Raw genomic sequence first — 227,419 nt, forward strand, 5'->3', positions numbered from 1 at the left:
CGTGATCACATAACGATGCCATCATGCGGCGAAACGTCAGTTGTCAGCCATGTCATTGTAAGAGTTGGACTTTTCCCCCCAAATTAGGTCTGCTCTTTAAAAGCACTTTAATTTCCCTCAATTTCTCAATTCTTAGGAACACCACATTATATTTTGCCATGACTGAGACGTATAACCTGAGCCTTGGAAACCATTGAGGGGAAAAAAATGCTTGAATGGCTTCAGAACATGACTTCTCCTAAAGCTTTAAATTTATCGCCATAATTACGACTTTATTCTCTTGTTACCTGAGTCAGACATATGCTTGAAGCACCGCAAATGTGCTCCAAATTGAAAATGTCAGCCGGTAGATGTGCTAACTAATGGTTAGTGCCGCTCCAAAACACATTGATGAAGAGCCCCCGAATGTGCTCCGTTGCTCTTCGGCGGAGAAGACATCCGTCACGCGGCGAGGGGGTGCACGCCCTTCACCCATCTGTCAATCATCACTGAGGCCACATAGAATACCCATGTGCCCTTATTGCCCATTGTTAATAAGCTCTATCTTTTAAAACGCAGCATTCTGCTACAAGCTGCGGGTACGTCAACTACAAAACAAACATGATTGTTCTAACTCATAACTTACAGACAACACAGGCACCAAGAAGTCCACGTTTCAATAATCAGCCAGGATACGAAAAAAAACTGTGTCAATTGAAGTAGCAGAAGCTGAGGCTGCAGTGGAAAGACATGAATCTTCACTTAGCTCCGATGGGATACAAAAAGAATTGTCTTTAAAAAAATTCCTCTACTGGCAAAAGAACACCAGACCTTTGAGGCTGGTAACAACGGCGCTAACGGTCGTGGCGGACTTTTGGGTCAGTGACTGTTGTGGTGAATGCGGTGGTGGGTGACAGAATTACACAAAATCCTTCCATTCCCTCTGGATTCAGTGACAGACTGTGATTAATTTTGTCTGTACCACTTGTCCTGTTCAGGGTTGAGCGGAGGTGACATTTATCCCAGGTGACTTTGGGGCGAATGGGATGCTACTACCTAAACTTGTTGTCGATCAATCAGAGACATTCCGTTTAATGTAAAAATATAGAGGAACATTTTCCGCCTGCCACACGGTTTCACCCACGGAACAATTGTAGCCAGGAGCTACGAATCCGTGCTAGTATTATAGAATCTACTCATAGGATGTCGGGTCGGTTGCCAGTCAATCACAGACATCGTAATATTCGCTCTAAAGCTGTAGCCCATGTCGTTTTCCTATCTATTTTCCATTTAAGCCTATAAGATTGACAAGTGCGTAAATGCAAGCCTAACCAAGACCATTGATGTTTATTAATTGGTTTCCGGCACGTTTCATGGGTTTATATTTGCGTGAGGCCCACCATGTTTGGACACAACGTTGTATCTGGCATGCACACGTTTTCTCAACAAGCACTTGCAGTTTCCTCTAGAGTAAATCTCTCGCCAAACCGTCTCTGTGCTGGCATCCCTTTTTCTCCAAGTGCAATTCCAGTCATTCTTTCAAATGTCACCCGCCACCCATTTATATCCAATCAATAGCGCCTCTAAAAAAAAATCAATTTTTCTCCCTGGCGTCTAAATCTCCTATAAAACACTTGCCTAAAAACGGAATTACCAACCAGGCAAACAAATCTAGTGGGCGATTGCAATTTTTTTTCTCCTCTAAAAGAGCCTGTTGACCGTCGGGGGACTTTCAGTGTTTGCCGTCTGGCTGCTGTGCATCCCTGCCGGGTGAGGGTGGACAGGTGGGGGATTTGATGTCTAATCCGCCAAGTGCATGCCCAAGCATTGCTTTATCAACTTTATCAATACCAGTGCAGGTTTGCCGGGAACGGCATGGAGGAGGTGGAAAAGCAATTGCTTCTTCTGGAAGAGCTGCTGGTAGCATTTGCAGGTAGCGTGATATGTCTGCTTTGAACCAAACTCAAACCATTATACTTAAACTGCACAAATCCTGACTTCGTTTCAAAATTGAATTGACTCCCTTTATTGTCATTATACCAGTACAATGAAATCAAGCTTCACCATAAAGTGCACACATAAATAGCTGTCCGTAAAAAGATTTATATACAATAAAAATAAGGTGAGGTTACAAAAAAAAAGCATGTGAGGTGGCTATGGTGTTTTAGTGCAAGTATCAAAATGCAGGGTAAAAAAATTGAAGTGCTAAGACTGAAATAAAAGTCTGAAAGCATTACTTATTCAGATGCATCTAGCAGTGTTATAGCATTTTAGGTAGACTATATAAGAACTGAGGTATAAGCGTTCCATGTTATTGTTAATGTTATATCCAGAAGGTTGACGAGAAAAGCTTCCGACAGCTGCCGTGTAGAACTTTGTCAAGGTTATTGTTGTTTTTCAATGGCACTTTTGTGTGCTCCGCCTCTTATTTGCACAATATCTTGTTGGTGTCAGTGAGTGCGCTTATAATAATAATAAATAAATGAAAAGATTGTCTGGGTTTTTCTATATCAGGTTGTTAATGTCAGTTGTGCCTTTTGTAGTGCATCTACATAAGATTTCTTTGCGAACTCACTAGATTCAGTATGTATACAAATCAGCCAAATATGGACAGTAACAATCAATGTGGTTCAATATATTAATTCATTAAGCACAATTGAATCTAAAATCAAATTTCAATATGCTGCTGTATAGGCAAATTTGCTTGAAATTTAGTGGGAGAGTCGACACTTTTTTCCAATTCTAATTTACTTAAAACTTCAGATCAATGACGACAACATCATAAACACATGGTTGTCCATCTCCTCTGGCCTGAAGTCAGCTGGGATAGGCTCCAGCACCCCCCACGATCCTAGCGAGGATAAAACGGTTCCGAAAATGAGATGAGATGTTATGTTGTTTATTCGAAACGTATGGAACAGATGGGAAGAGTAGAAAAACATGCATTGGGATCAATTAACATGCCAAGACAGCAAAGTTAATTGATTTGCGCTGCGTATGACTAAGTCGGAAACACATCTTGGTTGGTGGCTCGTTAACGAGCTGGGATCCATCAAGACATGGCTTATCGATCTCCCACTCGACAACTGACAATTGGAGTTGAGGGAATAGAGGATTTTGAACTAATGTTTGTGCAGACGTGCATGTGGTCCATGAATGTGTCTTGGGTTTTAAATTTCCTGCAAGGCTAAACAATCCTTTAGGAGAGTGGTTCGAAAAAACATACCACAACAGCGTATCACACTTGGAGAATTGCGAGTTTAGCACAGAAGGATGTAGTCACGTGAAACCCTGACACGTTGCTAACAACTAGTGCGGAAGAACTTTGGCTATATATGTATCTAACAAGACGTGAAGATGAGGAAATATGTCAGATCTAGAAAAAAACTGGTTTGGTTGCCTTTACCAGAAACCTAAGTTTATGGACATGACCACCTGACACTCGTGTGTGTGGACGCAAACAAACACCTGGGCATGTAGCCTAATGAATTTCCAAAGGAACAGAAAGCATTTACTCATCTGTATACATCTGGCACACAACACGAATTCTAAATCCAGGCTTTATCCACCTTCACTGGTCAAACAAAATAGGCACCTTGCTCCAATTAGAGAAAAATCCCCTCACTGAGCCCGTTACATTGCGCTTGTCCCAGGTGTGATGACAACCAATGCCCAGGCTGTTGTTGCTTAAATCGATTCCAAATAAAAAGATTAAGTTGCCATTTGATTCCAAATTTTAAAAAAATAACGGTGATCACAAATATATCGGTTTTATCTTTTCAGAATTGGTCATTTACAATTTTTTGTGGGCGAATGGTTAGCACCTCTGCCTCGCAGTCAAGATTGAGTGTTAAATCCCTGTGTGGAGTTTGCATGTTCTCCCGGAACCTGCGTGAGTTTTCTCCGGGTACTCGGACAACTTCTCCTTTTGGCTTGGATTGGATAACTTTATTCATCCCGTATTCGGGAAATTTCATTGTGACAGAAAAGGCATAGTTATAAGTTAGACAGTACAGTCGCAAAGGCCGCAGAACAACAAAGCAAAATCACAAAGTACAAAGCAAATCAAAGTAAATGGGATCATTAACAATCACCAATCAAATCATTAAGACAGAAAAGCAGCAAAAACACAAAACGAGTAAGAGTGGACGGAGCTACCGCCACCGGCTGCCACTTGAACGGCGCCATTTTGATTGCGGTAGCAAAAACGGATACAGACTCAAAAGACGTAAAGTTGGACAAAAACTGGAACCACACACAGGAAGTCTTCCACAAGATGGGGAACTTTTGCATATGCAGAGTCACTCGAGACACTTTTGAAAATGGCTTCCATGTTGTTTGCTTAAACACGCACGGCTTAAAAGGTATACCATAAAAGAAGACTAACTCTCGATATTTTTAGCCCTTTGACTTTAACGGCACGCAATCACACAAAAGACATTCAAAACAACAAACAACTCATAAGCTTCAGAGTTTTATTCACTTCCCCGGCGAGAAGCATTTTGATGTCTGACATCCCAAGAGATCAAAGGGCTCACCTGGAGCTCCGATTGAAACGAGTGCGCCACTATCAAAAGGCTTTTCTTTTATTAACGAGCTTTTCTCACAAATCAGTACGAGCGCCTTGCCAATGCGTCGCAATGGGGAGATTACAGAAAAAAGGGAGACGACACTGAGATACTTGGCTACTCTTACACTTACGGCGTAAACAGGTTTTTGTGCGAAAGTGGAATTTGACAGGGTGATGCCGCAGCTTCTCTGGAAACATCTGCTGTTGGGCACACGAAAGGCAAAATGGATTCCTTGGGAAGCAGTTGTTCGTACTGGTTTTGGTTTGGTGTTTGTCGTGTGAGTGCGACCACTCGTCGTGTCGCTACGCCTCGGGGCTCTACATGCAGCTGGTGGTGGCGCGAAGCCAGGAGGTGGAAACTCTTGGATGGGTCACCCGAACGGCAGATGGCGACGGGTAGAATGTGGCATGCCGGCGGGGGATCCCTCGCCTGGAATTTGCAGACTAACTCGGCAAAAATGTGGCGAGGGAGCGAAATAAATTGCTACGAAACGATCAAACTTTCTGCCACTGGTAATGTGACTCAAGAAGAATAAGAACAGGAACCATTTCTGTTTACTAACTTTTGCTTAAGATTATGGATTGTGATAACTATTTCCTAAAGACTAAACCCCACGATGGAGAGGCAATTAAATTTTGTGTATTGAACACTGCCAATGCACTACATTTATGGATTTTTGTAAGTTAATAAACATGTCCTTTGGTGTAAATATTCTGTATTACAGTGGGGACATCTGTAGTTTACCTCTAAAAATACAACTTTAAAAAAAAAACTGTGATCATGTCTTTGGCCGGCTCGCCCAACACTTCTGCCATTTTTAAAAGGTAGAATACCAATAATAGACAAATATACCGACCAACATATAATGGAAATTTTGGGGGAATTCAGAATGAGAACCAGTAAAAAATGGCAAAGGTACCATTTGATAGACAGCAGCCAGGGATCAGAAGGGGGGAGCATAACGACAAGCGGTGCAGGAAATGGAAGAATCTCATTGAACTTTTGCCAAGGCTTCATCAATAATGTCTCAAGGAGCACTCGGTGTAAGAGGATATATTGTAGCAGAGCGCCATGCAAATGCCGGCTTGTTAAATTGGATCTGAGCAGCCCGGGGCTACCACGGGAGAGAGGAAGTAAGCGAGGTTGACTCGGGATAAAATTTGTTTAGCGGCGAGAAAGCGGAAGGGAATTGCAGGCCGGGAGATGAGAGGAGGTCGGACAAAAGTGCCGCTGGTCTTCCTGAAATTTGAGGAGACCTCTTGTTACAGGGCCACGGGGGGATGATTTGGGATCAAATGCCCAGGGAACACATACTGTATGAGGGAGATTGTTTGACCCCTGGGCGACTTTACTTCAGTCACGTTTAGTTTTTTCCACTTTCAATCTTGGAAAGTCCACACAAGAATGTCAGAACTCACCAGGGATTGAACGCCCAATCTCAGAACTGGGATCCGGATGTTCTAACCCAAGGGTGTCAAACTCGGGTTTGTTCGCCGGCCGCAATAACGTCAACTCGATTTCATTTCGGACCATTTTTGAAATAATATTTTGATATTTTATTCTATTTTAACCGGATTAAAAAACTGCATCAAAAGCCCTAAATATTCAGTTTTTTTTTCTTCGTAAGGGAAAATATATTTTAATCATTTGTTTTTCATTTCAAAAGGAAACTAAATATTTTTGGAAATATGTTCAATATTAAAGTGGAAATCAGAATTTTTTTATATATTTATTTTTAGATTTTACTAAATGCTTTTTGAAGTAAAAAAACAAAAAGGAACAAAAAATGGATTAAAAATTGCAATTATTGACTTAAAAAGGGGAAAATTGAGAAATATAATATACATATATAATCTTCATTTGAATTTGATCCTAACAAAGAAAGTCGGCACTCGGGATTTACTTTCTCGGACCTCACAAAATGACGTGGCGGGCCAGATTTGGCCCCCGGGGCGCCACTTTGACACCTGTGTTCTAACCTATCCGAGACAATTTTACTTCCAATGTTTCCAAAAAAAACCAAGATAATGAAAAGTTGTTTAAGACTCCCACATTTCTTTATCTTAAATGATCTACAAAATGTTATCTTATAAGGGCAAAATTTGTCTAAGCAATTAAAAAGAACAGTTAAGGTTCATTAAAGACTCTAAACTGACTCATCTGCTTCCAATAAACTAACTGTATGTTACAGCGAGGCGTGAGTTCCGCTTCACCGATTAACCCCTTGCACGTTCTCTATTTGCATACACACAAACAAGGGCGACAGCTTGTGTATTTACAGCAACTCTATGAGGTTGTTCATTAAATACAAAATGCTGACATTGGTGAGGCACAAATGGATCTTTACGAGAGCCGCTCTACCTCCACCGCGTAAGTGAGCGCCCACGCCATCTCCCAATATCGCTATTAAGTTTCATTGGGGCTCATTGCCTTTATGATTCCTTCGGCCACAACGCGTGTCGGATGGTAACACTATATGACGTTTTCCTTTGATTCTATTGTGAGTAAGAGCATTGAGAGCTGGGCTCGTCGCTTGTCTTACATGGCAATGTCCCAAAAATAGCACTCGGGGATCGTGACCCAGCAGTCGATCGGGGAAGGCTATGAAACCTGATTTACGCACAGACGGAATTCCAGCCTGCTTGCGTTCGATTTTCCTCCTCCCTGAGGTCAAGGTGCTTAACGACAGGTGCGATGCTGCATACGTGGCTTTACGCCACGCCGGGTTGATTAAAAATTCAAGGTCTGTCTGCACAGGTGTGCTGTCAACGCACACGTCGGAATACGTAACTAACGCCAGGTCTGGCAAAGGCAGCAAATTTCAAATCATTCATTTTACGTTCCGCTTACCCTCGCTAGCATCGCAAGGATTCCGAACCCTATCCCAGCCAACTTTGGGCAATAGGAGGGCTGGTTGCCAGCCAATCGCAGGGCACAATGAGACAAATAACCAATCACTCTGGCTAATGACAATTTTTTAAGAGTACTTACTTGCCAGCTGACCATTCTGTGCCTGTTACCAATAAATTCCATTGTTGGAATCAAAGGGATTTTGAAAAAAAACGTTTTATATTCTAAAGCAGTCCCCCTAAAATAGACTAGTTGTCTGCAATAACACACCAAGTGTGAGTTAAAGTCGCAAGCTGTGAGCTGCTGAATAAAGTTCTAAATTTGAGCCATTTTGGGCTCCTCTTTGGTGCATCAAAATGGAGTGTGCAGCATTTCCTCTCCATTCAATTTGCGTTTATGGTCATTTAAACACTCAGCGGCAAAGTCGGCCGCAGTGGGCGCTCGATAACGAGCTGTGATAGAGTCAAATGGAAATCAGATGTCCCTTTTGTTTTTTCTTATCTGTGCCTTCTCATTGCTACATCCAATTTTGTTTTTCGTTTAAATCTCATCAGGAGAAACAGGAAATTTGAGTGCAGAGGCTATTTTCTGGCCAAAAAAAAAAACGCTTAGGTACAAGGACTTTGAAAGCCCAATCGAGCTCAAGACTCTCATATCAAATCATTCATTTTCCAGTGCACATGGTCACAGGTGTCGGATTGACGCCGCGGGTAAGAAACACTTTTACGCGGGTGAACAAAAGGAGGCCGGCTCCTTTATTACTTGGCCAAGGTCAAGTTAGTGGTGTTGTCTTGGTGACGGAGTGAAAATGTTCAGACATTAGAAAACGAGTCATACCTGGACAATTTGGGCAACCATAGCCCTTGTTCAAAACCTTAAATGAAAACCCCTCACTTCTGTCCCAGTATCTATTAACAGAATTTGATCAGGCCAAGAATCCAACTCTAATCCTTCAACCTGCTGCCCTCTCGAAGGCACCCACAGAGCCATAACAGCCAAGACAAACAGACTCAAGGACAGTCCTGCACCTAGGACCTAATCAAGACTTATTACTCATATTTATTATGTTGACCACTTATTTATTCATGACTATTTATTGATTATTTACTTATCATTACTATATTTTGACTATAAGTTTGTTTGTTTGAGTGGTGCGCTTTCAACAACTTGGCGCTGAATGTTTCTAAAACCAAGGAACGCATCCTGGACTTTAGACGGAACAAGGCTGCTCTGCTCTGCTGATCTCACTTGGACTACTTAATTATTTCTTATTTATTGATTACTTATTTGCCTGTTTGTTGTTGTAATTGTGCACTACGTGGTGAAAGCTTTAAAACTCATTATACTTGTATAATGACAATAAAAGCATCCAATTCAATTGTAAAATCAATTAGATCCATGTATTCCCCTGTGTAAGGCAAGCACAAGGTTGAAAAAAAAATGTAATTAAAAAAAATAAATAAAAAACAGTTCTCACCACCTTGTCAAAGGTGCCAGTATTCTCCAGAAAAAGCCAAAGCAATGCAACTTCCCATTCTAACAAATGCGCCAATTAGAAAAAGGAAAACCAAGTCCCTGCGGAAATATTTCACATGCCTTTTGCTAATGAAATGTAGCAAATGCGAGTGATATGCAATGTGATTAGAAGTGACAACCAACTCCTGGATGAAGGTGTGATCGTAAAGGTGGTGCGGCACACTCAGAGGGAAGCGTGGTTACAAATAATAAACCTGAGTGTTGACGAAGGTGCAAAAGATTCAATATTTTCTCCCGTTTAAATCCACAACCCACGTACATATGTATGCATACAAATACACACTTTGAACTATATACAGTAATCCCCGAATATCGCAGTTAATGTAGACCAGACATGGCCGCGATTAACGAAAAATCGCGTTGTAGGATCACCCCCACAATACATGTTTTCGCGCCTATACAGAAATACAAGTGCACAAGTATTAAAACGTAAATATATATCTTTAACAGGTAACTATGGGCATTCGGAAATAGATTGCAATGACGATTCTATAACCTGATTCTCTAACACTGATGACGATAGACGTCTAATGCATTTTAGGTCTTCTGCAGCAGTCGATCGTAGTGTGATCAAGAACAAGCAATGGGTAATCAGAATAAATATTGGCAAACCTCTAATTTGAAAGCAGACTGACTATGTGTGCATGCATGTGTGTGTGTGTGTGTGTCGCAGTGTATTTGCATGAAGGCCTTATCCATGTAGCGGTGCATGGCAACAGCGTTACATGGGCGGGTGGTGGTCAATAGAAATAAATTATTAATGACACAGCTCACCATGATTCACGTATGAGCAAGAAAGAATCCTACTTCCATTTTTATTCTTTTTTTTCCAAGGACTTACCTCTAGGCTGTATGCCATTTGTTGCACTAATTTAAATCTAAAAAAAAAAACTCTTCGACTTGAGTATAACCACCCTCATCTTTTTAAAATGAAAAATAAAGAAAATATATTTGCATGCATAAACACTGTTTGTGTTGCTCATTACACTTGCCTAGAGGGCAGCGGAGAGAGGAAACAAAAACAAAACAGCAAACTAAAATTCTCATGTGTTTGGACCATGCAAATGATCCAAAAACGACATGATACTCTGGCGAGGTTTGTTGCTGTGAATGCAATTGAACAGTTGGTTTGTTAACAGGATTTAAACACGAAAAAAAGATAATACGACACGTCTGAACCAGGAAATAGTAAGTTGCAAGTCCGAACATTTTAAGTCCTAAGCTCCATTGCGTGGAAGAGTGGAACAATTTTTTGAAAACGCAAAACTACTCTCAAAATGGTGATGATATGCTGTCAGCCCCTCCCACTTCAAACGAAGTAGACTTCTACCGCCGTTAACGGATAAGACCAAGAACGACACGTTAAATGTTACCAGCGTCAAGTTAAATTGCATTTTTTGATTCGTGTTTTTACTTGTTTTTTCAGTTTAACTGCTAGCGTTAAAATGAGAGTCCGAGAAGAAGACAGCTGCACACGTGACCGGCCGACAAATTTGCACACCGAGTCCTGCTCTCCAAAGTAGCAATTAGAACGAATTGCTTATTGATAAATCCGCCCTTTTCCTTTTTCCACTCTCTCCTCTTCCCCCGCCGGCCTCCGTCACCGGCTCCTCATCTCTTCATTGTTATTCTTCGCTGACACCCGGCACCTCTCAGAGAATTGCCAAGTCAATTTAGAACCACTCAATAAGAACCTGATGTGCTTTAGTGCAAATACGGACTAATGCCGGAAGAACAATCAACACCTAAGCTTTTGTCTTTACCCCTTTCCGTGGCTCCTGTTGCGGGTGATCCAATGGGCCCAAGATCCCGAGGTTGAAATACTGGATCTTGTGGATTTTGTTAAGGAGCCACACGGTCCTTTTTTTTCGAACAAGATTCTCAGGGATCCACTGCACTTTTTTTTACTACTGGTACCAAGATGGCAGCTTGTCTTTTCGTGCATCCAAGACCTTGCCCCATTGGATGAAGAAAATCCAATAAGCTTCCTAGTAGTTTCACCCTGATGGTCAATAATGCCATTTTATACTAGCTGAAAGTTACGAAACTTAACAGTTGGAATCCTAGGTAGAATTTTAAGACACTATTGGTTAGCCCACCAAGTCTGGCACCATTTCGTGCCTTTTTGAAACTCAAAAGTAAGGGTGGAAGCTTTCCCACAACAATAGTAAGACTCCTTTGTGTGTAGAGGAGGTCAACTCTGAAAGTGTGACCTCTAAACTCAGCAGACTAAGAACAAAAAAAGAACAGAATAAGAAGAAGAATACATTTTTTTCCTTCCTAGGCAGCATTGCACGCTCATCACCACAGCGCAACTCGTAGGTCACCAACTCTTCGACCGTGACCACCGCTCACTGCGTGAAACAACCAGAGTGTGTCGGGAGCACAATTTTCCCCCATCTGGCTTTCCTACCTGCAGTGTTGAATTCATGTTTTCACCAGATAAAAAAATGGTCAGCACAGATGCACAAGTAAAAATGGCATTCATACCGCTGGGCATCATCTGGCAAGATGGTTCTATACGGTTTCCAGCTTAAGGGAGCATTTTAAACAAGGGTTGGGGTTTTAAGCATAGGTTATACAGTGTGCAGTCTTTCCAAAGATGTCTGGACCTGCCAAAATTTGACAAAATATCCCCATTCATTTCATTCATAGGAAAGAAATGACCCGGTATCAACAAGTGCCCACAAAGGACCCAAAATCTACAGAAAGTGACCCATGACAGGGCAAGCAGTTTCTCCAGAAATTTCATCTTCACATTGTTAGAGCAACTCTGGTTCCTCCAACGCAGCCAAAAAGTTAAAAACCAAAACCTAATCACTTGTCACATGAGGTTCGCAAGTGTAGATGAAAAATTTACAGCCCTACTCAACCGGCTTTCAAGAATAACGGTACAATCCCGAGGACATGGACACGGCTTCAGATCAACCTGCTCAAAAATGAACACCGATCCCGTCTCGCGTCTTGACATGTTCTATTCCCAAGGAGCTTACCACCTCTCCCCTTTCCTTTAGCAGTGCACCATTGCCGCAGCTGTCAAACGCTGCGCCTCATTATCGCGTACGCCCTCTTCATCCCTCCTAGGCGATGAAAAATTCCGGTTCTAAGCATCGACGGCAAATGAAGTCGGCACCAGACAAACTTCGTTCTTGTCGAACAAGACGACTTTTAAATAAAATACAATTGCTGAGGTGCGTAGATTTTTTCGTAGTATTTGCAAGGGTTGAATTATGCACATATCAGCTACAATTTCGTGTTTCTCAACCCACGAGCGGCAGCGCTAAAAAATGCATTGGGAGGAAAGGCAAAAAAAAATCTTGGCAGACTTTTCCTCCTGATCATCATGGTTGAAAATACTGCATCCGTGAGTACTGCAGTACGAGGCAAACATCATCTTAATCCCGCGAGGCACGCTGCTCAGCCACCACGTTTACTCGGGCGCTTTTGAACATTTGCCGTCGTCACTGGATGACATGCGCTATTAATACGACACCTTTAATATACAGCCGCACGTCTACGTTCTCAAAGTAATTGCACACCGCTGCGCACTTGTGCAGTAAGACAAATTGTTTAATTATTCATAAGGGCACAATGGTTTCAAACATGATATTTCAGACCCATAGAGGCGGAGGAAAAAGTTGTTTTCCTACTTTCCGCAGACAAAACAAGGACAGGCGCATGATTATTATTTATTCTTTGGTAGCGAGTGTATTTGTCCTGAAATCACTGGGGAGGAAAAATGTATAAAATTATACTTGCTCCTTGCTTTACTATAAAACCGCCTTGGATCGTGAACTACAAGCTGCTTCAGGACAAACACTAAAGTACGCAACGGATGTAAGTTCAAGCAGTTCAGACAGTCAAAACAATACGAATGTGTTTTGCAAAAACCCCAAATGTTACTACAGATACTTTGTTGACCTTACCTCACTGGGTGATGTAATGGGATTTATGGTAAGGCTGGCCAAGAATTAAAAATCCAGTGAAAAACCAGCACGTAAGCTTTTCTCAATAATTCATTCGCCTCTGCCAGTCTAAACGGATTTGACGTCTAGCCAATGATTTAACAAGGAAATGCCCCAAATTATAAGCACTTCTACAGGAAGTGAATATTAGCAGAGTAGGCAAAGCATCGTCTAGTTTACAGTTGAATTTGATTGAACATGCAGTAATATGAATGACGACCTGAAAAACTATTTTTGTAAATGGTCTGCCACACAACTAAAATTGAGGTAGTTTTGTTTTCCCGATAAATCCCAATGATCCTTTTTGTAAATAATACATTTGGTACTCACGAGAAGTCTGTAAAAAAGTATCTTGGCTGAAATTGTCCATTGGGGGGCCACCATCTTGTTGACCACCTCTGGCTAAACAGTGGTCATCAATTCTGTTGCATAAAGTAAGAAAAAATATCAGTTATACATTCCCCAAAACTTGGCAAACACAATAAATAAACCATAAACATCATGTCAAATTGTCTCATGCATCTCCCCTTTCTGATTTTTTTTAAACGCATCCACACCTAGATTAACAGACATTTTTATGGCATTTCTAATATGCTATTTCAAATCCCTCAATCGATTCAACTTGACATAAAGCTTAGAAAATGTTCATTGGAGAGTGGCTTTGAAAAAAGATATTTCCTATGAGGGGTACATCAAGCTATGTTTTTTTTCTTCTCCCCCGCCGATCGATAATCGCTTCATGATTTAGTATGTCACGTCAAAACGGCTAATGTTTCTGCATGCGAACGCGCCTTCACAAATGCATCAAGCATATGGCTCTTTATGTCACAACAGGGACTGCTTATTGCCTCGTTTGGAACGCTGATGTAGGCGCACTTAGCCCCCTTCCGAACGGCGTGATGGGAAGACTAACGGCAACCGAGTCACCGTGACATGATTAAGTTTCAAGAGCTGGTAATTACAGTCATTTTTCTTTTACCTTGATACTAGATAACTCTCAGTAGTTTCAAGGAAACATGATTTAAAAAAAATACACCTCCAAAATAGTTACCAGGGGAGTAAAACGTCTTATGAAAGTACTCCTAGCATTAAGATCCATTTATTTTATAGCACATTTCATGATATGGTTGGATTGTCTCATTATTTGCTCAATACAATCATCATGCGTTAATTTTTATCCACTTAAAGGAGACTTTTTTCAGCATGAATAATACAGCATTAGATATAAATTGATAGTCACTATCTGATGAAACACAAAGCAGCATTTCCGTTATATTCACTGAGGAGCGGCAGCCCGATACAGTTTCAGACATTATAATGATAACCTCTCGGCTTGCCCTTCAACGGAAACGCACGCTTTTGTCGCTGCTCCTTTATTATTTTTACCAAAATACATCCTTCTGTTTGACAAAATAAAGCGGGCTTGCGTATATATAACAGCTGAAAAATAGAGCTACATTTTCAGAAAAAAATTAACAAAATTTATAATTCCTCCCGCGTACTAAAACCCCAAAGGACAAAATAACCGCTGTACTTTTGATGAAATGAACATCCGATACTAATTTTCAATCAATGAAGAGTTTTAACTAAACCTAAATTGTAATTGAGTTTTTCTGAAAGTGGCCCTTGGAGGAAAAAAGTTTGAACATTGGAGCATTATTGAGATTGAGTTTGATTTATTTAATAAGGGGCAACACATTAATGAACATATCTATATTCATGTTAAGGAACATATACAGTAATCCCTCAAATATCGCAGTTAATGTAGACCAGGCATGACCGCAAACATCGAAAAGTGTCACCCCATTATAAATCTTTTTTTTCCGAATTCCTAGTAGCAAAAATGGCTTCTGCTTACTAATTTCAGTGTGGATTTTCACATTTATGAAAATGTAATAATTAATAACGGGGGGAAAAAATCGCAAAGTATTGAATTTTCGATAATCGGCCAATTACTGTATATGTAAATATGTAAGATTGTAGCCAAGAGCTAATTTCTATCTTTAGTCCCTTGTGTAGGTTGAAGATAAACAATGACAAATACTAGACACACACACACATACATACATAGCGCAGTTTTAACTAAACGTTGTGATCGCAATTTTGTTTGTCTAACAGCCAGGCTTTAAGATGATTGGCGAAAAGGTTCAGAGACGGGAGTTCACGTATGTTAATTGGTATTGACTTCCAGGCATGGAGAGAAGGCGCTTTGGCTAATTTAGCACTTTTTTAAGGGAACTACACAGTCACCTCTAGAGCCAGTTGATGTGTTGGAATTTTTTTTGTACAAAGTCTTGTATTGGAGGAGGTGCTTTGTGTTGGAAGATTTTATAAACTAAGCTGGCATCTGCATATTTAAAAATATTGTCCCAGTTCAGGCGTTGGAAAATAATGAAAGTAACAGAGGTGACGTGAAGATTTGCGGACAGCACTGCGCATTAGTTGTATTGACGTTCGTTGTTATTGCAATGCTACAACAAATGTAAAGGTCACAGAGAGAAGGAGGGGGAAAGCAGTGGGTGAAGTTTGACTGTAAGCTTAAATGAGATTTTATTAGGTGTGTAATCGCATCAGGAATGTTAATCAAGAAGCTTAATTACCGGAGGGGAGGAAAGCGGGAAGATTCAGACGTGCGACAGGTGAGTTGTGCTCATTGTCCTTGGGGAAATTTGCTCAATGCATCAGTCAAGGTTCACCCATCACCGCCAATGAGAGGAACGAGATACTAAACAGAATCACCAACGCCGCAATTTCATGTTCTAAATAGTCGGTTTTCTTACCCTCCACTAACCGTTTAAATGGATGAATTCTGATTTTCGTTGTTTTCAGTACATTCATAAATACAGGAGTCATTTGTACTACACTACTTTGGCTTAGCGATCCATTTTAGGGCAAAACATATTTGCATGTTTTCAAACTTTTACCTTGAAAACAAATGGTGATCCATTTATAAAGAAATATCGTCATTCCCTCCATTGGGTCTTGTAGTAGGAATTATTATTCTGTCAAAGAGGCCTGCAGTTGAGCTTTTATCAATCACAGCCAAATTATGACTTTTACTGTCAGTTCTATTCAATTTCCTTCCCTTCCGAGCATGCCGTGGCGGAATCGTACTCAGCAGCGCAACATTTGTCAGGCATCATGAACACAAGTTGAGATGACATCTGAGTACCATCTAGGACAAAAGGGGGGATTGCCATAGCGCAATCTTGTTTGGTGTGTTGCATTTTGCTAATCAATTTGCGGCATGACAGCTTTCCCCCTGCCGCGCTCTAGCTCATTTTGTTTGCTAATGAAAATAAAATTGGCAGCTCCAGTCAGAGGAGCATAAATTACACGCCGATATTGGCTGTCATAAACAGCCCAGTGAAGTGGACATGGCACCGGATGAAGGAGGGAAGAAACGCCATTTCAATAGACTAACAACGGGAGACCTTTTCCACGTTATTCCACGGGCATGCAAGGGAAACAAATTACAAGGTATGCAAAGTATTCATGCAAATGTGTATGTGTAATTACAAAACATCCCAAATGTCAACATTACTGTACGCTTTCCTTTTCTATTTCATTTCATAAAATAGGTTTCTTACTATCCTGCGTCACACCACACGGCGCATTGGTCGAGAATCACCAACGTTCTTAAATGTGAGCTAAAGAACCAAAGTCTTTCACCAAAATAAATCTAGTCCCGATCAACAGAGCCTCCTACGACTGTCTAGTTTACTTTGCCAATTGGATGACACATAACTTTGCCAACTATAAGAGCCTGCCGATTTATCTCAACGCAAACACCACCATCAGCTGACTCCGCCCTTTTTGACCCACTCCTAAAAACAACACAATGGCATTAAGAAAAAGATCAATTTATCGGAGTTAGCCACAAGCAGCAACGCAGCGTGAACCTGAGATCAGCGTTACTGCCGCCAAGTCTCTTTGTTCATGTGCTTCTCTGAATAACTCATCCATTAAAGACCAACTCTACAAAGCGGGTTTGGCTTTTGTCTTCATTTTTCTGTGCCTGAACCCTTCTCTAAATTATCCAATTTACATTCACCTGCCTGAACCCCAGATTAAGAGATTCCAGTCATTTTCAGAAATCGAACAGAAAATGAATACTGAAACTATGGTGGTTGGTAAAAGAAGAAAATGCATGTTATTTATACCAACAATAGAGATGAAATTATATTAGTTTGATGATTGCCAGCCCCTGCCAATCAAAACGGATTAGGAAAAAAATGAACATTTTTAAAGCAGATCTGGTTTGTCACGTAGCGAATGATTTAATATGAACATTTTAACATATAAATCTGCGCTACATTTTTACCAATAGAACTCAGTGCTGCCCGGTATGGTATACCATAAAATGGTATTTCACTAACTGCGAAGAATTACCGATTAAGAGTCTAAAATTCGCCTTTTGCCCAAATTTTAGAGGCTTGCGTTCCAGATTGTCCTCGTAAAAGACTTATCTGTGCGCTTGTAGACTGCAAAAAGTACAGCTACCTTTGTAATCGAGACTAATCTGATTTTGATAGGAAGGGCCGCTCATCCGTGTCATTAGCAATTCAACACATTTGTTGCCCACTGGTAAAAGTGCGCCGTTTACTTTTTGGTATGGCAATAGAGTATCCCAAAGGTTCGCAATCATCGCCGACAGCATTAGTAATCACGTCAGACGTGTGAGAGAAAACAGTAGTGAGGAGGCAAGAGTGTGAACTTAATCGCAACATATTCATCCATCAAAGTCGTTTAGTGAAGAAAGGAACCAAACTGCCGTTTCGTATGGATTTTGTGCCATTGTAGCAGGAAACCTGCTAATGAATCTCAATGACTCACAATTACAGATTCTGTAGTTACACACGCCGCCGCCAACAGCCGGAGGACGGTGTTGGGAAAGTAGCGAGGCGACGTACCCGGAGGGCGGCGGCTTGCATTGATCCCGCCCCAAGCGCTTCTTTATTTAAACTCATACTGAAACGTACACTTCCAAGAATGAAGGAATATCGCCCTGGTTGGGGGCTAATGTTTCTATACCTTCACACAATTTAGGTTAGGTTAAAAGTCTTCATTGATTGAAAATTAGTATCGGGAGTTCAGTTCGTCAAAAGTACAGCAGTTATGTCGTGTTTTGGGGATTTAGTACGAGGGAGGAATTATAAATTTTGTGGATTTTTTTTCCGAAAAACATAGCCCTATTTTTCAGCTGTTTACGTATATACGCAAGTCAGATTTTTGTGGAGAGAACTCACGGGCCTCATGCCTTCGTCGCACTGCGTTCAACGGCAAGTGCTTTTCGTTCGAATATCTCTAAGTGAGGGGGCGGAACCGGTCATCAGTTGACTCATCACGTTCACAGCTCTGAGAGATTAGTCGCTGGACTTACCACTTGATTGCATGCTTGTATAAAAAAATAGAGAAGAGTGAGGGCATTTGAAATGTGGCTATTTTAAACATCATACAGATGGGAAGATAGGAGTTTTTGCTCAGTTTTTGTTGCCTGCAAACACATCGCAGCCACCCGTGGGTTGCAAAATGACAAACCAGAACTTGTTTTGTAATGCCGTTTGCAATTCCCATTTAGGTCACATTGTCCCACGTATGAATCCGAAAGACAAGAGCCTATTGGTAACAGAATTCATAGCGTACAAGAGTCAGGTCAATATATTTAGAGCACCTATGCTTAACCAACACAAAACTCAATTCTGAATCAGCTCTGAACTTTTGCCCGCCCCGGTTTATCACAACAATCAATAAAGAGCAACCCTTCTTCTTGCTAGCTGAAAAAGCTGTGCACTGATCCGCACCTTTGAATTTGATTGACTCATATTCTCAGTAATTAAACATCAATCGATGTGGCTGTTTGATTATCGATCTGTTTACTCTTGTTCAACTGGCGAACGCTAGGAGAAAGAAATGGTTTATTACACCTTCACTCCTGACGGGACATGCGTTTTCTTTCTCCATCATTAAGTGTTGAGGGGAAACCGCATTCCTAAAGTTCCAAAGGGAGCGGCCTAAAACTGCCTCAGAGTCTGAGTTCGGAATTAAGACCTAAAACTATCCCCGGCCTGTAAATGCAGTAGAGCAGGTGTATTGATTTATGTAAAGAAGTGCTTCAGTTCACGACTGTTTCCCTTCACCTCCTAATGAATGTAACTCTATGCCATTTGGACAATTGCAATGCTTGCCATGATTCCCGTTCCGACCCTTCCTAAGGCTGCGATCACTGGTCCTCTGCGGGAGATAAGGACTTTTCCTTAAACCGGTACATGTCTTTGCAAGCACGACCTTATCGCCTCGACCGGTCGCTCCCCTTGTGCGAAGTAGCCGAGCGTGTCAATCGCTTTCACGGAAGATACCATTAGCTCTTGGTACAGCAACACACAGAGATGTTCGCAGTCTGGTTTTATGATGTGTAACCTTTAAATTACTGGCGTTTCAAAGCCGGGCTCTGAGCGGAAAGTCGTAGCCATCGAGTCTAGCAGCGGGTGGTCGGAAACTTTGAATCCGAGCGTGCACTCAAGCCCAACGATTCTGCGGTTGGAGTCATTAGCGATGCAGCAGTCCAACTTATTAGATAGTCTGCAAAATCCAGAAGGCAACGCTTGACTCAGCATATGTAGAAGTATGTCGTAATCTGGAAGCGTTCATTTTGGCTTCGAAATTCGGGAAAAATAGCTCATCCGTTTTCTAATTTTCTGCTACACGTTTCTCAGTCATAGGAAATTAACTTCTTCTCAGGCGAATACATGGGTACTCTCTATCGAAGAACTATGTCGGTTTTGAAATGCCAGAAGTACAGTACAGGTGCCTGAAAAACCAAGATGGCAAAGACAATTCTAGTGTACTTTTTACTGCTGAGTATTATCGTTTCAGGGAACAGAAAAAGTCTCAGAAACGTACAGTCAACTTCCACCTAGGGTTCATAATGTAGCAAATCAATCATAAAATGACCCCCTGCTTCCCTAGCTTGTATAAGAGTGGGTAATCAGGTCAAGTGATGAGACAATTTACGCCCTTGAATAGGCTGCAATGACCCGTCTGTCTTCATTCCGTGCTGGGTTAGTAGTGAGCGACATGGCACTATCGCAAGGATTGAAGCATTTGCAGTCGCAGAAAAGAAAGTCCACATTTCGGTTGGTGCGTTTGGGATTTTGGGGGAATTCAATCAGGGGGTGTGGATTTTTACATCCAATGTGGGCTCAACGTTACTCCAATAGAGGAAAAAATACAACAGACGCCAAAAGCAGGGAAAATTGCCCTGTGGGAGTGATCATCGCCTGCTGCAAAGTCTTTGGAGAGGCCAATAAGCGGAACCTCAGGGTGACAAATTGCACTATAAATGTCATTGGACCCAAATATACTTGAGTGCATAGGAAAAGGACGGAGCTAATTCCTCGCAATGATAATCCCTTACGACTCACTTTGAAAACATTATTAGGGCTCAGATTTACGGCCAAGAACATTCTGGTCATGTCAGTGCTTTTATTTACAGATTTAATCCTCTGTACTGCTGCGGTTTAGTGTCACTTGGAGGATGCTTGACTGTTAGGATGACGCCTGAATGGCACCCTCAATCCACCCATTACAATCTTCTGCTCTAATTAAAGGTTTAGTTAAAACTGTCAGATGGTCTCGCAGTCGTTAGAATGTGACTAAAATCTGGGAGGAAAAAAAGCAGCTTTCTTTAGCTGGAGTTTGATTAGCGAGAAATCAATCAGCCTCAATAATTTGCCCAGTTTAGTGTGTACATTTTACATTTTAATCAAAATGTCACATGAAGTTTTAACTTGGCACACTGGCAAAATGATTTATTTTCTGTTTTAACAATCAGTGGTCAAACATTCACACTTGGGGCAATTTGAAGTGGTCAATCAGTAGACCAGAAAACCCCCTAAAAACCCATGCAGGCATGGGGAGAATATAAAAACTACAAGGCGACATTCTAACCATTCACCATGGTGGCGATATTATGTAGTTTGTTAATGTTACTGTTATTACAGTGCAATATTGGCTTTTAACTGCATTTTAAAAACACCTAATGTCAAATTTCATGTTTTAACATCGCCAATAACCATGACATTTCACGGAGTGCAATTAGGGTATCAAAAGGCAACCTTAATGCAAATGTTCAGAATGCTGCGTGCTCATTTTACCCAACTTTCTACACTTTATGTAAGAAAAAAAAAAACTCCCATCACGCTTTTCATGCACTTTGGTTTTATAATGAGTCGAGTGTAGGTCTAAGAAAGACAGATTCAGCAATCACTCTGCATATTAATAATAGGACGCCCCCACCCCCCATTATCTTCATTTAAATGCACCACATAGCTTTCAAGCGAGCCTTGCATGTAAATTTAGTCAAACTGTAATTTTGTGCCTCCGCCTCATTTACACCCACCAGGATTTGGATTTGGAATCATTCAGATAGCGTTGGGTTCATGAAAAGATGTCTCCGTTGTTGTTTTAGTAAACATTTCCAAGAAATATTTGCCCTCCTGACACTATAATTTCAGATAAACGTGACGTAAGCATTCGTTGAAATATGGACGTCGCACTTTGAAAGGCATTTATTTAACAATTATGCAGCCAGGTTCTCGGTGCAAACAATACCTGGAGGGCTTTCCTTTCATTTCTAAAAACCAATGTGTTTGTAATCGCGTAGCTCTGTGAAACAACAACTCACAAACTACTTGAGCTGCCCAGAAGCTGTTCCAGTTATTACCCAAATAATAGGATCATATTAAATTGTCCTTACAATCCCCCGTAATGCAAAGTGCGTACTTGCAAGAAAAGCTCACTCAGTTTGAAAACTTTTAATTAGACCTACAAAACACTTTGGGTGCCTTTACATTTGTTTTTAACTTTTAACATTGTAAATATTGTTGAAATATTCAACTAGCTTTAATTTATGGGTTTGATCAATGATAACTGAGTTTTTTGAATACCATATTTGTTGCTCAAAAAATGATGACTGAATCGAGGGTACGGCTTTTATGCGCATAAATTAGACTTGACAAAACTGCAAGGTGACAAAGACAAAATGCCAGAACGCAAGAAAATGCAGCCGATAGTCATTTTTTTCAAAATAGAGGAAAGATAAAACGCTTAACAACATTTATTTTGACGTCTATGAGTGAAATTCAAGAAACAAAAATGGTATCTTGCATAAAACGTGAAAAAACGATTAACTAACTATTAAAACCATGAATATGGAGGCGAACATTGTGAATCAGGGGGCGGCTTATACGCGAGAAATTGTAAAATTCAATGATTTTAAGGTCATTTTAAGGGTGCAGCTCATTAAGCACAACTTCACTTCTTGCCTAAAGCGCCTTATCAATTTCTAGGACTAATAAAAGAATTGTAGCGAGGCTTATCCTTTGGGAAAGATGGTAGATTTGGTTTGAAAACTAAATCGGCATGAAAAACGGTTGTTTGGTTCTGCCAATATCATTTGCATATACAAGGCAGTCGGCCTACTTGGAATTCATCAAAGTGCCGATTATCTGCCACAATCAAAAATAACGTCTCGGTAGCAAGTGTAATGTGTTTTGTGGTAGATAAACGTGATCCATTCTCGCCTTCTGAAAGGACACCTTGTTACCTTGTTCCTGTTCAGATCCACCATTAATCATAGGGTGTACACTTTACTGCCTTCCTACTAGTGCTCTTTTTCATTCCATAGATTTATACAGGCTACGTTTGGGGGAAAAAAATCTAATAAATATGATCATTGTCTTTTAAAAGTATTTTTTTAGCTTGCAATATAAATGTGAAAATATAATTTTACAGATATTCTTTAACATTTTATGGTCTGGATCATTTCAATTCTACACCAGGTTCTCACTCTGTATAGATGCATTTCTCAATAAAGCTTCATAGAATTTCTATGTTAAAAAGAAAACAAGAAGAAATACAGCAAATCCTGTTTTATATATGAAACCAGAGCCCAGAGTTTTGATTATTTGGAGGAGGGTGACGGCTGTTTTTCGCTTCACACTTTTTTTGTGCTATTGCATTGGGGGCATCCATTAGTGGCGTTCTCCCAAAAAAAAAAGAAGTGAAAAGCCATTCATCCATTAGCTTTGGTTATGAATTTGATGGCGGCACTCAAAAAAAACTCCTACGTAAAAGAACGTGTAGGCTGTAGTGTTGTTGAGCGCGGCCGTGCCTGCTAATGATGCCACGCGCGGTTGAAAGAAGAGCTTGGAGAGGAACCCGAATGACGTACGCCAAGTGCTACCGCCAAACAAAGTGCATGTGGATCAACCTACACTTTGTATGCTCTCATCTCGCTTACAGTTTGCAAACCTTTTTTTAATCAACATTTTACCAGGGGAAAAAAAAATCTGAAAACAAAACTAAAAGCCTTAAAAGCAGTTAAATCAGACATCATAGAGCAATAACGTGAATTGAGCTCCTACACAATATCTCAGTGCTTCTAGTAAAACATGAAAGTGGGAATTTTGATGTATTATTTTTTGGTCCAATGTTGCCATGTCAACCTAATCTGGCCTATCCAATTTTTGGCCTCCAATTTTTCATCTCTGCGTCACTTCAACATTTCATGTGGAGTCATTTGGACAGATTAATTTTTGGCGCAGTGAAGCAGCCATCAATTAAACAAAGAAGGGGTATAAAAATATTTCCAGATGTGGGGCAGTTTAGTGAATTTGAAAAATGTTAATGTTTCATTTTACATATGTCACCTTATGCTATTGAAATGACTGAAAATGCCACAATACAGATATAATTTAATATGATCATGTTAGAAAGTGAGCCGCCTTGTGGTGTACTGTAGAGGTTCACTTACCTGACTTAGGTGCAATGATTGGGGGTGCGAATGGTCTTTTGTATCTCTGTGTGCCCTATGTGGCGACCAATCTAGGGTGTAGTCTGCCTTTCGCCCAATGACAGCCGAGTTAGGCTCCAGCAACACCTGCAAACCTTTCAAGGAAGTTAAATGAATGTTAGAAATTAATAATATTTGACAGATCATTCAATACGTTTGACCACCAGGGGGCAGTTTAATGGATATACATTAGTCATTTTTGCAGAGGACAAAGAAAATATTCCTATTAGTATTTTCCTATCTAATTGCATGAGTTTCTACTACAATAATCCCTCGATTATCACGTCTTCACTTATCACAAATTCACTACTGTACGATTTTTTCCACACTATTAATTATTAAAAATTTATTTTTTAAATATATATATATATTTTTTTTAAGTTCATAAAAATGTGAAAATCCATGCTGAAACTCGTAAGCGGAAAAGTTATATGACCATACATGGCGATTTTTTCGATAATCGCGGCCATGTGTGGTCGAAATTAACCACAATATTTGAGGGATTACTGTATTTGTCTTCATTAAGAAATGTTTAAAGTTTTGTGAGAAATGTGACGTGTGTGTGCTAATTATAAGTTATCATAAAGCTCTAAATAAAAGTTATTCTCTTTGTTGTTTAGTTTTTGAGTCAACTTCCAATTTGAGTTGCAGTAAATGGCACATTTTTTGTTTTTGTGGCTTTTTTTTTTACTTCATTACTTTTCTTTCTGGCACAGTGCAACAACAAAAATACGGCACATATTCGATATACAATGAATGTTTTTTTGTACGGTGGTGTGCCGAGCCACAGTTAAAAAGCCATGAAGCCTGGAGAGCGCTGAAGGAATTGACAGTTAACTGATGCAGCTTTTTACTCCGACTTGCAAAGCGACTGCCTGAGTGCAGGCAGCCTCAATAAATCAAGGCAATCACACATCGACATGAGCAAAAGTTTGCCGTAAATCCCCCAAAGGATCGCATGAAGACCCCCCCCCCGAAAGCATCTGCTACGTCTTTGGGGGGAGTTTGTGTTTGTTTTGTTACAGGATTCATGCACACTTCAAACATCATTGATCTTTGCAAGTGCATTTAAAGTATAGGAATGACTTATGCATCTTTAAATAGGTTAGAAAAATATACCACTTTTTTATTCAAGTAGGTAAAATGATATTTAAATAAAAAATGGCAAACTTATAGGGGGGAAAGAAAAAACACCATAAATATTTAAAACTTCTATCCTCAACGAAACACTACATTTAAAATGTAAACGTGCAAAACTAAGACAGTAAAAAAAATAAGGGGAATAACTTTATTCCCTTTCTGGGAATGTGGACAGCTATTTAAAATTTTAAACCCATTATGTGGCAGCATTTTTGTTCTTTAAGAATACTAATAATATAGTATAATGTTATTGTATTTCTATTTTTATAATTATCATACTGTTTGATTACTTTTATATTATTATGAATGATTGCAATATTAATACAAACTAATTTGGTTCATCACTCCCCAAGTAACGCATTTAATTACTATTTTTTTCCATTTATTTTTACATTTATACAGCTGATTGCATGCCAGTAACTTAATTCAAACTAAATGCCTGAGGATGCTTATGTTTGTGCCATTGACGTCACTAGACGTCCAATCCATTTTGATTGAGCGCATGAAAGTCTTAATAGCTGCATCCATATGTCAATCATAACCAGACATAACACAAACAAAAATGTTCATCCCACCTACCTTGATAGATTGGTACAAATCCTAAATAATGACTTTGCGATTTTTATTTTGTCTTCCCATTCGATTTATACGATTTACGTTTATGCAAACATTCTGGAAAAATCCCATCACGTTGTCAAGCGTCAAGTGTGCGTGCTTCTTGTAACAATTTACATCATTTGAACCATTTAAAGTTCAGTTCTTTTTGAACTGTCAGTACAAAGTGTTGGTCCAAGGGCTGTTTTATGATCCCGTTTTAAAAACTAAGAGTTAGTTTAAAAAACGATCACAAAAACACAAAAACTTACCAGCTGCTGATCATTTTGCTTGTTTCAGGTTTGATGGCCGATCCAAAAGGATCCAAATGTCACGTGATCATGGACTGTACCATTATTGACACTTGCAGTATTTCATGATTTATCCAGTTCTGGATGGAGTACATTAACAAACATGCTAAATGATATTTTGTTTATGTATAATATTGTTTATATATTATAATAGTTTATTGGTTGATTTATTAACGAGTGCAAAATTATTACACTTATTACATATGTAAATTTGGAATTATCCGATGGTGACGCTAGAATGGGCTTGTCCAATCAATAGTTTATCATTCCACATGTTATTTTTGGGGACACCTGCTTGGTAAGTATTTTGTTTTCCTTCATTAAAAAAATATTATTTAAACTTTGAAGTATATGCACTGACGATCTTAATCAGCAATGTTGCAGCAGATGAAATGTGTTTGTTTAATAATTTATGTTAAATTGTCCAGATGCTAAAATAACTTTTAGTTGATATTAATATTTTCCGTTTGTATTGCATCTTAATCACTGTGTGAGGCTTTCGATCTAAATAAAATTATCTTATTGCACTCCTAGTGCATTATTCTTCCTCACACTAAACAACAAATATTATTAATACTGCGAGTACTACAAGTATATTCAGTAAAATAAAGATGACATGTTTTTATGTGATAATGTTCTTGTTTACACAATACAGTGTTTTTCTATGTGTGTTTGTGTCATGGTAAGAAGCAGTAGCTATCATATATTATTGTTGAAAACTATTTGAATAATTTTGTCTATAGATGTTGTGTATTTGTACAAAGCATCCTGAAATATTTCACATTGCTAGCAATTTTGCTAGCCACTAAGCAACGCTAACATTCACGATTAAAAAATGAGTGTAAGAGAAGATCAGTGTTCTGGAATATTTTAAAATGGTTGCCTTTCACCAGCAGATGGAAGAATTGGGGTAACTTGCTCTCCTCACCAATGCCGCCACCCACTGACGAGCCCCCCCGTCCCCGGACCCTCCTCCCAATGTGGCTGGTTCCCGCCTGGGCCTTCAGAAAAGGGGGAACACATGTTGAAGTTGGAGAGCGCGGGCTGTGATGACTTTTTGCCCGCGGGGCTCCTCTGCGTATTTTCATCCCTCCCATCAAAGTACTGTGGTGTGAGCTTTTTTGCTTTGTGAAGTGTAGATGCGGAAAGTCAGCGATTGAAGCCAGGGTGTCAAAAATGGACACCCGTCTCGCCGTGTGGATTCATCTCCTGGCCCTCCTCCAGCCTCCTGCCCGAGCCTCCATGGACTCCTGCTACGACGAGGAGACGGCCGCCCCCAGCCGCTGCCTGCCAAAGTTTGAAAACGTGGCCTTCAATCGAAGCGTGGAGGCGTCCAACCAATGCGGATCGCCGCCCGAGGACTACTGCACGCAGATGGGCTCGGCGGCGCGCTCGTGCCATCGCTGCGATGCCGCAGACACGAACTTTAGCCACGGCGCAGACTTGCTGACCGACTTCCACAGGAGCGACGAGCCCACGCACTGGCAGAGTCAGTCCATGTACTTCGGAATCCAGCACCCGACTTCTGTCAACCTCACACTCCATTTGGGTAAGTTCAATGGTTGAATTGATCTTGCCAATCAAAACTGTGGCGGCATTTATGTGGGTGTTTTTAATGGATCATTCCAGGATCCAAACTTGGAAATAAGATTTTACTCCATGTTCATCAATAGTAGGTGATAGTTTATCAGAGAGTTGACATATGCAACATTTCTATAACTTGATTTATTTGATGTTTACAATACGTATTTTGTAAATCTCCACTAAAGTTACCTTTTTCATAGGAATAGAATGTTACTGCTGATCAAGAAGCCAAAGTTATCTCTGCAAATATGTAAGGAAACCTATTTAAAATGTGTCTTATTCTGGGTCTATGAATAACGGATTAGGTAGAGTGAGGCATTCAGTCAAGGCTAACTATTTTATAAAAATAAGAAAAACAAAAAGGAAGTTACTCAACTCATTCATTCAGAAAAGTCTCCCATTTAAATTCTAGCGTGTCATGTGATTTAGTGTTATCTTTTAAAAAGAAAATATCCAGACTCCGTTAAGCCAAACTTCTGGTAATGTGTTTTATTTCTTAGTTAAAAGTTTACTTCCTGGTTCGTGCAATTTGAAAGCTTCCATTATTTTGCTGTCCAACTTTTTACAAAGTACAATCTTCTCAAATAACTCTTTTCATAGGCTGTTCATTTTAAAAGGCTTTAAAGCATCTTATGTAGTGCGCCAATAACCATCTCCAGGAATAGAAGGTGAATGCTGGCTGGCACTTGCATTCATGATAATATTAATAACAACATTATTTTTGTCCATAGTGCCGTTGATGGGATTTGAAGGGAAAAGCATGTTAGATTCAGCGCTTTGGCTTGACTGCCATCTTTGCCCGTTGCCCATCCCGTCTGTCCGCTGGCATGAAATACTTAATGCAGAACATCTGCGCTAAACAGCGAGGGCCGTGGCTCAGCGCTGTCCGCGTAAAAAGACTTTGACACGGACACGGCTTTAAGTCGGAATTTGTGAGCGCAAAGTCCCCCCCTCGGGGGCTCGTCTGAGAGTTTTGTTGGGGAGGATTGCAAGTCAATAAGGAGGACACAGAGTTGGTTTTGACATGGTTCAATGGTTATTGGCTAACTTTTTGGGGGTGTCAGCGTAGAAAGATATCTTGTACTGCGGCATTCATGTCTGTGATCTAAAAAAGAAAATACTTGAAGTTGATGCCTAATGTTGTTGACATGCATCAGAATCAAATGGGATTTGATGGTCTTCAGTATTATTTGACATTACTAAAGCCTTTTTTTCGTGACCGGACATTTGGTCGCCGGATGTTTGGTCGCGTGGGTGAATATAATTTTGAGAGCTGGTTTCAACAGTAGTTATTTAGATATTAAACTCTCTCCCTCTCTCTCTCATGTATATAATTTTGAGAGCTGGTTTCAACAGTAAACTCTCTGGTATGTTGTCAAACGTCCGGCGACCAAACGTCCGGGCGACCAAACGTCCGGGCGACCAATTGTCCGGGCGACCAAACGTCCGGCGACCAAACGTCCGGCGACCAAACGTCCGGCGACCAAATGTCCGAGTACCCTTTTTTTTAGCTTTTAAGGGATAGACATCTTTATCATGTGCATCCCAGTAGAAGAAGTCAATTAATTAAAAACGATAAAGCAACCTCATTTTTCAGATAAGTAAAGAAAAAGAGCAGTTATTTCCAGGAAAATTCCAGTCATATTATGAACTACACTCGTGAATACTCACTATTACATGCACCTTTTTTCAAGTCTACCTTCTCCATCATAAAATGGTTCCTGTCAAAAGCAATGGCATTTTTGGTTTCAGTTAAACAATCATTTCTCCATTATCCGAGGTCGAAGAAATTCATCAGTTGCATAGTTAAACTTGGAAATGTTCATTTATTTTTAATTTCAGTCTTTACCTTCAATTAATGTTGAAATTTTCTTCAATAGAGCATTTTTTAATTGGCTTCCAATAACGGCAATAGAAAACCACATGCTACATTCGATTATGTTATCTTTATTGCAATTTTTTTTTGAAAACTTAAATAATTGGGGATTTAAAAAAAAACAATTTATTGTCATTGAGTTATAGAATTTATTCAGTATTAGTAGGCATACACATATTTTTTTATAACTACTGTTTACCCGTGAAAGACTGCTGCCAGTGAGTTATAGATTGGATCTTTCTTGTCTTCGGCAGCCCATAATGAGTTCAAGTGAGCCCAAAAATCCCCCCTCATCTGCAGTTGAGTAAATAAACTCCCCGGGGGGGCATTTTCTGGAATCCGGGCATCTTTTTTTCCCAGACAAATCTCCTTAGTCAGTCCCTGTCACCAAGATGTGCTAGAAACGATGGTTGTGAAGCTGATAGATGGTGAAAATGTCAAGGACTTATTGTATTTTGTGTTCAGAGGGTTGCAAGTGGATATTTTTTTCCAGAAGTTTCCAACAGCAGGTAGCTGTTGTCGAGGCTTTGTTGTCAATAATTTAAGAGCTCTGGCTGTACTGGAGAAAAGCGTCGTGACCGCCGACACGGCCGTTGCTGGAAGGATATTTCTGATGGATGCTTGGCCCCACAAACCTGTCTACCCTTTACAGTTTGCCCGGTAATAATATGGGACGCTACCAAGATAGTGAAAGCTAGTTTGCAGAAATGGCAAGAGTACAAAGTGTGTAAAAAGTACGATCAAAATTCCCTCTGTTAAGGGAAACGACAGTAAAGGACTATAGTATCAATCACAATTTTAAAATCATGTACTTTATTTACTTCCATATAAGCTGCCTTTGCATATAGGCGGCACCAAATTGCCTTAAAATTGTTAAACTTTACAATTTCTCACGTATAAGCCGCCCCTCGATTCACAATTTTCACCTCCATATTTATGATTTTAATAGGGAATACAAATTTGTAGGGAAAATCTTTTAAAAAATCATCACACGTGGTATTTCTGAGATGCTGTATGAATAAAAATCACATTATTATGGTCAATATCATAAGGAAGTTAATATGCCTGTCTTTGTAAATGTGGATTTTTTTTTAATTTGCGTCATGGCGTCATAGCATCATAGCGTCATGATGTTATGGTGTTATTTCATTGTCAACTTGCAGTTTCGTGCATGTGGACTTTTTATGCGCATATAAACCATACCCTCGATTCAGTCATCATTTTTTTTGTCCGGCAAAAGCGGCTTATATGCAAGTAAATACGGTAAACAGTGTTCATTATGTATATCCACATTGAACAATGGGTACTACTGACACTCCCATTTCATGCCAAAACAGTACTGACATTTCAAAATGTCTGTTTTCACTATGGCAGACCATTTCCAGGATATACTGACATTTTAATTGTTTTTCTCAACTCTTCCCTTGAATGCATTTTACCAGGATTGACATATCGAATAATGTTTCGGTTGCCGTCAATAGCAGTCGACGAATTAATGTTGCAAAACTTTTCTTTTGCTCATATGACAAAAGGCGAGCACAGCCATGATTGCTACAAGATGGTGAAAATATTTCTTCTTCTTTCTACTAAATGTGGAGTTCTTGGCCCACCAGTTCCTTTCCAACGTGGTCAATAGGCAGGCAATGAGTTGACCTAAGTTCACTCAAGCATTGTGAATATAATATTGTTCCATCGAGCGATGCAATGTTTTCTTTTGCCATCTTGTGCCTTATTGTGTACAACGTGAATAGCATTTTGCTTGTTTAGCATTGCAAACTTGAATTAAAAACAGTCTTAAGGCATTTTATGATTCTGTGGATACAAAAGGTAATCCTAAAACAACATGTCTGGCATGAGTTACCTTGAAAATCCAGAATCTGATCTCAATTAAACTCAGCAATGGGCTATCAAGAAATAATCCTTCAAAGATAATCGCTTGGGCTTCTCAGAAAATCCACTCAAGTGGCTCTGCTGAAGTCTCTCTAGACGTTTCTAGCTGCTATTAAAAGGCAGTCTGGGAACATTTTGACCTCTCAGACACTCGTCCAGACTAAACTTACCGGGAATGGGTGCGGACTAAATATTTAGTGGTGTTTTTGTTTGCTACATTGCACATTTTGGGAGGCAGAAGACATATGATTGTTGTTTTCTCTTTTAGACAGGATGTTAGTGTTCTTTGACTGCACCCAATGAGAACCAGCTGTACACTTCAAGGATGCTAGTCTTTCTTCTGGTGGGAAAAAGGTTGACCCTCAGTCCTACTAAGGGTTTTTTTTCCTTGTAAGCCCCCCAACTGCTTCATCGTGTTTTGTTTGCCGCCGGACACCCACCGCCGTGTTTGTCATCCTAGCTCTCCACTGTTCAAGCGCATGTTTAGATAAGAGACGCAAAAGACAACATGCATGTCCAGACGCTCCCCCACCAGCATCCAGATGGGTAGCATGACATTTTCACAGGGTTTTGACTTACATACACACACACATGCACCTCATCTAATCGAGAAAAACTAAACAAAACCAAAAAAACATACAGGTAAAATCGGGTCAATCGGGTTTCAGGGTCAGCAAAGCTATTAGCTGACTAATTTAATCAAGTCGAGTGGATCTTTGTCATCTAAATACGAACACATTGCAAATTTATTTCATTTGTATTCTGTACGCAGATAAGCTTTTCAATGTCATTCTGCCTAGTAATCAATTTTTAAGTGAATCTCCTGAACTAACTTGTTTTTAAAGGTTGGAGGCAGCCTGTCAAGTAGGCCAATGGCCAATCAAGTAGTAGTGTTGTTGTTCTTGTGGACGCTAATTTTGAAGTCCTCTTCCTCTGCTATTTGTGACCTTGTTTTCTCGCATACATTCTCGTATTTTTCGCAAAAAAAATGATGACTGAATCAAGGATACGGCTTATATGCGCACAAATGGACATGCACGAAACTGCAAGGTGACAGACGAAACGGCATAATGCAAGACAATATGGTCTTTTATTTCAAAATAGAAAAAAGATAAACTGATAAAACGCTAAACAAAATTCATGTTGACATCTATGAATGAAATTCAAGAATAAAAAATAAATCGTATCTTGCATAAAATGTGAAAAAACTCACTTACTTGTGCCTGTTTTTGCTCGCTCAGGATGCCGCCATCTTTCCTAGGGATGACAAACGAGACCACTACGGGGAGTGTCTTAAATGAGAGAAATTGTTAATATACGCGAGTCGGCTTATATGCGAGAAAATACGGTAAAACATAATAAACACAAGATTTTGAATGCTTTTAGTACTCCCGATGTGTCAACGTCACCCTGGTCAATAGTAATTTCTTTTCAGAACTTTCCATCATTTCCATTCCTCGTTGCTAACCATTGATTTTCTCGCCATGTTCCTTATTAGCAACTGTAGCTACATCAACGCGGTGTGAGCTGTAATGAATTCCCCCACCCCCTAGTGAAATGTGTGCCTTCACCTCCCGCTAAAAACCACGAATCATTAAACATCCGATGCACGAAATTACACAAATATCCTTTGCAGACGCAACATTGCCTTTCATCCCCGCTGGCGTTGGTGGGAGGCGACGCTTTGGGCCTAGTCTTGTACCTCAGTGATGAGTTGTGCCTCGGTGCCGGCAGTGCTGCGGTCATCTCACGCAGAGAGTAAATGAAAGTTTAACGATCTCTCAGCTCTGAGAGGATAGGAACCATTACGAGTGGCTGCGAAAACAAGAGCGTTTGCAATACCTGCAAAGGGCGGGTGGGAGATGTTGTGTCTAATGATGTAGGACAAATTTCCCTATAGAGGAGCGATGCAAGTGAGAGAACAATACCCACACCCCACTCTGCAGAATCAAGAAACCTGGTATGTCTTTCATTAGCGGACGCTTGATTCGTAACAGCTGACTGCACCGTGCTTGTTTGAAGAGGCTGTGGCGAAGGGGTAGTGGAAATGAGAAACGGCAAATGATACCCTCTCTAACAAAAGTGAAGAGTCCTCGTTTTTGTGGTGAGAGTCCACAAGTACATGGCATCTTAAATCAACGAGAGCCTCCTTCACAAGGCCTGTAAAGATCTGTTTTTGTGGGGGGGGTTAAACACTGGTGTTGTAGCTTTCCCCTGCAAACCAAGGGTGTCAAACTCAGTTTGGTCGGCAGGCCACATATTGCCAACTAGATCTCATGTGGATGTTATTTTTGGCCCATAAAAGTCCACTTAGTCGTCAGCTACAGACGAAAGGGCAGGGGAAGTATGCCATTTCTCCCACCCCAAGAAATCCAAGGTCTCACTAGGGAAGGCCGTGACCGGACGTTTCGTCTAAAGACGTTTGGTCCCCGGACGTTTGGTCGACCGGACGTTTGGTAGAACGGATGGGCCGTCGACCGGACGTTTGGTCGCCGGGTTCACTCACTGTCAAATTATGAGAGGGAGGGAGACAGAGAGTTTACTGTTGAAAGCGAGCAACCAGGTAATCTCTCGCTCTCAAAATTATAATCATGAGAGAGAGTCTGTTCTACCAAACGTTTGGTCGACCAAACGTCCGGGGACCAAACGTCTTTCGACAAAACGTCCGAGTGCCGGGAAGGCGATGGTGTCTGTTTTTTTGTTGGGATGGAAGGATCCCAACATCCTGGACAGTACTTTGTAGAAAAGTCCAGGACTGCCGACAGAAGGAATCATGTCCCACCAGGAAAATTCTACGGCACGCACCTCTCTAGAGGTCATGGCAACAATCCGTAATGTGGGTTCCAACTCTCCCCCATCAACCTAACTCACCAAATTTGAAAACATCTGTTTCCACACATGAAAAATGATCTGGTTGAACATCGAGGACAAGCTTATCGACACTGTGGACACTTCAAGACCAAGATTCAGAAGCAACTGGACTTGCAGGGGTGTTTATATTGAAAAATGAAAGATTAGAAGAATTGTAATGGCTGTCATTGCCTGGAGACTTGATACTTTTTATTCAATCTTTCACCCCAACGGATTAAAATTGTGTGTTCTGCAGGGAAGGCCTATGAGATAACCTACATCCGACTGAAGTTCTACACCAGTCGACCGGAGAGTTTCGCCATCTACAGACGTTCTCGAGTGGACGGGCCATGGCTTCCGTATCAGTTCTACAGCGGCTCCTGCAAGGAGACCTACGGCAAGGCCGTCAATGGTTTTCTGCGTGTGGGGGATGACGAGAGGACGGCCCTGTGCACGGACGAGTTCAGCGACATCGCCCCGCTTACCGGCGGAAACGTGGCCTTCTCCACCTTGGAGGGACGACCCAGCGCCTACAATTTCGACCAGAGCCTCGTCTTGCAGGTTAGTCATCAACGGGCAAAGTTTAAAAACGACAAGTGAGCTATGGTCCACATGGTTTTGAAGAATACTATGTAGTCTTCACCAAAAAGTACCTCATTTGTTAGCCCTTCAGATTAATGGAAAGTGGGTTTTCTGTTAGATTATTCGGGGTTCTAAGCAGGCATTTAAACAAAATCCTCATATAGGGTTTTACACCCCTAGTGTCAAAGCAACACCATTGGTGGAGTCAGACGTGGTGTGAAACTTTGGCTGAAAATAACGGTGTCATCCCATCCTGTTTAAAACGATATTTGCATACTCACGCTTAGCAAGATTTTCAGCATGCTTTGTATATGGCATTTCTTTTTAACCTTGTGTTAGACATCGATCGATTATTATTTTGTAACACTGATTCATTTGAATTTTGAGCACACATAGTATTTACCAGTACTTGCTTGCAGAAAGTAAGACCACAGTTTGCAGCATATTATCCTTCAAAAAATCTTCTCACGGCTCTTAGAATTTGTTCTTCCAAATATTACATTTTTTAAGAAAAAGCATGAAAATCCTTGCATACTGTATGTTATGTAAGAACTTGCAAATTCTTCACTTCCACCTCGTGGCAGCTTAGAGAATCTTTCAAGTCGCTCTCCTCCTCAAGAACATAAGCTTTTGGATGGAGTGAATATGCCCCACTCCAGCATCCGCCTTGAGTAAATCTCAACCCCGCGTCTCTTCAAACCGGTCCCACGGAGCCCCCGCGGAGCGAAAGACGGCCGCCTTTCTCCATCCTGATCCCCATTTAAGCTGAGAAAAGATGGTGCTAGGGCCAAGGCCCCATCATCTCCTCAACCTTAAGCTATGCCGAGTCGCAGAATAAAGACATTTCTTCTCCCTTCGTGGCGCAAATGAGCGGTCCCCCGGGTGCCCGCCGTATGTGAAAATAGTACGCCGTTGGATTATCCCGAGGCGACGGCGTGGGGTGGCTGCCAAATGCCAAGTGGCGTGGTGGACGCATGAAATGTGTACATAGAATCGGATTTGCAAGTCCATCGATCATTTTTTCACTCCAGGCGGGAATGAATTAATCCAATTAATTACACCTTCTGGGCTCTTTAAAACCCTTTGCTATGGAACAATCGTGACTTAGAGTAACAGTGTGGGATATTATATCAGTATAGGCCTGAGTGACGATGCGTTAGCACCACTGATGGAGATAAGCGTCCAATCAATCCTACGGAAGAGCCAGCAGACAATGATCATATGATTGGCGTCTTCATAAATCTTACCATCGTGATGTTTCCACAATGACCCAAATTGTAAGTTAACGTATTTTCTCGCAAATAGGCCGTATTTTTCACTCAAAAATGATGACTAAATCAAGGGTGCGTCTTATATGCGCATAAATTAAGACTTGACATACTCGAAACTGCAATGTGACAAGAAATGCCATTATGCAAGACAATGTGTCCGATACGGTCATTTATTTCAAAATAGAGAAAAGATAAAATGCTAAACAAAATTTATTTTGACGAGAACAAACCTGAATCAGGGGGCTTATACGAGAGAAATTGTAAAATTCATTGATTTTAAGGCAATTTTAACGGTACAATTTATACGCCGAGGTGGCTAATTTGCGAGAAATTACCGTACAATATCAATTCAGTCGATAGATCAAATACTGTTGATTTTGGGGCCTTTCAATGTCACCCACTACTATTGGTTCAATTCCTGTCGATTTTGGCCCAAGATAATCAGCTTCCAGATAACTAAAGAAGTCCTTTACTATTTTATTTAATTCGTGTTCTGCTGACTTGTTTTACTGTAGGCTCGGCACTTTAATCTGAACAAATTAAAAGCTATATTGTTTGGGTCGCCGCAAGGAAATTGCTTTCCTTTTTTTGTCGCGTATTGTAAAGCGGCATAAAGTGCTGAGAATACTGCAATCTCTCATTAACCCGCCAGCCTTTTAATGTTTTCATTTCCATTGTGAGTGCCGCGTAATTGACTGAGCCCCTTTGGGTGGGCGGGAGATCAGCGCGGCAGGCTTACTTACATTAAAAGGCGCCTACTAATGGTGCTGCTGGCTCTATATCTATCCGTAACCATCGACCCCCAGATTATAAAGCCGTGCGGGATCAATACGGGGAATGCATACGCAGATAGGGTGGCCAATCTCTCAGCAGAACCTGCTCGACGCCTCCTGTTTTTACAACTAGATGAGTAGGCCCACCATTGCATCAGATGGCATCTCCCCTTTTTTATCACGTTTCTCAACAATGGAACTTTCTGGAAGCACGACAATGACCTGAATTATAAAAACTGGCAAAAACATGCTCTATTTGGGTGGCGTAAAAACGTTTCCGACCGAGAGCGTACCGTTTGTTGTCCTTAGTCTTGTGGAATTTAAGATTTCTATTCATAATTTTTTTATCGGTAGATTCCGTTGAGCTAAATCTGGCACAGAGCATCTCTATTCTTGAGTTGAAGTCTTTGACATCTTAACTTGGAAGCCGTGACTCAGCAAATTAAACATCAAGGAAATTTTCCAGACCCCGTGGATGGAAGAACAAGAGTACAAGAACAAAACTTTATTTTAAATATGGACCAGTTTAAGAAAAGAAAAATCAAAAACAAACAAAACGTCAATATAACTTTGTGTGTTTTGTCAGTACGGCTTTTGCGTCCTGGCTGCCTTTTCATTTTGAATGGCTAAAGTGGATTATGCACATTATAGAGTGGATTAGAGTCAATAAGTAATGCTCTATGTACTGTACGTGTGTACCGACAATGGAATGTGAAGGTTTTTTTTCTGGTTGCATTATAAATTGGCTCCACTGGACATTATAGAAAAGGAATTATAATCAAATCCGTGTTTATCGCAGATGAAATGCCTGCAAAAGGTGAAAATTGACAAATTGATATTGAGGGCTACTCAGTTTTGTTTAGTTTTTTTTTCCATTGTGTTTTTAGTTGTGACTGAAGATATGGACTTTTTTTCTAATATTTCAAATATCTGCTTGTTGAAAAATCTGAAAACGCAACACAAGCAATTTGTCATTTTCCGTGACTCTACTTGGCATTTATTGTGAATGTCTAGTTATTATGATTAATGAATCGTAAAATTAGAACACCGCACAGCAGCTGAGTGGTTGGAAGTTAGATAAAAGCATTTTGTTTTTCTGTGGGGTAAATTGTTTCTGATGCCTTCTTAAAGTTCAGGCCGGATTTTTCAAGAAACACATTTTTTTTTTAAATTTGGGTTTTTATTTTAAAAGGTGATGTTAATCGAAATGTACTGGATTGTGTTTGACATCACATTCCAAGGATGAGTATAGTATATAGTTAAATATCAATCGAGACTTGACTTATGGCAAATCCTTTGACAGTGTTAAAAGATTATCCGTAGATCAACCATGCCAAGGTTTTCTCCCCTAAAGTCATCTTTGATAGAATCCATTACCCCTCAACTGTCAAGTCAACAGGCCCCAATCAAAAGCGAATGTGTGGAATTAAAGACGATACGCCAAGCCGTGACCCGATGGCATGTTACAAAGGCTCTCGGAATTGAGACCAGCTGGGTGTGCGTCTCCATGAAAGTTCCTGATGAGGTTGCGCTAGGTCGAAGGTCATGCTTGAGGAGCAACATCTGGAGTAAATGCGCCACCATCCGTGATTGTAGGCCTCGGTAGGCTATTTGGGATCAGTCACACGGCCTCACACGTCCCCCAACCTCAAATGAAGTGATCTTACCTGAAATGGCCTCCCACTCCACCTTTATATCTGGCCTCTTTATTTCTCATTCTGTCCGCCTGTCAGCCTTATCGCTGCACTCTGAGCTAGAAATGCACTTGAACACAGTCAGGCTTGGGCAGCCTATTTACGCTTGCCGAGATGGAACCCCAAAAAGGAATTGATTGCCTTTCTGTTGGGTGGCTTTCCCTCTTTTTATATGTCTATGTCCTTATTTCTCCAGCAACTAATAAGGTTTTGGTCAATGACTATAACTGCTTGTTTTATGAGACCTAGTCAATCTGGGTCTGAAATCTGAAACTTGTGGTCAATGCCAAGAAAGGAGAAGGCTAAAGGATTTCTTAAGGATTGATTGGCATACTCCACCTGAGGTCTACTGAGAGCAATTGTTGCTATTCGACTATTTATTTAGTAAATGTTTTTAAATCATATCTATTTTAATTTTCAAATGGAAATGATTTGGCTTTATCTTTTCAAATGTAAACGACCCATAGTTAAGTGCTTAACAAAAGATGACAATTAGAATGTTCAATTTCCTAAAAATAATTACAAATCAACACATACATATTTATGCTTCAACAACCATATTATAACAGCATTTTATGGGCACCATTTTAAATGTCATCAGGTTCCTTGATAAAATACCGTCTTACAATTCCCCATATGGGATCGATAACTATCGGTCGAAAAAGTGTGACTACAACTCGGCTTTGCTTTCCACTAGTTTATTAAAAACAACCGTTACTTTTTCCAACGTCTGCCATTTCGATGCTCCATCCCGCTTTCGTTACTGTTTATCGGATGCATTATTACCACGAAATGTTTGCGCCACATAAAAAGTCCAACAAAAAATACAAAGCCATTCATCATGTCGGCACAGAGCATGATCATGGGCAAGCGTTATTAGTCATGCTCGGTGAGACTTGGCTAAATACACCAAAGAAACCAAGTAGACCGACTTCTAAACAACACTTATTTCACAGTTAGACGGCCAATTCCTTTAGGTTAATTAGCATTCCAGTCAGTGCCATTACTTTTTATTTGTGCAAATCACAGCAAAAGCTTAATTAACTTTCACATTCCGGTTGGCCGTACAGTACGGCAGCCGCGACTCGGCCAGCAGTTGTATGAAGAAAACACTAATGATTCAATTAAGATTCGAAGGCTATCATACGTGTCTGCTTTAACCCCCTTTTTAACCTCCAGGACCGGATGTCGTCTCGGCTCTGGGGAAATGCCCTCCCTTCTCAAAGTTAATCACTTTTCATTTAATTGCTTAATGTCACTTTGCCCCAATGTCACACCCCGGTTTCAGTTCATTTTACTTCCTTGCCAGTTTTCGGAGAGCCAAAAGGAGACACAAAGAACCAAATAACTAAAACTTTAAGTCGGACAATAGCAAAACAATACCGACGTAATCGTTAATAATAACTGCCTGTCCACGATGACAATATAAGCCAGCCACTTTTCCCCAAAAATATTTTTTATGTCTCCTGATAATGCAATTGGATAAGAGGGAAACCTAACAAAAGATGTGGCTTCATTTAAGATATCTAAAGATGTAGCACACATGTCAAAGTGGCGGCCCGGGGGCCAAATCTGGCCCCACGCATCATTTTGTGTGGCCCGGGAAAGTAAATCATGAGTGCCGACTTTCTGTATTAGGATCAAATTAAAATGAAGAGTATAGATTTATATTAAATTTCCTGATTTTCCCCCTTTCAAATCAATAATTGTAATTTTTAATCATTTTTTCTGTTTTTAGTTCAAAAATCATTTTGTAAAATCTAAAAATATATTTTAAAAAAAAGCTAAAATAAACATTGTTTTAGATCTATACAAAACTGAATATTCAGGGCTTTTAATCCAGTTCTTTTAATCCATTTATTTAAAAAATTATAAATATTATATCTAAAATGGCCCACATAAAATCGAGTTGACGTTAATGCGGCCCGCGAACCAACCTGAGTCTGACACCCCTGATGTAGCCGATAAATGGTGAGTGAATAAGATTATGACCACATCAGAATCTAAATCTAAATAGTTTTTCCCTTGACCATAAATGGACCATATTTGCTTTAAAAAAATAATCTGGTTCTGCACCACACAAGACGAACGATTTCCTATTGTTGTAACTTCTTTATCGTTATTCCGCGAATTAACTTATCGTCCGGCAATGACGGTGCTCGACGTCGAATAATAAGTCATTGCCAGCCATCTGGCTTAAAAATGTCTATGGCTATTAAGTCTAAATATGATAAAGTCCATATGCAGATGCAATTTTCCCCCGAGATTGTAATTTGTTTTGACCTTTCCGCGGACACAATGCGGCGTGTGGGTGTGCATCTGCGAGTCTTTACAGCTGCTGAGTGAAGTGTGTGTGAAGTGTCTGCGTATTGCAAAGTCTTCTCAGCCCTAAGGCACAAGTGGCGGAGCCACGGAGGGATTAAAATGCTAATAAAACAGGCGGGATGCATTTGCAGGTTTTTAAGCCTCATGAAATATGCATGATGCCCCGTGAGGCTGGCGCAGAAGACGCCGCACGGCTAATGCCACTGACACCATCGTGGACATTTTTTTATGTTGTAGATAAATGTCGTTTTAACCTCCGGCACTATCTCTTCATCTATTTGCCTACCTACCAAATTTCTACAAGCATCTTTATACCAACCAACTCGCCAGCTACGACTGATTTCCCACTCTAGTTCCAGCCTACCGACCTACAAAACTGAATGACCCAACTGTCAAAAAGTGATTGGACAGGACAATGATATCTAAATTGCCACCTGGTTGACAATGTAAAGGAAAAACTAGAATTGCTCAATTAGTAGTAGTTGATGCTCAAGGGGCATTTTTTTTGCAGAATGTCTTTTAAAATGTGTGTCTGCCGTACAATTAGACGCTATTTTTGCGACTTTCGTTTTTGAAAACATAAGTGGAGGTGGCGGCCAGAGTGTTGCAGAACACCAAGTGTGTTGCCAAGCAGACACTCTGAATCAGAACGCCGACGCGTCTTTCATTTTTAATTCCCTTTTTCATTATGCCGTTTACTTGGAATTCATGAACAGCGGTGACCCAAATATTTGTCCACCATGATGGATCGTCTGTCCCTGGCAATTTTGGCCAAGTTGACTGTGTCCTGACCTGTAAACAAAGACTGTCTTTAAAGCTTAGGTGCTGTTTTTTTTTCACTTTATCTGGCAGTAAACCACAGGACTGTTTGTGGAAATCTGTTATTACACTGATTCTTGTCAATCATCTGGAGCAATCATTCTACTAGTCTACTTGTTTACTTGTCTGTTGGACACTTTAGTGGATGTTGAGAAGGTCCTGAAGGTGATGAAGTGGGAAAATGCTGTTTAGCATAAAGGAAGCCAAAATTTGCCTTTGGGGTAAATGCAGTAGGTGGTCATTGATTTTCCAGCCTGTCTCCATTGGTTCAGTACAACAAAGTCTTAGTGCTACTTTTGAAAGACCGCCAAAGTAACAAACTAGCCAGAAATTAAAGTTTCTCTTGGATGAGCGACTTCAATTTGTCTTCCCGTCCTTTACTCATCTAAGCAAATACCGGCCGGCTTCAAGTACTCACCTTTTTTCTCCCTCGCCTCACTTTTATCTGCAGCTTCTTCTTGTTTACCCTTCCCTTGTTTGTTTACCCGCCTGCACTTTCTTGTTGCTCCATCCTGTCTTTACATTTGCGCCAGACTCAGAGGTGCTACAAATCATATCAAAGTGGTGAGCTTATAGCATAAGCACTATCACAATTCACACTCACTTCATTTAAAGGCCCACTATCACCTCAGGAGGTACTTTACTGAATTCGATTGGTTGGACTTCACTCAGCCACAAATTGTAGTCCTTATCTTTGTAAAAATAAACCAAAAAGGGGCAAAACACAGTTTCGCTGTTGGCCAGGATGCCAAAAGAACCAAAAAAACGGGTTCTGTATTCATCGCAATCAGACAATTTGCCAATTATAATTATGAGGAGATCCTAGGAACGAGGTCCCTCTACCCAAAAAGTCCAAAATCCATATTTTGTATATATCTGTTTTGCAGGAATGGGTGACGGCAACCGACCTGCTCGTCTCGCTGGACAGGCTCAACACCTTCGGCGACGAGGTCTTCAAAGATGCCAAAGTGTTACGCTCCTACTTCTACGCCATCTCGGATTTTTCCGTGGGGGGCAGGTAATTGATTTCTGAAAATGTGCATCCTTTAAATCAAATCTCAATTCACGTTTGAGATGTTCAACTGTAGCTGCAATCAATCCATATGTGTCAGTGGGAGTCGAAACTGCAGTTGTTTACCACTCTCACTGACGAGAGAGTAGCGGGCGGCACCTCAGTCGGCGCTGGTAGTCCTGCTAAGTATTTGAAGCGAACCCTTCAGCCCAAGTCTCAAATTGATCTGACACCTGTCACGGTTGCTCAGTCTCAGCAAAGCAGCCGTGGCAGATCGCTCGGCAATGTCTCGACACCTGAGGGAGAAGACCCGCGTGACAACTTGGTCGTCAACCGACACGTGCCGGTTTCGCAGCACTGTCATCATCTGTGCACGCCCAGGTCAACACTATGACATTATGATAAAAGCACATGCGATGCACGTACATTAAAAACAATTGCATGTTCATACCTGATGTGTCGTTCTGACACTTTTAAAGGTATTCCACTACTGTTGACAGCCACGGCGGCAATAAGTGAAGCCTCAGGCGAACCGCAGTGGTGATTTGACGCGTGGCATCAGTTATTTGACAAGACGGTTTGCAGTCTCTTGACACAACCTGCTGATGCTGTCGCGACATAGTGGACACCTCCGGGGGTGCCGTTGACAGCTTTACACATGCAAAAGGGCCAACGCATTCGAATTTTGACACTTTTTGATTTGGTCGATGTTTCATGGGTCAGTTTGTTGTCGAGTGTTCAGTTCATTGCAGTCAGATACTGTTTATTTCAGAGAAACCTTGTTGGTTAAACTCTTTTTGGAATAGTTTGGTCAGGTGATTTGCTGCCTCTTTCAAATGGCGGTCAAGTCATAACCCGTTTCTTTTAACGAACTGAACTTCTGTCACCTTCAGATGCAAGTGCAATGGTCACGCCAGCGAATGCATCGGCACGGATGGCGAAGGCTTGGTCTGTGCATGCCAGCATCACACGGAGGGCGACGACTGCCAAAGATGCCGGCCCTTTTACCAGGACAGACCTTGGGCACGAGCCACCGGGGAATCAGCAAATGAGTGCTTACGTAAGTTGTCTTCGGTATCGAACGCCAAACTTTACAATGGAATTTTAGTTGTTGATTCAACATGTAGCCTGCCCTGTCTCCACCCCAATGTAATATGTGACGTTGTAACTGTCTCGGTTGGGCTATTCAGATTTTTTTTTTTAGTTGTGATTAGAAAATGTGGCTTTTACAACTGCACTCCGTGCGCCCAGCTTAAAAGATGAAATGAATTTAAAAATGAATCAAGACCGCTGTCGTACATTCTATAAATATGCAGGAATTCTGGAACACACTGTACCTTTGAAGTAGCATCTGTGGTTTTGTGTTGACGAGTAAATTTGATGTAGTTTTGCACATCTGTTTGCCAGAGGCATCAGCGATGTGTGTGTGTGTGTGTTTGTGTGTGTTTGTGTGTAAATTGGAGTGTTTATCAAGCTTGGCTCATCACACTTTGACGGAAGGCTGTCAAAGACAACTCGGAATTGGCTCGCATTGGATGAAATCAAACCATAAATCCTCTAAGACTAACCCCCCCCTGCCATCCCATTCAAGTTGCAGCGGCTTTAAACAAAATTGGGCCTTAATCAGAGATGTCTAATATTAAATAAATCATTAAAAAGACAGAATGTGTTGGGCTGTTCTGTGTATAAAAATCATGTTGCTTTACTTTTGGGCAAAGCAATATTTTGGCAACACACTACTCTGCTTTTTTGGGCTAATTATCAGATGGTGATATGAAGGAAAGCCTTTAATTACACAACGTTAGTGTTTGATAAGACAAAATTTATGACACTAGATTTTTGGCCAAAGGGGGAAATATTTTAATTAGTGAGGTTTTGAGAAGGAAAAAAACAATGTAGTCCTTTTAATCAAGTTAACTTGTGAAGTGAGTGTCATACATTGGTAGTTAGTTTCAATGGTTGGATCATTTGTTGTTTGTTTGCTAAGAGAATGTGCTTTTTAGTTCATTTGTTGTGTTTAAGTGCATTTCCAGGCCGCAAAAATGGTGCATGTCAAGGGGGTGTTAAAAACCAGACTAGGCAAACGTCCACCAAACAAACCTCCAAGGAGCCATCTGGGGGCAACGCTTACTTCCCGCTGGGTCAGGTTATGCAAATTAAAAAGTGCTTTAAAAAGGCCAATGGAACTCTGATTGGCTACGCTAAGAGCCTCTGAGGAGACGTTCATTCACCCCCTCCCTAAATGCGACGACAATGTACACGCCTCCACGCATGGCAGCCTGAAGAAGTGTAGGGCTTGTGGATATTTTCACAATGATGCTCCTTGCTATGCACTTGATGTTTGTTCATGCCGCCTCAGGGCAATTGGACCAAACGTTGCCTCTAAAATCACAGGAAAGCCCTCATTTGAAAACCATAAGGGAATCTTAAAGGATGAAGAGTTGTTGTCTATTGCGAGTCCGTCAAAGACTTCTTCCAAGTATAAGTTCAAGCAGACAACGGCTGTTGTTGTGAGGCAGCCAATGAGAGCCCAGTAGAGTGTAGTGAGGTTCTAAAGTGAGAATCAATGCATTTACCTTTTGGGGGATTTCTTAAATTGGATCTTTTTTGTATCTCGAGGCACTCATTTGCATATAAAAATCTTTCATAACTTGAAAATTTCGTACCTAGAGTCATTCGTAAGTAGAGGTCAGACTGTATTTGTTCAATAAATCAATCCATCAATTAGTATGTGGCCATAGTACGTATATAGTCGTACAACAGAGAGATACCAAGAGCTGTGATCATAATAAAATGCCCCTTAGGGTGGTTGGATAAAAATTATGGGAGGATTTGCAGCAATGGCGCTGCCTTATCGGCTGACTAATTTGGTCTTGTATCAACACAAATGACACTATCTCAGATTTCCTCCCCGACGACCAACTGGTTCCTCATTAGGCCCGTGTGAAATGAGATTAGCAACCAGTTTGGAACCGCTCATCCAATTCCACAATGCGCTTTTCACTTTTTCCAGGTTGCAACTGCAGCAGCCGCTCGGACCGCTGTGAGTTTGACGCGGATCAGTACCGCAGCACAGGCCGCGGGGGGCGCTGTCTGGATTGCCGAGACAACACGGACGGAGCCCACTGCGAACAGTGCCGGGCGAACCACTACAGAGGGTCACCTGACCAGCCCTGCCTGCCCTGCAACTGCAACACCAATGGTAAATCCTAGGGAAATAAATCTGCAATTTTCAGGCCATACACGATATTTGCCGATAATCCAAAGTTTGCCACCATTCTATTTCGAATGGGGGCACTTGTATTTCAATACAATTTGTGCTTACAATCATACCTAGATGCGTTTTGTTTGGTTTTTTGATCATTTTGGTGCTGAAAGATTTCCAAAATGTGAATGAAAAGCCTTATTTTGAACCAAACAGCATATCTAAAAGATGACCTTGCTAATCCATACTTTCTTTTTTTATTGATTTGATTGGATTGTTGCTCAACCAAGTTCGTAAATTCCAGTTATTTAACGCTAACATACATCTAACATTGAACCCTAGAAAAAATAAGCATCAATCTTATGGTATACTGTTTTACTTTGACGAAAAGTTGCCTCTAAAATAACACCACATACTCCAGTTCGAAACCCTTAGAACACGTGTGTCAAATTGGCGGCCCGGGGGCCAAATCTGGCCCACCGTATCATTTTGTGTGGCCCGGAAAAGTAAATCATGAGTGCCGACTTTCTGTTTTAGGATCAAATTAAAATGAAGAGTGTAGATGTATATTAAATTTCCTGATTTCCCCCTTTTAAATCAATAATTGTATTTTTTAATCATTTTTTCTGTTTTTAGTTCAAATATCATTTTGTAAAATCTAAAAATATATTTTTAAAAAGCTAAAATAAACATTGTTTTAGATTTATAAAAAACTGAATATTCAGGGCTTTTAATCCAGTTCTTTTAATCCATTTATTAAAAAATATATAAAAATATTATATCTAAAATGGTCCGGCCCACATGAAATCGAGTTGACGTTAACGCGGCCCGCGAACCAACCCGAGTCTGACACCCCTGCCTAGAACCTTATTTAAAACCCAAATTTGAAACCACAACTCACTTTGGCCCTGGTCCGAAATATTCCAACACTTTGATCTCATGTGTAAAGTAGTTACACATGTAAATGTCCTTAATGCTAGAACAGGATTGCTGACTTTGCCATGTTATTCCTCATGAGTGCGACTTGATTGTCCCGTCTATCGATCACCCGCGATAACAGACTCCGCCGCCGGTCGGCATGCCCCAGTCGCTCTTTTCTCTCCATTAACCCGAGTGGGTGGCGTGTCCCCATCATTTCCCGCTCGCCTGGCCGCCTCTTTCCCTAACACAAATCCAATAGCAGCTGTTCTGTTATTCTCAGAATTGATTAAGCACGCATCGATCGTTCATAGCCATAACCCTGGCCATTTTCTCCCTCCCCCTCTTTACGTCTTCTCTCGGTAACGACCCCAGGTTCGGCCGGTCTGCAGTGCGACGGCGAGGGACGCTGTACATGCGGCGGGCGAGGCGTGACGGGGGACAAGTGTGACACGTGTCGCCCGGGTTTCCATTCGCTGGGACCCGGTGGCTGCAGGTGAGCAAGAGCAAAAAAGAGCAGCGTTATCAGGAGGGCTGACCGACATTTACTATAACCTCATTTCTAATACAGTGGTGTCTTGATTCAAAGATTTGAGAGAGCAAACTGTGGTTTGAAATGATTTTATACAAAGACATTTTTGGTGGATAGGAAAGATTTTTTTTATAAAAATGAGGCGTTAAGATATTAATGCCACTTTTAGAGCAGATCATGTTTATAGTCAGACTACACACAACACAAAGAGAATTAAACATTTAAAAAGACGTCAGCTAATTAAATACAGATGCAGCACATGGTGGAAAGTTACGAATTTCATAGGGATGTATTCTTTATCCTCTGTGAAGATTGATTGTTATTGCCATATTCACATCTATTGATGCAACCCTTGCTCAAATTACCCAAAATGGCCTCTTCGGGTCAAAATAGCTGATTTGCCTTGACGTTTTGCTGCCTACCGAATATCAGGTTGATAATAGAAACGAGCTGACCTTGCGTCAAGACAACATTTTCGCAAAAGTTGACTGCAGAAATAGCGTGAGGATTACAAATGTTGTTTGTTGACAATGTTCAAACGAACTGCAACCGTCCGTGTTTTACATTAAGAGGAACCAAGCACTATGCACAACAGCATTATCACCTGCAACACGTTCGCATAAGAGCATTAGTTAGTGGATCACATTAGCATATTTTTAGCTGCACATCCCGAGTGAGGCAGCTGAATATGGACCACTTCTCAAAAAAGACAAAAAAAACCCTTCTAAAAACACCTCGCTTCGCCTTTCCCCTGCTGACTCCCCTCACACACACACAAACACACACACACACGCACACACACATACACACATACACACACCCGCTGCGCTGCGGTTGCTAACTCGTCATAGTGCACGTGCGTGTGCGTCTGAAGATGACCTCTGACCAAACCTGCTTGTTTCCATGGCGACTGCATCCATCATATAAACTTCAGAAGCGAGATTGAAACACGGGAGAAAAATGTGATCCTCCCATGTAATCTGCCCTGGCCGTAAAAACCAACAAAAACAACAACATCATTTATTTCTAATCTCATTTTTAAATGTTTAGCCAAGATCATTGCAAACTCAGTTTGCAGTGTCTCAGGTCTAAAGTAAAATGAGCAGTTCCTCGATTGAACCATAGACATTTCTTTTTTTACCATAATTTTCTGACTGATTAAAACGGTCATTAGCTTTTTAGCAAATCTATGGATTCATTTAACAGTCTTTTTATATTAATGTCTCATTGACTGCTAAGTTTTCAAGATCGCTGCCAGTTCAAATCGACAAAACTATCTTTGTGTATCATCATTTTCTTATGAGTATGCTTCATTGTGGCTTCACTGCGTGAGTGCATGTTTCTCTCGAGTTTGTATTCAAGGTTGATGTTGGCACTCCCTGACCTACAGTTGCTGGAGAGAATGTTAATAATACTTCCTCTGTTGATTAGCAGTAGCAACATTAGAAAAAAATCAACATTTCAATGATTTTTTTTGTTTTTCATTGTGTAAATCCCAGTATATTGCTATAATTTATCATAAACCACGACTCCAGTAAGGCAAAACACAAATAGATGGTCGTATAAATAACATAAATAACATTACACATGCTCGAAGAACAGCATGCCGGTGCCACAAGGTACAGATTGTGTATTGTTTCCACTTGCTTTAAATCAAATCAATGCAAAGACTGATTGCATTTGGGTATTATTCTTTACATATTGTTTATTTGTTGCTTTATTTTCACAAATCCTGAGTGGCCGCTAAAATTAGATAGAAAGACACCTTTGGCCATTTATTACATAGATTAGATTTCGAGAAACACAAGAGAATGCAACCAAACACACACAAACACACAAACACACACCGTGCTTTCCATCATAGATGCTGAAAAATCAGGCAGCTGAGCAACAGTGTGAATTATTCAGCCCACTGGAGCAGAAACAAGGGGGGACGCTTTTGCTGGGAGATAATTAAATTATTTGCAATAGCGCCTCTCATTAATATTAGATTTGCTGTTCCAAACAAAAGCAATCAATCGCAAAAGGCCGTCAAGCTCTTTTTTTTTTTCATCCTGTCTTTCTTTTGACTCACTGTAAATTTCTCATATCCGATCCTCAGACCGTGCGAGTGCGCCCCCGGTGGTAGCGTGGGTGACTGTTCGCCACTGGACGGTAGCTGTCGCTGCAAGGATAACGCCGAGGGAGGACGATGCAACAGGTGAGGCACCCGACGGATTGGCCTCTCCAGTCACAATTGCTTCGAGCTAGCTCATTCATTGGCTGATTTTTTTTTTTTCAAAACGCAGTTTCCCTTCCAATCGTTTTGAGCATTTTGACTGATCTTTCAAGGCCAACCTACTTTTGTATTCCATGAAAATAACTGAACTTGAAACTTTATTTTGCTGACGGGTCTGATTGCTTAAAGATTTTTGATATACCATATTTTCTCGCATATTAGCCTCCTTAAAATCGCCTTGAAATCATAGAATTTTACAATTTCTCGCGTATAAGCCGCCCCCTGATTCACAATGTTCACCTCCATATTCATGGTTTTAATAGTTTTACTTAGAAGGGAAAATGTTAAGGGTGTGGACAAATTCAAAAAGGAAGTCACGTGACCAGTACAACCAGGAAGTGTGTCCGTAGCGTTCTAGTTTTCACCAAGTCTCCAGGTGCAATAATAGCATGAGATACACATTACGCCGGTATCAAGGCTGATATTTTAGTGATCGACCGCAAGACCTTTGATCCGCCTTAACAACTGTTGGGATGTTCTGACATGGTAAGGTGTTGGAACTTCGATATGGTAAACACTACACTGCAATGGCAGGCACAAGTACCTGAGTTTTTATGCAAGATACATTTTTTTCTTGAATTTCATTCATAGACGTCAAAATAAATTTTATTTTCCATTTTATCTGTTTATCTTTTCTCTATTTTAAAATAAATGACCGTATTGGCCGCATTGTCTTGCGTTATGGGATTTTGTCTTGCAGTTTTGTGCATTTCAAGTCTAATTTGTGCACATATAAGCCGTACCCTTGATTCAGTCATCATTTTTTTTTGTTACAAATGCGGCTTATATGCGAGAAAATTCAGTACTTCCATGAAAATAACTGAACCTGAAACTTTCTTTGGCTAACAGATCTGCTTGCTTAAAGATTTTTGTTAATAGACTTTGATATAGTGCCTGTCCTCGCATAACTGGCTTTGTTTGGGTGGTTCTTAGTCCAAAGATAGTAACAGTTTACCTTCTGCAGATCGCAATTCAACACAGCTGTACTCGTTTTGGACCCAAAATGCTCCAAGGCGACCTTGATAATAGGATCAAACAATGTGGAAAAAAACGTGATTCTCACTAAGCGTGTGACGCAGGTGCAAGCCAGGATTCTTCAACCTGCAAGAAAACGACCCGGGCGGCTGCCAACCGTGTTTCTGCTTCGGCCACTCGCTGGCCTGCTCCTCGTCCAACCACTTTGCGGCCGTCAACATCACTTCGGATTTCATGGAAGGTAAACTATCTACCCGGCCAGATTCTGTTTGACATAAACTCGACTCAGTGTAGCATACCAATTATATTTGTTTGGATTGGAGCGAAGCCCCAAAGTGGAGGACACGGGAAGTCTGACATTTTTATGTTCCAAGCAGACGTTTCAGGGTTATTTTGGTCTTTAATTCATCTGAATTTTGAATAGTCGCCACGAAATAAATGGATGACTTGAAATTCTTTGGAAAGCTGTACTTGCCATCAAGGACAAAACTCAGATCTTGTTTGCATTTGCAGTTTTACTCAATAAATTTGGTAGGCGCGTTACACAATTGCACCAATAATAAAGTCTAAAAAGGCACAGCAAGACTTATCCTTTTTATATGAAAGCAGTCTTTATGATCTCATTTTAGCATCCTAGTTCAAAATCAAATTAGCCTAGATTTTGTTGAAATAGTATCAAATTTTAAACACAATGAATAAATTAAAAACAAAACTAACCTAATGCAGCCATATGGAACAAATGAGAAACAAAACATCTCCGATTGGAAAAACTGTTGGGATTCGCATCCCACGGTAAGCTTTGGAAATAAATGTATTTTCTTGGCTCCAGATCAGGACGGCTGGCTGGGCGAGTTCTCGGGGGGCCGGCTCGAGCCCCTGCTGTGGAAGGAGGGCGAAGTCTACTTACTGCCTCTCTCCGAGGAGGACCCCGGCTTCTACAGGGCCCCGGGTAAGCGTGATAAATATTGGACTACATCCTCTGCCGATCATCGTTCCGGCGGAAGCGTTTCAGTCCGCCGGAATGTGATTTTCTCCATTTGGTGTCTTATTTTTAGATAGTAAACCCCCTTGTCGTAAATATGTCATTTATGCGGGTTTTAGAACGGCGACTGTACTGCTCACGCCTCGTTTCCGTTGTTCCCGAGATTAATTGCGGTATTTGGCAGCAGGTCGCACAAGCCATATTTTGTCCAACCGCCCTACCCCTCCCTCCGTCCCAATCCTTTATCGGAACCATTAGGAGATAAGGGAATAAGCTGGCCCCCGCCGCAGGATTTAGGGCTCATTTCTATCAGCTTCTCCGGCAGCGAAGGCCTGATGGATTTGACCACGTTGGAGAGGCAACAAAGTGGAAATTGGCTTTGCTGCCAAAATGGCTTCTTGCTGCCAAAAGTGCCGGCCGGGACCCCCTGGCGGCGCCTCTTCGTCCGCGGCCAGGAGCAAAATACTTTGCAAGCCCATTAAACGATGGCTTCCTTCATCGGGGTTTTGCCCAAATTGTGGCGGCATGGCGGAGAACGCCGTGAGACCCCCTCATGGGTGCGTTGACGGGCGTCATTTGTTGTCTTTGGGAGGTCACGAGTTTAGCTTGGAAATAATGAGGAGGATTATTTTTCTAATACTTGCCCAAATTCCCTATCATAATATTGAACTTTACTCCCTAAACTCATTCGGTTCTTCACTATTCGAGTATTTCAGGCGATTCCGATATTACTCAAAAAGTATTTTCCGTATTTTCACGACTATAGAGCGCATCGTATTTTTAGCTGCAGTGTCAGTAACGAGTGCTATTTCTGTATTTTAAACACAAAAAGGACGCACCGTTTTTATAGACGCAGCCAGGCATGGCAAAACATACACCGGATTAAACATGCACGCCACACCCACACGCTAAAAACACGTTTTTAAAAAGGCAACGGAAGCAAAACTGAGTTTGGTTGTACTTTATTTAGCCATTTTACAATGTACTCACGTCATCATCACCCACAAATTCATCAAAGTCCTCATTTTCTGTGAACAATTGTCAAATCAAAAGTAACGGCGAGCCGTGAAAAAAGCCATCCGGTCGCTTGACATACGCCTCACGTAGCCATAATCTCATGTTGCGGTTCGATATTCATCCATATATAATATATATATATAGTTCGCAGTCTAGCTTTGAATGCTCTGTTGACGCCAACATCTAGCGGCATGATTTCTTTTGTAAATACAGCCGAAATGACGGTGAGCACCAAATTAGTGTGTTCGCCGTCATACTGGGTGTATTGACAAAAGAATTATATATCCCAGCAGTCACTGCGCAGTACTTTTTCTACAGGGAAAATAGTAGAGTCGGGGGCTGCTTGCCATAGTTTTGAGAGCTGTAGAGGATGGTGTACCCTATCGACAGATTTATTGTATTTTATCGTGATAACAATTTTTGTATTGGTCCATATATAAAGCGCACTGGATTATAAGGCGCCCTGTCTATTTTGGAGAAAATTTAAGACTTTTATGTGCGCCTTACAGTCGGGAAAATACGGTATGTTACATTTAGGGAGTATTTAGGCCATTTTAAGAGAGTACCATACAGTACAACAAGAATTTTACTGCCATTTTTTGTTACTAAAGTGTTATCGGACACAGATTGTCTCATTTCCGTGGATGGCTTTTTTCCGATGCTCACATTGGTGTCGACCCGCTCCCTCCTCGGCAGTCACATCGGGGGCAGGATTCCATCAATCCTTTTTAAGAAAGTCGAAGCGGTCCAAAGTCGGTATTAGTGTATCACGCTACTCCAGAGACATAAGCTGACACTCGACCGAACCGGGCGTCATGCTCGCGCGCTCCCAAATGGCGAATGACAAGTGGGTGTCGGGCTCGGTGGCGTGAAAGTAAAATGGCGGGTGGCGGGGGTGGTATCGGGGGTCCACGGATTTCATTAACGGAGGCATGTCGCCGAATTCTCCGTGACAATCGGCGAGCCGACAAGGCATTGGAGCTCCCTGATGCTTTGTCCCCAACATTTAATGGCCTTTTTCGCCATTTATCATTCGAACCAATGTCTTGTCATTGACAGAAAACTAGAATCAACAATAATTGCTCTTCATTGGGAAAAATTGAGATGAAAATTCATGTCAAATTGACCAATGTCAAATTCCCTTCATCTGACAATGAAGAAGGTGATCTACAAGAATACAAATGAGCATATTTTCTTTATCGCCTTGAAAAGTGTGTTTTGCCCTCAAGCCAGTGGGTCAAAGCAAAGTATGTTTAAATGAGTTTAAAGTGTGTGTTAAAACCATTTGGAAAATGCAAAACAAACGATTCTGGACCAGATCACAAAGGAGGTTTAACGTAATTTACGAATGTCCAAAATATCAATGTCTTGTTATTTAGAATTCATTATTATTACTTTGAGTATCATGACCATGACTAGTATTTTCATATCCAACAACAATGGAATCATCAAAACTTCCCCCAAAAATGTAAATGAAAAAAATGAAACATGAATTTGCCATGAGAAAAAGAGCGTTTGAAATTGGTGGTGTTTGAAATTGAAGACAGTTGGTTTGATGCGGTTGTGATCACATGCCCCTAGCCCCCCGATCTCGGACATCTGCTTGATCCCTGACACAGACGGAGTTCGGGTCCCCCGCGGCAACTACGGCAGACTGACCGGTAGAGAGCAGCTGGCGAGGTCTCGCAACAAGCGTGATCAGCTGTGAGGGTGGAGGGGTTTGGTTTGGAGGACGGCGAATAGTAGCGGTCATCTCCCATGTCTCCTTACGGCAATCTGGCAAGGCAAGAAAAGAAAAGTGTCACAGAGGGTTGGGTTTCAATAAAAAAAAATATCTGGTAGAACATGAGCCAAGGGACAAGGACACATGCCGGCAGAACATGCAGGTACAATCTAGACCGAGGTCTTTTTCATTGATTTTTTTTTTAGATTATTGATAGAAAATGTTACTCAGTAGGTGTCCAACCAAATGTTTTGTCAGAAGAACAGAGCTCCGAAAAATTGAAAGACGCAAGGGGCAACTTGAAATCCTTCTACTTTTACCGTATTTTCTTGCATATTAGCCGCCTCCTCGTATAAGCCGTACCCTAAAAATTGCCTTAAAATCGTTGAATTTTACAATTTCACTCGTATGAGATGCCCCATGATTCACAATTTTCACCTCCCCATATTCATGGCTTTAATAGGGAGTGCAAATGTGTTATTTTGAAGGGAAAATCTTAAGTAAAATCATTGTACGTGGTATTTTCGAGATACTGTATGAATCGAAAGGGCATGTTGGCTGCACGTAGGAAAATTCAAAAAGGAAGTCTTGTGAGCAGTACAACCAGGAAGTGTGCAGTTTTGTGAATGTCTAAATTGTGAGCATATAAGCCACACCCTCGATTCCGTCATGATTTTTTTTTGCGACAAATACGGCTTATATGCGAGAAAATACGGTATTTACGGGTAGAGGTTGTTAGTGGTCGCTACGGGGATGCCAGGCGTTGTGAAGGATCTTCTTGTTAAAGTCCAAACGGAAAACACGATGATATGAAATGTATTGTCAAGAAAAACAGGCCAGGTTGTTAGTTCCCACACCTGATTTGGAAACGGAGTAATCGGGAAGGAGATCAGCCTTTTTTGATGAAATAAACCGTGGAAAGTGGGAAATGTGTATAGTGGGAAGCATTTATTCATTATGATTTTAGTCAAAGCGGAGAAAGCAACCTCTTCTAATTCATTCATTTCAGTGAGCCCTTGAAAGAAGCTGCTTCCACATTCAGTGAGAAGGTCTGATTGGTGGCAGAGGTACAAGCAACAACGTTGGAACTAAAGGCTTAAGGAAATGCAATAGTAAAAGCCAGGAATGGGTAACATTAAAACGGGAGATGACGAAGGGCGCGCAGCAGACGATTATTTTTCTCCACGTTTTGAGCCAAAACCACTGCAGTGATGTGAAAGATGGGTCGCTATGACAACCCTGCAACCTGATTATGTCAAGCAGGAGCGTTCAACACCCGTCCGACGCGATAAAAGTCTTCCATTCAAAATGGACAGGCCGTCTGTCGCTGCTAATAGCAGCCAGTGACTGAAAAGAGATGAGAACTGTCACAAGCATATATTCTTGATCCTCTGCATCAAATGAAGAGTTTTTCCTTCTGCAGATAAATTGGTGGGAGATCAAGGCCTCAGCCACAACCAGGCGCTCTCCATCACCTTCACTTCCGAGACCCCGGAACTTCTTCCCGATCACGTCAGCATTCTCCTGGAAGGCGCCGGGCTCATTCTCTCCACCGAACTCACGCCCGGCCCGGTGCATCGCAACGACGACCCGGCGCCGAGGAAAACCTTTGTCCTCAGGTATGACGGCCAATATTTTTGACAGCTTCCCGTGTGGGTGAGTTAGAAATCAAGCCCAAACTTTTCACAGTATGCACACGCTGTAACCATAAATAGTATTTTGGTTTTGCGGTAGTACCTCTCAACCGTGCCAAAATTCCTGCCGATCACGTGTTCTGTCAAAGTGCACATCACCTACTTAGCTTGGCTGCATGACATTGTTTTCTTTTCTTTTCGTTTTGTTTTAAACCTTTTTTTTATTATTATTTTTTATTCCACGTTCTTGGCTGAGCCCTGGTCAGAGATGTGCTCAGAATGGGAAGAAATCAGCCACAGGCAAGAAGAAATTCACTCGCTGACCGAGGAGTGTTAAAGATTTTTTTTTTATAAATATGCTGTATATGTACAGTCTTCCCTCGGTTATCGCGAATTCACTCCTTGCGATTTTTTTCCGGCTATTAATTATTTTTACAAAATTATTTCTTTATTTAGTTCATAAAAATGCGAACATCCACGCTGAAACTCGTAGGTGGAAGCCATTCCTGCTACTAGGTCTCAGCGCTGAAGAAGAAAAAAGGTAGTTATAATAGCGGTGACGACCATACTTCGCCATTTTTAATTTATTGCGGCCGTGTCTGGTCTACATTAACCGCCATATTCGAGGGATTACTGTAAAGAGACGTTACGAGAGAGAGACAACCTGTAATCGTAGGAGTGCCATTTGATATCTAATATATTATAAACTGATTCCTATTTTAATGTCGTTGACAAAGCCCCCTGCAATGAATCAGCATCTTATTTTGGTGGTGGGTTTCGCAATAGTCCTAGCAGTGGGTAAAAATATTTTTCAGAAAAAATCGAACTTTCAACATTTTTATTTGTTTTCATATAAATTGCAGCAAAAAGGAAATACTGTCGTCGTAAACTATGGAATAGTATTAATAGTATTTGGCAGCTCTCTTATATTCATGTTTCCCACTTTGATCGATACATTGAAATAATCCTCATCCCAAGTACAACTATTCTCTTAAGTCATTTTTATCATTGTCAAATTGGGTCTTTTTTGTCATAAAAAATTCAAGTCTATTTTCAAAAGATGGCGCTTTTGTTTTATCTGAGATTTAAGCCAAAGACAAACATACGGTATGGCACGTCCCAGTTAAGAGAGCTCATTGCTGGCGCGAGGCAATGGAGCGCTTCCGATAAGAGCTTCTGTGCAGGTCTCATTAGACTCTCCTCGCACTTGGTTCAGCTTCACACTTTTTGCGCATGGATTCCCCTCCAGGCCTCATTCTCGCACACACACAAAAATGTGTCAATTGCAAAAACTCCAATCCGATTCTTATCTCTCGAATATTTAATGTCAATTTGATTTTTTTTTTAAATTAAATTCAGCAGCATGTTTTTTACTATTTCTTTTCATTTATTAGTAAGGACATTACAATTAATTCATTGAGAAGCATATTTTACCATTTTTTATCCTCGTATTTTATTTAAGAGAGGAACTGCTATTTTGTTTTATTAAGCAGTTTTTTGTATTCATTAACAATTTTTGGTATTACATTACATTTTTGAGCTCATTATTTGGTGCTAACATACATAAATATGCTCCTAATTTAAAAAATAAGAGAGAAACATGATTATTTATTTATGTTTGCTCTGTTAAATAAGTTCCATAATTATATACATAACCATAGTACGAGAATTTTCAATTATATTTAATTCGCAAAATAATTATTTGGTAGTATTATCGAGTGCACATTTTTTATTCAGTAGTTCTACTATTACATTTGTCAAAGTTTGTGAAAATTCTACTTTTCTTTGGTAATAGTGCCATATTGGCCCGAATATAAGACAGTTTTTTTGCATTGAAATAAGACTAAAAAGTGTCATCTTAAATTCTACACATTATACCCATTCGCAACGTTAGATGGCGCCAGACATCTTTAAAGCGAATGCTGAACACTTTGATGCTTAATGCAGTTATTGCAATTTTGTTGTTTTATCACAGTAGATTGGTTCATTTCCATTTCCAAATATGATAGCACTTTAGTTTACATATTTAAATGTTCAAATATTAAGACGTGATAGACAGTTTTTGCACGATTTGAATGCTTTCTCTCTCGAATGTGTATATATATATATATATATATATATATATAACAATATATATATATATATATATACATATATATATATATATATATATATATATATATATATATATTTCAGAATTACTGTCATTATTTTCTGTTAATAATTGATTTTGGTGTTCAAAAAGTCTTTTTTCAAACTTGAGTCTTGGGAAAAAATCATCTTCTAATCGGGGTCGTCTTATATTCGGGCCAATACGGGAGTGTAAGCACTCTTCTTGTAAATGAACGTGAAATCCACACGCGTCCATCTGTTGCCGCAATATCCAGAATAATCAAAGGCTCGCAAATCAGCGCCTTGATTAAATAAACATGAGCGACAGTACACATTCTTGACTCTCTTGACTGACAGCATCCAAATTCTGGATCACTAAATATCTTAGCTAGTTAAACGGCGGCAACAACAAAGATCATGGCGCCTTAGCGGCGCGGTGGATTAAATTGATGCGGTGGGATTTAAGATCAGGAGGCAAAAGATGAAAAGATGAGATGATTGGTTGCAACGGGAGACAAAAAATACCGTCATGTTTATTTTTTCCATACAGAACGCTGTTTTAATAAGAAAAAAGGGGGGAGTAGAGTGAAGACGTGTTTATTGTGAGGGATTACCTGCCTGGCACGCTTGTTATGAAGGGAAATTTACGTGATAGTATATTTCAGTTTATTACTGCCATTGACTGGGATAGATGTCTAATTTTTGGGGGGACTGGAACAGTGGAACTGCATATGTTCTTTTTCTTCTGTAGAAAATGACTATTAGTGCATTAGTGACAGCGAATGAGTTAAAAAGAAAATAACTGAAACAGTACTCCTGAGCATGTATTCTTTATCCTCTGCAAAAAAAGGCTAGCAAGTGAGTTAAAGCGACAGAGTGGCGACCAGTTCCGGGTGTAATTTGTCTTGAGACCAAAGTTGCCCAGGATTGTTTCCAGAGTGGTTTTGAAAATGGATGGAAGAAAAAAAACATCACGTTCCCCAGGTTCACATGTGACGGAGTGGAAATCAAATTCTTACTTGAATATCTACAATTTAGGGGTGAAACGTCAACGGATGAAGAAATCGCCGTCTTTGTCGATGTCACCGGGCACGTCGACACCATTGCGGATGATCTGGGTCTTTTCTTCGATGACGATCTAGCGATTCCCGGCTCGCCGAGCTCAGTTTGGATGAGAATTTGTCTCTGCCCGCCGCTGATTACAGCTTGACAAAGCCTACCCGTTGGGGCCAAGGCGGCGCCGACTTTATTCACATGGGTCGCTTATCTCTGTCTGACCAGCTTAGTGAATGCAGCTTCCCTTGAGGGCCCTGGCTTTGTAATTGCCTCTCTTTAATGAAGTACATGCTCATTAAGACACACGGCAATGCCAGAGCTCGCCACACTTTGAGAATTCACACCCTTTTCAAAGTTTGCGAGACTGTTACACTTTAAGATTTTGGATTTGTAGTCACCCAAGGATAGAGTTTTGTGAAGGACCAGACCTAAAATGTCGGTCCACTGGTGTAGAAACAAACCAGACGCGCAATCCGTTGAAATTGGGAGTGGCGCAATCGAACCCGCGATTTTTCGGAAGGCCCCGCTAAGTCCAAATTCGCTTGAAAGATGATTTACGGGAGGCGAAAACGATCAACGGCGATGTAGCGGGTGTTGACTGTACTTTGCTCTAAGATGGCGTCATCTATCTTTGGGGAAGGAGCTGACGCAGCACCTGTGGCGAAGGCAATAAAACACGGCGTGAGAATACACGTCCGACATGTCACCCAACAGCCGGCACTGTAAAACTGCAGCGTGGCGACACCCCGACTTGTCAAAGTCAGCATATTTAGATCTTCCGTCTTGGTGTCAAGTGCATACGTGGGTTTGGGCAGATTCTCGTCAGATTGTTTCATCTGTTGGGATATAACAGGATGTGTTTATTTATTAATTACCTATTTATTTATGTCTTTGTCTGTGTCTGTATTCTCACCCTCTTGCTACTGTGACAATGAAATTTCCCGAATACGGGATGAATAAAGTTATCTAATCTAATCTTGTGTTTTTGGCAGGCTTGGCGAAAACCAGATGACGCCCAAAGTGTCCGCCTGGGAGTTCGGACGCCTCCTGCGCAACACCACGGCGCTCCGCGTCAGCAACGCCGGAGGACTTAACTGTAAGTTGCCAAACGCAGGAAAACTCCCGCTTTTGTTTATGCTTTGTTTTTATTGGATTAGACGAGCAAACATTTAACAAACATTCCAGTCAAAATGTCAATGGCAGCTAATCAGAGTCGCCCTTTTCAGTGGGAATTGTCTTTTTTTCCCATTCCCACACCCGGGGAATCCATTGGCCTTTTTCTCGGGCCGATTCGTGACGCTCTCCGGTTGACAGATGAAAACGATTGGCGGCGTAATGAGGACGACGTGAGCGAGCCAGGCGGAGCGTGACCGCTTCTAACGAGTCGCCCTCGCCGACATTCCGTCCGTTTTAATGAAAGGCGGGTGCGTTTACGCTGCGACGGGATAATAAGACGGTCCCGGCCTATCCTTCTATTCGGCGGTGCGCCATAGCCCCCCCATAGCCCCCGCCCCCAGCGTTTACCTTCAGAATTTTAATCACAGCCAGAAGTGGATAGAGTGTGCAATTAGGGTCGTTTTACAACATTGTTTGGGTTAATTCAAAATGATTTAATTGAATTGAATGCTTTTAATGTCATTATACAAGTATAATGAGATTTAAAGGTTTCACCATGTAGTGCACAAAAAACAAACACATAGATAATCAATTTATAGTAATGATAAACAAATAATCAATAAATAGTAATAGATCAATAAGTAGTGTGGTATATGTCCAAATTCTATTTTTCAACTCAAATTGTTGATGTTAAACTTTTGTACAATTTGATGATGACCAAGGTCTCCAAAACATTCAGTAATGATCCAAACACGATTATTTGACTTATTATTGTGCCACTCGTTGAATTAATACATGAACATTTTAGCCAGATGAAATTCAAGCTTTCCCTCATTGACTTCCATTGACTGTGATCGACAATTTTTGCAGAGGAGAAAGAATATACGCCTATTGGAACCATTTTAATGCCAACTCCATTTTGCCTACGGATTGGACATCCGTCCCGTCACACAATGATTCAATGTCAGTTTGTCCCTCACCTGTAGATACGTCGCAGCTCTGCGAGGTGACCTTGACCTCCGCGTCTCCCACCACCGACCCGACGGCGCCCCCTGCCCCCTGGGTGGAAACCTGCCGCTGTCCCACTGGCTTTCTGGGTCAGTTCTGCGAGCGATGCGCGCCCGGGTTCACCCGAGACGTCCCGGGCGGGGGTCCCTTCTCCACGTGTGTCCCGTGCGACTGCCACGGGCACGGGATTTGCCACCCAGAATCCGGTAAGCCATTAACAAACACTCCCTAACTTTCAACACAAATCCTGATTAGCAGGACTCGACTGTTTTTTTTCCTCTTCATAATTCACGACGCCATCTTTTTGGGGGGTCTTTTCGAATTCACTTCCCACGAGCGATGTCCCGTAAAATAGTAAAGTGGCATCTCTCGGGCGGCCCAAACACGGCGAGCTTATTTATTTATATTGACGGGAGTGCACGAGGACGCTCTCGAGTGTTTTTCACACCATCTCGCAAATGGGGGAGGGGCTAAAGGAGGTAAGCTTCTTTCTGGAAGAAAGCAGATGGATAGTTCTCTCATCTTTTATCATTCCTCGATCTCAACCGTTAGCAGACGCGAACGGCTATTCACTTTCATGGTGACTTTATCGTAGGGTTTGATGTGGTGATTTTGATGAATTAATAAGGGGTGGGGTTAAACAAGTTCAAGTAAGACTGGAGCATGTTCCAACAGATTTTGATGTTTGGGAAATTTCAACGTTAGACTCTAACATACTGTGATAAATAAGTCGGAGGTGACGATTGGTTGGTTGGGTCACGATGCAACAATTGGTTTATTTTGGAATGTCTGAAATTTCAGCAAGAAAAAGTCCAAAATAGCTTTCTTTATGACTGCTTTAGCAGAAATTTACTTCATTGCGTTACGTCTACACATTGAATTGACCTTTGTCATATTGGAAAATGTCGTATTGTTATGCAAAGAAGCATTCAGGCAGCATTTAATATTGCCTTCATATTTAAATAATGCTAAGATAATTCATTGCATGTTTATATGTTGGGTGATATTTGAGATTATAAAAAAAAGTTTATAAACTCGTCTACCTCTACTGATAGGGATATACGTCCAATCATTTTTTATATGGGAGGGTTGGCAGCGATCTGTAAGTTTGTTAAATCTTGTGCCACTACTATTTTTTTCTGAGTGCATCTGTGGCACAAGTGTTTGATTAGGCCAGTTAGTATGTGGCGTGACGCCAACGATGTCTCATTTGCTTGCATTTCGTCAAGTCGGGAGAGACTCTTTTGCTGCTCTCAAACACTAGTCGGATTGTTCTCGCTCTTTTACATCTTCCTTATTCCTCGTCGCACCTGCTCTCATTTGGTCTTCGTGGCCCAGCTCTTTAGTTTCGTCAGTTTAAGTCAAATACATGGGCTTTTGCCAATGACCATTTCTGACTATATGTCAGAAATCGTCATTGGCAAAAGCCCATGTATTTGACTTAAACTGAAGTTATTTTGTCCTTCTATTTCATTGTCATTTTAGCCGGTTTGCACAATATTTTGGGTTGAAAAATGTTCAAGCTACTTTTATTCGCTCTTCTAATTTAAATCGATATTTATATACACAATAGGCATGTGACACACTTGAAACAGGACATACATCCATTTCTTATGCATGAAAACATTTAAAATATTGCAAATATACATTACGTCCTCCCGAAAGGGCCATAAAACAACAAATATTCTGATTTTACATGACCTGTAATCAATGAGTCAGAGTCCAGTGTATGCTCACAAATGATAAAACTAAATAAAGCACTTTCAAAACGAACTATGAATACAGAAATCTTTTGAAAGGATGCACCAAATTTAAATTGAAGCTTTTTTCTTATTCAACTACTTGATTAAATCGATCCATTATTGCAGCTCTCACATTTATTTGTCGAGTATAATCAATATATGTTTATTAGTAATGGTGCAAATCTTGTCCCTTTAATGGAAAGGTTTCTTTTGAAATCACTCGTTTGAAATTTGGAATGCATTAGACGTCTATTGCCGTCAACTTCGGGAGATTAATTGAGTGCGTCTCGTTTGATTGTAGTCCAATGAAAGAAAATACAATCAGAATCAGAAAGTTCCGTCATTAGCCCGTGTCGATTTGGGGCAACATTGCTCATTTCCAGTGCAAATATTAACCTTTGGAATGTGCTGCTGTTGCACGACTGCAAACAGAAAAAAAAGCCACGCCATTCGCCGCCTGTTAATAAATCACGATTAGCGAGCTGCAACCCGGCTGAATAAATTCCACTCCCTCCCTCGTGTTCTGGCTCCACCCATGATTACTCCGTGATTAGGATTCAGGGCGGAAATTAGGCGGGTCGGGGACATGTTGGCGACTAAATTTTCTGTTGATGCGCAAAAGCGAAGCCTGGCGAGCAGGCGGCGAGGCTAATTTTAGTTGGCGCTTTTCCACTTGCATGCCACTACAGGACAACCCATGGGATTGGTTAAAAGAGGGACTCGAGAGGACGTTCCGTATTTAACACTTGTTTCATCATTTGCATGCATGTTACAAGCGCCATGTTTATTATCTTCAAAGGGTGAATGCGTGGCTAAAGATAACTTGGTGGCTCTGTGGGTAAATCAACTTGCCGATGTTTGGGTTGAACTTTTGTCGCAATAAAATTGATACTTTTTTAACCTTGGGCTAACTTTGCCATTCTAAAGGAATGAATAACAAGTATAAATGTCCTAGTATGAGATGTAACCGACTTAAGTTAAGAAAAAAGCACAGTTATTTTGTAAAACGCGGAATTACTGACTGACTTGAATATAGGTTAACATGCAATTTTGGGTTTCCATAAATTAAGTCTGGCATTCTCATATTTTGGCAAAATTAGTTCAGCCATTGATTAAATGTTTAAAAAATTTATCTTTTATTGACGTTACTATTTTTGTGCTCACTTTTAAAATGCTGTATAATTCCTTTTATTGGGACTATACACTTTTATTAAATGGCTGTGATCATAGGTACAGTTATAAATATAGGTAATTTTACTGTTTAATTCATTTATTATTTAAGAAATATATATATGGGACCATTATTTTTTTCTTTATATCAATATGTTTGGTTGTTTTGCGACGCTATATAGTATGTATATTGTAATATTTACATTTTATGGCCTGAGTTGGTGGTAATGCACATTGAAATAAGTTTGGAAATACACTGAGGTATTTTATTTTATTATTGTATTGTCATTTAATGCTCTTTTGAAAGTGCCAATTGCTTAAAAAAAAATAATGTTAAGCCAAGCATAAACTCGTTTCTTTGTTTCACATCTCCTCAAATGATTCTGGAATGTATTAAATGTTTCTTTTCCAAGTAGGATATTTAGTAAAAACTCCACATTAATTAATTTTGCGATCAAACATCTGATGGCCAGAACGAAATCAAACAAATAGCGCGACTGGATAAACTCGGCACTCCACTTTTTGCATTGACGGCCTTGAAGGAATGGCATTTAAACGGCCATTCGGGAAGCATACGTGACCCTTTTATGGGTAAACAATGACTCGCCGCTTGCATGCTAATGAGCCAAGCGTTTTATTGTATGGCAATTGATGCAACGAGACAGGTATTTCCTTTTCCGAAGCCTGTTTTCCCTTTTTTTCCCCCGTTAACAAAAAAAAAGGCAACTTGCGATTCTTGGCTTCCTCTTCACGACTGCAGCACTTGTGACATTTAAGCCATGCAAAAGAGCTTTGAATTATTCCCTCCCCTGGAAAGTTGGCCCCGCACAAATGTCAACGTGACAAACCAGCATGTGCCCAACTGTGGACTGTAAGAATGTTATTTATTTGTTTGTTTTGGGCTTTTGTCTGCTTGCGGGGATCCACGTGCTTAGCAAAAGGCAGTCGTTGATGGATGAGCGCCGAGGCTGCAAACAAATCGTGCCATCCGGGGAGAGAGTTATTGCGTCTATACATTTGTTTACCGGTAGGCGGGTCGCTGGGAATCTCAAGGGCGAGATGTTTTGTCCTTCCCCGACCTTGTGGAGTTAGTCCTTTTATGGCCAGTCATCAAAGTGTGCCATGTTGTGACCACTTCTGATATATTTAAATATTTCACTATTTATCCTTGTGTAGTTTTTAATGGCCCGCATAAGATGCTTTGGTTCATTCAGGTCAGGAAAGTCAATAGTCTATGTTTGGTGCGGTTGCTTTTCCTATAAGAGTCCCAAGACTTGAGAATGGTAAAATATGGACGTCCTAACGTTAAACATATTAGATTAAATTAGATTAGATTTATTTCATCCCGTAGTCAATGTATTGGCATTTTTGTGTGTATTTTGCAGCCTTGTTTTGATGTTGGCATCTGCCCAAAATATCAAGGAGACATTTTTGTCTCCTTAGCATATTTCCCATAATGCCTCTAGATGTGAAAACCTCAAAAATGTGATTTCAGATATGGTCAATTTTACAATTGCCGAATTTTCAGTGGTGGTTTTTGAGAGTTTTTTGGTCAAAGAGTGTTAAAATAGTGGACAGAAAAAAAAATCCTAAAAACCTGGATGTACTGGACAGGATGCAAAAACTGGACAAACTCATTTACTTTAGTGTTATAAGTATTGATATTGAAAATGAAAGTGTGGGTGATGTGACAGCGTTCGTTTTTTAGAGCAACTCTGGTTTGTCTATCACCGTCAATGGCAGCGGCGTTGTCGCCAAGGCCCCTCCCCCGCCCCCTATCCCGTTCAGTCATTTTCACACTCGCTAAAGTCAGCACATTTCCACCCCGGTTAAATTTGTCACAGCTCATCGGGGAGCCGTGTCGTAGCGTCGTCTTGTTTTTTAAGATGATTCTTAGTTCCTCCCTCTGCGAAAAACATCATAAATTCACCAGGCAACCAGTTAAAGCAAAGCCGCCATTTCAGTTTGAGTTAGATTACAGCTTCAAAGTCATTGACAGAAAATGCACCAAAACATAAGTTGAAGCTTAATTGGTTTGGTGGATGGAGGTCACCTGCTTTGTCCTTTCTGGTTCTCTTGCTGGTGACCCAGGTGTTTTCAATTGCCTCGTTAATCAAATCACATCTGTGTACGTAAACCCTGTGTTTGCGTTCAAGTGTTTTCTGTCTTTTTTTTATGTTTTCCTTTTGGTCCGTGAGCATCTCCCCCCTTGTTAAGGTTATACTTTGGTTCAATCGTAACAAATTCACTCCCCGCCATTGACGACGTCAGATGTCCATTTCATTGAAACTGGGAGGAGTGGCTGTAAAAAGCTTTTTTTTAACTCCCTGCCCTCCGATTGTGAATGGGTTGGACGTTTAGCGTCATCAATAGAGGAATGTTCACATTTAATCGTTTTATTGCTTGCTGGGGGATTTGGCATAAACTTGTAATTATTATAGCACCCCCCCCTGGAAAGCTTTAATCCGACGCCCCCCCCCTGCAAGTATTACATAGCATGCTCGGTATTAAGCAGATGAATGCTTCCTGATCTCGTCGTGTGTTGAATATTGCATTGTTGCGGGCCTTGAATAAATAATGCGACGATTCCGTGTCGAGATGTACGATTAAAATGAAGCTGCTAGTGAATAAGGAAGACACTTTTTACAGTACGACGCGTCATGTTCAGTCTGGATGCAATTAGATAAGCACTCGCCTCCATGATTTATCATCTTCACCCACTCTTCCTGCATAATAACGCATGAAGAAAAAAACATAATTAGTCTGGGATTTTGCAAAAAAAATCTTTCCGGATGGACACAAACATCTCCAGGATTTAAATATGTTTTTGTTAGTTTTTTAAACCCAAGACTACTTCACAGGAATGCTAATCTTCTTGCTGCTTGCTTGAGGGAATTGCCTCCCTCCCTTGAAGGTTTTTTTTTATTTTTCTGGATTTCCCACAAGCAATTATGGCCCAGCTGAGTTCACTTGTCTCTGTCGGAGACTGTTTTCAGGTCAGGGGCGCAGCGTCCTCGGCTGGCGAGGGGCCGGAATTGCCCTGTCTGTGTCCTGGAATTACTTTTTGGGAGTCTAGACGCGTCCGACAACTCATTAGTTTCCGCGAGCGCACGTCACCTAGAAAGTGCGCGGTGAAAAATAGCGCCCGACATCAGATGCGCGGAACCCAAATTGGCGGGACGTGTCTATCATGCCGTCTCGTGCATTTGAGTGGTCTCGGTCTCTTGCTCGGAATGGGAAAAGAAGTTGGCCAATTTGGGGAAAAGTTGGGTGGGGGAGGGAATTCCTCTAAACGAGGCCAAATTGGAACCAGAAGGAGAAAAAAAAAAGAAAAAAATGACCCCCACTGCAGGTCTCACTGACCAACACAAAATGAGGAGGATTGAGGAGGACATTAAAACAAGATGGCTTCTCAGAATTGAACAGGAAGTTGGATATTATTTTGTTTTGAAGGAGCTAAACCCCCCAAAAGGACAAATATCAGCAGCAGAGGAAAAAACTTGAAAGGATCATTTGCATTTTTAGGAGCAAATTTGTTTCAAGTCATTCATTTTCTGAAACTGTTTATCCTCACAAGGTTCGCAGGGGGTGCTGGAGCCTAACCCAGCCCATTTTGGCCTGGGGAAACCCTGAATCAGTAGCCAGCCAATCGCAAGGCACGCTCACCTCATACATAGGTTTAGGCAATTTAGGGTGTTTGGAATTTTTTTAGTTTCTTTAAAACCAAAAACAAACATTAACATAATCATGTTAAAATGCGAATAACAGGATTTTTTTTATGGCATCGACTCCATCTGCACCGTAATTTTGAGACAAGCCTCCCACACAGGCAGAAAAATTAACTAAATGCTCAAATGCTAATGCTAAATCTTGCATGTGTGTGTCGATGGAATCTTACATTTTAGTTTTTTTCAGGCGAGTGCACATGCTCGGACTTCACCGTGGGACCGAGCTGCGAGCGTTGCTTGGACGGTTACTACGGCAACCCATTGACCGGCACGCCGGGCGACTGCCAACCGTGCCCCTGCCCCTACCGGAGCGGCTGCGTTCACGTGGCAGAGAGCGATCTGGTGGTTTGCGTCGACTGCCCCGCCGGACGAACGGGTGAGTGGACCGCCCCCGCCGACGGTAGCGCGGGTGGGTTTCCGACATTGTCGTTCTATCTATCGGCAGGGATTCGCTGCCAGCTGTGTGATGACGGTTACTACGGCGACCCGATGGGGAGTTCGGGCGCCGCGAGGGCGTGCGGCAGATGCGACTGCAACGGCAACGCGGACCCTAACGCGGTGGGCGTGTGCGACCGCCTGACCGGACGTTGCCTGAAGTGCACGGGGGACAGCGAAGGCGACCGCTGCCAGGAATGCCGCCGAGGTTACTATGGCGACGCTCGAAGCCAAGGGCCCGGACCAAAGTGCAAACGTGAGTCGCCGCCAGAACGACAGACTGGTTTCATTATTGTATGAAAAGTACTTATTATGAATTGGTCACCAAGTCCAAACTTTAGAATGACCGCAGTAATATAATTTAATTTGAAAAACTAAATTGGCAATCAAATTTGGTCATTTGTTTTACTAGTTTTACTAGGTGTTCTACTCAAAATAATTAATCAAGGAACACCCACTTTTTTCCAGCTAACAAAGATTTGACAATAATGTCTAATTTATTTTAGTAGGGAACAACTTTTGGATAGCATGCTAACATACTCACTATACATGTAGGATTATTTCAGGTTGGTTTTAGGCCATTTTAGCTCACTTTCTTGTTCAGTATTCATTTTTGGGTCACTACCTGTTGATATTGGGTCACTTCCTTCCTACACATTTTAGGACATAACAGGGTGTTAATTTTGGGGTCATTCATGGATTTTTCAATCCATGAATGACCCCAAAATTAACAATATGACCCAAAATATACACCCTGAAGTGTCCTAAAATATTTTTAGTGGCCGGGGTCCAAGGCAACTGTGAAAGGAATCTTAATGAGGAACTCATTTCATTTTGAAGGCTTTTGTGTCCCTTTTATGGATGCATTTGCGTCCAAAATATGTTCGTTTGTTTTTGGAGCCACTTAGTCAGTGTTACATAACTCCCTTTAAAATTCCTGGCGGTATGAAATATTTTGTCCTTGTCTTCTCCAGCGTGCAACTGCCATCCTGCGGGAACCGCCAGCCACGTCACGGAGTGTCACCCCAGGACGGGAACTTGCCAGTGTTTGGACCATGTGACCGGGCGCGACTGCAGCCGCTGCGAGGAAGGCTTTTTTAACCTCCGACACGGCGCCGGTTGCGAGAGGTGAGCAGACGCGGGAAAAGGGATTTCGGGAACACGTCTGACATCCGACTCGCTCCAGGTGCGAGTGTCACCCCGTCGGGTCCACGTCCGCCGCCTGCCACCCGATCACGGGAGAGTGCCCGTGTCGAGGGGGCGTGGAGGGGCGTTTGTGTGACGCGTGTCGAATGGGATTCTTTGGCTTCTCGTCACGAGGATGCAGAGGTACACGCTTGATTGTTAGTTTAGGCATAAAAATAAAGGCTTTTTCATCTTTTTCCCCCAACCAGCCTGCGATTGCGACCCCATGGGTGCCATTTCCATGCAGTGTCGCGCCGACGGCACGTGTCCGTGTCGGGCCGGCTTCACCGGCGCCAAGTGTGACAAATGCCAGGCCAACTATTTCCACGACAGAGGCTCACACCAGTGCCAGGAGTGTCCCGCCTGCTACGGCTTGGTGCAGCAAGAGGTGCGTTTTTTTTCCAACAGTCTAGAAATAATATTTAGAAGCTGGAATGAACGCTCAGTTGAAAAACCTCCAAAATCTCCTCTCACAATTCCCTCACATAAACAATTGAGGAAAATGGAATTCAAACCAGATCTCCAAAGAAAGTAAATAGGTACAGTTCTAGATAAAAAATAATAATAATAATAATGCGGTGAAATATACAACTTTAAAATGATAGCAGAGCATGTTTAGGACTAAAATCCATTTTGGAAAAAAAGGTGACAATAAATAGGCGTAGTCGTAATGAATGTTCTAATTAATCTTGCGTTCTCAGATGACTTGAAAAAAAATCTACACTCAGATTAACCTGCATATTTTTGCACTTTGCTAGCATGTTATCTATAGTTTTTCTATTCTCTTGTATCCATGTTAAGGTTTTGTCATTTTGTCAACATCTGAATCCCCATGATGAGTAAAAAGTGTTCAATAGAAAAGCTTGAGCAATTAACAATTCAAAAATTTGAAATACGGCTATAAAGTGCATGCAGAATATAATAATAAAAAATATATATATATTTGAATATCAGGAATAAGACTGAACTTGGGTTTGACTGTCTCGTGACCTCACATGACCCAGGAAGTTAAATCAATATTTAATTATCACTCCAAAATATCATTTTTTCTTCAATATGAACTTTGGATTGCTGCTTTGATTACAATGAAGGCCACAAAGCATTTTTATTTTTACTCTTTATCAACCATTTTGAACAATAAATAGTGTAGCATTATTAAACTAGCCATGATCGACAGTTCTGCTTGTGATAGTTCAGTTATTGTCATTTTTTTTAATTGGGTAACATTTTAGGAGACCTCCAGGTGACAAATATCGTCCACTTTTCTTCCCTTGTCCTCACCTTAGATTTGGTGAAATCCATGTCCCTCTTTGTTAGATATGTCGCACTCTTTGATTCCATGCTTATCTCGCCGTTGTTATTCATTTATTCATTGCTTCTGTCGTAATACCACATTTCTCGCCATGGGATGAAACGGAACAGATTCATGCCATGCTTTTTTTTTGTTGTCCTGATTTTTTTTTTAGCTTCCTCTTGACACTGAATGATAAATTGCGTTTTTTTTTAAAGGCAGTGCAACAGAGGGGAAACAGGGCGGGTAAATCTTCTGTTCGGGATTTGATCCTACAGTGGAAAATTCCTTCAAGCCACTTCATCCTCCTATCTAGTATCTGTCTCATTTATTCATAGTGGGAAAAAAAGCCAAAGAGGAAAAATTCTGGGTTTTACGGGCAGTGCGGCGGACATACACTACTCTTGTAGTTGTACTTCATTATTCATTGTTTGTGTCCGAAATCTACATTTCCTAACATGTTCTGCCTGCGCTTGAATGGTGGTCACTCCAGGCGGAGAAGCTGAGGACACGCCTGCGGGACGCCGAGAAGCTCCTGGCTCGCTTCGATTGCCACGGCCGATTGGGGACACGGCGTCCCCCGCCGGGAGATCCCAAAGACGGGACTCACCAGAACCAGCGGGACGGCGAAGGACTTCCCAATGCGCTGGAAGAATTTCTAGCCATCCAAGGTACCACCTCCAGTGATTTGAATATTTCACCAAAAACCAATGACACTCTCACGAGGGTGCCGTCCCACTGCCTCATGCTGGATTTGCAACTCTGCTTCCAGAGACTCGGGAGGTCTTCATACAACAATTTGGCTCACTGGAGACGTCCAGGGGCGCCCTTGAGGTCCAGCTGCACCATCTAGAAACCACCTTTAACTGTAGCATCGGCGCCGAGGAAGGAGAAAAGAAGTCGAGAAGCGTGTGTAGGAGTTTGTCTGCGATGGCGACGGTTGTCGTGGAGTCCCGAGCGAAATTGGAGCAGGCCACAAAAGACCTGGAGGCCTTGGTATGCTGTCATTTATATATATATATTTGAAAATCAATTAGCAGAATGCTAGGAAAGCTTACTTACTGGCATTGAACACGAGAGCAGACTGTTAGCACAGTAGTCAGCACGTATGACTGCTGCAGTAACACTATAGAGCAGTGGTCCCCAAACTATTCCAGAAAGGGCCGCAGTGGGTGCAGGTTTTCGTTCCAACCGGTAATAGGAAACCTTTCCACCAATCTGGTATCCTAGAAGTGCAATCAGTGGATTGCAGTAAGGTGCTTCTTTTTTTCAGCAGAAACCTCATTGGTTAAACTGTTTGTGTTGGATCGGTTGGAACAAAAACCTGCACCCACAGCGGCCCTCCAGGACCGGTTTGGAGACCTCTTGACTCTATAGTATAGAGTCAAAACCCAGATAGGTGAGAATCAAAAAGGGAGAACCGTCATGTCACCAGCATAACAATTGAAATTTAGTTCTTTTTACGACAGGTTGCCATTAATCTAACAGTAAACTTTTCACTCTTCCTTTTTTTTGTAACGATGGCAACCACAAAGGACAATATTTTACCAGAAATTTGACTTTTTTCAGTTTAGGTGAGCTCTAAAAATGACCTTCATGTCTAAATCAATACGCATTAGCAGATAGTCTGTTTTTAGCCATCGGTGTTTGAGCTCTGCTCCGAAATAAGAGTTACTCGAAAAAGCTATCTATACCGATCCTCAAAATCCCACCAATGCAAATGTTTTCAGTCCCCATCCAAGCTCTTTGATAGGCAAAGGTAGCAGGGAGAAGAAAGGAAGGAAAAAATGTGCAGGCAGGGAAAGAAGGTATGCTTTCTATTTCCACATTTCCACATTTTCTCAAATTTGCATCATCCCAAATGAAATGGAAACAGAACTGGAGGGGAAAAGGCCACCCAGCCCACTTGGAAACATTCAAGTTATTCCAAGTTCACAAAGGTGAGTCTCACCACCTGGCAGGCCAACATTTTGTGCTGCCAGATTTTATATTTACCAATTTTAATTTAGCCTCAAAGCCTTTTTTCATTTTTTGACAGGCATATCTTTCATGTCTATACCCATTTTTTTTATTATTGGCTGATGCTACGTTCCAAAGAAAGTTTTTATCATTACTTTTGATCCAAGTCAGGCGGCAAAGTGTGCTTTTTACAAGGGAGTGAATGCTAATTTCTTGAAGAAATTGAAAATTCAGGCCCTAAAATGAGTTGACCTTTGTAACGTGATATTTGGCGGCCATGTTAATCAGCCTCAAGAAGATGTGCTCAAAAGGGCAAAGGAATTGGGCATTTTGGGAGCTATATTTTGGACATTTTAGTGGGCGTTTAGAGACGCGGAGAAAATATTTTGCCTCCCAAATTTGAACGAGGTGGAGTGGACACATTTTAGTTTTATCTTTGTGTGGGGGCAGAGTTTGGAGGTAAAGACTGATGACTTGCCACAAAGTACAAATCGCTAATATCTCAGCAGTCATCCGCATGGAAAAGAAAAGTATCAAAATTCAGCTTCTGAAGAGAATTCAATTCATTCGCTGCCACTGACGGTAAACAACATCATATCTATATTTTAACTGGCATCCTTGACATTTCAGTGCCAGTGACCGCGATAGGCGTCAAATCCATTTGGGAGGGTAGTGGGAGGGTTTTTTTTAGGTTAAAAACGTATGGTTCTACCAAAATTGAAAAAAAACACCCATATATTTTTTTCTAATTGCTCCAATGTATTGTTAGCAAGGAAAAAAATGAGCCGTTTTAAGCAAGATGTGACGCAATAACAATGTGCTATATCTTAGATTGTGCAATATTTTAGAATTACCTTGTCGGACGTGACTTTTTAAATTACTTATTTATGTTTTTATTGGGAAACACGCACTTTGTGGAGTAGCACCACTAATTTTGTTATACGCAGCTGTTGTATAATGACAATAAAGGCTTTTGACTTGACTTGACTTTGACCATAATCGATAATGTATTGGAGTACTACAAAATATAGATAAAGTAGGGAGTTAAGTCCTTAAAAGAAAACAAAAGTCTGCCATTTTGGTGAAAACCCGTTTTTTCTTCTTCTAGATATTACCTTTTGGGGCTGAGTCAGGACCAAACCAGTGGAATATGATGGTTAATGAGTCTCAAATTCTTGTCAAAAGGTGAGTAAATCAGCTCCACAATGTATTATGTGCTTTTTTGGAAATTTTGTCAGGTTACAATCCTCACAAGCCACAAACAAAACTTATCGGTGCATTCATTCTCAGGAGATTGGATTATTGCAATGATAGATTCACAGCTCTCTCCCAAAAATCAGTCTGGACTTTATTACACTGGTCGTAAAATTGTCAAACAGGTTTTCTTGTGATTCAAAGGATAGTCTACAAAGTCTCAGTGTTGGTCTTCAAAACTCAATGAGCTCAATGAGAAATTCCAAGTTATGACCTTTGCCTTTTATTTATTTTCAGTTGTTTTGGTTGATTTTTATGCGATTTGAATTCCCTTGTATTCACTTGTCCTATACTGGTGTCAAAATGGCGGTTCGGGGGCCAAATCAGGCCCATCGTATCATTTTGCGCGGCCCGAAAAAGTAAATCACAAGTGCCGACTTTCTGATTTAGAATCAAATTCAAATGAACATTATAGATGTATATTATAGTTAATTATTTTCCCCTTTTTAAATCAACAAATGCAATTTTTTAATCTTTTTTTTTCTTTTTGGGTTTGATACCCGTGTACTATACAAATACACAAATAAGCATTTTGTACAAATACATCAACTTTGTAGGCACGAAGACGCCGCCGATCAAATCAAGATGGTGGCCGGACGGGCCCTCGCCGCTTCCAAGCGCAACTTCGCCTCGCTGACGGAATTCCTGCGGGACAACTCCACCGACGAGTACGTCGTGGACCTGACACGCCGGTAAGCTAATCGAGAGCATGCAATCGACGTCTACGTGATCGCTCGGAGGGGGGAAAAACTCGCCAAATGTGGACCAGGATGACCCAGATGCGGCAACAGAAGCAAAACCTGAGCGCGTGGGTGAACGAAAGCGACCCTGATTCCGAGGCCCAAAAGAAGGACCATGCCAGGTTGCGCTCCAGCCTCGTCGACATCACGTCACGGCTCAATGGCACGGACGCCGTTGACGAGCTGGCCGAGGTGAGCCCGTCAAGTTGGCCAGAATTTTTTTAGTGGAATGTTCTTAAAGTGTGTTTGTTTTTTGTTTTTTTAGCGTGGCAGATCCCTCTTGAAAAAGAGCCAGGAACTGGATGGAAGCATTAAATCTAAAGACGACCTGATCGGGAACATCACGAACCGCACTCGCTCCCTCGTAGATGTCTTCGGCAACAAGGAGGAAGTTCTCAACACTGTCGCAGAGGTGATTATGGGATGGTGTGGTTTAGGGATATGCTAATAGAAGGTCATCATTTTAAAAGGGTGACAGTGGTGGAAAAAAGGGAAACCGACAGGTTGCTCATCATGATCATACTAAGCTACCATGTGTCGGTCCGTCAGAGTAAAAAAATATTAATGTTTTCAATCTCGCCCTCCTACTTGAAATGAGAAAAGTTGTTATAATAATAATAATAAAAAATAATTGCTATTATGCTCGAACATTTTTTTTGCCGTAGTGGATGTCGTTGGTGCCCACACACAATTTTGTCTTAAGTTGTCGTCCTATAGAAAGAGCTTTACCGGTCCATGGTGAGAAAAAGGTTGGGGATCGCTGTGTTAACTCATAAACAATTCCTTTTTAGTGGGAGGAACAAATGAAGAAAAACATTCTAAAACCAAAGCAACCCCTTTTCCCGGTTTTGAGACATTTACAGATCGATTCCAGTAACCCAAAATTAACAGGAATGCTCTATTAATGCCTCAATGATCTAAAATACCCCAAATTGCCTCATTTTTTGCAACTGCCAGTCTCCCAGTTCAAATGCATTTGGACGTCTACTACTGATAAAGTCATTTCAATTCACAGCAGAAGGATAAAAAGCATACCTGTCAACCTCTGCCGATAACTGCCCTTATAAATGATTATGATTCCCCTTACAAACCCCCAAAAAACCTTACAAACACCGTACGACTCGTACGGTGTTTGTAAGGTTTTTTGGGGGTTTGTAAGGGGAATCATAATCATTTATAAGGGCAGTTATCGGCAGAGGTTGACAGGTATGAAAAAGAGCTTGTGATTCGGATTATTAGTTGTGGTGAAGAAAATCACAGAATGATATGTATTGATAATTGTTGTATCATGAGATAATCGTTATGGAGAGCCAGTGTTGATTTTGGCAGCCCTTTGAGTTTTTTTATTTAACCAGCAAGCTGTTATGACTAACTCGTACGTACGCCTTTTGTGGTCTTTTTCTCCAGCTGCAAGCCCGTGCTCGATGGACTAAACTGGTCTCCTTGGCTTCTGTCGTCGCGGGAAAAGCGGCAGAGTCTGAAGAAATCAGCCTGTACCGCGATTTACAAAGTGAGCTTGGGTTATCTCTGGCGACCCAAAAAAAAACGGTGTCAAGAAAGGAACTGAAGTCTCTTCACTCACCATAAAGCAAAACATTGCTGAAGCAGTTGTCAAATTTATTGGCACACGGGTCAACTATTCTTAAAATACTATGGAGTAAAGTCATTTCACTTGCTGGGTATACCTCTTTCATCGTTTATGTTCAGATATTTATTAGTTATTATTTTGTGCACACTATATACTGTACCTAATTCATGATCACAGATTGGGATATGGTGCAAAGTTAATATTTTGTGTACGTCTTGCAGGTTGTACTGCATTTTGTGGAGAAATAATTGTCTACAAATGATCACAAATTATTATATAATGCACCCACGCTACCTAGTTTTGTTATTTTCGTGCATAGCTTGTATTTTATAATCACAATTTAGTTGTCCATAGTACTGTGTACACTAAATTCCTATTTCACGATCACCCGTGACTCAATCGTGACTACAACTTAGTATTTATAGTGATACTTGAAGTATTTTGTGTTCCATGCCCTTGTATTTGAATGCATTGTATCTACTGAATGTGTATTTTCTCAGACATGGCGCGCGAGTGGCCCCGTCTGCAGGTCCAAACGTCGGCTTCCTTAAAGAAGACCAAGCCCCTGGAAGACAAAGTTCTGGCCGGCGTCAACAATTTGGCGTCGGAGATCCAAGAGATCTTGCAGCCCGCCATTGAAAACTCCCGTCTGGCCACCAACGCCTCGCTGGACGCGGAACAGACCGCCAACGCGGTGGCCGAGGTACATCAAATGACAGTATTTACCTCTGCAATACAGGAACTTAAGGGTGAATTTGTTATGCTAGGAATCCAAAGCGGTGCTGACACAAGCCAAGCACACCAAGACGGCCTGCGTTCAACTCAATGCGCACGTGGAATCTGCCCTGCAAGGTCTGGCCGCGCAGACGGTGCTGGTGCAGAACGCAAAGTCTCACGCCGCCGCCGTTGCCGAGGTTTAGTAGGATCGTACTTGGCTCGTCCGCCCGCGGGTTGGAGCACACGTATCGATCGGGGCTTCTCTACCCTAGCCGGCCCCGCCTCTGGCGGACGTGAGGAAGGATGTGGAAGCGGCCAAGCGGCAGTTGGAGGTCTACTCGCTCACATTGACTCAGCTCATCGACAAAATTGGTAATGTGGGCTCTTGAAATGAAAAACGATTACGTTTTAATATGTATACAATCATGCTTCAGGGCCATTTTGGCTTTGAAAAAGAATTTTTTTTAAAATGGCTATTTTCTCTCTCCCAAAATTGCATATGCAGGACTTAACGTCAACATTTGCCACATTTTAGGGTTACCAATTGTGCAATTCTCTTCTTCCAAATAGCAATAGATAGTCAGAAAAGATTCCTGAATGTGTCTATTATGATCCCAGTTCTATACCCAACTTTGAGGCTCAACACGTTTCCTCCCGCAGACGCCAACGTACCCCTGGAGCGTTTCAAGGTGGTCTTGAACGAGACGGCGCGTCGCCTGAGCATGCTGCGCGGCAGCGTGGAGAGCCCCCTGCTGGCCACCAAGATCGGAAGCCTGCGTTCGGCGGCCGAGGGCCAACGGGGCCGTCTGGCGCTCCTGGACCGTGACGTACTGGACATCGCTCGGGAGAGGGACAGTCTCAGGGACATCGCCCGACACTTGCCGTCCTCGTGCTTGGAAGCGGGCGGCAAGAAGCGCAGCTAAGTGCTGAGAGAAGCAATTCATTCATTGGCGGCGAACGGCGTCCAATTCATTTCAACTGGGAGGGCTGGTGGCAATCAAATGACGCCGATAGGCTGTGACTGCACGCTTGTCATTTTGGCCCCGCCCATTTGAGAAATTTTGGATGTCTATCGCCCTCACTAGCACTGAAACATTCACTACCGCATTTCCAGGTTCAGAGAGACTAACACACCTGAGTCCACAAGCTCCTCCCTAGGCCACACCCCTTAAAAAGCATGCATTCGGCACATGAATACTAAGGTATGTACTGTAATTCTTTTATGTTTTTGTACAATAGAGCCCAGTTTTTCTTTATTAAAAACCTAAAAAAAATGCTTTTGCTGGAGGGTGTTTGAGTTTTTTACTAGAGAAGGAAATTGGGCGGATATAGAATAAATAAATATGACTCTTATAAGGAAAATATCATAAATAAATAAACTTTGGAGCCATAAGTTGGTAGATTTTGTTTAAATGAAAATTTTAATTAAGTTGTTTTTATTTGTATCCATTACATACAATACATATACAAAAAAGCGAACTTTTTTATGGAAAAGTTTAAGCAATCCTCCTGTATATGAACTAGTAAAAGATTTTTGAATAGTGTAACAAGTGTTCTGGGCAATATACAACTATTGAAACTTAACTTCTAGAAAAGAAATGGTTATGTAAGTGGAAAAATTAACAGTCTTTTTGCTGTCGCTGTCACTTTTTTTTTCAAAACGTGTTCTTTTCAATGCACCAGGTAAAACAAGTTGGCGACATGTTCCCCGCTGGCACGTTTTTCTGGCTAAGTAGAAGCAATATATTTTCAAATAGGAGACGTTTTGACGACAACACATTTTTCAAACAGAGCAAAACGCCTGCTTTTTTCCTGCAGATTTCGGTTGCTTTGCAAACCAAAAAAATATGTCAAATGGGGGGACAAAAAGAGGTGAAGGAAAAACCCTTTGAAGTCACGCATGTGTATTATGATTTTTAAGGAAAGCTGGTGTCATCTTAGCACAACAAAGCCCCTTTTTTGTTTGTTTATAGAGCAAAACATGCCACTTTAAGATTAGCCTCCCACATGTAAGACTTTATTCCTTCATTTTTAAACGATGTGTAATACATTCTTTGATTGCAATGCTTTGTTCTTTTAATAATTCCAACTCTTCACAAAATTCCATGGCCTGATTTTTCTAATTCCGTTTTTATCACTTCTCTAACACTTAAGAAAGTTAAGAAATGACTTAAATGATGGCCTATAAATATGTTAGGATGTGATGTATGGGCAATAAAAGTAGCTGTGTGGTGACTAAGCGTCTTGGTCCCCCATCTTGCCTCCTTGACGATTTCCCCTAAACGTCCAAAATGCAATTAATAGTGAGGCGAAAAAAAAGGAAAAGAAAATTCATACATAGCAGCAGCCCATTAAACATCAGGGCCCGCTGACTCAGAGCTGTAACGGATGCGGTTGAATCATGGCGGGCGTTTGTCTGCGACGGACCCCTCAATCAATTGATGAACACTGCTAGAACGCTAATGATTGCTAGCCTAGCTCAGCCGTTTTAGGAGAACTAGAACAGGAAAAAAGTAGAAATGTTGACTGCCTCCGGAACAAATTTTACTATCAAATCACGTGTAAATCATTTCACATAAAGGGTAATATTGCAATATTGCATTGAATATTAAGTGTTTTGGAATGAAATTGCTATGTTTCTGTGAATCGTTACGCCAGTACTTGGTTCAGTGTAATTTACAATTAGTAGCACATTCTTAACAAGGAATTCCATGTAAACATGAAACAAAGAAAAAACTAATTTTTTTGTGTATTCAAAACACCTTATTTTGAATTGGGATAACACCGTTATACACCAATTAAATGGTTAGCATTGCATGACTAGCATTTTCTTTAGTAGTAGAACAAGAAGTCAGTACGGTTTGTTTTGGATTGGATAACTTTATTCATCTCGTATTCGGGAAATTTTATTTCAGCTAGCATGTTGCAAGTTAACGTCCTGTGCAATGTTTTTCATTTCAATGTTAAAGCTTATAAGTCATTTTTTGTGCAGTGCTGTTGTAAAAACACCTGAAATCAGGTTACTTGTACCTTTGTCACCCCTTTTAATAAGATTTCCTTCCATTTTTTTCCTCTGCCGTCGCCCTAAATTTCCCTTTTCGCAGCAACTTTTTCCATCAAGCGAGAAAACGCGGGATTGAATTAAGCAGATCAATATTGATAACGCCGCTTCATTATTATCCCAGTCGGAGTGCCTCCGCTGTTGTTTTGCACTTTGTCACATCATCTAATTAAAACGTATTGAGTCAATTAGTCGAGACAATTAGTCGGCTCGTCTGTTTTGTTCAACGCAAGTCAACGTACATCACAACTTTTTTTCTGCTCATTTAATTTAATTTGCTTAAATGGAAGGAAAGAGGAGGCTTCTCATTAATCAGCAGGTCCACTTATGAACTCTTCTGAGAGTTTGTTAACTATATTTTCAATGGCCAAACCTTCAGCAGGATGAAATTGATTTTTTTTTATTGAATTTGAATTTTTTTAGAGAATCCAGAAAGTGACTTTATGTGAAATTTGGTACTAATGAGTGGTATAAAAAAATGTATCATTAGTAAATGCAGAAAAACTTTTAATTTTGGGCCATTTTGGTTTCAAACAATTTAATAAAGCAGTTATGTATGCCATTTGGGGTCATTGAAAGGCAAATTTATGGAAGATATTTTGTCCAATTGCTCCTCAATGTATTTGATTTGTTTTTAGATGCTGATGCTTCAGTTTTCTGCGAAGTAATGGGGAGATGCTTGATTTTTGAATATGTGAACCCCTCATCTGGCGAAACTTCAGCATGACTCAATGCTACCTTCATGTGGGCATGAATAGAGAAGACACCACAGCTATGTACTTCATTTTAAAATAATTCAATTTTAAGTCATCCACTCTTATCAATCTATAAGTGAACAAACTATGTGCTAGACGCTGATTTATCTTTTTTTTTTTGCAGTATTGGCCAAGAAGAAAATAACATTGATTATTTTAATTTTTATTACGCAACCAACCGCATTTTACTGAGTTTCTCAAATTGAAATGTATGGTTCTCTTTTAAATCCATTTTTGGGCCTTTTTATAAATGGCTGACTTATCGTTATATTTCAGTGACCTTTCAAAATGGATTGAACACCTAATGCCTATGAGTGACCAGCCAATGAATGAACTAAAGGGGATCCAGGATCGTTCTTTGTGGAACGCCGTTTAGTTCGGCCTCTTTTTCAGGCTGTGCTACTTTGCTGGCCTCAATTGGCTCACAGTGTTTTAGTTGGAGCAATCGTATTTTCTGCTCACGACTCGGTTTCATCAGTTTCTTTCTCCAGTCTCATTGTTCCCTGCAGCTATTCATCCGTCCTCTCTTTCCACAGATTGAGGTCCACCCCGGCAGCCCCCAAGGATGCAATTACCCCTTAACCCCTGACCTAGTTCACCTACAGTCTCATTGCTTCAGAATTATCACCCAGAGTAGCATGTGAGCCAGGAACTCATTTGCACCGGCCGCATTAGACGCTCATTTGCCATCTGACATGCAAAACTCCAAAAGCCAGAAACCTCCAAACTTTCTCAAAGTAGGTGGCACAGAAAAAACTTCCAAAACGGCCCGCTTTCATGAGAGAACTCTGCAACCACAGCCAAAATGTTTGAAATTCAAAGCAAATAGAATATTATAGGTACAGACGTTTTTCTCTATCAGCTGTTAATGTGAATTGTGCAAAATTGCTATTATTTCATCACTCAAATAATTCATCAAATAATGAAATATGTGCTCTAAAGCACCTTTTTACTTTTGATAGTGCGCCACCCAGTGGTGGAGGACAATAATTGTTTATTTTTCAATATGGATTAATGATAAACACCTAAAATTAAAATATTTGGATGAGTGAATAGACACGATTAAACAGTAAAATGACTAAACACGTTGATTACAAACACAAAATATCAATAAGAAGGCGAAACTAAGAAATTGTGTTTTCTATCAATTGAAAAATAAAACTGCAGTGCGTCATTTTGACTAAGATTTTAATTGAATAAATCTATTTATTTATTCACAGTTTGTGAATGGACGTTAGACCAACTAGATATCCCTCCCTCCACCACTAGATGTCACCATTTTAAGCAAGACCGTTATTTTTAACGGAAACGCGTTGCTTTGAAGCATCAAAGGTAAAAGCAAAATTCTTCTTTGATCTGGGGGGAAATCACCATCTTATTTCACGGCAAAATCACAACGTTATCACGTAAAAGGGACGCCTTGGAGGACGCTGACATTTATTGTGAAAAACTGTTACCGGATGCGTATCCTCTCACAGGGTCGATCATTACAGCGGTCGCCAAATTTGCCACAGACCGAGTGAGGTTGGAGCATCTCCCGCACGTTTGCGGTAGCCTACACGGCTTTAGAAATATTTCATAACCTGGATTAAAACACGCACAAAAGCCGCCGAGATGCCTGCAAGTAAAAACCTACAAGGTTAGACAATGTCTTTATTTTTTATTATTATTATCCGGCTTTGTCTCTAGGTGGCTAACTTCCAATCCCGCAATTACAATGGGTCGTTTAAGCTAGGTCACGTCCATTTTTGACGTGTTTTTCCCCCCGATTTCTTCTTTTCCTTTTAGGGGGAAAGGCCTTCGGGCAGTTAAAGGAGCAACAAAAAGTAAAACTGGAAGAAATAAATCAGGTAAAGTGTTTTTTTTGTCATTTATTTATCGATCGACGGTGAATGCGTCGTGTTTGGAAGCATCGGGACGTCAACTCAAAATGTCTGGCTTCATTGTGTTGTAGTTTGAAATTCCTGGCCTTACACCTGCTCCTCCGTTGTTTTTGAATCGGGGGAACAGGTGTGTAGGTGCTCTCAATGGGGTTCTTTGTCTGCCGTTATTTCTTCCCACGGATCTTTTGCATGATTTATCTTCATTTTTTTTTCTTATTATGTTTCCCAGTCATCTGGTCCCCCATTTTCAGAGTAAATAAATGCAGTTCGTGATGCCTTCGGGACATTCCTCTGCATCAATGAATCCTTTTTTCTACATATCACGTGCTCCTTGGGGCAGGGGGGGTCCCCCAAGTGAGGGTCGTCGTCCAAAAAATCGGTTATTCATTGAGTAGGGGGCGTTTGATGTCTTTTTTTAACTCATTGAATGACATTGGCGGGGATAGAAGATGAATCCGTTTGGACAAATGAGTCACCAGTTCTCGCTGCTGGCCCTTTAAGACGCATGGATTGGCAGCAAAATAGTTTAAAATGTATTCAAAATAATACCAAATATTTTTAATTAATGTAAACACAGTAAATATAGTGATTGGGATGCATTTTAAATCTGTCAAAGGTCCTTGAATGGAATCATGGCAAATAGCGCGTCCAACCGCAGGAGGTTGAAATGTTTGAAGCAGCATTGCCTTGATGCCTGTCGGGCTTCATTGGAAACGGGAAAGACTTATGGAGGTCAGGCCCGATTGTGGTTCCACATGGCGGAATGCTTCATTATCATTTCATTAGCGCAGATCGCTCCTGGCATTTTTTTGTCTTCATGCCCCGGTGAGGTGTCCCACTTTCATAAATTCACTCAGTCGCGACAAATCAACTAGGACGCGCGCCCGTTGTGAGTCATCCTGGTTTTGAACCTTTTTTTGACAGCTGGAATTGACTTAATCCTTCTGTTTTTCTGCCCATAATCAGGAATTCCTGGAGGACCAAAAGTACAGGGACGAAGATGACCTTGCAATGAAGCTGGAGGGTTTCAAAAGTAAGTGCATTTTTGTACGTGATAATGATAAAACGGTAAATATTTTTTTAAGGACAAGGTGTTTGAGTTTGGGTGATAACGCTGGATTGTAGTGGAATGCAGTAGTATTTCTCTTTTGGCATCTGTATTTTTTTTTCACATTTCCCTATTTGGGAAATGCTGCGTTTATATCCGCAAGGCCAACGGTGGAATGCGGCAGGGTTTTTTTTTTTTTTTATTATTATTATGTTTTTATCAGTGTTATCACAGGACCTTGCTCCCTCCCGCCGGCAGGAACAAAAAGCGCCGTTAGAATGACCTCATTGTGACATGAAAACTGAATTCAAACTCACAAAACAAGGGTGAATGTATCTTGTCGTTAGCCATGGTCGGACTCATGTTGTTTTGAATTTTAGCATGACGTAAAGCTGCTTAGGGGAACCCACTCAAAAGCCACATGCGCTCCCTCCAGATGTTCTTTGAAGGCCGTGTAGTTTTGTGGCATGACAACATGATTGATGTCCAGGATTTGTCCAAAGCAGTATTTATGAGTACTTTGAAAAACACTAACAAAGGAGAGGTGGCATGTTAGGGTTGCCGACCTCTGTAAATTGCAGACTTGTGTCAATGTTAGCTAAAAATGCTAACGTTCAATATAACGTTTTAAAGTAGTGTCTCTATGTTATTAAAAAATAAAATAAAATAGGATTTAACAGCTTGCTAGCAAAACTTTCCACTAGAATAGTGTCCAATCCATTCTGACTTAGTGACGCTAGTGATAAACTTGTTTCAATTCACAGCACAAGGATGAAAATAGCTTTTTTTTGTATTGTAGAATAACGTTGAATGATTTCTGGCCCGTTTATCAATCAATAATTGTCGTATCACGAGCTTTATATCACAAAGAATGCGGACATATTTGTATTTTGTGTAAACACCGACATCTCCATAATTGCCCGGAACGATTGTTATATTTGTGGCCATGTGGACTGCTTTTGCAATTGTAACTCTGTCATAGTGTTCTGAAACCCTAAATTCCCAGTGCCCCTGAAGGTGCCATGTGAGTGTCTGTGTAAAAGGGGGAGCAGACTTGGGTCGGCTGGTTTACTGTGGCCGCAGACGATCAACAGGCTGTGTCCCACTCGGCAATATATAGAATACCCACTCCCCCCCCAAGTTTGGGAACAGGCTGATCATTGTCCCATCGGTCTCCCCGCGGGTTCGCACAGTTAACACAGTTCCGTCTCTCAGCCTCCCAACACATGGGCGCACACAGCTGCCATTGTGCCACACAGAGTGTAATCTGACGAGAGGAGAGAAAGCGGCGGCGGTGTTTAAGGGGAGAAAGGCGCAGGCTTTTCAAAACAGATGTACAAACACTCTCATTCCACATAAATGTGTTATGCAAATCTGGTGTTGATCAGAAAACATGTGTTATGGAATTATCATTCATAAGGGTTGGAGGAAATTGGGACTTGTTCATTCATGTCAGATAAATAAAAGCAAGCCACCGTTTGTGTTCAGATGCTCGTTCTGTTTTCATTTTGAGTCTTCTTTGTTCTGCTTTTTTTTTCGCCCCGCAGATAAATATGCTGAATTCGACCTGAATGACCAAGGCGAGATTGGTGAGTGAGAAAATGGAACAAAATGTCGCGATTATTCGACTTATCGGCAACAATACAATATCAAAGACACGGTTTTTGTCTTTGATGCATAGCTAAAATGTAAAGTCCTGAGTTATACTATAAGTAATGGGATTTTTACGCGAGCCGACTATACAATCGGTGATTTGTCAACTATCAAAATTAGCGTTTCAATATGTGCACAAAGTCAACAAATGGAAACGACCACATTGCCGGCAAGTTTGCCTACATAGCAGCGTTTTAGCCATTGTGCCACTAATAAATGCCACAAAGTGAAATAGTTTAATTTTTGTCTTGGTTTCAGAGCTGATGGGCCTCAAGCAGATGATGGAGAAGCTCGGCGTTCCCAAGACCCACTTGGAGCTGAAGAAAATGATCATGGAGGTGACGGGAGGGAGCAGCAGCAACACCATCGACTACAGGGACTTTGTCAAGATGATGCTGGGCAAACGCTCGGCCGTGCTCAAACTGTGAGTTTCGACCGACCGCCCGCCACGCCCCGTCGGCCAATTGCGTCATCCGTCCACGGGGATGAGCGCCGATGCCACTGGCTCACTAATCTCCATGGCAACAAAACCGGGTCGCCGTTATTCTTAGCCGTGGGATTGCGCGATTAGGTAGATGATTATGGATGAGTCACCGACGGCCGCGCTGCAAAAGTGACGCCTGAAAATGTGGTCGTTCCATGTCTAGGCGGAAAGTTTTTTAGGGGGCAACGGCATGGCGTCTTTGGCCACTTTTTTCAATCTGGTTATCGTGGATGATCCTTTTTAAAGCAGTCCGCCTCAGGGGCACGTCAGCTCTGCGGGACTAAGCCGCCGCACTGTTTAGTTGGCTAATCTCCTTATCCTTGAATGCAGGAAGTGTAAAAAAAAAATGCACGTTTACTCCTTTGCCCTTCAACAAAAAACATCACATAGTGAGTCCCGCACAACTGTCACCGGTAAATAAACCTTTGCAGGTCCTCGCATTTAAAACACAAACGCCTGAACTGGAACCATACTGTTAAATATGCAGATGCCACCTTAGTTTACAAAATCTTCCAACATAAAGCTCCTCCTCCACTGCAAAATTTTGTACAAGAAAAATCCAACACATCAACAAGAGCTGGATCTAGAGCAATGTTCCCTCTATTTTTTTGTTTGTATGGGCAGAAAGACAACCTCCCTGAGCACACTGAGTACTGGTGTGAGCAACATCATCATTGCTCGCTATGGGCACACACCAGTATCACACCTGCCATAAGCAGGTGCATGTCTACTACACATAAATGATTTAGTAACAATAAAATGTAATGATTAATATCTATGAATGGGCGACCCGGCGGATGAGTGGTTCGCGCGTCGGCCTCACAGCTAAAAAAAAATGGGGAATTTTATTTTGTGCGCTCCATATGATTTGCTGTGTGCAGAGAAGACGAGAGTAGTGCGCAATTGCGCACGCGCGCAGCTTAGAGGGAACATTGATCTAGAGGTGACTGTGTAGTTCCCTTCAAAAAGAGTGCTAAATTAGCCAAAGCACCTTCTCTCTTCATACCTGGAACTCAATACCAATTAACATACGTCTCTGAACCTCTTGGCCAATCATCTTAAAGCCTTGGCTGTTAGACGAACAAAATTGCGGTCACGACGCTGTCTAAAACTGCTACATGTGTGTGTACGTGTGTCTAGTATGTGTCATCGTTTATTTTCAACCTACACAAGGGACTAAAGATAGAAATTAGCCCTCGGCTACAATCTGACATATTTACATATGTTCATTAACATGAATATTAAAATGTGCTGTCCCCTATTTAATTAATCAAACTCAACTGGATTTTAACCAATGACACAAGTCGAAGTCCTCTGATACAAAGTTCCTGGAAAACCAACTGAACTTTTTTCCTCCTTCCATAGAGTCTTACTCTTCGAAGACAAAGCCAATGGGCCGGCGGCCTGCAAGTCGGACGGACCGCCCCCCAAGCGAGACATTTCCAGCCTGCCTTAAGCCCCTAGCCCTGCCCTCTTTCCTGCCTTCCCAGGCTGCTTTCCAATTTTGCTACCCCGGTGGACCACTGGACTGAGGAGGGTAATTTTGTGATGTACGGTACGTGAACGGTGTCCCTTTTGTTTTGCGTTAGGTGGAGCTCGTCGCTAAAAAAAAAACGTTTGACTGTGAATTTTACTCTTTAGGTAATACGTAACATTTGTAGTGTACATGTCATTTTCCTTTTTTTTTTAATTAGTTGGTTGTTGCGCATTAAGGGAAGATGCTTTTATTTTTCGACGAGCACAAGCAGCTTTCTTCATCCCATTTGTATGGAAAAATCGGTCGATGTTCTGAGAGATTACGGGCCCCGCGGGCCCCCCCATTTGGAAAACTGATCTGGAATCAGTAACTAGTGTGTCAAGTTCACAATTTTGGACTTTGGCTCGCACTCGCGGTGGGGTTTGAGGTCAAGCACACGGGTAGATAGGACCGTGATTTACGGGCACAAATGTAACGCGCAACAACAACAGCAGTACAATCATGTTTTCTTTCCAAGTGCCTCAGTCCGGGAATAAGAGGGAGTACGTGCAAATGCGCGGTCCAAGCAGTAAATAAGAATTCCACAAATCCATTTTTCTGTTGAATTTTATGTTGTAAACCATTCATTTTAGCATTGGAAATGCGATTTAGCTCTCTATCCACTCCTCCTGTTTTCGACACTTTAAATGTCATTAATAAACGTTGCAAGTTTTACACGTCGTGTAACTTCTTAAAGAGGTCTCGTCCGCCCTACTCACAATTTGTTTGGATATTGAACATAGGCATCAGGATCGAATGTGCGATAACCTTTTACAGGTCAACTTGATTTGATTTTGAGCTGTTTAATATTTCATATCGCTGCCATAACAATTTTCTGAGGACATCACGTTTGAAGCCATGTAATGGTGATGTGCTGTCAATCTAAATTTGTGCCATTTTCATCTTATCAAACTGTGACAACATGAGACATTTCAAAGTTAGCAGATATTCAAATTAAATTGTTCTGCATTTTTGGTTCATGTTGAACTTTGACCCCAGATGCCAATATCGGACGTTTTGTGAGTATTGTATTGATTACGGGCTATGTTTTAAGTTGCATTTTAATCATTCTTAACAGTTTTTCGATTAGTTAACGTCTTTTCATAGTCTGATTTTTTTCAAGTACGTAGTTGATGTCCCACATCAATTTGTCACGCATTCCTCTGGGTGGGTTTAAATTTTGATTTCCCATTTTACAAGCATAAAGATCTTGCAGGTATGACTCAGTTTCACTTGAATTGTCCTCTGTGTGCTGTGATTTGTGCCTCTTTTGCGGCAGTTTCTCCTCTCTTTTACCTCCACTAGCACTGTTTTTATCTGTGAACGTTTCCTAAGGCCCATTTCACGCGTTTTTGTTTGAGCTGGTGTTTTGTTTGTGGCGTGCTAGCTGTTTTAGCATTGTTCATTAAGAAGATGCACATTGTTCTTTGTGTTTTGCAGACACCAAAGGAATTAAAATTTTCTTCCGATACGGTGTTTACTGTGGGATGTGTTCTATTGTGTGCCTTTAAGTTGAAGACAGGGGAAAGCAGAGGACCAGACAAGTAAAACATTTGGATTTAGTTTCCATTTTCCAGCCCACTTAAACTGTCAAAACATACTGGCTGTGTAATATACATTGTATATTACACAGCCAGTATGTTTTGACAGTTGACAGTTATTGTATATTATACAATAAGACTCAACTTTTTTTTAAATGCATTTCTGTTAAGTGTTGCATAGTTATAGTATTCTGCTGCCACACACAGTTTAAATGATGTGATTATTTAGATTTAAAGGAAAATAAAGTGAAGACAAAAAAGGGACATTTTAGAAGTAAATAAAAAAAACGTATCAGTGTATTAATAAATCTTTATTATGATTAATCAGTTTTATTCTTAAAGCGCATTTGCTGAATATGAGCAAAAAAGTTTTGTCATTAATGCATTTTTTTATTTGTATTTTAATTGCGTTACATAGAGGCGAACCTGGTTTGTTTAGGTTGGGAGGAAGTAAAACGTTGAGTGTAAACAGAGATAAGGAGGTACGCGAGGGTGTTTCCCTGAACTCTGTAGTTGACTTTTGTCAGCTTGCCGAACGAATATTAATACCGTTATAGCACATGTAGACAGTTGGTTTTATGTTTTTGTGTCGAACATGTATTAAATAGTTAGGAATAACCAACGTTAGTATAAATCGAATTTAAAAAGTAATCAGCGGGGCACATCGATATGAAATTTCCCATGTGAACCTGAAGGCACCTCGCTACGTCATTTACGTTCGACCGGACGTCAAAGTAAGCGCGGCGTTGGCTCCTCCCACTACGTGCGGCGCGTAGACTCTTGTGTGGAAGCTTCGGCGTCGGAACTCGGTCCATCTGCGTCCGCCGTTTACTGCCTGGCTAAGCGAGGCCACTGCGGGAACATGGCGACGGACAAGACCAAACACGAGGGCAGAGTCAAAATAGGACATTACATCCTCGGCGACACCCTCGGGGTGGGCACGTTCGGGAAGGTTAAAGGTAAGAAGATTCGCGACGGGAACCCCCTCACCGACTTCAACTGAAAGATGGTGGCCGGCGAATCTTTTTAGCATTGCGGCTAGTTCGCCAAGCTAACTTGTCAGCCCGGGGAAGGCGTCGCACTTGTTGTCTCTCCCTCCTGCCCGTTTGCACAACTCGTTTGCGGCGAACACAACGACGTCAAACACCTCTAGTTAGCAATAGATCTTTTTTTAAGGGACAGAGTAGCTGGTGGTTAGTCGGAAAGAGCCACAAGTCACTTGTAAAGGGAGCCACCGGGAAGTGAAGCTCGAAAAAAATGAATTGACAATAAAGATAAGTAATCTTATGAAATCATGTCGACCGTTTGCCAAATCACCGTGCCTGATGTTGGGTGTCAATTTAGCAGATTGTGACACAGGCTAATGATAGGGTGGGGGTTTCACTGGTAAGTTTGGGAATGTGGGTGTGCATGTGTGTGTGTGTATGGGCGTGTGTGTGTGACGTGAACTGGGTTTCATTTCGTAATTTAACCTTAAAATGCCATTAAAACTAACCAAGCAGAAAAGCCATTCAATCGAGCTTTTAGCACCAATGACTTAGAGCTTGTATCTGTTCGGCTTACCGTCAAAGCAAAAATGAGAAATAATCCCATATTTTACAGCCAAATAAATTACACTGTCAGAGTCATTGATTTAATAAAAAACAGCTACAGTTTTGGGTGGCAATCACAAAAGCCCTGCTGACACGATACAATATCAGTTCTTTCCACACTTAAATTTGCTGATGTCATAAAGTAGTTAATTTCAAGGGCGAGTTAGCTTATGATAACTCCGTCCTTTTTCAACCCAAAGCAATAAAAAGTAGCACCGTTAGCAACAGTCGCGCTCATGCTATTCTTTTGCGTCTTTTCGCAGTGGGCCAACACGAGCTGACCAAGCACCAAGTGGCCGTGAAGATCCTGAACCGGCAGAAGATCCGCAGTTTGGATGTGGTGGGCAAGATTCGCCGGGAGATCCAGAACCTTAAGCTTTTCAGACACCCTCACATCATTAAACTGTAAGTCCCAAATTCTAACCCCGCTGCGATGTATTGCCGCCGATTGAGCTACTTCTCGCTCACAATGTCGACCTCCAAAATAACAATTTCCTCGAGATACATAAGAGGCAATGGAGTAGCTGGCGACAAACAAAAGGTGGTGCCTTCAAAACGGCCTCCGCTTTGTTGGCAACACTCTATCTAGCCTGGCGTTGGCTAGGTTGGCGTCTCGAATGCAGACAAAGGAAGTTGACATTCCTTTGCATGCATGACATGGAGCTGCTATGCGAGCAATGTGCCAACTGGGAGTTTGGGCCGGAAATCTGGCCTGAAAATAAAATCCTTTTTTTTTTTCATCAGAAATGATGTGACACTTTGGATGTTGCATTATATAAGATTCCCACTGTTACACAAATTATTTTGTAGTATTGGAATGCGTGTTTCTAACCAGCCAATCCCACGACGGTCCCCACAGGTATCAGGTGATCAGCACCCCGACCGATATCTTCATGGTGATGGAGTATGTTTCCGGAGGGGAGCTCTTTGATTACATCTGTAAAAATGGAAAGGTAATTTTTTCCCAGTTTTTCCCCCATTTTGTGTTTTGTGTTGTGGCTCGGGTATACTTTCCCGCTTTGGTTGTCAATTATTTTGGCTCAGAGGTGTTCTTTGTCTGGTAATGATGTGCGAAAACTGTGCGTTATCCACTTTGCGCTTGTCGAGGTGACATATTGGGTGTCGTTTTTCTTCTTTTCGCCTGACAATTTGCGTCTTTTCTTTCCGGCAGTTGGACGAGAAGGAAAGCCGACGACTGTTCCAGCAGATCATCTCGGCGGTGGATTATTGCCACCGCCATATGGTGGTGCACCGAGACCTCAAGCCGGAAAACGTCCTGCTCGATGCGCACATGAATGCAAAGATAGCCGACTTTGGTGAGTGGAGTTATAATTATTTTTATTTTTTTTAAAAACAACCCTCGATGCGGACACACATAAATCTGTAGTAATTCTGCTAACCTGTGTACAGGTTTATCCAACATGATGTCCGACGGAGAATTCCTGCGAACGAGTTGTGGTTCTCCCAACTACGCTGCTCCTGAGGTCATCTCGGGAAGGTAATGGATGCTTTTTATGCATTGGCTGCCAATTGGTTTGAAATGGAAGAGTTGGCAACACAGCAACAAATTCTATGTTTGTTTTCGTCAATGGCTTGGGAGTCTAAGTCAGATTTGTGCATATTCTATAAAAAAATAGAGGGAATATTGGTTAACAGTTGGACTGCCACTAAGTATTGTTTTGATACTTGACTAATGACCAATATTTTTATTTATTTTTTGACAAAGCAGTATGGGAATCAGGGACTAGTTTTTTATCTTATAGGAAATGAAAAAGATTGATAATTGTTTGATTTAGCTTAAAATATTACATTACCAAAAAGAGTACAGTGAGATTGTAATAACTGTTCTTTTCATGCTGTTTTTATTGATTGAGTGTTTTCTTTTTTTGTTCTTGTCGCTAGGTTATACGCCGGTCCCGAGGTGGACATCTGGAGCAGCGGCGTGATCCTTTACGCTCTGCTGTGCGGCACGCTGCCGTTCGACGACGACCACGTGCCGACGCTCTTTAAGAAGATCTGCGACGGCATCTTTTTCACGCCCCCGTACCTGAACCCCTCCGTCACCAGCCTCCTCAAGCACATGCTGCAAGTGGACCCCATGAAGAGGGCCACCATCAAAGAGATTAGGTGAGGATCCCGCGGTCGTACGGCGACTCCCCCCGTCATCCCACCGACAACGAGCGTCCGCTCTCGCCCGCAGAGAGGACGACTGGTTCAAGCAGGACCTCCCCAAGTACTTGTTCCCCGAGGACCCGTCCTACAGCAACAACATGATCGACGACGAGGCCCTGAAGGAGGTGTGCGACAAGTTCGAGTGCACCGAGGAGGAGGTCCTGGCCTGCATCTACAGCCGCAACCACCAGGACCCCCTGGCGGTGGCGTACCACCTCATCATCGACAACCGCCGCATCATGAACGAGGCCAAGGACTTCTACCTGGCGTCCAGCCCGCCCGACAGCTTCCTGGACGACCCGAACCTGACGGTGGCCGCCGTCAAGCCCCACCCCGAGCGCGTGCCCTTCCTGGTGGCGGAGACCCCGCCGCGGCCCCGCCACACGCTGGACGAGCTCAACCCGCAGAAATCCAAGCACCAGGGCGTGCGGCGGGCCAAGTGGCACCTGGGCATCCGTAGCCAGAGCCGGCCCAACGACATCATGACCGAAGTGTGTCGGGCCATGAAGCAGCTGGACTACGAGTGGAAGGTGAAAGCCGCCCGTCGTTTCCCGTAATCTGTCGATGTGTCAATGGCACGGACACGCGTGATTATTCCCCGGTGATCTCATTTGTATTTTTCTGGGTCTTGCAGGTCGTGAATCCTTATTATTTACGGGTGAGAAGGAAAAACCCGGTGACTGGCATGCAGACCAAGATGAGCCTTCAACTGTACCAGGTGGACAGCCGAACCTACCTCCTCGACTTCCGGAGTATAGACGGTACGTCTATGATTTACTTGTTCATATTCCCACTTTTTGCTTTTATTTTTTTTTTTTTGCTCATCGGGCACTCATTTATTAACTCATGGGCTGCTGCTGACGACAGTAGAAATCCAATGTGTTTTCATTGCAAGGCCTGGCAATGATTATTCACAGCCAAGCCTTCCATCTTAAACCAAACTTTTTTTCGTAAAAAAAAACGACATAGTATAGTAAGGCTTTTTTTTTTTTTAAAACGACAGTATAGTAAGGCTTTTTTTAAAAAACGACATAGTATAGTAAGGCTTTTTTTTCGTAAAAAAACTACATAGTATAGTAAGGCTTTTTTTCTTTAAAAAAACGACATAGCATAGTAAGGCTTTTTTCTTTAAAAAAACGACATAGCATAGTAAGGCTTTTTTCTTTAAAAAACGACATAGTATAGCAAGGCTTTTTTTTCTTAAAAAAACGACATAGTATAGTAAGGCTTTTTTTTCTCAAAAAAACAACATAGTATAGCAAGGCTTTTTTCTTCAAAAAACAACATAGTATAATAAGGCTTTTTTTCTTAAGAAAACAACATAGTATAGTAAGGCTTTTTTTCTTAAGAAAACCGACATAGTATAGTAAGGATTTTTTCTTTGAAAAATACATAGTATAGTAAGGCTTTTTTTCTTAAAAAACGACATAGTATAGTAAGGCTTTTTTTTTCCTTAAAAAACGACATAGTATAGTAAGGATTTTTTTCTTAAAAAACGACATAGTATAGTAAGGATGCTGTTTACGTCAGGCAATGAGTTAAAAAAGATGAAATACATTTTTTTAAAAATCCACTTTAGAATCCTATTTCTAAAACACACTAACAAAAAAATGGGGGGAGTAGGTTTTTTTTTTGCACTGTCACAGACAGGAAAGGATTTCAGCGCGGCCTTTCTGTAAATCAATAAAGCAACACTCGTTGCAAATGTGCGTTTGATTTAAAAGAATGCTCCTGATGACTATGCGTCCCGGGAGGGGCCAATTAAAAATGATTAGCCTTTGATTTCTCGTCATGAAATTGGTTTTGCACGCCCTCATCGGCCGGCCAATGCCTTTTTACAGACGACATGTTGGAAACCAAATCCGGCACGGCGACGCCCCTGCGCTCCGGCTCGGTGGGCAACTACCGCGCGGCCATCAAGAGCGACGGAGACTGCGCCGATTCGCCGGCCTCGTCCTCCGCCGCCCTCCCGCTGGCCAAAACGGCGGGCGCCGAGGGCTCGCTGGCCTCGTCGCTGGCCTCCTCCGTCGACTCGACGGGAGGCGCCGAGCTCCTCCCGCCGCCGGTGCCTCGGCCGGGCAGCCACACCATCGAGTTCTTCGAGATGTGCGCCAACCTCATCAAACTGCTCGCGCGATAGCTCGCTCCTCGCGCCTCCGTCCGCCCACCCGCACGTGCATCGCTACGGCCTTGTTTGCTCTCCGAGTGTCTTTATAGCAGTAAGCGTGCCGCGCGCTCGCCGCTCAGAGGGAGAGGAGTCCATTTTATAGCCCCGCCCTCCCCCGATACGGTAACTCGGCGGCTGCCATCGGCGCCAATAGACTAGCTCGCGCTACCGCGTGAAGAACCTCGAAAAGGCGGAGACTAAATATGGGCATCTTTGGCTGCCATCGACAGCCAAGGGCGTCTAATCCACTCCAAGTGGGAGGGCCGGAAATTACGCCGATTTTCCCGGTTTAAATGGATTTCCCGTCTATCGGCGTCAACGGCGACGAATGGGTTAAGAGAGGTAGACAATCTTTTAGGCATAGGACGCCGTCCCTCCCGGTTGGAATGGATTGGCCGTCGATGGCAGGGAAATGAGTTGACACGTGGCGGAGCGATGACGCTGAATTTGCCGTACCGTTGAGCCGGGCGGCTGCGTTCTATTGGTGGGTTGAGGGTGACCAGATCAACTTTGGCTTTCTTACGCGGGAGAAAGAAGAAGCACTTTAGCACAGCTTTTTTTTTTTTTTTTTGCATTCCTGCTGCTCCATGTTTTTATTTTTTTTCCCAAGTGGCAGTGGGCGAAGTCACTTGGCTGTCAGGAAGTGCAATGACCCCACACAAAAGTTGTTTATATCACCTTTTTTTTGTCATCCCTTATATTTTTTAAACCACCACTCTAATTTTTTTGTGATGTAAGAAGCTCCAAATGAGTCCAAACTAAGTGGAAAAACAGATGTGTTGATTCACAATATCGTTTGCTAGATCCTTTCCCCCCTGTTTTTTTTCCCCACCAACGTAAAGAGTGGTTTTAGAAAGATCCAATTCTTTGCCAACTCATGCTTAAAAAAAGAAGTCATCAATGGATGAGCGTTTTGCCAAGAGATTGCGTGCGTGCCTGCTTGATCATCAATTGAAAAAAAACGGCTTTCACCATTTTGACTTGACAATCTTCAAATTGAAATGAGCATTTTCAGTTTGGAAAGATGCTTCATGTACTGTTAAGGATCTGTTTATTGCTGTTTGATAGTCAAAAATACGGAAATATATCATTTTTTTGCCATATTTTTTATCACCTGTAAGTCATTTGGCATTGCTGTGATGATGATTGCCTTTTTTTTTGTCTGTTGGGTTTTGTTCAAAATACTTCACGCAACGATTGCAACTTTAAATAGAGAAGCAGTACATATTTCTATACCGGACAAGCTTATGAATGTGTCACCTTTTATCATCTTGCTGTCGGTTTGCCTTAGCTGGCATTGGCGGGGGAACTTCAAGCACTTGACACCAAAATACCCTTTAATTTAAAACAAACCTCTAATATTTTTCGGAAATTTAGGAGAGAAAAAAAGGCTCTGTGCTTTTGCCTTTTGCTCATTTTTTTTAAAATACGTACCGGCTTGATTTAATTGTGTTAATTCAGACCTAGAGGGGAAAAAATGAAAAAGGTATTGTTTTTAAGGATTTTTTTGCCAAGCTACTGTGGACCTCTGTTCCTTGATGGTGGTTGGAAAATTCATATGTTGTGTTGTCAGTGGTAGCTGATGTTCACAGCTTTAAATAACCTTTGAAAATATGTTGATTGTTACATTTCATTCCGACTGAACACCTTACGTTGATTTTTTTTTGTTAAGAGTTTATGGAATATAGTCATAATGGTGTGTGTGTTTGGAATGATTATTAAAAAAAATGAGATATGGGGAGGGTTTATGTTATTCTTAGTACTCTGGGTCCTTTTTTTGTTTGTTTTTTTTGTATGTAGAAAAGATGAATGTGTGAGGAAATGTGATTTTGGAGTGGATTTTTTTCTGGACTGCTTTGTGTAAAGTGACCCTACCAAGCGCGTATAAACGAATGGACAGTGTTTCAATCCTTTGTATACACAACTGCCTAAATAAACCGCTAAATTGCACACAGTCCGTTAACGGCTTTTTTTTTTAAATATACTTTTAGGTTAAGATGCAAAATCGCCCAAAATAAGAAATCAAAATCTCATCATTTTCTTGAATCTTTAAATCTAATTTCCCTTAAAATGTTCAAATCATGTTTAATGCTGCGGTAAGGAACTGTTCAGAGATGGTCTATACAAGTTCTGTGAATTATTCACACAAAAACCTGCAGGGGTGCCGTATTTTTGGCCTTTGTGCTCGTGCTGGAGGACAAACGGGCAGAAGCATATGGTAACGTGGCCCTCGCCTGCCTGGCCCAAATTCCCTGCAAATTAGGACAATCCTATTGTGACATTTTCTTAGTGATTCATAATCACATTATTAGTGAAGAAATGAGTCAATGAATGCTTTAGAAATCTTCAAAATGCTCTAAATTCATGTTCATGGAGTTTGTTGATGGCAACCATTCTCTTGTATCTTGGCAATCCAACAAGCGATGTCTGGATGAATCCATTTTTCAAGAGTGTCGTCTTCAAACTTCCTAACAGACCCCGTTTAAATGATTGAGAGGATGCCGCAATGGTGCCAAGTGATGGAGGCGGTGCCACACGATTGCCACACGATGCTACACGATGCCATACGGTGCCAGCCGGGATTCATCAGCGAGACGCCAGGCCACGTCCATCTCACTCGGACTGCACCGCCAAGTCGACGGCGGCCTCCTCGTGTGGAACCTAAGGATGGCGAGCAAGGTATTTTTTCTTAAACCTTTGGATATGCAATCCTTAAATGGAAAAAGGTCGTTTCTGAAGGGGGATGTTTTGTTAGATAGCTGATTTTCTGTCACTGCCACTTCATCTGGCCTCATTTTCCCCTACTTTTAAGAAATTGGGCATCTACTGTTGTGAAGGAGTTCATTTTGGGTCACTTATTAATGTCTGTCTTATGTGGACATTTATCGAATGTGGATGCATTTTAGGATCCAAGACGGACGACAATGGAATTGGGATTGGAAGAGTACAATCCCTTCACGGAGGCCACCCTAGTGAGTATTTATCAATTACAAATCTTCCACTTATATATCACATCACATAATTTAAAAAAAAACAAGAATAAAGTAACATTTCAGAAGGTATAAAATAATCAACATTAGGGTGTTATTAGAGTGTATTCGTATTTATTCATTATTTTTATAAAAAAAATATTAATTTATAAACGTATGATGAAATTTAGAATAAAAAACAGGTCAAGTTATTTTGTATTTCGCGTCAATTTCATAGCAGAGAAAAAAATACTATATCAAGAAATGTGTATTATCACTTCACACTTCTAAACAGTAGGGGGCAGTAAATGCAGGCTGAGAGAATATTTCACAACGTAAAAGAAGACTCGCGAGGCGACTGTTTATACTCCAGATCAATAGGTGGCGCTAATACAATTATTTTGGAAAACCACGATGGAAAAACTCGTGAAAAAGAAGAGGTCCCCGGATGTTTATCAAATGTAATCAAGCATGGCCAAACCGAGGTAAGAGACACAATGTATTAAATACGGACATTCCAATATAACTCCAAAAGTCGATCATCTTGTCATTGATTTAAAAAAAAAATCTTAATTTAGTTTTTACCAACTCAAATCTAAGATGTCGCCTTCGCAGGTTTTAATAAGAAATGTTTTCTTCATTTTGTTCTACGCACACCATCTTATCACCAGGTGACTAGTAATTACTGAAAAAATAGCTCAAGAAAACTTAATTTTCTCCACTTTAATTCTTTTGAATTGCACTTTTTTTCCACAAATGTGCAGTGTTAGTGATTATTCATATGGTTAAAAAAACTCAACTAATAATGGGTTTGGATTAAAATGCAGCGAATATAATTTTAAAGGGAACCGTTTCATAGCCATCTACAGGTCACGTTTTGGTTTATTATTACATTTTTGTTGTGCTTGCATATGATCACAAAGGCACAAATGTTTACATTTAATAAATGTGAGGAGTAGAAAATGGTCTTTGAGCCGTCCCTGGTCATGGAGGCGCCGTATTATTAGTGTTACCCACACTTTTTTTAACAAAAATGTCATGTAACTCATGTATCGTCTTGCACAAAAATATGTTGATTTTTTTTCAAAGGACAATTTTCATTGTGGTTTGTGTTCTGTCCAGGTGGCGATGGCGAGCAAGCCCCCGACGGCCATCCTCGGCGTCCTGACGCAGCCGGCCGTGATGAAGCCCACGGAGGAGGCTCCCGTCTACACGCTGGCTCGAGCGCAGGTCGCCTCTTTTCTGTCTTTGCATCGACGGCGTGGAGCCAAGCTCACGTCCGTTTCGCCGCCGTCAGGAGACGAGCGGGGCCGCCGGCGATCTGCTGAGGAGGCAGGAAGAGCTCGAGAGGAAGGCAGCCGAGCTGGACCGGAGAGAGCGGGAGATGCAATCCGTCAGGGCTTCGGGAGGTGGGTTTACAAATACGCTTTCAGTGACGTTGACGGCGCCAGACGGCCCATCCGTCTTGGCGTCTGGCATGATTTTATTTGTACTATGTTTTAGCAAAAAAAAACGTGAAGTGCACAACTAATTGTTTACTTTGGCGTAGATGAATTGAATGTTGTGTTTTCCTCCAAAAGGCAGGAGAAACAACTGGCCCCCCCTCCCGAGGAAGTTCCTGCTGCGCCCTTGTTTCTACCATGACATTGCGGTGGACATTCCCGTGGAGTACCAGAAGACGGTCAACAACATGTACTACCTCTGGATGTGTAGGTGTCGCCCCCGCAAATCAACTTTCATTGGCACCTCCCGGTCAAAAAGGTTTGACGTCTAGAGCTGTCCGTGGCTTTCGTGGCGCGCTGCTTTTTTCATTAAAAAAACGACATAGTATAGTAAGGCTTTTTTCATTAAAAAAACAACATAGTATAGTAAGGCTTTTTTTCTTAAGAAACGACATAGTATAGTAAGGCTTTTAAAATTAAAAAACAACATAGTATAGTAAGGCTTTTAAAATTAAAAAACAACATAGTATAGTAAGGCTTTTTTTATTATTAAAAAACAACATAGTATAGTAAGGCTTTTTTTCTTTAAAAAAAACGACATAGTATAGTAAGGCTTTTTTTCGTTAAAAAACGACATAGTATAGTAAGGCTTTTTTCTCAAAAAACGACATAGTATAGTAAGGCTTTTTTCTTTAAAAAAACGACATAGTATAGTAAGGCTTGTTTTCTTTAAAAAATGACATAGTATAGTAAGGTTTTTTTTCGTAAAAAAACAAAGTCTAGTACGGCTTTTTTTCTTTAAAAAACGACATAGTATAGTAAGGATTTTTTTTCTTAAAAACGACATAGTATAGTAAGGCTCTTTTTCTTTAAAAAACGACATAGTATAGTAAGGATTTTTTTTCTTAAAAACGACATAGTATAGTAAGGCTCTTTTTCTTTAAAAAACGACATAGTATAGGAAGGCTTTTTTTTCTTTAAAAAAACGACATAGTATAGTAAGGCTTTTTTTTCTCCAAAAACGACATAGAAGTATAGTAAGGCTTTTGTTTTCTTAAAAAAACGACATAGTATAGTAAGGCTTTTTTTCTTTAAAAACGACATAGTATAGTAAGGCTTTTTTTTCCTAAAAAAAACGACATAGTATAGTAAGGCTTTTTTTTCGTAAAAAAACAACATAGTATAGTAAGGCTTTTTTCTTAAAAAACAACATAGTATAGTAATGCTTTTTTTAATTAAAAAAACAACATAGTATAGTAAGGCTTTTTTCGTAAAAAAACGACATAGTATAGTAAGGCTTTTTTTTTTCGTTAAAAAAAAATGACATAGTATAGTAAGGCTTTTTCGTAAAAAACTACAAAGTATAGTTAGGCTTTTTTTCTTAAAAACGACATAGTATAGTGGGGCTTTTTTTTTCGTAAAAAAACGACATAATATAGTAAGGCTTTTTTTCGTAAAAAAAAAACCACATCGTATACTAAGACTATCTTAAAAAAACGACATAGTATAGTAAGGCTTTTTTTCTTAAAAAATGACATAGTATAGTAAGGCTTTTTTTAATTAAAAAACGACATAGAATAGTAAGGCTTTTTCGTAAAAAACTGCAAAGTATAGTTAGGCTTTTTTTCTTAAAAACGACATAGTATAGTGAGGCTTTTTTTCTTAAAAGACGTAGTACAGTAAGGCTTTTTTAAATTAAAAAACGACATAGTATAGTAAGGCTTTTTTAATTAAAAAACGATATAGCATAGTAAGGCTTTTTTAAATTAAAAAACGATATAGTAAGGCTTTTTTTTCTTAAAAAACAACATAGTATAGTAAGGCTTTTTTTCTTTAAAAAAAACGACATAGTATAGTAAGGCTTTTTTTCTTTAAAAAAACGACATAGTATAGTAAGGATTTTTTTTCTTTAAAAAAATGACATAGTATAGTAAGGATTTTTTTCTTAAAAAAAACGACATAGTACAGTAAGGCTCTTTTTCTTTAAAAAACGACATAGTATAGTAAGGCTTTTTTCATTAAAAAAACGACATAGTATAGTAAGGCTTTTTTTCGTAAAAAAACGACATAGTATAGTAAGGCTTTTTTTCTTAAAAAAACGACATAGTAAATATAGTAAGGCTTTTTTCTTTAAAAAAAAAAAACACATAGTATAGTTAGGCTTTTTTTTTCTTTTAAAAAAACGACATAGTATAGTAAGGCTTTTTTTCTTAGAAAACGACATAGTATAGTAAGGCTTTTTTTTCCCAGAGTCGTCCGTGGCTTTCGCGCGCTGCGACGAGAGATGGCAAATTTGAGCCGGGAGGTGCAGATTTAATTTTAAATGATCTAAAGTGGATTTTCTTCTGCGTGCACATGCTCTCCAGTCCACACAGGGGCGCTGCTGGCCAACCTGGCGGGCTCCCTGGCGTGGTTTGGCGTGGACCCGACGCGCGGCCTCAACTTGGGGCTCGCCGCCCTGTGGTTTCTGCTCTTCACGCCGTGTTCCTTCGTTTGCTGGTACCGCCCCGTCTACGGGGCCTTCAAGTCAGTGGCATCCCACCGGAGGCGCCGAGCCGGCGCCCGGCGTCGTCGCTCAGGTTTTCTTCTCGTCGTGGCAGGAACAACAGCTCGTTTGGTTTCTTCGTCTTCTTCTTCGTGTACGTGTGGCAGCTGGGCGTGTACGCCGTGCAGAGCGCCGGCGTCCCCGGATGGGGCACCTGGTAAGGAAAGTCTTCAATCTTTTAGATTAGCGAGATGCACATAAGCCGTGAAGGCTTTCTGACGTGTCCGTCTTTGATCAGCGGGTGGCTCTCGGCTCTCGAGTGCCTGAAGACCAGCGCGGCGGTGAGCGCTATCCTGATGACGGTGGCGGCGCTCTTCACCACCTTGGCCGTCGTCTCGCTGCTCATGTTCAAGAAGGTAGGAGGAGTCCACCGACGTTGATTCCGAACGCATTTCGTTACACCCCGTCTTTGTGGTCAGGTCCACGGCGAGTACCGCACCACTGGGGCCAGCTTCCAGAAGGCCCAGCAGGAGCTGGCGGCCGACATGGTGGCCGACGGGAGCACGCGTGCGGCCGCGGGGGCGCGAGGAGACTTCAGGGAGCGCATTTGAGTGAGCGCCGACCCGAACCATGTAGAATAAGGCCAAATTTGTATAGTATGGCTTTTTTTCCTTTAAAAAAATCATGTCTTCAAGCTTTTTTGTCTATAGTAAGGCTTAAAAAATAAAATAGCATGCATAGTGAAGCTTTTGTTGTTAATCTTTTTGATTGCTTCATATGAATGACCATCCTTTGCCCCCTCCCAATCTACTCGCACCCCTGGCGGTCATTCCCCAATACATGGTACCATCTCCCCCGAGGCCCACGTGGCGGAAAGAAAGTCAGTAGCCAGTAGCTGTTGGTTGCTGGTTGCAGCGTTTTTATTGGTTGGGAGTGGCGTAAGCCCCTGAAGTGAAAGACGCGGCGACGCAAAAGCTATTTACAGGTATTTACAGTACGGGGTCGGGGTTCAGAGGAGGCAGATGAGGCTCTTGCCCTCCTCGATCTCCTCCTGCACCTTGTCGCTGGACGTGGCGATCTCGGCTTGCGCCGAGAAGACGGCGCACAGGAAGGTGAGCGCCGTGCCGCCGGCCGCCGTGTAGAAGGCCCAGCCCATGGAACACAGGCCGGCCCGGTACGGCGCCGCCTCCGCGCCGCAGTATAGGCGGGCTTTGTCTGAGCCCCAGCCGGCCGGATACAGCGTCAGGCCCAAAATCAGGAATAAACCTAGGATAGAATGGGTGGGGATCAAATACTTGCTTTAATCTAAAACAGGTACATGTATATACACGCGTATACGTGTTTGACGCTGTCTCGTAGGCCAATCATTTTCGCAATTTTCGTTGGAATGACCACAAATTTTCACACCTTGTGTTGAAATGTTTCAAGTTTTCGTGAGTAACGTTTGGCATTTCAATCTTTTTAAGTTAAGAAATGCCATTGACTTCAAAACAAAAGGCATTTTGCGTGTTAGATGTTTGGACTTAGTCACCGAAGACAGTGCAGCGTGCTGTCTTCACAAATTTTGCTAAGAAGACACCAACTTCAAAATAAATTAGGACTTGGCACCAAAAATGTCAAGAAAAGGGCTGGAATGGGGGTTTTCACACATGCTCTTCTAACACTATTCCAAGGACTAGACCAGGCTTCACCGTCTCTGCTGTCTCAAAATTATTGGCCTCTGAAACAGGGTCAAACATTTTAAAATGCCCTCAATGAAAAATGTGCAAGAAACAGATCAAAGTTTGTTTTTCTTTTACTTTATAGGTGCTGCTCAAAATGTCAGATCTCATGTCCTACTTGGCCTTATGGCATACTACCCTGAAAACTTCCAAAGTTAAGCAGGCTCGTGCCTGGTTAGTACTTGGATGGGAGCCTGCTGGGAAATACCAGTTGCTGTAAGTTCTTATGTTACCAAGGGGAATTAGCCCAAGTGCTACAGTGCTCGCTTAGCGTGTGAGGAGCAGTAGCTTTGACGAGTCATTTAGTAGAGTCATCGGCGTCACATATTTGAAAATCTATACTCATTGTGCAAATATGGCTTCTCACCAAACATTTTGTACTGAAATGTGGCATAGGCTTGCGTTGCATGCACTATGGGATAGGGTCAGGGTTCAAATGCCAAACTATCGCGGGCCAGGCGGCCCAGTGGTTAGAGTGCCAGTCTTTGACAACTGGAATCCTGAGTTCAAAGTCCACTCCCTGCACCTCTTTTGTCTGTTGCATCATGTCAAATGACGATGTCATATTTTTTTTTTTTAGCTAAAACTATTGGGGGCTCCGCCGGCTCAGTGGTGAGAGCATCAGTCTGCGACACGCAAGGTCCTGGGTTCGCATCCCGGTCGTGTCTCGAGTTTTCCCGACAATCGGTATCATGATGATGACGTCCTCCACCCGCCGAAGGCGGGGGGAGGACCATCATGATGACGTCCTCCCCCCGCCGAAGGCGGGGGGAGGACCAACATGATGACGTCCTCCCCCCGCCGAAAAAAAAAAAAAAAATATGACATCGTCATTTGACGTCAAATGACGATGTCATATTTTTTTTTTTTTAGCTAAAACTATTGTGTGCTCAGTTGGCTCAGTGGTAAGAGCATCAGCCTGTGACATGCAAGGTCCTGGGTTCACATCCCGGTTGTGTCAGGAGTTTTCTCAACAATCGGTATCATGACAGTCCAAGATGATGATGACGGTCCTCCCCCCGCCTTCGGCGGGGGGAGGACGTCATCATGTTGGTCCTCCCCCCGCCTTCGGCGGGGGGAGGACGTCATCATGTTGGTCCTCCCCCCGCTTTCGGCGGGGGGAGGACGTCATCATCATGATACCGATTGTCGGGAAAACTCGAGACACAACCGGGATGCGAACCCAGGACCTTGCGTGTCGCAGACTGATGCTCTCACCACTGAGCCGGCGGAGCCCCCAATAGTTTTAGCTAAAAAAAAAAATATGACATCGTCATTTGACATGATGCAACAGACAAAAGAGGTGCAGGGAGTGGACTTTGAACTCAGGATTCCAGTTGTCAAAGACTGGCACTCTAACCACTGGGCCGCCTGGCCCGCGATAGTTTGGCATTTGAACCCTGACCCTATCCCATAGTGCATGCAACGCAAGCCTATGCCACATTTCAGTACAAAATGTTTGGTGAGAAGCCATATTTGCACAATGAGTATAGATTTTCAAATATGTGACGCCGATGACTCTACTAAATGACTCGTCAAAGCTACTGCTCCTCACACGCTAAGCGAGCACTGTAGCACTTGGGCTAATTCCCCTTGGTAACATAAGAACTTACAGCAACTGGTATTTCCCAGCAGGCTCCCATCCAAGTACTAACCAGGCACGAGCCTGCTTAACTTTGGAAGTTTTCAGGGTAGTATGCCATAAGGCCAAGTAGGACATGAGATCTGACATTTTGAGCAGCACCTATAAAGTAAAAGAAAAACAAACTTTGATCTGTTTCTTGCACATTTTTCATTGAGGGCATTTTAAAATGTTTGACCCTGTTTCAGAGGCCAATAATTTTGAGACAGTAGAGACGGTGAAGCCTGGTCTAGTCCTTGGAATAGTGTTAGAAGAGCAAGTGTGGAAACCCATATTCCAGCCCTTTTCTTGACATCTTGGTACTAAGTCTTTTTATATATGTATGTATACATGCATGTATGCATGTATGAATACGTGCGTGTATATATATATTTTCTTGTATACTTGGACGCATTTTGTTGCATTCACATACACAAACCTATGTGTATATACAAATAGACATATATATAGTCTTCAATGGGTAGCAGGCGGGGGACACACCCTGAAACAGTTGCAAGTCTTATCGTGGGAACACACGGAGACGGACAACCAATCATGGTCACAGGGGTAATTTAGAGTAGGAAATGGGAGTACCCGAAGAAAAGCCACGCAAGGGTGTGCTTACTTGCAGACGACGATAGATGGCACCGAATCGTGATCGGTCTTCCCAAAAACAACGTGGCTGTGTGTGGAAAAAATAAAAGAAGTGCCAATCTGTGTGTGTTTGTTTCACTTTGTGTGGCGTGCGAGAAAGTAGGTCACCAAGTTTTTCCACATGTTGTTGCGCCGACGCTTGCTTCCGTTGGCCAAAACGTGGCCTTTTAAAATACTCAATTCAAAGTTGTGGTCCCCCGCCCGCCCACCGTTCACTGGTTCAGCGCCCGCTCACCGGCGATGCCTTGCAGCAGGCCGCAGACGTTGAAGATGCTCTTCTTCATGACGCTCTGGAAGCAGACGGTGAAGACGGAGACGAAGGCCACGGCGCACAGCAGCAGGATTCCGGCGGCCAGGAAGATGCAGGTGGCCTGCCAGAAGCCGCTGGCGATCTCCCCAAAGTGCACGGCGTAGGGCCCGCACAGGACGCCGCGCTGGAGGTGCGGCAGCTTGACGCAGCGGCCGTAGATGCCCAGCGTGGGGCGGTAGGCCTCGCCGTGGCGGTGGTGCTCGGGGGCGCGGGGGAAGCCCACCAGCCAGTCGCTGCTCATGAAGGCCACGAGTTCGCCGAAGGCCGCCACGATGCTCAGCAGCGTCCACAGCATGGAGCGGCAAGTCACGATCACGTGGCACATGGTCCCGCGCTCCGCTAGAGTCCCTCGACGTGTGGCACCGCCGGCCCGCCCTCGCTCATTCGTTCCTTGCTCGCCGGGGCTTAGTCGCTGGCCAGGTTGTCCAAATGGCGAGTGGACTGTCTGGAACGCGCCGCTCCGTCCGATTCGCCGAGCTTGGTCCTGCCCTACTTTTTCTCTCCGGTTTGCGTCTCTACATGGTCTTGCCCAGCGCTTGCCCCGCCCACAAGGGACACACCTGCCAGGTGGAAAAAAAAACAGAGAGAGGTGAATCGCTTTTTATAGCACGCTAACTGACCTATTTTGTCATTGTTTTACAATTGCTTTCCCGCTAGCGGCTGCTGATAATAATAAAAGATCATAAAAATTTATGTCATTTTACACTCGAATCGGATTGGTTTTTACCATTCGGTGGTTTGGGCTTTTTTTCAATTCTGGTTGTGATGTCACAACCAGAATTGATCACATTTCATTACGTATTATCATTTTCTGTCCGTTTTTGGATGGACGGATTTGTGCACAAAATACAGTCAGCTGTCATTTTAAAGCCAATGAGCACCTGAAAAAGTCATTCTTAATGTCTTGAATTCCATATTTCAATAAAAGTGGTCATCAAAAACATTCCCAAGTTGTTTTTTTCATGGGCTTCTGGCGGATTGCTTTCAGTCTCATTTTGGCTGGCTTCCAGACCAATGGAAAGCGGCGCCTTGATCACAGTTCAAAGGTTAAGCACCCCGCCACAACCTATCGCCCAGGCCACACAGCTGCGCCCATTTATTGGCACGGTGGTGTGTTTGTTCTGTGACATTTTCCCTGAAATGAGCTGGCTTCCCGCGAGAGGCCTGCAATTTTACTGCCGTCGGTTTGAGGGACGAGTCTTCGGTTTTGTCGCCTCGCAACTTTGTATTTGTTTCGGGTGTCCACAATGAAGCTGTTGTGCCCTCCCCGACGGTCACGTGACACCCCGACGGCCGTTACGCTATCAGGCGCCGGCTGACCCCGGGTCAGCTGCTTAATGGAGAGCCTCAGGGTGAGTTTTTTTTCCCTCTTATCTTTTCTTTGCACGCGAAACAAGACAGCAACGCCAGTGTTTCCTTTTACAGCCCATGACGTGTTTGACCTGCTAAATCCCACACTTGGTTTTCAGTTTTAGCTTTATATACTTCTTTGAAAGTCTTTTTAGATCATTTGTTTTGTGTTTACATTAACTTTAGCTATTTGGACCAGATTTTGAAAATACTTATTTTAATATGAAGTTTATTTATGTCCCTAAATATTTGCTAAATAATCTGTTTTGTGTGGTCCTCTATTTTGACAACAAATCAAATGAAATAGTTGCAAACATCTGTTTTTGCGCAGCGAAACAATGAGAACAATACAAGTATAAATTATGTGATTTAGGAGTCTAATCGCAAAAGAATTGGGTGACGAGTTCACGGTCAAAATACGGGTCTGATTCCAATTTTGTTCATTTAAAAACAAAACAAAGGGAGCAGGGAACAAGTACGCTGGTTTTCATCATTCTATTTGATGTTCCTCATAAGATCTGGCCCCAAAAAAACAAGTCGAGGGAAGACCGCCCCAAATCCCAACAGTGGGCTTAAGCGGTCGCGTGGCGATTTGGACTCCTTCCCGGCTTTGTCGCCAGCCGAGGAATTATCGGCGGCGTAATAAGAGCGGGACAGCGGAGTCAGCTTTTCCACGGGTCGACGGGGCCAATATTTCTTGACGCTTCAGCACATCTGCGGCCATGTTTTGATTTTGATGGAGAAGCCTTATGACATCAGCTCGCCGCACCACGTGCGCTCCACATCTCCAAATTCCTAGCAAAAAAAAAAGGACAACAACGCCTCTCGGGACCCTTCCTTCCTTTTGAGTGGCCCCTCGAGCGGCGAATCTGGGTTAAAACAACACGGCGAGCCAGGAACTCGCGTCTATTGTCTGGCCGAGGGTTTCGTCACTCGTCTCCGCCGGGCCAAGAGTAACATCCCGTCATGTGACCTCATCATCCTCCGCTTCTCTTTGACAAATGGCGTAATACGTGGTCAAACGTGGATTGATGCGCTCACACCGAGCATCGATATATCGTTTAATAAAAAAAAAAAACTGGACAGACTTGTTTTGGATTGTAAAATAGGACAGAATGAGCTTTGTTTGAATAAAACGTTGTTTAGGAGCTCTGGCAGATTCCCCGTTTGGTGTCAGACTGACCTTTGTGTTCACCAATGCAGGAAGCACAAATGAGTTCCACATGTAGAAAAGGGGGGCCGGGCCGTTTGGGATAGGAGGGGGGGCGAGGGGGTCTCGTTGTGGATAGCCGGAGGCGGGAGGCCTCTGAAGAGGACATGACTAGTAAGCACCTGTTTGTCTCCGAGACCTCCATTTTTGGCTAAGTTTAGATTCAACAATGGAAAAGTCTGGCAGCAGCCAATGAAAATTTGGACTCAAATTTCTTTTTGTTGGTTTTGTTTTCTTTTAAACACTTATGACCTCGCAAGGATCCACTCAAGGGTTCTTCAAGCCAAAATCTGAAAACGCAGTAGTCAGTTATCTTAATAAAAACAGTTTCCAAACTAGCCCTTTCATTTACCATAGGGGAAAATCACTATGTTGAAGGGAATTTATAAATGAATTTACCAGAGAAGACAACTATTAAATTAAATCAAGTCTCTTTTTTCCACATCTTAATAGCTTTTAATGCTGGAATTTTTTGAATATGAACCAAATGTGAGTTATACATCACTTTTGTTTAAAACTTTACCTTCGCGTCGATTGGTTTGGCCTGGGCGCACCTTTGAGTGGCCTTGTTTGGGCGTGCGTTACGTCAGGTCGACTCGTGGAAAAAGATGGCCGCCGAGGAGCAAAGCAATGGAAAAAAAGATGGAAGATGCAGCTGGAGAATAGAACATTTGGCACGGAGAACAACCCGTCGAGAGTTTTCCAGTGGAGGGAGAAAGAAAAAAATCTAAACACAACGCCCACATAAAAGCTTACTGCGGGCCACAGGTTGCCAGGCAACAGCAAAATAAAAGCACTGAGGCAAAATATTGTATTCTTTTTTTAGAAATTAAAAATGTAGATTTCTTTTATTTTACCTGTATTTTTTTTAAATCGGTATTAAATCTAGAAAAAATGACGACTTATAAAATTATGATTTAATATTTTGGAGGGCCACACGACTATACCAATATAATATTACCATTATATAAAGTGACTTAAAAAATACATTAAATTAAATAAAATGGAAGCAAATGTAAATATCATTTTGTTCAGTCTGTTAAATAAACAAATGATAATCTCAGAATATTTTTAATACTAGTCTTTATTTCTGATTTTTTTTATTAAAAAATTAACTACCAATTCTAATTTTGCTGTCCACGATTATCTTGATAACCAATCAAAATGAGAGCTTTGCAAGAAAGAATTATTTTGGTCGATCTTGAAAACAATGAGCGTAATATTACAATCCAAATAAGGTTTGTATTTTTTGGGTAGTCCCACTGTGCAGCCACCGACCCTCTCGTGCGTGGACCCTTGGTAACATCCAGATGAATTTCACGCATACTGAAAGCGCACAATGGTGCTAAATGGGGGGCTCCATTCTTCACACCTATTTCCTCTGCCGGCATCCCGGGGGGGACCCCTCGCCGCTCTCCCTTTCCCACTGTTAGCGCCCCGAGCCCGACACTGCATCCATTATGTTTAAGCGTTTCCAGCCCCGCCTGGGCCCGGACGGAATATAATCCCGGGGCTCCGTGCGGCGGGAGGACGAGGGTGGGGCGCAGGAAACGGGTACCTCCGCGGAGTTGCTCTGGAAAGTATTTTGTCGGACATTGTTCCCAGCGTCTTTTGTGCCGGGGGATGAGCGCCGATTAATCCCCACTTCCCCCGAAGCTCCGACCTGCCGAGATTCCCACAAAAGTGGCTTTATCCAAACGGCTTCGGGGGGCCAAATATGAAGGGGGTGGGTTCGACTTGACCCCGTCGTACTCCAGGGGAGACAAAAGCAAAGGGAATGGCGAAAAGGAGAAAGCGCCAAAGTAATATAAGATTAGAGCTGGGCGATAAAACGATAACGACGATTATCGTGAAATAATTTGTCAGCGATAATATTAAAAACATTTGATAAAAATGTGATTACTTTAAACTGCAATTACACCACCCAACCACCAGAGAGAACGGGGGCATTGTTGCGAGATGAACGCTGGTTCCAGACCAACGCTCAGGAGAAGAGGAGGATGATGGGGAAACGTGTTTTTAGCATTTTAGCAATAGAGGCTAACACAGAGAGCTAACAACCAAAATAAACGATTATGAGATGCAGGACAAGACCGAGATGACCCACTAAAAGATCAAAGTCAATTCTCCCTAACACTGCCAAAATAAACGATTATGAGATGCAGGACAAGACCGAGACAACCCACTAAAAGATCCAAGTGAATTCTCCCTGGCTACTGCAAACAAATTATTGCGACTCAAAGACAATATTTACTATGAACTCATTTACCGCCAATGATAGTGAAATAAGTCCCCCGACAAATTTGTGAGCCTACGTCAAATTGAAAAACAAAGCAAGAATATTTTGGGGGGGAAAAATGCTTAGCTCTCAGTAATTCTATCCTGTGACCAAATGAAATAAAAGCGAATTATAACGTTGAAGCTGACCGTGGCAGAATGTGAAAAACAAGATGGAGATAACAGGAAACAGGCCAGTGACAACAAGCTCCACTATTCTGGGCAACGACGTGACAAATGATCACCTTGTTTATTATGGTAAGGGGGTTTTCCACTGGCAAAATGACCTTCACAGGTGGTCCCTGTTCTCCATCGTCCGTACCATTGTTTTCCCCCGTACTGGAAAAACAGAGCCCCCCACCCCCACCGGGCCTCCCTCCGACACCCCCGACTTCCTTCTCCGTCCAGATAAATACCGCCGTGGCGATTTCCAGACTCAGCGGAACATTAAGCTTGGCCTCCGTTCCCAAAATATATAACGTTACTGTATCGTGTCAAACGGCAATGGGATTTGTCGGCGTGCGGTCGGGTCGGGATGATTTCAAGATGGACGACGGTGTCTTGAATGGGGGGAGAGAAAGACGGGAACAATGGTGGGAAGCGCAAAAATATCAAAGGCAGAAAAGCAGGAAGACTCGCTTGTTTTCAGTCGGAACGCTTCCTCCGCTATACAAAATATAAAAAATGACATTTCCATGCCCTCAACGGTGGATTTGCCCACAACCGCATCTCATTATTTTAGTTTTAGTTCAGAAATTCAAGCCCACATTTTGAACCTGATAAAATGGGCTAAGTATATTAAGGAGCCCTTAAAATCTTAAATTAGCATAACTATAGGGAAATGTTCTTTTTATACTCGATATGGAAAACATTGGCAACACATTTGAGGACACCAACCTTTCACGTGGAACCTCAGGACGGATGGAACGCTCGAGGGATGATGACGATTAACCTGTTGATAAAAACGAGAAGGAAATGATTTCAAAACTGTGCACCATTAAAGCATTCTATTCAAAATGTTCATCATTTAGTGGAAAACTCCACCGAAACCAACGTCAAAACGATGTATGGCGCCTTCTTCTGGCAATGTGTGCATTTATCAAAAATATTTGTGCGGGGCAGTCGGTATTTACTAAACAATTTATGAATAAACTCCCACTCAGAAAGTTTCACTTGGGGTTTGGAGCATTGTAAACAGTCATTGTAAACAGACATTGTATTCAGACTGCATTTAAATAAATAGTTTTCCGAATGTTCTTTTTTTAAACTACTTTCAATGTTAAAAGGACTAAAGTCACTTTCCCTTTCTCGTTGGTTTTCAAATATCTTTGCTGAAGCGCAATAAAAGCACATCTGAAAATCTCATTTCTTTCCCAATGTCTGGTTTGAGTGGAACGAATCACAAATGGCCGCTTTATTTCAGGTTAGTAGTACAGGTCATGAAGTTTGATCAATTATAAGCCGCTACGTGACGTAAAGGGCTCGGATTTTTCACATATTGGAGACAGGAGGATTTTCCATGAGCTAATGGTGCCTGCGAAAGTAGGTCGTTGACTGGATGGATGGAGCATTTCTTTGTCTTCTCAAAAGTAATGACTCACATACATCAGGCTCCAGGTAATTAACTAATGGCTCGGCCCTCCATTTACACGATCCAGACGTGGGTTCACCCGCAGTTCACCGGAGAGAGGATACGCTAGAGTAGCTAGCAGGGGTCAAACAAAGTGTTTACCAACTTAGAAAATAATTTATATGCTATAATAAAAAAAACGATGCCACACTGCTACCCGGACTTTGAGTTCTTTATCATGCAAACGTTTTATATTCTGCATAAAAATGTTGCATAGCACGAGGCAAGAATGTTCCTTGTTTTTAAATTAATTAACCAACTTTAATGCCATTGCAGTTTTTTTGGATGCTAATGGAAAATAGATTTTTTTCCCTGATAAAAATCCTGCTCATTTCTAGTCCTTTTGAATGCATGCAGTAGTTCCCATTTACAAAATACATCCGATGTGAGCGTGGAATTTTACGGGAATCTTTCAGGAAATGTACACGAAATCCATCCCTTTGCTCTGTCCACAAATGATTAAAAAAAGGATTCCTTTTTGGTGGAAGTCTAGAGAAGACGGCGTCTCGCTCCAAATTAATTTTGGTGGGATTATGGACATGGGTAGTGGCAGCCTTTACAAATTCTTAGCTGGCAAATAGCTTTTGGCTAAAAGGCAATGGCTGGACGCTAAGCACTTCCACAGCTGGGGGAGTCCATTATTCGGGCCGGGGGGGGGTGCTGGGGCTCTGAAGCAAAGCTCATAGCAGCCACAAAAGACTATTCAGAATGGTTTTTTTTTCAAGTTAAGAGGGAAATGTGGAAGGTTAAACTTAACTTAACTGTCTCCAGTGATGCACTTTGAAGAAGACACTCGGTCAAGATGTTAACTTTGGGAGCTTGTGATTAAAAGTTTGCTCTTTTACCACAGTGATTCAAATCCCCGAGTGGCTCCACCAATGGCAAAAAGTCAACGCTTCCGTAATTCATCATCACCCACATGTGGAGTGGCTGTGGTAAAAAATTGGGTAAAACCTCTTGGGGCCGCTTTTGCTTTGGAGGATTGAACTCAAAATGGATTAATTTGAACCAAAAAGGGCAGATTTGTATAAGTTATAAGTAATATTTACATTGAGGGTATTGCAAAATACACTTGTTTATGGTTACACTACTTTTCTATAGTGAACTTGATCTCAACACTTGAAATCAAACGACCAGTAGGAAGAACCGGTTTAAGAACTGGTCTAGACGCCTTTTTTCTACAAACTCAGTGACATTGTCTTGTTTTTCTGAAGTGACCTCACACGGCACCACCCCATGATAATCCACATAATGAACCCTTGGAAGAAGAAAAAAAGAAAACATTTAGCGCAGCTGCAGAGGTAAAAAAGCTCATCTCGAAAAGATGACTCCGGCTCCCCGGGGGGTTCGCGCTGATTACACAGCGGGCCGCTAATGCTCGGATTGTCCGAACGCCAGCCAATTTCCTCCAGTGGGCGTGCGTGTGGAAGTCAACGCAGACCACGCGCAAACATGACATCATGATTAAGTCGGACGCACAACAGATGGCTACCGATTCGGGAAGGATGGTGGAGAATTGTTTTCCAGAAAAAAAAGGGGAACGGGGGGAATAGATCATAGTCAAAGAATGATGACTAACACGATGCACTAGTTGAACTTTGAAGGGGCTTCGTTTCATGCTTTGTTTGGAAATTTTAAAAAAGGTTGAAAAAAAGTTTAAGGTTCATTTTTGAGTCTTTTAAAAACACTTTGGAGCTACAGAATTGACCTTTTTGCCTTCAGAATTTCTTTCCAATTATAATATTGCATTAAAACAAGCAAATGGAGATTTTAGAATATCGGCAAATATCGTATCAAAAGATTGGGTATCATGTTGACCTTAAAGTCCTGATTTATACCAACATAAAGTGAGTATTAAATAGCATTCCAAATGTTCAAGACCTAAGAATGAAGTGAAAGTATTTTATGGTAGGGGTCTCCAACCAGGTTGCTTGGAATCGGTCTGCAAAGAGAAGACATTTTTCGTATTTTTTCTGTAAACCCTTTAAGAAAAATGTGATATTAAAAGTGTCGGCTATCAGAATGACTGAGTTTTGAGGAGAGTAGAAGGAAGCAGGCTGGTGGGGGGTATTTTTTTGGAAGAGTGAGCCCCAGACGGCTGCACCAGGGAGATGGATCACAGATGTCTGACCCTGGAACGCTGCAGTTAATTGTGAAACTAAAAGCCTCCCCCTGGCTTTTTGTTTTTATCTCCCGTTTTTCGCCTCTCGGATGGTGTTTTCAGATCTATATGGGTCGAGCAGACACTTTTAGAAGCTGATAAATTGAGCAGACTTTCCCTTTCTTAAAAAGTGCAAACGCCAAGAGATTGTTTTACGGAAAAGCAATGGTCATCGATCAAGAAAATGTATCATTTGCAAAAAAAACGTCAAATTTTCCGAAGATAATTTGCTCCCCCGGGTAAGTGAAATGTGGACTGCTTTGTCATGCTAATTTGAGTCAAATGTCATCATTTCAAAGTCCAAACTTTAATGTTACATGGATCAAATTGTGAAGTTATAAGAAATTAGAAATAGGATTACAATTTCATACTTAGTCTAGCCAAAACAATGCCCAATTTTTTTTTCATACATTCTGGTTGTGATGTCACAACCAGAATTGTAGTCAGGGAGCATATATATTGATAGAAGGAAGTTGACAAATGGACGTACCTGAGATTTTCGCACCTATCGCGTCTTATTTTTTTTTTTGTAAAGTAATCTGTGGGTGTAAAAATGCTCGTGACGTCAAAACCAGAATTGTTGATCATTTCTAGCTTTCTAGCAGACGCCGAACATCTGAGAAGACTTGCATTCTTAAGGCTTTTTTTCTACATTTATATCTCATCTCATTTTCTCAACTGCTTTATCCTCATAGCTGGGGGGTGCTGGAGCCAATCCCAGCTGTCTCCAGGCCAATATATTCATTGTATTTATTCTAGACTCATCAATTAATGGCGTTTCGACTTCTTTTATAGCAAATGTTCTTTGCGCTGCGAGTGTGGTGACAAAATAAATTCATTCCAGCCGTCAGAATTCCGTTTGGTTTTACGTGTTCGTGGCGCGTGCGGCTACGAGGCTTTCCCGCGACTGGGCGCCACGCAAACATCAAACGTCAGGTGCCAGCTGGCGCTTTGATAGCGACTATTTCCACTTTTTTACCCAATGACGTCGACTGCAACCGCCCGCATGGCGAACCCCCCTGCCCCCCCAATTCGGTGAATCCCAGCCCCCGCTAAAAAAGCACTTGGCCCTTCCCCCACGAGTCAGTGGCGGCTTTCTTTTCCTTTCTTTCCTTGAGGGGGGAGTGCTTTGTTTTGGCCCAGGACCCCACCCTTGAAAAGCAAGCTCCGGGGGCTGCTGGGGCTTCGTGGCCACCCCCCATCCGCCCCTCCCCGGCAAGAGGAGCCGCCTAATCGAATCAAGATTGCATGACGGCCACGGCAATCAAGTTTCACGCCAGTTTGTCGACTCGAAATCAGCTGTTTGGCAGCGCAAGTGGGACAGGAAGCCACGTGGGAACGCCGAAGGCTGCCCGATGCCTGCGTGTAATGTTAGGAAAGAAAAAAAAAAGAATGGCTTATTACGAGCTAGCTTCCATCTTTGTGTAAATATCTCTTTATATGGCTAGTATTCTTGTGAGGCGTTATTACTAGCTAGCTGCTACCTTTGTGTAAATTTCTCTTTATATGGCTTCGAATCTTCTCGAGAGGCGTATATAGGATTTTTTTTTTTTTTAATTTGGCGAAATTTGCTGCGGTTTAGTTACGACGAGGGTTATTTTCTGGGGTGAACTCAACGGGAGCAACGAGGGCTTGGTGCCAGTTTATCAACATTAGTACAGGAAGCCACGTGGAAATGTTGAATAATGCCAGCTGCACTTTGTCACAATTCACATGGACGTGACCTTATTTTTTTTGGGGGGGGGAGCATTTGGAAGTTTGTTGAACATCTCGACGTGTGGAAAAAGGCAGCCGGACGACGCAAATGGGCCAAAAGTAACAAGAATGGGAGGAAAACAGCTGTTTTCTATCATCTAGTATTTAGGTCACAGTCAAGAGAAAGTAAATTATGGGAATTGTCATCTTATAAGAACAATGGTTTAGACTTACCAGAACGTTGTTGTAATAGTACAAACAAACAAAAGTGACATTTAAAATAAAAGGCAGATTTTATCTTTCAACTCATTAAATATTATTATTATTTGTAGACTGTTCTCAAAAGACTTTCCAAGTTCTAGACCATTTTAACAACTTCTTTTTCAGTCATATAAAAATAAAAATGCTACTTTTTAACGTAATAGGCACCATTTCTTGTCATTATAAGTTTCTTTAAAAAAATACCATCTACCATCTCTATACTTTTAAGTCTATAAAATGAAGAATTCCGACAATAAAGATATCCCTCCATTTTGGGGCCAAAAAGGAACGCTATATGTATACGTGCTTATTTCTGTTGCGGAATATCCTCAAAAATTATCCGAGTGGGATTTCCAGATTTATGCGTGGAGACCAAAGCCAGAACTTCTTAGAAGTATCAAAGCCTTTGCATATGTCGCACGTGCGGGAGTTTCTCCTTTTCCAATCCGCCCTATCTAATTTCTGTCCTACTGCAGGCGTGACGGCACGACTATCGGCTTTTTTTCCAAGCTTTCAAAGTGTCGTAACGCGCCTTTCCGTAGCATCTGCAATGCGCGTCTGCCAAGAATGACGGCGCCGAGCTTTAATGTGGCCTTCCAAGAAGAAGGGCCGTGGTCCACGGGGACGGGATGAATGAAATGCGGGATGTTTTTACGCTTTTGTAAGGGGCCTTAAAACGCAACCCTGAGGGACGCCATGCACAACCACATTTTTACACCCACGGATTACTCTACAAAAAAAAAAAAAAGACACGACAGGTGCAAAAGTTTCGGTTACGTCCATTTGTCAACTTCTCCCTATCAATATATATATATGCTATTTGACTACAAGTAGCGTTACACACCCAGATTTGATTTGCACTTTTATGAGATGGGCAGACACCAGAGTATTATAGGACAAGAAAGAATATTTATTATAAGATATTGATAATGAACATCCAATCTATTTGAACTGGAAGGATGGGCAGTGATCATTCAGTCCAAATATTTTTTTTCTGTTGTGACCCTTATGACTCATCTATTATTTAAACAAGTCTTCATGTTTGTTTGTATTTCATTGAGCCGGGGCTCTTTTTGTTTACAGTAAAAGCCAGAAATTTATTATTAGTGTAAACATTTGAAAATTCCTCAAATCATACAATAGCTTGGACTGATTGAGTCATCCTTTATTGATCTTACACTCCATTTATGGGGAAAGTGCTATTTCAATTATAAAATAGAAAGTGAGATTCAGAATATCATTTAATACGATTTTTTTTTAAACAACGTATGACTTTACTAAAATAGACAAATGTTTGGGTGCTACATTTTAACTTTCCGTACTTTTGTGGAGGTAATTGTACATCTTTTAGCACGCAGTGGCAGATTCGACACATTTCACGGTAAAAATTGAGCAAAATGACTTACCTTTGGTTCACCAAAAGAAAACTTTAGTCACGTTAACATAGCGTAGATTTTTTGTTTTAGTTCAATCTCGAAAAAGTTTGTTAAAAGCAGTGACGCAATCACATGCTGGAAGGACGCCACATGAGGAACATTAAGGAGGAAAAAGTGTTAAATCGGCTTCAAGTTGGAAATCGGAAAACTAAGAGTGGTAAACTAAGAAAGTGTAAAAAAAAAGACATTTGTTTGAAGGAGATTGTACTTACGTTAGCAGGAAAGATGCTGAGGAGAGCTTTTAAACGCCTTTCCACGAGGTTGGACGAGTGTGAATTTCTTCAAAATGGCTGGAAGATGTTTCCTTCCTTTATGCGAAAGACGACATTCGGGCAAGAGTTCACTTTCCTACGAGTTAGCTGCCTTCGGGTGGTTTTGGTTCCACGTCCTCCTCCAGCGGACCGCAGAAGAATGAATGGCCACCGCTAGCCTCCTCAAAACGTTGCTGGTTGGGTGGACGGGCCTAGCTCACCCGACAGCCAATGAACGAGAGCTGGAAAGCAGTAAGGACCAATTGGAAGCGAGCTGTTGCCCAAATAGCCAATCAGGCTGTAGAAAACGTTGAGGAAAGTTATATAGCTAATAAAAATTAGCAAAACGGTGTAGGTTTTCTCTATATACAAAGTTTACACGTAAAACCTTTTAACCTTTTTTTGTAATTAAAAAGAATGACGCTTAAGACCTTAACCCTTTATAGGGAAAAAGACGATTTTGGTCATTAAATAGATAAAAAATAAAAACATAAAAAACGTAACTATTAGCTATGATCATTATTATTTCATCTATAAATTACGGCAATCTTAAAAAAACAACCACAATTAATAATAATAGAAACAGAAATACACACTTGTTAAAGCCTCCTTTTCATAGTATTAACTTTAAATTGAAAAAAAAAATGTATATAACAAAATGTCTGCAATATGTTTAAGAAAAAACACAAATATCTAGTCCAAAAGAAGCCTTCTTTAATGTCAATTTCTAAAGGGTCAAATTTCTTTTCCCTAGGGTTTCTAGAGACATTTTTGTCGGACTCCTCACGTTGACACTGCGGGTCAAAGGTCACCATGGAAAGGGGGAAGGTGATAAAGCAAAGCGGGGGTCTTCCTCGGAGAGTTCAAATGCCAGGGGAGTCAAAGTTCAAAAAACATATACCTCCAGAGAAAATTAGCTTCTCCCGCTTAGATTCCTCTTTACGAATGATTCTTCTGAGGGGAACAGCGTGGCAAATTCCTCAGCCGCCAATCACAAAAAAAGCCCTTGAGCACAAAGTTGAATCTGGGGAATGCTTGCCATTGTGCGAAAATGCTGGCATTTCAAAACTCAAAAGTCAATGGCACCCAAGGAGTTAAATGCTGCACGCGGCTCGAGAGCCACGTGTTCAACACCCAGCTGCCACTCTAAATAAGAAGAAAAACAACAACATTAATTCGGGCTATAAATCAAACATTCTCATGACGATACGATCTAACGATGTTTTGGATAATGATTACAAATGACATGATTGGATTAAATATCTTCTTTAGTGACAACTCAAAGACCAACCATTGTCAATGGCAACGAATGAGTTAAAAAAAAATGATAAGCTCTATGAATCTCCAACCTTTTTCCAAGGCATCTAGGCCCAAGGCCCCCAGGCCCCGGCGGGCCCCGGGTCACAGCGCGGATCATCGTCGGGGAAGAAAACCGGCAGGGCGCTCTGCTGGTGGTGGTGCAGCCGGGCCAGAAGACGGTCCACCACGGCGGGGTGACTGGCCGAAACCTCGTTCCTCTCCTCGGGGTCCTTTTCCACGTCGAACAGCATGATGGACTTCAGCGGCTCGTGCCAGTGGGGAGACGAGCCGTTGCGATCGGGTCGCGGGAACCAAGTGGCGCAACCTATGCCGCAATGCAGGAACAGGCCTCACTAACAAATATTCAATTTTTTTTTCTTTTGTAATAATGAACTCACGACACGCCAAGAAACAACGCTAGACTTCCAATCTCGACAAGGTTTGTACATTTTCCCCTCCCAGGATTGGACATCTGGCTCCATCAATGGCAGCCAGTGAGTTAAATGAATGTGGTGCAAGGGTTAAATTAAAAATAATAATAATAAATAATTTTAAAAAACTGTTTACAGTAATCCCTCGAATGTCACAGGTAATGTAGACTAGACCAGACCAGCAGAAAAAAAAATGCTAAGTAGGTTTACCCCAATTATAACTACCTTTTTTACTTCAGTGTTGAGTCCTAGTAGCAAGAGTGGCTTCCGCGTGGATTTTTACATTTTTATGAAATGTAAAAAACAAATGTAATAATTAATAGTAGAAAAAAAGTCGCAAAAAAGTGAATTCGCCATAATTGAGGGAAGACTGTATGCTTGAAAAGGTTCAGCTTTGGTGTTTTTGTGTGATAGTTTGATGGGTCAATTGCACGGTACACGGTCGATTGGTCGCTAGTCTTTTGGTCGCCCGGAAGGTAAGTAATATTTACTTCTTAAATCGTTGCTCAAATTCCCTAAATACAAACTGCTAATGACTATTTAGTCATACTTAATGCCCTATTAATTATTAGGCTAAAGAAAAGCTCCAAATTTCCCGGACTTTTCTTGTTTTTTGTTGGAGAACTTGTTAAGACCCTGACTGACGTCGCTTCTTAAAGGGACAACGCATGTACATACAAACTCTTCTACACTCACACGTCGACTCAGTGAAACTGCTCATGGCCATTGTTGGCTGTTATTGATGCGTAGACCATGTTGTTTTACCTTGTTTTGTCGCCGGTCTTTTGGTCGTCGGTCTTTTGGTCGCCGGTCTTTTGGGCGCCCGTTGTCGCGGTCCGGGCGACCAAAAGACCGGCGACCATTCGACCACACACGCAATTGCACACCTGGATATCCAGTGAGCAGCTTCCAGTTTGACGACCGAATGGCGGCGTGGATGGAGACGTTAAAACCGGAGCGGAAGACTGCTTTGCCGGTGCCGTTCCGATGCTTCCATTCGGAACCTGTAAGCAAAACAGTAAGCATTTTTAGACGGGAATGATCGAATTAAGCCAGGATAATCGAGCCGAGTGGTCACCAAAGTCGTTTCCTGGAAGAGCTTGAAGAATAAAGGCGCAGGCAAACGCACAACACGCACACAGAAACGCGTGGGGGATCGGATGTCAAGAAGTTGACATGTAAACGACGTTGACTGATGACGCCTTCAAGAACGTAGTTTCCGTCTTATCGGCATTCCTTGGGGGAGAGACGCCACTCGCATTTTAATGGATTGAACTTCGATTGACGTCAATGAGACAAAAAGGCTTAGAGAAGAACATTTGGTTAAGTTTTAGTCAGTTAAGCAATCACTCTAAATCACTCTGAAGCGCTTTCGGAAAAATCACGGGGTGCAATTTCAAAACCGTTCACATTCACTTGTTAAGCAATGGTTCAAATTCTGGTAAAAAAGAAGAAGAAAAGATCATTGTTTTATATTTTTCATCATTTATAATACTACACACAAGTGCCATTCTATGATGTGGAGCTGCCAAGCTGATTTTTTACAGTGGTAATAAAAAAATATAAAAAATAGAATTCTATTTTATTAATGGTGGTTGGCATAAGGTCAATTATTTGCCATCTTTTTCTAGAATATGTATATCTAAAACCTATATGCATTTTATCTAGGTATTCTTTAATAGATTAAATAGTAGTAGACTATTTAATTTAAAAAAAATCCCATTAAATTAAATGAATTGAATTTCTTTTGATTTTTTATTTCATTTGCGATATTAAAAAAAAAAAAAAAATCAAACTACCAAAATTAAAGAATATTTGCTGATTGCCTTTTTTTTGCAAATGAAAAGACTTTACTTTTAAAAAAGGCAATTTGTTTTTAGTGGTTGAAACTACTGCGGATTAAAACGATTGTCGGATTCACGGTGGCGGCTTCGTTTGAAATAGGCGTCACGTGTGATTGGACGTAAAAGGACTTACACGGGGCGACGTCGTCGTACATTGGATCAATGTTGTGCAGCAGTTCCAGCCTGGGCGAGGCAAATCCTTGACTGGAATATAACAACGTTGTCAAGAGACTTTTGTGTCAAAAAGGTTCCTGACCCGTGGGCCAACGATTCGGCATCCCCCACCTGATGGTGTTCCACACGTCGAATCCGTCCAAAGGCTTGGTGGCGTTGAGGCGGCCCCCGGCCAAGCCCACCAAGGTGGGCAGCCAATCGGAGACGTGCACCAGCTCCCGGCTGGTCCTGCGCGGCCGCTTGATGAGCGGCCCGGTCACGAATCCCACGCCACGGACTCCGCCCTCCCACAGCGACCACTTCCTGCCTCGCAAGGGCCAGTTGCTGCCACCGGAGAGCGTCTGGCCACCGTTATCTGTAAAAAACATCACATATGCTTTTTTTGTCAGACACCAATTGGCTATAATAGTACAACTATAAAAAAAAACCTGTTTACCTGAAAAGAAAAAAAATGTTGCAGTACCTGTGGAAAACACCAGGACAGCATTTTCCCAAAGTCCAGCTTCCCGCAAGGCCAGGCTGATGTTGCCCACCGCCTCGTCCATGGCCGCCACCATGCCGGCGTACGTCCGACGCTGGGGGTCTCGGATGAACGCGTAGGGCGCCACGTAGCGGTCGGGCACCTGCAGGGGCGCGTGAACGGCTTGCAGCGCCACATACAGGAAAAGAGGCTGAAACACAAGCACATATACAATCATCATGATTCTCATTATTTTATTCAATTGTATTTCTTGTAGCGGTACACTGTCATCTTATGTATTTATTTTTTATTTTTTAAATTGCCCTTCACAAAATGCGCGCAAAACTAACAATAAAATTGGATGTCAATTCAGAGCTGAATAATATTGTCGCATAGTCCTAAAAAAAATACCGTATTGTCTGTACTATAAAGACCAAAATTTTCTCAAAAGAGGACAGTGCGCCTTATATATGGATCAAAATTGGTTAATCATGGTAAGACATTCCCTTTAGCTGACTTCCATCTAGTGGATGCATAACATAACGCACTACTTTGACTACGATTACTGCGCCTTAGAATGTGGAAACCATTTTAAAACAGGTTATCTATTGAGGGTGTGCCTTATGGTGTGGAAAATGCGGTAATTAAAAAAAGATTCTGAAATGCTGGCTGGAAAAATAAACTAGAGCGGCAAGCCGAGTCACCTTTTTTGGGTCATGTTTGGCAATGATCTGGACGGCTCGCTGACCGAAAAGCTCGGTGGAGTAACGGCCTTTGTATTCCGGGGCGGGCGCTTCGTCCTCGCGGAGGTCCAACGAGCAGCGGCTCAGGTTGAGCGCGGCGATGTGGCTACAGCGCATGTGGGTGTAGTAGTCCTCACTTCCCGTCAGGTAGCCTTCGATGCATAGGAGTTGTCTGGGTTAAAGAGCGCCATGTTTTACGAATAAAGCCCTCGAGGAGCTGGATCATACAAACCAAAGTAGGAGTCAAAGCCACGGCGCGTGGGCAGGCAGTCCTTCTTGTACATGCCCAGGTGCCACTTGCCCACCATGTGCGTGGCGTAGCCCACCTGGGAAAGCAGCTGAGGCAGCAGGACCTCATCCAGAGGGACGCAGTAGGGCTGGCAAGGCCAGATGATCTGGTGCTGCATGCCCGTGTGGATCTGCCAATGTCAAAGACAAGAGAGACGCGTTGGTGAACGGAACGAGGAACTCTGAGGGGAACCGCTGACGTAATTTTCCATCCGACACCTGACAGATTTTAATATCTTTTAGCAAGCATTATTCTTATAATTGACAGGTTTAGTCCTTGACCTCTAATATTCTTAAGGCCATCTTTTATTATCGCAATTCTTGGCAAGAGCATATTGGATGGGATACGGCGTATCGCGAGATAAATTGAACTTGCGTATAAATGTGAAATGACTTAATACAAATCCAAATTATGAATGTGAAATTACTTAGTAACAATCCAAATTATATTAAGTAAAAAAAATGTTAATAAATATAACCTTCCCAGCATACAATTAAAACTATTAAACATTTGCAATCAAGTAATACTAAGAGACATATTCAATATTCTTTTTTTCTTCTGAAAATGCAGAGCACAAAACAGCATTTAGAAAAACTAGACATCAAGTTTAACACATCACCCCAAAAATATAACAAAAATCTGATTCAAATTATAGTTATACATTTCAATTGAAAATATAGCACATGTATACCTTAACCTTGTATATACAATGTTTTGAATTGCAGTTGCATATATCGAAGTGGGTCACAATCTCACCTGGTACCGTCCGGTCATGAGCTGGTTCCTCGAAGGGGTGCACAGCGGCTGGACGTAGTAGTTGTCCAGGCGGACCCCTGCTGCTGACAGCTTGTCCAAGTTGGGCGTCTCGATCTCCGCGCCGTGGTAGCCGACGTCGTACCAGCCCAAATCGTCCGCCAGAATGAACACGATATGCGGCTGTCGAGAGCCGGAGGCCGCCGGGGAGCAGAGGGTCAACAGCAAGGCGAAGAAGTGAAGCCTCTGTCCCATGGTCACCGCGAAAGTTGACTCCATTGGACCCCGGCAAGTAAAGAGCAAAGCCCACGTCGTGTCTAGAAGGGAAAAGGACACATAAATGGAGGAGCGAAAAGTCTTGCGTGACAACTTCTTAGAGCGAATGGACCCATTTTGCTTTTAAAATGCGGAAACGGTTCACTGGCATCCGTAAGATGTTGCCACCACTCGCTGCCGGCGGCTCAACCGCCAATCAGGTGACTTTAAAGGTCACGTGAAGAAGGCGGAAGTGGATCTGACTACACGTGATAAGGAAGTGGAACCAAAAATAAAATGTGGAGAAGCGTCGTCACACATCGGCCATTTTGAGTCAGAGCCATTCCAAAAGCATGACATTAGGGTTTATACTATAACATAGTTATGGAGTGCTCAATTACCATGATTTTTAAACAGTTTATTATTTTTTTATGAACAATGTTTACGAAGAGATTAAGTAAATAAACTGCTTGCTCAAAAATGTTGATGTGTTGTGTCGCTCACGCACTGCAGAGGCAGCACTTGTACCGGTTACTAATGCAAAACTTTAGACAAACTATCATCTATCGTTCACAAACACGTATAAATACCTGCACCTCCCTGTACACACATACACAAACAGTAATTCAATTATTTGACATTCCAAGTTTTTTTTATGTGTCTGATAAAAAGGTAAAAATTTACAACATCAATACTAGGAATTTCATTAAAATATATATCTAATTTATTTCTAAAAGTATTCTTGTGCATTATATTATTTAATTACAATTTTTTTTACAAATGTTTAACTGTGAAACAGTAGCAGTAATTTCATTATTTGCAAAGTTATACCAAACTAAATGTAAATCGCTATATTCTGAAATGATTGAAGACATTGTGGTTCATGTAAATATTAAGGCTGGACATATCCTCCATGTTCAAAAGGGGATTTTTTTTTGGTTTTGTTTTTTTAACTACCATTTTCCTAAGCTTTGCTTTTGGCTTTGTTCTGCAGGCGCGTCCGGGTGGGTTCTGTAAGCATCAGGGGCTCCTGGATGACTGCGGCCGGGTATTTCTTCCCCAGCAACTCCACCTCCACCGTTTGGCCCACTGAGGACAAGCCTACGGGGAGGTAGGCGAACGCCAGGCTGTGCTGGGCGCTGTAGCTATAGGCTCCTGACGTGGTATTGCCCACAACCTGCGTGGCCAAACAAAACTAGTAAGTGGTGGAAAGCGGTTTCAAAAGGATGCAAAATATATAAATTCCCCCAATACAATTTTTTAACACTTGTTCATTATGCGCACATCTAGGCAAAAAGACTAAAAATGAGTACTTTGGAAAACATTTGCAACCCATTTGCTAACCTTGCCGTCGTGCCACACCGTCTCGTTGCCCTCGGGGTCGATGTCGTCCGTCTCCACCGCCAAGTAGGACAACTTCCTCTCCAAGCCCTTGGCTTTTATCTCCTGCAGTGCCGCCTTGCCGATGAAATCGGCCGACTTGTTGAGTTTGATGAAATAGTCTAAACCTGCTTCCAGTGGGTTGGTGTCACAGTTCATCTATAAAGACAAAGTCGTGAATGCTCACTCTTTAAAGGAACAATATTCCCACTTCAATTATTCATGAAATGATGCGTCAGTGTTTGTACCTCAGCTCCCCATCCCCTGAAGCCCTTCTCCAAGCGGAGGGAGGCCATGGCATAGGTGCCAAAGTTGTCGATGCCTTCCTCTTTTCCCGCTTCCATTATGGCCTGGTACACTGTCGCCATGTCCTTCTGCTCAATGTACAACTCCCATCCCAATTCGCCTGTGCAAAAGGGACCAGGTCAGCAAAAACATGACCACCACAACACAAACAACGGTACAAAAAAACACTTAGCATGTTTGGGTCACCCCCTTGTTAACACACGGACCCCCATTGATGGCACTAAATACAACGGAAAGCTATTTGACCTGTGTAGGAGATCCTGATGGCCCGTAGCGAAACGCCGGCCAATTGGATCCGCTTGCACTGGAGAAATTTAAAGGCCGAATGGCTTATGTCTTCTTGAGTGAGCTTCTGAAGGACTTTCCGGGAATTTGGCCCGGCAATTCCCAGCACGCCCATTTCCTCCGTCACGTTGGCGATGTCAACATCGTAGCCGCCCATGGCCGCTTCTCTTTCGATCCACCTGTCGAACAAAGGAACGTTTTTGGAACCTCCGTCGTCGTCATTTTTAATAACGTTATTTATGCAACCAAAAAAAAATACTGAAATTGAAAATGGAAACATCTTGTTGCCTTTTTGTGATATTGGCAAATGAAAATAATGTTTTTCAGCCAATGAAAGCTGGGCTTGCTATATAGCTGTTTGACCCTACCGCCACGAGAGGGCAATACATAAAACTGATCTGGTTTGAAAAATTCCAATTGGACTCTTTGATTTATGACCTGCTGGTGGCAACCAAAGTTGAACAAGCAGCTGCTGGTACGCTTTTAGGTTTGCAACGTTCGTGGGAGTTTTATATCCCATCAATCCATGTAACGTCACCAAAATAGTGGACGCCCGTGTAATGCAACTTTTTTACTCGTCAACAAAAAACATGATCCACAGAAACGCGAAAAAGAAATACATAAATCGCCTTACCTGAGGTCATGAAGCTCCGATCCTGAGCCAGTAATGAGCAAAAACTCTCCTGGTGTTAACTGGGTGATTGTGACCTCGGCATAGACTCTTCCAGTGGGTGTCAACATATGGCTGATGTTGGTCTGGCCCACCTACAACCAGAAGAAAAAGATGAGAAAACTTAAAAGGCACACAAAGTTTCTCAATGTTTTTCCCCAAAACAGGTTGCACCTAAATCTGACCAAAACATCCCCATTTATAATTATTTCTAATGGGGATTTAAAAAATGCTTGTGAACAATAACATTTGAGAGAACTCGCCTTGGGCATGTTGTTAGCAAACAGGCGGTCCAGTAACTTGAGCGAGTCTTTGCCTCCCACGGTGAACTTGCCGAAAGGGGTCAGGTCTATGACCCCCACTTTTTCCATCACCAGTTTGCACTCTCGACCGGCCGGCCCGAACCAGTTGGTGCGCCTGAAACTGGGCCTGGTGAAGAAAGTGAAGAAAATTGGCGCGTTCTTGAATTGAATCCGAGATCCTCGACGCCTTACTTGTATCCGGTTTCATCTCCCGCTTTGTAGAACCAATGCGGTTGTTCCCAGCCGGAGTGGAAGCCCATGGAGGCTTTGTCCCGAAGGAGATCGTAAACGCCGCTCTTCCGGTGGGTCGGTCGTCCGGCAAAGCGCTCTTCCTTGGGGTAGCCGACTAGAGAGACGAGAATTTTGGGCCTGTTTTATTTGCTTTTCTGGTTCGAAGGCAAGTTGATGACATCATAATGATCCGTTCTTACCCCAGAAATAGCCCATAATCAACAAGAAGGGACTAAAAAAACAGAAAATGAGGTGGAAGGCCCCAAAACTAGCGATGCTCATTTCTTACCCACGTTATTAAAGCCATAGGATTCTCTGGCTTTGGCACAGAGGAAGGGCACGTCGACCCACTTGGCATAACGGTTGGGGTCGCACTCAATCAGGTCGTAAGGAGGCTCGCCGTTTCTAATCCAGTCGCTCAGGAACTTGCCGACGCCGCCAGCATGGATGACTCCGTATCTGAGCACAGGAGGGAGAAGAAGTTTTCCGAAGCCTGGCTTTCTTTTCAGGGACTCACCCGAATCCGATGGCCGTCCAGTAATTGGGAACCCCTTGATGCGGTCCAACCATGGGCAGCAGGTCGGGGGTGTACGTGATGGGGCCAGACACAATGTTGATAATGTCGGCTTTCTTTAGCACGGGGACCATCTCCATGGCCATCTCCACGTGCTCCATGATCCGATCCAGATCCGATTCAAACAGCTCCTTGCCGAAACCTGCGGCGATGGTGGATGCGGTCTTTACGGAATGGCCGCCAGACCGAGGGCGGGAGAACACGCACCTGGGGGTACGCCGTCTCGAACCCAAGAGTCTTGCAGCACCATCTTGTCCATCTTTTCGTAGGGCCCAAACAGAAGGCCGTCTCTTTCCTGGCGCAGGTAGTAAGAGGCCTCTAGGTCTCGGATGACCGCCAGCTCCTTTTTCAGGGCTTTCACCTCCGGAACGGTCGCCGTGACCACGTACTGGTGGTGGACCGGGATGGTGGGATGTTCGAAGCCAATTAATTTCCCCACCTCACGGGCCCAGAAACCTGAAAATCATGTATATGAGTGGAAGAACATAGCCGTGGCCTGCAATTGGCCAGCAAAGCAAGCTTAACTTTGACGGTGAAGTAACATTGGGAGTAAAAAAAGACTAATTAATTTTTTTGTGTCAATTGGATTCCTGTCAATAACACTTGGATGAAAAAGAATTTGAGAGTTTGAAGATTTTCAGCGAGTGGTGTGCCTTGAGATTTTTTTTCCAAAGCAAAAGGGAGAAACACACCGAATTAAGGATTCACTATAGCTCGTATTAGTGCAAGAAAAAAAATCATCTTAGTTTAGCCTCGTGTCCGATAGTTTCGTTTACCCTGTCAATTATTGGACAACGTGTTGTGTTATGTTGCAAGTAGGTTACAGAAAATGCCTGCTTAAAAACAAATATGGTGTGATAGATTCCCCACCAGGTGCTGCTTGGACCCAGTTTAATCTGGTTTTCCCTGACCTCAACATGCAGTGGCCCATGTGTGCAAAGTTCTAAATGTTAGGTAACAGTTTTTTTATTGAATAAGACCTAAAAATGTGTCATGCGTCGTCCGACTTGAAAGATCATTTAAAGATTATTTATAGCTAAGCGTGATATATATAAATGGTTTCTACATTGTTCGGGTTTTTGTGACTTGAATATTTGATTTATATAATGTAGAATATTTAGGTTTCAGGGTTTGAGATTTCCTGGCTTAAAAAATGGGTTCGAACCTGTGGCATTGACGAGACGATTAGCCCTGATGGTGCCGTGAGGCGTCCGCACATCCCATTTGCCGTCAGATGTGGGTGTGAGTTCCACGACCGGGGCCGGGTTGTAAATCTGGGCGCCGTACATGCGAGCGCCCGCTGCCAACGCCATGGTCAGAGAGTACGGGTCGATGTGGCCATCTCCCGGTGTGTACAGTCCAGCCAAGACCTGAAACAGAAGAAGAAACATCCGGTTTTGGGGATGTGGGAGGACATCAGAGTACCCGGAGAAAAGCCATGCAAAAACATGCAAACTCCAACGGGGATTGAACCCTTGATCTTAGAACTGCGAGGTAACCGATCTCAATGGACTGCATTGACTCTACCTTGTCTATGTTGAGGAGAGGAAACAACTCCAGGATCTTCTCGGGCCCGATCATGTACTGCTCCGTCACGTGCCAGTGGGTGCGAGTCATCTGGTACCTCATCTCGTCCACGCGGGCAGCGGTGGAGGCAATCCGGACGCTGCCCGGCTGGTGGAAGCCCACCGCCTGAGCGCAGGGAAAGCAAACGGGTGCAGGTTTTTAACCGTGTCTGACGGCAAGTGGCTAGAGTGGCCAAAACTCGGACTTTTGCCTTCAGACAGACATTTCAGACGAGGAGCTCACCTGTCCGGTCTCTGCTTCCAGCTGCTCGTACAGTTTAATGCTGTCATAGTGGACTTTTTTCAGGTTAATGCCAGGATGGTAATATGTCGTTAAGCCAGCCTAGGATGGAAAAGAAAATGTACAAGTGAACTTTGGGGGCTGGCTGGAGCAGCGTCTTTCCCTGGTACGAGAGACGTACCGCGTGCCAAGTGGATCCGGCGGTCAGTTCCGACTTCTCCAGCAGCACCACGTCCTTCATGCCGCTTTTGGCCAGGTGGTAGGCCACGCTGGCACCCACGCAACCCCCTCCGATGACCACCGTCTCGGCCGTGTCCTTCCATCGTTTGCCCAAAACGGAGGATGCGTCACTGGAGGCGAGATGGCGTCAATTGGAGAAAATTTTTGTCACGCAAACCCGTGGTTGGACGTCTAGTGCCGTCAATTGTTACGGCCCAAATTTCGAGGAATTTCTTGCTTCACATTAAGTGTAGAGTCCAGTCACCCCTTACCTTTGCTCCTGCCGCTTTGTCGTGGCGCAGCCGAATGTCCGTGTTGCCCGAAGGAGAGCGAGCGGGCCCAAATGCCTCCCGGACGGCAGGCGTACCTTGCCCAGCTTGAACACGCGAGCAGACATGACTCCAAAAGCCAGCAAAGTCAGCAGCTGGAGTCACGGACGGCCAAGTTATAAATGCCTCGCTAAGGCGACCAGTGGACTCTGGACCACCCCCCGCGGGTCGTCGGGCGTTTCAGGACGTAACTTAAACTCGTTTGCTCGCGCTCTAATGTAGGTCAGGCGCACGCCACCGTTTTGGAGTCTTCTTTCCTCAATGGGAATATGACTTTTATTCAGGGAAATAGTCATTCTCTCTCATTGGATTGCTACAAAGCATTATTTGGATTATTGGATTTAAATTGGATTATGTATCGCCGCTTGTTCTTGCAATTAGTCAAAGAATCGGCTACATCAAGGGGTGACTCGGTTTTTATTGGCCCGTGGAAAATGATAACTGTCATTGAATACGGGCCGCATTAGAAGATGGAGTTCAGCCTACGATTTTGCCGCCTTACTCGGCTTCAACACAAGATGGCGGTAGTCACATAAACTGTGTCAAAACCTGATGTGGTAAAGTCAATGGGGGAAAGCTTTTTTTAAATAAACAATCCAATATGATGAAGTGAGCTCGGAGTTTTTGGCTTGTTTTTTTTTTTTACTGTCGGCGGACATTTTTCTTGTTTCAGTAGCCTTGATATATAGTAGAAAAGGTACTGTACTCACTCATCCGCTGCCACTTCGATTTCTGCTAGCACCACAGTCAAATTGGATACGACGTCTGTCGCCGTCAATGGCAGCCATTGAGTTAATACTGAAAAAAAAAACATTTTATAAATTAGATTTTTTCACACCATGAAACTTATACTTGACTTCATCCTGTTGTTGACTCAAACCTGATTTAATTTCATAAAAAAATAAGATAAAAGTATCATATATTATAGATTTTTTTTTAAATTTCTCACACAACTTTGGTTTACAGCTCCTAAAACCCTCGAAAACCAATTTTCCCAAAATTGGAATAAATGTTTTAATTTAATTGAATTGTTTACTTTTATTTCTTTAATGACAGTTTTTTATTTTTAATTCATCAGGGTTTAATAATCAATTTAATTCCAAAGTGGATCCTTCAATTAATTCATTCATTGCATTTAAAATTATTTATAATTGTTTTTTTTTGCAAAAAACATGCAAGCTGCACTTATATTTCAATTGAATGCCAATTATGGGTAAAAAAAATGTCTTTGCAAGTTGTAGACCTCTGTGTCAAATGAATGTACTAAAAACATTTCAGGAAAAAAAAAGTTAATTTGTGCATGAAAAAGCCAACTATAGTTGCACGCTGTGATTTTGTGCTTGTGAAAAGCCTCATGCGACTTGGTGAAGAAAGCCGATACGCGATGAGCGAGTGAGGCCGAGCGTTCTAAAAGCGACCCTGTGCCCCACGCCCCAATGGTAGGGTATAAAAGCCCCACGCTGGCCTACAGAAGGCCCCTCCCCAGCTCCGACAAGGCAAAGAGGAACCATGGCCCCAGCAGGGAAAAAGAAGGTATGAACACATGAATCTGGCGTGAAATTTTGCCTTACTTGTGTCCTGACGCGACCTCATCAAATAAATAACGTGTAAATGCTTCATTGTATTACCGACAATTCAGAATGAATAGCTATTTATGCATGTTTCTAAAAAAGAAAAGAAAAATACATCTAGTATTTACAATTTTCACAACTTTGCCAATTTAGTACATCATGTTATGTGAATATATAAATAAATAGATAAAGGCGTTTATATTGGAGTTCTTGAAATAAACGTGGTATTTTCTTAAGAGTAGAGTACAATTTTCTCTATACAAAACAGTCAATATATGATGATGAGGAAGTTATTTGAGAAAATACCATATAAACATGATACTATATTTTAATCAGAGATGCAGCACATCTCATATAAATGTATGCTATTATCAAGATGTGAGGAAAAAAAACAACAACAAGTAGTATAGAGTACTTCTAACCTTGTGACAAACGGTCCCGCAGGGTGTCCTGGAGCGACTGGACGCCGGCGAGGTGGTCATCGGCGACGGCGGTTTTGTCTTCGCTCTGGAGAAGCGGGGCTACGTCACAGCCGGGCCGTGGACGCCTGAAGCTGCCTCCGAGCATCCTGAAGCGGGTATGTCGCCGTCTTTGTCCACTCTCCACTTACTAGCAAAAGAAAAGTCCACAAGGATTGTGTTAAAATGGATTGGACGTCTATCACGGTCAATGGCAACTAGCGAGTTAAACATGGCCGAAATCCGGGCAACTCTGAATGTGTTGTACCTTAGCTAACCAAGGCTAGGTCTCCATTGCTATCTGGTGTGCTTTCAGTGCGGCAGCTGCACAGGGAGTTCCTCAGGGCGGGATCCAACGTCATGCAGACGTTTACCTTCTACGCCAGTGACGACAAGCTGGGGAACAGAGGCCATAATCAGCGCTTCACCGTAAGTCGCCACACTTGACGCTAAGGGATGCCCCCGATCCCGGCGTGTCATTTTGGAGGATCGGATTAAAATATCGGGTTTGGAAAAGTATGAGCTCATTGGCTGCCGTTGATGACCATGGTCGCCCAACACGTTCCGGCTAGGAAGGCTGAATTTGATGGGTAGTAGTACACTGCAAAATTAAAGTTTTTATATGTGTAATAAATATAGCTCAATTTGTCACATTGGATGGCTATCTTAATTTTTTTATATAAATCTAGTTATGTAAAACTAAATATTTCAACATGTTTTTTTGCAATCTTTGTTTTGGACAACTCATTTGAACAAAAATGGGTTCTACTAGTGACCCAATTTATATGAAAATAATATACATATGAATGTGCATTTTTTTTGGTATATATTTCCGAGGTAAAATCACGCAAAAATGCGTTATCCGGGCATCCCTCGTTAATATTGATGAGTTTAAATTCCTATGCGTGCTAAAATAGTTGCCCTTACACATGATCTCCATCTTTGTGGGTGCGGTGGCTCAACTTACCGCCGTGGCTCCGTTTATGTCTCCAGCTGGCATCGGGGGTGCCAGACCGAGCCAATCCCGCTTTCTTTCCTGCCTCCAGGGGCAGCAAATTAACGAAGCGGCGTGCGACCTGGCGAGAGAAGTGGCCGACGAAGGCGACGCCCTGGTGGCGGGGGGCGTGTCCCAGACGCCCTCGTACCTCAGCTGCAAGAGCAAAGATGATGTCCAGGCCATCTTCAAGAAGCAGATGGAGGTTTTCATCAGCAAGAAAGTGGACTTCCTGATTGCAGAGGTTTGGAAGCAGACACACGGGATGTCAGTTTTTACCTTGCAAAATTATTATGAAAAAACAAAACAAAATGAATGATCATGTTTCAATCCCAATATAAATCCCATTTCATTGTATTTTTTGCAGTATTTTGAGCACGTGGAAGAGGCTGAGTGGGCAGTCCAGGTCCTGAAAACCTCGGGCAAGCCAGTGGCGGCCACCATGTGCATCGGAACCGAGGGGGACCTGAATGGCGTCACCCCCGGAGACTGCGCCGTCCGCCTGGTCAAAGCCGGTACGTGTATTTAAAAATAAAGAAATAAAACAGGCCAAAAAGTGGAGTGCGCTTTTTGAATGCCGATTTTCCAGGTGCGGACATTGTGGGGGTCAACTGCCACTTTGACCCCGCCACCTGTGTGCGCACGGTGGCCATGATGAAGGCGGGTGTGGAGAAGGCGGGGCTTAAGGCCCACTACATGAGTCAGCCGCTGGCCTTTCACACGCCCGACTGCAACAAACAGGGATTCATCGACCTACCCGAGTTCCCCTTTTGTAAGAAGCCAACCGCCAGACCTCGCAAACTTACGTTAAGTCGACATGAACAGACATATTTGGAAATAATGGTTATTAGCGTGACTCATTGTGATATTTTCGATCATAAGTTTAACGTCAGAATTTTCATGCAATCAGATTGTCCTCAAGAGTCACCACATATTTTAATGGGAGGAAAAATGAGACGTTTTGGAAAATAGAATAATATTTCAAAAATGAATTTTACATTTTGCTATGGGAAAATGTTCAACAATATAGTGCTTTTAAGTATTATTAGAAAAAATGGTTACATTTAAACTTGCAATTATTAAAAAAAACTGTAATTATAACTATTATGTTGGGGTGGTGTAGAGTTATGAGAATAACTTTTGGATGGAAAATGGCCTATTATTACAAAAATTTAAGTTTTTTTTATTAGTAATACGACAAGAATAAAGCTAAAACTTAGAGTAACATTTTCGGCAAGAACAAAATTGAAGTGCTACTTACGTTTTTGGTGCATCCTGACAATCTTTCACCCCCGACCGAGCCAGGTCTGGAGCCCAGAATCCTGACACGCTGGGACATGCACAAGTACGCCCGAGAAGCATACACGGCCGGCATCCGCTACATCGGTGGCTGCTGCGGCTTTGAGCCCTACCACGTGCGCGCCCTGGCTGAAGAGCTGGCGCCCGAGCGGGGCTTCCAGCCGGCCGGCTCCGACAAGCACGGCCTGTGGGGCGCTGGCCTGGAGATGCACACCAAGCCCTGGTGCAGGGCCAGGTAAGAAGGAAGGATCTCGGGGCCCCACAATGGACGGATCGCAGCCCCGGCGTCAATTTAACTACAACTTTGGTGTCAGGGCCCGCCGAGATTACTGGGAGAAGCTGAAGCCGGCGTCCGGTCGCCCCCTCTGTCCCTCCATGTCCACGCCGGACGGCTGGGGGGTCACCAAAGGTCACGAATACCTCATGCAGCAGGTGGAGGCCACCAGCAAGGAGCAGCTCCAAGTTCTGTTCCAGAAGGCCGACAAAGGCCAGTAAAAAAAACAGTCATGGTCTTATTTTGATAACATTGCCATTAAATGTGTGCAAAACATTCATTTTCACGTTTTGTGATTTTTTTCATGTTAATTAAGGTGAGTATTTAACGTTGATGCACACCGTTTCGAGGCACCTCGTACAAAAAGCGTTTTTAAACAAATGTTCACACTCACTTGGAGAAATTGTAACTGCAAGGCTTTGTTTACTTCGTGTTTTCAACCTCGTTATTGTCCTCTTCCGCAATCACGTCGGCGTCATGACGTCATGGATTTTCCCACGTGCAGATGTTATTGCTCCTCGTGCGCGTAGACAGCGACTACAAAAGAACAAATGCACACACGTGGGCTTAAACAAACACTCATGTACAATAACGTCGAATGATAAGATTTACTGGATTATTGTCTAACATTATACCTGCTTGGGCTCAATTAAACTATACTTGCTGAAAATGTATCAGTGTTTTGATTTGGCTTCATGAATGCAGCAGTTCTCCGGATTTAACATGCACGCGCTCAATTCTAGTTAAATGACATGGACTATTTTAAATGCCAAATTGAGCAGTTCAAAATGTAAAAACCAAAAAATGTTTCTACCCATTTATGATTATCGGTTTAAAGGTAGTCATTCTTAAGCTTCAGATTCACAAAATACAAAAGATTTCCCCCCTGAATTAGTAACGTGATTTTTTTTTCCATAGTAGTCAGATGTCCCATTTTTTAAACTAGTCCTTGAACGCAGCAAGCCCTCCCCCGGATTTGTCGGGAACGCGCTCGGCTTGTAAACACAAACTCACGTGACTGTGTTGGAGCTGAGCTGAGCTCATTCGTCGACGTCGTCCTCGTCGGCTGCGGACACAACAAAAGAAAAGCGCCGAGGTTCGGATGAACACAGCCGACTGAGCCGAGTCATGACAGCCGACTGGATCTGCCTCGCCCGGGCCCGTCTTCCTTCCTGGCCGCCGTTACTCGGCAGCACGTCCGGGGCATCGAGTCGGGAACCTTTGTTTCGGCCGCTCGATCGGTGCTAATCGGCTGCCTGGCCCGTGTCTAATTGTACTTTTGTGGCTAGTTAGCATTAGCAGAAAGCTTCGACGGCCTGGTAAGCACCCCTCCCCCCCGCGCCTGGCCTTTTGACATGTCCTTCGCCATGGAGGACAACTTGGAATCCGGATGGGTGTCCGTGCGGCCCAGGGCCTTCGATGAGAAGGAGAGGCACAAATTTGCCTTCATCGTGGCCTGGAACGACATCGAGGGAAAGTTCGCCGTAACCTGCCACAACCGGACTGTACAGAAGCGGACCTCCTTCCAGGACCCGCTTCTGGACTGGAGCCCGGCCGTAGAGGACTGGCAGCCCCAGGCGGACGGCGATCGCTCACCCAAAGTTCAGGCCAAGGGAAAAGTTGAGAGTTGGGATTTGGCATCGCCCAAGATGACCGACGCGGAGACGACGACGTCCCCCGCCGAGGAAGCGGAGATCTCCGACCGCCAGGACTTTAGCTGGGCTGGCCTCTTCTCCTCCCAGGAGCTCCGCTCGGTGCACCTCCAGCTGTGCGCCGTCAACGGCGAGTTGGAACCCTGCCTCCCGGAGTTCCCCGAGGAGCCGTCCGGCGTGTGGTCGCTTCTCTTCGGAGCCACAGCCACGTCGTCTGAGCGGGAGATGGAGGCGCTGTGCTACCAGCTGCAGGTCTACCTGCTCCACGCCTTGGATACCTGCGGCTGGAAGATCTTCTCGCAGGTGCTCTTCACCGACAGCGACGACACGGAGGAGTACTACGAGAGTCTCGGCGAGCTGAGGAGGAAAGGCTACGAGGACGGCTTGGACAGAGCCAAAAGGCGCCTGCAAGAGGTGAGTAGAGCACAACACGACACATTACGGCTTCATCTGGTCTGATACACATCATCAACAGTATTTACTTTTTTGTTCAGTGACCTCGGCTGATCAATTTATGGTTTCTAGTAACTTCATTGACCAGATCGTGTATGGAAAATCTAGTCAGCCAAGACACGAAGAATGGCAGTCAAATTCCAAATGTGACAACTAAAAACCTAGCTTGACCTTTAGTTCATGGAAAATTCCAACTTCCTATTAGTCGGATTATTTCATGATTTTGAATGGACAGAATACTTCTGCCACACAATGTCCTCGTCCTTTGTCTCCCCTCTCCATTTCCTGTTTTAAAGTGACGGGCACTCTGTTCTAGGACATTTAGTCATGTGCTTATTGTTTTTGTTGGGCGCCAGCATTTCACAGCATCAATTCCCAACAGAGCTTTTTCCAATAGTCCCTAAATCCCCTCCTCTTCCTTTATTTATCCCGCCGCCCCATCATCCCCCAAGCGCCGTGGCCTCCCATCTGTTGCCACACTTCCCTACGCTTGTAACCCGATCGGGCCGTGGCGCTACGCATCGGGCTGCCGTTGGAAGGGTGTTACCGGGGACAAAAGACAACAATTAAAGCTTCAGTTACAGCAGCTGTTAGCATCCTCCCAGGAAACCACCCAAAACGCAACAACTCCCTTTCCTGGAAAGAGTTAATATAAGTACTACCAACGAAATACTCCTCTTTCTAATCTTCACTTGGGAGTACTAACATATGTATTAACCTTTTCTAGACCGACAGATTATGTTTTTGGGGGACAATTTAAGCACTGAGTAGACTTCATTAAGGGGGAAAAATACCTAGCATTTTCTGATCTTAGCATTGGAACACATGCTTGTTTTAAAGTTTTTCTATTTATCCCCTTATAAAATAAATGCATACACAAACAGCCATTGTCTGTTCGAGTGATGTGCCGAAACTTGTCTGACTTGCAACGTGGTGCTATTTCTTTCCTCGATATCGACGTAACTAGCAAATAATCAAGCCCTAATCTTTTCTTCTGCTTAAAAGGTGTGCTGAGCTGAAATCCGAATCATATGACACGCGTCATCTACAGAGATGTGTTATTTGTCAGTTTTTCTAGGGGTATAAATAGCACTTTGGTGACAGTACAATGGTGAGTGTTTGCACAATGACAGGCTTCGATTCAAGGGACAATCAGTTCCATTTAGTGTAAAATGTTACTTACAGTTGCTAATGATACAAGGGTCCGAGTTATTTGCCTTTTCATGAGGAAATATTTTGGGTTGCCAATTCAAGTTGCTCGTCAGTTGACAATCTCGTGACGTCACCTGAAATCTCAGAGGTGCTTGCTTGCGATGATCGCCGTGTGACACTCGGCAAGGCAAACACTTGACTTCACATGTCCACCGTGACCGTGTCAAATATTAACCACGGATCAGGCGAGATATTGTTCAAGCCGAGGCCAACACTGGTTTGCGTGGTTCACGAACCAAAAACTATGACTACAATGTAACGTCATGTTTGCTTCCATTGAATAAATCAGAGAATACTTACTATTTTTTCCTATCTATTTAAAATTAACTTTTTAAAGACTGTAAAGCACTTTTTTTCATCGTTTGGCTGGGCTGGTATTTTAGTTTGTTTTTGTTTTGACTCTGACCGTCAACAGGCTATAAGCACCTGGAAAATTATTAATATTTTAACATATGCTGTTCTCTATTTTACGAGTATTTCTTTAAGTTTCAATAGTTCTTCTTGGTTTCTGATAAATAAATAAAAAAAATGTCCCCAAATATGTGACTTGAACTCCTATTGTGCATTCTTTGGCAAGTGCGAGTTGTACTCTGTAAAATACTATTATTTTTTAAGTAGGGAAAATTAAATAATAAATGGGAAACTTTACCGTTCTATGTTTTAGATGCTAAAAAATGTGATCCATTTTTTTTCTTCGGTTTAGAACGTCTGATTGGATTTCATGGTTTGGGGTGGAAGTGTTGGTGCGCCGTCTATTCTGCCTAGCAACAAGTAGAAACCCTGCCAGGTGGCACATTGTCTTGAATGTCAGCTGTTGAAACTAACCTGGCAAACGGGGTGTGTTGTTTCCAGAGGGCAAAAAAGTGCCCGGGCCAGACGGAGCAGAGGCTCCGGTTCTCAGCAAACTGGTAGAGTAGGTCCTTTTTTTTCTCTCTCGCTGCGGCCGCCGTAACGTGGTCCTGTAATTAGACGCCATCCTGTTGCTGCTATATTGAGCACACCAGAGTTCTGCAGAAAACCTGAAAGGCACAAAATGGACAAAGCTCAGACTCTGAGTCAGTCTTGGTACGATTGCCTTGATCTTAAATATTCCCGTTTGACTTTGCCTTCTGAGCTCTTATTAACCTATCCGATCCCAATTGATGTTTTTGAGTAGAAGACCAAGATTTGGAGTTCAATCTTACCCAGTCAGATCGATTGTGCAAACTGAGAACTGATCTGTGTGTGAAAAGACAAGTTTGAAAGAAAGTCATTGTTGTTTTAAACGAAACTGCACGTCTAAAAAAAAAAAAGATAATTGAGGTGTTGCGTTACGTTCAAATTACACGACCAATGGATGTATCAATGTATTTTCATAGATAGTGACAGTAGCTTTGGACACAAAGTGAGAGTCCTCCCGCCTGTCTCGGTGAGTGGTTGCCAAGGAGACGGTGCAAGGCCCTAAACAGTAGGAGCAGTGTTTAGCTCGCCTGAATGCTCGACTGTTTGAGCCCAGCCGGCCGCCCGGCAGGCCGGTCGGCTGGCCTGCTGCTCATAAAAGCGCCTCTCATCCACCTTTCTAATGCATGCAGATTTTTCATATTATTTTTCGTTATGACGATAACGCGCACAAACTGGCTGAATTTGGGGGGGGAGAAAAAAAATCTCTCCAATCCCAGTCATAAATCCCACCCTTGCTAATCTGGGATTAAAGGGAATGGTTGGCCTGGAGTTCTTAGCGTCAAATCGAGTAGTCACGTTCAGTGAAGCCCTCGCTGGTATCGTAAAATTTAGTCTGGCTCGTCATTTTACTAAAAATCGGCCTCTGTAACAATTAGGAAAACACAGCAACAACCCTTAAATGCACACTTTGACTTGACATGTTAGTTATTCAACATATTGGATTGGCTGCGAACGGCTATGTTTCAGCTACGGTCCATTTTGGGCCAATGAACGTTTTGTTTTTAATATACCTGTAATTGCTCATTAACTACCACAACAAATATTTTGTCAATAGGTGGTGGGGGGTGCTGGAGCCTATCCTAGCCAAGGAGAAGGGAAACTGCACTCAGAATTTATAGTGCATCTGAAAGTACTTTACTTTTAATATGATGTAGCATGTACAGTACTTGGATCTGCGGCTATACTAATGTTTTTTTCCTTTGGTTCTTAGGTGTTGGACAAGCACCGGGCCTCGGACTGCATGGTGGAACTGCTGCAGATCTACGAGGAGGAGGACGAGGCGTACGGCCAGATGCTGGAAGCCGCCACGCAGCTCTATCACTATCTACTGCAGCCCTTTCGGGACATGAGGGAACTGGCTATGCTTAGGCGGCAGCAGATTAAGGTGACACACACACACACACACACACGGATCCAAAGGCCATCTGTTTTGGGACTTAGTTGTAGCTGCGGTTAACTAATCTATTCTGAAGCAAAACAGAAATACCCTCAATGTAATTATTGGCATTAGTTGTAGACGTATCTCACCATTGGAATCTGTGAGATTACTTTAACACCAACTGACAGTGCAATAAACGGTCAGGGTGAAAAGGCCCGAAAAATATTTCCTAATATATATATATATATATATATGTATATATATGATCTGAATGTTAACCAGAAAATGAAGAATACAATAAAAAGCCCCCACCTCATCATGGCTACAATATACAGAGACATCTTTGTGTTCTCATGATTTAGACTTTAGAAAGTTCACACGTTTCTGGTCACTGATGTAATCTCCCCCAGTCCCTCCCCTCAACTTGTTCCAAACTTCATAGCAACTTTAGTTTCTCATGTGCACGCGCGCACGCGCGCACGCACGCACACACACACACACACACACACACACACACACACACACACACACGCACACGCACACACACACACACACACGCACACACACACACACACACACACACACACACACACACACACACACACACACACACACACACACACACACACACACACGTTGGGTAGAGCACAGACTGTACTTACACGCATCTGCTTTACATTTAGACCTTGGTAGGAGGTTCATCTGTGAACATTTTTCTCTTGAATGCACATCAGTGTGTCTTACTAGTAAAATTTATTTCCTAGGAAAATTATTGAGAATGTATTTTATATTCTGTCATTAACTGCCAATGGCTTAGTACTACTGCTATTGCTACTACTACTACTACTAAAACATATTGTAAGGCTGGGCTAAATTGTTGGACCCTGGTGAGAGAACATGACATATATTTCCAACAAACACTGCAAAAATATGTTTAGGAAGTTATAATGTTAGTTTTTCCTTTCTTGCACAAATAGATTTTTTTTAATTCTTGGAGGCCACTCACTCTTACCTCAGAATGCACTTTTTAAGTTAATTCCATACATTTAGCTTTTAATTTATACATGTTTTCTAATGTTACACAAATAAAATAAGGATAATAATGAATATATAGTTACTAATATATATATATTTTTTCTTATTGAGCAATGTATGGTGCAAAACTTTGAAGTTTAAAGTTTGTCGTCCTCTGCTGGACTTAATGTGCATTACAACCGCTTGACTCCTACCTGGCCTTTTTTTCTCTCGTGGGCAGATCTCGCTGGAGACGGAGCGGCTGGGTCCTCGCCGGCTGGACGCCCTCAGAAAGGAGGACGAGGAGTGGCAGAAAAAGGCGCACGCCGCCGTCCTCGCCATCCAGGACTTCACCGTCAAGTTCTTTGAAACCACCAATCGAGCGCAGAAAGGTAAGCCGGACCCGGAATTCGTGGGGTTTGAGACCAGGTCAAAGCTGAGGGAACCAAAAATATATATAAGTTTGACATTCTTTGATCTATAGTTTTTCTAATGTCCACCTGTTTACGGACGCTCGTCCCACTTGTGTTTCAGCGCTCTACGAGCGTATGCGCGCCGACCAAAGGAGGTTGGGGAAGTCGGCGTGGGTGGCGGCGGTGGAGCGGATGGAGTTGCTGCAATACGCTGTCTCCAAAGAAACGCTGCAGCTGATGCGAGCCAAGGAAATCTGTCTTGAGCAGAGGAAGCATGCTCTCAAGGAGGAGGTGCCAATATCCTACACTGCAAATCTCCATTTTTTTTAATTACAACAAATTAGCGTCACTTGATTATCCACATCTTCATTCAACCCATTAAAAATAGGCAAAAAAAATAATTAGACAAATACATTTAAAAAAGTCTGGTAAATGCTTTCCATGACAGATGTCAAATTTGGGGGTCAGGGGCCAGATTGAGGCCATCAGATTGTTATATGTGGCCCGAGAAAGTAAATCATGGGCATTTCACGTTAACATTTACGTCATTGACAATAACAGATCAAGAACTACAGAATTAAGAGAAATTTAAATTTAAATTTGCAGGGAATGAATTCTCGTCGTCAATGCTAGTCAATAGATGAATAGATAAAATAGGTGCTTGTAAATGACGGGAGCCTCACCTCTCTCCCCCGCAGATGCGGAGCCTTCAGGGAGGCGAGGACGCGATGCAGCACCTGGACCAGCTGGAGGCGCTGTATTACGAACTTCAGCTGCAGCTATACGACATCCAGGCCGAAGTTCTGCGCTGCGAAGAGACGCTGCTCAGCTCGCAATTGCAAAGTCTCCGTAGGCAGATCACAGGTGGGAGGACGGCCAATTGCAACTGAAAAATTAGAAGCAATTTGTCACTTTCAACCGGACGGATTCATCCAAATACGTTTTTGCCAAGTTCACCGCGACTGCATTGGTCGGAAAGTAGACGCAGATTTTTCTTTTGCTACCAGAGAGGCAGGATGAGGTGGTGTACTACGATGCCTTTGAAAGCCCCGACGCCATGAAGGGGGCGGAAGAGCAGGCCGGCGGTCCCACACCCGCGCCGCCACAGCGGGACGAGGACGAACTGGGGGTCTTGCGGCAGAGGACGCGGCAGCTGGAGGCTCGCCGGGGGCGCATCACCACCAAGAGAGTCTACCTCAAAAACAAGAAGGTGACTTTGCTGCTCAAAAAACGCGCCGATTGATAGCATTGCGCTCAAGACATCTTGCTTTTTTCCCCACCCCAATAGGAAATCTGCATCTCCAATCACAAACAGAAGCTCGAAGATCGCCAAGGTATCCCGGCTCACAACTCGCAGGTATATCCGACCACCCCGAGCTCTCGCAACACTATTTTTGCACTCGATCTGACGTGAATGTTACCGCAGCGGGAAATGGAGGAAGAGGAAACGGAACGGAACACGCGAGTCAGTCTGGAGAGGCAGCGAACGCTGGAGCGCCTTCGTAGCCTCAATCAGGTAAAGACCGCCACTAAAACATAAGACGACGATTCTTTCACCTGCGTCAAAGTCTCCGTCCGCGCCCTCCCATCCGCAGCGTTATCCCGGTCACGTGACCCTGAGGTCCAGTCGCGTGAAGCCGTTTCAGCCGAGGCGGCGAGCGGGGCAACCCCCCTGCACGCAGGCGGCGGGCGTCCAGACCGACGGCGTGATCTCGGACCTGCCGCTGCTCTCGCTGCCCCCCCTGGAAGACGGCCGCAAGTCCTTACCCGCCATCCGGCTGGACTCTCCTCATCCATTCCTCTCCCTGCCGGCGTCCATGGTCACCCTGGGCGGCGGAGGCGCACCTCCCCCTCCACCGCCGCCCCCGCTCCCTCCTCCGCCTCCCGCGAGCGTGGAGCCGCGTCCGGCGTTGGAGCGTGAGTCCGGGCCCGCCTCGCTGCCCCTGGCTGCGTTTTCGCCTCGCTTCTTCGACAGCAGCCAGCTGCTGACGGCCAGGAAGAAGCTGAAAAAGACGGCTGAGGATGCCACGCAGTGGAGGAGAGGTGAGACTGCCAATCAATTTTAACCATTGGAGAAATTGAATTCATTACATATCTGACATTTAAGACACTGGCTGTCATTGATGGTAATTTCCAGTCCAATTGCCGTTACTGGTTGCCAATTATAATTCATTGACACTCCCCAAAATCCAGCCATGGTTGAATTGAATAGAATTAGTTTTTATGACTTGCATTTAAACTTAATTGCAATCCCATTATGTCTGAATGTAATAAATATACACAATTTTTTAGTGCTTTCAATTAAAAAAATAGGTCACTTAAGTTAAGAATATTTGGGGAAAACATAAAAATGAATGGAGTCATAATTTTTAGTTTCGAGTTTAGCAATTTTCCAAATTTTTAAAGAAGAAATGTTTAATTTGCTATATTGAATTTGAATTTCTTTCTTAGTTTTATGCAGATTTAAGTCAATTCAGACATCAAGAGGGTCTACAGACATCCCATCATTTTTCATCCCTCTGCTGTGAAATTGAAATCAATTATTTGTACTACTACTCGAAACAAAAATGACCTTAACATTTCGAAAAAATTACTGTATACCCTTGCAAAATGGCTTCCTAACACGCAACACAATTTTGCGCAGCGAGTTCCCCGATGGACGAGGTCCTGGCCTCCCTGAAACGCGGCAGCTTCCACCTACGGAAAGCCGAACTGCGCGTGCTGGGCCCCGACCCGGACGACGACGCGGACAACATCCTAGCCCAGATCCGGCAGGGCGTACGTCTCCGGCAGGTGCGCGCCCCGCCCGAGCGGCCCCGCCGCACCGACCGCTTGGCGCATTCGGCCGACGCCCTGACGCGGAGCATCCACGAGGCCCTGCGCAGGATCAAAGAGGCGTCGCCCGACTCCGAGTCGGAGGACGAGGGTTTGCCCTGCGCCGACTGGGAGAACTAGATGGGATTTTTAGTGCAATCTGGACAACAGACAAAAAACATACAAAACACTTTTTCTATCCCAAGACTGTTTTGTAACCCTGGACCGCCGACACACGTTTACCACCCGTGTATTTTTTTACGTTTACCATCGAGGAAGTGCACATCACAAACTATTGCTATTTTTGCCGTGTGTGATTTTAAATATTTGATTTTCTCCAGAATCTTTATATTATTAAATTGTAACGTTTTTTGATGAACTCATCTTTCACTGCCATTGATAGCAATAGACATCAAATCCATTTTTAAATGGTATGGCTTGCATTGTTTAAGTTGATATTGTGATTCAAGGTTCACGATAAGCATTATCTTACAGTAAGGCGTTGCAAAAGATTAAGATAAGACTATGGATATTAATTTACAAAACTATTTGATAAGACTATGGATATTAATTTACAAAACTATTTGGGGTTAAAAACCTTGAAAAAAGCCAACTTTATCATGGCTCTTGCCCTTTTTCAATTCCACTGTTTATCTCCTGATTTTTTTTTTAAATGTACCCACACTTTGTTTTATGGAGATGTTGCTAGGTGTTTTTTTATGTTTGGGTCTGCAATGGTAGTCGTCTGTTTTGTGATGGTTTGTATTTTGAAGTTTGACAGTTTTTACTCGGACCTCACAGCAGATGTGCAATAACGAGAAGCCACGTGTTAATGAACGCGCACCAAAAAACTATATCTGCATGCCTCCGTGTATTCAAGTATTTATTGATGCTTCAGATTTTACAAAAAGATTTGTATGATTTTTTTTTAATGTTGTCCCTGCTTTCTTTTCATTGAAAATAAACATTTTTAAAGTTATGTCTATCGATAGTTCCCGCACATTTTCTAAAAAAAAAAAAAAGCACAACTATTCTGTTAAATATGAGCTTTTCGCTTTATTTTAAATTATGAAAAAAAAATCATACATCTTTAATTTGATGGACTATATACTCGAAACTCCAAAACAATTTTTCACCAACATTTCAAGTCAAATACTTATGACAACAAGCCCTTGAATTCACAATGTGTTTCTATTTTTAATTTTTTGGCAACAAATCAAAAACTGACTAAAAGGCAACGTCAGCAAAATACATTATTCTCTGTACATGGAAAAAAAAACATTTGGCAAAAAAAAAATTCGAACAAACTTTAGTTATTTGATAAATAGTTGGAAAAATATTGCCCGTTTTTAAATACTTAGTTTGGAGTTAAACTCACAGTTTTAGTGAAAGCAAAGTACCTGAAAACGACGATGTTTGGGGTTAACCTCGTCCGTATCTTCCTCTTTGTATTGCTGCACGGCGGCTCGCCGTCGCCCTCCCTAGTTCTGTGAGAGAACTGCATACCGTTGTCAAGTCCTCGCACCGTCTGTTCATTTGGCTGATGTTATTAGGGGAAAAAAAGAGAGAAAAAGCACCCCTGCACCAAAAAAAAAGTTCCAATTCCAACGTGACGGCGGGAAAGGCTACAAGATGATCCCGTCCGTTCACTTGGATGTTGTAAACGATCCGAGTGGGCGTGGCAATTGGTGAGCGAGTACCATAAATGCGTGTAAACATCTTGAAAACGTTCCGGTCGCGTGCCGTGGCGACGAGATGGCGGCAGTGAAAAGCGGCGGCCGGCTCCCCTCTCGGGTGCGACGGAGCTACCTCGTAGGCGCGTGGAATCCGGGACGCCGTCCGGCGCCCCCGTCCTTAGCTGCACTCGAGCAGCTTGGCCAGAGCCTCCCGCAGCTCGTTCAACTCAAAGATTTTGCCGTCGAGCAGCTGCAGCAGCGAGCGGAGACTCTGGCGGAAGAGTTCGCGTTCTCGCCGTTGGCTCTCCACCCGCTGCGCCAGCTCGCCCAGCTGCGCCTCCAGCGCCTCGTTCCGACGCTCCACCACCTGGTAGGAGACAAACAAGAGTAGTATTAGTGACTTGTGTTCATACAATTTAAGAAAAAGAAACACGGGCTGTCAATGGCAGCCAACGTGTTAAGTGGGGGCCATATAAGGGGTTAAAAAAAATCATAATTTGTGCATGAAAGCGTTGATATATTGACAAAGAAAGGTGTTGCACAGAAAGAATTGAGCACAATATACATATCTATAAAAATGTTTCTACATCTGGGTTAATTGTATTGGAAGCCTATGAAAGTCTACTAGTTAAAAGAAAAAAAAATAAAGCCATTCTTGTGTACTGATTTCCAATCCTCTGAAAATTACGCCATTGGCCACGGACATCACTAATTATATTTTGATAGTTGACTATAAAATTGTGTGTCCCCCCCGTACGTTCACCTGTAACTTCTGTGCGAGCGAGTCTCTTTGGGACTGAAACTGGTTGGCACTCTGCATCTCGGCTTTGAGACATTCCAGCTCCTGGCGGAATTAAAAGACAAGGTCAAAGGTCAGCAATGGAGACACCAGCCTTCGCGGTTCGGGCCACGTACGTCCTCCTTGGCCTTGAGAGATGCTTCCAGTTCCTCGATGGTGCGGTTCAGCTCCGTCTTCTCCGATTTGACCGCCGTGCTTTGGCCGCTCACGCACTCCAACTCGGTCACCTGCGACGTAATTTCAAAATCTAGAAGAGCCTGGTATAAAATACAAATAAATAAAGATGAGGGGAAAAGGTCATTTTGCCAACCCGTTTGTGTAGTCGCTCCGCCTCCTCTTGGTACGCGGCTAACTGTTGCTTCCACTGCTTGACGTTGGCCGTGGACTCCAGCAGCGCCGCCGTTAGCTTGGCGTTGTTGCCTTTCAGCGCCGCTAGCTCCGCCTCTAAGTGCTTCCCGATACTGGAGGAACTTATGGATTCAAGTGGGAAAAAAATTATTTGCGTTAATATCATTTTCTGCTTTTTTTCTGCATATAAGCCATAACCTCGATGCAGTCATCATTTTTTTTTGTCTGAAAAATGCGGCCTATATGCGAGTAAATATGGTAATCGCTATAGGGATTCTTGAACCACAAAGTGTAAAGTCAGAGGGCCCCGCCCCTAATTAGCAGGGTATGGATGTAAAAAAAAGAAAGAAAGAATTCAACCTGTGTGAGAAGGTAAGTGCATTATGGGGAGGCTCAGCTCTGGGCGGCTCTGGCGGCTGGGGCCTGTCCACCGTCGCTCTCTCGTCCTCGGTGCCGTTCACGCTATCCGGCGGCAGCGGTGACTGCCGAGCCCCGCTGGTAGACTCCTGAAAAACAAAAATATTTTAATTACCATAAAATAATAGAATTATATATATTTATATAAATAATTAGAAATGAGCCATTTTCCTTAGTAGTAGTTGTAGTAAGTAATTTTATACAAAAATAAAATCATTGAAAATAAATCAATAATTCTAAATTCAAAATAAAAAATACATGATGTTTTTAAGCCTTTTTTATGATTGTAATGATGATAATGAATAATGATAACCCTCATACACACATGCTCAAACAGAGCAAGGAAACATGACTATAAGGAGTAAGACGGTCGCGATAGAGGAGGGTTCGGCAAACTATTCTTTAAAGGGCCACAGTGGGGGTTGGGCTGTCATTCCAAAGAGAGATAACCTTTCCACAAATCTGGTATGTGAATGTGCAATCAGTGGATTCCAGTCAGGTGCTTCTTGTTACAGCCCAACCCCCGTTGGTTAAACTGTCTGCGCTGGATCGGTTGGAACAAAAACCTGCACCCACAGCAGCCCTTGAGGAATAGTTTGCACCACCCTTGCGATAAAAGAAATGACTGAGGGGGTCTGGGGATTTGTAAGAGCGAAGAGAAGGGTCACCACAGGGCCAGGGAGAGTTTTATGTGACGTTTACCTTCTTGAACACAGGTTTGTTGGTGGGTAATATATTCCCTCGGAGTGTGCCGCCCTATGAAGTTGTCAGGCAGGACAGAGGGGGGAGGTACACCATGTTTCAATTACAATCACATCACTAATTGGGCCATCAATTAACTCTAGGGTCATGTTGAGAGTAATAGAAGTTGTCTTTAAGCTTCTTTCCTTTAAAGCGCACCCTAGTTTGTGCTGTGAAGGAGCCGTTGAATATACGAAACTAGCTAATTTAGTGCTTTTGTTGATTTGGCATTTCTGACATGCCCGTGTCAATTTAAAAAAAGCAACCTGCCACTTGAAATTCTTCTAGTCAGTTGTGTCAAATGTTGGAAATGCTTCATTTTGCTCAAACGTTCAACTTAGTTATGCTTCTCGCAGATGCCAAGTAAATTCAGATTTCAGGGTATTATCACGAGAAATTCACGAATGACAAAATACATTTTTTAGGGTGGGCGGTGACATTTTATGGTCGATATGTGGAATTCAAATCTCTGCCCTGGCACTAAAATTGCAGTATACTTTTGTTTGTTTGGCAAATCTATATCACTAAAATGCCTTGTTTTCATCCTGTCAATGAAAAAAAAATAAAACATGTTGAGCCACCATTGGGCTTCTCTACAGCTAGCTAGCTTTGCAAATTCTATAAATAATGAATAATGGGCATAGCTGATTGACTGCTGGATACCTGCGAGGGTGTGCTGGTGAGTTCCATCTTTTCATGCGACTTCTCCTTAGCGAGTCGCGCCGCCTCCTTGAACTCGGCAAACTTTTCCGCAAACTGGAAACACGGTAAAAAAAAATAAATAAATACACATACCCTTATTAGAGACACGCTAATCGAAGCTAGTGGACTAGCGTCGAGCACCTTGCTCAGTTGGCTTTCCGACGAGAAGCCCAGCCCGTAGACGGTGTTGGCGCGGCTGTCGGCCCATTGGCCGAACTTCTGGGAGGTTTTGGTGAAGGTCATGTTGGGGGTGATGGTGCTGTTGATAATCGCCTGGCGGGAAAGTAGGATTTTAGAAAATATTTTAGTAGAACTTGGCCAAGTACGCATTCAGGATAGGAATAGACGAATAGAATTAGTAAATACAGACCTTGGATCCCTCCAGGCTGATGATGCGATAGACGTTCCTGGTGCTGTCAAAGAAGTAAGAAACCGTGACGGCCTGTTTGCTGGTGGCGAGCCAGTTCTTCTTGGTGGTGGGGTCAATCTGGAAGATGTGGGCCCGCGTGCTGAAGATGGGCTGCTCACTGCACGGGGACACACAATTTTATGGTCAATTATCAAAATAATTAGGGATGTCCCTGCTACGATCACATGATCGTGTCATTTTCAGATTGGAAATCAGTACACATTTTAAAAATGTTTTTTTTAACTCATAGGCTTTTATTGATATTGACAGACTTAGAATCCAATTAACACAGATGGATAAGCATTTTGGAAATTTGATATACATATATATACACACAAACACGTTTATATACATCCCTAAAAAGGAGGGTTTGGAGACGTTTCAGTACAAAGATGTATTTAGTGAGGAAAAACCTGACAGTTGTGTAACGACTACGTGTTCACCGGTTGTGTCCGTCCGATGATGTCGTGTTTCCAGCACAGCCTGGATCCCAAATGTGACCTTGCGTTTTGCGCGTGGCTATTGTTCCAGCGTAATCCCTTTTCCCCGCCTAATGAAAAGCACCGCATTCAGGAATTCATTGTACAGTCGCGACGAGGACCGGGGATGACCGGGCCGAGCCCAATGTTGTCGGGATTTAAAAAGGCTTCTGTTGCGACGAAGCTGCTGCTGATGGTCCCACTGCGGCCAGAGTGGTTCCAAGTGAAGATTTTGAAAAGAAAAGATCAACATGTCGGCACACGATGGGCTCCACACCAGCGTAATTCTAAATAATCTGAGTGCAAAACACGCGGCCGTTTTGGCAGCCGTAAACCGGCATTACTTACTTAGATGCTGCGTCTCCATGGCAACAGGAAACGTGCCACCTCTCTTTTTCTATAACCCTCCAACAAACACTGGCTTAGTGTAATGTTTTTGCATTTTGTTCATGTTGTGCAAGGATTTTCTAATGTTTATGTTTATCGTCATACAGTATCAACCAGTGTTTCCAATTAAAATTTTTAAGTGTTTTAAATTTTGCATAAATTCATAAGATTTAATTATTAAACTTTTCCTGGCACTTTTTAAATAGATTCGTGTCCAAAATAGGGTCTGCTATTATTTTAAAGTCAGTTGCTAATGTATGTAAGGTGGATATTTTTGAAGGGAAAAATGTATTACTACAACATTACAACCAAAAAAATTGTACATTTTTTTAAATTACATTCAATAAATTTGAAGTGGCTGCGGAAAACGGACGAGGGTGCGTGATTTAAGAATGTCTGAAGATATGCCACGAGTTAAAAGTCAATTAAAATTAATTGTGAATAATTAAAAGTCTGTTCAAAAGGAGCGTCAGATAGTATTTAGAATAGTTTCATAATTAATGGAGCAAAACCCGTTTCTGTTGGTTTGTTAAAGTTATATTGACTGTATAATACATACAATAGTTAGCTGGGACAGGTTCCAGCATCCCCCAACTATATTTTTTTCCAAAAAACTGCATTTTTTTAGTTTTACATTTCAATTTTAAAATCAACTTCAACTGTAATTAAGAAACAGCTTGAGGAAAGCCCACTTTCCCGCTTCAGACAGGACGAACAAGCCCCATATCTTTATCAAAGTTAGTTTTTTAATAAGTTTATGCATGTTCAAAGCATGCCAGGGGAGTAAATTTTACTTGAAATATTTTGTAGGTCTCTATCGTGAATTTTCGCTATTTAGAAGGCGTCGCCAGACAATCCAAGTGACTTTGACAGCCCAGAAATAACTGCCAACTCGGCGTTTCTATGCACGACCCTGTCACAAGAGAATGTGTCGGTCTGAGAGTGGATTTATTGACAGCTGCTGTCCTCACGAGCGGCTTTAATCTCCTGTAAGCATTTATTAGCGAGAAAGCCAGCTAGGCTAAGCTAGGAAAAGCTCCACGGACTTCCAAGTCTTTACAAGTTTGACAGCGGCGCGACAAAAAAATGTGCAGCGGTGACATGAAGCAAACAAACCGTACTTGTTTTATGGCGAATAAGAAGAAATAAAACTAACCCCATGGTTGCTGGTGTTGTCCGAGTGGTTCCGAAGACGCTCCCCTCCAGCCGACGCCTCTCCGCCTCTCTCCTCGTTCTCCCTCGGGCGACCGGTTCACTCCGACATGGCTAGACGTGTTGGCGGCCGTAGGTGCATGCGTGCCCGGAGGCGCATGATGATAATGACCGCGAGCCCGCCTCCTCGCTCCTCCGCCCGCTTAGCACCTGCTAACACCTGCTAGCATCGCTCGGTTTCACTTTTTAAGCCGCCACTCGAGCTGAATTGAATTAAAAATCACTTTTCCAACCTGTTGAGGTAAAATACACTTAAACGAGGTTAAGGCTGTTATTCCTTTTCATGTTTTTGGCGTGCGAAATGGGCGCCGTAGAAACTCAGTGATGGACATCCATAACTAGCTTGATGGCTAGTAGTGGGTATCATAAGTGGAGACAGATATCGCATTTATATTGCTAAACGTCTGAAGACGGAGTCGGCGGCAGAAATAACTGGCGGCCATCTTGCGTCGGGATCACGGAGTGACTTTCCCTGCTAAAATACACACATTAACGTGGCTGTGGCTCAGGATGAATCTTGAAAAAAATATCTTTACAGTAAATGTACTATATGTATGCCTTTATAAATTTTATTAAAATTGAGTAATGTTTAGCTATTTAAAAGTACACGCTGTGAGCGTAAACGAGTGACATCAACGCATAATATTTGATGCTGAATGTGATCGATGAATGTAGTCATTTTTATATTGTAAAACAAATCCATTTGTGGAGAAAAAAATCATAGTATTTGGGATTGATAAGATTAAACATGGACTTAAAAAAATAAACTTGTTTTAATGAGGTATTATTAAGCAAAATCCAATTCTAAACAAGTTGTAGTTCTTATTTAAATTTACATGTCAGTTGTGGTATTGCCTAATTCTGTCCTTACTTTTTTTAGCACACCCCCGCAGTGTTTCATTTGGCAAAGCAAGACTGTAACACAGGTTCCATAAACTGTCAACCAACTTACCATAAAATTTGCACAAAAAATTTCCTAATAAATGGCAAACATGATCAAATGTCTGGTGTTTACTCATTTATTTCTCATACTTCAGTGTTTAAACCAAAAACATTTTGTTAACAACTGAATGATGTTTCCATGTTTTAAAAAAAGCTGATGAAATGAAGCCCAACTATAGACAATGGTAAACGCCAACTCAGGCAAAAGACCATTAAGCGGCAATTTAATTTGAAATTTTACAGTTCCTACTACATGGAAAAACCTCAGATTACTGACGACTGATGCGCGATGACTAAATTATAAAGTCAACATTCATAACCAAATCTATAACGGGCTACTTATGACCTGGTTGAAGTATGTGCCCTTGACAAAATGATTGTTAAAGAGGATCGGGTCCGAGTGTCTTTTGTGGGAAAGAAGTGTATTGGAAAGCGTTATACTTCTCACTTGTGACTTTACGATCTTTTCTTCCTACTCTCGGCTTTCCCAAAGTCGACCGGTCGGAGTTTCATCTCGGCGAACTGGATGGAGGTCTCGTGGCCCTTCCAGTGGAACCAGTTGACGCCCTGCGGGACGTACAAATATATCCTTGTTAATGTATTGAACCTTATGAAGAAAATATGTTTAAAAAGCTCCCAAGTCAAAATGGCCAAAGGTCAATGAGTTCAATAAGGCCCCATTAAAGCTTACCTAGATGAAGAGCATTGACGACGATAATATTTCTGTACCTTACTGTGATTTTTGTCTCCGTATTTTCCCATCAGGTTGACTCGATGGCAGTTCTTGTACCAGAAGGCGCCCTTGTATGACAGAGCGCAGTTGGTCACGGCGATGTCATTGTCATTGTCAAACGTAGAGAAGGGACGGCCCTGGTGATACGTCATGGAGTCGCCTGACGCGAAGGCAGGAAAGCATTGACAAGTAAGTTTGTTTGCGGCGCATTTACTTTTACACTGACAATTCTACAGCGACAAAAACTGTTCAAAAAGCGTCTGTGACCGTTTGAAATGTCACTTTACGACATAGCCACCTGCAGTCCCGCTGTAAGCGCCGATGTGAATCTTAAAGCGCGTCCTGGGCTCCGCGATGAAGAACTTGTCGTACTGAGCGTAGGCTGAATCTCCGGCGTCTCTCAGGTCCACGCGGAGCACGTACTGGCCAGCAGTCGTGATCTTGTGAAGGTTTCCGAGACCTGGAACGGACAATCGGATCGTCCGTCAACGAGGGAAGTGACTGAACGCATGCGTGAGTGAGAGAAGAAACGTACCCAGCCAGAACTCGTCGTTCACATTACCGAAACCAGCGGTATAGTTCTTCCAGTTCCTGAAGAACTCTAACCCTCCGTTCTGCCGTCTCAAAAAGACCTGAGGAGTACACAGCTTCATGAGAAAATGGTCTGTAAAATGAGCCGGTGTGATTCCGGCAAATTCTCACCATCCATCCTCCACCGTCTGTTTCCATGTCGCAGTAGACCTGGAGGACCTGACTTTCCACTCCTGCCACGTAGATTGTATAGATCCCAGATATGTTCTCCCCATTCAGGAAGATCTGAGCGCAATCTTTGGGGTACTTGTGCAAGTGGCCCACTGAAAACAAAAAAAAGAGATCACCACAGACTTCAGAAACTTTCAGAAATCTGGTAAAAATCCAGTTCAAACTGGTACTTGCCTGTACTGAAGACGGTGGTTATGCGTTGACTTCTCTCAGCTCCCGCGATAGCTTGCAGTTGGACTGAGTACTCTGTGGATCTGGACAGCTGGACCATGTTGTACGAAGAGGCCGTTGGACTCAGCATGACTTCCTGCAAAATCACGCGCAATCAATTTTCCATCTTTTAAATAAGAAAAAGAAAATCTCCACTCTGGGGAGTCATACCCGGGTCGAGCCATCCGCCGCAGAGAAAGTCAAAGAATAACCGCTGACTGCAACCTGCGGGTGTCTCCACGTTAGGGTGGCGGCGTCCGGTTGAATGTTGACAGCTGCTAGATCTCGAGGGGGGTCCACTTCTGTCAACCCAAGGTCAAATTTGAGCTATGAAATCCTCAAAATGACAAAGAAAAGTGAGATTTATCTAATTTCAACTGAAACCTACTCGTGGTGAATTCTGTCAGAGCAGCCACGCTCATCTGCTCCCCTTTGGAGGCGAAAAGTTTAACGGTGTAGCGAGTCCCGGGAAGCAAAGAGGCCATCGTCAACTCGGTTCCAGAAACGCGCTTGGAGATAGGTGATGCTGTGAAACAGTTGACTTTGTACAATCTCACCAAGTGGCAATAAAGATCAAGTCAAGTATTAGAACGAACCTGACTCTGAACTATAAGATACCACGTAATCATCCACCGCGGCTAGCGGTGGTTGCCACTGCAACAGGGCGGAGCTGTCTGTGATGTTAAGGGTTGTCAAGCCCTGAGGTCCATCCAAAGCTACGAGGGAGGACAGACATGAACCCTGTCATTGAACGGCACCTGAGGGAGGTAAGGACTGCGATGTTGCCCCGGATGCGAGGACTCACCAGTTGTTACAACATCGCCACTAGGGTCGCTCTCCTCTAAACCCTTAATGGCCCTGACCGTCACCTGGTACATCTTGCCGGGACTCATGTTGGATAGCACAGCTTCCAGTACGTCACCGTCAACGGTAACGCTCATCGGACTCCCTGTGAACGAGAAAGGATTCACTCAGTCCAGAGTTTCATGTTTTAGGTTACGTCTTAAGTAAGTCCAGAGTCCTTCTATACCTATCTTCAAGTCACTCGTCAATGCAGTATCCACGCTTAAATCATTGAGTTATCCAATCCTGTGTTCTTGTTACCAAGATAAAAACATGAAGCTTACCGCCCTCAAATGGCATGTAGGTGATGTGATAGTTGTCTACCGCCGACTGAGGCGTGGACCAGCGGACCACCGCGGAGGAATCGGTGATGTCGGAGAAACGAAGGCCCTTTGGAGTTGTCAGGCCTGTAGAAAGAGATAAAATGTTTTGGGGGGGAAAATATCCAAGGACAGAATTGGTTCCAGATCAGCAAACCACCACCAGATGGACAAGTATGATTACTATCTGACTGGATCCATAGGTTACTATTAAAAAGTATTGATTGGAGGAGATCCCAGTACCGTAAAGGTTAATCTAGTCCTGAAATGTTAGTAGAGAATCAGAGGATTCATTCCAGAGACATTCCTGAAACGCCAGTGGTTGCAGTTCTAAGAGAGTCCATGGGTTAGCAGAGAATCGATGGACGCCATTCTGACTCCGTTCCAATGGGTAGTACAGAACATCTATATCCAGTTATAAGAGGTCATAGCAAAATCTGTAAGTGGTTAGTATAGAGGGAGAGGATGCAATTTGGAGAGGTTGGTGTAAAATGTTGGATCCATTTCTGAGAGGGAGCACAAGGCTCGAATGAAAGATGGGATTGAAGAGGTCATTGAAACAGAATTGATTTCTTAAAGGGTCACAGACTTAGTCAAAATCAAGGCATATAGTTGTGAGAACCTAAAATGAAAAAGGTCCAGTTCAGAGAGGTTCCAAAAGGTAATACAGAAGGAGTCAGTACTTTTTTGAAAGTTTGAAGAGGTTAGTGAACTCAAGAGTTCAAGAGGTTAAGTCCATATGCACCCATTTGCTCAGAGGTTAGTGTAGAACCAGTGGATCTAGTTCTAAAAAGTTCAAGTACTTAGTTTGAAGCAGTGGATCCAATTACAAAAGCATGGAAGCAATGTAGCTTGTATACCTGTTTGAGCAACACCAAAGATTGGTTGGGAGCGTTGGTCCAATGAAACGCCATAAAGCTCAATTTCGTACTCGGTGCCCGCCACGAGCCCGGTCATCAGCCTGGTTCGCTCGGCGCCGTGGACGCTGTGCTCCTGAGGACGGGATAATCGTTTGCTGTCCCGTAGTTTGACCACAAATCTGTCAAAGAGATCCTCGTCCGCAGTCCACGACACACGGAAACTGTCGGCCGTGATGTCGGAGACAAAGAGATGATCCACCTCGGGTTCTGCCTCTGAGCCACAAAGGAAAGGTGGTCGGTTGGTTCGTCCACTTCTGACCAAGATTTCAGAGGCAAAGATCGGAAGGAGGCGTCCGAGCAGGATGCGAGAGGAAATCAGTCCGGGCAAAAGAACTGAAGATACAATTGGCTTTCTCTCACACTTTAATCAAGGCAGATTCAAGCAGGAGCCAATTTGGTGGGAGGAACCGGGTCACCATGCTTCCTCCCTCCAGCCACGCATTCAAAGGCAAAGAAACAGGCTCCGAGTTAGTTCATGCTTAGTGTTTTCCTTTATCTGATAGTTTTCTTTCTGAGATGCCATGTCGTAACGGAGTAAGAGAATGGCACAATTTTGATTTGCATATCCGGAGTACATTTTGCATTAAACATATAAGAAAACGGGGTTCTAATAGTATCGATAAATGTTGTTTTGAGGTCGTTTTACTATTATACCGAAGAGCCTGAAATGGTGAGTAGAATCAGACGTATTCAGAAGCCCTGAGTCTCAGTATACGTGAAGCATCCCCCTTAACGCAGATGCTTAAAATAGAAGCTCACGCGTTTCAAACCCTGACAAGGAAAACACACTGTCAAATATGAACCCAAACCAACAAGCTGGCTCACATTTGATTTGTGGAGGTGGGAAGAAACGGATGGGAGCGTCACCATGCCCGCCCCCGCAGCTACCCACTAAGAACATGTCAAAGACGCTTGAAAAGAGATGTTAAAAGGGAAAGGATTTAGGATTCACTTTCGTAAATTAATTCAGGCGGAAATACTGTGTGGGAGCCTTAACAGCAAAACATGGCAGATCTGAGTCACTAGCATCTTCCATGACTCAAGACACATGAATCAAGCAAAACAGGCGTTGCCATGTCCAGAGGTTGAAACTTCAGGGCGATCGATGGCGTGCACGGTACAGTGGTACCTTGACTCAAGTTTAATTTGTTCTGTGAGAGGAATTCAAGTGCCATTCATCTGCAGAAAATGCCTGAACAAGTGTAGGCATCCCAGTTCACATTTGGCGGGCACCTGTAGGTCAAGGTACCACTGCGGTTCCCCAGCCGAGGGTGCGGCGCCCCCGCTGTCGGTACCTGTGACGGCCACTGCGGTGAGGGGTCGAGAGAGGAGCCCTGCCTTCGACACCCCCGTCACCCTGACCTCATAACCTATGCCGGTGATGAGCCCCCATACATCCAGATGGGTCTGGTTTCCTGGAACCGAGAATTGCCGAGGCTCCAGAAGCCAGCCCGAGTCGGTCACCGCAACATTAAAGTGGCTGAAAGTGCCGGCGTTGGGCGCCGATTCCTCCCGCGTCTGCCGCTGCTTCACCCCCCACGAGACGCGGAAGCCGAAGGGAGTGACGTTGGAAATGGTCAGGTTTTCCACTTTGGGCAAAGGTGCTGGATGAAGGGGGGCAGTTGGTTTTAGATATGTGGGCAAAGATCTGTCTGGCTACTGTTGACTAACAAGTAGTTGAGAACGGGTAAAGTTACTAAGGTACCTGTGACGCCGTGGACTAGCGTGGAGGGAGTGCGGCGGCCGTGAGAAAAGCCATAAACCTCTACGTTATAGCCTGTGGCGTCCATTAGGTCGGAGAAGGTAACATTCACGGCGTCGCCGGGGAGACTGACCTCCCACGGCTCCGACTGTTGGTCGGCATCACTGACTCGCACAACCAAGCCGTCAAAGTGGCCGGACGCGATACTCCAGCTCACACTGAGGTTATGCGGACCGCTAGACTGAACGGTTACAGGCCCCAACAGGGGGGCATCCTCTGAACACAAAGAAAGAACGTCCCGATTAAAACCTATTAAAAGTAGACCAGTTTTGTACGAAATATGTGTGAAACACAAGAAAAGAAAATGATCTGTTAAGCTGGTAGAATTATTAAGACATGCCACAGAGATTTCTCCATTAACGTGGATGGGCGAGGAGGCAAACCGTTTGGTAGCTGAGTAAACATACGTAAACAGACAACTGCTACATTTGGTGAACTACCCAACTCTCGAGCTACTGCTTCTGAAAAAAAATGAATGCGAACGACGTCGCTTCCCGTGTGTCTCGCCCATTAGAGAGGCCTACCTGTTGTAGCAACAGCAAAAAGCGGCGGCGTGTTGCGGCCGCCGGCACTGGCGTACAGCTTTATGTCGTAGCGTGTACGAGCTTTAAGGCCGGCCATGACCGTGGAGCGCGCGTTGCCTGGCAGGGCCTGACCCATCGCCTGCGAGGGCAAAGCAGACTCTCTGACTTCTACGACAAAGTTATCAAACACCTTGGCACCCGCCTGCCACGTCAGAGACACTCTGTCTGAGGTAACGTTAGCAACAACTAGCCGGGACAAATCGGGCTCTTCAGCTATAAGGGGGAGAAAGAGATATATATCATTTAGAAACTAAAACAACATCCATTTGACTTTGGAAGCACAAGTTAGACAACGGCAATGTCGCCCCTGCGAAGTCGTTTTAAGCCAATAGCAGGCCACATAGACAACTGCGCTAAATAGTAAGTTGATTTCCTCTAGAGAGCCCCTTTAAGTTAACATAACTTATTAGGAGTTTTATCTTTTACAGTGTAACTGATAAGCCTCAAGTGACTAGGTAGTTCAAAGACAAATCAAATACTTCGCAGGGACGACAACATGAAATCGTTCAAAAAAATCCCACTGCCGATGATTAAAAAAAAAAAAGAACCTGAAAATACCTGTGGTCGCAACAACACTGATGGCACTCGTTCGGGTTCCTTTGTACGTTCCGTAGAGGTAGGCTACATAGTCAGAGCTGGACCGCAGCCCCGACACCTCGTGTGCCGTCACAAGGCTGGACAAGTTATATTCCCTTGGCTCCAACAGCCAATCGGAATCAATAATCTCCAGGACAAAACCGTCCAAGCGGCCCTCGGTGTGGTTCCAGACTACCGAGAAGCTCTCGAATGTCACGTTCGACACGGAAAGTTGGCCGAGCAAAGGCTGACGCGCTGAAGGGAGAGACCACCGTTAGACATTTTGGACTTGATTTACTAATAGCCACAGTGGACACTATTTTTTTTCGTGCAAAATCTAAGACTGTCATTTTTCGGGGGTCATATTTTAAAGAAGGTTTTGTGCTTTAGCTTTAACAAATAGTTTTTTACGATGCACAAAGAAGGAAACAAGAAAAAAAAGCATAATTCAGCATATTAACACCAAAAAATGGTGGAAATAACAAATTCCATCCAATGAAAGCATGCTCAGAATTCTAGCCGTGCACTAAGTCTCATTCCAAGACTCATGAATGCTTTTAACATCCTTAGCTAATGTTAATTTACGCCGTTTGTTGCCAAGTGGTTATGAGAACAAAAGATAGCGAGTCAAGGCACTGCGGACGTACGCCAATACCTGTGGAGGCTTCGGCATACAGGGGCTCTAGGAAGACGCCCCGGTAGAGGGGGTACAGGCCAACCATGTAGCTTGTGTTGGCGTCCAGGCCCCAGAGGCCGAGGCTAACTGCTCCGCCCGACACACTAAGGTTTTGGCTCTGCACCGTATTGTCCAAGTTTGTTACCTCCACCACAAAGCCGTCGAAGTCGGCGCCCGAGGGGCTCCAGGATGCTACGAAGCCGTTCCACGTTACATCGGAGAGGGTGAGGTTGGCCACCGAGGGCCTCGCCGCTTCTGCTGGGTCATACAAAACCAACGTGGAAGGTGGCTCAGAGCTAGCAAAACCACAGAAAATAAGATATCGGGATCAGCAGACAAATGTTCGTGCATCGTGAAGAGGAGCAAATGACCTTTCGATAAGCTACAGACACCCTGCACCGTCTGGGTAAGGTTAGCAATTTTAGTTAGTGTCCTCCAATGCAGTGTTCAATAGTTTTTTTAGGTACCAAAAATAATCATTTACCCTGTTAAACCCTAAGGGTTAAACAAGTCGGCAAACAGAAAGTTCCTGGAACTCTAAAGAGAATCGCAAAGTGAGTGGAAAAAAGCTAAAAGCTAATCTGAACTCATTGAAGGTTTTAACAACTCCAACGCTGCAAGAAGTCAGGGAACATGAGAAAATAGTCTGAGACAAGATTTTGTGGCAGCGATGTGGAAGAGAAACCTGAGAGCATCAAGTAGTGCATTGGGCGCACTGTCAACTGCACTTCTCCTGTCCCAGGAATGAAGATCCAAGAAACAGGAACATCCAAGAGGAACTCAATAATCTCCATTCAACTTTCAACACATATAAAGTTAATCAATGCTCAATAGAGCCTGCAGGGAAGTGGTAGTCTGAGGTGGTGCCCCCGCCTTCAGTAGATCAACCTACCCGTGGTTGCAGCCAGAGTGACCGGCGAGCTCATCTTGTGGCCTCGCTCGGCCGTCAGGGTCACGGAGTAACTCGTCGCCGGCGTCAGGTCGGTTAAGACGAATGTAGTCTCAGAGCCCGGGATCTCGCTCTCCTCCACTTGCCCGTCTCTTGAGACGTACACTAAGCGGTATCGCGATACTCTGGCGTCTGGCTTCTTCCACCGGATCCCAATTGATGTCGCCGTGGACTCTGTTTGCTCCAGACCTTGAGGATTATCCAGGTCTAAGGGGAAACAATCAGTGATGATACCTGTTCATCTTACTACAGAATGAAGAAGTTTAGCACTGACCCGTTGCTGAGTTTATGATGGCCGGTAGGCTTTCCCGCTCATTCTTCATGCCGGTCACTCCGATCCCGTACTCTGTTCCTGGGCTCAGCCCTGGTCAACCATCACATCGACTAGTTTAGAGATGTCTAACTCTACTAAATCCAGCCTTTCTGGGATTTAAAAGCAGGTGTACATCCCAAACTCTCCCGGCCCCTCCAGAAAGATTTCTGTCGCTACAAGAAAAAACTTTAATCCTTGGGTGCGGCGAATGATCATGGCCAGCTTTCCCCGTCGCAATCGATGGCAGCCAATGAGTATAATGAGTGCCATTAAACGGTTATAACAACGTCGACACCCTTGAACCAGTCAGAAGAACATGCAGTACATTCATTACCTGCGATTGTGGCCGTCGTAGTTTCTCCGAGTCCTCTTGGAAAAACTTCCTCGCCATGGGCTGCCCCAGATAGCGGGCTGTATTTCACGCGATAGTGGTCCACTTGGGCTTGACTGTTGCGCCACCTCAGGGTGATGCTGTTTTCTGTCTGCAGTGTTGCCAGCAGCTCCCTGGGGGCATCCAGTGCTTCACACAATACAATCATCGTCATATTAGTCCCATTCAGGTAGGACTGCCATTGTGACTGTCATTTTGGCCAGTTTTGCAGATAACGATCTTTCAACTAAGCGGGATAAGCAAACCTGTAGTAAAAGTGGCGTTGGCCGGTTCGCTGCTGAAATCACGGATGCGCGACACAAGCGTCACTGCGTACTCCGTGTCAGGCTTCAGGCCATCCAAGCTGTGCTGCTTGTCGGGTGGAAAAATCTCCACTTTGGCACCCTCAGAGGAGGCTTTGCTTGGTTTGTAAACCAGGGTCACTCGCTCCATCTGGGCCACCGGTTCAGACCAGCTGATTAGTGCCGAGGAGTCGCTCACGTCCAGCACTTGAAGCTGCCGTGGGGCGTCAATGTCTGAAAAGGAAAAGGTCACACCGGATAAAAAAAACCGATTCCATGATTAAAATGTGCCTGTTCATGTCTTGAGATGTAAAATAAGCGTGACTTTGACGTCATGTCTCACTACACAGCAGGATTAAATGTCGGGAAAGCTATGAAGTCATTCCAAGATCTTTTTCTGCATGCTTTGAGCCAACGACATCAAGAACATGAGCATTCACAGTCCGTCCTCCCAGTCAAATCGTATCTGCAAATCTGCTGAGGACCTCTACTGAAATGTCTTTTAGAAATAAAATCAATTAAAAAAGTACTTACTAGTTGTGACCTGTTCAATCACCGGTGGTCCCATGGTGTTGTTTTTTATCATCCTGAGAGACACCTCGTACAGCTGCCCCGGGCCAAGACCCAACTGGAGAAAGTGTTTTTTAGAGGAAGGAACTGTGTTCACGACCTTTCCGTTTTCTTCTTTCTTCAAAAAAAAAAAGATAAACAAGCACAAGTCAGATGTCAGGATGGACATTAAGAAAAAAAAACAACAACAGTAAAAACTGTAAAGAACAGTTAGCTTAAACAATCCAACTATTAGACGTTTCAAAGACTTGGTCATACCCTCAAAAGTCTTTGAATTGGCTTCAAACCCTCTTCGTCTTGACTTATATTTAAGTCTCGATTGTTTTGGTTTTGAGTCAGTTATGAATTTTAAAAATCTTGGTACATTTAAGTCCTCTGCTTGACTTGATTTTATTTAGTCTGGACTATGGTGCTTCACTGCACATCAGTAGTTTCTGGCTCAGATTCTACACAGCTCCTTTTCACAACATCTTAACTTTGTTCCATTATTTTCCACACTGGGGACAAAATTAAACATGTGTTGTACTGACCAGAAAGTTCCAGGAAAATGTCCTGGCTTAGCACTTCGCGCTCGTGAAAAGCCGGGAAAGCCTTCAAACGGGACCCACCGTGTTACGGAAGTAGATCTCCCAGCCATCGAAGGGAAAGTTTGGTTGCTCCCACGCAACCTCAACGAAGTCCTCCTTTACAGACTTGAATCGTAAACCTTGCGGCCCTGGAAGGGCTGTTGGGATTCAAACCATAACCGTCAGAGAACCAGATTGCCATTTCTGGAAACAAATATGGGCGCATTTTTGGTTACCGGTCGCCGTCTTGCCGCTGACTGGCACGCTTCTCTTGTCATTCAGAACAGCATACACATTAATAAGGTACTCTAAGCCAGGTTCCAGCCCTTGGATCGTGGCGCTGGTTCGGTCTCCGGAGACGGTGAAGTCCAATGGTGTCCCACCGGGCTGAGTGGGCACGTACGTGATGAGGTATTCGGTCACCAGCATGTCGTTTCTCCAGGATAAGTCCACCGTCTCCGGGGTGACCTCACCCACTGTCAGATTCGTTGCAGGGGACACTGGAAAAAAGGAAAGGTTTGAAGTTTCTCATGGTCCAGTGCACACGAGCTAATGGGAGCTCCAGAGAAACATCTGGAAGTAGTGAAAGGCAGCGAGAGAGATGCCAAAATGTCCTTACTTCAATATCTTATTGGAGAATAAGTGTGGAATGAGTTTAAAAGGACTTTTAACCTACTGTTGAGGTAGGAATATATTGCAGTGGCTCTCACACTGGAAGGAGACATAAATTGGGGGTGGGTCAAATAATTTGCTATAAATTACATGGTGTCATTTGGGGAAAAAGGGTGCATACCAACATATGGCGACCGCAGTGCCAATAAAACGAGTTACTCTTCCTACCTTAACCCTTTAAGTGACCATTTTTGTAATTAAAAAAAAGAAGTTTGTGGAACCGTAATCTATTATGGACAAATTCCGAGAGTTAGCTCACCTTCAGAGCAGTCATTTCTGATGTATCCCTCATCGCAAACACACCGTCCCTCCACGCAGCTTCCTCTCTCGTGGCACCTGTCGGGGCAGCTCTGCTCGGCGCAGGTCTCCCCTTCGTACCCGCTTTCGCACTCGCACCTTCCCTTGACGCATCGCCCCCTGTTGTTGCACTTGTCTGGACAGGTAAGCCGGGAGCAGTCGGGCCCAGCGTAGCCTTCCCGACAGACGCACGAGCCATCGTCGCAGCGGCCACGACCCAGGCAGTCGTTGAGGCAGGCCTTCCGACCGCAGTCCTCCCCGGCGAAACCTTCGTCACACACGCACTGTCCGTCCAGGCAGCGTCCGCGCTGTAGACAGTCGCGGGGGCAGCTCAGCAGGGCGCAGTCGGCGCCGGTGAAGCCGGCGTGGCACACGCAGAGGCCCTCGATGCACTCGCCTCGACCGTAGCAGTTTGACGGGCAGACTCTGATGCTGCAATCCTCGCCGGCGAAGCCTTCCTGGCACACGCACTGTCCGTTGACGCAGCGCCCCCTCTGCAGGCAATCGTTGGGGCAAGAAACTTCACCGCAATCGTGCCCTCGGAAGCCCGCGTCGCAGGCGCACCAGCCGTTGACGCACTGGCCCCGGCCTTGGCAGTCGTTGGGACACGCCAACTGGCTGCAGTCGTCGCCTTGATAGCCGGCGTCACACACGCACATCCCGTTGAAGCAGGAGCCCCTGCCGTTGCAGTCGTAGAGGCAGGTGAGGCGGGAGCAGTCGTCGCCGGCGTAACCCGCAGCGCAGGCGCAAAGGCCGTCGACGCAGAGGCCATTACCGTGGCAGTCGCCGGGACAGACGGGCAGCCCGCAGTCCTTACCGGAGAAACCTGGTTCGCAGTGGCAACTTCCGTTGACGCAGAGCCCGTGACCTAAGCAATCTTTGGAGCAGAGCAGTTGGGCGCAATCCAAACCGGTCCAGGGGTCCTCGCAGATACATTTGCCGCCCTTGCAATGCCCGCGATCTCGGCAGTTTTTGGGACAATCGGGCTCGCTACAGTTTGATCCTTTCCAACCTTCTTCACAGGTGCAACCGCATGTCTCCACGCTGTATTTGCCGTGAACGCCGCACAGAGTGTCGGGCATGACGTTTCTTGCCGCCTGCGCGCTACAACAGAAGCCCTCCTCCCCGCCGCCGGATCGACTCCTCAACGCCAACACTTCGCCCTCCAGCGTCTCGATGCGGCTCAACAGGTCTTGGACGCGGAGCTGGTCGGCATCGCAACCGCACGCCCCGCGTGGGATATTGATGCGGTGCGTGAAGACGATCTGGCTCTCACCGTCTGTGGAAAGGCGGCTTTCAGAGTCGACAGCAGATTCCGCTGACGCCGCGCTTTCTGCGGCGTCCACGTCTACGGAGCACAGATGGCCGGCCGGGACGTTGATGTTGTAGACGTGATTAAAGACCACGGGCTGGCGGTCGGCTCTGGTCGAGGTGACGTTTTGTTCCAGGGGGACCTGGCGACGATGCCGGAGGGTCTTTTTCACTAGGCCGGGGGCAGTGGAGCCCAACAAGATGCTCACAAGGAAGCAACGCACTAAAGATCTTGTGGCCATGACGCCTTACGTTGAGATTGTGATGCAGGTTGATCTGGAATAGAAAAGGAATTGTGTATTGGTCATTATCGATTCATAAAACAACTTTGTGTTCAACGTTTAAATTCCTATTGTAGCATAACGATACTGACATTGTTGTCTCCATCTGACACTCATTATGGACAATACAGTTATTTTTGGAGTATGCGACAGTATCAGATTTGAAATTGTGGTTGATGTGTTTTCAGGATTGTGGCGCTTTACAACTGCTGTAAACCAAACCACTTGGCAAACATATTGCCTACGTGGAACTACCTCTCTACAGAAATCTAGGACAGCAGAACATTTTCAATGACTTTTGCCAGGTAGAGTTGTGTACCAAAATGCATAGACTTTCCAACATAACCAGACTGAATAAAAACTAGTAGGGTTTTTTTTGGCCACGAAAACAAAAGAAACACAAAGTATGTGGGAGGCAATTATACAACTCTAGGGCTAAAGCAAACTCAGGTGCAGGCTGTTGTCCAGAATCACCCAAGAAAAATGTCCAAAATGACGACTCCATGAGGCTAATGCATAAAAAAACAGACGTGGGGCGGCTCGACTTCAGTAAGCTAAAATCCAGAGATGGCTTTTACTTCCCACACTCTGGCAGACGGATGGGAACTTTCCAGCCTGGAAATGGGAAAGCGGGAATGTTGCAGCCTCCATCTTTGGAGCTCAGCTCCGGGACGGACGATTTGTCCGATCGGCCTGGTGTCCCTTTCAGATTGATTTTTGAAAGTGATAAAATCGCATCTGAGCTTGTGTGCTCTAATTTGTCGGATTGCATCTGGAAGTCATTTGGTTGCCGTTTAGTAGGGGGGCTACGCTGCACCTCGTTAACAGATTTGCCTGATTGCAGTTAAATATTTATTCCAATGGCAATAAATTCCTGTTCCTGTGCAAGGTCTGGAAAAGAACAATGCTGTTAAAGTGGCTGAAAATGGAGGACAAAACGGGTAACAAAACACAAAACATGCACAGGAGATCAAGACCACAACATTTGGTTGTGAAGTGAGATGAGTTCTGAATCCAATGTTATAAAAATAAATATAACATTTGCGAGTCAAAGCAAAAACACAAAATAAATCTGTTCTTATTTCAGAAAGGTAATATCTGTCATCACTGAATGCCCTTTGAGCTTAGGGGTTCCAACCGTAATTTGATACAGTGGTGATGCTGTGTAGTCATCGGAGAAGAACATATGAAAGATGGAATGCTTCTCTATAGACTTTAAAAAAAACAAAAAAACGTGATGACTGCTCCCACAGCGCTTTGTAAGGGGGTCGTGAGGAGGGAATCCATACAGAAGGAGATGATCAAAAACAGCTGTTTCATGACCTACTGTCGTGTTATAGAATACACAACCAATACTTGCCAGAAATCAAGAATATGCGCTTTATAAAAATATTCAGTACTGGCTTTTGGGCTAAGTTTTAATTAGGCTGGATGCTGTTGTAAAAAAACAAGCACCTGTTGCACTTCTCTAGATAATGATTGACACCCGATCAAGTGATGTCTGATCGTCTTTCCGCTGTGAATTTAAATGAGTTTGTCACTAGTAGAAATCCTATCCATTTAAGAAAAATAAATCATCATTCGTACACGAAAGGGTTAAAAAAAAAAAAACAGTTCAAGACACGTTCCTAACAAAAAGAGGATCAAAGTCTACACTTAAAAATCACACTAAACCAGATTGAGTCTTCATTTAAGCAGTGTTAATGGGCTCAAAGGCTGAAGTGCTCTACCAGGGACACACCAAAAAAGAAGAAATGGGACAGAAATTGGAGCCTATTACCGTGCATGTATGTATATACTATATATATATATATATATATGTGTGTGTGTATGTGTATGTGTGTGTATGTATGTGTGTGTGTATGTATGTGTATGTGTGTGTGTGTATGTGTATATGTATATATATATATGTATATATATATATGTATATGTATGTATGTATGTATATATATATATATATATATATATATATATATATATATATATATATATATATATATATATATATATATATATATATATATATAAATATTGAAAGTACAAAACATATATTCACCTACTTTTAGATTTTATTTGTCAAATACTGCAACCCATTTAAATAGTTCAGTTTGGAGAGATAATGTACATTGAAAACAGTTGCATGAATTTTTAGAACCCACTCGCACATCAATTTGACAAAAATAGTGCATTATGTTGCAACTCGCGATGGCCGGACCATCAGCTGACGTCTCCCGTCACGAAATTACAGAAAGAAATCAAAGCAATTGATTTTTTTCTTTGTAAAGCGTGAAACACATGCTGTCTTACCCTCACACGTGTCCGGTGGGAGGAAAAGATGAGAACATCTTGCAGCTAGCCTACGGGGGGCTCCTCCGTCTTCCTGCTCGGCGACTGATGCAGAAATAGAGATAGGACGGCGAGCGAGAGAAACAGAGAAGAGAGAGAGAGAGAGAGAGCAAATGAGTGAAAGGCGTTGAAAAGTGAGGTCAGAAAAGCCCTGCCCCCTTTTTTCACATCTCACTGACTGAGGCGAATGTCATGATTTCCTTTTATTGCCACTACTGTCCTTCATTAGGCATAAGCTATGTTGTGGTGAGGGTAGAAAAATGTATCTGGTGTTTCTATGAGAAATAGGGCCGGAAAATATGTATAAAATGTAAAATCCTTTAGTGTGTGCAGAAGAGTTTCACAACCACTTTAAGTAACTCCGAAAAATGTAATGAGTGGCTTTGTTGATTTTTCTTTGCATTGCTGCGGATGGCAGGGAATCAATGAGCGCTGCCTCCGCACGACGAGCTTTAATGGAGTCGCTCTTTCGGCCAATTTTTAACCGCACAGGCGTTCCTGGGAATTGTGACGGATCCAGCAGCTCGTGCGGTCGAAGGGCGGAAAACACAAGGATGGGAAGATGGTGACGTCAGACTTGGCCTGTACAGAAGCTGCCCACGTCAACGTTAACTACATGTTAGCTCATTGACGGCCATATTGGAGAGTGTTTGACGGGCCTAGAAATTTTAGATGCGGATCAGGCCCGATTTTTATTTATCTGTTATTATTCTTAAGTATTAATTCATTAGCTTACATTGACGTCCAATCCACTTGGTCTTCAATTGTTGTTAATGGCAGAGTTAAATGGAAATTCAGGCTTTAAGGGGTTAATTTGAGAAGACTTAAACGGAGTGCACTCTTAATGCAACAGTTCTAATCAGCTGGTTTGCATTTGCACAGAAGACAATTTTAAAAAGAGGATTTATATGGCGGGGGGGGGGGCATATAAATCCTCTTTTAATCAACTGTTCAATTGGTCAGAAAGGACAGATTAAGTGGATTTGTCGCTTTTCATTGCAGGATGGCCAACAAATGTAGTATTTAGTAAAGTAGTATTCAATGTCAGATGCAATTTGGAAAAGGGAGCTGAATTTGGTTCCCAGTGTTGGGGGGGAAAGCAACAAACTACACTATTTCCTGACTTGTTCACCTAAAGAAGCACAAAAAGTCTAGGTCAAGGGTGTCAGACTCGGGTTGGTTCGCGGGCCGCTTTAACGTCAACTTGATTTCACGTGGCCAGGACCATTATAGATATAATATTTAGATTTTTTTTAATAAATGGATTAAAAGAACTGGATTAAAAACCCTGAATATTCAGTTTTTTATAGATCTAAAAAAAAAATGTTTATTTTAGCTTTTTTACTAATATATTTTTAGATTTTACAAAATGATTTTTGAACTAAAAACACAGAAAAAATGGATTAAAAAATGACAATTATTGATTTAAAAGGGGGAAAATCAGGAAATTTAATACACATCTATAGTCTTAATTTTAATTTGATCCTAAAACAGAAAGTTGGCACTCATGATTTACTTTTCCGGGCCACACAAAATGATGCGGCGGGTCAGATTTGGCCCCCGGGCCGCCACTTTTACACCTGTGCTCTAGGTGAAAGTTGAATCAACAGGGATTGGGTCGGTGTCGGTGGGGGCAGCTTTTGGTTCAAGTCATCCAGCACCGACCGAGCTGACAAAGTTGAACCAGCGGGGGTTGTGCTGCAAGACGCACCTGACAGCAATCCACTAATTGCACTTGCAGGACACTAGTATTGTGGAAAGCTTTGCTCTTTAGAGGTTGAAGCCAAAGCACTCACTGTGGCCCTTATTTTAGTCTGCCCAGCCCTGTTAAATAAATGCCTAGTCTTATGGGATGCTACATTTTCCTTCATATGTCCAATGCTTCAATTTCTTCGAGGCGGTCGCTTGCTCTTCAATGGTCAAAAGTTTGCGCTTTGATGGCCCATGTTTGAAATAGGTCCCAAAAAAAAAGTCTTCAACTGGCTGCTTAGTGTTTTCCAAAGCATTCAGCATAGACATAGGTGACAAAGTTGAATCAACGGGGGTTGGGTCGGTGTCGGTGGGGGCAGCTTTTGGCTCAAGTCATCCAGCACCGACCGAGCTGACAAAGTTGAACCAGCGGGGGTTGTGCTGCGAGACGCACCTGACAGCAATCCACTAATTGCATTTGCAGGACACTAGTATTGTGGAAAGCTTTGCTCTTTAGAGGTTGAAGCCAAAGCACTCACTGTGGCCCTTATTTTAGTCTGCCCAGCCCTGTTAAATAAATGCCTAGTCTTATGGGATGCTAGGTTTTCCTTCATATGTCCAATGCTTCAATTTATTCGAGGCGGTCGCTTGCTCTTCAATGGTCAAAAGTTTGCGCTTTGATGGCCCATGTTTGAAATAGGTCCCAAAAAAAGTCTTCAACTGGCTGCTTAGTGTTTTCCAAACCATTCAGCACAGACATAGGTGACAAAGTTGAATCAACGGGGGTTGGGTCGGTGTCGGTGGGGGCAGCTTTTGGCTCAAGTCATCCAGCACCGACCGAGCTGACAAAGTTGAACCAGCGGGGGTTGTGCTGCGAGACGCACCTAACAGCAATCCACTAATTGCACTTGCAGGACACTAGTATTGTGGAAAGCTTTGCTCTTTAGAGGTTGAAGCCAAAGCACTCACTGTGGCCCTTATTTTAGTCTGCCCAGCCCTGTTAAATAAATGCCTAGTCTTATGGGATGCTACGTTTTCCTTCATATGTCCAATGCTTCAATTTATTCGAGGCGGTCGCTTGCTCTTCAATGGTCAAAAGTTTGTGCTTTGATGGCCCATGTTTGAAATAGGTCCCAAAAAAAAAGTCTTCAACTGGCTGCTTAGTGTTTTCCAAAGCATTCAGCACAGACATAGGTAACAAAGTTGAATCAACGGGGGTTGGGTCGGTGTCGGTGGGGGCATCTTTTGGGTCAAGTCATCCAGCACCGACCGAGCTGACAAAGTTGAACCAGCGGGGGTTGTGCTGCGAGACGCACCTGACAGCAATCCACTGATTGCACTTGCAGGACACTAGTATTGTGGAAAGCTTTGCTCTTTAGAGGTTGAAGCCAAAGCACTCACTGTGGCCCTTATTTTAGTCTGCCCAGCCCTGTTAAATAAATGCCTAGTCTTATGGGATGCTACGTTTTCCTTCATATGTCCAATGCTTCAATTTCTTCGAGGCGGTTCGCTTGCTCTTCAATGGTCAAAAGTTTGTGCTTTGATGGCCCATGTTTGAAATAGGTCCCAAAAAAAAGTCTTCAACTGGCTGCTTAGTGTTTTCCAAAGCATTCAGCATAGACATAGGTGACAAAGTTGAATCAACGGGGGTTGGGTCGGTGTCGGTGAGGGCAGCTTTTGGCTCAAGCCGTCCCGTTGTGGGGGTTGTGCTGTGAGAAGCACCTGACTCCAATGCACTAATTGCACTTGTAACATACAGGAGTTGCAGAAAGTTTTCTCTTTAGAGCACCAGTGTCAAAGTGGCGGCCCGGGGGCCAAATCTGGCCCGTCGCATCATTTTGTGCGGCCCGAGAAAGTAAATCATGAGTGCCGACTTTCTGTTTTAGGATCTAATTCAAATGATTATAGATTATGTACATTACATTTCCTGATTTTGCCCTTTTTAAAAACAATTATTGCAACTTTTTTAATCCAATTTTCTTCTTTTGTATTTTTAGTTCAAAATGCATTTTGTAAAATTTAAAAATAAATATTTAAATATTTTCCATTTTCCACTTAAAAATATATTTTGTTTCCATTTGAAATAAAAAAAACATGTTTAAAAGACATTTTCCATTACTAAGAGAAAAAAAAAAAGCTCAAATAAACATTGTTTTAGATCTATAAAAACGGACTATTTAGGCCTTCTGATCCAGTTCTTTTAATCCAATTTAAAAAAAATAAAAATCTAGATATTAGATCTAAAATGGTCAGGCCCACATGAAATGGAGTTGACGTTAATGCGGCCCGTGAACCAACCCGAGTTTGACACCCCTGCTCTAGAGCATGGTTTATAGAGGTGCCATATTGGTAACTAATATTAAGACATTAAATTGAGAAACAGCTGGCGGGGAAATACGCACAGAGCAGGAATAAGGACGCCAACATGAACTAATAAGGACCTATTTTGTGTTTAAAGCGCTGAAGAATTATCGGCAGGAGGCACCTTAATGATGGCTCCAAGATGTGAAGTGTTTGTTTAGGACTTTGGCTCGGCCTGCGTTCCTCATTAAGATGGATGGACGATTTTTGTTGCCAGTCACAGTAAAGTGGAAGAGCAAGTGGGTCGTAGGGACGAGGATTTTCCGAAAACAAGGTTTTTCAGTGGACCTCGTATAGTAGTCATGAATAATATACTTGGCTTGAACATTTTCGGTTAAAATAACAATGTTCAGGCCCGGTTTTTAATGCCAGGGATGATGTTACAATAGTCTGGCTACCGAAGGCCTCGCCATGTAAACCCGTCTGCGTTAATTTAAACAACGTTGTGTTAACGTTCCCAACATCAGCAAGAATTATGATCGAGAATTGCACAGAATGTAATCAGAAGTTTCCTGTAATATCTCCAAATATATACTCATATTGTACCGTATCGCAATACTAGCCTGGATTTTTCTTGAATTTTTGCTGTCGCTTGACCTTTGTTCTTAGATCTGAAAAGTTTCAACTCTGTATTATTGTTGATTGTAGGACAGTGTTGAACAGTAAGTAACAGGTAAATCCTAAATTCGAACATTTTGACAACAAATCAAGAATTCTCATGTTAAACTAATAGTACACACAAATCAAATGCTTACTTACATTAATCTGGCTGTGAATGTAAATTCTTATTCCTCAAGATGGGGAGCCACGCCCCCAAAAGGTCCAGAATGAGAGGAGGGGCTCGCTGTTCTGTCCCCGGAGGTTTCCCCTACATTTTTTGGGGTTTCCGGCAAAGCTGATCCGTGAGCGGCCATCGCCTCTAGGAGCAAATTGAACTGAACTAGGTTTGGAGGGATTTTTAAAAAAATCAATAGTCCTAATAAGGCAACAAATGGGTCACTTTGGTGAACACAATTTTACGAGCTATGTGTTAATGAAGTCCCTTACCGTGTCTTTGATGAGCATTTTTTCAAAAGGTGCTAAAAATGGCTATTTTCAAGACGAATTTTGAATAAACTATCACCACCAAAACTTTCACTTGAAGGGGAGCACTCACCTAACCCTTTCAAACAACCCAGAAACACTTTTCTGTCAGGCACCAACTGTCTTTGTCGCTGCTGAAAAACACAGAAACGAGAGCATGGTTTATCCTCGTTGACAAAGGCGCAGTAAATTGGAATATTTTATCAAGACTTTTGAGGATGAATAGGACATATGTTAAATGGAGCAGGGTGCGAGGGAGCTGCCAGTATCCTGTTTTTAATTATGTATCGACAGCACCTCGGGGGCTGGCCTGCTTTTCGCAAACGGGTCAGAGTCGGAGAGGATTAAAGGCAATAGGAAGTCGGCGGCGAGGATTGTGGAGTAACTTTTAATATGTCGAAAAGTGCAAATTGTCACCCCCATTCTAAACTAAAAGCAAAAGGTAACCAACCAAACTGGAACTGTCACTACTAGAATCGATAATTCCATCAAAGCGGAAAAAATGCCAAACAATATAACATGTTCAAGCTTATCAAACTTTATTTCAGACTGCATTTTTTTTTTCCTTATGCGGTAACACCAAATATCAACAGCTTAATACTTGTATGGCTCTTTAAGGTACACAAATAGAATAAAAATACCCTGTTTAAATCGTACAACTAATGCAAAGTGCGCAAAAAATCTAAGTTGCTTCTAGTCAACTGCATTGTAAGCGTTTTTCTTCAGTAGTGTAAAGGGTTAACATTCAGATTCTAGGGGAATAAATATGATGGTACTTTATAGATGGGCACTTGATTATTATTATTTTTTTTATATCTTCTGATGCTAGCAGTGACCGTCGTATTCACATACACAATTTACTACAAGACACAAACAGCAGCTCAAGTTTAAATAACCATTTGGCAACCTATGTAGAGGCATAAAAGACACAAATAAAACACCTTGCAATACAACATGGAGGTAATATTTGAGTTTGGCATGACACAAAAGGTTATTACTGTGTATATTTTGTGTTTTCTCACGTGTAATGTTACGGGCGGCATGCTCCTTTTTCTTCAGCTAAGAGTATAAATGCACATAGAGCACAATTTCATCAAATGCATCGGCTTCACAAGCATATTTATACAGTAAAAGTTCAAAAGCTGCTCGGCGCAATGTAAACAAAGGCGAAATAAGTCACGCGTGACCCCTGTAAAACCCTTCAAATGTCATATTGCACTCGAGAAGGACTCGCGCCGCGTGGAATGGAATCGAATCTGGCCTGTTTAAACCATCTTCAACAACAACAAAAATATTAAAAAATTGATATCATAGATATAGAATTAATAGCGTATTCGATAATACTATTCTTATTATAACAGCTTGTGCGTGTCCACACGGCTATAAATATTTTATATATAGATTTATGATATGAAAAATATATATTCATATATTGCTATAAAGACTACGCTGAGGAACAATTTGGGAAAGTTAGGTTGAGTGACATTTTTAAGGTGATTACTAATGAATTGGCTTGGTGATTAATAAATGTAGTTAGTGATTAGATTTTTGAGGGGGGCAATAATTGGAGGGATTTTTTAAATTTCTGTTTCTATTTCTTTTTTTCTCCACAATTTCCTTGGTTCTCCTTTTCAGTAGTTGAAAATATGATAATGTCAATATTTGAAAGCTTTATAAAACCATTATACACTTGAAAAGTAGGGGAGAACGAGGTTGATTGTCACCTATATTGGCAATGACAATCAAAATTGCGCCAATAAAAAATAATTAAAATCTACATTGTTTTTACTGTTGCGTGTCACAACAATTGGGGTCAGGTCATTTTTTACAAATTAGGTCTTCACATTTTTGTGTTTCGTTGTGTTGAACCAACATTGTAAATGTGTTTGAATATAATGGTAACATTACCATAGTATTCTTGTTACTGGTCCTTATTTGTGAGAATAAATCATCGCCCCAAAATCCCTGTAATAAAATGAATTACAACTAAGCTCAGACATGTTAAGACTTAAACTTGTGACAACCAACCCTTGATCTCACCTACAGGATTTTGAATAATTTATGAAGAAAGCAGGGGATCCTACGGTTAAAAAAATTGACATGAAAGAGAAGACCTCAATTTCTAGACCTAACTCTGTTCCCCAGTGGTCTAGGCCGGCTTCTTGAAACAAACCCGGCCAGATATAACATAATAGCTATTCTACCGTATTCACTTCCAAACAAATATGAAATAAAGGCATTCACGTCAGCATAAACCGGCGTGCGGCTGCTTGACGTGATTTACCAATTAAAGCCTCCCATGCACAGAGAGGCTTCAATACCGGTCGAGACTGGTTTAAAAACAGGCCAGCCGCACTGTGGTCGCGAACGTGAGCGTCCACGTCTAGTTCGTAAGCACAACAAAGGTCATTTCGCTTTCTGTACATTTGAAATCACACAAGAGTGTATCGAGTGAACCCCCCAACGTGAACGTGAACGGTACCTTAACAGAAGATTCCAGAAAAAAGTCAGGCAACTTCGAGGGGAGGCGCCTGCAAAACGTAGGATGGGAAACTTGAGTCCAGATTGCTCTTTAACTCTTTGTCATTGACGCCGATAGACGTTCGATCCGATCAAATTTAGAGGGTGGGAGGAGGCCCTCCCTCGGCGATAGACTGGTGCGACTGTGCGGCGATGAGAAGAAACTCAAAGAGTTCCAGCTCATTGCTACCATTCCTCCCGTTTCAATGGACCGGATGTCGAGCGGCGTCAATGACACTGAAAGATGCTCAATGGCAGCCATTGAAATAACAGCTAGAGCAATTATTTTGTGGTAATAGTTATGGGATATTTAACTCATTCAATCCCCGCCATTTTGTGGAGGCCTTTTAAGGCCAAGAAAATATTGTGTCTTACCAAATTAAAGTCGAAAAGTTGGCCAACTTTATCTTTTTCTTCAGTAATTAAAAGTAGAACATGAGTATGTCTTCAGATTCTTAAAAACTGGGTTTAACGAGCTTATGTTAATAAAGAACAAATCAAATCGGTCTTTCCAACTCATACTTTTTTTCTAAGATTAGTGGCTTCCTTTTAAAAATGGTCTAAAACAAGAATCTTGATGACAAAATAAAAATATCCATATTGAAATTTAGATCCAGAATAAATATATCCCTGGTATTGAATGAGTTAATATGGAAAATAATAAATATGGAGGGTTCACCAACGTTCATGTTTTGAGTTTCTCTTTCTGTACAATTGCACCCACTAAACAGTATTCACTATTAGAATCACAGCAGTACGCCGGTTCAGCTAGCGCCGCGTACATCACATTTGGACGCACAACAAAATGACGTTCCTACTCTTGGTGAGCGGGGGTGGGCGTGGGAGGGAATGGAACAGCGCCACCTGTCGAGATACGAGCCAGCGAGCATAATCGCAAGGGGGGAGGAAGAGGTGGAGGGGGCCTCAAGAAGAAAAAAAAAAACACTGTCAGGCTGCGCCTCGGACACCTCGCTAATTCCACTTTATCTTCCACAGATGTACCAAAGCACCGGTATCTAACCCCCCTCCCCCCTGCCGCGAGTCGGAACGAAAATGAACTTTACAAGGGTTCTCAAACTTTTGGGGTCCAGAAACTGCTTACTGGAAAATATTTTTCCCAAGGACCATTTCATGATCCTAACAACAACTACACATTGCTATGATACATTTTTTGTGGAGGACACTAACCAAAATTGCCTGGACTCCTCTGTCATTCCTGAACAGATATTTTACACGTTATTTTTCCACTTGGAACTAGCTTTTAATTTCGCTGTAATAATTGTATGGTAAAATATAGTAGATTGATTTTCTAACCCATAGATCCATAATTGTTGTGCCACCATATTGTGAGGTGATCATTAACCTGAGGCTCGCATTGGAATTTTATTGGGAGGTTCCCATTATACTATCATTTTGTAGTATTTTGTACCAAGAAGCTATTTAAGTGAGTTGAGACGCTCTTAAGTGGCCCTGCCACAAATATTAAAAAGTAAAAAAAGATTTTTCAGGCCCGCCGGAGACCCTAGTTTGAGAACCACTGAAATCTAAAAGTGAGAGTTTACGACAACGCCCTTGTTACGCAGCGAGCGTACACATGGCGCTTCAGGGGCAAACCAAAAGGGGGTAAGCCTTGTTGATCACAAAACTCCACGTTTGTCTAGACAAATGTACTCACCACGAGACCCGACAGAGAGCCTCACGACACCGACAATCTCAAGACAAAGAAACGGAAGATCTCACCGCCCCGAATCCACTACCGCCACGACGATACGCCCGACTTAGCCGCTCGGTCCTCGTTGTCCCGTCGGTGTCCTTTGTCGACGCGTGAGAAAAAAAGCGCCTCTCCTGTAGGAAACATTTTCACTCGGGCATACATTTTGAACTCCTCCGAGCGGCAGAAGGACAAGACGGCGGCACCCCGGAGGGATTAACTCGGGACTCAAACGAGAGACCCTGGTGTGGTCATCAAAAGTGAGCACCTGGTATGACCCCGCACCTTCTAGAGCCCGGTAAGGTCCACGATGGCTTTGATGAAGATGGTGTCGTCGCGGATGTAGGAGTTTTTGGCGTCCAGTTTGGAAAGCGGGCAGAAAAGCGGGCAGCCGCTGGCGATGTTCATCTCGCTCACGGGCCGCTGAAAGGACGACGAGGTGACGTCGGGGCGGAAGGCGTCGATGATGTGCTCCCTGTTGCTCTGGTCCAGCAGCATCAGTGTCACCTGGAGGGGGAGGAGAAAAAATTCGGAAAAAGTTCTACGATGGAGGGTGGTTCACTCACTCCCTTTAGCATACCTTCTGGTTAAAGGGCCACTTTAGCAAGGCGTCGCTAACTCCTCGCATCACTACAAAGAACAAGGACAAGTGGCTGCCGCGCCCCGTCCCGTCCCCGTTAAGATAGATCCGCAGACACATCTTGTAGCCGTACTTGCTGGTGTAGAATGCTGTTGAGGAACCAGACGGAAAGTGGCGTAAAAGTCATGAATTATATACTATGTCCCGTCTGTCCTCATAGGAACGCAGTTAAAAGACATGAATATTTGAAAACAAACATTTCTGAAAAATGTGAACCTTTTGTATTTTAGTTCAATACACCTGAACTGTACTTGGGGGGGGTGAACTTTTAATTAATAAATGTTTCACATACAACTAGAGCAGGGGTCGGGAACCTTTTTGACAGAGAGAGCCATAAAAAAATTCATATTTTCTAATGTTATTTCTTGAGAGCCATTCTCGGAATTGAAAAGTAAAAATATATGAAAGTGTGATTTTTTATTTTTTTGTCATTTCATCACTTTTAACATACAAAAAGTCTCTGAATTCTTTTGACAACGTTGTTATGCTGTGGCTAATAAATCAGTATCAATGATGTCATGCATGCAGAAGAGTAATAAAAAACTAAATTATGATTAAAGTAGGGGTACAGGTAGTGTCGACACCGCAGTGACGCTCTTATTGTGTTCGGGACTCAGCTCTCTCACCAATGATTTCCATATTTTACCTCACAGGTTAGTGGAGAGCCATATGCCCCCATGGAAAGAGCCACATATGGCTCCCGAGCCATAGGTTCCCTACCCCTGCACTAGAGGGACCTTGGATACCATTAGTGGTATTTGTGGCACTGAGAATGTTCTTACTTTCTGGAGGTCTGTAAATAAGTGAGGTAAAAAACTGGAAGAAATTGAATACGCGTAATGATGTCAACCATTTTCATACCTGGCGAGAACATGGCAGGGGCTCGACCAGCGACGGCGTCCTGTCTCTTTTTGGCAAAATCTGAAATCCTCCACACAAAGACGCCGTCAAACGTCGTGGCGGACATCTCCCTCAGTCGACCCTCCATCTCCGAAACCGTCAAGTCCTTCAGACCCACCGTCCTCTCTAACTGGCGCACCTGCAAGACCAACCGCACAGTCTAAGCGTACAGTATGAAGGCCAAAAGCCGAGTAAATTGCGATTAACGGTGAAGAATAAATGTGGTGGTGTTCCACCAGGCTGACCTTGTTGCTCAGGGCCTCGATCTTGTCCTGGTCCAACTTGTGCTGTCGGTTGCTGGCTTCCATGGTGGTGGCGAAACGCTCCACCTCTCTGTTCAAGACGCACACCACGTTCTCGAAGGTGCCAGCCTTCACCTCCAGCTCGGCGCAGCGGCGGCCCAGCTCGGCCACCTTGGTCTTCTCGCTGTGGAGCTGAAGCTCCAGGGCGGCGCCGACCGAGCTGGGCAACGGCGTGAAAGAGGTGGACACGGAGAGGACGGGAGGCGGGGGCAGGGGCAGGGGACCCTGGGCCGGCGGGCCCAATCCGCAGGAGGACGAGGAGGAGGCGGCGGCTCCCTGCACGGGATGCCCGGACGAGGAGGAGGAGGAGGAGGTGGTGCTGAGCTTGGAGACCCGGGCCTCCAGTTCCCTGAGGGACTGCTGCAGTTCCACCAGTTTGTGTCCCGCCACCTCCAGTCCCTGGGGCTGCAGCCCCTCCATGCTCACCTTCATACCCATGATGTAGTGCAGCAGCAGGTTCAGGTGCTCGTAGGCGAAGGCGCGTTCGTGCTCGTGGGTCTTTTCCTTCTCCACCTACGGACGCCCAGTTGCCATCTGACATTTCGATATATTGTCGCCCCCATGCCGAAGAGGTGGATGGACTCACTTACCGACATGTCGCAGCCCACCACGTGAAAGCGACACGGCATCCTGAATTTGCTGCAGAACTTGATGTGATCCACGTACTGGGGGATGAGACAAACGTCAGGTGTCGAACGGGAAAGCCTGAGAGATAACCGCTTACCTTTTCCCTGGGTATCTTCTTCTTAGCGCAACCCTCGCAGATCATCGGGTATTTGGGGCAGATTTCATCGTGGGCCTGGTGTGCCAACATTCAAAAAACGTAGACTCTGGTGAGTGTCGTTATTGGATTGGAGGTCTCCAATGGGAGCCACTGAGTTAAATGAGCGCCCCTTGAAGGGTTAAGCCAATATGAACAAGATTTCAAATCCGCCTTTGAATATCCCCTTAAAAAAGTTGAGGTTTTCTCACCTTGATGTTTTTGAAGTGAAAGGGTTCCTTGCAGTACTTGCAGTTGAGCGTCCTCTCCGGGCACTCGCGCTCGCTGTGCCGCTCCTGTTCGTTGAAGCGAATGCGCTCCTTGCAGGACGGGCACGGGACGATCATGAACTCGCACTTTCCCTCGTGATTCAACTGAGACACGTGAAACATGTTTACTGTATACGCGTGTTATGGAAACGTGTTTAGAGAAATACTCCGACATACTGTAGTACTCGGTCTGCAAAATGTCATAATGATACTTCTTATAAATGCTGACCGCTTACCTCATACTCTTTGATAGATCCTCTCCATGAGCAGTTTTCGTTAATGCATGCCGCCGCCAGGTTTTCCACTTCCCGCCGCACGGCGTTGTCGGGAAAAGCCTTCGAGAATGTCCAAAAAAGATTGATTTTAATTTTAATTCATTTTAGGGAATCTACAAATGTTCATTCACTGTTAGCCCTCATAGTTCAAATGGACTAGAGAGCTATTAACTTAACTTCTCATCTCATTATCCACTTTTTATTACATTTTAACTTAACTTGCCAATGGATAAACATGTTAAAATACCTTTGGGAACCTTCGAATAGAAGAAATGCCAACGCTAGGAATAGAATCTTTGCATGCTAGCAAAAACAAGTGGACCAACAAAACTTTATTTTTCTTTTGTTGTTTTTCAGTGTAGCTGTAAATATAATAATACATCACAAAAAATATATATGACACAGCCCAAATATTAGTCATTTACAAATACACTATCATACAGTATCATTTTAGCCAAGATGGAATGCAACAAGCTAACATGTCATTGCGCCCAGTTAAGTCACTCCTGTCAGTGTCCTATCATTTGAACCATTTCACAAAATATGATTGAATTGTCACTTTCTTAGTTTATATACCTGGTTTTTAAAAACATAACTATTTTAAAGTGTGTATGTGGCAGATTTTCAACTGATCATGTACTCACACATCCTTGTTTCAGGACTGACGTGGCCTCTTCGAAAATGTCCTCCTTGATGCAAGCATTGCATTTCTGCGGTCCATTGCTAAAACAAAAGCAGATAGGAATTTGAATAATGGAAATGAATCATTTGAAGTTTTTGTCATGAGAGTCTACCAAAACGCTACAAAATTTTACTGTAAAACTTGTTTGTTGGTTCACCTAATGGCTAGGTTGAAGCAGTACGAGCAGAAGCGATGGCCGCACTGCGCCTGAAAGGGTCGTCTCAGGATGTTGTGGCAGCACTTGCACAGATGCTTGTCTTCCAGCTTGTTGCCCAGGATCTTCTTGGGGTAACCCGGCTTGTTGCTTTCCATGGACGAGGGGGGCGAAGGGTCCTGGGCCGCCATGCTTTACGATCACTCGTATTCACACCTGCGTAGGGGGACACGTTAACGTTTATTCATTTTACGACTTTTTTTTAAAGGATGTTCGGCTTGAAAACGGCACGTCGGACATGTGAGTTTAACTGTTTAAAAATTCAGTATGGTTCCTCCCGAAACTTTTGTCAGATGTAGCCCAATATTTTTAGCGGGAACAACGCCCAATCTGGCAACCCCGATAATATCATAATGCAATCCATTGAAAACTAGTAATATTATACCTATTATATTTTTATTACATGTTATATATTATTAGTACATTATATCATGACCTAAAGAACCTATATCATATTGTATGGTATCGTAAAACGGACGACACAGCCCTAATATTCAACGTTACTCAGTGTTAATTTGCCATTGAACGAACACCTGGCGTTTAAACGTCAACATGGAAGAAACGAGGTCCAATATTTGAGTAGCTTCTCCCGCAGTCTTTTAGTTAACATGTCGCCTCCAATTGTCTCCTCGTTGCTACATAGCTTCTTCCACCAACCACAAGAAGACCAAGTGGTACCCGGAGGAGAGAGAAGACGAGAAAAAAAAAATCTCCCCTCACGCTTACCAGCTGCCCGCTTTGCTCTTGTAGTCTTAATGAGCCGCCATGGCCGGCCCGTTCTTGTCCCGAGGCACCACTCGACGCTGTTCAAAAGCTCGCCGTCGGCGGGTTTCTTCCTTCCGCCACATAACGACAATAACTCGGACGAGCGCTCCGGCAGCGGCGGCTGTTTTCGTCCATGGACGCCATTGCTTTCATCCTCGCGCCGCCGCCGTTGTGACGTCAGCCGGCGGGAGACAGACCAAATGATCACAAATAAAGGGGGGGGGGGGCTAATAAGTAAATGCAATTTCTGGAGATGGTTTGGTCTATCCCAATTTTGGCGCCACTGGGGGGTGACCCTCCCAGTGAAAATGAATTGGACGTCTAGCGCCGTCAATGGGAGTGAAACACGAGTATTCCCAGCCAGTCCTCCCAGTTTAAAGGAATTGGATGTCTTCTGCTATCAATGGTCGGCAATGGTTTAATCATAAATGTCATTCATTTCATTTAAAAAGGAATTTTAAAAGTATATTGGGAGTACACAGAGAAAACCCACGCAGGCCCCGGGGAGAACATGCAAACTCCACACAGGTGGACCGACCTGGATTTGAACCCAAAGAGAATTTTCAACTTTGGTTAAATCATTTTTAGTGCAACTTTACATAAAAACCACAAATACTTGGATGTTACAAGTTGACTTTTGGAAAGGAAATGTCAATGTAAATATACATTTGAAACAACAAGGACATGTCTGTAAAGAAACAACAATCAAAAAAATAGTTAAACGATGTCAAATATAATAAATACACATTATTTAAAGGCACTTGAAAAATGTAAAAACAACAGACATCAAATGACAGACAATACGTTAAGTGCCTAAATACACACTAAATGTACAATCACATGAGCCTGAGAGGAGAAGATCATTGGTCACTATGTCTTTTTTTTTCAGGTTTCATCAAGAAGTTTCTGGAGGTTTCTTTGAATCTAAGAACAAAAACAATGGTAGTCACCAGAAAAAAATTACACTCAATCGACAATATCGGAAATAGACCAACCTTCTCGAGCTTAATGAGGCTGGTGGAGAGTTCGCCAAAGACTTCGGTATCTTGGGGACTTGCTGTATTTCTGCAAACAGTGTTTATTTATTTATTTTAATTGAAATCATAAGGGAAAAAGTTTGGCCACATCCGTTTGTATAGTACAGGAGGTTGCAACCTTTTCCACTTCAAATAGATTGGACATCTCGCTTTCAATACCGATCATTGAGTTAATGAGTTTCTAATGCAAAATCAGACTTTTTTTAAACTCACATTTGAACTCATTTAGTTCAGTGGCTGCTGTTTATAAAGTTTTTTTTTCCTCCAAGAACCATAATCCTCATATCTCAAACTATGCAACTACTACTAATGCAAAATTCCACTTTATTACGTTTTTGTTCTAATTTAGAAATATTCAAAAATGTGTATATCTTTACTATTTGCCACTGTAAACAGAAGTGCTCCTCAATTTTGTTGCACAATTACATACTAATAACAATAAAAACCACTCTAGTCACTTTGTACCTACTAATTGATGTGACCACTTATTCACATTGACTACTACTTAGTATTTATTACATTGACTACCTATTTATTTATTATTATTTATTGAATTTTTATCTGTTCATTTGTTTGTTTGTTGCTATTTGTGCACTAATTTATGTTGTTAACTACTTATTTATTTATTGCTTATTTATTCGTTATTATTTATTTGTGGTTATGTTTGTTGTTGCTATTTGTACACTTTGTGGTGGAGCTTTAAATGTCATTATGAGCATTCATCATTCATTCATCGTCCTCGTACCCGCCGTGCACACGATCCCAGGTGGTCAGTGCGGCGTTCAACCGATGTTCTAGGGCAGCCATTTTCAAAGCCATGTAACAGGAGGACAACACCAGTACGCCGACTCTGTTCCGGCCAGGTGAAAAAGCAAAGTCTAATAAACAAGCTCCACAACAATGGTTGCAAGCGGTGACCGGCATACTCACAAAAACAAATATATTAACAGGACGGGGAGCAAAGTCGTGTGAGGCCAGGCTTTGTTTGCGTTTATCTTCGTCACAATAGACTTGGATACTCCTTTGTAATCAAACGTGCAGGGCGTGAATTCAAAGTCGGGCTGAAGGAGTCTCCTAGTAGGACAGTACCGTTTTTGCTTCGGCTCTTTTGGCCCGGCTGGAGATGGACATCTGCGAGGACCGACACTTCTCCACACACAAACGTGCCGGGGAGGCCTGTAAATTCTGCCGGTTGAAAAATGCAGAATGAGCCAAAAATAATAATTTAGTCATTTAAAAAAAATGTTGTTTTGAAAAAAATATGGTTGCCAGGTATTTAGTCATTTAAAAAAATGTTTTAAAAAAGTATGATTGCCAGGTATTTAGTCGTTTAAAAAATGTTTTTAAAAAAGTATGGTTGCCAGGTATTTAGTCATTTAAAAAAATGTTTTTAAAAAAGTATGGTTGCCAGGTATTTGGTCATTTAAAAAATGTTTTTAAAAAAGTATGGTTGCCAGGTATTTAGTCATTTAAAAACAAGTTTTTAAAAAAGTATGGTTTCTAGGTATTGGTAATCGGGATCACACTATCGTCCGTAAAAAATTCACCATAAACTCATGAATTCAGGCACTACTTCCATCACTCACCAGCCATTTTGTCACAATCCGGAGTTTGCGAACCCGAGCTGCTACTACTCTCCACCTCCATTTCCTGTCGCACCACGCCGTCCAAGTCAGAGAAACTCTGGGAAAAGTCCTGGCGAGCATACACAGGAATATTATACAAAGGGCCTACCGCTGAGAACAAGGGCTCCTCTTTCTGGAGATGGAAGAGAAGAAACAAACAAAAACATTCCAGACCAGAGGCAGGCGTTCGACTCCAAAGTTGTTCTCGCAGGAGGCAACGTGGCTGCTGCATGTTTTCTCCACCTGAAAAGTTTTCACGGCTCGTAAATTCACTTATTGGAAGACTAGCAGCGAATCATCCAGACCTCCAGGTGGACACAGATGGACCTCAAGAAATTGTAGGTGGTGTTCCGGGACAGAAAGGACACAAAGACGTGCTGGGAAAACAAAACAAAAATGCATCGGACACCCATCGACGTCAATGGCTGCCATTGACGTCGAGAGGTGTCCAATCACCTGCTCCCGTGAGCTTTCGATCACCAGCGCGTTGGGCAGAAGAAGCGCTGTTTTGGTCTTCCTGATGAATGTCACGGATGCGGCTCGGATGGCGATCTGTGATTGGTTACCCGAGTTTTTCGGGGAAGCGCTCACCCAGAGACCCCGTCGTACCTTCGTGTTCCTGCCGAAGACTTTGGAGTGGAAGCAGATCCAGTTTGGAGAGACAAACATTTTGCCTTGGTACAAGATGTCTCTCTGCAGGGCACATGTGTAACCTGGCAACGCGGAGGGACGGGGGACATTCAAAAAGGCTGGCATTCGGGAAAAAAAACAGCTTTTTTTGTTTGTTTGCCAAGGCGGCCAACGTACTTTGTGTGAGCACCTCGTCTCTGCTCACTTCCTTGAACAATTTGTGAAACTGCGAGTTTGTTTTGGACAGCTGGAAGAAGATAAAATAATGGAAAATAGGGTTGCCAAGACGAATGGACAACCGATTATAAATAGTAGTAACATAATAATCAATAAATCTATAACAAAGGTACATAAATATAAAAAAGCATAACAACTGATCCAAATCAGATGTTGAAGTGCCATACTGGAAAGTATTGTTATATTTAGATGATTCATATTTATATATTTGATCATCCAAAACAAAGGGAAAAAGTAAATTTGAATGAGAGCAGATGATTATCTTTGTACTTAATCAAAATCTTAATCTAAATTTGGTATGTTTTTTCTGTGGAAACATAGTATAACTTTCATAGACCCGTGTTTTCCCCCCAATGCATATTATGTATTTAGTTCCGTGTGATTGGTGGAGAAAAATGAAGTGAAGCCACCTGACTGGATGGCGACTTGCTTCCCTCCGACTTCGACAGCCGGAGATGAGTCGGCCTTCTCCGGCTACTCGGAGCGTCGTTGTCCCCCTCACAACTGCCACAAAATACCCCCCGCAAATAAAGCGAATGACTCGTATCGAACTTGTCATGGAAAGTCTCGCAGAAACAATACAAACAAGAAGCCTAAATGAGCAAGAGGCCAGCCCGGATACCGGGACACGAGCTCCAGCTGGGACGGACTCACCTACTCCCGCGGGGGCACTCGGTCACCCGTACCGGCGGAGGTAACGGTAGCTCGGCCGCTTCGCCCATCTCCACGGTGTCGGTGTCTGTCCTTCTCCACCCCTTTCGCCCGCCACCTCCGCGACGAAGGTCCGGGGACCCGGAAACTTCGTGCCGAGAGTTGAAAGTCTGGGAAAAGTCGCTGGATGGAGGTGGAGGAGGAACCGGGGAGGAGTCGTAGGTGAGGCCGGGAAAAGGGAACGAAGAGCCGGGAGCGATGGAACTTGAAGAACAGCCCCCTCTTGGTGCCAAAAAGAACGCCACTATACACTAGTAGTATATTTTTCTTAATCATTGAGTTCTCTTTCAAAAGTTGCAATTGAAACGGCAAAAAGATCAAACAATTTATGGATTACGGATTTATGCAAGAATTTAAATTCTTTTTACAATTTCATAACATGTTCAAAACATTTTTTATCTACACATTACATAAAATAATACACCAAAAAGAACTTCTATAATCATTCCTGCAAAAAAAGGTTTGATGTGCGAAAAATCTCAATATTGTGCACACAAAACATTTGGAATACGTACTGTTTTATAGCATCAAGACCACAAAACTCAAAAGGATTTTTGGTGAGTAAAATATGGCTATATTCCGAAATAATATTTCAATTGTATGAGGTTATTATTGATGATTTTTTTATGTGTCGCAAGCTCTACTTGCAGTAGAGGTTTTATAGTCATAAAATAGTTTTTGAGGGTTGGATTGATTCACTGAAGGCGTCGCTAGGAAATTCACGTACCACCGCTGTTTGAAGGGTATATAATATTACATACATGTACATGAGTTCACGTACAAATGTACAAATATGTTTTATTTATTTTTTAACTTGACACTGAAGTCTCATTTTTGACGCAGCCATCTTTCTCTGTCCATTCCAGCTGTTGTCCACTCATCTGGTGTCCGAACTGGTAGAGAATCCTGAGCTCTCCCACGTGGCATCGAGGGAGCACATCGGGGGTCCATTCAATGACCAAGGGGCCAGGCTCTTTTAGATCTTCTGAGCCAGGTCCTAGAACAACCAAAGACAAAAAAATGGTATGATGCATGCCAGGATTGTAATGTTAAAATGAAAACAAACACCTCACCAACTTTAAGGAACGTCTGGAGCTCCATGGGACGAATGGGCGGCGTCCGATCTGTCCTTAATCCATCTGGAGGTTGCTGACATTGAAAGCGCGAGTAGGAACCATCAACATTCCGGACGAAACTCTGAGTGAGGTCCAGCTGCAACTGGTGGGCGGGGATCAGATGCAGAGACCAAACCGTTAGACCCCAGTCACTCAATCATTTTACAGGTCAAAGAGTACTTGGCTCTCCGAGTACCGGGATAGGGACACTATCTCGACAAAGGGAATTGGGGCAGACGTTTGAAGTGTCCGAAATCAATGGATAACTTAAAGAGTAGCTGTCACAGCTCGTTTATTGTCAACATGTTGAGGATCTCAATGATCTAATATTGTCATATCGCACACCCTTAGTATATATTAAAGAAAATTGTAGTTTCAGTTAAATACAACTGAACTGCAATGTAGAGGGTTAGAAAAAAAATATTTTGAGCATTTAATTCACTCAATTTTTCGACAACATTGGACTTTGGTGTTTACCTCAGGGGTGTCGAAGATCCGTTTGACTTCTGTTAAGTTGGTGATGTGCCAGGTGTACTTGGAAGAAGAGCCCTGAGGGACAATGTCGTTCCTTGCTAGCACTGAAGTGGACATGGTTGGGCATTAAGTTTGGGCTAATCTCGCTGAACAAGTCGAGACGGCGTGCTTGCGCACCTGTGGTTACGTTGGGCAGACGACTCTTGGAGCCAAGCGATAGACGGTGCTGAAGGGCGTTGAAGAAGTGTTGTGGAATGTGGTACACAAGAGGCTCAGGTTTCCCTGTAAGGAAATACGAAAATTCAACAAAGAATATATTCTCTTTTTTTCCCGGTAAATTCTGTGCACCCAGGCCAGTAATACATTTGAGGAAGCTTTTTGTCAAAAGTAATACTCACCAATGTTTGTTTATTTGCAGGTTTGCATTGAAAATCGAAATAGGATTTTTTTAAATTGTATGTGGCATTACCTACCATCAAACTGGTAATGCATTGTCTGTTGGATCCTCTCAGTGACGCTGGCAAGCCACTGGTGGAAACCCATGGAGACAGAGGCCTCGTCCACCACTTGTCCACCACCTGAAACATGACCGATATGGTACCGGGAACTAGGAGAAACTCGAAATGTTTTGCAATCGTACTCAAAAGTGTTTCATCTGTGCGTGGTTTCTTGGCCTTGTGAAGAGATTTGCTTGGCTCCGTGGGTAGCGAAGAGGGCCTCTCGCAAGGAACCAGGACTCTGCCGCTTGGCGTCGGCGAGACTGCAAAACCAGGATGGGAAAGGGTATGTTTCAAAAACATCCAAGAAGTACAAATGAACTATATTGTGGGAATAATAATCCTACTTAAGAAGCTAGGTTGCTCGTACCAGTTGTCGCGGAGTTGATCAACGTGGCAAACTCTGACGCCAGCTTCTCGTCGCTGGCGAAGGCGCACAAGCAAGCGTAGAAGTGCAAGCACGGTTGCAAAGGGTCCGAGTCCTCAACGGCGCCCGTGTCCTCGGCCCTACGGGGGCCGCAGGCGCAGTGAAACGTCACCCCTCGAGCCTTTCCGCCTCCTTTCCCCTGCTCGGGTGTTCCCCCGCCGCTACCGATGGTCAGATGAAGAAGCCCCAGAGGGTGCACGGAATCCGGGCAACATTTGACCACCAGGGTGTCCCCGGATACCCGCTGGACGAGAGGCCCCGGGGATTTGGTGGCCAGGCTCCAAAGCTCCTCCTTGGTTTGCGAGGAGACCGTCAACCCCTCGAGGGCGGAGCTTTTGACGCTGAGGGGCGTGGCGGAACGGCAGCACTCGACAGCGGCTTTGATGTGGGCGCAGAGAGCGTCGGGTGCGCTGGAATCAAATTGGTCAGACCTCGAACCTTGTCCGCAGTTTGGCACGTAGCAGCGACCCATGTTCATCTCAGAGAGCAGGGGGTCTCCCTCACCTGTGGAGAGGGCAGGGGCCAGCTCCACGAAGCCCTGCCGGGCAGATCCTCGTCCTCGCTGGCAGATGGAAAATACCTGTATTTCCACACAGGGGTTGGCTCTTTTCCCACTTGATAATAAAAAAATTGAAAAATAAATGGCATATTTCCCACAGACCTGGGTGCCGCCTTCTCCGTCATGGTCCCGCTCCTTCCCGTCTCGCTTCTCGCTGTCAACAATCACTTGGACCACCTCCACGCCGCCCTTTCGGGACCCCGGGGAGGCATCCCGGAGCGATATCCCACACAGTTTGTTCTTGCAGCTGAGGCCCCGAGTCCCGTTGTAGACGCCGCAGCTCGGACACTTGCGGATTCCACGCATGGTGGCCTTCCCCAGGTTGGAGAGGATGGCCGGGGTCAGGGGGGACCCTGCCGTCTTGGTGCCTGCGTCCCTCTGCTTGGCGGCGAGCGGGGTGGCGGAGGGTGATGGGACAATTGAAGGGGATGTGCAGTCCATTTTGCAATTGGGTGATCGGCTTCTGAACAGTAGAGATTAAATACACACATTTAGGCTATATTGTGAAAAAACATTTTCCTACTCCATTCTGTACAGGGAAGCTTGGGTATTTGATTTTTTTTAATAATACAGAATAAATATCATTAATAGGTATTTACACAGCACATTGAATGACACCAAGATTTAAACTACAGACGCGAAAATACTATTATAATTATTATTTTGGCCTAAAGATAAAAAAAACTACGATTTTTTAGCAAACATTTAGTTTTTCCGATATAAGTGTGTCAATATATATTAATGGCTGAGTAAAGAAGTAATCCACAAAAGTACAAGTAACACGTAAATGAGATTCGAAACCCGAACCCAAGGACTGTACCACCCACTAGGTCACCGTGCTGACCTAGTTGCAAGCTACTCGAGGAAAACAATAGAACGACGTCACTAAAAATTCTGAACCGTGTCACGTGACTAAATGAATAAATTTGGCGTCAAGTACCTCGGAAGCTTCTCTTTGGTCAAAGTGGAGTCAATTTCAGCCGCTTGAGTAGTCGACCGTCGCCATTGCTTCTTACATTCCCTACACCCGCATTGCGCCTGTAACGAAGCTCTCGATTGGCTGGCAAATCACGTGATAAAAGCGGGGCGGTACTCCGTGACTGAGGAATCATGGGAATTGCAGTACGGAATAAAATGGCGGACGAGTCAACGGGACTTTTAGCATATGTACACAGTATAGCATGTAAATTCATTTAGTATTTTGTCATAGTTGCTTGTACTCAATCTTCCCCTTACTGAAAACAACATTTGAAGTTTGAACACATTTACACAGAAACTCGTCTTACATGTCACTTTTATTTAGACAGTCATAATCACTCTCTCATTTACTCATGCGTGCACGCATTCAGTAATCACACACAAATGTTCCGAATGAACATCACGTCTTTATACAGATACAATTGAACAGAGCACTCAGTTATTTACAATAAGACTTCCAAAATGAAATTACAAAAGGTGGAATGCAAAAAGAAACAAAAACACGGCAAATTGGGTGATCTTTCGGTATTTGTGCAATAATTCCCTGCCTGTTGAGTAAAGACAAGCGTGGCAGTTCTTGTCCCTGCAAAAAAAATGATTGAAAAATTCTAATTTAAAAGACAAAAAATATGGTCAGCAGCCACTCATTTTCGCAATAAAACCGTGGTTACATGGTGGCAATGCAACATTTTTCTCCCCCTCCATAACACAGTCAAGTTCCCCGAACTGGAAAAACAAAAAGGCAAAAAGCTGTTTATACAAGCCAAGAAAGAAGGAAAAAAAAACAGAGGGTATAGTCCTTTCAGATTGAGGTGGTTGGGGGTGTCCTGTCTTGTGTGTCAAAGTGTCTGTTCATGCACACAAAAGTCATTCGGGCTCCTTAGGTCGTAGTTTCGTAGCATTTTAGCTTCTTTCTCGCTCTCAGTGATTCCCTACATTTCACAAGAATGACTTTGGCACCCGGAGAACTGGCCAGGACTAAAATCGAGGGAGACACGGAACATGGAACGAAAGGGTGGGGGGGAAAAAAGAAAGATCTCTTTGGCTCTGCAAACAAAACCTGTCTTAACCAACACCACCTTTCGCTAAAATATAAACTGCAGCTGTGCTCAACTTGACCGGTTATGCCGTTGGGGACACCAGGGGCATTTTTTTTGTTGGTTTTCTGACCGAGCCGGGTCGATCAATAAAGAAAAGAAAAGAGAAATTAATGCCGAACCGTGCCCCGAACCCAAAAGCAATGAGTGGCGTCCCAGAGGGTGAGATCAGTGGGTGTGGAAGCCGGCCGTGCCAGCCATGCCGGCCTGGTTGGCGAGCATGGTCCCGTTGACTCCCTGGCCGGGTTCAACCATGCCGCCGTTGGTCACCGTGCCCACGCCGGTCCATCCGGCGCCAGAAGGAAGAGGACTGAACACAAGCAAAAGAGTAGAGGTGAATGAAAATCACCAATTTCATGACAATACAACATGGATTTATTGTAAAACGTGACAACCAAGTAACCACAATTTAATATCAGGGCAATTGATTGATATTATACGAGATGAACCAGTCTAACAGACTCAAATGTCTCCTAAATTAAGAAGCCATTTCCATATCTTACTCACTTGTAGCACTGTTGATCCCAACTCTGTCCATAGACGCTGTAGCTGGGCACCTGCCACCCGTTGGGCACGTATTGGCCGATTTGCTGCGTGTTGCCGTACCACTGTCCCCATTGGCTGTAGGGCTGCGCCGCGAAGCTCACCGTGCTCTGAGGCATCTGGACCTGTTGGATGGGGCTGACCAAGTCGGTGGTCTCTTTGCCCCAGTAGCACTTGACCACGAAGCCCTCCACTGAAGTGCCGTTGACGGAAACGATGGCGTGGGCGGCCGCCTCGTGAGAGTTGAACCTACATGGGAGAAATTCACGTAGCTTCAAAACTTCTCATTTGACGGTCCAAAATAACCCCAACGCAGGGTAAAAACGTCACAAGTATTAGCGAAACGTTGCTAAATATACAAAGAAATGATTTGTGAATGAAAGCGGACTATTTTCACTTAGTATTTCAAAACAATTACATTGTTTTCATAATGTATTGTTTAAGTCCGTTCTACAACTATTTCCCAGAGGGAAATAAACTGACCTCACAAACGAATAGCCCTTGTCCGGAAAAACGCGGATTTCCATGATTTGACCAAAGGGGGAGAAGGTCTGCCTCATGATTTGCTCTGAGAAGATGAACGAATGAATAAAAAAAAAAAAAGAACGCATTTGTGGGTTGATATCAAAAGACGAGATTATTCTTGATTTAGAACATTTTCTGCTCACCTGTGAGGCCTGCTGTCAGTCCTCCGCAGTAGACCGTGCAGTTGCTGGGGCTGGATTGGTTGACCACCTCGTCAAAGGAAAGCTGCTTTGAGGTGCTAGCTGCCAGGCACAAAACGGCATTAAAAAATTGACTTTTTAAAAAATAACATAAATAACTTTCTCTCGCTGTCACTGAACACACTTTCATTAGTAGATTTGGGCGTGGGCTTCCGTGTGGCCCAATTGGTCCTGATCTGCCTTCCTCCCAGCCACTGGCCACCCATTTGCTGGATGGCGTTCTCCGCGTCCTGCGCACGACAACAAGCGTGTCAATTCAAGCGTCAAGCGGTACAAAATGGGGCGATAAAACGGTACGCTCACCCATTTGTTGAAGAAGGACACAAAGCCGTAGCCTTTGGATTTGCCCGTAGCCATGTCCTTCACTACCCGACAATCCCTACGCAACAACAAACATTCACAAGTCAGTAATAAATACATTCCACATGATCACAAATATTCAATTACAGAAGTATAAACAGTTGTCTTTTTACCCCAAAAAGCTTAAATCAGGATTTTAAACAAATACACAAAGACTACAATTTGTGCCAACATTTGGGATGAAAATTTGGGTCTACTAGGCCACAGTATCTATGATGCTTTATGTCATCTATGTTAAGGCAATTGAAGGTGGCAGTTGAGTGTCTTGAGGAGCCCAAAGCTAAAACGGGCTAAGCTAGCAAAGCATTCAGCGAGGTGAAAATGTAAATCATGGACTCACGATATTTTCCCAAAGGGACCGAAAGCCGCCTTGATGTCATCAGTGGTGATCTCTGGACTCAGATCGCCGACAAAAACATGGAAGTGACCTAAAACACATTTACAAAAATGTACACCTTCATAAAAGAAACACAATGTTTATATAAGGAAGGCGCTCATCTACATTATTTCACACATGCCGAAAATCTGTTTGAATCACTATGATATAAAAAAAAAAAAGGGATTTATTAAACTAGGATTCAGTAGAAAATGTATGGTGCTATTTTATGCAGATTTTGTTTTAAAAAAATTAAATTGTTTAATAGATTTTAAGTCAGTGTGTAAAATGCTAACTTATTTCTAGTGTGGGTTTGCACGTACTGCTTGTGTCCTTCTTTTGGCTGGTCGGCGTGGTGGCCCAGTTAACCTTGACTTCCTGTTAGGAGACATAACATGGCCCAAAAAGCAGGTGTGAAATGTTAGGCAAGGAGTGAAAGTTGCTATGTTTTCATTAGACCGCTTGTCTGTCACACACCACTTAAAGATGAATTTGCTGATTTTGAGGCATTTTTTTTCTCGTTTTAACGTGGTGGCTTCTTTTCCAGCACTACTGATTTATGCAAAAGGGTACAGACCTTCCCATCAACTAAATCAAACAGTCAGAAATCAGGAACAATAATCAGTCCAAACAATTTTGGAGCAAAAACTGAAGGAAGTAAGGTCCAAATAACAAGGGACTTACAAACAAGTGAATTTTACGAACTTGTTCTACTCCTCAAACGCTCCTTCAATACCTGTTGAGGAATAGAATATTTTCAACTGAATGTTTGTCTTGCTACAAGTGTGGCGTCTAGTGGAAAAAGGTGGTACATCAAATCAATAACAGAACACACACACACACACAGAGTAGTAAAATGTAGTAGTAGGGGAATGTCATCCTTCGCCCAATACAGTAAAACACGTGGAGCGAGCGGGCTTGTAAGGTTTTTTTTCTTTGCGGAGGGTTTCACAGCAAAATTAGTCCCAGAAGCCCGCGGGGTCCGAGGGGCCCCAGCCGAAGGAGATAAGTTTGCTTACCTTACCCAGAATTTTCCGACCGTTCATGGCCGCGATGGTGGCCATGGCGTGTCTATGCTCGTAGAATTCCACAAAGCAGTAGGGATCGTGACCCGCCGTCTGAAGTGGATAAAAGACACACGTGTGCATGTATTGACAGATAGTATCATTATTATTTTTTTTAGACACATTATTAATGAGGCCAATAGAATAGAATGGTTCAAAAATTTTTTTTTATCTTCTTAACTCATTGGCTGTCATTGTCAGTGATGGACATTCAATCCATTTTGATTGGACCCTGGGCTCGACGTTACTTTTTAAAAATGACTTTCAACTCGCTTGACTTGGGTCAGCAGGAGTTATGCAATTGCATGTTGTATACTGGGCGAAAAACCTAGTTTCTTAGTGCTTGGTAGAAAAAGTAAGCATGTTTAGATTATGAATGAACAAGTGAATACACAACGCAATTGTACTTCTAGCCATCGACCAATACAGCGTTTAATTGTACTGCCTGACACTTTAGCGCTGGTAAAAATAGATGCACTATTTGTTTCAAATCTGTCATTTTACCCTACTTAATGAAATTAGATAATTTCCTTTAGCACACCAATATGTAGCAACATTTGAATAATGATGGGTGGATGAAAATGACTATTTTTATTATTCAGCAGCCTATTTTCTGGAGACAGAGGACTTCACATTTGATCTTGAGAATTTAAGATGTCTATGTGAAGAAAAATAAGACTGGTAACCTACTGAACTCACATCTATGATCATTTTACAGCTCTTGCAGGGTCCGATCTGTCCAAACAGCTCCAGGACAAGGGCTTCTGTCACATCCCGTGACAGATTACCCACGTACCTGCACACATACAAGCAAATAGTTCATTATTTTCAAAAGGATTTAGGACTGATCACTGTTCATTCTCTATTGTTCGTGATGATGCTACAACACATTGACGATCATCGAAATTCAAATGAAGATTAGCAAGTAGAATCGGTGCTTCTTTGAAGACTGATTGTTCATATTTGATCCAAATCCCAATCGGTTCGCAAATATGATGAGTTCGCTTTACTTCTTGCGTTTGATGACCTGAACTCACCTCGATTTGCGAGTTTTGTAAATAGCAACGATCTTAATCTTCAACCAGGAAACATTGCAGACAACGGTTTATTAGCCTGATCACTAGTTATCTTATGTAAACGAACAATTAAAACCCTTGAAGTAAAAACATTATGAAAACGATGAAATATTAGGGCCCCAAATGCTAGATTTTTGAATGGGTCTCCTAAAATTAGATTGTTAGCACGCCAAAAAAAAACGCCCACTAAACCCTTGGTAAAGTGTCTCCGCACCTTATCAAGATGTCATTCGTTAAAAAAAGAACTAATTTAGTAATTCTGTTTGGATTGGCGATCATTTGATTCCCTGCTTTAAGGGGTACATTTAGCACTTTAGCTCCCGTGTTACGCGAACGACACAAGCTAAGCTAAGCTAACGAGACAACCGTAGCATACTCACAGGGTTTTGGGCTGGTCATCGTCCATTCTGTTTGGAACTTCGCAGGCCAAGACCAAGTGACAAACGCGGGGCGGGGGCAAGTCCACGACCGTCGCGCAAAGCTGCCGATGACACCGTGTCCGCTTTTTGTGGCGCAGTACGAAGACGATAAAGCCGCCGAGACTGGGGGCGGGGTGGGGGAAGTAGCACTATACGGCGAACAATGGGGTAGCCGATAAAGATGGCGGACGCAGGGCCCGAGCCTCGAGGAATAGGATGACGATTTATTTGCGCATGCGCAGAATTTGGTGTGTGTGTGTGTTCTAGACAGCATATTTTATACCAGGGGTGTCAAACATACGGCCCGCGGGCCGGAACCGGCCCCCAAGGAGGTTCGATCAGGCCCGCAGGATAATTTGAAGTGGAAAAAATGCATAAAAGACATGGAATTAATATTTTTAATTCGCTGCAATTCATGGATTATCCGCTAATGGGCGCACTCTTTCCATCAGAGTAGAAGACAAGCCGCATCACTGAGACAGACTGAAAACAGCAGCAACTCCATAAATTTTCAGTATGTATCGTATGTGTATGTATGTTTCATGTATGAAGTTTACAGATTTACAGGACAGGCGAACACTTTCTTCATTACACATTTAAAATCACTCTCCTTAGTTTGTAAGGTGCACGCAGGGATTACATTTAGATTTTATATGCGTATTTGTAAGTGGTTTAAAAATTCCTTTCTTTAAAAGTCTCATTTAATCTTAAAGTGCATTACTATATTTTTCAGTACCAATTAAAGTTTTGTGCCTTTGTACAATCAGTGGGATCAGTTGCAATGCATATTTGTGAATGATAAAAGTCAATTGCACATTTGTCTAAGGAAATATGAAGTGTTTCATGAAATGTTTTGAAAAAGGATAGTTCATTCAATTTCAATATTTTCCTAATGTTCTTGTGCTTCTTTACACCAAAACAAAGGAAAGACATGATATTTTGGTTATTTATAGCAGAGCATGGTATAATTTTAATGGTCCGGCCCACTTGACATCTCCCTAGGCCGTATGTGGCCCACGATGCGAAATGAGTTTGACACCCCTGGTGTATATAGTAAGGCTTTTTTTCTTTTAAAAAAAACGACATAGTATAGTAAGGCTTTTTTTCTTAAAATACGACATAGTATATAGTAAGGCTTTTTAATTTGTAAAAAATGACCATGTATAGTAAGGCTTTTTTCTTTAAAAAATGACCATGTATAGTAAGGCTTTTTATTTTTTTTAAATGACCATGCAAAGTAAGGCTTTCTATATATTAAAAAAAACGAACACACTCTTTTACAGCATCAAGACTACAAAAATGGCGACTATAGTACGTCATCTTCCAAACATGGTCATTGAGTCGGGAGGACAAATCACCTCCTATGGGCGTGGTTACGCCCATTGGTGACGCAGGTGCGTAAATTATGCACATGCGCAGCATCGCGCCCCTTGGCGCAGCCATTTCAATGCTAGTCGAACGACTAGCACCCAAACGAGGTAAGCCCTAGACTAGAGCAATTTACTGGCCTATGTGCATTTTTAACACCCTACCGGGAGATTTTTTTAGGAATCAATTGAGCCAAAACGCCAACAAATCTGTTAGTTTATTGCCAGGTCGAACACACCGTCGACATTTGAAGTATGGGCTCCTAGGCATGTCACTAGCTAGCTTAGCATTAGCCTCACGACATTTGACTTCAAAAGTATTTTGTCCGTAATCTCTCCATTATTGAGTCGTGGGGGAAGACTTCATTTTATCAAACAAAGCCGAGATATCAACGGTCAGTTTGCCAGGTGAAGGTGTGTTGAATGTAATGATCGTTTTCACTGCGATTGCTAAACGCCCTTTTCCAATTTGTAATTCTGTTTTAAAACAAAAATCATTTATACAAAAATTGTCAAGCCGACTTTCCCCTAGCTTTTAACATCAGTCTGTATATTGAATCGCTTTGTCTGGAAAGGGGAAATTAGCACCAAGCATTCACTAACTTATTTTCATTCTTTATCTTGATCATTTACTTGAAGATTTCTCTTTCCTGTAATAATTGTTTGCACTTCCCAAATAGCTTGGTTCAATCAAGATGCAGCTATTCCCGTGTGTCCAGAACCATGCACACCCTTGAGGGGAGAGGAGACTGGGCCAAGGTATCAAGGTAATACTAATGACCAAAAAAACCCACCTAAACACATCTGTTGAATCTCCAGTCTTTGTACAGTGGGACCTTGTCATACGACCGCTCGTCATACAAAATGCTCGTCTTACGGGGGAAATTTCGATCGAATAATTCGCCCGTTGTGCGGTCAAAATTTCGTGATGCGACCAAGCCAGGTCTTTTTTGCATATCTTTCGTGTATAACAATATTTACGAGCACGGAACGAATAATTCAGACGAGTTCCTCCTAGGACCAGGAAACGCACAACGCGCATGCAAAAAGAGGGCTTTCTGGGTAATGAAGTATACTCCTGCACACAACACCCGTAGGCAATGGCAACGTTTCTCAGAATAAAACTTCATTACCCACAATCACTACGTGGGAAGCTCAGCTATGTCATTTCCTGTTATTCTTTCTTAGGAAAGGTCCCGCCATCGTTCCTTAAAGACTATTTCTCGTTGGCAAGTGGTCGTGCGTTATCCTATTGTGAGGACATTTTGTGCATCATTTTGGGAATATTTTGAAGGCAATACAACAGCAAACAGTCCATCGATAGCGAACGTGAGGGCGGAGGCGTGGCAAACCGCCAACATTTTATTACTATTAAACCACTAGTTATGTGTTACTTTGTTAATAGATGGCGAATTAGAAGAAATAAAACATGTTTTCCAATCCAATATCCTGTTTTTGGTGTTTTTTCAGAGGGCTGGAACAAATTAATTTGTTTTCCATTCATTTCAATGCAAAACGTCCGCTCGAGTTACGAGAATCTCGTCATACGAGCTCATTTCCGGAACGGATAAAGCTCGTATCTCGAGGTACCACTGTATATGATAACTTTAGCTCTTTGTTTTTGCACGCACCAGGTCCATGGTGATGTCCAGACCCTGGAGGACCAGGTGATCTTCCCAGGTTGCCCACTTGAAGATGATGCATCGTCTCTGAACTCTGCTCTGAGGTTAATATTTATTATTTAACCATTTCGCTCGTATCTCGAGGTACCACTGTATATGATAACTTTTGCTCTTTGTTTTTGCACGCACCAGGTCCATGGTGATGTCCAGACCCCGGAGGACCAGGTGATCTTCCCAGGTTGCCCACTTGAAGATGATGCATCGTCTCTGAACTCTGCTCTGAGGTTAATATTTATTATTTAACCATTTCGCTCGTATCTCGAGGTACCACTGTATATGATAACTTTTGCGCTTTGTTTTTGCACGCACCAGGTCCATGGTGATGTCCAGACCCTGGAGGACCAGGTGATCTTCCCAGGTTGCCCACTTGAAGATGATGCATCGTCTCTGAACTCTGCTCTGAGGTTAATATTTATTATTTAACCATTTCGCTCGTATCTCGAGGTACCACTGTATATGATAACTTTTGCTCTTTGTTTTTGCACGCACCAGGTCCATGGTGATGTCCAGACCCTGGAGGACCAGGTGATCTTCCCAGGTTGCCCACTTGAAGATGATGCATCGTCTCTGAACTCTGCTCTGAGGTTAATCCAGTATTTTCACGCCTATTTGGCGCATCGTTTCTTACGCCGCAGTGTCAGTAACGAGTGCTATTTCTGTATTTTAGACACACAAAGCACGCACTATTTCGTCAGACGCATATGTTTTTCATATGGATTAAGATCGAAATGCGATAGCGCTGGCTACCGGAAGCAGCTTATTTCCGGGTTATATTGTAATGTATCCAAGTCAAAACATTCCAATCTCACATTATTTTATTGACTAAAGTTGCAATTTACTAACCCCCTCTTATTTTATAGGTGATGTCCCGATCCCTAAGGTGAGGAGGATTTCTTTTTTTTTTTTTCAATCAGAAATTTCAATAAAAGAGATTTGAGTGTCATTTGTCTTTGTTAAAACACTTGGAGAAAAAAGACCCAAGACCCTCAATGGTCTTTTTTTTCCTTTTAATTTTTGGTGTTTATATTCTAAGTGTTTTATAATTTAAAAAAAAAAACGGTTTATTTTTTAGCCTGTTGCAATTTTTCTAAGTGTTTTTTTCCTTTTTTTTGGTGTTTATTCTAAATGTTGCTTTTGTCTACAGGTGGAGAACATCAGCTACGCCAATCAATGTGATCCTAAGTGTGCAAATGTATTTTTTTGAATAAAAATTATAAAATGTCATGTTGCTTGCATTCCTTTGCTAGTTCTATGAAGAAAAATACATGAGTATATTTCAAAGATTTTATTTTCCCACTGAGAAGTTCACATAGGTCTTCCAGCATTTAAAGATGAGGTGGTGTTTCCATTGATGAATCTCTTCTTGGCACTGGATGGAATTCTGGGGAGAAAAAAGAGGGTCAAAGCACAATAGACTAAGTCCAACATTAAAAAAAAAATAAACTGGGGGCCAGTTAGGTCAAAAGATTTGACCAAAAAACAACACTAAGTTAGGTTTTACCAACATGAGAAAGACCCATCTCTCTTTTCAGATGTGGTGGGAGATATGGAAAACATACTGGATAGGGGCCCTCAAGATGTTGGTGTCAAAGGCTGCCACGCTCCAAAGTCACCTTTCTTTAGCGTTGATTTGGTAAACTTGGGTGGCCCTTGAAGAGAAGCAAAATAGAGTATTTTTAGTACACATGACATGAAAATAATAAATCAAATAACCTGAAAAACAGGTCTTACGTCATACACGACTTCTTTGGTCTTGTAGATTTGGACAGCTTCCACCATCTCCGTGGCTTTAAACCTCTGCAAAACACCACAGCATGATTATGTTATTGCTTATTTAACCATTTTGATGCACAAATGACTCCCATTCAATCAAAAAAATAAAATACGTCTCACAAAGCTCTTAGACGGAGGAAAAATGGTTGTTTAAACGAGTCAAAAATGACCCCTGCGCTACGGTTGAATGAATGTCTCGCTTAGGTTTTGTCAAAACCACAATTAAAAATCAAAAGGTCCAAGCCCTGAAGTCTTCCTTTAGGAAAGGGAAGGGCAAAGGTATATACGTATTCTAGAAGTGTACTGTTTATTCCTTACACCTCCACTTGATGGCACTAGTGTGAGTGTGAGTTACCCACACAGGAACTTGCTATTAAAAATCAACGCCAACCCAGTTAAAGTGTCTTCATTCAAAATTGGAGTGTATCATGATGCTAAACAAGCTAATTTAGGAAAGCCGTGAACACTGGTCGCTGATATCTAAACATTACTGTGACAACAAAATGTCCCGAATACGGGATGAATAAAGTTATCCAATCCAATTACACGGGTAGAGGAATTAGAAGCTATTAAAAAATACTCACTTTGCCGACAAACTGCTCCTTTTTGGCCGTTATGGCCACATTCTTGATGTTTCCCAGGAGTCTGTCCTCGTTGAGGGACTGAAACACACAATGGAAGGGTTACTTTTTAAACATTAAGAGCAATAGGTGACGCAATGTAGCCAACTTGCTAGCAAACATTTGTGTTTGCATCCACGTCGGGGCTACATCACGCCAATGAAGCACGTTCCCGTCAAAAAGCACTCTTGACATGAGAACTGGGGCTACGAAATCCCCAAAAGACAAAGTACCGAACGCGCTGCATTGTCCTGGAAGAAGTTTGTCGGGTCTTTTTTCGGGAAATCGTCAATTCTGAGCAGCTCAGCAGTCCAACGCGCCCAGCCTCCGGCTCATCCGCCATTTTGAAAAATGGCGACGTGGCGGCGGGTCTTTTGAATTCTGACCACAGCCACGCCTCGGCCACGCCTATTACACATAGACACAAAAAAAGAGATCGTTTTCATCATAGAGTGCATTAGTCAGGGGGCTGGGGCTGCAAATACTTTTAGGTTGGGCATTAATACTTCAAAACAAATACATTGTTTTCATAATAACGTACTGTAAATACTTTTTGGTTGGTCTTTAATACTTTAAGATACAATATTGCACATTATGAACATTGCGGTGACATGCACTTCAGTGTTTGTTTTTGACTTCTAAGGTTATATACTTGGATATGCTTTTTCAATTGGGATTCATTTGGCTAAACTTTATACTATACGTATAGTCATAAAGTGTGTCGCCAGGGAGATATCAAACTACTTTATCCCTTTCTTTTGAAAAGCTTAGATGAAAATTCATTTTTCATTTTGTGTTACCAAAGAAAAGGGGCACAAAAAATGATTGAATGAATTGAAATGATGCATATTGTGAAAACTGGTAACGTGAATGCCCAATATCTAAGTTAATATATTAAATAGTTTTATGACATGAAATTGGAATTAATTAAATCAACACTATGTATTTGGTCATTTTTTGTGGGTGGTCTTCTAGCTGAATGTTCATCATAGCCTTCTGAAGGATCTAAACTATGGACAAACGACATCACTATAACATCACCATGATCATTACAAAGTGTATTCAACCACACATTTTTATTATTATATACATTTAAATTAAAACACACTCCAATACTACTTCATGTATACTTTTTTTTCAATAACATTCAAATTAGGCGCTGTTGCTCATCTCTAAGCACTTCAAGTTTTTCAAACATAATGCAAAAATATACCCTGGTGAACCAAATAAGACCAGGAAATATGGAAGGTGCAATAAAAAAAAAAAAAGTTATTTACCTTAAAAAAAAGAACGTGTCCTTTCAAAAATGAAGCAAAATAAATAAGAGTGTCCACTAGGCCCGAAAACACTGGTTTATTCATGAGATCATCTCAGGAGGCAGTTGTGATCAGTGACCAGCTTCTCCAGCCTCTTGATCTTCCGCTTGTTCTTGGGCATAGTTTTGTCATACATGCCGTTCTTCAACAGGTGCTCCTTGCTGTGGTGCACCTGAGCACCGTGCTCCAGCTGGAAGGAACAAAGGGCCTTCAGTGGCTTTAGCAGCACCTGAGGTCAAAACACAGGGAGGACAAAAACATGAGAAGCAAGGCGACTCCAACGAATGGCCCAATTATATGTATGACGTTCTGATAGGGCGAAACCTGGGTTGACGTCACTAAGATCGGTAAACTGTCAAGCATAACCTCATGTGGCGAGGTCAATCTACTCTACTGTATGATTTTTGCCCCTTGAATGTACCTCTTGAAAGATGTCGTTGCACTCCAGGATGGAAAGAGCGACAGCGGCACACTCCAGGGTCGACAGGCAGATGTTGGAGGGCTGCGTACGGATCACGTACTGGCTCGACAGACTTCTGTTTAGCTGTACCTGGTGGACATAAACTGGGGTTAAAGACAAGGATGAAAAATAATGTCATGTTCAGAAGCATTCACTGATTCCAAAACTTGCTAATGCAGGCTAATTGTTATTGTATTCACTCCACAAACCTGTTTGGGGAGATGGAGCATGCTGTTTTTGAGGAAAATGTTCTTAGCCTGGCTCCATGTGCCATCGATGAGGATAATGTTATGCGTTATGGCGTTCTCCTGTGGTCGCTGCATTAAGTCCTCCAGGTTCCGGGAGTTGGGGCCCGGGTACAGGATCAATGTTCGGCTGTCCTGGCATACTTCGGCTAGCTCTGGGTTCCTGAAATAATAATGATTAAAAAAAGATATTGAAATAAAGAAACTGAAAACCATGTTTTCAAAGGTGGAGGTGAATTTGCTAAGAGAATGTTGATTGGGGTCGTTGTTAAGATCACATTTCAGTTTCAAGATGACTAGAAGGGCAGATGTGGTATGAATAAAAAATGATTGTCTGTCTCTGTGTGGGACTACGACTGGCTGGTGACCAGTTTAGGAAGTCTACTGTTCTGGATTTATTTTTTTCTATCGGGATCTCTATGCGTAAGAGTCTGATGAAAAGTTCGAGACGGTGCTGCTTACTTAGCCTCATTAAAGCGCCTCCCGATTATGACGTTGCACTTTCCTGGAGGCAAACATGCAGCGAGAAGAGGCACCGTGCGAAGAACTCTGCTTTCCTGAAAGGGAGGCACATATAGAAGAACGGAAAGCGTCAAGTGGAGAAAATAATAATAAAAAATGTATTCATTGTTTAATATTACTCATCGGCTGCCATTGACCAACGATCGCAGCCAATGCTCCCGCATTTTGGAAAAAATCTAAGGATAAAAGGGCCAATTTGAAATCCTTTTACATGGTTCTTCCTTGTCAAAATAAAGTGGGTCAAAGATTCACCTCTGCGGGATGTTGCACGATGTAGAGACATGTGGACACGTCCAGAGGTTTTGTGGGCAGAAAGGGACACAAACACACCTTCTGAGGACGCCTGCATGATGATGGGAGAAGGAAACATCATTTAAACATCTACCATTTGTTCTTTAGTCTAACTTAGGGGTCAGCAAACCGGTCCCTCAAGGGCCATTGTGGATCTTTGTTTTGGTTCCAATCGATCCGATACAAACAGTTTAACCAATGAGGTTCCAGCTTAAAAAAAAAAAAACAGCACCTGGCTGCAATCAATTAAGACACCAGATTGGTGAAATATGTCGTCTTGTTTGTTTGGTATGTATCAAATCTTGCACACACTACGGCCCTTTTGTGAAATAATTTAAGGACCCCCGGTCTAACTACTGGAGAAATACAAGCTCGAATGGCGAGTACGTATTATTTAAAATGCCAAACTGGGCTTTCCTTTGCCACCGTGCCGATTGGCAGCTCCGTTTGCTTAGCATTAGCTTAGCTTGAGTCGGTGTGATCGTTCTGCTCACCGGCACCGTAAACACGTCGGTCTTCGCTCACTAGTTTCGACCGGTAACGCCGCCAGATCACCGAATGCGTCGACGAAGCAGTCATCGTCGCTCCAAGTGTCCGCAGAATCGTCGTCTTTCTCGGGGGAGCGTGGCTTGCTGGAGGAGACGTGCTCCATGGCGAGGAGCTAGCTTGTAGCTCAGCTAGCTAGCTTGTAGCTCAAAGATGCCAAAAGCTAGCTGGATACACGGAACTACAGTTATTAGACGGGGTTCAGCTACCAAATAGTAGTACTAAAACGACAATAACAGGAGTCACAAAAGTCATTTCACATCTGCCATTTAATGAACATCAACAGAGAACGAACATTTTTTTTAAACGTACGTATTATACTTTTGTCCGTTTTTGTTTTAAAGACTACCATACCCAGGTGTCCTAGCAGAGTACGTCTCCCATTATTTTGACCTTTCAACCATAAACCACATCCGCATTTATTCATTGTCCAAACCGCTTATGTCTGTATAAATTGTCTTAACCAAAAGACGCTCACACGGGCAAGGAGTTGTCAAATTGAGGCAATAATAAACGACCACTGAGCTTAAAAACAACATGTGACACTTATATCGGCTGGTTGAACACTCTAAATTGCCCCTAGGTATGTTTGGTTGTCACCAATTCAGGGTGTCCCCTGCTTGCAGTTATCTGGAATAGGCTCCAGCACCCCTGCGACCCCTGTGGGGATTAGTGCAACGAAAAATGAATGAATATAATTCCATATATTTACAACATACACAATGTGAAATGTATTTGGAAAAATATGTTCAAATATTTTTTTTTAAATGATGATAAATATACTTTTCTCCTATTAGGTTGATGGAGGAACGCAGCTGAATTTCAAAATGGCCAAGAGAGGATGAGGAGGATGATGGGACCCATCTTCTCTGGGGTTGTCATTGGACAGGAGAGGTTTGTCCGTCTATCCAATTTTGTAGCCAAGTGTTATTTTTTAGAATGAATACAAACAAGATGATTGCACACATTGAGTAATACAACAGTAAACAACCTTTATTTATATATGAGCAGGTGAGTCAACTAATCAGGACAACAAGCTTTTAAAAACAAAGGCTTTTATTATTTTTTCAGTGGAAGTCAGGACAGGTTTTGAAAGCAACGCTGTTAAATCATCGAGCCAATTAACCCAAAGCCACCGGGACCTCGCGGCCCCAAAATTGTCCGTACTTGTACAAAGTCAAGGAAAAACAACAAAAAACGGTGCTCGATTGCTGAGGAAACTATATTTCAAAAATCATCATCATCATACATCATAACGTGAAAAGCCAGACATTTGCAGCTCGATGAAAAAGTGAAACAAAAATGTCACATGGCACACTTAAGTGCCTCAATTCGTTTAGAGAAATTTGCACATTCTGCGTGTAAAGATCACTGGATTGGACGTTCGGCGCCATCAATGCTAAATGACATATTTTGCGGCTCTCATTTGACATTTCTAGAATTAGTATTTTACAATGGGCAAAAAAAATAACATTAAATTAAAGGATTTAACAGGGGGAAACAATTATTTAAAAAATGAAATAAAGCCAAGAGTAATAATAAAAAAAAAAAAAAAATCACATGCCTATTGCCCTTGTGTATTTTGCTCAAGGAATTTAATAATTTTTTCTTTGTTAGTTTGATAAATTTCCGAACTTACATAACTCCTAGTTGAAATGGATTGGACTTCTATTGCCGTCAATATCAATTTCCCTCTGTGACTAACTACCACAACCACATATCTTGTGATCTGACTGGGAGTGAATGAGTTAAAGCTAATGCTAACTTTCCAATAGATGAAAATGCTTATTCATTCATTCATCTTCCGAGCCGTTTAATTTTTTTTCCATAAAGTCTCGGTGGTGGAGGAGGGATGAAATGAGCGAATCCACCCGGTGTACACGTTTCAATTTCTGATACAGAAAAATATTGAAGTGAATCATGGATGTTAATCTTAAATCTTCTCTAATGTGGGGAACGTATGATATAGTTCTATGCATATATATTTCTATGAAAATAAATCTATACTGTGGTGTTCTTCGGCATCAAGCGCATTTCTGAGTGAAGCAGCCTGCGTACGCTAGCAGTTTGAAGCAACGCAGGAATAATAAAATAGCTTTTGCCGTCGTTAATAGTAAAGTCTGACTATTATTATTCTTTAAAAAAAAAAACTGGAAAAAAATCATATGTTGGCGGCATTTAAAAAAATACCCTCGTGGATATTTACACAAGCTTATATCGCGGTTTGCAACAGAGTGAAGACAAACAAAAATGCAGGGTTCCCCCCAGCGCTTTATAAGCCCGGTGGGCCGCCGTCCCTTCCGCCAGGCTGAAACGCTGCTACAAAATAAGATTCAAAATACGTAAAACTCTTTAACCGCGACTGGTGACATGTTTAAAAGCGCAACGGCGACATCTCAAGGTGTGCCGATCGCGTCGTTTGTTACAGTATTTCAACAACCGGCCATTTTGTAAGACTGTGCATTTAAAGGTGCTATGAAATTCAAGCAAGTGACTTAAAGATGAGAACAGCCCATAATTTGGACACAAATCCATCCAAAAAAGTGACAAAAACATCTCAACTATAAAATTAGATCACATAATGAAGTCACCCAAAATTAGCTGCTAGTTTTCCCATCTACATGTGATAGCTAGCTAGCTAGCTAGTGCGACACTGAAAAGCTAGACATCATAAATTCTGGTTGTGATGTCACAACCAAATTATTTTTGGGGGGGGAAAAGGTGGGCATTCTCTTTTTGGGCAAAATAATTATGATATGTTAAAACAGCCAACATGTAAACTACATTAACAAACAGTAGTTGCGGTCATTCTTATTTTTCTGATCACCATTTCGTAGCACCTTTTAAGTGTCATAATTCTAATGACACAAATTTCTCTCAGCTTAACATTTTTATTTCCATTTTCTGTTCCCCTACAGGGATCCTCTGCCACCAGGCTTTGCAAGTTTTCTGGGGGAAACCCTGAATTGCATAGCAGATCAGGAAGAAAAAAAAGCAACTCAAATGGAACCTTTTTTTGTTGGTTTTGTTTTTCTTTTCTTTTTTTGTCCGCTTTGGTGCACTTGTTTCATTGTTCCACTGCCCCCTGCAAAAAAAAGTCCATAGGACTCGTCCAAAAGGAACCAAAAAAAGGCTTTAAAAAGTGCCATTATGCTACATCGATCAGCTGATCCACGTCTGCTTATTTGACAGTTTATACCAGTGAGTATACGCACACACACAACTCATTTGAGTTTTGGTCACATGGACAATTTCCTCACACAATTTCCTCTTTCACACGTCTAGGGCTGCCACAGTTGATAGACTCATCTGTTATCAAATTAGTTGACAATTTTATCAGTCTATTATTTTTATTTTGGGGGGGTTTATTTTTAGGTCTTGTAAGTCATTGGCCATTGCCATTTATTTGAAATGGGCGGGCTGGCGGCGATTCTTTATTCGCTGTCAACCTCCCATTTAAAATGAATGGGATGTCTACTAGTACTGAACTCTTATTTTTTCAAGAAAAAAAATGTTTTGGGGGTTTCTTTTAGAAATCAGGATTTTTGTTTAAAAGGGTAAAATAAAAAAGTGAATATTGTCTGATTTTTGCAGTATATTTGCAAATATCTTGCTTCGTTTCAAAACAAAAATGGCAAAATCAGTTAAAAAATTAAACTTGGCAACATTTATTTTATTAAAATACATTTAATAAACTTAAATTAAAACAAAGTGTGAACAATTAACTCTCATATATATTTGCAACAATGAGAAAATAACTTGATTTACCTGTGACCTAATTAGTAGACTGCTATGCAAAGCTAATCGAACAGCTGACGATCCGAATAACTGGCAGCCCTCACGCAGTCGCTCACAAACACGCAACATCCCAAAAAAAAGTCAGGGTTAGCTTTGCGTCACCGATGGCGATGGCGATCCTTTGATAGTTCTTTTGTTTTTGTGTTTTTTTAGGTAAAGTGACTTGGGGCTGGGGGTTTGACCGGCCAGCGGGGGGGCGCCGCTCCAACCCGCTTCGAAGAGGATCAAAAAAAGTACATTCGGGCTCGTCAGCCGCTCGCCGAAAAGGCTTCCTTCCGGCGTCCTCTGCCTCCGTGTTAGCACCTGCCCCCCCCCTGGACCCCTCTTCCGAGCCGCCCCCAACCCGCCTCACCGTCTCTGCTGAGTGTAGACGGGGTAAGCGAGCGTCACATTCAGAGAGTCGTTGTGCTGCACCAGAGAGGTGTGCTGGTAGTGGAGGACCAGTTCCTTTAGCGAGCCGTAGAGGTTGTACGGCTCGGCGAAACCAAAGCCCGACGGCGTCTTGTTGATGACGCAGTGCTTCACCTCGCCGTCCACGCTGCACGGGGAGAGACAAAGTCGTGTTAGGTCGCAGTTGAGTGGAAAAAGTTCAATAGTATTAATACCCCGTGATTAAAACATACTCTTTCTCTCCCCCATTACAGAAATAAGAAGTTTTGAGTTGGAGACCTCCAATCGGTTTGTTTAATGTTTAATGGACGTCTGTGGTCTTCAATGGCAGGTAATATTTCTGTGCGTGGATATTTTTAGGGGTGTGAGCGGTATATATGTATGTGTACTTGTGTATTGACAGTTGGAAACATTAAATCCATTTCAAGTGGGAAGTCTGGCATTGAATGATGTTGGGACGTCAGCCAATGAGTTAACACTCCAAAAAAAGTTGCTTTTTTTGTTTTTTATTCATTATTTTTTTTAGGAGGCGATGATTGTAACAAGGGCGACTACGTACACGACGCTGCAGGCGTAGCAGCCGGCCTTGCTGCTCTCCCGCACCAGGAATGTTCCGTCTCGCTTGCCCTGGAGGAGCGCCTCGGCCTGCAGCCGGTTGATGTTGCCCAGCTTCCAGGAGCGCTCGTCGTGATGGGGCAGGTCTTCGTCGTCGTCCACCATGGAATATTGACTGCGAGGACGAACAAGCAAGCGCGGTGAGCAAGCGTGGGCGACGAGATTGGTCGGGGCGGGTGAGTCTGACTTACTCTTCGGTGTTGTCGTTCTTGATTCCCAGCCAGTCGTTGAGCTTCTTCTGCCGGACGCCCTTTTGGGTCAGCCACCTGAAAGACCGCGGCGGATACGTGAGACGAAAATTTGCGGCCATTTTCAACGCTCCGGTGGGATTTTTTGCCATTCCTCTGAAAATGCCAATAAATTCTGTGAGCACTCACATGAGGTACTGGTCTCTGGTCTTACGCAGCTGGATGAGATCTGGTTTGATGCTGTTCATCCGCTTGTCGATCTCGCGGTAGTCGGCCGCCTGCTTCTTCAGGTCCTCTTCTAGCCGGCTCTTGCTGTCCACGATCTCGCTGATCCTGGATTTGAGCTTCTCGTAATTGCCCATGATCCTGAAAGAAGAGGACGCCCCTTTTAGCTCAGCTTTCAACTTTCAAGAGAAGGACACGACGACGACGGTTGTTGTTACGGTACTAACATTTTCAATTTTACATAACATTAAATGGACTTTCCCCCTTAAATGAACTATTTTAACTCATTCTTCATCTTTTTTTGCCCTAAAATGAACAGGAAAAGACTCAATGTACAGGAATGACCTGAAAGCGACCCAGAAAGAGTTGAACAGGAAATGAGCCAAAGTGAACAGGAAGTGACTATACCTAAATGTATCCCAAGTGAACTCTCAGTACCCAAAAACCAACAAGGAAATGACTCACAATCGTGCTTTAATTTGAATGCCTTTGGCCATTAGCCTCCATGTAGCATAGCAATGCTAACGTCTACAATGTCCGTGTGTTGTCTTATTTCTTTCTGTCTGAACTGACCAATAAACATTCATCTCTCACCTTTGGATCTCCTTGTCGTTGCCTTCCCTCCTAAATTTCTCGATGTACTCCTTGCTGTATCGCTCTTGCGTTTGACATTGCTCCTCGAAGATTTTGATGGTCTCGTTGAACGCCTCGATGGCCGTCCTCTTCATTTGGATTTCCTGCGGGACCGAGACAAGCGTGCGTTTTAGTGCACGGACGTCAACGCCCAAAGTAAAAATGTTCGCCGACAATTTTGAGGGGGACGCCCCTTTCGTGCCCGCCGCTTACCTGCGACGTCCTCGTGTACTCTTCGTACAGTCGGTCGTATTCCTTGTTTTTCTCGTAGTACTGCTGGTGGTACTCGCAAAGTTTCCGGCCCACCGCTTCAATGTTGTCTTCTTTCACCACCTGGTCCTAAAAGCACAAAGCCATCTTTTTTAAATTTGTTGCCCACTGATGTCTGGTCATGCTGCTTTTATTTTTTTTTTAAATACCTGCTGGTGCTTGGACACTGGGTAGAGCAGCTTGACGTCCAACTTGGGGTTGTACTGGGCCAACGACTCGTTGCGGTAGTGGTTGATGAGCTCCACCACGGAGCTGAAAGTGAGCGGGTCGGAGAAGCCGTACTTGCCGTCGCGGTGGAAAATCTTGATCAGCTTGTTGTTGCCGCCTTTCCTGAGGGCGCCGGAGACGAGAGTGGGACGTCGGTCGGGATCGCCGTGGTCGGCGAGAGGCGCGGGAGATGGATTACCTGAGCGTCAGCGTGTAGTCGCCGTGCATCTTGGTGGAGGCGTCGCGCACCAGGAAGGTGCCGTCGGCCGTGTCGCGCAGCTTCTCGTTGACCTCCTCGCGGGAGATGTCGCCCCAGTACCATTCGGCGTCCTGCAGGGCCATGCTGTTGTTCTGGACGTTGTTAACGACGGGGACGGGCTTGGGCGGCTTTGGAGGTAGAGCTGAAAGGATTAAACCTTTGGTTATTTTTTGGATGAGCAGGTTTCGAGTTAAATTAACACTTGTTTTTTTTTGTTTTTAATTAAAACAAAAAAAGGGGAAGAAAGAAAATATTCTAACTTCTGTCATCCTTGATGGAAATAGAGGATTATTGTTATGACCAATCAAAAGGCAATGTTTGCAATGAGCAATCAGTCAAATGACATGACAATAAATGCAACTTTTTTAGCCGATTATTCAACTACATCCAAATAGAATGTTTTTTTTTTTGGGTGGCAGCCCAACACAGACTTTACCGGAAGGACGTGCACTCAAAGAAGCCATTTGCAGGCACCAATTAGGTGTACACGCTCCATCCACTCAAGGGCCATTGATCCACCTCGTCTATTGACGGTCAGACCCGGCCGACGTCGCGACGCACGCCGGAAACAAAATTCCACCGAGGAAAAACCAAACTGCGTTAGCCCGGTCTCAATCAGAGACCGGGCGACAGCTGGGCAGCGCGCGACAGAGATGGCGTGCGAGCCGTGGGAACATTGCGTACGGCGGAAATCATCTTAAATCTGTGACGGCGCCCAACGCGCACCAACAGTTTCACAGGCGGCACGAAAGGTAACGTTCTATTTTTAACCAAAGGCTTTTGCGGTGAGCGGGCCTTCCTGCTCTTGCAGCACCATTAAAATCAAGTCTTTCCATCTTCCAGCAGCTAAAAAAATCAATTTTCTATCTTTTATATATCAACTTATTTCGACCTCAAATCCCATTGGCGAAGCAACTTCATCATTTCAGCACTCAAAACAACGACACCAAGTAAACACATCACAAACTCCGCTATCACATTAGTTCGTAAATCAAGTCACTGATGTCCACAAACGTCCGATCCTTTAACGACCGGTAGGTCGGCGGCGATCAAACCAACACAGCGGATTGGTCGCCGCTCTATTTGAACTCACCGCTTTAACACACACACACACACACACACACTGGAATCCCGTGCAGTCTATCCACTTTCTAGCATCCCCTTTTCCCATTTCTCAAGCCGTTAAACGAACGCAACACGCCTCTCCGTAACGGCGAAGCCGGTCGATGGATCACATGGCTAAGCACGTAAAAAAAAAAAGGGAATCCATTAAAGGGATCCTGCTCGGTAACGCGTTGCATCACTCACCGTAGCCAATCAGGCGGGAGCCGTGTCACCGGGTGCTCGGGCATCTCTCATTTCCTCGCGGCCATGAAGGCATCCCGAAAAAACCCACTTTTCTCCCTTTAGCTTTGATGGACGACCCAAAAAGCACCAGACGCGATCACGAAATAACGCTTAAAATGTTCCTGGCGTCGTGCGGCGTCGTGCGTCTGACATCCCTCGTCCTCTGCCTGCCTGGCGTTCTCTCTCTCTCTCTTTCGATCTCTCTGCCTACTTGACTCCTCCCCCCCGACGGGTCCCCTCCCCTCCCCTCGCCAGCCCGTCGCTGCACACAAAGCAAAGCTAGCGGCGCTGCGGCGAGGCACGTCCGCACGGCGCGCTCAAATCCCTCCCCCGCCCGCACGGGGCTCCGAAATACGCCGGTAATCCCGCGGCGTGACACGGATAACCGCCTCCATTTCCTGAGCGCCGCTAAAATAGACGGCGCTTCTTGGAAAGGTGGAACGGGCCAAGGGGAATGCAGTCGGGTCGCGAAAGCGACGCGCTCAAATTAGCGCCTGAGAACGTTGGCCCGGGTCAGGTCGACAACACGGCGAATTGTTGGGTTGTCGGTCGTATTTAAAAAAGGGGGGCAACGTTTCAATTTGGAATCAACTCGCTCAAGTCAAGTGGGCTACAGGACCTCCAAATTATTTTGTCCTCATTTCGACCGAATAAACTGTCAACAACAACAACAACAACAACACAAGAGCCATGTGTCCCTCACAATGACACTTACACTGCACTTATCGGCTGCCACTGACAGTACTAGACGTCCAATACATTTTAACCAATGAAAATTCGTCCAGTGCTGTCAATCAATTAACCAGGAAGTGATGTCACAAAGCCCCTAATTTCTCCACAAATGCCATTTTCTAGTTTTTTCAAGCTACTTTTTCTTACTTGAAATATTTATTAAAAGATAAGTCATGTAAAAAAAATTGCCAAAATTGCAAAGTTAAATAGTGCTGAACATTTTTGTTAGTTTGAAAAATCATCTATTTTTAAAAATGGAGAACCCATGTTCTAGTTTTTCAAGCTACTTTTTCTTACTTCAAATATTTATTAAAAGATAAGTAAGGTAAAATAATTTGCCAAAATTGCAAAGTTAAATACTGCTGAACATTTTTGTTAGTTTGAAAAATCATCTATTTTTAAAAATTGGGAATGTTCACTATTAACACATGGACGATACACAAACATAACAAATGCTGTTCTAATATAACTTATTTATGGGAATAGATGTCCAATTTGTAACATTTTAGGGTCAGAAATATTTTTAGATGATTAATCGGCTATCAAAAATGCCATGGATTAATTTGATAGGCGATTAGAATTTGATTAGGCTTTGATCGAGCACTTAGGACTATGGCGCCAATCCATTTTGAGTGAGAGATTTTTTTTGTTTTAATCAATATTTTAAAGTATACAATTACTTGAAAAGGATATCAAAATAGTGATAACTGAGCCCTAGAGTTCACATTTTGGGTTAAGTCGTCCATAAGTGTAAACATTGTGGGCCACATGACCTAAAATATAATGTTAGGCTAACTTTTTTTCCCCAAATGACCAAAAACAGCACACTTTCCCTCAATCGTGACGACAAACGAAAACTGCAAATGCAATTCCGACAAATAAAAAAAAATTCGTCATCATCCACGCCAAAAATTTATGTTACCCTACCTGATCCTCCCGTCTCCCCGCGCTAAAACAACGAAAACTTACGTTGCAGGTTGTGCATATTCCTCTCCCCCTCGACGTCTTGCTTTTGCAATGGCCAAATTTGAAGAATACAAAAAGAAAAGGAAAAAAATCCAATTCAGTTCCCGTGCTTCGATATCATAATGTAGATTTTGCGTGTCCCCACGCCGTGCTAGAATCCGGCTAACCCGTGGCAGTTAGCGTACCTAACGTTTCCACGCTAATGATTAGCCGCGGCTGCTTGTTGCATGTGAGCAGAGTTTCTCTCTTTCTTTCTCTCTCTCTCTCTCTCTCTCTAGTCTGTCTGCCGGACTTCCCCGCCCTCTCTATGTTTGGAGAAGAGGAGGCAGCTTATGATTAACTTGCAAACTTTCAAATATTTGCTGAGCTGGACACTTTGAGGGGGGGGGGGGGGGGGGGGGGGTGCCTGGGGGGGTGGTCTCGCAGCTAGGAGGCGGCTCGGGCTGAACAAGGGGTGCTCTGTGGCAGGCTGGGCTTTCCGGCCAACCAAATCTAAGTGGACCTTTTGTCGCCGGCTTAAAATAGAGCGGCGGTCGCCGGGAGGAGGCGTGCGCACACATAGGCCTTTCACTTAAATATGTGCAATTACGTGCGCGTGTCAAGCGCCCGCTGAGCACCTGAGGTGACTGGCGTTGCCGTTGCCTTTTTCCCCGCGGGCGCTTTCATCTCGTTTGAGAGCTGTGGCCGGCCAAAGGCGGACGGACGGCCAGGTGGATCGACGTTAACCCGTCGAGCGGTCGGGGACGGCGATAGCTGCCTTTTTTTTGCGACCAAAGTCCTCCCGTTTGATTTGAGGTCAACGTTACACAAGCGGGAAACGTACCTGGAGCCGCTTGACTTTCGGTCCATTCGCTGGTCAGGAGAACTTCGATGATCCTCACGTGGGCATCCAGGCTGGGCTCACAGCTGAAAACGGAAAGACAAAATGTTAGTTTTCAAATGTGAACGCTGATCTTACGTGGCAATAATTTAAAAAAATAACGACCAAAATGAAATCCTAATGAAAAGGGGCGATTTACATCTGAGAACTCGTCATCTGATGATTATCAAATGATCAAAGTCGTTGTTTTTGGCAGCGCTACCCAAAGAAATATGACGAGCACAGCATATTTTGTACACAAATCCGTATTAAAAAAGGGTACACGGTTGATTGGTCGCCGGTCTTTTGGTCGCCCAGAAGGTTATTGATAATTACCATTTAAATCGTTGCTCAAATTCCCTAAATACAAACTGCGAATTACTATTTAGTCATACTTAATGCCCTAGTCATTATTAGGCTAAAGAAAAGCTCAAAATCTCCTGGACTTTTATTGTTTTTTGTTGGAGAACTTGTTAAGACCCTGACTGACGTAGCTTCTTAAAAGGGACAACGCATGTACATGCAAACTCTTATACACTCACACGTCGGTCGGCTCAGTGAAACTGCTCATGGCCATTGTTGGCTTTTATTGATGCGTAGACCGTGTTGTTTTACCTTGTTTTGGCGCCGGTCTTTTGGTCGCCCGTTGTCACGGTCGGGGCGACCAATCGACCGCACACGTAAAAAAGAAGCGTAAAAGGCTTAGTCATGATTGATAATGAACTGCCTTTGCCTGCTCACTAAAAAAATCTCTAAACAGAAGATGATGTCAGACCCAGAGTGAGTTGCAGCTATTCATAGCACTTTTATTCACTTGTTGCTATGTAATCTTTCTGTCAACACTAGCTAGCTAGTGCAGCGCTACTAAGTGAAACATGCTCATTAATTACGGCTGTGATGTCACAACCAGAATGGTTAAAGAAGGACCAAACCCTCGGTCACCTGGTGCTCTGCTGTCTGAAGAAAACCGGACTGAAGATCTCGCCTAGCGTACGGGCGCTCAACAGGTTCTTGGCGGCGCTCTGGCACACGCGGGACAAGTGGCGAAGCACGCACTGGAGGGTCAGCCAGTATTGCGGCGCCAGGCCGGAGCCGCCGGCGATGCGGCGGAGTTGCTGGGCGCACTCGTCGGGATTGGACACCTCTGTGAAGAGAAGGAGAAGGAGGACGAAAAATGAATAAAAATAAAAAGTCAGAGCATGTTGGCCTTTCAAAAACCACATAACCAGCCAAGCAACACAGAAACGAGACTACCAGTTCGAATTAAACGTCTAATAGCGTCTTTGTTTTTAACTCCTCCATTCAAAAAAAGGATCTGCTAGTTTTCACCACGGGGGAAAAAAAAAAATCATCCGCCAGGGAAAAGAAAAAAAAAAAAAGCGGACTAGAAAGTCAACTGTCTGGCGACGAGGCAATGATTGCGAACAGAACAAGAGTGTTTATTCAATGCGGAGAGAAGATAAACCCGTTTGGAAACATGCGTCCGGCTTGTTTGCTCTCAAAGAACTCGGCGTTCGCTACGGCGGGACGACGCGACGTCAACGCTTTTTTCCCGGGAGAAAGCCAGACCCCGTCTCACCTTTGACGGCGTGCACCAGCTGAGCGTACACGGGGGGCGGGACGATGGGCTGAGGGAGGTCCTGGAGGTAGCGCCGCACGCCGTCGCACAGGCTGGGGAGCTCCAGCTGCTCCAGATCCACGGACGAGGGATCTGAAAGCAAGGCCAATTGAGTCAAAAATACTAATAGCCTAACCCAGGGGTAGGGAACCTATGGCTCGGGAGCCACATGTGGCTCTTTTGATGGGTGCATCTGGCTCTTTGCTAACCTGTGAGCTAAAATATGGAAATCGCTGGTGACAGAACTGAGATATTACATCTAGAACTGCTTTAATTTCATTTTTTTTCCGCAGTAGACTCTTCTGGAATGCATCCTCTCATTGATTAGCAACAGCAGAAGAATCTTTGAAAAAATATTCAGTTTTTTCCACTTTAAAAGTGGTGAAATTACTAAAAAAAATTGAAAAGGCACTCATTTACATGTATGTATTTTGACTTTTAAATTTGTAGTATGGCTTACAAGGAATAACATTGGAAAATATGAATTGTTTGTGGCTCTGTTTGTCAAAAAGGTTCCAGACCCCTAATAGGCCCTAACCTGAAAGACTATTAATTATCATTTTGGACCACTCTATCACTTCAAATTGCCTTTTTAAACCTTTCACCGGCACATATTCTATTCTTCTAGTAAAGAACATCAAAATATTGACATTTTTTCTACCATTTGACAATCCAATGGGTTATGATTTACTCCCAACTGTCCCAGTTTCTAACATTTCATGAGTAACAGGAGTTAATTCATTAACTGCGGTGGCTTAAGCACCCCCCCCCCAAAAAACATGTGTGTATATATATATATATGTAGGTCAAAGATACCTGATTCAAAATACTGCCTGACTTCATGACCACCGCCCGCAGTAAAGGTCCTGTACAAAGTCGGGTTCTCCAGACCTTCGAAAAAAAATGAAATCCATGAGCTGGTTTACATCGGCGGGCAAAATCGGCGAGCGCTCCGAGTGGGCTCGGGTTCAAAACGGAGCGTACCTTTCCTCTCGATGGCGTCGAGAAGACGGGCCAGGTGGGGCGGGGCCGTCTCGGGAAGGGAAAACTGCTCCGTCAAATCTGGCAACCATAAGCCTGGAATGAATACAAAAAATGATCATTATTAGAAAATTTGAAATCTTTAAAATGGTGCGGAAATGCTTATGGCAGGGGTATCAAACTCGGGTTGGTTCGCAGGCCGCATTAACGTCAACTCCATTTCATGTGGGCCGGAGATCTAATATTTAGATTTTTTGAGATTGGATTAAAAGAAGTGGATCAAAAGCCCTAAATAGTCCGTTTTTATAGATCTAAAACAATGTTTATTTGAGCTTTTTTTTCTCTTAGTAATGGAAAATGTCTTTTAAACATGTTTTTTTATTTCAAATGGAAACCAAAAATATTTTTTAATTATGTTCAATATTAAAGAGGAAAACGGAAAATATCTATATATTTAGTTTTAGATCTTACAAAATGCGCTTTGAACTAAAAACACAAAAGAGAAAAAATGGATTGAAAAATTGCAATGATTTATTTTAAAAAGGGGAAAATCAATCATTGCAATTTTTTATGTACATCATCTATAATCACTTGAATTTGATCCTAAAACAGAAAGTCGGCACTCATGATTTACTTTCTCGGGCCGCACAAAATGAGGCGGCGGGCCAGATTTGGCCCCCGGGCCGCCACTTTGACACCCCTGGTTTATGGCGCTCAATAAACTCCCGTCTTGGGTCAAAAATATTGATTGAAAGTCAAAAGTAGTGAACTGAGCTTTTATTTATATCTTTTTAGGGGTTTTATCGGACAAATTTGTGTTCTTGGTAATTAAGTTTTGATTACCAAGTATGACGGACATCTTCCAAAATAAAATGTCCGCATATTTTGAGGCCCGGTCTCAATTGTAAATAGATTTTCCGATTTTGTAGCATTTTCTTTGAAATAAATAAAATGATAAATTTGTAAAATATGACTGAAACCAAAACGAACAAGCCGAAAAAAAAATGAGTCTTAATAATAACATATTTTTCAAATGTCATGGTCTTTACAAAAAAGCCGGTTCATTTGCAACGAGGGGGAGGAAAAAAGTGCGGTTAGCCGTAACACACAGGAAGCGCTGCACGCTGCTTACAAGCTGGCAGGAAGTTGAAAAATGAACGGCGGCGGCGCTCCAAAGGCATTAAAAAAAAAACATGAAAAACTAGTGCACGGTGTTGGGCAAATAAATTCACTGTGATGTGAGGTAAACCATGTTTTTTTTCCCTCGTTAGATCTTTAGTACCAGGTGTGGACATGAAAGTTGTACGCTGAAAGACTCGCCTGTCTGCACTTCAAAAAAAAATAAAAGCAGAAAAAAATATGAATGGAAGTCTTTCTTTGAAAGCATATTTTTGCTTTCAAAATAAATTTTTCTTCCTTTTTTTTTTTTTATTCGAGCAATTAAAGCAAGTCCTTTCCAAGCACCGACGCAAGCGTTGAAACGGTCCAATCAGCAAGCGCTTCATCCAAAGCCACTTCCTCTTTGGCCGCCATGTTGCGTGTGAAGAACGCTTTTCGCGACCGCATTCAAACGCGCCAGAGAGGCTCGCTGCTCATCTGGAAGACGTTAACGGCGTGAAGGAATGGGCGTGTGTGTGTGTGTGTGTACGCGGGGGGGATGGGGGGGTTATTCTCAGAAGCCGTGAACTTTGAGACGGAATGCCTAAAGTTTCCCGAAATAGACGTCCCGTTGCCATCGCACACCTTTTTTGCCCCCTTGACCACTGATCCAACTTTTTCTGAGAAACTAATTTACAAGCCAGAGTTCTATTTAAAGTCACTTCCCCACCCCCCCATAAAAAAAGAGTGCAATATCTGAGCTCGCCTTACTGGAGATAACGTTTCGGAGCCCTCGTGTGAATCATTAACGTCGCAGATGGCCGCCATGACACGTGGTGGCTACGAGACAGAAAGCAGACGGGGTTTTCTTCCTGGTACTGAAATCTAAGTACGCGGTCAACGTGTGCTAAATCGACAGTCGGGACGGCGTGATTCATTGACAACAAACACGGTCGCATGATTGCTAAGAGCCGGGGGGTGTCAAACATGCCGTCGGAGGGCTGGAAGTGGCCCGCCATGGGGGTTGTTCGGCTTCATTCTTAATGTATGTTGAGAATCATATGCTTTTGCCAGGGGCGCCGCGACACCAAAGGTTTGTGAGTTGTGTAATCAAGCGCGTGCACCACTGCACTTTGCTCCGTTTCTCATCCGCAATCATATTCAGTCATTTTGCCGTCAAAATGGCGCCATCAGTGCCAGCCAATGAGTTCATAAGGAACCGTCAAATGCCTCAAAACTGACAGGAAAACTGCTGAAAAATGAGCAAGAATTCACAAATGAGCTAGAAGCATCCCAGAAAGTCACCAATAACATTTAGCGGCGCATCAAAACGTCATCACCGTATTTTCCGGACTATAAGTTGTACCACCGAAAGCATAGACTACATAACTATAGCCTAAAAAGACAACATAATGAGATGTCGGTGGTCAAACAGAGAGAAAAAATACACGTTACACTTGAGTATTTGTTGCAGGCCCAGCCAATCTATAAAAAAAAAAAGTGCGACTTATAGTCCGGAGAGTACGGTATGGCGTTCTCGGAAATATTTTTTTGCTATTTTTTAATTTACCCTTGTACCGTACAAGTTAAAAGACAGATGGCCAAGATGTCAACGCGTCTGCGTACGATTTAGAACATTGAAGAAATGAGTCTAAACACGCGCTGGGCGTCGCAATGGAAGGCATCTCCGTGCAAAGCGGCTAAAGACGGACGCCGGCGGGCGGACGGATGGCGCTGCCAAACGGCATGTCTGAACTTCAGACGGCGTGGGCAAGACTGGGCCAGACGCTAAATATAGCGCGTGCTGGGGATAAATATAGAGGAGACCGCAATTTTCGGGTTATACTGTTTCTTCCAGGCGGTGACATGGGACGGGTGGCGGCGCCGCCGCCGCTCACGTGGCGGCCGCAGAAGGGCGGATCGGGAAAGGAAGGAAATCCCAACATGGGTTCGGAAGCATTCCGCGTCTAGGCCGACCGGCGAACGGTCGCCGGGCGGATCCGACGCATTTTCACGTCTTTGGCGGGGCACGGAGCGGATTTAACCCTTTTGAAGCCGCGCCGAGCTGACGGAGTCGGGCACGGCCAGGCGCTTTCGGGAGTTGCCCGCCTTCTGAACGTTGCCAGATGTGCGAGCGCTTCCACAAGAAAGACTTTTGGCCATTCCAAAAAGTACACGTAATACAAGCTTTGGACTTTTTATGAATTAAGAGTTGAGCGCGCATAAAAACTTCCTCTGTTGCCCACAGTAAAATTTCCTTCCACCTGGCGTCACTTCCAAATGAGCTTTAACTGCCTATTTACTTTTTTCTAAAAATAAAAATAATAATTTTAGCATGAAACAAAGTCAACACGACACGGTGGAGTGCGTGGTTAGTTCGTCTGCCTCACAGCTCTGGGGTTCTGGGTTCAAATCCAGGTCGGTCCACCTGTTAGCTTGTTCTCCCCGGGCCTGCGTGGGTTTTCTCCGGTTTCCTCCCACATTCCAAAAAGGCTGATTGGACACTCTAAATTGCCCCAAGCTACGAGTGATTGGTTGTTTGTCTCTTGTCTTTGTCTGCCCTGTGATTGGCTGGCCAATGTCAATTCCCTGTCTCTTTAACTGCCATGGACCTTCGAACTGGGAGGTGCTGCAGGCGATTGGTCGCCAAGAAACACGCCACAGATCAAAAAGTATGGCACTCCTGCTAGCTAACTACCTGACAGCCCATGATGGATGTTGCCAGAATAGTTATGTAACGGAAAACAAGCCGCCACCCCACCAAGCACCGCCTCCCACCCGCACGTGTCCCGTACTCTAAAAAAGCCGCTCAGGCCGCGTCGGCACCTCTCGCCCGTGCCGGGCCGTCTGCGGGGGCGCCTAATCCCCGCCGCAGACGCCATCAAAGAGGCTTTGCCAGTCCAGTCGCCTAAGAGACGCGACCCACCCGGCACGCCTTCGCCGTCGTTTACATTTACGTATCTACCTGTACTTTATTGTTTCAAGAACATATATATCGATCATGGTACTCGGACGTTTGGTCGCCGGACGTTTGGTCGCCGGACGCTTGGTCGCCGGACGTTTGGTCGCCGGACGTTTGGTAACAGGACAGAGAGTTTACTGTTGAAACCAGCTCTCAAAATTATATTCATAAGAGAGAGAGTTTAATATCTAAATATCTACTGTTGAAACCAGCTCTCAAAATTATATTCACCCAGGCGACCAAACGTCTGGGCGACCAACCGTCCAGTCACGATGGATCATTAGAAAAAAAATTACAATATACATGTATAGCCCAGAAAAAAATAGAAAATTGTTCTTCCTCTGGCCAAGATGCACCTTCCTTCCGACCAGTTAGTTTATCACGAGTAGATGTCCAATCCATTTCAAGTGGGAAGGTGGATTTTTTTGTTTGCGTCGTCAATGGCAGCCAAAATAAAACATGTTCTTCCTCCCACCAATTACTTTACCACTAGTAGACGTCCAATCCATTTGAAGTGGGAGAGCGGCAGCCAATAAACGTTCATCGACGGCCTTTAAGGTTATTTTGTGAACTAACACACCGGCTGCCGGCCCTCCCAGTTGAAAGGGATGGGTCGTCACGGTCACACGGGTTTGATTTCTCCGAGCCAGAGAAGATTCCGGAGGTCGACCACACGCGCCTGACGCCGACTCTCGACACGGCCAATCCCAGGGATTGAATAATCTGGGCTAAATCCTCCTTCCGCCGCCAGTTTAAAAGCTTCCCCGACTGGAGGCGCGTGGCGGCCCGTCCGCCCGGCTTGTCGGCGAAAGCCAGACGACGGCGTCTTCAAATAGCCAGCTAGCCCGCAGCGCTTTATCTCAAACATGCTTTGACGTGTTCCACCCGGAGAAATTCCGCGGCACGATACAAAGCAGAAACGGCATTATCGCCATTAGACGTGGAGGATTTCAAAGATCCCAAGGCCAAGTCCACATAAAAAAGTCAAAATATGGCTGCCATGATTAATCGACAACTATTTGGATATTCAACTCGTGTTGGAGGGATGCAAAAAAAAAATGATCGCTATTTTTTTTTTATGTGAGTGGGCCTCATTTTTAGCCTTTTTCATGTTTTTGGCCACTAAAAAAATGAAGCGGATGCTTTCTTTACATGTGTTGAAATCCCGTAAGCCCCCGTGGCCCCCTTTTTCCCAGACCCCCCCGCTCGGCAGGCGGCCCAAGTGGAAGAGTTGTCCAAACAGCAGAAAACGGGGAGCGCAATAAATCACAAAACAGCCCTCCACCCAAAAAAAAAAAGATCCTCTCAAGACTCTCACGCAAGGCCAGAAGTTCCCTTTCGGTGTTTAGCTTTTGCGCACACATAAGCAAGCCATTTAGAAGCAGCGCCATAGACACGGAGACTTTTCTTCTCCTCATACGCGTTTTAAACGCCGACTAATCGCTCGGACCGTAGTGCTGGGCGATATGACAATATACAGTAGAACTAGAACTAGCGACATAAATTCCCTTCATTTTTCCAGCTTTCTGAGAGTTCAGCTCTGGGACGTCCCATCACATAATTTATGCACACCAGTCCCGAGTCATCATCTGATTTGGAGGAACTGAGCCGGTACCTCGAAATGTATAAATATCCCAACAGAGCCGTATAAAAGTAGAGCAGCGGTTTGAAGGCGGAGTGAAAAGAAAATGTGAAAATCCCCTTTTTTTGCAAGTCCGTCGCGAAGTGCAAAACATGGTTACCGACAAATTACGTTCCAAAACATTTTGTGCTAAATTTGATTTGAGGTTATGATTTTTTTATGTTGCTGTGATTGGACTTTTTTTTTTTTGCTCTGCAAAGTTTAGTCACTGTGTCCATATAAAACGTGCTGTGTCTGTTATTGCTTTTTTTGTTGAAATATCCCTCATGTTTTAGATGATTTTTTTTTTGTGCCCTTCAAGTATCTTTAGAAAGTACGCAGTTATACGGCCAGATTGGTTAAATCTAGTCAGATATTATATTATAATGAAAAATGATGCGCTATAAAAATGACAAATGGTTGCTTTAATAGTCTTTTAGTTTTTGCAAGTCGTCGACTAAGCAACTCATGTATAAATACTAATTTCTGTTATGTTACGGTGTTTGCAAATGTTTCATTTTGATTCGTTAAAAATAATTTTAAAAAATGTGCTACCTATTAAAAATAATTGTTGGATTTAGCCCTTTTTAATGTAGGGAAATGGACTCTTAGAGTTAAAAGGTGAAAAACAGTACTAGTTTACTATGAAATCAAATTTGTGCACAAAATGTTACTCAACAAATCCGGAACTGAATTTCACAAGCAACCGCAAAGAAAACCCTTTTTGTTGACTTAGCATCCATCGGGCGCCTCATCCAAAAATGGATCTCCGTTTTTATTTCTCTATCATGTCCTCCCTCATTAACTATCGAATTTAAAAAAAAAAAAAAACAATACCAGACTGGCATTTTTTTTTTAGATAGCTTGACATGGTAGGAATAAACGGACAAACATTAAGGAATCGGCGTCCAAAAGAGAAACTCAAAGGCTTCCGCGGGGCGACTCACCTTGCTCTGAATCGGAACCGGCCTCGGCCCTGGGGACCGCCGGGGCCACCGGCAGCGGGCGTAGTGGGCGGGGCTTGGGCGTGGGCGGCGAGATGCGCTTCTTGCCCACGTACTCCACGTAGGTGCCCGGGAAGTCGCCCTTCTCCTGGGTGGTCTCGTTGAAACCGGGAAGCCAGCCGATCTCGTCGGGCCTCTGCTCCAGGCCGTCGGCGTAGCCCAGGGACGCCATCCCGGCCAGGGCCCCCTTGCTCACCAGGAGCGTGTCCCCCACGTGAAGGTCAATGTCCTCCTCGCGCTCCTTCTTGTAGTCGTAAAGCGCTCGGTACTGGAAGCCTTCCGTGCTCATGATTGCTCGAAAGATCCAAAAATGAAGACCCCCCAAAAAATCCCTTCAAACTGCAATTACTCTGGGTGGAGATGGGACACGTCTAGCTGGTCTTCATTCTTTCGCTCTCGTCGTCTCGCCGGGGTGATTTGCGGCCGGCCGTCGCCGCCATCGGGGAAGGTGAAAGCCTCGCGGGGGGATGCTGCGGAACGACAGGCAGTGTTTAATAAAAGGGGGGACGGGCGGATATGTGGTTAGCCACGTAGAAGTAGCGCATAAAAGGCCGTAAACATTGCGCTTGGACGGATGGATACGCTAGCAACAAACTTAATTGGTAACAGTAAGCGATGATGAATTTAACAACGGATTTTATTTGACGTCAAAATGGTCCAAAATCCGCCCGACTTTAGTACCGCAAACGGAAGTCTCGTTAAAACGCACAAAAGATGCGTTTTGGGACATTTTGCAGACTGAAACAAAAGACCGAATCGTTGTCGTTGGTGCCTTTTCCGCATCGTCAATTTGAAATTATATGGTTTGGTAATTTAGTGGAAAAGGGGCATGTTTTTGTCTGATTTGTTTTAGTCGATTAAAATCGCCAATTTCACAGCCGTACGATATTTGTCGATATATAAAATGACACGATTATATCCAATCCTTTGCCACTGGTAGCCAATGAGTTAAAAGTAAAAATGTCCTTCCCCCGACCGCTTCATCGCTGCCATCCTCCCACGTCAAATGGATTGGACGTCCAGCGCGGTCATTGGCAGCCAATTAGTTGTGCGCGTGATAGCCTCGCCAAAGTTATGCAACTGTCAAGAGGCATTACGATAACATCGGTCGTGTAAGTGAGGCACTTTAGGCGTTTTTCGTCGTCATTTTTCAAGAGTTTTCAAGCGAAATAGGGAGGTGGTCGATGAAATGTTAGCCAGCGAGTTTGGGTGTGTTGCTGGCGTCCTTCTCTTTCACACAACAACTAACGGACTTACGATTACCCTAAAAGTACGCAACTAAAGAAAAAAATAACAACAACACTCATCAAAAGGGAATGATCGAATGCACGAAGTAGAATTGACTTTAGAAACGCTAAACATTGAGCACATGCGCAGTAGCGTTTACCACGTACCTAACGAGCCCGCATGAATCCTCCTTGTTCCAAGTCCTTTTTTTCCTCCTGAGCCACTCGTTCCCCGTGCCGTTTCCTCTTTCGATTCCTTCTCCAAGAAGTACTTAAACCGTCTTTGGATCGCTGAAGTACGGCTTTCGCCAATAATAAGTGCGGCAAATGCACGTTACGGTCCTAGTCGCGTCGGCGTTCGGGACTAACGTCGCCCAGTGCGGCCAATGTGACGGGACTAGGGGCGAGACAGGAGGGAAGCCTCCCATTGGCTCGCTTGCTTAGTCAATCAAGCTCCCGACCAATGGACGCAAGGGTGCTGCCCTTTGTGTCCTCGCGTACTGAGTGCAAGCCAGAGATATCACATATGGAAGCGCGAGATGCGCAACGAGCCAACCAAGGCGGTCGTTATCACTTGTCGGCCATTTTGTATCAGTGATAGGCATGACATTATGGCCAACAAAGTGTGTATATCATTTAAAAGAGCTAGAGATTGCTAGAAACGGCTTGGTTTATAATAAAGTAGTAAATTAAATGCACACATTCAGAGAATTATGCATTATTACACTAAGACAGCCTGATTCATAGCCATGTTTTATTTTAGTGGAGCGAAGCACTCATTCTAGTTTCGTTGCGAAGAGCCCGTTAGTGCAGTTTACATTTTAAAGATGGCCGTCGGCTAGTAACGCCGCTACTTGAGCCTTTCCGCACCTAGGTCAGCGGAAGTAGTATCTAATGTGCGTGCAACCCGAGCGGCTCGTGGAAGTTACGTAACAAAGTCAAAGTCCTGCAAAGCTTTACGATGTGCTTCTCACTTGCCTGCCATTTCATC

General features: G+C 42.9%; 17 protein-coding genes and 4 long non-coding RNA genes across 45 annotated transcripts; 9 read left to right on the plus strand and 12 right to left on the minus strand.

Annotated features, from left to right (window-relative positions):
* Nucleotides 1–13,231: 13,231 nt before the first annotated feature.
* On the minus strand, nt 13,232–25,826 carry LOC144090702 (uncharacterized). Its single transcript, XR_013305482.1, has 3 exons — nt 25,763–25,826; nt 23,718–23,851; nt 13,232–13,323 (listed from the first exon to the last, which is right to left on the minus strand). It is a non-coding gene; the product is annotated as an uncharacterized LOC144090702 (long non-coding RNA).
* A 232-nt stretch (nt 25,827–26,058) lies between these two features.
* Nucleotides 26,059–78,118, plus strand: lamc3 (laminin, gamma 3). The gene is made up of 29 exons (XM_077622555.1): nt 26,059–26,099; nt 26,695–27,350; nt 34,258–34,562; nt 42,353–42,483; nt 43,371–43,537; nt 45,491–45,679; nt 46,976–47,096; nt 49,234–49,332; nt 50,490–50,626; nt 51,215–51,334; nt 55,531–55,726; nt 59,902–60,005; nt 61,012–61,239; nt 67,861–68,049; nt 68,119–68,364; nt 69,083–69,236; nt 69,295–69,437; nt 69,503–69,681; nt 71,078–71,255; nt 71,357–71,580; nt 73,652–73,728; nt 74,355–74,489; nt 74,567–74,729; nt 74,803–74,949; nt 75,945–76,047; nt 76,626–76,828; nt 76,893–77,039; nt 77,115–77,214; nt 77,503–78,118. The coding sequence occupies exons 2-29, from the start codon at nt 26,978–26,980 to the stop codon at nt 77,763–77,765; spliced, it is 4,821 nt and encodes a 1,606-aa protein (XP_077478681.1). The 5' UTR covers nt 26,059–26,099; nt 26,695–26,977; the 3' UTR covers nt 77,766–78,118.
* Nucleotides 78,119–82,033: 3,915 nt separating this feature from the next.
* aif1l (allograft inflammatory factor 1-like) lies at nt 82,034–88,713 on the plus strand. The gene is made up of 6 exons (XM_077622554.1): nt 82,034–82,297; nt 82,447–82,508; nt 83,508–83,574; nt 85,137–85,178; nt 85,501–85,666; nt 87,092–88,713. Exons 1-6 carry the CDS (start codon nt 82,273–82,275, stop codon nt 87,180–87,182), a joined length of 453 nt encoding a protein of 150 aa, XP_077478680.1. The 5' UTR covers nt 82,034–82,272; the 3' UTR covers nt 87,183–88,713.
* A 783-nt stretch (nt 88,714–89,496) lies between these two features.
* prkaa1 (protein kinase, AMP-activated, alpha 1 catalytic subunit) lies at nt 89,497–96,664 on the plus strand. The gene is made up of 9 exons (XM_077623045.1): nt 89,497–89,742; nt 90,639–90,780; nt 91,235–91,328; nt 91,547–91,691; nt 91,786–91,873; nt 92,278–92,502; nt 92,576–93,077; nt 93,182–93,308; nt 94,389–96,664. Exons 1-9 carry the CDS (start codon nt 89,646–89,648, stop codon nt 94,685–94,687), a joined length of 1,719 nt encoding a protein of 572 aa, XP_077479171.1. The 5' UTR covers nt 89,497–89,645; the 3' UTR covers nt 94,688–96,664.
* Nucleotides 96,665–97,258: 594 nt separating this feature from the next.
* On the plus strand, nt 97,259–102,355 carry LOC144091114 (secretory carrier-associated membrane protein 1-like). The gene is made up of 9 exons (XM_077623164.1): nt 97,259–97,393; nt 97,621–97,686; nt 98,806–98,913; nt 98,981–99,092; nt 99,264–99,392; nt 101,492–101,651; nt 101,726–101,827; nt 101,909–102,026; nt 102,090–102,355. Exons 1-9 carry the CDS (start codon nt 97,274–97,276, stop codon nt 102,219–102,221), a joined length of 1,047 nt encoding a protein of 348 aa, XP_077479290.1. The 5' UTR covers nt 97,259–97,273; the 3' UTR covers nt 102,222–102,355.
* Nucleotides 102,356–102,506: 151 nt separating this feature from the next.
* lhfpl2a (LHFPL tetraspan subfamily member 2a) lies at nt 102,507–118,398 on the minus strand. Its single transcript, XM_077623165.1, has 4 exons — nt 118,149–118,398; nt 111,651–111,705; nt 105,842–106,476; nt 102,507–102,876 (listed from the first exon to the last, which is right to left on the minus strand). Exons 3-4 carry the CDS (start codon nt 106,239–106,241, stop codon nt 102,620–102,622), a joined length of 657 nt encoding a protein of 218 aa, XP_077479291.1. The 5' UTR covers nt 106,242–106,476; nt 111,651–111,705; nt 118,149–118,398; the 3' UTR covers nt 102,507–102,619.
* Nucleotides 118,399–118,879: 481 nt separating this feature from the next.
* arsb (arylsulfatase B) lies at nt 118,880–124,676 on the minus strand. The gene is made up of 9 exons (XM_077622527.1): nt 124,184–124,676; nt 123,371–123,557; nt 123,100–123,290; nt 122,399–122,606; nt 122,047–122,290; nt 121,895–121,965; nt 120,805–120,921; nt 119,537–119,811; nt 118,880–119,333 (listed from the first exon to the last, which is right to left on the minus strand). Exons 1-8 carry the CDS (start codon nt 124,457–124,459, stop codon nt 119,552–119,554), a joined length of 1,554 nt encoding a protein of 517 aa, XP_077478653.1. The 5' UTR covers nt 124,460–124,676; the 3' UTR covers nt 118,880–119,333; nt 119,537–119,551.
* Nucleotides 124,677–124,838: 162 nt separating this feature from the next.
* Nucleotides 124,839–135,130, minus strand: dmgdh (dimethylglycine dehydrogenase). Of its 3 annotated transcripts, none has more exons than XM_077622524.1 (21): nt 134,822–135,130; nt 133,712–133,792; nt 133,534–133,642; nt 132,835–132,962; nt 132,531–132,717; nt 131,248–131,335; nt 130,481–130,632; nt 130,171–130,339; nt 129,993–130,091; nt 129,711–129,875; nt 129,349–129,553; nt 128,391–128,639; nt 128,127–128,325; nt 127,899–128,068; nt 127,571–127,724; nt 127,340–127,505; nt 127,041–127,171; nt 126,368–126,585; nt 126,064–126,221; nt 125,780–125,974; nt 124,839–125,612 (listed from the first exon to the last, which is right to left on the minus strand). In XM_077622524.1, exons 7-21 carry the CDS (start codon nt 130,603–130,605, stop codon nt 125,400–125,402), a joined length of 2,616 nt encoding a protein of 871 aa, XP_077478650.1. In that variant the 5' UTR covers nt 130,606–130,632; nt 131,248–131,335; nt 132,531–132,717; nt 132,835–132,962; nt 133,534–133,642; nt 133,712–133,792; nt 134,822–135,130; the 3' UTR covers nt 124,839–125,399. The 3 variants fall into 3 exon arrangements, with proteins under 3 accessions (XP_077478650.1, XP_077478652.1, XP_077478651.1); XM_077622526.1 differs by having other exon boundaries at nt 130,481–130,584; nt 134,822–135,128; XM_077622525.1 differs by lacking the exons at nt 133,712–133,792; nt 134,822–135,130 and having other exon boundaries at nt 133,534–133,661.
* On the plus strand, nt 132,557–135,409 carry bhmt (betaine-homocysteine methyltransferase). The gene is made up of 7 exons (XM_077622530.1): nt 132,557–132,685; nt 132,883–132,995; nt 133,613–133,804; nt 133,928–134,075; nt 134,150–134,332; nt 134,866–135,094; nt 135,174–135,409. Exons 2-7 carry the CDS (start codon nt 132,927–132,929, stop codon nt 135,352–135,354), a joined length of 1,002 nt encoding a protein of 333 aa, XP_077478656.1. The 5' UTR covers nt 132,557–132,685; nt 132,883–132,926; the 3' UTR covers nt 135,355–135,409.
* A 720-nt stretch (nt 135,410–136,129) lies between these two features.
* jmy (junction mediating and regulatory protein, p53 cofactor) lies at nt 136,130–145,990 on the plus strand. The gene is made up of 10 exons (XM_077622437.1): nt 136,130–137,199; nt 140,603–140,776; nt 142,026–142,176; nt 142,319–142,488; nt 142,896–143,061; nt 143,205–143,407; nt 143,486–143,554; nt 143,624–143,713; nt 143,793–144,240; nt 144,842–145,990. Exons 1-10 carry the CDS (start codon nt 136,489–136,491, stop codon nt 145,150–145,152), a joined length of 2,493 nt encoding a protein of 830 aa, XP_077478563.1. The 5' UTR covers nt 136,130–136,488; the 3' UTR covers nt 145,153–145,990.
* A 52-nt stretch (nt 145,991–146,042) lies between these two features.
* On the minus strand, nt 146,043–152,730 carry homer1 (homer scaffold protein 1). 3 transcript variants are annotated; one of them, XM_077622439.1, is made up of 11 exons: nt 152,415–152,730; nt 152,126–152,341; nt 150,065–150,221; nt 149,836–149,967; nt 149,656–149,748; nt 148,954–149,007; nt 148,195–148,340; nt 147,797–147,956; nt 147,603–147,713; nt 147,451–147,531; nt 146,043–147,054 (listed from the first exon to the last, which is right to left on the minus strand). In XM_077622439.1, the coding sequence occupies exons 2-11, from the start codon at nt 152,128–152,130 to the stop codon at nt 146,866–146,868; spliced, it is 1,128 nt and encodes a 375-aa protein (XP_077478565.1). In that variant the 5' UTR covers nt 152,131–152,341; nt 152,415–152,730; the 3' UTR covers nt 146,043–146,865. The 3 variants fall into 3 exon arrangements, with proteins under 3 accessions (XP_077478565.1, XP_077478564.1, XP_077478566.1); XM_077622438.1 differs by having other exon boundaries at nt 152,126–152,730; XM_077622440.1 differs by lacking the exon at nt 148,954–149,007 and having other exon boundaries at nt 152,126–152,725.
* A 454-nt stretch (nt 152,731–153,184) lies between these two features.
* Nucleotides 153,185–168,531, minus strand: LOC144090879 (tenascin-like). Its single transcript, XM_077622783.1, has 22 exons — nt 168,448–168,531; nt 164,511–166,135; nt 163,816–164,079; nt 163,622–163,737; nt 162,978–163,131; nt 162,408–162,677; nt 162,106–162,291; nt 161,733–161,822; nt 161,402–161,665; nt 160,489–160,764; nt 156,852–157,124; nt 155,956–156,078; nt 155,634–155,777; nt 155,425–155,544; nt 155,217–155,354; nt 155,000–155,130; nt 154,793–154,925; nt 154,559–154,710; nt 154,392–154,488; nt 154,155–154,316; nt 153,853–154,016; nt 153,185–153,690 (listed from the first exon to the last, which is right to left on the minus strand). Exons 2-22 carry the CDS (start codon nt 166,099–166,101, stop codon nt 153,580–153,582), a joined length of 4,959 nt encoding a protein of 1,652 aa, XP_077478909.1. The 5' UTR covers nt 166,102–166,135; nt 168,448–168,531; the 3' UTR covers nt 153,185–153,579.
* Nucleotides 168,532–173,304: 4,773 nt separating this feature from the next.
* On the minus strand, nt 173,305–182,827 carry LOC144090938 (TNF receptor-associated factor 2-like). Of its 7 annotated transcripts, none has more exons than XR_013305549.1 (14): nt 182,619–182,827; nt 181,836–182,048; nt 181,641–181,719; nt 180,958–181,056; nt 180,665–180,826; nt 180,417–180,491; nt 180,283–180,357; nt 179,636–180,205; nt 179,352–179,529; nt 178,431–178,579; nt 177,880–178,357; nt 176,102–176,150; nt 173,693–173,753; nt 173,305–173,455 (listed from the first exon to the last, which is right to left on the minus strand). XR_013305549.1 is itself a non-coding variant. In XM_077622869.1 (12 exons), the coding sequence occupies exons 2-12, from the start codon at nt 182,021–182,023 to the stop codon at nt 178,139–178,141; spliced, it is 1,728 nt and encodes a 575-aa protein (XP_077478995.1). In that variant the 5' UTR covers nt 182,024–182,048; nt 182,619–182,827; the 3' UTR covers nt 174,142–178,138. The 7 variants fall into 7 exon arrangements, 3 of the variants coding, with proteins under 3 accessions (XP_077478995.1, XP_077478994.1, XP_077478993.1); XR_013305548.1 differs by having other exon boundaries at nt 177,328–178,357; XR_013305547.1 differs by having other exon boundaries at nt 173,698–173,753; nt 176,102–178,357.
* Nucleotides 182,828–183,087: 260 nt separating this feature from the next.
* LOC144090939 (GRAM domain-containing protein 2B-like) lies at nt 183,088–187,012 on the minus strand. Of its 3 annotated transcripts, XM_077622871.1 has the most exons (13): nt 186,841–187,012; nt 186,597–186,690; nt 186,127–186,196; nt 185,929–186,032; nt 185,776–185,871; nt 185,625–185,696; nt 185,494–185,562; nt 185,281–185,389; nt 184,784–184,879; nt 184,625–184,715; nt 184,440–184,544; nt 183,653–183,722; nt 183,088–183,581 (listed from the first exon to the last, which is right to left on the minus strand). In XM_077622871.1, exons 1-13 carry the CDS (start codon nt 186,906–186,908, stop codon nt 183,543–183,545), a joined length of 1,083 nt encoding a protein of 360 aa, XP_077478997.1. In that variant the 5' UTR covers nt 186,909–187,012; the 3' UTR covers nt 183,088–183,542. The 3 variants fall into 3 exon arrangements, with proteins under 3 accessions (XP_077478997.1, XP_077478996.1, XP_077478998.1); XM_077622870.1 differs by having other exon boundaries at nt 185,776–186,032; XM_077622872.1 differs by lacking the exon at nt 186,597–186,690 and having other exon boundaries at nt 185,281–185,562; nt 186,841–186,985.
* A 663-nt stretch (nt 187,013–187,675) lies between these two features.
* c16h2orf42 (chromosome 16 C2orf42 homolog) lies at nt 187,676–191,004 on the minus strand. Its single transcript, XM_077622782.1, has 9 exons — nt 190,910–191,004; nt 190,072–190,432; nt 189,354–189,990; nt 189,127–189,246; nt 188,960–189,064; nt 188,664–188,768; nt 188,490–188,590; nt 187,971–188,115; nt 187,676–187,894 (listed from the first exon to the last, which is right to left on the minus strand). The coding sequence occupies exons 2-9, from the start codon at nt 190,408–190,410 to the stop codon at nt 187,707–187,709; spliced, it is 1,740 nt and encodes a 579-aa protein (XP_077478908.1). The 5' UTR covers nt 190,411–190,432; nt 190,910–191,004; the 3' UTR covers nt 187,676–187,706.
* Nucleotides 191,005–191,246: 242 nt separating this feature from the next.
* On the minus strand, nt 191,247–196,846 carry LOC144090965 (cytotoxic granule associated RNA binding protein TIA1-like). 2 transcript variants are annotated; one of them, XM_077622918.1, is made up of 11 exons: nt 196,569–196,846; nt 195,812–195,908; nt 195,068–195,166; nt 194,372–194,426; nt 194,013–194,100; nt 193,616–193,691; nt 193,437–193,542; nt 193,256–193,354; nt 193,071–193,155; nt 192,552–192,836; nt 191,247–192,354 (listed from the first exon to the last, which is right to left on the minus strand). In XM_077622918.1, the coding sequence occupies exons 1-11, from the start codon at nt 196,592–196,594 to the stop codon at nt 192,213–192,215; spliced, it is 1,158 nt and encodes a 385-aa protein (XP_077479044.1). In that variant the 5' UTR covers nt 196,595–196,846; the 3' UTR covers nt 191,247–192,212. The 2 variants fall into 2 exon arrangements, with proteins under 2 accessions (XP_077479044.1, XP_077479043.1); XM_077622917.1 differs by having other exon boundaries at nt 195,803–195,908.
* A 1,056-nt stretch (nt 196,847–197,902) lies between these two features.
* LOC144090816 (uncharacterized) lies at nt 197,903–200,880 on the plus strand. 5 transcript variants are annotated; one of them, XR_013305513.1, is made up of 9 exons: nt 197,903–198,085; nt 198,655–198,741; nt 199,609–199,700; nt 199,789–199,880; nt 199,969–200,060; nt 200,149–200,240; nt 200,324–200,431; nt 200,517–200,536; nt 200,801–200,880. It is a non-coding gene; the product is annotated as an uncharacterized LOC144090816 (long non-coding RNA). The 5 variants fall into 5 exon arrangements; XR_013305510.1 differs by having other exon boundaries at nt 200,324–200,536; XR_013305512.1 differs by having other exon boundaries at nt 197,904–198,085; nt 200,517–200,880.
* Nucleotides 200,881–200,926: 46 nt separating this feature from the next.
* dtwd2 (DTW motif tRNA-uridine aminocarboxypropyltransferase 2) lies at nt 200,927–205,705 on the minus strand. Of its 6 annotated transcripts, none has more exons than XM_077622651.1 (10): nt 205,378–205,705; nt 204,845–204,935; nt 204,533–204,627; nt 204,035–204,233; nt 203,787–203,915; nt 202,283–203,594; nt 202,014–202,091; nt 201,388–201,453; nt 201,216–201,305; nt 200,927–201,037 (listed from the first exon to the last, which is right to left on the minus strand). In XM_077622651.1, exons 1-6 carry the CDS (start codon nt 205,533–205,535, stop codon nt 203,415–203,417), a joined length of 852 nt encoding a protein of 283 aa, XP_077478777.1. In that variant the 5' UTR covers nt 205,536–205,705; the 3' UTR covers nt 200,927–201,037; nt 201,216–201,305; nt 201,388–201,453; nt 202,014–202,091; nt 202,283–203,414. The 6 variants fall into 6 exon arrangements, with proteins under 6 accessions (XP_077478777.1, XP_077478778.1, XP_077478775.1 ...); XM_077622652.1 differs by having other exon boundaries at nt 200,927–201,025; nt 201,162–201,305; XM_077622649.1 differs by having other exon boundaries at nt 201,162–201,305.
* A 141-nt stretch (nt 205,706–205,846) lies between these two features.
* Nucleotides 205,847–209,825, plus strand: LOC144090817 (uncharacterized). The gene is made up of 3 exons (XR_013305514.1): nt 205,847–206,323; nt 208,348–208,630; nt 209,381–209,825. It is a non-coding gene; the product is annotated as an uncharacterized LOC144090817 (long non-coding RNA).
* Nucleotides 208,792–226,860, minus strand: pik3r1 (phosphoinositide-3-kinase, regulatory subunit 1 (alpha)). 3 transcript variants are annotated; one of them, XM_077622644.1, is made up of 15 exons: nt 226,597–226,860; nt 225,146–225,672; nt 218,521–218,613; nt 218,353–218,427; nt 217,498–217,629; nt 216,861–217,062; nt 215,883–215,965; nt 211,955–212,156; nt 211,698–211,878; nt 211,492–211,617; nt 211,240–211,382; nt 210,610–210,786; nt 210,424–210,498; nt 210,177–210,347; nt 208,792–209,765 (listed from the first exon to the last, which is right to left on the minus strand). In XM_077622644.1, the coding sequence occupies exons 2-15, from the start codon at nt 225,489–225,491 to the stop codon at nt 209,576–209,578; spliced, it is 2,196 nt and encodes a 731-aa protein (XP_077478770.1). In that variant the 5' UTR covers nt 225,492–225,672; nt 226,597–226,860; the 3' UTR covers nt 208,792–209,575. The 3 variants fall into 3 exon arrangements, with proteins under 3 accessions (XP_077478770.1, XP_077478772.1, XP_077478773.1); XM_077622646.1 differs by lacking the exons at nt 215,883–215,965; nt 216,861–217,062; nt 217,498–217,629; ... (2 more) ...; nt 225,146–225,672; nt 226,597–226,860 and adding an exon at nt 215,063–215,279; XM_077622647.1 differs by lacking the exons at nt 215,883–215,965; nt 216,861–217,062; nt 217,498–217,629; ... (2 more) ...; nt 225,146–225,672; nt 226,597–226,860 and adding an exon at nt 213,323–213,545.
* On the plus strand, nt 209,985–211,238 carry LOC144090818 (uncharacterized). Its single transcript, XR_013305515.1, has 4 exons — nt 209,985–210,372; nt 210,453–210,555; nt 210,639–210,864; nt 210,965–211,238. It is a non-coding gene; the product is annotated as an uncharacterized LOC144090818 (long non-coding RNA).
* Nucleotides 226,861–227,419: the final 559 nt, after the last annotated feature.

Source organism: Stigmatopora argus, chromosome 16, assembly GCF_051989625.1.
Source record: "Stigmatopora argus isolate UIUO_Sarg chromosome 16, RoL_Sarg_1.0, whole genome shotgun sequence".
Classification (NCBI taxonomy): domain Eukaryota; kingdom Metazoa; phylum Chordata; class Actinopteri; order Syngnathiformes; family Syngnathidae; genus Stigmatopora; species Stigmatopora argus.

Bases quoted from the DNA above. Each gene is read 5' to 3' on its own strand.
- lamc3 (XM_077622555.1), top strand. From the start codon at position 26,978: ATGGACACCCGTCTCGCCGTGTGGATTCATCTCCTGGCCCTCCTCCAG. The intron at 51,335-55,530 runs GTAAGCGTGATA...TTCCTTCTGCAG, and splicing joins CGGCTTCTACAGGGCCCCGG to ATAAATTGGTGGGAGATCAA. The intron at 77,215-77,502 runs GTAATGTGGGCT...TTCCTCCCGCAG, and splicing joins TCAGCTCATCGACAAAATTG to ACGCCAACGTACCCCTGGAG.
- aif1l (XM_077622554.1), top strand. From the start codon at position 82,273: ATGCCTGCAAGTAAAAACCTACAAG. The intron at 82,509-83,507 runs GTAAAGTGTTTT...GCCCATAATCAG, and splicing joins AACTGGAAGAAATAAATCAG to GAATTCCTGGAGGACCAAAA. The intron at 85,179-85,500 runs GTGAGTGAGAAA...TCTTGGTTTCAG, and splicing joins GAATGACCAAGGCGAGATTG to AGCTGATGGGCCTCAAGCAG.
- prkaa1 (XM_077623045.1), top strand. From the start codon at position 89,646: ATGGCGACGGACAAGACCAAACACGAGGGCAGAGTCAAAATAGGACAT. The intron at 91,692-91,785 runs GTGAGTGGAGTT...ACCTGTGTACAG, and splicing joins TGCAAAGATAGCCGACTTTG to GTTTATCCAACATGATGTCC. The intron at 92,503-92,575 runs GTGAGGATCCCG...TCTCGCCCGCAG, and splicing joins GCCACCATCAAAGAGATTAG to AGAGGACGACTGGTTCAAGC.
- LOC144091114 (XM_077623164.1), top strand. From the start codon at position 97,274: ATGCCATACGGTGCCAGCCGGGATTCATCAGCGAGACGCCAGGCCACG. The intron at 98,914-98,980 runs GTCGCCTCTTTT...CGCCGCCGTCAG, and splicing joins ACACGCTGGCTCGAGCGCAG to GAGACGAGCGGGGCCGCCGG. The intron at 99,093-99,263 runs GTGGGTTTACAA...TTCCTCCAAAAG, and splicing joins ATCCGTCAGGGCTTCGGGAG to GCAGGAGAAACAACTGGCCC.
- lhfpl2a (XM_077623165.1), bottom strand. From the start codon at position 106,241: ATGTGCCACGTGATCGTGACTTGCCGCTCCATGCTGTGGACGCTGCTG. The intron at 102,877-105,841 runs GTGAGCGGGCGC...ATTCTATCCTAG, and splicing joins CCTGCTGCAAGGCATCGCCG to GTTTATTCCTGATTTTGGGC.
- arsb (XM_077622527.1), bottom strand. From the start codon at position 124,459: ATGGAGTCAACTTTCGCGGTGACCATGGGACAGAGGCTTCACTTCTTC. The intron at 123,291-123,370 runs GTTTGTATGATC...TATGCATCGAAG, and splicing joins TGGCTTTGACTCCTACTTTG to GCTACCTGACGGGAAGTGAG. The intron at 122,607-123,099 runs GTGACTCGGCTT...CTTGTGTTTCAG, and splicing joins CCAAACATGACCCAAAAAAG to CCTCTTTTCCTGTATGTGGC.
- dmgdh (XM_077622524.1), bottom strand. From the start codon at position 130,605: ATGTCTGCTCGCGTGTTCAAGCTGGGCAAGGTACGCCTGCCGTCCGGG. The intron at 129,876-129,992 runs GTGAGCTCCTCG...CCCTGCGCTCAG, and splicing joins TGGAAGCAGAGACCGGACAG to GCGGTGGGCTTCCACCAGCC. The intron at 128,326-128,390 runs GTGCGTGTTCTC...CCATCGCCGCAG, and splicing joins TCGAGACGGCGTACCCCCAG to GTTTCGGCAAGGAGCTGTTT.
- bhmt (XM_077622530.1), top strand. From the start codon at position 132,927: ATGCAGACGTTTACCTTCTACGCCAGTGACGACAAGCTGGGGAACAGA. The intron at 134,333-134,865 runs GTAAGAAGCCAA...CGACCGAGCCAG, and splicing joins CCTACCCGAGTTCCCCTTTT to GTCTGGAGCCCAGAATCCTG. The intron at 135,095-135,173 runs GTAAGAAGGAAG...CTTTGGTGTCAG, and splicing joins AAGCCCTGGTGCAGGGCCAG to GGCCCGCCGAGATTACTGGG.
- jmy (XM_077622437.1), top strand. From the start codon at position 136,489: ATGTCCTTCGCCATGGAGGACAACTTGGAATCCGGATGGGTGTCCGTG. The intron at 143,062-143,204 runs GTGGGAGGACGG...TTTTGCTACCAG, and splicing joins TCTCCGTAGGCAGATCACAG to AGAGGCAGGATGAGGTGGTG. The intron at 144,241-144,841 runs GTGAGACTGCCA...AATTTTGCGCAG, and splicing joins TGCCACGCAGTGGAGGAGAG to CGAGTTCCCCGATGGACGAG.
- homer1 (XM_077622439.1), bottom strand. The intron at 149,008-149,655 runs GTATCCAGCAGT...ACAACTTCATAG, and splicing joins TCACCAGCACACCCTCGCAG to GGCGGCACACTCCGAGGGAA. The intron at 147,055-147,450 runs GTGAACGTACGG...GTCTCCTACCAG, and splicing joins CGCTCGCACAGAAGTTACAG to GTGGTGGAGCGTCGGAACGA.
- LOC144090879 (XM_077622783.1), bottom strand. From the start codon at position 166,101: ATGGCCACAAGATCTTTAGTGCGTTGCTTCCTTGTGAGCATCTTGTTG. The intron at 163,132-163,621 runs GTGGGTCCCGTT...TTTTTTTTGAAG, and splicing joins AGATCTACTTCCGTAACACG to AAAGAAGAAAACGGAAAGGT. The intron at 154,926-154,999 runs GTATGACTCCCC...GTGATTTTGCAG, and splicing joins CGGCGGATGGCTCGACCCGG to GAAGTCATGCTGAGTCCAAC.
- LOC144090938 (XM_077622868.1), bottom strand. From the start codon at position 182,023: ATGGCGGCCCAGGACCCTTCGCCCCCCTCGTCCATGGAAAGCAACAAG. The intron at 180,492-180,664 runs GTGAGAAAACCT...TTGGCACACCAG, and splicing joins TTCACTTCAAAAACATCAAG to GCCCACGATGAAATCTGCCC. The intron at 178,358-178,430 runs GTATGCTAAAGG...CTCCCCCTCCAG, and splicing joins AGTGGCCCTTTAACCAGAAG to GTGACACTGATGCTGCTGGA.
- LOC144090939 (XM_077622870.1), bottom strand. From the start codon at position 186,908: ATGGGCGAAGCGGCCGAGCTACCGTTACCTCCGCCGGTACGGGTGACC. The intron at 184,880-185,280 runs GTGAGTGATGGA...TTCAACCGGCAG, and splicing joins GGATTGTGACAAAATGGCTG to AATTTACAGGCCTCCCCGGC. The intron at 183,582-183,652 runs GTTGGTCTATTT...TTTTGTTCTTAG, and splicing joins GCCTCATTAAGCTCGAGAAG to ATTCAAAGAAACCTCCAGAA.
- c16h2orf42 (XM_077622782.1), bottom strand. From the start codon at position 190,410: ATGGACTGCACATCCCCTTCAATTGTCCCATCACCCTCCGCCACCCCG. The intron at 189,991-190,071 runs GTCTGTGGGAAA...GTGGAAATACAG, and splicing joins ACGGAGAAGGCGGCACCCAG to GTATTTTCCATCTGCCAGCG. The intron at 188,591-188,663 runs GTGCGCAAGCAC...TGTCCACTTCAG, and splicing joins TCTGCCCAACGTAACCACAG to TGCTAGCAAGGAACGACATT.
- LOC144090965 (XM_077622917.1), bottom strand. From the start codon at position 196,594: ATGGACGATGACCAGCCCAAAACCCT. The intron at 193,156-193,255 runs GTGAGCAGAAAA...TCATCTTCTCAG, and splicing joins ACTGACAGCAGGCCTCACAG to AGCAAATCATGAGGCAGACC. The intron at 192,355-192,551 runs GTGAGTAAGATA...GCTTGTGTTCAG, and splicing joins TGGGATCAACAGTGCTACAA to TCCTCTTCCTTCTGGCGCCG.
- dtwd2 (XM_077622651.1), bottom strand. From the start codon at position 205,535: ATGGAGCACGTCTCCTCCAGCAAGCCACGCTCCCCCGAGAAAGACGAC. The intron at 203,916-204,034 runs GTTTGTGGAGTG...TATGTCCACCAG, and splicing joins TGCTCCATCTCCCCAAACAG to GTACAGCTAAACAGAAGTCT. The intron at 203,595-203,786 runs GTACATTCAAGG...TTTTGACCTCAG, and splicing joins GCAACGACATCTTTCAAGAG to GTGCTGCTAAAGCCACTGAA.
- pik3r1 (XM_077622644.1), bottom strand. From the start codon at position 225,491: ATGAGCACGGAAGGCTTCCAGTACCGAGCGCTTTACGACTACAAGAAG. The intron at 211,618-211,697 runs GTATTTAAAAAA...TTGTGCTTTTAG, and splicing joins CAGTGTCCAAGCACCAGCAG to GACCAGGTGGTGAAAGAAGA. The intron at 210,787-211,239 runs GTGAGAGATGAA...CTCTTCTTTCAG, and splicing joins AACGACAAGGAGATCCAAAG to GATCATGGGCAATTACGAGA.